Source organism: Anarhichas minor, unplaced genomic scaffold, assembly GCF_050575085.1.
Source record: "Anarhichas minor isolate MPS153535 unplaced genomic scaffold, ASM5057508v1 ptg000033l, whole genome shotgun sequence".
In the NCBI taxonomy this organism is placed as follows: Eukaryota; Metazoa; Chordata; class Actinopteri; order Perciformes; family Anarhichadidae; genus Anarhichas; species Anarhichas minor.
In genome coordinates this window covers 3,055,604-3,321,820 of record NW_027466479.1, presented here as the reverse complement: position 1 = coordinate 3,321,820, position 266,217 = coordinate 3,055,604, and the positions used below count along the sequence as shown (strand labels likewise).

Genomic DNA, 266,217 nt, shown 5'->3' with positions numbered 1-266,217 from the left:
TTGCGTTGGTCCAATGGTAATTTACAAATGTCATCTTCAATTCTCTACCACTGTATTGTACATGTTGAACTGGCAATAAAGCGATAGTAGTATCGTTCTTAGAATAAATTATAACCCTAAGAGAAAAATAACAGAAATAACTTGATGCTGTGGTTTGTTCTCCTCCTGTCCTCCCCAATTTTTGGAGTCACCAGCCACCACTGATATGCACAGCAACTGCCCTCTACTAGTTGAAACCTTGCTATTGCAATTTAATTTTGATATTAGCTGATCTGGAGCCAGGTAACGTATATGGAACCATCTTTTGTTTCCAACCAATGCCCCTCTCCCCCCTAGCGAGTAGCGCTAGCAATTAGCATATGCTTATTGAAATGGATATTGCCTTTTTGAATGGTATAAGTTAAAAACAGTAAAGTTATTCTACATATCAAAGTAACGTAAACAAAGCCCAGCAGTTCATGTGGTGCTTTTTTCTGTTCTGTATCTGTAGCATGAAAACATGTTGGAATAAGTAAGCTAAATTACTAACTAGCCAGCCCTGAGTAAAATTAAACAATATCCATCCATATCCACCTGCTCCACTCTGAGCTGTTGAGCCTGATGCTTGGCCCCCACTTGGTCTCTCTGACTCTCTTTATGTCTAATACATCCTATTGTATTAATAATTACCTGTAGACTATCATATCACTATTTTTAAGCAAGATTTTGAGGAATAGATTCTCAGGTAGTGCTGAAGCACCTGAAATCACGATTACCACATTATAATTTATTTTCTGAGCTTAGTGATCTCATAGAAACCAACTGCCGAACTTTGCCTGCAAGCTGTATTGGGAATGTTTCGTACCAGACACAGTCCAGATCTGACTCTGTAATTAAATGCTGTTGTAGGTAATCAGACTCTGAATACACAGGTAATGGTAAATGGACTTGTGCTTGTAATTATATAGCACCTTTCTAGTCTTCTGACCACTCAAAGCTCTTTAACACTACATGTCATCATTCACCCATTCAGACACTGATGACAGGGACTACCATGAAAGGTGCCACCTGCCCATCAGGACTAACCATTCACATCCCTTCACACACCGCAGGAACACACTACTGTAGCAATTTGGGGTTAAGTGTCACCGACACACATCGACATGGACTGTGGAGCCGGGGATCGAACCACCGAACCGTCAGCAAAGTCATTTAAAACTGTTGGCCACCCCAATATTCTTAGTAAATCTGCATAGTAACAGAAACAAGTCTATTTCAACATGAAACAAGGTGCCTCAGCTGCATGACGTTCAATAATGGGGCCCATGTGTCTTTATTGTGACCTTGTTTATGTGGTTTTAAAGGGTCCAGGCTGGGAATCTGGTGCCGTTTAGCCGGTTGACAGTCTGATATGTAAACACACCTCCCAGTCTAGACAGGGGTTGAAGCCCTCAGTGCTGTCTGATAGACTAAGAAGGCATGGTGGTGAGCAAATCAGCTAAAGTAAAAGTTCGAACATTATTAGTGATATAAGTCTATGTAATCCTTCGAGGCACACAGGAGAAAAACAAGATCAAGGTCAGTTGATTGGCTCGGAGTGTTAAAATTGCGAAATGGAATGGGTAGATCAAAGTGAAAACAACGGCACAGCTACAGTCACCCAGAACTGTAGACGCCAGCTTCTATGATCTCAGCCTGTCATGTCATGTGATCGGTAGCATGCAGACACTAGAGCTAAGAGGGCTCATTTAATGATCAAGAGTATCACAGCATACATTGCCATCAACCAGCAGTGATGACGAGGACGTAAGCCAAACCTACAACTTTTATCATGTTGTTCTACAACTGCTAATGTATTTTGATGAGTACTGTGAGGCAGCATTGAGGGTTTAAATGATCCATGTCCCTCTCTGTTATACTGGCACATTAAATCAACCTCAATGTGTTTACATCAGAGTGAGGCCTAAGAACGCTAACGACTACGTCTTTTTCCTGAGTCATTCCACATGTTCATTACACTGTTCTATATGCAGAAACCATTCCTCTCAACCTGGACTGAAATGCGACTCCTCTGGATACTCTAATTAAATGTCTTGTTGCTTCAGTAGAAGCTGGGACAATACAACATTGTTCCTGCTTTCCTTCTTGGTTTTCATAAACCGGAGTAAACTCATACAGCTTAATAGGAAGATAGATCTATTTCACCATTAACCCAGGGTTTTTGCCTTGTATTAACTGTTCAGCTATATAGTGAGGGGAGGTGTTAAAATGAATGCACTTTGTTATCAAATTAAAAGACCTTCGGAGATCATACAGAAAGCACTTTTTTTCATTCTGCTAGGAACTCACAACATTAGAACTATTGAATGAACACAAACAGGATGTCCTCTTTTCTTGATCAATTGAGTATAATGTACATTTCCACAGCTCTAATTCCATTAGTACAATAACAGAGTCAATAGAGTCATCAATGTCAACACAAAAGTTTACATTGAAAACCCTCTAACAGTTCAAGGAGCCTCATCCCTCCCCTTCCTGGTAGGCTTTTAATGTGAAACATCTGCAGGACATATTGAGTTAGAAGCTTTACATAAGTCCCAAAAAATGGAAGTGATTGGCGATATTTAGTGAATTTAAATATTATTTGTAAAAAAAGAGAAAGTGTTTTCAACAGAGTGGTAATTATCACATGATTATTTTGTTGTGTTGTTTGAATAAGGGCTGTGGAAATATCCATGATGCTTAATTTACCATGTGTTACAACAACAATTATGGCAAAGGTTTTTCTACAGCGACTTGAGTTTTTTACCTGGCCTTTATTGTTTGCTCATTGCAACCACCAGTATCATCATTTACAGTATTATCATGTCAGTATCATATGACGTTGCTCAATTTACTCTTTATACGTAACTCTTTATTATGACAGTACTAGCCCAACTATCATAAAAAATCTTTGTATTTTCTTCTTTCCACTTATTCCTATTCTGGTTGTTATTGACCTTTTTCTTTCTGTGCTCACATATGTGATTTTGCTGGTGTTTTCATGTGTTGGGATCTGAAATACTGAGGTTTGGCTGTTAAAATCCACTAAAAATAGCTTTCTCTTCTTTTCTTTCTCTGGTCAGCTGTCAATCTCTCTTTCTCTCAATCTACCAATCCTTCAACCACGTTAGTCCTCTCAGCTGCCCTACCCTCCCCCCCTTACTTGTGTCTCCATCACACCATTTCACCGCAGCACCCCCAGCCATCACACCCAACTGCACTGTCTACGACATGGACCACCAGACCACATCAGAGGGAACAAGCTTCAATGTCGAACTATGAACTTTAACCTCCATGAGTATGGAGTTTGGCCTGAAGGAGACGCCAGAAAATTCCCAAAGACTCTCCCATTATTCCCCACAATCCCCTCTGCTCCACTAAAGATCAACCGTGCTGGACTAATGAAAAAAACTTTCTTGAAGAGAAAAAAAAGAAATAAAGTACAGCATTTGTAGATTTATTCCTCTCCAATTTGTCTGGAGAGTTTAAGAAAATGTTCAAGGGCATTTGGTCTTTTAATCTTGAGATTACTGGTACTTTATTTTTCTACAGCTTTTCTTAACATCACAATTGGTTCGATAAATTGGAGGAAGTGTTTTTTAACCGTGTGTTCCAAGCAGCATTAATAAAGGGATTGTGGGTGATTTTCTTGGCATTGTACTCATCGGGACTCGAGGGTCACTCTCAAATGTAACTGTAAGTTTGGTATCATTTCTTGTCCAGTAAAGATTTTATTTTCCCTTTCAATGCGAAAAAAATATTTTTTCAATTTGTGTATAAAAAAAGATTAATTTTATCAAACCACATGGGCAATTACTCCTATCATCTTATTTAGAGTTCTGACTCCATCATTTGTTGGGTGATCTTTTGATTGTTTTAGTTGTTGTTGTAGTGCTTGTTTATCAGGACCAAGGAGACAACAGTGTATTGAAATGACCTTTATTTATTCCCACATCTGTCTTCTTTTTCTATGTTTATGTTTTAGATGTACTCAGCTCAGTTGTTTGTAACTTCATGATTTTGTATTGAGAGCTTTCCAGTTATCAGATAGTTCTAGTCATTTCTACAGAGCATGACATGAGTATCAACAGTATTGCTGCATATGTCTAACATTTCTACTTTTCTACCAAATGGGCAGTGTGTACCCATCCAGAGAGTACACACTCTCTAGTGGGAATTCAAATGAAAGTGACCTTAAACATGACAGATTACATTAGATTACTGCAGTTGAAAAATGAAGAGACAACACAGGATGATAGTGGCCCTAACTCAAGTCTTTACATTCACATTTGTTATTGATTATAACCCAATTAAGGCAATACTCCAATTATTGAAACTGCCACGTCAACACATTAACAAGGTTTTCTGGATAAAGCCGTTAATTACACTCATTAATTACACCAGTTCTTAAAATATAGTGAGTGAATATGAGGTGTCCTCACAAAGCTGAAAGGAGGATTCCAGTTTAAAACACATTTTTCCACTTTTGCCCATCATTTAAATCAGTTATGATAACATTTTACACATCAATAAATTGATGACGTCTGGGAACACAATAACATCACTATGAGGTTGATGGGTAGATAAACATGAGCAGTCAGACAGATTGTAAAAAAGCCAACACTTAAGATTATCTCAAGATATGTCTCCGTTTGCACACTTGATTGCTTTTTATTGGATGGTACTGATGTTTCAAACAGTTCACCAATTATTTACTAGATAAGACAGAAATTCTAATGCCACAACCTGCTTTAGTAAAAGACAACTTAGAAATGGATTTCTGAAAAGTTTGTGCAACCCTATCCTGGTGAATGTTAAGGAATGGCCAACACCACTGAAATATGACACAAGTTCAAATAAATTACATTTTGAACAGCCTTTCCTAAAATACATTATCCATTATGGTTGGAGAGGTTTTTTATTGTTTGTTGCATATTGGCTCTGAAAAGTTGTAATCATAGTGGTCATTTTGATGAAACTAAATTCAAGAATGAGCTCAGAACTAAAGGTTTTGCTTTCAGTGTTGTTGAAACTGTTGGCTGCTGGTTATTTGTTGACTCATTTACAGTGCTATATGATAAGAATGAGTGTGACCCAAAACACAGACACAATTAAGAGATTTTAAGTGACATGTAAAACATTATCATCTGCATACAAATATGAATAAGAATATGGAGTGGCTGAGATGATTTAGGGAAACAAGGAAGACCAATACTATTTTCTTGTGGGTCACCTACAATAACTTTAGCACTTGATTTGGAGACATTCATCACAAAACATATTTGAAGGTACTTTTCATCTGAACCTAAAATTGCTCAGCCCTGTCTTATGCTTTCAATAGTGTAACACAATGTAGATAATTGACCCGGACATTACCGTTTATTACAATGAATGTAGCTGGCATACCATACATGATTATCTTCAAACTATTACCTTCACGTGGTTAGTCTTAATATTGGCATATTGCATTCATGCAAACACACTGTAACATTACATTGTTGATATTAAAACAATACATAACCTCCTGCTCAGTACACACTGCCCATTTTAAATCAAACACTATTTAGTATGGCATATGAAGTTTATACTTTGTTGATTTTTGAACATGATGCTTTTTTAGAACACAATATTCTGTACAGCCGAACATGTTCTTTCACTGTGCTGTAGTCTTCATCATGGCACTCCCTTTCTCGTTGGAAACAAGCAAATCAACATTTCTAAGTTCTTTCTTAATTGTGAAACCTCACTTTACCATCACAGGACGATGTAATAAAAGAGCACCATGCACAGAATAAACACAAATGTATCCATTGTTTTGATTAAATTCTGTCTCTAGTCCTGATTATGATATCACTGTTTACATTTGTCTTATGAAGATAGATAGTTAGATCGTTTTCAAAAAATAAAAAAGAGAGATTGCAATAATTAGCAAAGGTTTAAGCACCTTTTACACTAAAATTCAAGAGCTTAAAATCATGAATCCACTTGGGACACTGGGATCCAAATGAGGAAGATAAAAAAGAAAATCCACAAATACTGTTTCATGACATTTAAAAATCGAAACCCCGGCCCTCTTTATTTTGTATTATCTACCTACATTAAAAGCAGTGGCGGGCCGTGTATTTTATGAACCACCTCCTAATAACCTCATTATGACGCTAGCATGACGGGATGCTTCGTCATTAACGGACAATGCATATAGTCAAAATCAATGTAATTCACACAATGACAAGAACAAACTCACAAAATACAGTCACATATATTTATATGACAACAAAGCAGGTAGAATAACATAAAACCCAAACAACACGATTCAACAGTTCTCTGCACATTCCAGCAACACTGCAGCGCTAAAACACGTATTCCACCACACACTCAAGGGCACCATTCAAATATTGTTCACATCAGAGGGAACAATATTAAGCATATTATAAAAACGACACAATATAAAAAATAAACACAGTAATAAAGCTACTGCAGATTTAAAAAAAAAAAAAAGCAGTTCACTTACCAAAGCTGCTGTTCACTTAAAGACAAAGTCCATCCTCCTTTCTTTGTTAATGAAGAGTTTAATCTCACGGTTGTTCAGTATATCGGTGCGGTTCAGTTCCAGTAAGAAGTCCTTCTCGATTCATGGACGCCAGTGAAGACAGTCGAGCCTCCCCAGTTGTACTTCTTGAATACGTTTTAATGTGTTTGAGGCATGAAAATGTCCGCTCGACAGAGGCAGCAGATGTTGGGATTGTCACAGGCAAACATGCCAAAACGCTAAAAATGTTATGTCACGTAAAACTTCTTACATATTGTAGCGTGAGCGGGTCCTGCCCAACGTAAAGAAGGGCACCAAACACGGTGGTAACTCCGTCAGTAGTCCGACTTTAGGGGATTAGTGTCCCTCTTATGAGTCGGGAGTGTACCTTCGGCCTTTTATCTCACCCCGTAGCTGAATCGTTAGGATTTCAGAATTATTGTCTTTCTGAGAGTCTTGTATGGCTACGTCGTAGGCGCTCTCCATAGGATGTAACCCTAACACCCAGTATGAGTAGTTATGTAGAACGTCTGTACCTTACTACTGCCTATTTTAGTTTTCTCACCATTTTTGACTAACACTGCCAAGTCTTCACCCAGGGAACTCACCTTAAGCTCCTCTGGTAGAGTCTGTTGTCACGTATCGCACGTTTCAGTTTGAGTCCCAGTCACTTACAAATGGTAAGGCTGTGTTTTTATTAAAGTTTTCTCAAAACAATTACATAAAACAATTTCAACTCAAGGAAAGCCTGCAAAATATATCGGTCACTGTAAGCTGTCTTCTGATAGCAGAAATGTCTCACAGGGTCTTCTATAAAAGAAGGGCATTCTAGTGTGATGGAGAATTTATACTTTACTAATTCTCCTAATACTGTGAGATATTTACCTGTTTCTATTGTCCTTTTGGTGGTTTGACCTTTTGACTCGCATAGATAACACCTCAAGATGTGAAGATTCCCATGGGACAGCAAGGGTAATAAAATAATGTATTTGTGTGACAAAGCTCAGAAGAGGAAGGGGGTGAATGGAGGTGTCAATGGGCAGCTTGAAACTGCTGATGTATTGTTAGAATGTAAACATCTGATGTTCCCCCTCCCTGCGCTGGGGGGCTTGATAAGGAGGAGAAACACCTCTGACAGATTTCACTGTACTCTGTATGACTGATAGAGCCTTCTCTGCGCAGAGAATAAATGTTCCAAAGACGGACTTTCTTTTCTCAATGTTTTCTTATTTCAGTATTTGGTAATATAGAACTCACTCGGTAATATTGAATAGTTTTTCCACCACAACCTTGGCATCATGAACAGGATCCCTTGAAAGATCGTCGGGAACCAACTGCGGACGGGGACTGATCATCCAGAAGGCTTCTCCTTCTGCACCTCAAATTCAGAGAGAGAGGAGCAATCCGTGGTTCCTGATCATCTTCACTGGGATCCGAAAGGACCTGATTGAGTCCAGATAGACTTCTGTGAGATCCGGTGAGATACTGGAATTTGGAAAATTGACTCTGAAAGATTGTTTTGGTTGTTTGTTTGTTTTTGTTTAGTTTTTTGTTTTTTTGTTAGTCAAATTGGGATTAGGAAGTGTGTCGAGTGGGTTGCTTTGTGGATATTTGTTGGCCTTGTTTCATAAAATACTGTTCATGAAGTTTGGGTCATATGGTAATATAGGATACCACTTTTAGGAGTTTATTACGAAGAATATTACTGAGTAAAGGAGGACGGGAAAACCAGGGTGAGTGTTTGATAGTCACGTTAAATACCTTAAAGGTTGAATATCTTACAGGTAGACGTTAAACATTGAAGTCCTTTAACCTAAGACGAAGAATCCGTAAGGAGACTGGAAAAGAAAAGATTAGACTTTGACTTTGAATCTGTAAAGATAAATCTGTTAAAGTAACGGCTTGACTTTGATTGTGCCATAAACAAATCCAAAGACTGTGTTTAAAGAATAAGTGTACACTGACTGTGGCTCAAAATGGGTGCACAGGGAAGTCAGGTTCCTCCGCCTGATGGGCCTAATGTAATTTTCATGAAGGACAAGTATGGTGAAATGAGTTGTCAGCATCTGAAGAAATGGGTTGATGTATGTGAGTTTCCTCAAGGAGGATCATTTAGCATAAATCAGATACAAAAGTTACGGACGGAATTAGAGAAAATGGAGGGTGAAATCAGGAAGAAAAAGAAAATAAAGATCAAACAGTTGGAAATGATAGAAAGTCACAATAGAAGTTTGAAAATGTGGAAGGATGAATCTGAAAGTAGGGAAAGAAAGAAAGTGTGTAAAATGATGCCTAAAGTGGATAAACCAAGTGAAAAAGGAGCAGATAAAGCCTCTCAGAAATCTTCTCTCTATCCCTCACTGCACAGGGTGGATCCTGATCTCGACGCATGCCCTCCACCATATGTGCCCCCACCACCCGGTCCAGCAGCACAGCAAGGCCCGCCCACACCAAGACAGCCTGACTTCGACTCATCTCCAAACAGCACTCCTGCCAGCATCCTCATAAGCACGATCTCCTCCGTCGCCAACTTCATGCAGCAGGCCAACTAGGCAGCCCAGACAAGTCACAAGAGGACCTGGGGGCAACTGGAGGCGCAGTGAGAAGTTCCTACCACCACTCATATGATACCAGAAGTGGACGAGGACCAAGAACAGACGACGACGAGGAAAGACTTGAACTCTCATTCCCGATGGTCCAAGTAGCAGGTCCAAATGGAGTGGTTTTCTGTTGTTGACCTTTCTAATGCTTTTTTCAGTGTCCCTGTTCACCCAGACAGTCAGTTTTGGTTTGCCTTTAATTTCAACGGCAAACCGTACACATTCACACGTCTCTGCCAAGGTTATTGCGAGTCACCGACCCTGTACAATGAGGCCCTGAGGGATAGCCTAGCGCCCCTACAGTTCTCTCCGGGTACAGCACTTTTGCAGTATGTTGATGATTTGTTAATTGCCTCACCCACCAAGAAGCAATGTGAACAAGACACTGTCACCCTTCTCAAACATTTGGCAGCAGAAGGGCACAAAGTCAGCCTTTCTAAGATACAGTTTGTCCAGCAACAGATTACATTTTTGGGGCATTATATTTCCAATCAAGGAAAATCTCTTTCCCAAAAATGCATCTCAGCCATTGTCAATCTGCCTAAGCCACTCACTAAGAAACAGCTCATGTCATTTATGGGAATGGGTTCATATTGTAGATCTTTCATACCAAACTACGCTCCTTTAGAGGCTCCCCTCAGTGCTCTGATTCATGGTAAGAGGCTCTCCTCAAATGATAAACTCTTATGGACTCCTGAGGCAGAACAAGCTTTTACAGAAGTCTGCTCCAACACTGGGTCTGCCTGACCCCACCAGGGCATTCATGTAGGCTGTAGACGAAAACAATGGCTGCATGACGTCAGTCCTTTTACAGTCTCACGGCGACAGACTCCGACCGGTAGCATATTTCTCTGCTAAATTAGATCCAGTCGCTGCAGGACATCTGCGCTGTCTCCGTGCAGTGGCTGCCGCTGAAAAAGCCCTATTGGCGTCCAGAGATATCGTTGGTTACACCTACGTCACACTGCTCGTCCCTCATGCAGTGTCTCTTATTGTCCTCGAGCAGAAAACCTTGCATTTGTCTGCAGCAAGATGACTCCACTATACCATCTTGCTGGATATGCCAAATGTCACTGTTAAGCGCTGTAATGTAATAAACCCTGCCTCTCTTTTTCCAGGCCCTGACGATGCTGAGGAGCATAACTGTCTAGCAGAACTTCAAGTTATGTGCACAGCTCGCCCTGACCTATCTAAAACTCCTTTATTAACTAACCCTGACTTCATTCTTTATGTTGATGGTTCCGCATCATCTGACCCCAATACTGGAACTGATCGTGTTGGTTTTGTTGTTGTTTCAGACTGTTCAAACCTGGTGTCTGGGCCTCTTCCTCATCGCCTCTCAGCACAGGCAGCAGAGCTGGTTGCACTCACTGAGGCATGTAAATATGGCAGTGGTATGACTGTGACTATCTACACTGATTCCAGATACGCATTTGGGGTAGTCCACTATTTTGGGGCCTTGTGGGCACACAGAAAATTCTTAAAATCTGATGGCAAACCCATCTTACACCATGCTAAGGTCATTGATTTACTGGAAGCTATTATGCTCCCTAAAGCCATTGCTGTTTGCAAATGCACAGCACACACATGCCACTGACACTGTCTCACAGGGAAATGCCAGAGTGGATGCCGCTGCCAAAGCAGCAGCCCAGCTACCCCTGCCTGACTCGCCCCATCCTGAGTCACTCTCAAACACCATGGTTTCACTTCCCTCCTCTCTCTCTGCCCTCCAATCTATGTCAACACCGGTAGAACGAGCTTTGTGGTCCTCATGTAGAGCCACATATAAGGACAATGTCTGGTGGGGGCCCGATGGTAAGCCATGCCTCCCTAAGCATCTTTTCCCTCATTATGCTAAGTTAACGCATGCGTCGGATCATGCGTCAAAAGGGGGGATGCTAGATCTAATCAACACACATTGGTTCACTAAAGGCTTTTCAGCCTATGCTCAAAAACATTGCCAAGCCTGCATAACATGTGCAACACATAATGTAGGTCGACCAGTAAAAGTCACTCAACAGGCAGCTCACCCACCACCCACCCGACCCTGTGAACATAACATCTAATGATGGATTTCATTGAAGTAACTCCATCCGAAGGAAAGAAATACTGTTTAGTCATAGTGGACATGTGGTCCAAATGGATTGAAGTTTTCTCTGCCTCAAAACAAACAGCTACAGTAGTAGCAAAAGCCCTGCTCCGAGGAATAATCCCTCGCTGGGGCATCCAAACAAAACTCTCAAGTGACAATGGCTCTCATTTTGTTAATCAGGCCATCCAAGAGCTTAGCACCTATTTAGGCATTGACCTTCATTGTGATATCATTGTGCATACCACCCAGCCAGTGGAGGCGCTGTCGAACGAGAGAATGGAACTCTGAAAGCCAAACGAGCAAAGTGTTGTGAGGACACAGGCCTTCCATGGACCAAAGCCCTGCCTATTGTTTTGATGTACATGAGGATGAGAAAAAGAACACGCACAGGTCTAAGCCCTTTTGAAATCTTGTTTGCAGCCCCTCCCCACATTGGTGTGGCATATCCAAAAGAATCCCCTCCCTCTACCACTGTTTGTGAAAATGCAATGCTAACTTACTGTGTTAACCTCTCTCGCGCCCTGTCCAGTATCAGACAACAGGTAGCAGCTGCCTTACCTCCTCCTGCCTCCAAACCACTCCACTCCCTCCAACCAGGAGACTTCGTTGTGGTAAAAGACTTCAGGAGAAAGCACTGGCAAGCTAAGCGTTGGCAAGGACCGTTCCAGATTCTCCTCACCACCCACACGGTTGTAAAGGTGGCAGAACGAGCGACCTGGATGCACTCAAGTCACTGTAAGAAAATACCTGCACCTACAGATTCACCAGAGCAATCTGACAGCGACATGCACACACAGACTTCTACGGATTCATAGGAAGTCCTACGTTGACCCAACACAACAGCTGAGTACGAGCCAAGCGCCGCTCCTGTTGCTACGCTGATTAACATAAAACACCATTCATGGAACAAGAGAGACACCTACACAAGGGAAAAACAAATTCACCATCGTGGGACGACAATGGAACGCCAGATACCCTGGCATCCGTTTAGATGATATTGTTACCCAGAATCTCTTCTTTAACTGGGTATATAACATGTGTAACATTCATTATATTCGTTTCTGAAAAGTGCATTCTACGACACGCTGTACGCTATACTTCCTCCCTTCTCCCTGACGATTTCGCCAACTTCTTTGACAAGAAGGTAAACGATATCAGGTCCTCCTTCTCTCAGCCCCCTGGTCCCTTTCCATCCTCTCCCTCACTCTCTCGGTGTCCCTGTCCACCATCTCCAGCACTTCCCCAACAGCTCTCCCTCCCCTCTCCATGCCCCATCTTACCCTATCTTGCTCCCCTCTCCCCTAACGAGGTCCTCAACCTTGTTACATCTAACCGTCCCACCACGTGCTCCCTTGACCCGATCCCCTCCCCTCTTCTTCAGTCTATTGCGACTGAACTCCTTCCTTTCCTCACCCACCTCATCAACACATCCCTCGTTTCAGGATGCTTTCCCACGGCTTTCAAGACTGCCAGAGTCACCCCCCTTCTAAAGAAACCATCACTTGACCCCTCTGATGTTAAGAACTTCAGACCGGTTTGTCTTCTACCCTTTCTTTCCAAAACACTTGAACGTGCTGTCTTTACTCAACTGTCTTCCTATCTCCACCAAAACAACCTCTTGGACCCCCACCAGTCCGGGTTCAAAGTGGGTCACTCGACTGAGACAGCCCTCCTTGCGGTGACGGAGTCGCTTCATGCATCGAGAGCTAACTCTCTCTCCTCTGTCCTGATTCTCCTGGACCTGTCTGCGGCGTTTGACACTGTGAACCACCAGATCCTCCTCTCCACCCTCGAGGGGATGGGCGTCTCAGGCTCTGCACTCTCCCTGTTTGCAGCCTACCTGACAGGTCGATCCTACCAGGTGACGTGGAGGGGGGCTGTGTCGGAACCACGCATGCTGACTACGGGGGTTCCACAAGGCTCAGTCCTGGGCCCCCTTCTCTTCTCGCTCTACACAACATCTCTGGGTTCTGTTATTCGCTCGCATGACTTCTCTTACCATTGTTATGCCGATGACACCTAGCTGGTCTTGTCATTTCCCCCCGGGGACACTCAAGTGGAGGCACGCATCGCTGCGTGCTTGGCTGACATCTCGAAGTGGATGATGACACACCACCTCAAGCTCAACCTGGACAAAACCGAGCTACTGTTCCTCCCGGGAAGGGTTGCCCGCACCGAGACCTGTCCATCACCATTGACGATACCGTGGTGACGCCAACTCGGACTGCGAGAAACCTGGATGTGACCCTGGATGACCAACTGTCATTCTCAGCAAACATTGCATCGGTTACACGCTCCTGCAGATTCCTGCTCTACAACATCAGGAGGATTCGCCCCTTCCTCACTGATGAGACGGCGCAGGTGCTCATCCAGGCTCTTGTCATCTCCCGCCTGGACTACTGCAACTCACTACTTGCCGGAGCCCCGGCGTCGGCCATCAGACCTCTGGAGCTTGTCCAGAAAGCTGCAGCTCGCCTGGTGTTCAATCGCCCCAAGTTCTCCCACACAACTTGCCTTCTCCGTTCTCTACACTGGCTCCCTGTAACATCTCGCATCCAGTTTAAGACTCTGGTGCTAGCCTACAGGGCAGTGAAAGGAACAGCTCCTTCCTATCTCCAGGCCATGGTCAAGCCCTACACCCCCGCCCGACCACTTCGCTCTGCTGCCTCGGGGCGATTGGTTGCCCCGTCGCTCAGAGGTCCCTACGGCCGATCGACCCGGTCGTGGCTGTTTTCTGTCCTGGCCCCACAGTGGTGGAATGAACTCCCCACTGACGTCAGGACAGCGGAGTCGCTGCCCATCTTTCGGCGCAGGCTCAAAGCTCACCTCTTCAAGAAGGCCTACCCTGAGCCTTCCACTTAGCACTTACTTAACATCTATTGTATTCATACTAGCTTATTGCACTTATTGTTTTCATATTAGTTTGTGGCACTTATTGCATTCGTTTGTTTCTGCACTGTATGTTGGCTCTGGTTTATGCTCTTAGATGCTTGTTTGAAGAAAGGAGATGCACTTATGACTTCTGGTGACTAGTTGTTCTCTTGAAAACCGATGTTGAATACACTTATTGTAAGTCGCTTTGGATAAAAGCGTCTGCTAAATGACTGTAATGTAATGTAGATCAGCTGGTCTCTTCTATCCAATAGCACAATGAAACAATGACATGGTTAGCTTATCATCTTGCTGCTGTCTCTTTTAAATATGATTGTCTCTCTACCTTCAGTACGTTCATGCTGCTGTTACACAACCCTTCACCTCTCCATCTCCACCCAGTCTTCATCAGAGTCATCAGCTTCATCATCTCATCAGCCACCACCACCACCAGTGTCTGGACTCCACGGGGGGATTCATCTTGCTGCTGCTCAGGGCAGATGCCCCTCCATTACAAATCTTCCTGTAGAGTCCAAGCACCAAAGACTTTATCATGACATATCATCTGTTAATAATAAAGCATTTATCTTTTCTTTATCTGACTTGTCCTCCTGATTTAAATGTTGTTCTGCTGTCAGGATTGTCAGATCAGAAAGCATGAACAAACAGCATATTTTTTTGTTTAAGTTAGATGACTTGTTGGAATAGGCCTTATTCAAACATCTCTATCAGGAAACCATGAACGTTCTGATTTCTGTAATGGCCACAGAGAAGCAATAGCAGTCATGTAATTTGCATGCTTGGAGTGCATGTTAAGAGGAATCAGCTGTTGTATTTTCTAAATGGTTTCATGTGCACTTCTCCCTGGTTGACTTAAAAGCCTTGCTAGGGTAAGCAGCTTCCCCTGGGACCCTTCGCTGTGTGCGTGCTGAGTTAAACACCGCATAAGATACAGTGAGTGGAACCCACATTCTGCAACTTGCAGGCTGCTCATTTTGCTTCTTATTTTCAACCACTGAAAGGAAACAGGCAAAAAGGCAAAGGAGACAGATCAAATGCATAATGAAGTATTAATGTTCAAGAACTGATTTGGCCCATAGCACTTTCACTTCTGGATTGTATTTAATTTCCTCATTAGAGATCATCTCACGAGTTAAGATTAATTATTTTAAGTTTTATTTCAACATATTGTTTGTCATCATCTCCAACATTACAGAAATCTAGAATTACTGTCTAACGGTGGTATGCCTCCGCCTACCAGATATGTTGCCGGCAGTGCAGAGTGCAGAGTTCTCCAGCAGACTGTGCAGGAAAGGTTCAACATTTTCAGAAATACATTCACTTTCTTTCTTTTAATCTCGTGTTAAGAACAGAACTGGAGTCAGGACGTTGTTAGCCTTAGCTTAGCAAAAGGACATGGGAATGTTTAGCCTGGCTCTGTGCAAAATTTAAAAATATGCCTACCAACACCTCTAAAGCTCACTGATTAGCACATTTTTGAATGTAAATGTAAATAAAAACAACAATTGGCGGGTTGAGGGGGACATGCTGGAATTATTTCTTGGCATCAGTGACTGTAACTCCCCTAAAACCAGAACTTTATCTCACAAATACAGGTTTGGTGTGATAAACCACGACGCAGCAGATCTGGTCACTACTGAATACAAATTGCCAACTACCATGGTTCATGATTTTGAGGGTATTTGTGTCAGCAATCCTCTATCAGTTCATTTCAGAAAGGCCCCAGGCAAAATGTCCAGTAATCTATCTGAATGTTGTTGGGCATCCAGTTGAGCCTGAGGCACGGAGTCTCACAGGGCTAGTCGAGGCACTAACATTGGTGTAATGGAAACACCCAGCAAAACCTCTATACACCTGCCCTGTCTGACTGTAACAAGGCAGCAGCATGTTTTGGGAATGCTTGATGAAAATAAGCTTATTAAAAGATTGTTTTGATGAAGACTGACCATATGTGGGATGCACAGGAGAACACAATGCTGTCCCTGAAGAAATTGATGTCCTCATAACGTTTAACACTGAGGATTCTGTCAGTGCCAACAATTCATAAATCAATTATGCACGTCATAAAGTGCACACAACCAGAGAGCGGTTAAAACTTATTAGAACACAACGATGCCCCCTTTGCTGAATGTCAGCTCCATAATGAAGGATATCTCAACTCAATTACAACAGGTAACATATTTATAGGGTCTTATTGTGCTCTAATTATTAGGGCTCTAGCCTCATATTTGAGAAGAAAAGATGCACTGTAACAATAAATGTTCAAAAACATGAAATTCCATTTTTTTCCACATGTTGGGCACATAAGTTAACAAAAGTAGCTGGGCAGTTGAACAGAATGACAGAATATACTGTGTTTATGGAGGATTTGCAATGTGCCTGTGCAACATGTACAATTTATAGCAATTAGAAAACAATGTGGTTCAATAAAACTACCATTTTTATTTAATAAACATTTTGAGTTATTAGGCCACATTTATCATTGAAGACAAGAGCGGATTTGGTTACAGGCTTCTAGGATTTCTTTGTTAATATCATCATAATTCAAATACATTTTTTGGCATATATCATCTTGATAAATAATTTACCTAATCATAGAAAACGTACAAGGACCCAAACTGGTGCTATGATCTGCAGCTTGGGAAAAAACAATAGAAATAAAACATTGGAAGTGTTTTACTTTGCAGCTGGTTCAGTTCACCGTAGGGTTACCTTCTAAGAAGTGCAATGTCACCGTTTGTTTGGTACCAGTGGCGTTCCAACAGTGCCAAAGCAGCTGTTATGCACAGCTGTGGCTATTTATAGCACCCCTATCATTAATTTATCACATGTGCCTGTGAATCATCATCACAATCATCACTTTAAACCTCAGAACTTCAGATGATCAATGATAGCGCTCATAAACAGACTTTAAGGGCTTGAGGTCAAATGAATGGAGCTTTACGATTGGGAAATGATGACTCAAATGTAAATAGAAAATGGAGGAAATACAGAATTCAAAAGTAGTTTAATCAAAGAAAATCAGTGGAATTGGAACCAACGTAAAACAGTCTTTTATTATAAGATTACATGTCTCACCTTATGTTTCTTCTCCACTATATAATTTTACCAACAGCTGGCTCAAGACAGCTTTGTGCCCTTACCTGAAGTCTGCATGGGGTGCTCATTTACCCGGCACATTCGTCTTTTATGAACACCAGTTTATACTTGGTGTTGTCAGAGCCCCAGAAGGTGTGAGGTCTCGGGGCCCACTTTGCCTGGATAGTAATACAGCCCTGCCCCCAGAACATTTGACCACATTGTTAACATTCAGTTGCTGTAAATGTCCGTGCAAAATTCCATCAAGTCCTTCATACAAAGCCTTAGAGACATTATGTGTCCATAGTGTTGTTGTGACCATAGACCGTTCCTGTACCCCTCCTGTCACAGTTATCTGTTCTGATGTCTTTCAAACACAGGCTCCCTTGTTTCCTCTCCTCCCTCTAACACTGTGTCCTCGTCTACATTTCCTCCCTCGCTCTCTCTCTTCTTCTCTGATACTCCTTCCCGCTGGCTGCTGCTGTCCTGTGCTGTGATTCGGAGTGACATATTCCCTGGAGCTCTGCTGTTTGTCTCTGTGATTGAGCATGGTGGTTGCTCTGTCCTGCCGTCACCCCTACTGTCCTCACTTGACAACTTACACCAGTCAGCACGACCAGTATTAAAGCTTCCTGATCACTGCCATGAGCACATTCCGCCTTTTTCACCATAATGAAGCTAACACTGTTGATCACTGAAGTGGGCTTCACAGTGACTTATTTTCCCAAATAAGCTCTGTTCTGTTCTTGTTCTACACTCTGAATACACGGACACTGCATTGTTATGAAACTGGAGTCAAGGGACCACCACGGGTCTTTAAATATGTTCCATGGGTTTTAGGTCTCTGTTGCACTAATACAGTGCTTCTGTGGTTTGGTCTCTGACACGGTTTGTGTTCATGGGATTTTGGTTGGGAAAATGTTGTCATTCCAAAGATGAAACTATTTTAGGTCAAAATGTGCAATGGAAGGGATGACAGATAAATCAGTCAGTAGCTTGAATACTGGTAAGTGAAAGTACGTGAGCTATGTAACCTCCTGCTGAGTGCTCTCTCTCTCTCTCTCGCTCTCTCTCGTTGCCAAAGTTTAAACTGATCATTTCTCTGCTGCTGTTATTTCAGTGTCAGATCAATGTGACCCTCCTCCACCCAATTCACCTCCAGTTTTCATCACAACCATCCAGCTGCATGCATCAGCACTGCTGTCCACCACCACCACTGTCTAGACTCCATTGGTGAAGGGTAAATGGATGTACTTGTATAGAGCTTTTCTAGTCTTCCGATCATTCAAAGCGCTTCAACACTACATGTCATCATTCTCCCATTCACACACATTCATACACTGATGATGAAATGTTTAGCCGCATGTCATCGTTTCACCGCTGGCTGTCTTGGTGGTGCCCAGCAAACAATGTGGGCTTCGTAGACAACTGGGACACTTTCTGGGGAAAACCTGGTTTGCTTAGGAGGGACGGCATTCATCCCACTTTGGATGGAGCAGATCTCATTTCTGCAAATCTGACCCAGTTTCTGTGTGGACCTGGTCCATGACAACCCAGAGTTCAGACCAGGAAGCAGAGTTGCAGTCTTACACACTCCTCTGAACTTCCATTTGAGCAGTTACTCACCGAAAACCACATAGAGACTGTGTCTGCCCCACGGCCACTTCAATTAATTAAATCAAAATTAAACGATCGAGGAGTTAAACAAAATAACCTAATCCAAGTTAAAACTACCGCAACAGTGCAACAAAATAGGATAATTAAATGTGGACTCTTAAATATTAGATCTTTGTCATCTAAAGCTGTACTAGTAAATGAGCTAATATCAGATAATCATATTGATTTATTTTGTCTTACTGAAACCTGGCTGTGTAATGAAGAATATGTCAGCCTAAATGAATCAACTCCTCCAAGTCATATTAATACTCACATTCCTCGAGGCACCGGCCGAGGAGGTGGAGTAGCAGCCATCTTTGACTCAAGCCTATTATTAAACCCTAAACCTAAACTAGATTATAACTCATTTGAAAGCTTGGTTCTTAGTCTTTCACACCCAACCTGGAAAACAATACAGCCAGTTATATTTGTTATAGTGTACCGGGCCCCAGGTCCGTATTCTGAATTTTTATCGGAATTTTCTCAGTTTTTATCAAATCTAGTCCTTAAAACAGATAAAGTAATTATTATAGGTGACTTTAATATTCATGTGGATGTCGAGAACAATAGCCTCAGTACTGCTTTTATCTTATTACTAGATTCGATTGGTTTCTGTCAGAGTGTACAGAAACCCACTCACTGTTTTAACCACACTCTCGACCTGGTTCTGACTTATGGCATTAACATAGAAGATTTAATAGTCTTTCCACAGAACCCTCTTTTATCGGACCATTATCTAATAACCTTTGAATTCCTACTAACGGAGTGTACACCGGTAAGCAAGAGTTACTACACTAGATGTCTATCTGATGGTGCCGTAGCTCAATTTAAAGAAGTGATTCCGTCTGTATTTAACTCAATACCATGCTTCAATGTTTATTGAAGCAGAGGACTCCTGTGCTAACTTTAGTCCTACCCAGATTGATCATCTTGTCGATAGTGCTACAAGCTCACTGAGAAGGACACTAGACTCTATTGCGCCTTTAAAAAAGAAGTTAGTAAAACAAAGGAGGTTCGCTCCATGGTATAACCCTCAAACCCGCAAATTAAAGCAAACATCGCGAAAACTTGAAAGAACATGGCGTTCCACTAACTTGGAAGAATCTCGGTCAGTCTGGCGAGACAGTCTTAAAACGTATAAGAAGGCCCTCCGTAATGCCAGAGCAGCTTATTACTCATCGTTAATAGAGAAAAATAAGAACAACCCCAGGTTCCTCTTCAGCACTGTAGCCAGGCTGACAGAGAGTCACAGCTCTGTTGTGCCGAGTATCCCTATAGACCTCAGTAGCAATGACTTCATGAACTTATTTAATGATAAGATTATAATTATTAGAGAGAACATTAATAATCTCCTGCCCTCGGCTAGTACCGATCTTTCCACAAATAGAGTAACAATAGAAACAGCTGTAAACCCTGATATATGTTTAGATGGCTTTACTCCCATCGACCTTGACAAACTGACTTCAACAATTTCTACGTCTAAACCTTCTACCTGTCTCTTAGACCCTATACCGACTAGGCTGCTTAAAGAAGTGCTACCACTAATTAGCACGACTTTATTAGATATGATCAACCTGTCTTTACTAACAGGCCATGTAACACAGTCCTTCAAAGTAGCTGTAATTAAATCTCTTCTTAAGAAGCCTACTCTCGATCCAGAGGTGTTGGCCAACTATAGACCGATCTCTAACCTTCCCTTCCTCTCTAAGATCCTTGAGAAAGCAGTTGCAAATCAGTTGTGTGACTTTCTACGTAACAATAGTTTATTTGAGGATTTTCAGTCAGGATTTAGAAAGCATCATAGCACAGAGACAGCTCTGGTAAAAATAACTAATGACCTTCTAATCGCATCAGACAAAGGACTTGTCTCTATTCTTGTCCTGTTAGACCTTAGTGCTGCGTTCAACACTATAGACCACTACATCCTGTTGCAGAGACTAGAACATTATATTGGCATCAAAGGAACCGCACTGAACTGGTTTGGATCCTATTTATCGGATCAATCTCAGTTTGTTTATGTAAACGATGAAGCCTCGATGAAGACCAACGTCAATTATGGAGTTCCACAAGGTTCTGTGCTTGGACCACTCTTGTTCACCTTATATATGCTTCCTTTAGGCAATATTATCAGAAAACACTCTATAAACTTTCATTGTTATGCAGATGATACTCAATTATATATATCGATCAAACCAGATGAAACCAATCAGCTTGCTAAACTGCAAGCATGTCTTAAGGACATAAAAACCTGGATGACCTGCAACTTCCTGATGTTAAACTCAGACAAAACTGAAGTTATTCTACTAGGCCCAGAACACCTCCGAAACCAGTTATCTAATGATATAGTTTCTCTAGATGGCATTGCGCTGGCATCCAGCAGCACAGTAAAGAATCTTGGAGTTACCTTTGATCAGGATTTGTCGTTTAACTCTCAGATAAAATTAATTTCTAGGACTGCCTTTTTTCACCTACGTAATATTTCAAAAATGAGGCACATCCTGTCTCAAAGCGATGCAGAGAAATTAGTTCATGCATTTGTTACCTCTAGACTAGATTACTGCAATTCCTTATTTTCAGGCTGCTCTAATAAGTCTCTGAAATCTCTCCAGTTGATCCAGAATGCTGCAGCTCGTGTACTAACAAGAACTAAGAAAAGAGATCATATTACTCCTGTATTAGCTTCTCTGCACTAGCTCCCTGTAAAATCTAGAATAGAATTTAAAATCCTTTTACTTACCTACAAAGCCCGAATTGGTCAGGCACCATTATATCTTAAAGAGCTTATAGTACCATACTGCCCTACTAGAGAGCTGCGCTCCATTAATTCAGGGTTACTTGTGGTTCCTAGAGTCTTAAAAAGTAGGATGGGAACCAGAGCCTTCAGTTATCAAGCACCTCTTTTGTGGAACCAGCTTCCCATTTCAGTCCGGGGGGCAGACACACTCACCACATTTAAGAGTAGGCTTAAGACTTTCCTTTTTGATAGTGCTTATAGTTAGGGCTGGCTCAGGTTTGCCTTGGACCGGCCCTTAGATAAACTGGTATAGGCAAAAACTACAGGGGGACTTCCTTAGGATACACTGAGCACCTCTCTCCTCCTCTTCTTCACCTCTGTCTGTATGCATTGATGTCCCATTAATGCTCATTACTAACTTTACTTCTTCCCCGGAGTATTTGTGCTTTCTCGCCTCACAGGTTCCCATGACCACAGTTTTATCTGGACACTGGTCCTTCAACCATCCATGGCCCTGCTGACACCTACTATGATCTTCATTATTAACATTATTAATCCTATTACCGATACCATTAATGCACAGTACTGATTTTGTCTCTTCCCTGGAGTCCTTGTGTTTTCTCTCCTCATAGGTTTCCATGGAGCATGGTTTCATCTGGACCCTGGTCCTTCCTCCTGCCATGGCCCTGCTGACTCCAACTGCTAATATCACTTTTATTATTACTCACATTACTATTTCATATTACCGATACCATTAATGCACATTATTGACCTGCTTCTTCACCAGAGTCTCTGTGCTTTCTCGCCTCACAGGTTCCTGTGTATCCGGGTTATTGTATCCGGGACCAGGTCTTGCCTTCTGCCGTGGTTCTGTCATACATTGAATGTGTTGTAATTACATTGAGTGTGTTGTAATTCACTATCCTGTTCCACACATGACATCTATTGCACTTCTGTCCATCCTGGGAGAGGGATCCCTCCTCTGTTGCTCTCCCTAAGGTTTCTTCCTCTTTTCTCCCCGTTAAACGTGTTTTTTGGGGGAGTTTTTCATGTTCCGATGTGAGGGTCCTGGGACAAGAGGATGTCAAATGTGTACATATTGTAAAGCCCTCTGAGGCAAATTTGTAATTTGTGAGTTTGGGCTATACAAAAATAAATTGAATTGAATTGAATTGAATTGATGACGGGGGCTACCATGCAAGGTATCGCCTGCCCATCAGGACTAACTAACATTTATACCCATTCATACACTGATGATGGGGGCTACTATACAAGGTGCCCATCAGGAGTAACTAACCATTCATAACCATTCATATGCCACAGGCACAGCATTCGGGAACAATTTTGTAGGGATAGAGGAATGGTGCTTGTCTTACAGAATGACCTGATGAATTTACTGATGATCGTTTTATGAGATCACTTTTTTTTTCTTTTGATTGGCAGCACATTTAATATACACAGTAAACACTGCATGTGGTACAAAAGGTCCGTTGATTCATGACTTCTGGGATTATTTGAGAGTAACTCTCTAGAAAACACAGTAATACATTGGACATTGGATATTGAGTATGGAAAAGACAAAAGCTAGAAAAAAGAGGTTACCAGCAGACTACAAATGGGACTAAATGGTGATATCATGAGGTCCTGCAGTAAACTATGCAAGGTGTGGATCATATATAGCCAGGCCTACTGGAAAATACGCTAAGCTCTTTAAGCTTTTCCCATTAGCTTGGAATTATATCACAATGTCATGGTGTCTCCGGTTATGTATTGAGTTGTACAGGACATATGTTCCTAGTGCTTTCCACAGCTCCTCTGTGACTGAGCACTGGTTATGCTCTTGGCCATGACTGTCACAGCGCTGGTCTGGAATAAATGAAGCCCACCATCTTCATGGCTCCTCGTCTCTTGTGTATCATTAACCAAACCCCCCCTGCTGTCTGGCTTTGTCACAGGACACAACAACATTGGAGTAGCATTGAGCTCTGGCTGTGAGCTGCACTCTGAGAGGCGTTCATGCAGACAGCCATTGACTCTTGTTATCGTTCAAACAGTAAAGTCCATTTTGCATAAAACATCCCCTTCTCACCATCCTTTGTAATCCAGACTGAAGGACGAAGTAGCTTTAAGAACTGCACTGTGGGATAGAGCTGAAAATAGCTGCCACAAGGCATGACATAGTGAAACAGGACATAGTGAAATGATGTGGTCCAGCCTGTACAAGTACCAATAGTCTGTACACAGTATGCTAAGACTGTGAACATGCCTTAGATTCCATTGACTGAAGTTAATGTGGTGATCATTACTCAAAATTCCTCCACACATGCTGGTATCTTAGATTTGTTTCCATCTCTCTTATCCTTTGTCTCTCAGCCTACAACACAGAAGATAGACTTAGATTCCTGGCAATTCAATCCCATTTTCCCAAAGTGGCGAAAACAACAGAGAAAATGAAGGAGTGTTGGTTTATGTTTATTTCAGTAAGAGCTCTTCCATTCCTCATTCCTCATTTCCTTCCATCCATATGTCCCACAGTACCAAAAATCACTCCACTTTCCTGTTTATTTTCGCTCAGCAGGACCAGATATGAAGCGGTCACACTTGGCCTGTTTACTGCCATATAAAGCTGCAGCTGGTAGACAAGATATAGTGAGAGCTGTGACACACCTCCGGCCCTCTGCAGAGCGGCTTCTGACTACACTGAATGTCAGAATGTAGAGAAGCTAAATGCTGTGCATGTAATCCTCAACTCACTGCTTTCATTTAATTATCACACAGCTTTTTCCCCTCCGGTGTGTGCGTGTGTGCGTGTGTGTGTGTGTGTGTGTGTGTGTGTGTGTGTGTGTGTGTGTGTGTGTGTGTGTGTGTGTGTGTGTGTGTGTGCGTGTGTGCGTGTGTGCGTGTGTGCGTGTGTGCGTGTGTGTGTGTGTGCGTGTGTGCGTGTGTGCGTGTGTGCGTGTGTGTGTGTGTGTGTGTGTGTGTGTGCGTGTGTGTGTGTGTGTGTGTGTGTTGCCTGGTGTTTTATTTCCTCTCTGCCCATTGGCAGTGCAGTGGAACAGATTGTCAGCTTTGCATCACTGCTTCAATAATGCAGCATTTGCAGTATGTATTTTTATCAGTAACAAAAAAAACTCTGGCACGACAGATCTCATGATGTAAGCAGAGCCTGACAGGCCACCAGTGGAGGAAGTCCATGATTTGAACAACAACATGCTCAGAATTATAGAGAAAAATTGCATGACGTGTGTATTAGCCGGTGTAGACAATTTGAGCTGCAAGAATGAAGGTCGAGCCATGGTTCACTCAAAAAATCAACATTGTGCCTGGGTGTTGGCTGCTCATTATTTATCTTAAATATGGTGTAGATGGTGCAGATATACCCAGTCTTTTCATAACGGTATACTGCATGATCATTCTAATTGAATTAGATAGAAGTACAGTGGTGCAAGAAGTATTCAGTATCCTTTACTTAGATGGCAGTAATCTACTCTAATAATGCTGTTAGTGCTCTGCTAATCGACTTGAAGTTAAAGTAACTCAAATCTGTAGATTGCAGTTGTGTTTGTTTTGTAAACCGGACAGGTCTAAATGGTCAAACCAAGATTAGGGGGTTAGAGGTATGATGAGACAAAGCTCAATGTCTCAAAGGTGGCTCTCTTTTAACCTGGATAATAACCTTATCGTCATGGTAACTTATGCTGCACACCTAACCTGCTTCGGAGAAGGTTATGTTAAGAGTTTCAGATTGAAATTGGCTACAAAAGTGCCTTTTACTAATCAGGTTCTTTTGGCAATAGCGTGACCATTCTTGAAAAATCCTGAAGTCATCAGTGTCAGAATTGTATTGGGAGGGAGAGAGTGTTCATAGGCCGAATAGATCCGTTGGCTTTTCCCAACGCTATTCTCAATGAGCGATACAGAAAAAACAAAGTGATGTCAACACATGATGGAACAGTGTCAGACCTCAATGCAGTTCTTTAGAATAACATTTAAAACTGCTGTATCAAGCTTAAAGTGTGAGAGCTGTAGAATGTGCAGTTGTTACATTAGAAATAAATGTTAAGTATTGAGAGTGCATTGAGTTGTAAAAATAAATGAATAACTATATATATATTTAGAGAGGAAGAATGTGCAGTGAGAATGTTCACACCTCACACATACCTAGACAAGACATACACGGTGAAATGATGAGGAGGAGATTGAATGCATGTTTAGAGACGGGTAACATGGTTTTTAGGTTGTGAAACGTGATGAATAGTGGTGCGGATAATACACATAGGGACAGCTGCAGTTGATGAACCTCACCAATGCCACATGTTGCAGGTCGTTGAACATCTATTCATTGCTACCTATGGGAGTGGAAATGAGGCTCGTGCACATGTGCCTCAATGACTAAGATTTAAAAAACAGAATTAAGTGTGCCGCTTTATGTATGCACATATCTGTCTTTATAAGTGCACACTGCTTATCCACTGCCTCCAGAGCGGCCTGAGAGACTGTTAGTCAAGACTTTAGTCAAACATATCGTACGTTGTATTTGGTGAAATGCAACACGTCATTTTTTACAGCTATTCCCACTTAATGCACAAATCTGAGTCTGCAGTACCTGAATGTCTTGTAATGTCACATTCACTCTTTAGGGAGAGGAGTGTGAGCTGAATATGAAATTCTGAGCAATGTATGGCATTTCTGAACAGAAAATACCTTTGCTGACAAAAAGATCTGAATATTTAGTCTTATTATGAGCTTCCCTCATGACATGAATAAATAAAAAGCAGTCAGTTTTCACAGCCCTCTGGGAAATTAAATGAAGCACTCAAAGATGCAATAAATCAGCTGCCCGTTTGATGGCCTCCCAGCAACACTGACGCACTCGTTTTGAGAAGTTATTAGTTAATTGCCAAGGCTCTATAATGTTGCAAAAGCAGATGTGTATTGTCCACATTGTCTCTGTACAATGAATTCTGACCGGGGCTTGTTATATTTCCATTTGTCTCAGCATCCAATCAGTAGTGTCACAATATTCTCCTGTGTGTGTGTGTGTGTGTGTGTGTGTGTGTGTGTGTGTGTGTGTGTGTGTGTTAGATGGTGTTTTTTCATTTCCTCCCACCTGAGAGCTCAAGAAGCAGCAGGTAGTGTTTTAAAGTCTAAACAAAAGCTTAACTGGCCCAAACCCATCCGACACAAACATGAGCTGATTTGGAGCCCAGCATAGGTGTGCCTGTTTTCAAGGCTTATGATTTCAAACACTCTATTCTTAGCTGTTGGGGAGAGAAAACAGCAGTTTCCTACTGTGTGTAGATATTACTGATGGAACAAAGTTAATGACCCTGTTGGAGGATACACTCCAAGTTGCCAGTGTAAAACTAATGCAGTCTAATAGTCCTGCAATGAATCCTACCTTCATGAATGTTCAGTTTCTTGTTGAAACTATTTTAGTTGTTGATTTAAAATAACTTCCACACCAAGTGCCCAAGATATAAAGACTTACAATTACACCTTGAGGTGGACGGCCAGTCCACGCCTTTACTTGAAGAGTTTACCAACTCTTTTTGTGTAAACAGTGTCACAGCTCATTTGTCAATCAGTTGTGTTTGTCTTGTTAATATCATCATCATTTGGGTCATTTGGTAACTTTGGAAGAAAAATGTTTCTGTTATTTCAACTCGTTGTCATGTCAACACATCACATAGTGAAGCTTGGTCAGGACCCTTTGCGTCACCTTCTAACATACTGGGTAGCCCAGCATGTCGAATTTTGATGCTACACTACGGGCGCAGTGAACACAAGGTTAACATTGTGAATTCAAACTAAAACACTTAGTTAGGTTTCGGAAAAAACATCATGGTTGGTCAAAAGAAAAGTAAGTAAACTAAGTAAAACGTTATCAATGTAACATAAGTACAGAACACTGTAACTTTAAATGATCTCAACAACACTCAATGTCCTGAGTTCTGAATTTGATTCATCCACCATCCATTTGGTTCTCTTAGTTTATACTACGTCATCACACTCCCAGAGCATTTTCTCTGAGCGTCTAGTAATAATGAGGATGGGTTTACATTGAAATTACTAGAGCCCGGTGCATCTCAAACTGGTACTAATGGATTCAAGGGTTTAACAACAAAATGCAGTTGTAGCTTATTTGCTACACATGACAAAACAAAACAAAAACAATAGTGCATTCCTGTAGTGCATTTTTGCATTTTCTATCAGGAAGAATGTATACAGCAGCAACCATAGCAGCAACCAACACCTCCTGTAGGCTACTTCCAGCCTTCCAGCATAACTCCTTCAGTTCCTGGTACATTTTAAAATTGAACATCTGCAGGAAATGTTGAGGGTCACTGATGGTCACTAACAGCACTCAAAAAATGACAAGCAAGTACAAGCAGTTACAAATAATAGACCCTTTTCACGGCAGACATTTAGACTTGTCAAGGCAGGACAAGCACAGGTGGAGTTAGTAACATTAATGATGGCTACATTCCTTATAGGTGGGCTTGTTCCAGTTTGGTATTATGTATGCTCACTCCTGCTGCTCATTCCTCTAGTCTGCTCCCTCATTTGCCCTCTGATGTGCTCAACCATACAATTATGTGCAGTGCAAAACAGAACAATTTGTGTTATGATTCCATAATGCCACTATCCCCCTACTGTTACCAGCTGCATGTTTTTGACTTGATCATCTTGTTGCTGCCTTGAGAGTTGATATTACAGATCACAAAGAATGTTAATGAAGCTCTGCCTCTCCTCCCTGTTTTCAGACACTGGGTAGCTCAGAGTAATACACTGAGGGGTAACAGTTCAATAGGCTGTGTTGGAGAGATGTATATCAAGTCTCATTGACCATTGTAGTCACTTATACCCAGGGGAACTGTGCAGCCCAAGCAATTCACTTTTGCTATAATGAATCAAAGGCATATTTCAGTGGACTGTGTGTAAGTGTAGTCTTTAATGTGCTCTCGGGCCTCCTGGCTGTGGGACACGATAAGCTTACTAGTTACAGCAATTTGCATCTTCCTCCTTGTCAGCTTAAGTTATATAAGCCTTTCTCTTGCAATGTGCTTATTCAAACATCTCCTGCTCTCCCTGCTTGCACTTACTTGGCTCTGCAAAGCCTTTTATCAGCCCCCATAGCCTTTGTACTGAATTACTCTTCGTAATGATGACACCATGTTTTCTGAGCTTGGTGATCAGCTCAAGCTTACAGGTGCATTTCAATAAAGGCTGGAACAGATGTTCCCTGCATCAGGCCTGGAAGACACTCCCGTGGATGTTGAGGTAGACAGGATCTGGATTGTCCGCCATGTTTTGTTTCTCACATTAATTCAGTTCATATGCAGCTCTGCTCTCAGTGAAGATAAATGACCTGTCTGTCTCATTTCATTATAGAGTGTCATGTCACTCCTGTCCTCTTCCATCTGTTCATCTCCATTTAAAACTAAACACTCAAAAACAGCCTTTGAAGTTTGTAAAGCTTAAATGACTCAGTGCCTTGGCTCCACTGAGAGCATTAGGGAAGACGCATGTTCTGTTGACACATGAAAGCATCAAGCTGTCAGAGTCCGTGTGTGAACTCTTATTCTTCAGCTCAAGTTGATTCATTTTAAACACATATATCTATACTTTGTATAGAGTCGGGAATAATCTCTTTGGTTCAGTTGGACTTCAGTGGTTGCAAAGTTTACATAATGTAACTATAGCTCTATGAACACGTGAAGCGCTCTGTGCTCATTAGAGAGCACTTGATGACTTGACCACTTATATCAGTTTACTGGAACATATGTAAACGTGTGTTCAAGAGGAGTGATGTCTATGGGGCTGCCCCCATACTAGAGCTACACTCACCCTATTCAAATTGTTCTTTCATTATCTCATTAATATTCCTCAACATAAAAACATGGGATAATGCAACAATGCACTGTTTCAACTTTGTGAGAACTCATATATTCATCAGTACAGTATGATGGCTGTTATGTTCAGTATTGAGTGAGCCCAGAATGTGGCAGCACACACAATAAAAGTTGGTGAAAAGGGTTTTTGCAAACTGGTTTTCAGAATGGACATAATGGCAGACCATTTTCCTGGGAGGAAAGCCAGGGTTGATATATTGCAGCAGTAGATTAGATGATGAGACTGAGGTGTGGCAGCTGCCAGAGCTGTAGAGTACATGAAGTTTTTTTGGGATTGGCTGTTGTGTTCTACTGGAAAAGATTAAATTGTCTTGCATGCTTTTTGTTTGAATGTCAAAAAGAGTTTCTTTCAGGGTTTTGTTTTCTGTTTGCATTATGTCCATCTTGGAGGTGAGCAGCTCCATGGAGGCTAAGTACTCTGTGTTGTCTCTCTGTGGAAATCATCTGGTGGCAAGTCATTTGAAGACTTGACCCCAGGTCTTTAATCTCTTGGTGAAGCATGCTTTCCAGCCAACTCCTTTTGCTTATCATGAACCATTTTGTGTCCATTTTTGTGTTACTCTAATTCACTGCATTATTTTACTTTCTGTTGTTCATCCACCATTTTATGCAATATTTAAAATGCCTCAATTAAAACAACTCAAAAAAAGAAATGAAGTAACGGCAGAAATATTTCTAGATCCATTTAGACTTTTCTTCATTGAGGAAAACCACAAAGTCATCCTTCAGAGCAGTCCATAAAGCTTTGACTTCCCTGTCCAGCTGCTAATCGAAGTTTGTAGCTGGCTGACAAGGTTTGGTATATAATTGGTATGATAGCTGTTGCTAGACAGTGGAGGAAGAGAGCAAGCCGCTCTGCTGAACTGACTGGCTCACTGTGTGTGTTGTGGTACAAAGTGAGCTAATCCGACGAGGCAAATTGTCCTGGCGGACATTCGTACATACTTACATGTACATAGGCAAGTAATTAACAAATCCGTTCACGAAGCAGCAAGTTGGTTAAATGCTGGCAAAAGGATGAATGCATGTACATATATCCTAAATTTGAATAACTAACCTCTTATGCAAGCCCTTGTGTTCCGGTGGTGGGATCAGATGAGTTTCCTCCAAAGATGCCTTCAGCAATAGGTTGTCCACTCATTTGACTCAGGGGCATTGTATTATTATATTTGCTGTCATGTTGGGGCAGAAAGGCAACAGGAGATGGACCCAAATGCAGATCAACACAGGGAACAGAAGGATAATAAAGAAATCAAGTTTATTCTTTCATTTTTAATAAAGACATTTCCAAAACAAAACTTACTAAGCAGCAAAATTGAGTAACTAATAATCCAAGAGGCAGACACAAAACAGGACCAGGTAAATTATACATGTGCACAAGGGCCGCTAACCGGAACATAGCAGACAAGCCAACAACCAGCAGACAAAAGAAGGACTATAAATACACAAGAAATTAATCAGACAACAAGACACAGGTGGGCAGACACGAGAGCAGCCTGAAAGCTGATTGGTGGAAGAAAGGCTGACGAGACTAATACAACACAAGTGATCACAGAAAAAAGGAGGGAAAACCACAAGGACAGGAAGTCAAAGTACCACAGGGCACATGAAGCAGGGAATTTCAAAATAAAACAGGAAACAAACTAAACTAAAACCAAGATCGTGACAATTTGCAACAATAGACATTATAACAGAGGTAAAAATGTGCACACATCCAGTAAACACAAATTTCGAGTCCAGTGTATGTAAAAGCATTTTGGTATAGCTTTTCAATAGAAAGTATTGGATATAGTGTTGTAGGGATGTTTGAAAAATGTTTTTTACTGTTAACTACTTAGTGTTGAATGTAGCCACTGAATCCTGTTTGATTAGGTAATGTAGACTAAACAACATCACTTTTGCTTTTAATGAAATTATACCTCAGCTGTTACTACCATTTTTATTATATTTCATCTTCAGTTGCTGCCAATAACACGTTATGGAACGCACGCACACAAACAGGCAATTTATTAAATGCCCGACCAGAGAGGAGAATATTTTGTATCAGTGTTACTCTACAGCAGTGCCTATCATTGGGATAGTCACACCACGTCGTGGTCCGCCTGATTCCAGAATACACGCAGAAGTTTAAACTGCAAACCTTTTGTGAGGACATCTAAGGAGTGGACCAGTGAAGACCTTCAAAATCAGAATAAAAAATACTTTATCTGATCCCCGGAAGGAAATGTGTATGTTACAGTTACTCTTATATAATAACATTCAAGCAATAAAATACAAATAAAAGTAAAGTGCTAAGTTAAATGTAAATAAAAGCTTATGTTAAAAAAAATGTAAATTGGTGTACATAATGCTACAATATACAGCACAATGTATGCAGAGAATACAGGTTTTTAACAAAAAACAAAACAAGGAATGAGAAACACAAGATGTGTTTCTCATGTGCAGCAAACACACACACTCCGTGTAAATAAGTGAATAAAAAATGCAGAGAAGTGGGCTCCATAAAGTGTATAAAATGCAAAAAAATGTAAATGCAAGAATAGTATAAATACTATCCATCCATCCATCCATTTTCCTCCGCTTATCCGGGGTCGGGTCGCGGTGGCAACAGGCCAAGCAGGCTGACCCAGACTTCCCTCTCACCGGCAACATGTTCCAGCTCATTCTGGGGGATCCCGAGGCGTTCCCAGGCCAGCTGGGAGATGTAATCCCTCCAGCGTGTTCTGGGTCTTCCCCGGGGTCTCTTCCCAGTTGGACGTGCTTGGAAAACCTCCAGTGGGAGGCGTCCAGGAGGCATCCTAATTAGATGCCCGAACCACCTCAGCTGACTCCTTTCGACGCGAAGGAGTAGCGGCTCGACTCCAAGCTCCCTCCTGATGACCGAGCTCCTTACCCTATCTCTAAGGCTGAGCCCGGCCACCCTACGGAGGAAGCTCATTTCGGCCGCTTGTAGCCTTTCGGTCACGACCCAGAGTTCGTGACCATAGGTGAGGGTAGGAACGTAGACCGAGTGGTAAATTGAGAGCTTTGCCTTCCGGCTCAGCTCCCTCTTCACCAAGACGGTCCGGTGCAGCGCCTGCTTTACTGCTGCAGCCGCACCGATCCGTCTGTTGATCTCCCGCTCCATCTTACCCTCACTCGTGAACAAGACCCCGAGATACTTGAACTCCTTCGCTTGAGGTAGGCACTCCATCCCCACCTGGAGGGAGCAATCCACCGGTTTCCGGCAGAGCACCATGGCCTCAGATTTGGAGGTGCTAACTCTCATCCCCGCCGCTTCACACTCGGCTGCAAACCGCCCCAGTGAATGCTGGAGGTCACGATCCGAGGAGGCTAACAGGACCACATCATCTGCAAAAAGCAGAGAGGCGATCCCGAGACCCCCGAACCTGACGTTCTCCACCCCAGGCTGCGCCTAGATATCCTGTCCATGAAAGTCACGAACAGGACCGGAGACAAAGGGCAGCCCTGGCGGAGGCCAACACCCACCGGGAACGTGTCTGACTTATTGCCGAGAATGCGGACACAGCTCCTACTGCAGTCGTACAGAGACCGGATCGCCCGTTGTAATGGGTCCGGCACCCCATACTCCCGCAGCACCCCCCACAAGAACCCCCGAGGGACCCGGTCGAAAGCCTTCTCCAAGTCCACAAAGCACATGTAGACTGGTTGGGCAAACTCCCAGAACCCCTCCAGTAGTCTTGCGAGGGTAAAGAGCTGGTCCACGGCCGGGACGGAATCCGCATTGCTCCTCTTGAATCTGAGGATCGACAAACGGTCAGAGCCTCCTTTCCAGCACCCTGGCATAAGCCTTCCCCGGGAGGCTGAGTAGTGTGATACCCCGGTAATTCGAGCACACTCTCCGGTCCCCCTTTTTGAAAATGGGAACCACCACCCCTGTCTGCCAGTCCATGGGCACTGATCCCGACCCCCATGCGACATTGAAGAGGCGTGTCAGCCACGACAGCCCAACTATGTCCAGCGCTTTCAGCATCTCAGGGCAGATCTCATCCACCCCGGCGCCTTGCCACCAAGGAGCTTTTTGACTACCTCAGCGGCCTCTGCCAGGGATATGGGTGAGCCTCCCCCTAGATCTTCAGGCGCTGCCTCCTCTGCAGAGGACATGTTGGATGGGTTTAGGAATTCCTCAAAGTGCTCTTTCCACCGCCCGACAATGTCCCCTGTCCGGGTCAGCAGTTCCCCCCCCATGCTGAGAACAGCCTGGGGTAAGCCCTGCTTTCCCTTCCTGAGCCGTCGGATGGTTTGCCAGAACCTCCTTGTGGCCAACCGAAAGTCCTTCTCCATGGCCTCCCCGAACTCCTCCCATGCCCGAGTTTTAGCATTCGCGACCACCGCAGCTGCAGCCCTTCTGGCTTGCCGGTACCTGTCAGTTGCTTCGGGAGACCCCTGGGCCAACCAGGCCTTGAAGGTCTCCTTCTTCAGCTTGACGGCTTCCCTCACCTCCGGTGTCCACCACCGGGTTCTCGGGTTGCCGCCACGACAGGCACCGATGACCTTCCGGCCACAGCTCCTAGCGGCCGCGTCCACAATAGAGGCTTTGAACATGGTCCATTCGGATTCCATGTCCCCAACCTCCCTCAGGATGTGTGAGAAGTTCTTCCGGAGGTGGGAGTTAAAGACCTCCCGGACAGGGTCCTCCGCCAGACGTTCCCAGTTTACCCTCACTACACGTTTGGGTTTACCGGGTCTTTCCAACCAGTTCCCCTGCCATCTGATCCAACTCACCACCAGGTGGTGATCAGTTGACAGCTCTGCTCCTCTCTTCAAAGGACTCCAAGACATACGGCCGCAAATCAAATGATACGATTACAAAGTCGATCATTGATCTCCGGCCTAAGGTGTTCTGGTACCAGGTACACTTATGAGCCACCTTATGTTCGAACATGGTGTTCATTATGGCCAAACCGTGGCAAGCACAGAAGTCCAATAACGAGACGTCATTCGGGTTCAGATCGGGCAAGTCGTTCCTCCCAATCACCCCCCGCCAGGTTTCTCCGTCATTGCCCACGTGAGCGTTGAAGTCCCCCAGGAGAACTATGGAGTCGGTAGGCGGCGCCCTTTCCAGGACCCCTCCCACCGACTCCAAGAAGGCCTGATACTCTGAACTGCTGTTTGGTGCATAAGCACAAACCACAGTCAGAGCCTTGCTCCCCGCAACCCGCATGGAGGCGACCCTCTCGTTCTCCGGGGAGAACTCCAACACAGTGGCGCTCAGCCGGGGGCTCGTGAGTATCCCCACTCCCGCCCGGCGCCTCTCACCCTGGGCAACTCCGGAAAAGGACAAAGTCCAACCCCTCTCCAGGAGCTTGGTTCCAGAGCCAGCGCTGTGTGTGGAGGTGAGTCCAACTATATCTAGCTGGTATCGCTCCACCTCCTGCACCAGCTCCGGCTCTTTCCCCGCTAGCGAGGTGAGGTTCCACGTCCCTAGAGCTAGTCTATGCTGCCGGCGATCGGCTCGCCCAGGCCTCCCGCCTGACCCGCCGCCCGGTCTGCATTGCACCCGACCCCTATGCTTGTCCCTGCGGGTGGTGGGTCCACAGGGTGGCTGCTCCATGCTGTTTATTCGGGCTGAGCCCGACCGGGCCCCATGGGCGAAGGCCCGGCCACCAGACGCTCCCCGACGAGCTCCCCTCCTGGGTCTGGTGCCCCGGTTTCCCTGGTCCGGGCGAGGTGGCTGAAGTCCGTGGGCTGCTTATCATTAGGGTCGTTTTGAACCGCTCTTAGTCTGGGCTCTCCCCCGGACCTGTTTGCCTTGGGAGACCCTACCAGGGGCTAATGCCCCGGACAACATAGCTCCCAGGATCACTGAGCCGCTCAAACTCCCCCACCACGTTAAGGTGGCGATTCGCGGAGGAGCGAGTTAAATACTAACTAAGAATATATCTGGAAAAACAAACAGGGATGTTTTCAGGACTGCTACCAACAGTGGATGAGTATACAGAGGCTGTGACATCATACATCAGCTTCTGTGAGGACAGCTGCGTAACATTAAGCACTGGGATGAGTTATAAGAATGTGACATATCCTGGTTCACAGCTAAATTCAGATAGCTAAGGTTGGAAAAACAAGTGTTTAGTAGTTGGACAGGGACAGGTTAAAAGAGTCAACAGCAGTTCTTAGCAGATGACTGCTTCTGTCTGCAGGGGTCTCAGAGAGATTATCAACTACAAACCTAAAGACTCCACCTCCCCCATATCAGCAGGGGGCCTCTCCACAACTGCCCACCTCAGAGGCCCCCTCTCCCCCACCACAATGATAAATCTCTGTGGAGAAGGACATAAACAGGCTCTTCAAAGGACAGAATCGGACTCAAACAATGAAATTGCCAGCTGGAGCCGAGTATGTGGTGTACACTGATTCTGAATTACACATGGTGTGCAGCCGGAGAAGGTGGGGGGCGACCATCTGTGCCAAAATCTTCAAGTGACTCCACAATATGAAGTCCCCAAGGAAGAGGCAGGGTCCCGTGCAAAGAGGTTTCTCTTCAATACAGGCAACACAGCCGTCCGGCTTCAAGCGTAGTTCTCGTCTACAAACTACAAAAAAACGACTACAAATTTTCTGTACATATAAAGAGCTTAAAGAACTCTGAAAATAGACACTTAAAAACTAACATTATAAAAGTAAGCCATTGTTATCCATTTATTAATATGTATTTATGTTGTATTTGGAATGCTGAGGACAACACTGTACTTCAGACTAGTTAAGTGTTTGAGAGTTTTGATCAGATAAAAATAAGCAAAGACAAAGTCAAAAACCCAATGGCTTATGATTTTGAGCCAATAAGAGCAAATCTAGAGGTAAGACCTGTTCCCATGGATGACAGCGGCGAAAGGGAAATGATGCCTGCATTTGAAAGTCGTGCTGTCTCCACTTAAAGTTTGAATACGTGTCTACTTCCCTTTATATGTTAAAGTTTGTGGGCACCTACAGGGACTTCATGGTGCATTCAGGTGCACATTGTAAACTCCATAAAGACAATAAAGGTTTATATTTGTTTGTTGAAATACATTCATCTGTCATTTCTTTTTTGTCCTTTCAATACATATTTTTTAACAATTGAATGCAAAATTATATATTAAAAACTATATATTAAAAAGTTCTTATAGAATTGCCATCAGGATATTCAACTATATTCTTGTAAAACATGCTCTTAAATGCTTGTTTAAAGAAGGAGATGCACTTCTGACTTCTGGTGACGAGTAGTTCTCTTGAACAACTATGTTGAATACACTTATTGTAAGTCGCTTTGGATAAAAGTGTCTGCTCAATGACTGTAATGTAATGTAATGTCCTCAAGTACCTCTGTGATTGTTTTTGGTTTGTTGTTTATTAATGCAGTATTTTTTATGAATTACATTCTAAAATCGTATGTACATTCATAAATAGGGAGATTAAAAAAATTCCATAAAATAATGAAATTTTAAATGAAATTATTATCTCTATGATATTCTTTTTAGTTTTCAGAATTATTTTTTATTTCAACATTTTTGGTGTATCTATTGTTGGGAAAAACGAAGATGCGATTTCAGAGAGAAGGGGTGGAAAGGGAGACAATATGACCTGTTAGAGCCATATTTTTAGTTTTGATTACAAATCATAATTTCTCATTTTTGCTAATATATTTGTGTGATTCCTTTAATTTAGGAACGAAGGTTACATTTTGGATTCTGCATAATTACTTTTCTTTTGGAACTTCCGTGATTAATCAGATGAGGATCAGCTGGCATAAGAGGAAGGGGTGGGACTGAGTCTCGAGGGTTGGTTTCCTTTGTGTGGAACGGGGCATCGGGACAGTCTTTGACCTCACGTTTAACAGATTATATTTTGCTGTTCAATTTGTCAAAAGAGAAAATAAAATCAATCAAGTGACGGCAAAGAAAGCAGCGTCTGCAAGAGTCATTATTTAGACGGTTCAACGTGTGAGTCAGAAACAGAGCCCCGTAACGTGGCTCAGTACAGAGGAAGAGGAATCAAGAACGGGCCACCACATGACCAATGTAAGTAAAGTTTAAAGTGTCCGACTCTACGGCTAAACCTGAATGAAGCATTTGTTATGGTATGTGGGAGGCATAATAAAGAATTTATGTCATGATATAAAAATCCATTACCGGGAGAGGGGATAGTTGCCCTCTCCACATTTGCATTCAAATCTTTCATTGTTATGCACAATATGGGTCATTTTCTATGATACACAAGTTTTCCTAAAAGCACTTGTGGTTTGAATTTGCACGTGTGTGTTTATGTGTGTTCATAGTGTTCTGGGAGCATGATATCAGACATGCTTGTTGCTCCCTTATATCATCCATGGAGCCCTGACACTCAGATTGCTATGTTCTGTTGTGGAATATTTCTTATGACTAGTCGGGAGAAGAAAGTTGAGGTTTTCTATCAATATAAAGTAAAACAGAGTTTTGATGAACGATCAAGGTTTGTAAAGTCAATTTATTTGCTTGCAAGCAAAGAGAACAGTCTCACAGACACATCGCAGTCATCTGGAAGAGTGCTCTACCTAACACTCAGAATGCATGGACATTTATACTCAGACAGCTTCCTGTTATCTGCTTTAGCTAACAAGAATACACAAAGAACACAATAAAAGGCAGGTCATCCTTCGAGCCTTAGTATATCATTTAAGACAGTCAGGAAGATGCTTTTATCTCCTGTTTACAAATCCCTTTTGTTCACAGTTTGCCTTACCCTAATCAGTTTAAACTCACAACAGATGCTTCCTTTGAAGTCACTGTGACATCGTAAAAATGACCATTTGCAGAGACAGAACAGACATTCTTTACCCTCACACATCTTCTCTGCATGCAAAGGTTTACGCCTTTACAACTTCAGATAACGCGTCAGCAAAGGAAGTCAAAAGTATTTCAAACAGAGGATCTCTGTTAATCAAGCCTCTCTGTGTCTCTGTCTTACGAAGAGTAAACAAACAGTGCACAATGATAACAGATAACAAGACACCTGGATACTAAACTAATTAAAGTCATCTACTGAAACTACAGTTTGGTGTCTGCTCTTTTAGGACTTACATTCCTTAAACCTTCACATTAGACTATGACATATTTTCCCATTACAGTTATCTTGCCTTCAGGATGTTTACCCCGTCACATTTTTCATGCAGTCTCATAGCATCACTGAGACAGATTTTCTTGGCCAGAGAGCAGCTATGCCAGAAAGACAATTATAAAGATGCAGTGTATAGATGAGATTAGGGAAACTAGAAGCTAACATTCCACTGAAGAAGATGTATGTGCTCCTGCACTGCTCTGCAGTGTTTTCTAGCATTACACGATTGCTTAGAAGATTTGCAAAATTCTACTACTAATCACTGTTAACAATGTTATCCTATGAACATTTCCATGATGTGTATATGCACTTGTAATGGTTGCACAAAAAGGCAGTTTTAACCATATATGGGAGATTAAACCACAGTATCTAAAACAGTGTTTAAGCCATGTTAAACACAGAGATGTTAGCAAGGAAATCCACTGCTATTTCTGTCTTTCAACATCAATGCTATGGTTTGACCAAGTATGCATTCAAACAGCTTGAAAATATATTGCATAGATTCTCGTGCTTATAGGACCGTACCAGCATTATGCAAATGTTAGTCTTTATACAATGAGTTTATAATCCTGGACTTTACATCACTGACAACCACTTTCCAGAGCATACCACAGTGCTTTAGATTGCAAATGTGTTTCTTCTTCCATCACGAGTGCAGTCTTGCTTGAATTAGTGCACACCATGCTTTCTTGTTAAAATGAAATTACTATTATTACTGCAAGCCTTTGAGGAGAGTCTACTGCATTACTATGCCTGAACATTAACAGAACTGTAGGCATGATTTTTGCTGTGATTAATTACCTGTGAGGATTTATGTCTAACTCTGGTGTATTTCCCTCAGTAGTGTCTTCCTCCGAGTCCCACCCACTGCCGTGCCTCTCTCCGTAGGCACAGCTGATGCTCATCTCCGGTGATCATCTCCAGCTGACATAAATACTCCGATCACTCTCATCCCAGTTGTCAGTCCGTCCGTTTACCTACCTGGTATTCCGACCCGTGAGTTGTCCGTTTGTTCACTCTCTGAAGATCTGCTACTAACGATCCGTTTTGTTTACAACTTGCCTGCCGTCCAGTGTCGAGCCTCGGGATTTCACCTGTACGAAGAAGCCTTCCAGTTCGTTCCTCGGAGATCAACTGTGAAGTCTTGGCGATCCTGTGTCAAGCCCCGGGTATCACACAGTCGATCCAGCCTGCCTGCCAGCCGCGGACGCGGACCAGCCACTTTCCGGCTTGGACCCGTGCGGAGCGCGTGGAGACGCCTCCTATTGACTTTATCCATTTCCTGTCTTTTCCCCTGACTGAGAGAAATAAATAACCTTGGTTTTGAAATAGAACTCTGCTGTCCTGAGTCTGCATTTGGGTCCATGAACACACCACATCATAACAGAAAGAACGGACTGACCATAACTATGGACCCAGCAGCTGCAGCAGGATCTCCACTTGCAGATCCCCTGCAGGTGGCGATCACAAACCAAGGCGTTCTCTGGGACAGCAACACCATCTGCTGCATGATATGCGGGGATCGCAGCAAGCCATCGGGTCTCAGGTGGTTGAGATCGGCAGCATGGTGCAGGGACTCGCACAGCTCCGCCCCTCACCCCTAGATTCAACGGCGAGGTACGCGCAACTGGTCCGTGAGTCATTTGTTCCGTCTCCTGAACCTTTCCACGGAGACATGAGGGGATGTAGAGGTTTCCTGCTCCAGACGACATTTGTGTTTAACCAACAGCCCCGCACGTATGCATCGGACAGTTCTAAGATTGCCTATCTGACCGGGTTGCTACATGGCCGTGCTCTCGACTGGGCCCAGGCCTGGTTCACCCAGAACCCGTTGGATACGGTTTCTTTTGGACAATACCTGGAGGCGTTTAAGAGAGCTTTCGACCACCCTACATACTCTCAGGATGCTGTTCAGAACCTCCTCCAGCTCCGTCAGGGCTCTGCTAGCGCCGCTGAACATTCTATTGACTTTCGTATCCTGGCCGCAGAGTCCGGTTGGGAGGAGAGGGCGCTAAAGGGTTTTTTTCTCAGCAGCCTGTCGGAGAGATTAAAGGACGAGCTTGCTGTTCTGGAGGAGGCCAAGACACTAGAAGACCTGATTGCTCTCACCATCCGACTGGATACTCGGATGCAGGAACGTCGGAGAGAGCGTAACCACAGGTCCCCGGCACCGGTTCGTCAGCCAGTAACCACTTCCGGTCGCCGGTCCCCAGTTCCACCTCGCCGCCGCAGCCCAGGCCACCAGCACTCTCCCGCTCCGGCACCTTCTCCCGAGGATCGTGATGAACCCATGCAGTTGGGACGGTTCCACCTGTCTCAGGGAGAGAGGGAGAGAGGGAGAGAGGGAGCGACGAATCCGTTCCGGAGCCTGCCTCTACTGCGGCGAGCCGGGTCACCGTATCCCTGTCTGCCCGGTGCGACCAAAAGAGAGGGCTCGCCAGTAAGAGTGGGAATACTGGTGAGCGATTCTACCCGACTCCCCGTTCCGAGTCCCGTCTCACACTACCAGCTACCAGAGTTTTTTGGACTCCTCCTTGGCCTTCGCTCATGGGATTCCCTTGGAGCAGTTGGAATGCCCTCTTCAGGCGAACGCTCTGGATGGAAGTCCCTTGACCAATATCACTCACCGGACTTGCCCTATTACCCTGCTCGTGTCAGGAAACCACCAACACGAGATCTGTTTTTTCATCTTCTCTACGCTCTGGTTCTGGGCCATCCCTGGCTCCGGGACCACAACCCACATATAGACTGGGCAGGAAACAGAATCATCGGTTGGAGCCCTAGATGTCTTTCGAGGTGCCTCAAGTCCGCCATTCCCCGGCAGACCTCTTCTCTCCACACCCCTACTGCCGGAACTGTTCTCACCTCGGTCCCCTTGGAGTATGCTGATCTCAGCGAGGCATTCAACAAGGAATGAGCCCTTTCCCTGTCACCCCACCGACCCTACGATTGCGCCATAGAACTATTCCCCGGCGCCACCCTGCCCTCCAGCCGACTATACAACCTTTCCCGACCGGAACGCGAGGCGATGGAGACCTATATCACTGACTCCCTCGCTGCTGGAATTATCCGCCCGTCATCCTCCCCGGTAGGAGCGGGGTTTTTCTTCGTGGCCAATAAGGACAATAGTCTCCGTCCTTGCATCGACTATCGAGGGTTAAACCAGATCACCACCCGGAACAAGTACCCGTTACCCCTACTCAACTCTGCTTTTGAATCCCTACCCGGTGACACGATTTTCACCAAGCTAGACCTCAGCAATGCTTACCACTTGGTTCGGATACGAGAGGGGGACAAGTGGAAGACCGCTTTCAACACTCCCCTGGGACATTTCGAGTACCTGGTCATGCCATTCGGACTTACAAATGCACCAGCCGTTTTCCAGGCTTTAGTGAACGACGTGCTCAGGGATTTTCTCAAGCGGTTTGTGTTTGTCTACATCGGTGACATTCTGATTTACTCATCGAACCTACAGGAACATTGCCACCATGTCCGTGAGGTCCTGCAGCGCTTACTGGAGAACCAACTCTTCATCAAAGCCGAGAAGTGTGAATTCCATGTCACCTCCGTACAGTTTCTTGGTTTCATCATTGAGGAGGGTCAGATTCGCAAGGACCCGGAAAAGATTAAGGCGGTCACCGAGTGGCCGGTCCCCTCTAACCGGAAGAAGCTCCAGCAGTTCCTAGGGTTTGCAAACTTCTACCGCTGGTTCATTCGGAACTACAGTCAGACGGCGTCACCCCTAACCAGACTCACCTCCTCTAAGGTGGATTTTTCCTCGTCCCCCGAGGCCAACCGGGCATTTAACATCCTCAAGGAATGATTCACATCAGCCCCCATCCTAGTACAGCCAGATGAAAGCCGCCAGTTCGTGGTCGAGGTGGACGCCTCCGACACCGGAGTAGGAGCAGTATTATCACAACGCTCAACCACTGACTCTAAGCTCCGCCCGTGTGCTTTTTTTCTCTCGCCGCCTTTCCCCGGCCGAGCAGAACTATGATGTGGGCAACCGGGAGTTACTGGCCGTCAAGCTGGCTCTGGAGGAATGGAGACATTGGTTGGAGGGGTCAGTCCACCCGTTCATTGTGTGGACCGAACACCGAAATCTCGAATACATCCATTCTGCCCGGCGACTGAACTCCCGCCAAGCCCGTTGGGCTCTGTTCTTTGCCCGTTTCAACTTCACCATCACCTACCGCCCAGGAAGTAAGAACGTCAAGCCCGACGCCCTCTCTCGTCAGTTTTCCCCAGACGAGGTTGACCCAGCTCTAGACACGATTTTTCCACCCACCTGTGTCCTAGGGGTTCTCACCTGGGTGATAGAGTCTGCAGTGCGGGAGGCTCAGCAGACCCAGCCAGACCTAGGAGGTGGTCCTCCTGGGCGCCTGTTCATTCCCCTTTCCGTCCGTTCCCGGGTCCTACAATGGGCTCATGACTCCCGACTCTCCGGCCACCCTGGGATAAGACGTACAATCAACTGGCTCCGGCGCTCCTTCTGGTGGCCATCTTCGGACAATGACACCCGAGCTTACGTCCTAGCCTGTACCACCTGTGCGCGCAACAAGGCCTCACACAGGCCTCACAGGCCTCACTGTCGGACTATTACGACCTCTGCCTTGACCATCGTGGACCGGTTTTCCAAGGCGGCTCACTTTATTCCCCTTCCAAAGCTCCTGTCGGCCCGCGAGACCGCAGACTTGTTGGTTCAACATGTCTTTAGACTCCACGGCATCCCTGTGGACATCGTCTCCGATCGGGGTCCTCAGTTCTCCTCCCAAGTTTGGAAGGCGTTCTGCCGCAGCCTCGGTGCCACTGCTAGCCTCTCCTCCGGCTTTCACCCCCAGACCAATGGGCAGACAGAGAGGCTTAACCAGGAGCTAGAAGCCATGCTCCGATGCGTAGCAGCGGCAAATCCATCATCCTGGAGTCGTCACCTGGCCTGGATAGAGTACGCACACAACAGCCATACCTCGACAGCAACGGGTCTCTCCCCCTTCGAGGCCTCCATTGGCTACCAACCTCCCCTGCTACCCAGCCAAGAGGTCGAGATTGCCGTCCCGTCTGTCCAAAGCAACCATCGCCGATGCAGAAGAGTCTGGAGAGAGACTCGTGCCGCCCTAATTCGTTCTTCCGAACGAAACAAGCGTCTGGCTGATCGCCGCCGCACACACGCCCCCACCTATCTTCCCGGTCAACAGGTCTGGCTTTCCACCAAGGACATACCCCTACGCACAGAATCCAAGAAACTCTCCCCCAGATACATTGGCCCGTTCCCCATCGTCTCAGTTATCAACCCGGTCACGGTCAAGCTCAAGCTCCCGCAATCCATGAGAATCCACCCTGTTTTCCATGTCTCTTCTCAAGCCCGTACACTCCAGTCCTCTGGACCCTCCGGCCGAACCCCCTCCACCCCCCCGACTCATCGAAGGCTGTCCGGTTTACACGGTCGACCGTCTCCTGGATGTCCGCCGACGAGGTAGGGGTTACCAATACCTTGTTGATTGGGTGGGGTATGGTGTGGAGGAACGATGCTGGGTTCCTCGCTCCCGGATTATGGATCCGGAGCTACTCCGCACATACTATCGCCTGCACCCTGATAAGCCTGGCGGTTCGCCGGGAGGCTCCCGTTGAGGGGGGGGGTACTGTGAGGATTTATGTCTAACTCTGGTGTATTTCCCTCAGTAGTGTCTTCCTCCGAGTCCCACCCACTGCCGTGCCTCTCTCCGTAGGCACAGCTGATGCTCATCTCCGGTGATCATCTCCAGCTGACATAAATACTCCGATCACTCTCATCCCAGTTGTCAGTCCGTCCGTTTACCTACCTGGTATTCCGACCCGTGAGTTGTCCGTTTGTTCACTCTCTGAAGATCTGCTACTAACGATCCGTTTTGTTTACAACTTGCCTGCCGTCCAGTGTCGAGCCTCGGGATTTCACCTGTACGAAGAAGCCTTCCAGTTCGTTCCTCGGAGATCAACTGTGAAGTCTTGGCGATCCTGTGTCAAGCCCCGGGTATCACACAGTCGATCCAGCCTGCCTGCCAGCCGCGGACACGGACCAGCCACCTTCCGGCTAGGATCCGAGCGGAGCGTGAGGACGCGCCTCCGTGTTGTCATGTGACAGTATTCCTGTCGGCTTCGTCTGCCGCTCAGTAGGATTAGCCACTTTCCGGCTTGGACCAGTGCGGAGCGCGTGGAGACGCCTCCTATTGACTTTATCTATTTCCTGTCTTTTCCCCTGACTGAGAGAAATAAATAACCTTGGTTTTGAAATAGAACTCTGCTGTCCTGAGTCTGCATTTGGGTCCATGAACACACCACATCATAACATTACCTAGTTCAATTCGATTTCAGCTATAAGGTAAATGTCATACAATACCGAAAAGAATGGAAGCCAATGGCTGCCTGAATGGTAAGAAAAACAAATTAAAAGCTGTGAAATACTGGTTGCATTGGTAAATGGTCAACAATAATTGAGAGTACTCTACATGGTTTGTTGGAAATGGGCAAAAGAAATACTGGTACGTTCTTTGAACTTCGAGTTTATAAAATCTCTGTCTGTGATTTGTTCCATTAGTGATGAATGACCGATGGTTACATTTTTATACATTATAATTGGAGTGGACATGGTCCCGGCATTCATATTGAACAAATCGGCAATGCATTATTTACCTCCACTGCTAACTTTCTGCTGTGCCTTCGCAGAAAGTAGAGTTCCCTTTATGTAGTGGACTCTATACACACCCGCAATTAATGTTCACTTTTAAAAATGTAAATGGTAACTATTATCTTTTCCTAAACTTTACAATACTGTAAGCAGATATGGTAGAAAGGAGTAATTCAAAAAGAGTTGGGAATGGACATGAAAACAACACTCATTGAGTGCAATCTGGGGTATCGTCAAATATTGACGTTCTTTGCTGGTTAAAGAGTTGGCTGCTGCACAATCTTTGAGATTTAAAGCAGCATTCTGCATTTTAGATGATCAGCAGGGAGGCAAAACAACCTTATAGCAACTTACTTAATATTGTCCTGTCATAAGCTTATCAGCTTATTGGTGAGAAAACAATTGCCTACTTGAAACATTCTGTTAATGTCTGAACCAAAAAGTAAAGCTAAAGCAGTACCATAGAGGTCAATTCAAGTTCACACAATCACACTAATTCAAGACAAGTTCAAGTTATATTTTCTTGTATTATTCTTAAGCAGCCTGAGAGCAGCAGTCAAATTCAGATTATGTGGAATTCTTATACCAATCAAATGAGTTTGTGCATTTGGTGATTGAACATGTAATCAAATATTTCTTTTTTTAATGAAATCTTGGGCACAGTATATTCAAACAGTTAGAATGGACTGAAACCTGTAAAATACATAGTAAACCTCAAGGCAGCAAATCTATACAGGTTTTCTCTTTTAGTTCATCCCATATATACACACTTAAATCCAACAACAGGAGAAAGCAAATACAACTGCCATAATCAAGACAATGACACGTGACCTTTTGTTTTCATGACGTAATATAATTGTATGCCCTCTTCCCCAAAAGAAAGCTTATACCTGATTTAAAACAGACATATTTTGTGACTTTTGTGTCTTCTATAAATAAATGAAATTTAGGGGGAATTGAAAAAAATGAAAGCTACAAAAACAGAGATTGAGCTACAACCTTTTGGGAAAATAGAGAATTTAGATGATATTTCTGGTGAAAAAATTGTTTGCAATTGTACTGTTAACTATTTATGAAGTTATTATCATTTTATTGGGGTTATTTCAATAAAACTTACGTAAACCTAAACATTTGATCTCATATACCATATAATTAAATAGCAACAACTCAGGCATAACCTGACAGTTAGCCTGCCTAAGACTAGGGCCCTGTACTTCAAAGTGAGGTAACTTCAGGGTTAACTCTGGGATTTCAGTCTAACACCTAACCAGCTCGGTACGTAGGTCGATAGATAATATTACACAAATACAAAAGTATAGTTATAATCCAGACTAAAAGCAATACAGTTTGAGCTCACAAATACAGAAAGGAGAGCTGACAATACATGAATGATAGATCTGACTATAATTACCTGTGTGTATTACAATAAATGAACTTGTTGCAGATATATTCTTATTGCGTGTGTGACGGTCCTCTAGCTTGTTTCTTTAATGCAACAGGTACCTTTAATAGATAATTGAATGTGACAAGGTAAACATATATGTGCACAACGCACAGAGGTGCTTTTGTGGGGGTTAGCAGGGGCTAAACCACAAATTTGGTGGTGGGGCTGGAGCCTACAGATCGGCAGTCTTTTACATCGATAACACAGAGTTGCTAATTAACCTAGCCTATTGGAGAAAAGTACCCAGTGGGTACGTATGCAAACACGCAAACTCTACACAAAAAAGGTTCTTAATTGAAACCCTGGACCTTATTGTTGTGAGGCTAACCACTGGACCATTACATGGACTTCAGTATTCTGAATAAAAATCCTAAAGTCAAACAAAGCTTTCCCAAGTGTAGAGCTGTGAATGTAAAAACAGAGACTAAGATTTAGACGAAGGCTTTAGTTAAAGTTTGAAAAGAGAGCCAATATTTTCACTGAAATCAAAAGGTGGCGAGGTGAGAAGCACAATAGAATCAATCAAAATAACATTGTCCAATTGTTTCATTGAAATTGAATGCTGCTGTTAGGCCGGTGCTTCAGGCACGAGACATGATGAAAGTAAATGAATGAGTTTGCGATGCTGTGAGCAGAGCATCTTCCCTGCGGGGGATGGATCAGAGAAAGTTCAGCCAAAGTTATTGTTCAAAAGTCCCACTGCTGCACACAGCCTGCCTTTCTCATATCCCACTGTTCAGTGAAACCACAGCAACCACTTCGGTATCACCACCATGTTGCTGCTCTAGATGACTACAGAGAAGATAGTGTGAATAACCAGCACAACTTCTGCAAAATGCAAGGTCGTACTACCACTGTTAATCTAAAACAAACTGAAAATAAACAGTAAAGTACGACAGTCAACCTGTTGTAATATATGCTGACTGACTGCAGTACATTTCATGACATGTTGATATCACTGCTGTCAAAAATTCAACAGCAGTGTAATCCTAGTGTCAGAGCAATGTTGAGCTAAGGGTCTTTATGAGGAGGTGAGTACTGAGTGTGCAGAGCAGCCTGTCATGCAGTGCATCTCATCTCCCCGCTAACATCTGGGCGGGCTGAGGAGATGAGTCAGAGGAGATGGCAGACTCTGTCGACTCACTCCAAGCTATTCCCAAAGACACAGTGTGGGACAAAGTTATATTACAGCAGCACAGTAAGCATGCACGATAATTAATTATTACTTTCATTTGCCAATACTCGTGTTCATTTTATAAGCAATTTTTAAATTAGATCTCTGGCCAATCCCATTTCTTATTTTACCCCCAAACCTTGTTTTCGAGTTCCCCTCATTTTCAGCTTGGTCCTTGAAAGAGAGTTACATGGGTAGTGTTTGACATATTGCCCAATGAAATGAGACAACCCTTTTAGACCCTGATACATCATCATCATTGGCGCGAACTGCCACAACAGTAGGAGATTGAGAGGAGCTACATGTAGATGAACAGATCCCAGGCTGAATGCCAGACCTAATAGCTATGACCTTATCAATAAAAATAGGCTAAGGAACTTGTTACAATCATCAACAGAACAGCATGGTAATGTAGAGACAGACGGTGAAACAATTCTCTTAATTGTGTCAGACAAAATCTTGGGATTTCTCTTTGAGGAAGAGATTAAGTTGGCAAAATAAGCAGTTCTAGCTTCCTTTACTCCAGCATTAAAATAAACTCTGAGGTCTTTGAGATATGAGCGATGTACTTCGAGCCCAGTGGCTTTCCAGAGCCGCTCTGTCCTGCAACACTTCCAGCGTCTGTCATCCACGGAGAAGTGTTGTAGGCAGCCTTGGTCCTTTCCTTAAGAGGTGCCACTTTATCCAGCAAAGTGGTGCAATGTTCATTAAAAGACTGTATCAAGAGTTCAACATCATTGTGATTTGTGTTAATATCACAGCAAAAGTGCATTGAGCTCAGCTGTACTCTGAGTAATAATGCGGGAGTGGAATGTTTGTTTCAGACACAAGGGATAAGCATTTACAGAAAGATCAAAGAAAATACATTTATGGTCACTGATCAGTAGGTCCTCACAACGGGTATGATCAATATCAAGACCCAGAGAGAACACAAGGTCCAAGGTGTGACCACCCCTGTGATTGGCGCCAGAAACATGTTGCGTGAAATTAAAAGATTCAGTAGTATTAAGAAACTCAGTGGCACTACAGTCTGTGGCATCATTGATATGCAGATTAAAATCACCAACCAGAAGCACTTTGTCTAGCTTGATAATAGAGGTCAGAAAGTCTGTGAACTCTGATAAGAACTGACCTGCAGGACCTGGAGGTCGGTAAATTAAAACACAGTAAAACGGCTTTAGCCGACCCACTTTAGTCAGCTGTAGTTCAAAAGTAACATAGGATTCTGTGCTCCCCAATTGGCAGGAAAACTAATTCTTCCAGACCACGGCGAGACCTCCACCGCGGCCTGTCAAACGCGGTGTCCCAACATAAGAACAGTCCACGGGGCAGAGTTAATTTAAATGGATGCATTCCATATTCCGTTGCCAGGTCTCGGTCAGAAATAAAAAAGCCAAATTATGACATTTAAAATGTGAGCCTTGTTTGCTACAGAGCGTGCATTAATGAGACACATTTTGATGGGGGAAGACACTGTGTCGTCATCAGCACAGGAAGCTTTGGGGGTATGTGCAATAGGACGGATCACTCGTGCAACACCTCGAACCCGACCATAACTAGGGCGTGAGCGCGAGTCTGTAATTCTCACGGGAATGTTTTTGGGTCGTGGAGTGGAAGTTACGGTAGAGACTAGGGAGAGAGTAGTAGGAGACCCTCCAAGCCGCCAGGGGGAGCTAGTGTTGCTTGAAGGGGAGGGAGGGGAGTGCTTGTGTTGAAAGGCTACCAGGTGAGGAAATGAGATGTGGTGGGGTAGTCTCACTGGTTTAACTGTCTGTTGAAAACTCAGCTGCAGCAAATGGCGGATCGCTGAGCCCATAGGGGGAGCTGGTGGGGTCATGCGTCTGATGAATGAATGTAGCGGAAGAGTGACAGAGGATAGGGGATCCAGGATTGCGTGTGCCATGTGTAAACAGTCAATCATGTGGATAGGAGTGAACAGTGTACTGAATATTGGCTGTTAGTACTTCAGCGCCAGCTTTGTTCGGGTGTAACGAACGGACCCCCAGCTAAGAGTCGGAATGGGGCCAGATAAAAACACTTCCTTTCCTGATTTTTTAAGAAACTCTAGAAGATGGTTAAAGTCCTTTTTTGTCAGTTCCGAGTGTTGTCTGGCTGTGTCATTAGTTCCAAGTGCACGATGAGTCTGTTTACTGAAGAGGGGAGCATTGCCAGAAGTGATTGGAGATTCGCCAGAATGTCTGGAACAGTCGAACCGGGAGAGCAGCAAGTGTCCGCGTTAAAAAAGCGAACGCCTCTAACCACAGAGTCACCAACAATGAGGGTTGCAGGAGGGAAGAGCAGGCAAATGGATGGTAAATGAGGGCCGAGGTGAAGGGGCAATGAATGTTGTATTTGTGGCCCGGTTTGCGGTGCTTCAGTCTGGGCAGTAGTTGGCTTGGACCGGGAAGTGGCTTCTCTGCCGACAAACAATGGACACCACCGGACTGTCGCAAAACTGCCTCTTTTAGAAGCTTTCTCCTGGAGGAAGAGGATGAGGACTGGAACCGCTTGTCAAGCAGAGCAGATGGGCCACAGGCAGCGTGAGTGTCTCCAGCAGCCACAGGTGAGGAGGATACTGCAGAAGCAGACACCGAAGCAAAATCACCTGCGGGCCGGACCGTGTCAGCCGGATGCACCGGAGCCACGTCACCAAGAAGTCCGAAGCGGTTTGAGAGGTCCAGACTAGGGTGAAGATCATTCCAGTCTGGGTGTTTCTTACCACCACGGACCACTTCAGCCCAGCTTCTCCTAGATGGTGTAGAACTGTGCACCGGCTCCAGTGTGCCGTAGTGATCACAGGTTGATTAAGTCAGAGTCCTCTGTGCAACTGGCTCTAAGAACGGTGAAATATTTTGTTGGTTACATAGTCAAACACTTGGATAACGTGGGGAATAAAGAATATTGTATTATTTATGGTATTTATCTACGCTCTTTCATCCAGGGGCCTTCATGTTAGCAGTGAGATGGAAAGTGAAGGCAGACAAAAGAAGAGGACACACAGCAATCTGTTTTCCTCTCAAAGGACGATACATAGGTGGCTCACATCACATCACATGGTAAAGAGAATATGAGAAGGAAAGGGGAAGAGATTATGTGTGTCAGAGGCAAGACAAATTGAGATATTGCTAAAGAGTTGTTGCCTTTGTTACATAGAAATCTGGTGTTGTAGGAGCTAAAAATACTGCCAGACTTCCTTAGTGTCTGCCAAATGTCAGAGTTAGACCATATTTAAGTTTCGTCCTTTATTTGAACTGCTCATTAGTAAGCCGCTGAGTTCTAAGGCCCACTCCTCAGTATCCACAGAGCCAACTCTCAAATGATGTGCACACTCCTCCACTGTGTAGCTCTCTGACGTTTCACTGCACATCATCATCACTGACTGCAGGCTGATCCATCTGTGAAATCCAGTGAATGATGCCTAGTTAAGCATAGTCAAACACAATTGGGCATAAAGGGATGACTGTATTTGTGTAGGTGAGAATATATGCACATGAATCACATCTCACGGCCAGTCGTGTCGTAAAGCCTGTCTATATATATTTGTCCATATAAGAAATGCAACGTTGCTACAACTACTGTGCTCTGAAAACAGAGATTATACTTCTTCTGCTGATGTGCAAGCAAAACATTATTTTAATATATGAGTATTCAAGAAACTTGGCACTAAATCATCCACAACTTTAAGCTGAATATCTTTGCTCCTTCATTTACCAACGTATGTGAAGGGGTTGAGTTGCTATTTCCTTGTTCAGCAGTTTTATTTATGTACTTGTAGCTCTTTCTGCAGAGTCTGCTCAGCATACAGAAGCTAGGGGAAAAGGAAGCTATTCAAGATGATATGACTCTGTTATTGTCGGAGGATCTTTTTCTTCTAACGCTACACATTTTGGACATGTGAATGCACTCGACCATAATTTAACTTTCTTTCATAAGTACCAACTGGACCCATGTTAAATGTAGACGATGGGCTTACAAGTCACAGCTGGTTTTGGACAGATTTGGACTGCTAACGTTTGTTAACAACTGTTATCATTGCTTCAAAGTTCGCTGATTCTGCTTTGTAAAAGTATAGTTCAGCATTTTGGGAGGCTGTCCTATGTGTGCACACACAGCAAGTAGCAGGAAGATGAAGGACCTTAAAGATGGAGCAAAGTCTTTGATGTGGTAGTCTAGCTGTGTGTCTGTCAGTGGTGGGCCGTCAGGGCCAGCAAGGCCTTCTCTGCTGGCCCTGACAGAATCACAAAGTTATAGCTATTTCATAATTTTATAATTTTATAATTTTTCATAAATATGGCTTATTTATGCCATTCATAAAATCAGGCTTTAGCGAGTAAGTGGTCGAGAGAGAGAAACAGAGAGAGGGAGTGTTTGTGTGTGTGTGTGTGTGTGTGTGTGTGTGTGTGTGTGTGTGTGTGTGTGTGTGTGACAATTAGTATGACGTTAGCAGTAATGTTACAGCTGTGAACACAGCAGTACATGAATAAATGCTACAACTCCTCAAGACCCAGTCCAAGCTCCTGTGTCTAACTTGCCACCTGCTGATTAAAGAGAATGGGCCCTGACGTCCGCAACAACTCCTGCTCATACTCACTTAAGGTGGGCTGACCTTTAAGGTGGACCAGATATTCTCATTTTAGTGACCAGTCGCTCCTCTGACTTTTGGTAGAACAATGTGGTTGGATGGGCTGATTTCCTGCAGGTGAGTCAAATTATCTACCATTTTATTTTACTTAGTAGGCTACATTTATCCCTGAAGAACATGAGGGGCTTTAATTAGCGCTTAGTGCTTTAAGCACTTCTAGTGGTCAATCTGGTACTGCCATTATCCCTGAAATGAAGACATAATAGCACATGTGGTGATGTAGCGGATATGCCAGCAGATGAACTACTTGTTATCACATCTTCTTTCATCCTTTGATTTCGCTCTTCAAAAGCAATGCTTGTAAGTTTTATTTTCATATATTAGAATTAATTAATATAAGTTGATAATATTTTCATGCTTAAATCACATTTAAGAAAGACATTGCAGAGCAGTACGTACAATGCTCAAGTTGTGAAAGTAAAATCATAAGACGATCTCTTTGGGCTTGTCATTAAGGAGTGATGGTGGGTCCCACAGCCAGACCAGCTGAGAACCACTGTCCTCCATGAGCGCAGAAAACATTATATTTTCCTGAACGTAAGCTTCTGCATTTTCCAGATGCTCTAGTACTATTCAAACGTATTGCAAGTCTCGTACCGAACGTTACGTACATTTAATACGTACATAGTTACAGCCTTAGAAACTGATAATATCTGTGGCGCCATCATGTGGTTATAAGGTGGTATTTCAGCTGCAGGACAACAGTGAAGGCCTAGGTATAAAATGCACGGCCACTGCATTCATGTGGATCATGGCAGTTATTGCTATTATGTTATGTTAGCTGTGGTTGTGTAGCGTGAGCGGCTCCTGCCCCGTTTCTAGGCGGGGAAGTCTTTTGCACCTAACACGGTGGTTACTCCGTCGGCTGTCCCACCTGCGAGGATATGCGTTCCTCCTTGAGGTCTCAGAACAATACCTTCGGCCTTTTATCTCACCCCGTAGCTAAATCGTTAGGATTTCAGAATTAATTGTCTTTTTGAAAGTCTTTTACGGCTAATGCCCTAGGCGCTCTCAATAGGATGTAAACCTAACACCCAGTACGAATAGTTATGTACATCGTCTATACTATACTATTGCCTATTGTGAACATTCTCACCATTTTATGACTAACACTGCTAAGTCTTCACCCAGGGAACTTACCTTAAGCTCCTCTGCATGTTTCAGTCGTCACATCTTATCGCACCGTTAACGGACAGGGGAAGAGGGTTACATTGTTTTAAAGGACCAGAACACTTTGTTTTGCATCAGACACTTACAAATTGTAAGGCTGTGTTTTTCACACAACAATCACATACCACAATTTCAATTAAATGAAACAGTCTCAGTGCCACTAGAACTAATTTTAACACTCCTACTGTAATGGGTTTTCCTCTTAATCAGCTTTCACTGATTTGCTGAAGGAATAATGTCCAAGATCTCTCCTGGAAATCTCCCCCTTTTTCTTCTCTCTGCTCTGCTCTGCTGTTTTCCTGTAAGTGCAGGCACTCTCTCAGTCAGCTCTCTGATATTCCTACTTGTTTGGGGGTCTATCTTTCCTCTGTGTATGAAGCGTCACCACCTCTGAGGGGTAAGGCAGTAGAAGGGTCTTCTTGTCCTCTATTCTAAGGGGGGGGGGGGGGGGGGGGGGGGTAAGACCCCTAAGGATCTATTCAAGAAGTCTATCCCATTCTCTCGTTGGGGAAGAGCCCAACTCTCACAGTTTTTCTGCCTCTTTTATCCTGGTCTGATGCTGGTAACCTCCCTTATTTCATGTGTCACTCACACATGAGTCCTCCTTCTTTTTGAGCTGACACAGAATGTAACTGGTTTGATCCTCTTAGAACCAGGAGCACTATATAAGGCACAAGTGACTATGTTACACAAAGTGTCTAAGCAGTTTATATGTTAAGTCACTGCTATTATGAAATAAAACAGTTTATAGGTTTAATGGTTATACTTTGAATCAAAAAGGTTACAGGTTATAATAGTTATACTTTTATGCTTTCATACTTTTCTACGACTTTCAACAGTTGCTATGCATTAAATACATTTTTGCATATATTTTCAGTTTCACTCTCTTTTCATGCCTGAGTTTGACTGTCTAATTCTGGTTTAGAACACCATTACGAGGACAGCTGAAAGTCTGACTTTGCTTTAGTGTCATTAGATTAGTAAATGACTCTCTTAGGTCGGAGTATTTTTAGCCCCAGGTTAACGTTCAGCTCAATTGCTCAGAGTGATTCTGAGACGCTTGATAAATGCGTCATATCTTTATATTATCCATCCAAAATTGATAGCCTTATATAAGGTGGCTGAGGGAGAGACTGCATGGCTCAGAGATAAAGTGTGGCTTGTAAGGCAAACTGGAGAGATCCAGCTTGATTATTCTGTTTGAATAGCAGAAAGACTGCCTCTCTTCTCCCCTTGCCCCCCTCCGTCCTGCCTGGGCAGCTCTGGAGCGGATTCATGGCTGCAACCCTGAGACGACTGGTAAACAACTCAGAGAATCTGGGGAAGCTCCTCACAGCCTCTTCACATTGACCACACACTTAAAACAAACTAGAACCTATAAATGGACAGATATGTTCAGCTGTAAACATCAACTCCAGCTCAACAGTTGCAAACATAAACACAGATCAGCACATAATCTCATTAATACAACCTCAGCAGGTTTATAAGAGTTCAGTCAGAGAGCACCTCTGTCACAGTGAACTGGTCTGCACGAGGCTAGTGGGAGCTGGTGTACGGATACATGAATACAGGACATGCTGAGGAGGAAGTGTTCCTGAGGCTAACACTGACCCGACATGCTGGCTCAATGTTTAAAGCCAAGTCACGCACACGCAGGAATGCAGCCAATTAATACTTCAGCACAGGGCTGCTTTCAGCACAGAATGTTAATGGGTCAGTTCACCCGAATTACAATGGTATCTAGCCATGAAGATAGTTTTGGATTGCCTTGTCCAGTTTTGAGATTTCTGCCACCTTAGTGCAATGAAATCATTGGAATTTGGTTTGTGGCATTTAGAGTCAAAAGATGAGCTGCAACGTCAATTTAGAAACCTCTGGATAGTCCACCACACTGTGAGGAGTTTTCTTCAGAAGAAATAGGTCCTATGAAGTCACGGTGAGGTCTGTAGATGACTCAATATTTGAATACAGCCACAGAAGTAACTGGACCGAAACTATGTGACAGCAGTGTCGATGCTATTTACCATATGCCATATACCATATGTATAATTCATGATGCTTAATGACATCCTATTTCTATTTAATATTTCAACCTTTTGGAAAAAACGTCAAAAACTGCTCGTATCAATATATTTATATCAAATATGTATCCATTAATCAAATGACTAATCAAATGTGTAATGTGAGAGGTGACGCTCGTGGTGATTTTTTAGTGTCTTGTGACTCAAAGCAGCTGTTGTTTTTAGCCACAGCAGGCAGCTGTAAAGCCACTGTACTCTACCTTCTATGCAGTAAACAGCAGATAGACAGTTAGAGACCAGCTGGTGAACATAGTGGCGCATTTAGCAGCTAAAAAGACAGATACATTTTTTCTTAGGAGCTGGTGGAGAGCTAAAAGGTGAGTGTATATTGGACTTACATTCATCGGACAAACTCAACACGTGGGGGAAAAAACGATTTTAATATTTATTGTATAAGTGAAAATATTAGCCTCAGGGTGGCACTGGTGGAAAGGTCTGGGGTCACCAAAATAATAATGATTCATCTTATGAGGGTAATGGAAAGTTTACAGCACATTTAATGACTGGCTGGTAGAATTTTCATCACCAGAAAATTGTTCCAATGAAAACAATGTCTGTGGATAATCCAAAATCACCAGGACACTGTTGCTGGTGAAAACAATGTACCTGTTGAATCATTTAAATGTCATTTTGTAACACTGTAACAAACAGGTAGAATTCTCAGATTGAAAGAATCTGAGCAAATGAAACCAAAACGATCAACATAGTTAGATATTACTAAAGGTAAATGAAAAAAATAGTTTTTTTGTGGTTTGAGGGAACCAACCCTTTTTAATTCAAACCTAAAGTTTGAGCTGTGAACATCTGTCACAGCTCTGCCACTACCATCCTGTTTTTCTATCTCTCACTCACCTCATCAGCAGTGCACCTGTTAGTCACACCCACCTCATCAGTTCATCACTCTCACCTGCTCACTCTGCTGCACTCACTATTTAGACCCCAGTCTCACACACACTCACTGCCAGATCGTTCTTCGCATTCATGCCAGACCTTCCAGCGAATACCCTCTGACTGATTTCCCGTTATCGACCCTGCCTGTTTTGGATTTATCCGCCTTGCCTCTGCCCCGGTAATTCACTCAGTCTTCTGTCCCCGAGCACGAGATCCTACCGCTGTTTCCTCGGGATTGTGTCTGCCTTCTCCCTTAACGGCTTGTCGTTCCACCGTGTGGGATTATCCATCTGTGTTTATCAAAGACTGTTACCTGTTGTGTGTTCAGAGGAAAATTAAGCTTTGATTCCAACTATCCAGTGTGTCTGTCGTACTGCTCCTGGGTCCTTACCACACCCGTTACAATATCCAAATATTTAAATTTTTAAATATATATATTTCACAAAAATATTTGTGTGCATCAGAAATATTTTTGTGTACCTTTTCTTTACATGTGGATTTTGTTTACATTTATATATATTTTAGTAGTTGTAATTTTTCCGTCACAATTCTGCTTAGGCCTACACCTCATTATTTTAATCATTGATGTCGTAAGCATTGAATGTGTTGTAACTCTGTTATGTTGTTTATTCTGTACACGTGGCATCTATCACACTTCTGTCCATCCTGATAGAGCAGGGGTGTCAAACTTATTTTCACCCCGGGCCACATCAGCATCATGGTCGCCCTCAAAGGGCCGGTTGTAAGACTATAAATCTAACTACTCCCTAACATATTGTTAAATAACGGTCTCTGCATTTGATTATTGTTTATTCAAGTGTAAAAATATTGTACATGCAGTTATATAAATGTAAAAATATATTTAAGCAGATTTCTGTTGTATCTTATAACATCTTATGTTTTTCTTGGAGGCTAAATTTAGCATACTTAGCTCCATGTTTGGGGTCAAAATGTCGACGTAAATTGTATTCCTTCATCTCCGACACTGCCTCATAACACAGAAGACATACCGGTGTTTCTCCTCAATGTATTCGCTTTCCTTTCATTAAATGTAAAAAAAAAAAAAAAATGCTGTCTAGCGGCAGGATGCTGCCATTTCGTAGGTCACAAAATTGACATGCATTGTGGGAGATGTAGTTTATGGTCACTGTACACTGTAAAGCAGCATAGGCTTTAATTTTAAGACAATCATATGCCTTTTATATGGAAGCCCATTTCTGGCAGCAAAAAAAAATTACAAGAAAAGATGAAAAGTTAGACTTGATAAAAATATCCCCATGGCACTTTTGGTCCATCCGTCTGTAACCATGACACTGAGCAGTTTCTGTTTAATGAAGGTTGCCACACCGGTTTTATTCTTTCTACGCCAGAGCTGCTTCTTGCTTAAAATCCTTTCAAGGGTGCGTTTGCTGAGTACAATCCCACGTGAAACAGCAAGCAATTGAAGTATTTCATCTGTTGTAAAGCCATGTTTAAAGTAGTCACAATCCATTTCTATGTCAAATGTAGGGTAACCTATGAAGAGCTGCTTCTATGACTGGTGTTTAAGTATCTCATAATTATGACTTTCTATCTCATTTCGACTTTGACTTGAGTTTGACACACGTGTGACAGAGGGGTGGTAAATTGACTGTATACTTTTCTAGTCTTTCGACCACTACATGTCACCATTCACACCCATTCATACACTGATGGGCAGGGGCTACCATGCAAGGTGTCAGGACTCTAACATTCATACACCACAGGCAAAGCTACAGGAGCAGGGGTCAAGTGTCTTGCCCAAAGACACATGGACTAGCGGAGCCAAGGATCGAACCGTCGAGCCTCTGATTGAAGGACGACCCGCTCTACCACTGAGCCACAATTGCACCTCTTCTGTTGCTCTCCCTATGGTTTATTCCTTTCTTTCTCCCCGTTAAAGGGCTGTTTTGGGGGAGTTTTTCCTGTACCGATGTGAGGGTCCTGGGACAGCGGATGTGTACAGATTGTAAAACCCTCTGAGGCAAATTTGTGATTTTGGGCTACACAAAATACATTGAATTGGATTGAATATATAATAACTATTTTGTGTGGATTGAAAAATATTTTGGTACTAAGAGATTTACATATAAACCATAAAATACATTTGTGAATCCTGTTTGCATTCATTAATATTGAGACTGATCTGATCCCATAGTTTGTTTGGTTCCATAGCTCCAATGACACAAACTTTGAGAAATGTAATTGTGATAATTATGTGATTTCTGCTGTGCCTGTCAGACCCTATGACTCCATATTCCAACATGATTCTGTTGTTGCTGCAGAGGAAGGGAGCAGTAGCAGTCAGTCATACATTCAAATTCGTTTTCAGATGCAGGAAACTTTAAAAGGCTTGAATGTTATGCAACTCATTTCAATCAGCCTGACCCTGTGCATGATGGAGCTGAAGGACTGTTACTGGAGCAACATATCCAGATGAATATGAAGCCAGTTTTGAAGACCTGAAGGCTCGTGTCAAATCCTCAGCAATCAAATCAAGGTAACTCAGTTATCTTAGTGGGAAGAACAGAGAGGAGCACTGTGCCGGCTGGATTTGAGAGCGTAGCTTTCAAATCCAGTGGGGAGTGAAAAGATTGCTTCAGAGATGCTGAACTCAGCTGTTCTGACCACTAGGTCAGTACTCACTCACACTGAAAGAAATGAAAAGAGCTGTCAGAACCGTCAGTGGATCAAACAACTCTTCTATTAAATGACAGATGAAATTAAACTTGTAACCTCTGCTTCTTTCTTCCCATATGAAACATCAGAAACAACAGTAAAATGTAACGGCAACATCAGAGTATAAGACTTGGCATACAACAAATCCCATATTAAGACACAAAACCGTCAATGATACTTTTCTGGACTGGAAAACAAATTCAAAATCCAAGGGTGTTTGGAGGAATAAATGGTTCCAACAGTGCCCTTGTCATGCAACACTGTGGGGACATCAACTAAATATAAGTTTGAATCATTTAATTCTTCTTTTCAAATGTAAATTTGGTGTCTGAATTACACTCTTTTGAAGGATCATTGAAGGAAAGAAACTAAAACTGTTTAGTGGACATACTGTATAATGAACTGCAGAGATATATATACAGTATACTGTATATATATCTCTCACTGAGATGAGTAGCAAAACCTATTAATCTGGACCTTTTGCAAATGTACTTGAATCCCTGCTCTAACATATCACATGCCTTGTAGTAGTCACTGTCCCCTGAAGTCACTGTCAGTTTGAGGAATATATTCTTTAATTTTGTCTGCTTTAAAAAAGGATGAGCTGTACAGATTTGATCAAATGTACTTATTTATTTTGAAATTCATTTTCGGTCGGAGCAATCCACCTTTATTCGTAAGAGTTTTGAGAGAATTTCTCTCCTGTTGTTTCTTGTCTACAGAAATACACATAATTTGTTTTCCCTCTTCAATCCATGTAAATCTTCACTTGATCAGTTTATTATGATCAGACTCTGTTGTCGGGCTGATGCTAATCAAATGTATCTCTTCTGTGATATTTTCTCTTTCCAAGTTGTTCATATTCATTATATATTATTCTAAATGAGATTGAATATTGACAGATTTTATATTTAAAAACTCCCATTTCTGAATATATGAAAATATGGCATCATTATGTAAACTTTCATGAATAAGGCCTTTAATGTTTCCACAATATTCATCATATTTTAGAAGGTTAGCATTGAATTTCCAATATTCTTTTATACTGGCAGACTGCATTAGAAAGAGGTGTTACTGATAAATCAATAAGTGGTGCAGTGAATATTTCACTGACTAAGCATTTATCTGCCACCAACCAGTAATCTGTTCTAGATTTACTTGAGGCATCTGGTTTGAACCAAGAAAACTGTCTGTGATTTTTTCTCCAGGGGTCACGAAGGTCATGAAGTGTTGCAGTACAGTAACGGTAACCAGTACAGTGCTAGGATGAGGGAAGGATGAGTGTAAATCCACTGGGGGATCTGTCAACCCACTCATCCAGAACCATGTTCCAATCACCACCTATTAGTACATTTTCTTAAAGTTGTAAAACAGTTTCTTCCTTCTTCAAATTAATTTTCTAAAACTGTTGCATTAAACGTGAATATTTCCCACAATCAGTGATGAGTCATCTGAATGTAACACAGAGAGAATCCAATGCCTATCATCACTAGATGGTAGATAGAAGTATGTAGAAGTACCATGTGAACCGTGTCTCCTGGGCCCCGAGCATTAACTGTTACAAATGTAATATTGTTTTTTAAGGACATTGAGGAAAAAAGTAGAAAATATAGCAGAGCACATCTGTTACCTAAAGGCTGTCCCTTTCACTCATCGTCAGCGCTGTGACTCTGTTGCTGTGTGAAGAGCTGCTCTCTCTCGCTCTTCATACAGCTATACATGCTCACATGACGGATTACGGACTTCCACGTTTGTTCCATTCTTTATTGTTATTTTGTAAATAAATATGCTCATTCATCAGGAGTACTTTGTGTGTTTTGTCCAGTCTAAGAGCCGGACTGTAAAAACATCGGATGAGACCTCCCACTAATGCATATTGAGTCTTGAATAGGTTAAAAGAAAAAGAACCTTCTTTGAACTAATAGGTGAAAACTGTAACAATTATTTCTTTAGAAACTCTGAGACTCTTATTTGGACCACGTGTGGGGCTATTTTTAGGCATCGCTAAAGGCTAATCATTTAGTAAATGATTTCTACTGCCCGTCCGTTAAACGCCCGCCACATAGACGGTTGAATGCATGCATGAAATTGTCAAAGATTAACTCCAAACATGTTTCGGGGCTAGAACATTTCTCTGCTTTGAATAATCTGTGCCTCATTAGGTTTTCCCACAAAAAACAACTTACAAAATATAATATTAAAAGAATGTCGTTCATTTCAATACGCATACTGGACCATGATTGTCTCCAAACATCTACATATTAAAGATGTAATATCATCATTTTGTGACCCAATGGCTCATCTGCTCGCACCACTGTTCACAAATCATGTACACAGACATATGAATAATGTAGTTCTTTATGTTTCATGCAGCACATGATTGGAAATACGCAAGCGTTCATCCCGGGTTCACTCAACAGAGAGAAGCATCTCAATCACCAACATTTAAGAGATTTAATCTTTGTCCCACAAACACACCGAGGTGTGAGAGATTTGAATCTGTCATTGTTAACATTAGTAGATGATTGTTATGTAAAGCAACATTTGATTAAGATAACATTTGATTAAGATAACATTTCAGTGCAAATTATGCCAATATGTAATCTAAATTAATAAAATAATTATAATCTTAATAATAAGTGGAACCGACTAGTATTTCTGGTGCTAGTCAACTAATTGTGAACTTCCCCAATCCCAGAAACCTCTTTCTGTTTTGAGTGTGGTGAAAGCTTGAACAAGCGGCTGTAAAATGATCCCAGATTTTTTCACATCACAGCCATGTAATCCTCCACCTTCCTGTGCTTCAGCCGCAGAGTGCAGGAGGTGCTGCCAGCTCCCTTTATGAGCTGATAGAAACCCAGAAGCCGTCTTGTAAATGAACATTTAAATGAAAAGAGATCGCGAGGGACTGCATTCCTGCCCAGAAGGAACCATAAAATCTAAGAAGGTAAAATCTGGAGCATGCAGGAGGCTCTGCTGAGGATAATTGCAGCTGGGGAATTCCCCCTGCCACTCCACTCAGTCCCTGACCCCCTGCTCAGGACCGCTTCAAATCGAGGTGGGGCTGTGGAGCAGGAGGGGAAAAAATTCAATTTGCCGCATTTTTTATTCATCGGGTGATAAAGTGAACGTGGGCCTCACTGGTCCAGAGAAATATGGATGAAACACAAAGGCTCCGTTGGGGTGAGGGATGGGGTCGTCAGCAGCTGGCGGGGAGATGATCATATGCTGCATACATAAGCAACCAGGTGCCTTTACCTCCACAGCTTGAATAAATGAGACGACACCAAACAGGAGCTGCTTTTGCTTTGCCGTTGACTTGCAACACAGGCATGGCAATTTGGTTTAATTCTGAAGTGGACACAGGGAAAGACAGCCATTGATTGTTCTGTCAGACCGCTCATATTGCTTGGTATACATTTAGAACACAAAGTTTCACACATGGCATACAGAACAGGCAGCACAGACAGAACACCAGAGTAAGACTGTTTCAGACGTGTGCACATCTGCACACGTGTTAAAGGAGAGGAGGGAGGACAAGGAACTGTGATTCACATTATCTTCCTCTATGACACATACCCAGCTGTGTGCAGTAACACCGCTCAACTCACTAAATCTAAGTGCAGCTCGCTGCACAATCCATTCTATCCATCACAAAAGGATGGGGGGGGGGGGGGGGGGGGGGGGGGGGGGGGGGGTTCATTGCAAGCTACTACTGTGGCAACAAGAAGGACAACAAAGAGAAGCTCCTTCATTATCAAGGATCAGGGTTTTTACAACTTGGGTCTTGGCCCTCCTTCTTATGAGTAATAATAACATTGTAATCACCAAGTGAATATCTGAGATCTGGGAACACAGAGAACACTACAAAGAAGTCAGACAGGTCATGAAACAGGAGAAGTCAGCACATCAGACAGGTTCTGTCTGCCTGGTCTCGTAAATATGACAACTGAATGTCTGTGACGTTTTTGACGCTTCACAGATCTGTCCAATCAGAATGTGTAGTGAGGAGGTCGATGGATGGGTCAAACACAGGACACTGGTGTTCATGTGAAACCAAAAGTAGCATACCTATTTGAACCTAAACCGTGATCTTTTACTGAACCGAATCATTATTGAGAATGCAGTTTCAAAACGCGTTAGAGTTAGAACACTATACGGTAGATGTACAGCTACGGGCAGACGGGAATATATGACGTGGAATCACTGTTTGGACCTCTGTCCTGACAAAAAAACATGAATGGGAAAAAGCGGACACGTTAACATTCAACGTATCCATGGTTTGCAGAAGCATACATTTTATTCTGGTGACTGGGTTTCTATGCAGCATTTATAAGCAGTATAAGATTTACACTATAATGTAGTTGTACATAAGGACAGGCTAATTAAACTACAGTATTGTTAATACTTCTCTGAAGACATATTTTATACTTTTACAACCGTCCTTCACTATTGTCATTCTTTATCTGTTTATACAGCAGTTGTATACAAATACATTAATAAACACTTATATCTGTTTACATTATACTGTTATAAACCATTCATTAACTGTTTAAATATTGCTTATAAATGCTTAATAGGGAGACTTAAAATAAAGTTAACTTAAAGAAGTAATGCTAATGTCAAGTGTTGATGCACTTTTACCATGTAAAACACATCATGTCACTTAGAAAGAAAAGACGACACAGATGGGAGCTGGAGACAGAATGGGACAGTGATGAGCTGCTCGACCTCAGGTCTTATGTCAGACCTAACCAGTAGTGGATTACAGTCAACGTATCCGAACGGGTTCATCTCCTTATGATTGGGAAATATTCCTTTTTACAAAATGTCAAGGATTAAACAGCCTAGCCTAAGGTCATCACATGGAGGACACAGACAGCGGCTTTCACTGACTCAGACCTCATCCCTGGTGGTCCAGGTACTATTTTCTGCTGTCTAGCTGTGTGGTTGTAGCTGTAGCTCAGCACGGCGGCAGGGTGAAGTTGTATTTATTCAATCATTATTGCCATATGGTTTTGTTTTCACCCGAGATAAATAAACTGTGTACACAGAGACAAACAGATTGTGTTAATAAAGCAAAATAATGAACATAACTGCAATATGAGCTAACACGTGTGTGAGGGGGATTTGGAGCTGAAGTCCTGCGTGCTGGAGATGCTCATACATGGGTGTGTGTGTGCCTGTGTTGGTAGTAGTGAAAGCAGTGGCTATTATACTGGTTATCATCCAAAGCATCCACCCCAGTTCTGAGACAGATGTAGTAATATCATCGTGTTCCCACATCTCAGCCATCTTTGGGAGAAAGTTGGGGAGAAACATTTTATCATAGCCGATACTGGAACAATAAGAGCAAACCTAAGAATATAAGACCCAAGATGTAATAATCCAGAATTTTCCTTTAACTATCATTGCTTCTTATACACACAAAACCAACAGTGACATTCTCTGCATAAGTATTAAGATGTAACATACTGTACACCACTGCCATGCATTGCATTTGGAGTATGGAAATAAATCCCATTTATATATATACTATTTGCATTTGTCAAGAGCTGTCAGCACTTTATGGACTCAGGAGTCCAGGTAGTTCGGTTCAGAATTGATAGCACAGTGAAAACAATCCCCTTCCTATCTCTGCTACACTAGGTTGTGCGTCCTGGAAACAGGCAAACCCATTTTGGCATTGAGATACAAGTTGATTTCTCGCATTGCTGCCAACCCAAACTGCAGAAGTAAACAATCTGTCAAGTTGCTTCTCTCAGCTGTGACAGTGTAGGGTCTGTATATTGTTCCTTCAATTATATAAAACATCTACCAAACCCAGTGATGGGCCGTCAGGGCCAGCAAGGCCTTCTCTGCTGGCCTAGACAGAATCACAAAGTTATAGCTATTTTATAATTTAATCATTTTTCATAAACACACTACATGTATTATAAATATTTTCCCATTATCTTATTTTCTCATTGCACAGCTACTGTCTTCCTCAGTTGCTCTGCTTCCAGCGCAGCTTGTTTTAAGTAGAGCTTTTATCCAATCAGATCTCACCTCTGTGTCTCTAGGTAAGAAGAGAGGCCCGAGGCCTGCAGACTCACAAGTGAATCCATGTGCAGTTTAAGTGAATGGGGACGATATTGTTGATTGTCATAGTCTTCAACCAATCAGATCTCTAGTTTGACATGTTGGGCGTATTCTTTGACGTGTCAGAGCCTTCTAGCTGGCCTACAAGTACGTCAGCATTACGTGCAGCTCAGTGTTCAGGTGCAGCTCTGCAGTGAGGTGCAGCGTGTGCTGATTGGTCAGTGGGCGAGCACGTGACTATTGGAAAACGAAACCTAAGCAGAGCTTAGTCGGAGTAGTAAGAATTCAAATTGAAAGATATGCAAGAAATTATGACATTTCTTGCATTTTGCTTGGTGTACATTATTATTTGTTTACCTAGCTTTGTTGTTTTAACACTCAATGGCTGAAGGAGGAGAAACGGATTCGTGAGTTGGGATTTAACCGTGGGATTAAACTCTTTGTCAACAAAGAAAGGAGGATGGAGTTTGTCTTTAAGTGAACAGCATTTGGTCAGTCAACTGAGTTTGTTTCTTTATATCTAATATCTGCATGGCCCTCGAGTGTGTAGCAGAATGCGTGTCTGCTGAATTGATTTGTTGCTCTGTTGTCATATGAATATATGTGACTGGTTCTTGTGAGTTTGTTGTTGTCATTGTGTTAATTATATAGATTTGGACTATATGCATTATCCGTTAATTACGAAGCATACCGTCATGCGTGGAGTTATTGTTTGTTAAGCTAGTTTAGCGTAGCCTCCCAGAAGTGCGGGGCCTCAGCTGTTTTTTGTTATTGTTCCGGGTTCAGAGGTCACAGCCCGTTGTCTCCTACATGAGCGCAGTCCACCGAAAGAATATTATATTTCCCACAATTTAAGCTTCTGAATTTTCCAAATGCACTAGTATTATTCAAACGTATTGTTCGGTTCATAAGCCTCGTACCGAACGGTTTAATACGAATATGTGTATTGTTACACCCCTAGAAACAAATAACCGTAGCTGTGGCGTCATAATGAGGTTATTAGGTGGTGTTTCAGCTGCAGGACAGCACTGAAGGCCCAGGTATAAAATGCACGGCCCACCACTGACCAAATCCAATCGGAAGCCAAGCTAAGACCATAACCTGTGTATCAATATTCCACTGAAGATTGAGAACAAGCTCATGTTTTGGAAGATCCTTGTGAGAAATACTGTACTCCAGATAATCCGGGGCTTGGTTTCTCTCCACCCCACACAGGACAAACTAAATATAGTGCAGTTATAGAATCCAGAGGAAAATATCTTTATGATCCTTTGTTATCAGAGTGATTGTACTGCTGTGGAGAGCAGCCAATCACTGGAAAGGCCCAGAGCCAAAATTCTTATCCCACTGAAAACACTGCTGCTCTAACTGGTCCAGCAGTTTGTCCACTGAGTCCTCTTTGTTCTCTAGTTTCAGATAACGTCTGCTGCTGCCCAGGTCTAGCCGAGGCCAGCTTTGGCGGGTTTGCTCTTCTGCAGCCTCCACAACCTGCCAAGGGATGTTCACGCAAACCTGTGAACCAGTCTCTCTTGTGACTACCAGCTGATTCATTTCGCCCTCCTCCCCCGGTGCATGGTGTCCATCCGGCACACCAGTTCCAGCTGTATACGGGTTAGTCCTGTAACTCATACTGTGGCAGCGCCTTGGCTGGATAGCTGGCATATCTACCTCATCCAGCGTGGACATAGAGCTGGCAGACACCAGACAGCTGTTGAGCTTGACGAGTGGGGGGGGCTGCGGAATGAAACTGGCACTGCCCCCATACTCGGCACCAGACTGTGTGTTAAAGTCTGTCTGACTGGAATTACGTGAGTTGGAGTAGGAGGAGTGGAGGGAGGGCGGAGGCTCTGACTCCTGGTGGTGGAGGGCTTCTGTCTGGAGAACAGCTTGCTGGTAGATGCCCTCCAAACTGTGCTCCTGGTCTCTGGAGTGTCTGGTCTGAAGCAGTGGCTCAGAACTGGGCAGCTGCTGCAGACAGAGGATGTTGAGATGGGCAGCTGGTAAACTGCTCACGCACTGGTAGTGTTTGGCCATGGAGTTGGCTGCTGCTATTTCTTTAAGGTCTGCTGAGGGAACCGCTGCAGACACAGAGCAGATTACACTGCGCATCTGAGCCATCAGCATCTGAGTCTCTCTGTCCCTGTTCTCGTACAGGACTGTGTTGGCACATATGAGGATGAAGAGTCCCACCCCCATGATGACAGGCCCCAGCAGCTTCATCCACTCACTGTGGATGAGGCTGGCTGTGGATAGGAGGCCCTTGGCTCCCAGACTCCACCCAGAAGTCTGCGACTCAGAGAAACTTTCGCCATCTGCAGCTCCCAGGATGGACGCTCTCGGTATACGGTAGGGCCAGTATCCTGCCACAGCTAGAGCGGTGCCAACAACCACCACGATGACCCCCAGCACAAGGAAGGCTCCAGGTATGGAGCGGATGCGGAGTTTCCCTTGGATCACCCCGTCCTTCTTTCTGCCTCGTAAGGTGAAGCGAGACTTCTGACGGCAGGGAGGTGAAGGTGGTGTACTACCTTGGGCCTTCTGGATCTTCATGGCTCAGGTCAGTCCAAGGCTCCTGTTACACCCTGTCAAAGAGCTTTGGAAGTGAGGACATTTGAAGAGTTAGTGCAGTTATAACAACGTATCTACATGTTGCATCCATTACATACACATCAGTCTATATCTCAGGGTAATACATCAGTCAGTTTAAAGTTTTTAACTTCGGCCTGATAGATCACAAAAATGTGATATGACGATAATTCATTTTTTGGATACAAGTCATTGTGCATACATTTTTATCCACAGTGGGATATTTCTATTTCATATTGAACAACTTCAAAGCCTCTATGTTTACTTTTTGAATACTTGTGACTAATGCTCACTGGTGTAAAACAGAAGAGGTGACACTAGGTCATAACTCATCTTAGCTGGGTATTGTTTACAGGCATCACTATTGGACAGCTACTGGTCGTCAGTTGTTCAGCACCAACTAGCTTCACCAAGAAGACCCAAGAGACCAGAGAGACTGGTACCACTTTCACGAGGATGGATTTTTTACATAGGGGTCAACTAAAACTACAAAACGTTAGTAGACTAAGAAACTTTACCGTTAGCTAGCAGGTAACGGACTAGCTGAGTTCTAAGTTAATGCTGATTGCTAGCTCTCACCAGTATTGATCTGTTAGCCAAACAAATAATTTATAACCAGCAAACAGGGTTTTAATGTTAGCAATGCTAATGTAGCTAAAAAGTAACATTTACTTGATCTCTTGCTAATGCCAGTAAATGTTATCTTTGTTTCTTGTTAACGTCAGTAAGTAAAATACCAAGAGACAAAGGTAACATTTACTAATGTTACTAAGAAACCAAGAGACAAAGGTAACATTTACTAATGTTACTAAGAAACCAAGAGACAAAGGTAACATTTACTAATGTTACTAAGAAACCAAGAGACAAAGGTAACATTTGGTAATGTTACTCAGGGACCAAGAGACAAAGGTAACATTTACTAATGTTACTAAGAAACCAAGAGACAAAGGTAACATTTACTAATGTTAGTCAGGGACCAAGAGACAAAGGTAACATTTACTAATGTTACCTTTTTACATTTGACTGCTAAGCAGCTTTAAATAGTAATAATGAAATAAATAGACATGTGGAAAACGAGAAGTGTTACTTAAGTAATGAGCATTCTATAATCACCTGGAACTATATCTTAGGAATTCAAAGCTTTTGCTGTTATCATCACTTTTAGCAGTATCAGTATTAGTGTTGCCGGAGATTGGAATTTCTAACTTTGATACAACACCTTGGAAAATATCTATGTTAATTTTGAATACAATATTTCCAGTGCCACAGGGGAAAATTGAAAAAAACTATGAGGGCATAACATCTTAAATCTTTATCAAAAGATAAATACAACAATGTTGAGTTAATCTGGTGCATTTAAAGAGCAAAATGAAGAGGCTAGATCCATGAAGAACTCTTGGGATGTGTAACGGAATCCTGTGTACAGGGATTAAACCCTAGTCAGCACTATTAGCTGCAGGCTCAGCCTTCTGTATGTTGAGAACTGTGTGGAAGCAATCCCTCAATCTTAGATATGCTCTGAACTTTGAATTTAGCACTTCCAATGACTAATACCATTTTTAGATCAGGTGGGGTACTTGATAGTATTTTTCCATGGCGGCATGACAAAAAAAGTCTGAACCCCCCCCCCCCCCACACACACACACACACACAAGGAAGGATGAATGACTTCTCCGTGAGGTGTCTGACAGTCAGCATGTTGAGAATGTTTTACTTATTGCAACATACTCAGGACCTCACAGTAACTGAGGTCAGAGTGTTTGAAGCTGTTCTTCCATTTTATTCGGCTTTGTTTATGACCATGAGGGAACTCAAGAAGAACAGCACATGTGCGAGTGATTCTTTACTTTTGTGTGTACCTCAATGCATTTACAAGCTCCCCAAAGACATGGAAGGTCCAAGGAGTTTCACTCTAATTATTTCCAGTGGTGATTAACATTGAAAAAGGACTGTGCGTGATAAACAACCACTGACTAATGAGTGACCAAAGTGAGTTAAGTCAAGGTTAAATACAGCTGTATTCCAGGCATCCACATGTGACGTATAATGTGTCTGTCATGATGAAAGATTAAATGCATTACAGTAGGAAAGTATTTGGTTGTGTCCGCAGCAAACACCTACTCCATGCTGCTTTGACAGAGTGTTGTAGAGGCTCTGCTCAGTGGCTCTGAAGAGGAACTCACCAGGAGTGTACTTCCTCAAGAATTAAGCTGCATGTTGGGGCTAGGGTCACTACTGAGATACAAGATGGAGACCACAACAATAACTGCGGCTCGTAGAGAATGTTGTTATTGAAGACAAGGAAGTTGAGACAGACTCATCTGCTCCTTTAAGGTAACACTGCAATTTCCTATTTTGTGATCTAGCAAAACCATCTCTAGTACAAATGATTACTTTGGGTAGATAATAAATGCATGAAATCAGATTGTGGGAATGAAATTGTGTGACAATCAGAGGGTTCAATTCTATATGTTGGACTATAAAGTAGTTCCTACATTGGAAGCATTGATTATGGATCCACTGGAACACCTTAACAGAGAAGCATATATCCAGGTTTTCTCATAATGTTTTCAACGGTGTATTCCTTTACATAGCTACTGCTATTGTTAAAGAGCAGTTTAAAGTATTACAGAGGGATAATACTGGAATACCACCCCACCCTTGCCCCTTTATACAGGGCATCTTCATTAAGAGCTTATCTCGGAGAAAACACAACTCAAAACATAAGGGTACGTGTTTAAAGCTTTCCTTTTGTGTTGATTTTGTGTTTCTGAGTCCCTTTAAAAAACGTTTCCCTGCTGCAGGGTCTGACAGTCTGCCCCACTCAGTCCTGGTTCTTGTTCTCCCGTGGCTCCCTTCCCTCCAGTGAGCCCAACGATATGGCCTGGGTCTCCAGCAGCGTGGTGTTGGTGTTGGTTCCCAGCGAGGAGAAGCTTTGCTCCTGGAGGAGGAGAGGACGCTGCTGTCGGGAACTGAGCTCTCCTCCCTCCGGAGCTCTGACTGCAGGTCGAAGGTTTCTGAGCTGAAGGAGTTCCTGGAGAACCTGCATGATTTCCTCTGATTGCGCCAGAATCCAACCCGGTGGAACCGATGACAAGCATTAAGAATAACTACTGTATATACTGTGTACAAAGCTGTGCCTAATAAAGTTTTGTTTGAGTAGGTACAAACTGTTTACTTAACTAAACAAATGTTAGGCATTTCAAACCTTGATGTTTTTTTGTGCAATTTTATTTTACTCTAGGAAATCAGTCTAGAGCTGCCGAGATTACTCAATTAATCGAGTAGTTGTCAACGTTTAAGTTAATTGCCAACTATTTGATAATTGATGTCTTGTCACTCGTCCTCAATTATTTTTAAGAAGATTGTTCCCAAATTCTCTGATTTCAGCTTCTCAAATGTGACTTTTTCTGCTTTTAGTCCTCTATTATAGTCCTATATTATAGAAAGCATGGACAACAAGTGTCCCAGTGATGGGCACATCTGGGTGATGCGGTCGAACGTGCGTTGGCATGTTGGATGCGTTTCCACTCACATCCCCAACAACGGTGACCCTCGTCTCATACACAACTCTCTCTCCGTTGGTCTGGTAGACTCGTATGCCAGCTTGTTGTTCTAACCTCAACACCTGTTGCTCTGCATTACCCATACAAATGATTGTGTTAGCGGTAACAAATAAAAAGGACTACGGCGGAGCAAATAATTCACTTTTGACGGAACTCCGTCTATAGCCACCCATGCGTCCAACAACAACATTACGTTCTTTGAGAGTTTGTATTAATAATAATCTCCGCTGTGGTCCAGTTCAGCTTAGACGCTGTCATTATTAGAGAAACGTAGGTGCCCACGCATTTGCTGAGGGCATGCACAGAGAGAACACAGCCAGAAAGTCATTGCTTTCATAATTTACAAGGTACAATTTTTTCTTTTGATCTGTTAATGAAAAAGTTTGAACTACCCGTCTGCAACCAAATTAAATTGGTGTGGGCCTGTTTATTCTCCTTGAGGTGTTAATATGCATTTGTATTCTGTTTAAACAGATTATAATCTGAATATTAGGCTCCATGTTAACATGACTATCTCCTCTATACCGACGTGGGGAAAGAGATGCCAGCCTCTCTGGTTTCTTTGGTCCTCTTGGTGAAGCTAGTATGTGCTGAATGGACAACCAGTGTCCATGAGGAGACTGTAAACATTACCTTGGTAAAATGCCAGACGGTTCTCCCATTGGTTATGAAGCAATGTCTCATCTATTGTTTTGTATATATGATAGAAACTGTCCTTCGGCCAATTCAATGACGTAGCATCCTTGAAATTCAGCCTTCCTTGACTTTGAGAAACACCCAGTAACTGTGGTCAGCATGAACAGTGTGGAGTATCTTCTAATGAAAGACATCTGTGCCCAGCAGCACAGAGGACATGTTAACCACACCGCAGGAACAAAGGCTTCTGCTAGTTGGTCAGAGAATCCCTTCTTTTGCTTCCCATGTGTGTTTTGGGGAGAGACCTGGTCCAGAACAGGCTCTCAGGATCTCAGGCACCTTTCTGAGAGGATTACCAAACATGAAGCAGCAGGACAACAAGGTGAAGCAAACATCCTGACAGCACATACTAACGGGGGATTGAGCACTAGAACAGCAAAGTGAGGAGGACATGTGTGTGTGCCCAACACATCATCACCTGTGTTCATGGGTTTCATCACATCTCCTACTCAGTTTATTGTAAAATGATGTTATTTTCTGGTTGTGCATCAGTCACAAGTAATTATGGCTCCACCATTTTTTCCACCTAAAAGCACCACTGCATTGACCCATTATCATACTGGTCATCCTCTGTTCAGCAGAGGAAGCTGGACCGGAGCTAATTCCCTCCTGGAAAGCCACAAGTTGTGCTTCATGATGGGATAGACTGTTAACCATACAGCGGGTGTGGAAGGGTGGACCCATAGTCTGTAAAATGCTTCTTTTCCTGACATGCAATCACTCCACACGCCCACCAGAGACCGGCTGAACCCGCTAATATCATCTGAATTTGAGGCTTCACTAGAAACAGCAGCATATAGCTTTGTCTATCGACAGCAATAATGCGTTATATCTTTACCTTAACGATGGACTGCCGTGCCGTGCCGTGCCAGACTAACGCTACCTCCCTTAAAAATGTGTCTGCTGTAGCCGATGGAGGCAACAATCCGACAGGAACGTGTGTGACTGAGCGCGCTGCTGCATTCCTCTCCCCGTACACACTCATTGGTGGAGGAGAAAGTCTCGCTAAACCGAGTCCCTGTCACTGAGCCTCTGGATCGGATTCATACAGACGAGACTCAACGCCAGAAGTTACCAATCCAGCAGCCGGTGACTTTTGGAAACTTGCCTGTCTGTATTTCTCGGATCCTGTTGCAGCTTGTTCATAGTTGGAGGACATAACACATCCTGATCATTCGGGATGGAGTCTCCAGGCTGAGCACAAGCCAACCGTCAACTCTATTCCGACATAGCTGGTTGGTCCTCGCTAAGTGCTCCGGACTAAATGGTCTCTGCGTGGGACAGAAGGCTCGGTTCTTCATGAGGACAGTTCGACCCAGCAGAGCCCCGCCGCTCTTTAGTCTGTCGGTCTGCGGCGCGGCGAGGCGCTTCAAGCGGACCAGCACCGTCAAGCGAGCAGCAAAACATCCGCTTGACAATGCACTGTGTTTTTCAAAATAAAAGTAAAATAAAAGGAGCCCCGCCTCAAACAACATGACAAGTAACGGGGTGTCTCCATTCCCGGACAAATCATAAAATGTCTGTATGTTGTCCTAGCTCAGTGGCAGAAAGTATCTGTTAGTACACGTACTCAAGTACAGGACCATAGCCCAGAGATTATGTGTCGAAGCCGCCAATCCACTCCACACCCTCCTTCAAATATAGAAAGATTGGTTCAATCAGAAAGAGTGTGATTTTGCTCTGTAGTTTTGCTTGCATTCAGTATATGATAACACAAGAGACAGAATTTCAGGGTCATAGTGAAATTTAACAACACAAATATGAACTTTTCTCAAATAAAGAGAGAAATAATTTTCCTGCTTGTAAAGAAAAGACGGATAAACTAGCTTTCATATCCGCATCACTCCCAAATCCTAATTCTTGAAGGGGCCGCACACAATGGATGGAGAATGGACCTGACAGTGTCAACTTTTGAGTTGTTTACTTGTTGTATTATGAGCAGAAGGGAATAAGATGTTGATCAACATTTACATCTATTTTGATGTCCGTGTAGTTTTTACATACCAGTGATATTTTATGCTCATTTGGACACTATCACTGAGATAAAGATGAACTAGTTCAGTGTCAAATATACCATTCAATGGGGAAAAAAACATGCACGCAGCAGCCTCCCCAAGACACTAGTGCCCGGGGTTTATATCGTTAAGTATGATGATGGCTATTGGATTGTAATTTGAAGGGGGAGAAAACATACAAACCAGAACGCACGCACATATGTAGCATGTTATGTTATAAATAACTTGTCCATGTGAGAAACAATAGTTAAATTTAATGACATCACCAAAAAAATTAATATATATTTTTTTAAAGCCAATAATGACAAATTATTTGGGGGGGCTGAAGAACATTTTAGGGGGGCATTTTAGGGGGGCTTCCCTAAACGGGAACCTCACCCAAAAGTATGAAAGGCCTGGAATCTCTTTGTTGAAGCGAGTAAGGAACAGGATCTTCTCCCGCACCCAGCCGAGTGGCTAGTTACTGAAATCAGTCACTACAGTAGGTCTGAATCATTCATTATGGCTCATGCAGCCTTTCTCTTTGCATTCCTTACATCATCACAGACATTTGCCACTACATGCCTCTCTAGGAGATTTTGAAACAACTGACACGTTTTCAATCTACACAAACAGTATACACTTTTCAGATTTGATAGAATGAAATTGTGTAATTTTGATATAATTAAACCCCAGAAACAGCTATATTCTCAGTGTGTTGAATTTCAAAAAGAATAAGAACAGTCAAAGTTTGTTTGTTTTTTAATGTTTTTGGTTAGATGGCTGAAATAAGGTGTGTTGGACATTCATACTGACTGTGTGTGTTATCACTTGTCTCAGCTATCTCCTCTTGCTTATGGGATATAAGTCAACAAATACAACTCAAATACAACTCAAACCAAAGCATCAGCAGAAACAAGCATGGCTGTTTGTCTCCACCTAGTGGGGGGCAAGCGCTGCACCGGACCGTCTTGGTGAAGAGGGGGCTGAGCCGGAAGGCAAAGCTCTCAATTTACTGGTCGGTCTACGTTCCTACCCTCACCTATGGTCACGAACTCTGGGTCGTGACCGAAAGGACAAGGTCGCGGCTACAAGCAGCCGAAATGAGATTCCTCCGTAGGGTGGCCGGGCTCAGCCTTAGAGATAGGGTAAGGAGCTCGGTCATCAGGAGGGAACTTGGAGTCGAGCCGCTACTCCTTCGCGTCGAAAGGAGTCAGCTGAGGTGGTTCGGGCATCTAATTAGGATGCCTCCTGGACGCCTCCCACTGGAGGTTTTCCGGGCACGTCCAACTGGGAAGAGGCCCCGGGGAAGACCCAGAACACGCTGGAGGGATTACATCTCCCAGCTGGCCTGGGAACGCCTCGGGATCCCCCAGAATGAGCTGGAACATGTTGCGGGGGAGAGGGAAGTCTGGCTCAGCCTGCTTGGCCTGCTACCACCGCGACCCGATCCCGGATAAGCGGAGGGAAATGGATGGATGGATATTATTTTTTTCTTGTTTATTGTAAACTTGTGTATGTACATTGAGAGCGAAGTGGAAATCGGAGTCAAATTCCATGTATGCGTACGTATACATGGAATGGGCCATCAGACCCATTCCATGATTAGGCCATCAGACCAGCCCTTAGCTGGAAGCATTTTGAGGCCTTCACCTCTGTGGCTCATTCAGGCCGTAAAAGCAGTAAATAACACTTTGATAAACACGTCAGGACATCTTATTTGTGTCACCCTCACAAGCAATTCAGTATAATATAATAATATATATATCATATAATAATATTAATTATAATATAATAATATATATATCATATAATAATATATGTATGCATATGCATATGCATGTATGCATACGCATGTATGCGTATGCATACGCATGTATGCATATGTATGCGTATGCATACGTATGTATGCATATGTTTGTGTATGCATATGTCTGCGTATGCATACGTATGTATGCGTATGCATATGTTTGCGTATGCATATGTATGCGTATGCATACGTATGTATGCGTATGCATATGTTTATGTACATATATGCATGTATGCGTATGCATGTATGCATATATGTATGCATGTCTGCGTATGCATGTATGCGTATGCATATATGCATGTATGCATATATGTATGACAGCTGATAGCAAAATTGAATAGCAAAAGCCATGTCTCAACCAGTCCAATAAAAAAGGGCATGAGACTCCAACTGAAGAGAAAAACTGAGAGAATGAAGTGAAGAAAGTCCAAACAAAAGTCTGAAGAGGGTAAAGCACCCAACTCCAAACATACAACTTCAAGAGTTCCACAGTTGAGGTTCCTCTGCAGGAAGAGAGTGACAAACGAGCTGTCATGTTCAGTGTCAGGATATAAAATTACATTTATAAGATGGATTTGACGCACTACTCATTGAGTGAACGCTGTGCAGCTGAAGAAGTAAACCTGGTTGGATCTCTAAGATGTGCTGGCATGGTGTACCGGTACCATTGCAGCCGTGGTAGCAGGATAACTTCTGCATTATCTAAACCAACTGCACGCAAGTTGCAGACTCACTGAGGTGAGATTCTGCAGTAACGATTCAAACATTCAGTGTAGTAACATTTTGGAGCGTAGAATCCAGAGTAAATGATAAAAATGGAATAACTTCATTCTTCATCCACACACTGTTGTTACAGCGAGGAAAGCACATTTCTGTCACCAGATGAGAGACAGCTGATTCATGTGATTATCAAGCTAGCTATAGCTAGCAAGCCATCCATCTCCGGAGCTGTGTCCGCTCTCTCTCACCACTGTGACGAGTGACGTCACCATAACAACCAACAACAATCACTTCCTTTGGTACCAGTGAAATGACCTGTCGGTCTGTTCTGTTTCTATGGTCAGCATCTTTGTGAAAACTGATGATCAATGCCTGAGCCCTTGATTTGTGATGTGGGTTTATGTTTCTATTCATCTTGAATAGGCGTTGATGTGTTTGTGTTTGAAGTTTAACGTTGTGCTTCAGTGTCTTCTGTCTGAGAACCATGAATACAAATCATCACTCATCAATGGTGGGTAGAGCTGGAGGTGGACTGGCAGTGTGATGTGTCTACAATAACTGTGTTGTCTAAAGAAAGATGTGGAGTTCATTTGGATTCAACCTCCAACTCTGTGAGCAGTCTCAGGTTTATTTTAGACTAGTTTTTGGTTTCCCACCTTCCACACAGCATTTGCTTTCAGTTTATATTTCGTTGTGCAAATCATCCATCACATTGAACACCTGTATGTGCTCATACACACACTGGCCTATTGACAGTAGCTGTGATGGCTGCAGCAGCACCACCTGCTGGAGACTCCACTGAACAGCATCAGGACCCTCGAGCACATTTCCAGGAAAAGACAAAGTGACAGAATGTTCGGAGTGATAAAAACTCCTCCTGGTAAATGAGAAGTTTAACTAGCCATCTCAGAAACCTCAGAAATGTGACTTACTGTATGTAGACTAAACACATTCCATGTAGATGAACACTGTTACTCAAGTACTCAATTAAAATGGAAGCGTGTGCTACTTGTGAAAAGTGAATTATGGAGAGCTGGAAACCAGCCTAGTGACACCTCTAACATGTTCAAATCACCTTTGGCTTCAAAGACCTGCATTGATTTGAGTAGCACATTTAGTTTGTGCTGTTTCAGCTCCTTTTATTCAAGATCATTTGATCAAAGAGGAACAAGCTTTTCTCCACACATGTTCAAATGACTGCCCTGTAATTCTTCATAGAGGCAACGTGAGTAGAGATGAAAACAAAACTGGCATTCATCTAAATGGCTGTGCCGATGATGGGCTGGCACCATGGAGATAACTCATACAACTTTAGACATTCATTTTAGAAGTTGTATATTTCTGGCTTCATTAATCTGACAGACAACTTCTGTGTTCAGCACTGAACCAATGTACTATGTATTATATTGAAAAGCCTTTTGTACCATTCCTATCGTGTTACATATATATGTTGTAAACATGTTAAAGTAATAAGTCACCAACAGATTGGAATGATTTGTTATTTTTAGTTCGTTAGCTGCAGATCAAACTGTTAAGTACACAAAACGGATATTTAACTGATGTTCTTCTAATCATATATATGGTGATGAAGATGACTAACAGTAGGAGCTATTTATATTAAAGCCTGATTAAACACGTCAGTATGAAAAGAGCCATGGATCAACTCTGGAAAATCTAATGAATGACCTAAAGCAACACAGACTGACCCTTTCATTGTTCTACCAACACGTGTCCTCAGAATAGTAGAGTAATAGTAATAGTGCTGTAATTACATAGGATCTCTGCATACAGCTTTAATGGGAGCACATCATAATGTGTATTGTACCTGTAGCGAATATCTCAGCTTATCCGTTTTAACGCCGACACAAACCTGGAAGATATCACTTTGTGTAATGGTATCAACATTTCTTTTTGCTTTACTTTATCCATGCCATCTTAGCTTTTAATCGTTTCATTTTACATTCCATGTTTTGTGTCTGTCATAACATTTTGAGACTTGACACTATTAACACGTTATCTACTCAGTGTGTTCCGTGGATCCATAAAAACGTCAGAAACATGTTTCGTTGTAGAACCCTTAGCATGACTTCTGTCCTTCATGTCCTTCAAGGATCCATGCTGCTCGCAGACATCTGTCCTTAAAGCTGCAGAGTCAGCAGTAGATGGGCTCTGGAAGGCTGGACGTCTCATCGTCCTGCTCTGTGGACAGCTCAGCTGGCTGCCAGTGACACTCGATCAGAGCGTCATACAGTTCTTCACTGAGCTCCATGAACTTCCTGTTGGCCTCCACCACATCCAGCTCTGGACTGGGATCTGCAGCACAGAGACGCTCGATGACAAAAAGCTTCACAGAGCAGACAACAGGAATCCTGTATGCTGGGTTTGTCTCAGCATTGCTCTCATTAGCAAACAGAACATTGTTCCAGAGCAGGAACAAAACCAGAATATTCTGCTTCAGGTATATTTAGTGATGCAATAAACACCTTTAAGATTTACAATAAACAAGACTAAACAATCAGAACTCTGATTGATACATGAGTCGATGATGACAGTAATACCAACCTTCAAGTCCGTCATCCTCAACGGCCTCACTCTCCTACAGACAGAGAACACATGTTAGGGTGAGTCACGTCTGTTAATGAGGTGCGCCTGACGGGTGTCATCACTTACCTGTGGTGGGGGGTACTGCGTGTAATCATACTGCTGGTAGTTGTAGCCGTACCCTCCTCCAGTCTGATCGTAGCCCCAGGAGGGGTAGTAACCCGGATAGGCCTGCTGCTGGTACTGGTTGTACTGGTCATAGTTGGGCTTGTATCCTGAGCCGGACTGCCATGATCTGTGCTCTGACGGCTGCTGCTGCTGCCTGTTCCTTAAACTCAAGAGGCAGGGAGACACACACCGCTGAACTCCAATCATTTGGCTTGTGCTCCTGGCACAAATCAATCAGCTGAGCAGAAGAACTCACTTGTTAGCAGCCAGGCTCAGTCTCAGAGGTTTACTACCCAGTCCCACAGCACCCTGACAGTCCTCTAGAGCCCGCTTCTGCAGCCGCTCGTCTGGGAACTGAACAAAGCCACAGCCCCTACAGAGACACACAGTACAGCTGACATCTTTGTATTTGATGAGGACAGGATTATTACAACGTTTATGCTTAAACCAACATTAAAACAAAGCCACAGTGAGCAGGTTGATTAATGCAGGGATTATCAACGCACCACGGGATCTAAATGAATGTTGAATGTTGCTCACCAGCAGCATCTGTCTGACACTCTCCCTTTAACACGTGGACGTAGCTGCAGGAGTTAGTGACATTACCAGACCTCATCTCTGCTGCAGGCTACATTAAAGAGGACGTAGATAGGACGCTTTTATAAACTATCGTTATCGGTGGAACTGGGCTTCGAGGGTGGCCAGGTTACTGCTTTACATAGAGGCTCCATACACACCCTGAGGGCCACTTCTGCTGAAAATATCTGTGTGCATGGGATTTAACTCCACACCAGTGGGTCCCAAACTGTTTTCCAGTGTCACGTCTTGTTAGCCAGAGGAGCAAAAGAAAGCTTCCTGACTGCAAACATTAGTAACTGGTATGGGATGTGTACGACCAGGACAGGAGGCTCTACAGCGGGGGACTACAACCCCCAGAACATCACTGGTACCATTAGCATCAGTGAGAAGAGGAGCCTGAGAGGAGTTGAAGGTTAAAGACTAAACACACCACAGACTTGACAGCTGACTCTTTGTTGAGGAGATCAAAGAGTATAAATCTGGCAGTGTGGCCTCACACATGATGGGGATGCTCCTGTTTTTGTAGCCTGTGACATTCTGGATCACCTGCCACATATCTTTGGTGTTGTTGGTGTTGAGGTCTCTCTTGACTCCTCCTCTTTGCCAGCTTTCAGTCTTGTTCTGGTGATGCTGTATGCTTCCTTGTCCCCTGAGTGAAAGGCAGCTTTTTGTCTCTGGATGGAGTCCTCACCTCTTCATTCATCCATTCTCTCTGGTTGGGATTGATTTTATTTTGTCTTTGTAATCACCACATCAACACATTTGCTGATACATGATGTCACTGTTGATGTATATTCCTGTAGTGCATTTTTTTTTATTTGCATCTGGAAGAATGTAAACAGCAGCAACAAACACTGATGAAGCCAGGTCTCTCTAAAGATGCACAGTCTCTGAGTTCCTGTTGCAGGGTCAGCCTGATTCATATTTCATCCATCGACATTAGCAGGGAGCAGGCTGGGTCTTCTTGTGGTGGTCCCACCGCTTTCTGTGAGGTGATCGTTTCAGGATCTGCAGCACTAAATCCTATCCTTGTACTTTCTTTTCCGATGTCGAGTGTATTTTTGTCTTAAATGTAGCGAAGTCCCCGCTTCCACATGTGCAGCCGTTGCCATGGAGACAAAGTGTCAAAGTATATTTCAGGAGTATATAACCGGAGAAAGAAGTCGGCTTTGGCAAGTTTCATTTTGTTTGTGGAGTTTGACTGAAGTGTGTTTGGTGAGGCTCTGCTGAAAACGAGTGCTTTGTTATCACGAGCTTCCTGACTCTTCAGTCACACTGTTGAAAGGCTGAATGAGCACCATCAACACGTCCCTACACCGATGCAGGCCAACAACATACACGCACATTTGTCACAGATTTTCTCCATATTACTCACTTGGAGTTGCCCATGCTGTCCAGCACCACTTTTCCACCTCGACAGGAAGGGTACCGGTTGTAAAAGAACTCGTAAAGCATCCCATCATCCACCTCTGGCGTGAGATCTCCCACGAACAGAGAATACATCTGACTACAAGAAGAGGAGAAAAGACACGAGTCATTCCATCATTACGTAGACATCTTAGAGGGAAACGTCGGTCTTCTTCAAGCTCCTGCCTCATGTCTTTGTGTTGAGGTGACTGCTGGGGACAACAATCTCTGAATATGGTCCAGTACTGATGGATAACGCTGTGACCTGACCTGCAATACCAATATGTGAAGGGCTGCACGATGGTGGCCAGAATGATGGGCAAGATTTTTTTTAATTCAAATTGACCACAATTTGCACAACCAACACTTCTCCCAATAGACTGCACGCCACATAAGAAACCAGGCAAATACTCATTCACTTGTGTACAATATCAATGTGTGTATGAGCAATATAAACACTTCATATTTAAAATCAGATTATATTGTATTTCTAGGGTTTACTTATTTATTACAGCTTCACTGTTTGATTATTCTACTTGTTCTGTGATCTACTGAGGTCTCTTGTTGCTCCACTGTTCTCCTGCACTGCCTTCACTTCCATCTTGTGCTACATTCCTACTGATGTACACATCTTTGCATCAGAATAAGACTTATCCACAGAGCTTCTCCTAGAAGCAACATATAAATACAGTTGATTTGATGTGCAGCAGTGTTTTCTACGAGCGAGCACACATTTTAAACGCTGCAGTCGATCAAGTTCACTTCATTGTGGGAAGACAAAATCATGATTGCGATTAATATTTGTTTGATTGTGCAGCCCCTAAATATGCGCTGTTGTGGCCACTAAAAGCACTCATTTTTACCACTAACAGACTCAGATTGTTACAAGTGTCTGACAACATTATGGAAAGAACCCTACAGAGAAATAAAAGGCTTTGCTTTCCCTTGATCCAGTCCGTTTGCTATTAAGTCCCGCTAAAGGAGAAGTCATGTGACATGTGAACATGGGGTCTCACCACCAGCAGCTGGTTCACCCTCCTTTAACTCGTAGGGTTGGGGTTAACATATACTCAGAGTCAAAGAAATACAGACGGCCATCGAATTCAAATTCCTCATCCACATTGTCTAAATCATCTCGATATTCAGCCATGACATTGGAAATCTTGAAATAACACTAAGCTAGCTTTCTGTACTCCAACACAACAAACTCTGCACGACTGCCAGTCATGTTTCCACTGTTGTCTTTTGGCAACACATAATCCATAATGTTACATTACCAATCAAAGCCTGTCAGTGGCAAAAACAAGCACTTTTAGTGCATGTGAATTGGCGGTGCCAGGTTTCCCCGATAGGATTACATTGCAGCTCGTGAGTGGCTGTCGTCTCTATTAGTCAGTTAGACTCAAACACATGAGAAAATAGGGTCCAGGTTGAAAATACAGACGTCACCCTTTAATGTCACGGTCATCTTTGATTTCCTGCTTCTCCACATGGACTCACCCACTTTCTTGTTTCCCAAAGGTGGCTCGGTTTAATTTGAATCTTGTGGGCTGTGAGAAAGAAACATTAAAAAAATGCCATTTCTCCGGACAACTGAGACAAAAACATAAAAAACATGGTTACTGTCTGAACACCCATACCGGATTGGCTCCTGGTAAGGCTTTGCCGTTGATTTTGCGGAGACATCTCTCTGCTGTGGCCTCATCTGTCATCTCGACAAAACAGTAGCCCAGAGCCCCCCTGGGTGATGACAAACTGTTTAACGTCAGAATAGATCAAGTCCAAAAGAGACAACTGCTTGTGAATTTAGCTCTCACCCGGTCATCTTGTTGCGTATGATCCGCACATTAATCACCTGCTCCCCCATGGTGGAAAAGGATCTGGTGACAAACTTCTCATCCATGTAGGCCTCCAGCTACAGACCAACAGATTGGAAGAGAGAGCTCAGGACTCATTCCACAACGGTTCCCATTCATATGTTCAGCTGAAAGCTAAGGGGATCAGCTGATGCTCCATCAACACACCAGCTTCTGGACATCATGGAGCACCTAAACACTGTTAAAGCCCATTTCAATCTATGTATTCTAGGTGTCAAAACTAAACAAAGCATATAACAAAGAAACAATTGCATTGCTTTTTTCCTCCATACAGACAATATCTACACGAAAAGCTGAATTTTCACAAATTTAAAAAAGGGGTTTTAAACAGTCACTTTATCAAATGTGGTCCAGCTTTGACTAATCTTCATACAATGGGCTTTTATCTGACGTCACATCTAGTCTAGTCATCTGGATGGAAACATGTGGAACATCACCATTCTGCACGTTTTCACATGTAGAATAAATGTTTCACAATTCTGAAAGGGGGTCTTTACAGTCTCCATGTTAGTCTAGTTCAGGTTTAGGGATATAAGCACAGTGGGCTTTACTGTAGACCTGGTCTGTTGTGGTCGTTAAGTTAGAGGAGAGGGACCTGGAGCCGTTGTGCTCTACTGAGTGGACTGCTAACGTTACGTGTTGTTTAACCGAACTTAAAGAGTGGGTTAGTCTTTCAGCTGACGTTACTCCATACACAGTGAAACCCAACTAACAGGGCAATATCTAAGGGTTGGTTTTCTAAAAGGGAGTTTGAACTCCCTTCCATTCATACAGCGTGTGGCCGATGTTACGGTAGCGCTAGCTAACACGGTGCTCACACCACACGACTCATCGCAGTAAAGTAAAGTGTGGAGTACTCACGTTCCCCATCCATAACGTGCTCATGCTGCTGCTGAAGGTGGAAATATTACAATGTGAATTATCTGAGAATAAACGTTGTCAATTAGGCTGAATATCCAAGGCTGCACATGCTGACTAGCGTAGCAGAATAGTAAAGGTGGAAAGTACACGAAGGGTACATCCTAAGTCTATTATTTGTCATTTCCTCGATCCTCGCTTGAACCGGAAGTTGTTCTGCTCCTCCATCTTAACGGCCGTCCCAAAACTCTTGGCTGCCGCCGAAAAGTCCAAAAATGACCTCCTGTCGTCTATTCCTAACCACTTTTCCTTGACCTCTAAGGAAAACGTCATGGGTCAAGGAAAGATGTGAAGGAGAGTTTATGAGGAGTTAGGACAAGACAACCGTGGTGTTTAAAGAATCCGACTCCACTTTCACTAAGCTATACTGCGACGGCAGATGTCACTGACATAGGTCTGTCATGGAGAAACTACAACAAAGAAGGACTAGAAAAAGCACATAAAACACGACCCCCATGACATGTAGTCCTCCGTCCCATGCAGGCTTTATAAACATCTTCTTTTGTGAGAGGCTGCTTCACTCGTGGTGTGAAGGAGAGAAACCGGTGTCACACTTAACAATCATCACTTCTTCAGTAGAAACAATTCATTCATGTGGAACATCAATGAAACTGTTCAATATCAATATTTCCTGCAATAATGTAGATCCAATGGTTCAGTTGTATTGTACTTTTTAACAGTTTGATAATCTATCATAGGCCTAGTTTGTTTTTTATGGATGGTTCTTGTTATTGAGAATTTTTCCATTAAGTTTGCTATATTTACTGTTCATTTTATTTTGTTTTTTCCTCATTTGTTACATGTGAAATGAAATGTAAATATTGTTACTGTCTGTTCATATTCATCAACATGAATCCCATTACTTTATGACTGTATAAGTATAATTGTTAAACCTGTGTAAGATAAACATATCGTTTGTTTTTAATGGACGACCGACTGATGCGTCACTTTAAATGTTGCCGCCGCAAGGAATTGTGGGTCGGAATTATCTACTTTCCTTTCGTAAAGGAAGGTCCAGTGTTTCCTATGCTGAAGGAGCTAATAAAGGAAGCATGGATGCACCTTTCCTTAGCATTTAGAGAATTCGAACAGCTCTTATCATGGAGGACACTTCGATACTTCCAGATACAAAATAGTCCTTTTTGCTTAGGAAGGTTCCTGACTGAGTGACCCGGAAGTATCTAAGTGGCCTATCCAAGTAGTTCAGTGGTTCCCAACCTAAGGGTCTGGCCCCTCCAAAGGGTCACCAGATAAATTGGATATAATCTCTATAAAGATAATCTGCATTTAAATTACTACATATTACCAGTATTTATATATTCACACTACTTGTGTTTAAATTTCTGCACTCTATGTTTGTACATTGTCTTCGGCACCAGGGAAACTATGTAGTTCCTCTCTGTACATCTATGTTCGACATCTATATATTATATATAAAATACACATAGTATATACTGTATATATATATATATATATATATATAATGTAATATACAGTGCTGTGAAAAAGTTTTTGCCCCCTTCCTGGTTTATTATTTCTTTGCATATTTGTCACACTTAAATGTTTCAGATCATCAAACAAATTTTAATATTAGACAAAGATAACCCGAGTAAATACAAAATGCAGTTTTTAAATGATTTAATTTATTAAGGGAGAGAAGCTATCCAAACCTACCTGGCCCTACCTTCTACCTGGAAGAAGGAAGGGAGATCGATAGATAGATAGCATCTCTCATCTTATTACGTACACCTTGCTACAACTAATGCAGTCTAATGAAACAGCCTCTGTGTGTTCTCTGCAGTTTATTGAGAACTACATAAAGAACTGGATGAAGTGTGGTTCTGGAAGAGCCCTGAAGAATGTGAGAAACACAAGCCCATTAAACTTAATAACTCATCCTGGCTTCCAATACCTCAGATAGGAATGTGGTTTATAGCGTTAAAATGATACATTTCTAGCTATACAACCCCGATGTTCCTCATATACGACAACCTTCAGACATATAAACACCAGCAGCAGCTGTACAGTGCAGGGTTTCATCAATGTGCAATATCCTTTAAACCAATTTCTGAATGATCCCAAGTACAACTTGCAAAAAGATGTTTAAAGTGTTTCATTTTGAACGCTTGGATATTTATTTGATTTCCTTACATGAAGAATGAACTCGCCACACATTTCTAAACCCCTAAATCCCCAGGAAAGAGCAAAGGGCCCAGGGTCCACAGTAAAGTGAGCTAGTCATGTTACACCACATATCGCATCGCACACCTCAGTGCAGCAGCTTGTTAGAACCTGTGGAACCTGCAGCAGCACACGGTGGACAGATCTGTTCTTATGATGATGGGGTAACATGGCCAAGCATACTTCAACTAAGGTGCTGCTGAATGACCGACAGCACTTCCACTGACAAATGATACTGTATTACATCCAACTCTCATTGTAAAATGTAAAAGGCATTACAAGAACATGTCCATGAGACAGATTTCACCTCCACTGCACACATTACATACCAGATGTTCCTGTAAAAAGTAGTTTAACAGAAAAACTTTGCTCGAGGTCCACTTACTACTGTAGCTCACTAGCAGCGCCACAACGTACAAAGAGCATCGAAAGTCTAGCTAACCTCAAGTCACAAGTTGTCTTTTATCACACAAGCTAGGTTGAGTAAATAAGAGATCCATATATTTTGTGCATGTTTGATCTTATTTGCAATTTATTGTCTTGTTGGACAACATATGAATGTGCACAAGTTATGTTGTTCCCACACAGCTCTTTCTTACACACACTTATCTTGTTTACACATCATCCTGTTCACAAAATATATTTTATTGTTCACAAGTTCTTTTCTTGTGTGCACAAGATTTAAAGACTATTTTTGGGGACTTTAGGACTCCAGAAGTAAGTGGACTTTGACCTATACTGTTACACAAAGTTACATAGTTCAGATCAGAAGGAAACAACCTCTTGGAAATGCTAGCATGGTCATACCTAAATAAACATTTGACTAAATTCAAATCAATCACTCACCTAATGTATTGTAGCCTACCACTAGTAGTTCTGATCGGATACATGAGATCATGTTTACACTGCAGGAATGATCTTGAACACATCATGGACAACTAACAGCACACATCCTGCATGTGAAGTAATACACAGAATAAGAAGGCAGGGGGGCCAGACTGCTAAAGAAGACTATCGTAGGCTCCATCTTTAATTAACATCCGAGTGTCAAAGCAAAATCATCAATCCTCTGAGGAAACTGAACCACGGTGCACGGGAAACTGTAAACTGTGGAGCCTCTGGTTACTAATGCGCTTTTAGGTCTGAGATGCAATTGAATCACTGTTAATGATCATCTGGAGATAAAGTGTTCGGACTTCACCACAACATAATTATCTGGTATTCTCAAGATACAGCATAACACTAGTTTTTATGACTGCTAGAATAAGAAATTGCAATATAAAGATATCAAATGGAGGTCAGAATGGTAACATTGTGCATAGGCCCTCTTCCTTTCAAACATGAGTGGCATGATGAAGCCCACATGGACACACCATGAACACCAGACGCCTGTTCACTCAACATAATGGAGACACTGAAGTGCTGATGACCCCAGAACTACGTGTGATATCTCCAGGTAACATTACAATCAAAGCCACAATGTGAAGAATTTACTGACAACATTTACTGACAACATTGCATGCTGCCATGGATCAACCCAGGGACACGGCGATGGACATAGACCATGACGGTAAAAAGTGCTACAGGCCAATTGTTCTGACGGACAAACGAATCTGGCTCCAGACCTCGATGAGATGCTCACATCTCCCATCTGTTAAGAGACTCAAAAAGGTCTGCTGTTTTATCCCTAGAACAGAGCTTTGTGGGCAGAATTAAGAATAGGGATGTTATCTTCCTACATATGTAGCTAGCTACCTAGAATAAGAAAGGTCCATCTAACCATAAAGCACGGAATCTCTGGTGATGAACACAGAATTATCAGCATCTCTGAAGCATTACAGAGCTTTGTGCTTCTTTCAGCTCATTGTTTTGGTTTTACAGTCCAAAAAGCAGCAGGCAGCTTCTTACAGTGAAAAAGCTCTGATAACTGTGTGTACACTAGCGGCCCTACACCAAACAAACAGAGGTGTTCACCACATCAACTTCATACAGTGTTTCAGCTTGGTTCTGCCCACAAGTTCAAAAAGATGTCCAAACTGCACGTAACACCTCCTTCATTCCTCTGTTGGTTTCATTGGACCCGTTAGGGCGGGACATCTTACAAGCTCTATCATTTCTATTGGTCCATAGAGTTTGGTGACATGACATTTTCGGCATAGCTCCACCAAACATCCCCCTGACTGGAGGTCTACTCAGCCAGAGTAATGAAAACACGGGTGTGGGTGTGTAGGACCTTTCACTAAAAGGCGTGTACTGAAGCACAACAGAAAAATGCTTGTAATAACATTATGACATTTAACATTTTAAGAATGGTAAAGGAATAAGAAAATGAGCAGTAGTGTTATACATTGTTTTTTCTAAAGGAAACTAAAGAAAATTGAAACAGTAAAGTAAAGTGTCATCACAGAGTCTCTGTATAACTGACAACATAACACCAACAAAACCAACAAACCAGAAGAACCAACCTCAAGATACAGTATGTAACTATAAGGTAGACCATGTGACAGAGTGTGTGCAGAACAACTGAAGAAGGTAAAAGATGTTGTAGACAAACAGGTGTGGAGGGTAGAATGGAGGCAGCAGATCAGTCTGGAGTCCAGACCTGGGGAAGAAGACAACAGACACTCCTCACATTCACATACACACACTCACACTCACACACACTCAGTCCAGCTTCTCCTTGTGAACCAGTTTGGGGGCGTCCACAAAGTCTTGGCCATTGAAAAGGATGATAGTGGCTGTGATGGCACTAGCAGCCCCCCAGAACAGCACGTAGGCCAGGGTCTCTGTCCATGTCTCACCTACAAGACAAATTGCAGTCATTTTTTCTGGTTGTCAAAACCACAAGAAGCGGTCTCCTGAAGCTCTTCAGCTGAAGGTGCTTCAGCCGCGGCCGTCCATCTCATACACATCTGACCAGATTCACTTCTATTTGAATGAATACAGTCTACACAGGCAGAGTAACAGCTGCATTTCGTTAGTCCCATACACATGCAGCTGTGACGTCTATTTCTTTGGTTTTACACTGACCACTATAGCGGCTGTGTGTCGGGCTGACCGACTGTACTGTGCTGCTACTGTGCTTCTGTGTCGACACAGACGGAGGAGTGGAGCTGCTGCTGTGGCTACGTAGCCTGTGTAGACTCAGTGGAACAGTCATTGGTCACATTGCTAACATTAGATAACTTAAAATCTGACTATACAGAATGTAATGCCCGTGAAGATTGTGACACCAATGTTAAGTGACTTGACTTCCTAATGTTAGCTTTGAACAGATGTCGTATATAGCATAGCATATCTAAGTAGAACAGGAAAGGGGAACATTGACTGAGGTTCTGCAGAGTTCCAAGCTTGCTCAAATGTTATTGGAGCACATAGCGAAAGGGGGCGGGACTTAGGAAGGGTCCATTGACAGGTTTTCTTCTGTAATAGTCCTTGTGATATTCACTTGTGTTATTACTAGACAAAAGTCACTATTCTCAACTGTTACTTTCTTCTCTCGGTAGAATGAACTTAAGTTTGAACAGATGTCGTGTATAGCATAGCATATCTAAGTATAACTTAACAAAGTCAACAGGGAAGAAATAAATAGCCATTGATAACATTTCTATGAGCTGATAGCAACGCCACCAACAATGTTAAGACCTATTCATTCACAAATTACAATTTCCTGTAGCTTTAAAGAAGTTAGTAGAATAAGATTTCAGCCCTGATGGACTGAACCAACAGAGATGATAAAAGTGTACGCTGACAGGCAGAGAAGAACTTACCGGCCATGAGAAGACAGACGATGCACATAGAAAATGCCACCAGCATAATGATGGGCAGCTGCAAAAAGAGCAGAATTCAAAAGGTTAGACTAACAGTCACATGAACTGCTGCTGCTGATGAGAGGGACAATGCAGATATACTGACCGTGAGGAACTTCCAGTCCTTCTGCACACGAAGAGGAGTGGGTCCATCAGACTCATCGACAGCAAAGTTACCGAGAAACAGGTCAATGGAATCCTGAAAGCAACAAAACCACATGGACACCCTGACTGGACTCATCACACCATTCTAAATCAGATTTCTTTTCTTATTGGGGCTCATTTCATCAACAGCTTCATTGAAATGTGAAACATGACAGGTTAAAGTGGTAAAGCTTGCTATGTATAGATTGGAACTGATAGTGTGAGATGAACAGGAAATAGAAGCACTAAAGTAGTCTGTGGATTCTCGTCTATCTTTCAACGAGTCAATGCAACTTGAACATTTAACCACAATATTGTTGAAGAGATTCTGCTGTCGTGAAGGTGTGCAGATATCTTTTTGTCTTCACTGCCAAATTCAAGGCAGCTTTGTGTTAGTGTAGTCTACTGAATATTGGTAATTAAGTTTCCCACTTATTTCAATGATGATGAATCTACAACACATCCTGTCATAGACATCATACCTGTCTGAATCCATCAGAAAAGTTGTTTTTGTAGTAGCGGATCATTGAGTTCCAGCCGTCCATCAGCAGGCCCCACCTGGTCCTCTTCCCCATCCTGATGGAGACATCAGGTTATTAAACTAGTGCAGGGGGGCTCCAGAAAACAACACGTTGGTCAACTGATGTGTGGTATAGGATGTAACAGACTGTACCTTGTGAAGTCTGTTTTTAAGGCTCCAGTTCCTGCGTACTGAACAGCACATGCATTGGCATTGTCAGCCCATGCTGGTTAGAGCACACACAGAGAACAGTGAGGGCTCACTTCTACTCATCACACAACACATGCTTACAGTCGAGCATACAGAGGACATTACCGTTCTTGTAGATCTTTTCAAACTCGGCCTGCTCTTCAATCCGCTGACCTACATTCAGAACCCCAATCCTCTGTGCACACACAGGCACATTACATAGAAGAAGACTCAGGATGTTAAATTCAATAACCTGCATCTTTCCAAAATAACATGACATGAGTGAATACATGGGATTTACTCCTCGATTCTAAAAAGGCTGAGCGGTAGTGAGGTTCAAAATACCTGAAGCTGAGACTGAAGGGAGCGTCGGGCCAGCAGGCTCTGGATGACGTTGGTCCTGTCCAGGCAGTCCATGCAGTTACTGCGGAAGAGTCCTCTCTGTTGGGCCACCGTCTTCCCCTCTGGGTTCACCATGAAGTAACTACACACAGAGAAAAGTCTGAATATTCCTACACAGTACACAACAGATATTAGCCCCGAACAGATGCTGGTGAAGTTACCTGTATTGATCTTGTGTCTCAGCGACATCATCCACTAAGATCTGGAGACGGTCCCACCTCATGTGGCTGCACTCTTTGTGGAAGTCGAAGGCGACGTAACTGAGGAAAGAGGACACAATGTCATAGTGGCATAGTTAGATTAGGAGGAGATGTCTTCAGCATTCATTGTTACAGAAGTGGCAGAACTAGATATCGTCTTTACAGTTTCTAAGGAGAGATAGATGAAAAATGAAGGTGTCTACCAAACTAAACAAATGTAACTGTGTTACAGCCAGCTTTCTCCAGGAAGATGATTTCTCACACCTGGTTTCTGTGATCGGGCTGGGGGATTAGAGAAGCCTGGTTCCCCTAGCAGCAGCAACAACAGGTGTGCCCAGATGTTCCTATACCATCTAAATCTCAAGTTGGCACACCCAGCATAATTATAAAACATGCAACAGCAGCACAGCTTTCCATAAACAACCGCTGCTGGCTCAGCCGGCTACTTCATTACAGTCATTTAATATTCTAATAAAATAGTTTAGATCAACGGAGAACACCTAAAAAAAATAAGAATTCAGACATGTTAACTCTATGGCTGAGGAAAGCTCTATCAATATGCTTACACATGAGCTAATCTCTCTCAAAGCCAGAAAGCAGAGAAGTCAGTCTCAAACTGGTGATGTCATCTTGTAGAAAGTGTGCAGCTGCTCCATAGATGATGAAGGGGACACTTATTTGGTGGCGTTTTCTTTTTTAATACCCAAATCAGCTTTGTTCTATTGCAGTGTTGTCAGTTGTGAAACAGAAGATGGAGCCATAAACATTCCCCTGGTGCTCAGTGTCATCTAGAACATCTTTCCGGTTCCACACTTTAGACTGGATGACATCACAAATCTGAGCTTTAGTCTCTAGTTTATGGATTTGGTAGAGAGTGGTTCATGTTCACTACTATTCTTGGACTGTGTATGAATTGAGATAATGGTCATAGTTCACCTTTAACAACATTCCCTATTTTATGACCACTAGCCTGCACTTCAAAACAATGTGAGCATGTTGATAGAGAGTAAATATTAGCTAAACAATTGATGACAAAATACATAAATAATTGCACTGATTGCACAGACAGCGGATCTTCATTAGACGGGCTACTTCAGTAAGAATTACAAAGCACTGAAAGCAAAGGATTTTCTATATCAACACAGATGTTTATGGACTTAATGAATGAAGGACTGATACATTATCTTCATTTACATTAACATTCATTGTGGCATGACTTGATAAACATTACAGTGAAGGTGTCAATAAATCAATCAAAAAGTAGATAAGGTCTGATGATTCTTCATTACAAAGTTGTATCAGTTGGTATTAAATATGATTAGCCATTTACAGACTGTGTGGGCTAATTGTCTAATTCTCCTTTATAATAATTCACAATATGTTAACAATCAGCAGATAGATATCGTAGTAATTATTAAGATCAGTGTATACGTATGTGGCTTTAACAGACAAACTCTTTCTGTGGGGTCTACGTGGGAGCCAGGTGGATTTCTCCAGGAGAACAAAGATCTCACTAACATTTATATTGGAAACAGAGATAGACAATAGAGTTGGGTTGAGTGCCGGTTTGCCGGTCCAGTCCGGTGTATGAGCTTAAACAGGTTTGATTTTATACAACCCGACAGCCCCCACCTTTTTCATTACGACACAACCTACATCAGCAACCTGCGCTGATGCCGTCACACTGCTAAATCAAACTAGTATTCCTTTTGATTATAAGCAATATAACAACATGATTAACACAGTATTATGTAACAGAGCCACTACTGTCTGACAAGACATGTGCAATTTACTGCCAACATGAAGGAGATGACATTGAGAGGTGGGCGGGGAGAAACGTTTGTTTACTAGAAAGTACATTTTCTGACTGAATGGATGAGACATGGCAGAGCATCAAATCCTCCTCCTCTATTATGTTCTCTGTTACACTGACTAGCAGATGCTCATCATGAGCGATGAAGCTCAATTACTGAGTCAAGTCTGACACCTAGTGGTAACAATCGGTACTCCAGACCAGACCGCTGTTGGAACAGGCTTGACTGGCTTAATATCAAACTGGTTTGAAAACACTGACATGAATGTATGAAAAGAGGAAAGCTGCTCTTCCAGAAGAACGTCGCAGGTATGAAAGATGTATACACAGATGTACAGTAGCCAGGTCCAGTAACCTGGTTTCTCTGAGTAACCTGAATGATGTCATAAGGGACCATGTTCTCAGTGAAGTCATGGAGGGACACTTACTTGAGCATACCATTGTTCATGCCAGACACCATCTTGGCAAAGGCCTGCTCTAGTGGCTTCTCTGAGCCCTTCTGGTTTACCTGGAAAAACACACAAATTGGCCTCAGAAGAACTTGCTGATATTTCCTTTCAAAGAAAGAAGGGAAAGAGCTTGACTAAGGGTCCTCACCAGGTTCAGAATAGTTTGCTTCCCGTAGATGAGGAGCTGAGAGTCAAAATGCCTCTGGAAACCATCCATCTATACAACGTTTTCACATGGTTAGCATTTTCACACCTCACTATTAAAAAGCACACAGAAACAGGAAAACGCCTGCTCTTACGTGATTGGTGGTTTTGTTGATGACAGGTTTAGGTTTGTATTTGAGGTTGGGCCTCTGACTCCAGTAAAAGGGGATGGAGCCTCGTGTCTGGGGATGAAAAACAAAGGGAAATATGCATTCTCAAACTTGAATGCTTTAACTTTTGGACAAAATGTTGCACAGAAAAACTTAGAAAAGGCCAGGTACCAATGAGCCACATAGTCTTTAACAGGGCCGGCTGTCATACTTGCCTGTATAAATGAAGCCTTTGCTCCCTCATACAGAACTATCTGCTCAGTCTCCACAAAGTTGGCAGCATGGCCTTCAGAGTCGATGCCTGGAGGCAGCAGGACAGAGTGTCAGTGAGGCGGACAACATTAGCTTCTGTTGTACCTTCATATTGCAGTTCAACAAAGAGGCGGTGTCATGCAACAGGGGGTTTACCTCGAACGTAGTATCTGACGCCGGCCCGGAAGCAGCTTCTCCTGGATATGAGGATCCACTCAAAGATCTTTCCGTTTATACGACATGGCTTCATGACGATGACTGCACCAGGAGGGTCAAGGAAACGCTTTGCTCAGGAATTGATCTCATCTTATCTACCGTGTGTTGTAGATCAGATGAGGTGCCTCATGCTCCATTAGAAAACATCAGATATTAGATTTAGTAAAAAGGATACATCCATGGACCACAGGAAGTGCAAACTTATGAAGCTATGGGGAAACAGTGACAGTTATTGTTATGAAATAAGTAGGAAAACATGGAGTGAAAAACAAACGAGTGAGCAGTCTTACCTCTGGCTGTGCAGCCAGCTCTCTCAAGAGGTTCCCATTCCACACAAACCTCTGATCTGCCTGAAAACCACAAGAAACACCATGTCATTTATCAACACATTATTCATCCTCTTTATCATAATGACCATTATCATGATCAGCATTAGCTTACCAACAACTAAATAGAATCAAAAATGATGGATAAACAATGTACGTACTAGGGGTGGGGAAATGGATGCTTAGATGCAGGATCTTATATAGATTGTATTAATAATGGACAATGGAAGCACATTTATGTTTATTTAAATCATGGATGATTATAAACACGCTATGTTTTAAAAGTAGCAAGTAGTCCCACAGTGAGAAAAACAAATAATGTATAGAAATCAAACATTTTTGTTTTCTAATCGTAATAGCCCTCTGAATCAGAATCAAATGGGGGGGTGCCTGATAAAGACTATTATACGTCAATCATTTGAGCAGTAATTTAGGCAATCCTTTCGGCATTGTCACATATTTGTGTAAACAATGTACATAGAAAACTCCACTACATTATGATCTTGTACAAACCGTTTACAAACTACAAAGAACTATATTTTTGTTATTGTAAACAAATCAAAAGAAAAGACCAAAAACAACACTGTCAGTCCCTCACTTCTCTCTGACTTCCTGTCTGTAGCTCTCAGCCCCAAGCCCATTGGTTCCTACTGAACTCACAATGACACAGAGCTTCCAGTTTATTAGGTACACCTAGCTAAAACTTTTGCAGTCAAAAGGTACCATCACACATGTGTGAATGCAGGCCAGTGACCACTGGCTGTGGAGGTGAAGGTTTACCAGAGTTGAACTCCATGCGAATAATCAGATGTGAATGTGCTTCACCACCAGAAGTGTGAACAAATGTTTTTTCGCCCCCTTGCTCACATAGAATGGGAGGTGAATGTATATTTTGTGCATGTGTGCCCGTGCCTCAACACAACCATCCTGCAGTAACCCTTACCTTCATCAAGGGGAGAGTGCTTTGGTTGAAACTATTTTAGTGAGATGATTACACTGTGTGGTCATGTTGGAGAATGCAGTTTGTGTTGCTGTTGCACTGTACTGTATCACACAGGAGGTGTTTCTGTTATTTAGCTTACCCTCGTCAATATAAATGGGGTGGACAAAATAATAGAAACACCTGTCAGTATACAAATATGTAAATACAGTTGAATCAACATCTCTCGAATAGTTTCACTGTGGAATTTGACTGAATGAGTTTTATCCAGGTGTAAACTGACAACCGAGTATATACAGTATATAGTTAAAGGTAAAGGCTCAGTAATTCCCTGAAACAGCTGGTCTCTTTAGATCTCAGCAGACTTTACTCAAACAGGAGGAAATTGTGCATTTATTGGGGACTATTTTTAGTGGCGGATTAATCCACATTTGGTGCTCTAGTGAGTATTTGTATTGTGGATTGAGTCAGAATAAACTACAGTGTGTGTGTTCATGGTAATGAAGGAACAACAGCGAGCGAATTGATGAAATTTGAACAGAGTTCTATGGCTCATGCATATGGGATTTGCTCACAATAAGAAAACAACAGGATATCACCCATTGCCTGGCTCCTGATTTATCCCTCACAATCTTTTGAGATTTTTTTAGTCGCTCTGTAGAGTCAAATTTGATATGTGGGTCCCTGTATTGTTGATATGTCGTATACACGCATACAAACGTATACACGTATAAACGTATACACGCATACAAACTCAGATGTGATACAGAAAATCACTTCTGTTCCAGGGTCTATTTGGGCATTTCAGACCAGAAAGAAAATAGTGTGAAACTCTGCGAGGCAACTGATTGGATGTCTCACCCTCTCCAGCAGACTCATCTCTTGGAAGTCGGGGCTGGTGTTGGCCAGCCGCTGCAGAGTGTGCGTCAGGTCGTAGTCAGTGCAGAAGTAGAAGCCGTCTGTCATCAGCACATTGTTTATCATGGACAGGAAAGTCTTATTCTCCTGAGACTAGAGGCGGAAAGACAACAGACTTTTAGTACTCAGGAAACTCATGACGATGCACTTTGCAGAGAACTGCATACTCATGTTATACTGGTGCTGTGTGTTCGGGATGCACCGATCCGACCTTCTCTCTCCTGATTCCTTCACTCTAGTATGTGCCAATACTGATAGCAGCTCTCTCTTCCACCTACATTGAGATGAGAATACCTCCCTGCATGGACCATCTGCGCAGGTTAGTATTACTAACTAGTAAAACATTCAAGTTGAGAGTGGGACTGTTAAAGTAGTCAGGCTGGGCAGTGTATCGACTTTGTAAGGTATATCGATATATTTTCAAACGAGATGTAGGACGAGACAAAACCGTTTGTAAACCTCCCCCATTCTCCCTCTGTCTGCATGTAAACCTCCCCCACTCACCCTCTGTCTGCACGTAAACCTCCCCCACTCTCCCTGTGTCTGCACGTAAACCTCCCCCACTCTCCCTCTGTGTCTGCACGTAAACCTCCCCCACTCTCCCTCTGTGTCTGCACGTAACCCTCCCCCACTCTCCCTCTGTGTCTGCACGTAAACCTCCCCCACTCTCCCTCTGTCTGCACGTAAACCTCCCCCACTCTCCCTCTGTCTGCACGTAAACCTCCCCCACTCTCCCTCTGTCTGCACGTAAACCTCCCCCACTCTCCCTCTGTGTCTGCACGTAAACCTCCCCCACTCTCCCTCTGTGTCTGCACGTAAACCTCCCCCACTCTCCCTCTGTGTCTGCACGTAAACCTCCCCCACTCTCCCTCTGTGTCTGCACGTAACCCTCCCCCACTCTCCCTCTGTGTCTGCACGTAACCCTCCCCCACTCTCCCTCTGTGTCTGCACGTAAACCTCCCCCACTCTCCCTCTGTCTGCACGTAAACCTCCCCCACTCTCCCTCTGTCTGCACGTAAACCTCCCCCACTCTCCCTCTGTCTGCACGTAAACCTCCCCCACTCTCCCTCTGTGTCTGCACGTAAACCTCCCCCACTCTCCCTCTGTGTCTGCACGTAAACCTCCCCCACTCTCCCTCTGTGTCTGCACGTAACCCTCCCCCACTCTCCCTCTGTGTCTGCACGTAAACCTCCCCCACTCTCCCTGTGTCTGCACGTAAACCTCCCCCACTCTCCCTCTGTCTGCATGTAAACCTCCCACACTCTCCCTCTGTCTGCATGTAAACCTCCCCCACTCTCCCTCTGTCTGCATGTAAACCTCCCCCACTCTCCCTCTGTGTCTGCACGTAAACCTCCCCCACTCTCCCTCTGTGTCTGCACGTAAACCTCCCCCACTCTCCCTCTGTGTCTGCACGTAAACCTCCCCCACTCTCCCTCTGTCTGCATGTAAACCTCCCCCACTCTCCCTGTGTGTCTGCACGTAAACCTCCCCCACTCTCCCTCTGTGTCTGCACGTAAACCTCCCCCACTCTCCCTCTGTCTGCATGCAAACCTCCCCCACTCTCCCTCTGTGTCTGCACGTAAACCTCCCCCACTCTCCCTCTGTCTGCATGTAAACCTCCCACACTCTCCCTCTGTCTGCATGTAAACCTCCCCCACTCTCCCTCTGTCTGCACGTAAACCTCCCCCACTCTCCCTCTGTCTGCACGTAAACCTCCCCCACTCTCCCTGTGTCTGCACGTAAACCTCCCCCACTCTCCCTCTGTGTCTGCACGTAAACCTCCCCCACTCTCCCTCTGTCTGCATGCAAACCTCCCCCACTCTCCCTCTGTGTCTGCACGTAAACCTCCCCCACTCTCCCTCTGTGTCTGCATATAAACCTCCCCCACTCTCCCTCTGTCTGCATGTAAACCTCCCCCACTCTCTCTGTGTCTGCATGTAAACCTCCCCCACTCTCCCTCTGTCTGCATGCAAACCTCCCCCACTCTCCCTCTGTCTGCACGTAAACCTCCCCCACTCTCCCTCTGTCTGCACGTAAACCTCCCCCACTCTCCCTCTGTGTCTGCACGTAAACCTCCCCCACTCTCCCTCTGTCTGCATGTAAACCTCCCCCACTCTCTCTGTGTCTGCATGTAAACCTCCCCCACTCTCTCTGTGTCTGCATGTAAACCTCCCCCACTCTCCCTCTGTGTCTGCACGTAAACCTCCCCCACTCTCCCTCTGTGTCTGCACGTAAACCTCCCCCACTCTCCCTCTGTCTGCATGTAAACCTCCCCCACTCTCCCTCTGTGTCTGCATGTAAGCCTCCCCCACTCCCCCTCTGTGTCTGCATGTAAACCTCCCCCACTCTCCCTCTGTCTGCATGCAAACCTCCCCCACTCTCTGCACGTAAACCTCCCCCACTCTCCCTCTGTGTCTGCACGTAAACCTCCCCCACTCTCCCTCTGTCTGCACGTTAACCTCCCCCACTCTCCCTCTGTGACTGCACGTAAACCTCCCCCACTCTCCCTCTGTATGCACGTAAACCTCCCTCACTCTCCCTCTGTCTGCATGTAAACCTCCCCCACTCTCCCTCTGTCTGCATGTAAACCTCCCCCACTCTCCCTGTGTGTCTGCACGTAAACCTCCCCCACTCTCCCTCTGTGTCTGCACGTAAACCTCCCCCACTCTCCCTCTGTGTCTGCATATAAACCTCCCCCACTCTCCCTCTGTCTGCATGTAAACCTCCCCCACTCTCTCTGTGTCTGCATGTAAACCTCCCCCACTCTCCCTCTGTCTGCATGCAAACCTCCCCCACTCTCCCTCTGTCTGCATGCAAACCTCCCCCACTCTCTGCACGTAAACCTCCCCCACTCTCCCTCTGTGTCTGCACGTAAACCTCCCCCACTCTCCCTCTGTGTCTGCATATAAACCTCCCCCACTCTCCCTCTGTCTGCATGTAAACCTCCCCCACTCTCTCTGTGTCTGCATGTAAACCTCCCCCACTCTCCCTGTGTCTGCATGTAAACCTCCCCCACTCTCTCTGTGTCTGCATGTAAACCTCCCCCACTCTCCCTCTGTGTCTGCACGTAAACCTCCCCCACTCTCCCTCTGTGTCTGCACGTAAACCTCCCCCACTCTCCCTCTGTCTGCATGTAAACCTCCCCCACTCTCCCTCTGTGTCTGCATGTAAGCCTCCCCCACTCCCCCTGTGTCTGCATGTAAACCTCCCCCACTCTCCCTCTGTGTCTGCATGTAAGCCTCCCCCACTCCCCCTCTGTGTCTGCATGTAAACCTCCCCCACTCTCCCTCTGTGTCTGCACGTAAACCTCCCCCACTCTCCCTCTGTGTCTGCACGTAAACCTCCCCCACTCTCCCTCTGTCTGCATGTAAACCTCCCCCACTCTCCCTCTGTGTCTGCATGTAAGCCTCCCACACTCCCCCTCTGTGTCTGCATGTAAGCCTCCCCCACTCCCCCTCTGTGTCTGCATGCAAACCTCCCCCACTCTCTGCACGTAAACCTCTCCCACTCTCCCTCTGTATGCACGTAAACCTCCCCCACTCTCTCTCTGTCTGCATGTAAACCTCCCCCACTCTCCCTCTGTCTGCATGTAAACCTCCCCCACTCTCCCTGTGTCTGCATGTAAACCTCCCCCACTCTCCCTGTGTCTGCATGTAAACCTCCCCCACTCTCTCTGTGTCTGCATGTAAACCTCCCCCACTCTCTCTGTGTCTGCATGTAAACCTCCCCCACTCTCCCTGTGTCTGCATGTAAACCTCCCCCACTCTCCCTCTGTCTGCATGTAAACCTCCCCCACTCTCCCTGTGTCTGCATGTAAACCTCCCCCACTCTCTCTGTGTCTGCATGTAAACCTCCCCCACTCTCTCTGTGTCTGCATGTAAACCTCCCCCACTCTCCCTGTGTCTGCATGTAAACCTCCCCCACTCTCTCTGTGTCTGCATGTAAACCTCCCCCACTCTCCCTCTGTCTGCATGTAAACCTCCCCCACTCTCCCTGTGTCTGCATGTAAACCTCCCCCACTCTCTCTGTGTCTGCATGTAAACCTCCCCCACTCTCTCTGTGTCTGCATGTAAACCTCCCCCACTCTCCCTGTGTCTGCATGTAAACCTCCCCCACTCTCTCTGTGTCTGCATGTAAACCTCCCCCACTCTCCCTGTGTCTGCATGTAAACCTCCCCCACTCTCCCTCTGTCTGCATGTAAACCTCCCCCACTCTCCCTGTGTGACTGCATGTAAACCTCCCCCACTCTCCCTCTGTCTGCATGTAAACCTCCCCCACTCTCTCTGTGTCTGCATGTAAACCTCCCCCACTCTCCCTCTGTGTCTGCATGTAAACCTCCCCCACTCTCCCTGTGTGACTGCATGTAAACCTCCCCCACTCTCCCTCTGTCTGCATGTAAACCTCCCCCACTCTCTCTGTGTCTGCATGTAAACCTCCCCCACTCTCCCTTTGTGACTGCATGTAAACCTCTCCCACTGAGTGACTGACTGAGATATGACGTTACACTGTCGGCCATTGCTTTTTCAAAATAGGTCTGGCAATGTTCTGCTGGAAACATCGCCAGCCATCAATCAGCTGATCCACTTCCATCATAAAATGTATATTTCCCTGTGTCTGTGTATGTGATTCAAACATGGTCAGATCTTTGTGAGGTGATGTGCAGCATGTTTTAAGAGCAGCGTGTTGTGGAGAGACAGTCATGTTGTCAGCTGGTAGTAAGCATACAGTGCAGGTGTCAGTTAGTGTACCAATAAACACTGCAGCACCTCAAGACCAACATATGATGGGATCCAACATAAGTCTATACTGTTTAACAAGGTAACATGAATTACACAGTAACCCTTTAGATGAGTAATGCAGAACACCACATTGTTAAAAATAGCATGAATATATTGTATGTATTGAATTAAAACAGTCAGCTCAACCCTGTCATACGGTAGAATGATTTTTGGCCCGTATCACCCTGTTGGAGCCTGACCACTTCCAGGGCCCTGAGGGTGCTGTTAGAAGAAAAGGTGGTCGAATCGAAATGGTTTATATATATTTTCAGATCACACAAATGTAAGTCTTTGATGAGCACGAAGCAAGCCATTAACTACCTGCTTTTTATGAGGATCTCATTTAAATTTGGAAAGTTGATTTGGAAATATCTTTACATTTTTATTTATAATTAAATATAATACCGGTTAGCTTTAGCCTTTTAGCATGGCCTCATGTATGAAGCTGTCATGTGAATATTTAAGACATTCTTCATAATTTCTAGTTTTAAAACGAGTCGGCTAGAAAGATTAGAAAGTAAGTCAGAGAGTAAACTAGCTGGCTACAGCTGACAACATGTCTCTTTGATGTCAGTTCAGCTGACGAGGACAGTTGGCAACTAGAAATGAGAAAGGGCTTTTTGTTCCCTCCGTCTCAAATCAAGGACCCATTGTTTCGAAATAAATACGAATTTGAATAGTAAATCCATCATCATTATCACCGTCAATAGCTTGACAGGCGTAGCAACAGCAGCTGAGGGGCTTGGTGAAGGGTAGGTCTCTTTTTGACAGGTTATGCTGCTGCTCTTCAGTCTTCTGAAGAGGAAACAAACAGGTCTGACTGTCATGCATCTTTGCTGGGCTAATAGGATGTGTCTGCTAAGCCAGTTAGCACAGAGAGTGGAGACTGAAGTTACACCTCCACCTTCCACTGTTCACTCACTCCATCTGCTTTCCTACCCTCCTCTCACTAGATCAGTGCCATCCTGTTCTACCAGTCCTCATACTTGGACTAGTTTGTACTTGCTACTAAAACCTACAGTCCTTTAGTAGTCCTACAGTCCACACAGTGTTTTACCATAAAGCACAAAGTTTTCAGCCAAGGCTGCTCTATCGATTACAATACCAGGGAATAGAGGCAGCAGCAGATGAATAATGCACTGCCTGCTACACTGAAATTAGATAGCAGTGTGAAGAAAGATCCTGAAACATGAGGTCTCACTCATACAAGTTGGCAGAACAGAGTGTTTTTCAACGTGGATCAACAAATATGAACTAGTAATCTATCTGATCTTTAATAAAGATAATTCCCAAAGGATATTGAAAGATAATACACAACACATATTAATCGTTGTGGATGACTTAAAGAAATTAAATATATCTCTTGAAATGCAGTGAAAGCTTAAACCCTAAAAAGGTTTCATTTTATTATCTGCTTCATAAATGAAAGTGGATAATGAATTTAATTTGGAGTTGAGAGATTTTCTGTATTATACTTTTGTCTGTACTCCCATTACTGTTTTAAAGAGTTACAGGGCTCAGCAAGAAAAAAAAACATGTCTTGTTATGTATTTTAGTGCACCAATCATGATTTAACAACTTCTGAATCAAAATGTGATGAAAGTTGTGAGGTTGTTTTCTTTTCTCAATCAAATCTGATCAAACCACACCCACCCAGTCCAGATGAAGCAGATCAGACTGTTACACTCTTAGTAAATAACATTGTTGCTTATTCAGTCAGAAATATTTCATGCTGCTGAGAAATATTTAAGATTTGAAACCAAGCTTTCAGAAGTTTTTCAAGGAAAATACATGGCAACGTTTTGTGAAACCCATCTCACCCAGAGTCAGAAGAGTTTCATTTGATCGTGTCCAGTCCAGAGATTGGTCCTGGAAGCAGAGGAAACTGCGATCCAGGCCAGCTGGGACTAAGACAGCTTTGGAATCATTCAAATATATGTTGCGTTTCTCTTCTGACAGAGCTAGTACATTAAAAGTTATTTTTGAAATAAGAATACTTCAGGTTGTACTTAAGCAGTGCCTGCATGGAAACACCAGCACCAACATTTCTAAAGGGTGAATCTGCAGCTCAATGTATTGTGTAGACCGTTAGAAGCATTGTCTTTTGCAGATTTTGAGAGAATAGTCTTGCTGACCTGGATCTCTGAGAGATGCAGCACAGTCTTCTTGTAAGAGATCACGTCAAAGTCCACAGCCTTCCACACAGCGTGGCCCAGGAGGCTGCCCACATTCCTCTTCCTGGTGATGACTATCAGGTACATCCCTGTGTGGTGGAAGTGGGCAGTCAAAGCTGTTTTACCGCACAGGCTTCAAAGACATGTTTAACAAAGCACTGACCACACCACGGTACCTACCTGCTACCAGGCGGACGGTTCCCATGATGCCACATATAGGTCTGGTGACCGCTGAGGGGGGGACGTCTTTTTTACCTGGGAAAGCACCGCAACGGTTCACAAGTTACATGCTTTATCAAAGCGCTGCAAATTTCACTTTCTAATTTATCTTTATAAACTTCCTGGTAATGTGACTCAACTATTAAATGTCAGAAAGATTGATAAGACAAACAAATGTATAAACAACTTATATTTTTACCTCCATAGTGATTTAGTGGGTATATGTTTAACAAAAGTTCTAAATGTAACTACAAATATTTATTCATTTTCAGAATTTTAACCCTTTTGGTTAAATAATGCCACGGTTGTTTTTATGAAAAAAAAGGCAGAAAATTCATTTATTTTTCAGTCAGGGAAATGTCAATAACTAGCCTTTTTAGTCGGGCTTTAGTTGAGCGTTATCTATTTCAGATCCTACCTCTGGGGTTTTCTCACCTCATATTGATGATATTTGTGCTAGCGTTTACTCAGTTTGTTTGTTTGTTTTGGCTGTTATAAAGTCTGATTAATTAGCTACAGCATTGATTGACATTGCAGCACAATACAGCAGCAACAACACCAACATGAAAACCAGGAAAATAGCATGTATTAGCCCCAGAGGGCAAACATGAGAAACAGGCTCAGTCTGATGGAAAATAGTAACAACTACATTATTAAAGCCAGGGGTATATAATGACAGCCTGATATGAAATCATATAACATGATGTTATACTGTGATGGCAGTGGGATCAAATAATGTGGTTATAAACGGGTTTCAGTGGGAAATTTTTGTCCTTAAGGGTCTGAGTCTCTGTATTTTGGCTACACAGTGTATCATAGACTTATATGTATGTCATATGCATAAACACAGCCAAAATGATGGAAAAATTAAAAATCAAGAAATCAAAAATGTCCGTAGTGAAGCTCAAGAGTTGGGAGAGGTTTGAATATTAATTTGATAAATCTACCATCAAGCTTCATCAGTAAACTTCTTGACAGTACCATCATTCCATCCAATGGTTCTCATATGACACTCTCCTTTGTCCATTTATACAGATATTTACTGTATGTTGAAATACAGGAAAAAAACTCTTTGAGATTGTGTTAAACTTTTTTGTTCATCCAAGGACAAGGGCAGACTGCAGCGCATCATTCGCTCTGCTGAGAGAGTGATTGGCTACAATCTGCCGTCCCTCCAGGACTTGTTCGCTTCAAGGACCCTTAAGCGAGCAAGAAGGATTGTAGCCGACCCCTCTCACCCTGGACATGAACTGTTCGAGCCCCTTCCATCTGGCAGGAGGCTGCGGTCCATCAGGACCAAGACCTCACGCCACACGAACAGCTTCTTCCTTTCTGCAGTCGGGTTCATCACCAAAGCCCGGGACCCCCACTGACTCTGACTCTTACACCCCCAGGACAATTTCTTACCGGTCCCTGCCCTGCACATCCCTTCAAGGTTTCTTTATTTAAACACACTTGACATTACACTTCATCTTACTTGTTTATAGTACTGCTATCTGTTTGTTATGCACTTTATTTTATACTCTATTGTAAATTTTAATATGTTTCTATTTCTTGCACTGTGTTGATTGTTAAATGTTATGCACCACCCGCCACGACAAATTCCTTGTATGTGCAACATACCATGGCAATAAACGGTTCTGATTCTGATGAAGCTAGAACATGTACCCCTTACATGCTGTTGGGACTTCACCGTTCAAAGGTGGTGAGAGCTTTCAACCAGAGCTAAAAGCGTCTTTGTCAATGAACTGTCAGACTTTCTACCTTTGAGGGTCATCTCATTTGAGACCCTGTCGATTGCCAGCACAGCATCAGCCCCCTCATCGCAGGCCTCTATGAAGAACTTCTCTGGGGTTGTGTGCCTGGGAAAGAAGAAGGGAGTTGAATTAAAGTTGAGTTTTTCATCCAGGGATAAACAGCTTGAACACGTTTATTCAGGTTCACCAAGCCTCACAATGTGCTACAGAAAATTATTTGGGATTCTCTCTCTTAGTCAAGACAGGAATGTCTTAGAAATGTCTTACAGAAGAGGATACCATTGTGAATGCAGAATGTGGGTACAAGAAAATTATCTTATTGGGAACCAGCCATGTTTCCTCATAGTTATACATTTCCCCTTTTTATTTATCTGTTCCCAATTTAATTTGTCTTTATTAATTGAATCAATATACATTTCCACAGCAGTGATTCCATCAGTACAACAACAGAGTCATGTCATACTACTTATTTCTAACCTCTATAAACAGACAAGATTCTGGAATCGGAAGCATTCTGTTCCGTTTGTAGTCTGAGTAGTATTAACCGATCGCGTTCGTATTTGTATTCTAAAGAGACAGTGAGAGTGCACTGATGGAATACTTGCTGTGGAAATAAACAATATGTTTAGTTTATCATGCGAGACGTTAAGGTACAGGTAATTCCAGCTCTAAATGCTTTTTACCCAGCCTTTATTCATGAGCAGCCTTTGTATGTGTCCTTTGCTATTACAAGCACCTACACGTTTATCATAATATCCAAGAATTCTTTCCCGACTGCCCTTGTTTTAGGCCAGAGTTCCACCACTTAATACTGTCTTAAGTTGAAACATGTTTTTTTATATATTCATTATAAACAGGAAACAAAGAGAGAGAGGGGTATGACATGCAGCAATGGTCCCCCAGCAAGGAATTGGACTGAACCAAGTGGACACGTTTAATATGGAGGGCCAACACATCAACAAAGAAAATTAGATCCACGTGTCCAGATGTAGAGGAGCCCAAGTAATATTTATTCAAGAGCATTGATTACATTTAGTAATGCTCACCCTGTCCCCTCACTTAAATAGCCCTTGCTTGCACTTGGAATTGCTCTGTTTCAGTCAAACTGTTTGCACTCAGATATATTCTTGCTGGCACAGATTTCCTATGCTCCAGCTCCAGCTCTTCTCCTAACACTTGGGCTGCTTCTGTGTGCTCGTGAAACAACTGCTCTTGGATTTTTGTGTGCAATAACCCTGTCAGAACTCCCCAACCATCAGAATGCAAGGTGAAGTGTTGACCAACGAAACGATCCCTACCTCAAGGGTGCGTTCACTTTACTTCTTAGAGCGGCCCTGACCCCGACCTTTACTTCATTTGCTTTGGTTACGACTTTTGGAATAAAATGACAGTATACCAGCACCTGTACTTTTTTATTCTACTATAATAACTTCGCTGGCTACCATTACTTGACCCAACTTATTATTTTGTCATGCCCTGAATCAACCAGGTCAGATCATGCTCATTCACAGCTGCACAGAGAGCGAGCTGTTAGCTTTCTAATGCTAGCTAGAGCTGAGATGGTTACCAATGTGGTCTGCCTCTTCTTTTTAATACATCCATGTTAAACTGTCTACCTCACTTTATCTATGATGCAGTCTTGTAGTTCCCTGCCAAGCTTGAACTGAGCTCATGTTGAAAGTGACACATTTTCAGTCTCAGCTAACGCTAACTAGATGCACAGATAACGTTAGCTGTGTAGCCCTCCGCTATGTTTTTCTGCTGCGTTCATGAACCACATACACTGACTGATTCTCACTAGCATATGGGGAGGCTAGCCGTGACAGGAGGCCAGGCAGCTATTATAGAAAAAACAAACATGCAGACTGTCTCTGCTGACTCGATTATAAATATAAATATAATATATAATATAATATTATGCCCTGTCATTGAAAAAAAACAATGGGTCTTATTCAGATTTATTTAATTGAATTGTGATTGATGAACAACTTTTAATGTCTTCTGGGTGCAGTCTGGTGAGGCATATTATATGAACATACACCGCAGAAGGGAACATTTGGAATGTTTACAGTTCAGATTCATATATTCACACCATCACACGCATCGCCATCTTGGTTTCAAAACGAGGCTTGGGACACCAGAAAGATCTCGTTACGCTTTAGCCGGGTTCCCAAAATGTACAGCTACCATTTGGATAATTGTGTTTAACAGAATGTTATGGCTAGAACGTTAGCTAGCTAGCATTTGGGTAACATTAATCCTGGTTTTGGCCCTTTATTATAGACAGCTAGCAGCAAACAGTGACATCTTGATTGTTGTAACGTTTAATCAAAATGTTATCTTCTCTGTGTGGTGATCATTTCATTGAAAACTGCTTCACCAAGACCTTAACAGGAATCAGGAAGCTGAAGGGGGTTCATGGGCCGAGTTTGTGTGGTCCACTACCAAGCCTGGCCAGAGGAAAGTGATTACTTTATTCTGCCCACCAACCCTTTACTATTTAAAAAGGTAAAGAGCCATCCTACCATCTCCAACACCTTCTTCCTCTCACTTTCTTCTTCATTCAAGTCCTAAGTTGAAGGATCACACACTATCGGTGAAATAAGGACACTCCATCTGTCATTGTGTCCTCTGTCTGTGTCCATTTTACACAATATTACACTTTATCAAAATAACAATAATACGTTTTTTTCTTCAGATTTCATTAATTAAAACTACTAATAATTTGAGAAGTAATACATAACCAGTTTGCTACAATGGTTGTTTCTCACAGTAGTTTATTCTTGTCAGTAGTCTTGTATGTTAAATATGTTGGTCGGATGAGGGTTAACAAAAGTCATGTTTCTGATGCCGTTTTCCCATCGTGCAGCTGTTACCTGTAGACTGGATGCAACTGAAGCGGACCTAGCCTCCACATCAACCATGCAAGGTGCCACCTGCCCTTCAGGACGAACTAACCATTCACACATTCATTCACCGTAGCCTTCAGAAGCTACAGGACACATCGACATGTGCAGTTCAACAGTACTAACGACAGAAACCTGCTTCCATTACAAAGGAACGACCAGACCTAAGTCCTTGGTTGTCATAAGCCCTTACTCTAGTCACTAGTATACAGGGTCATCAACATCAGACAAAGAAATCACTGAGTTGTCTGAGATATACATATATTAGAGACTCCTTGGCTCTGATTGGTTGATTTCTTCAGGTGCAGTGGAATCTTGCCAATGCACTAAAAGGAGGCAGAGGAACCCGATGTTTTTTCACAGATTATCTCTGTCATATACTACGGTCACGATACAGTGATAGTTTTAGCAAATAAGACAAAAGGTCATTTTCAATAAATGTATCAACTGCAGCTTTAAATGGACCAGAGATCATTGCTACAACTTCAGTAACCAAGCTTAAGTCCCTAGAGCAGAAGAATGTGACGTGTAAAGCTGTAGTGACACAACCACACAAACACCCTATTGTTGGCCTTCCACACCTCACATGCCTGTGCTACACCAACAGCCAGTATAATACTGAGACACCAACTGTTTAGGGACCACGCTCAACGGTTTGTGTGCTTTACACCAACTTGCTTAAGTTGTCCATCACAGTGAATATCCTGATGTTTTTGTTGTGGTACTGCATCATGTAATCATAGTCACAAAGGGCCATTATTGTACTGGAGACCCTTTTTAAAGTGAGGTAAGAAAAGCAAACAGAGTCTGAGCCAAGATGAAGCTAAATGCTGAGGTCATGAGCCTATATTTAATCTTCACATCTTATATATTCATACGATTCAATTATGTTTTCTGTATGGTTGATCTCCGTGCAAAATGGTGTAAATACTGTTTCAAAGCATACTCCACAATACCAGGATGTGTCGGGTGGAATACACAACCCCTTTATTTGAACATATATTGGGGTTTAGAAATGAGCCTTACAAACTCACCATGTGTATCTGATGTGACTGTGACAGCAGGGATAGCATCAGTGGTACCATCCTATCAATGAACAGTGACGTTACCGCTGACACGGCACAGACGGTAGGACTGTAGCCATGTGTAACGTTACATAGACTATACGGTTTGAACAGGGTGCGTGTCTGGATAAGTACAGAGAGCTCTGTCAACTTTCAGAAAAGTTAGAATTTAGCTGGCGACAGCTAACGTTTAGCTTCACCAGATGTCAGTGTTCGCTCCACAGACAGCTGACTGAGGTCCGTGAGTCACGTGAGTGTATGAAGAACGTAACGTTACGTTTCAAAGCAATGTGTCAGAAAACAACAGTCCCATTGACACCCCTGAAAGGATATGTCGAACTATCCTGATTGTAGATTATTAACCCAAAACGTCAAACAAACATCTGCTGCTAGCTAGGTTAACCAACTAACTAACATTGTGCCACCGTGTTCGCACTAAACACACCCCTTCATTGGAGCGTTAGGCGATAGAAGACATGGTCAGCCGTATACGCCTCCTGCCAAGTGTTCATAAAGATGCTAACATGTTTCCTTCACAGTGAGTGTTGAGTGAAACTTGACTGGTTCCTGTTCTAACCTGACCAGCCGCTGTGTCATCCAACCTAGCGCTACTTGTGAACTCCAGCTTTCCCTCACTCGTGAGCTTTGCCTCTCGTTTGTTTTTTATCAGACTTAGAAAAGAACGATTTAAAAACGATTCACTGTATTATATGTACTTACAAATTATATCTCTGGTAGGCGGTCGCCATCTTCGCTCCGTCTACCTGACCTCAGTGTGACGACAGCAGCAGTGAGAGTGGCGTCTGAGTGTGTTGCCAGATACAAATTGTAAAACCCACAGAGGGCGTAGTGCTCAAACTGCTGCTTCCCGGCTAATCCAAGAGAACCTGGCATCCACAAGGCGAAACGATTGGTGGTACTTGTAGTTCAATCACTACAATAAGCTTGCCTTTGCTGTGCAATGATTAAAATATTGAAAAGTAGCCAAAGAATAGCTCCATCCTGCTTCAGAGTTGAGCTTGAGTACCCTGTCAAATAGGTCCTCCAGAAAAACCCACAAACCACAGCTCAAATAGTTCAAATTCCATGGGTTCATACAGCCAAGTTTACATTTTGGATGAATAGTCAAAGACAGATAGCGTTAGTTTTTGTTGCGGCTCATATCTGTAAGTGTTATATGTATTTCCTTTCGACCCTTTCTTCCTATTCATATGAAATTATCCTCAAATTGATAAGAAATTTGCTAAAATTAACATTTTAAGACTTCAGATGAGACATTAGTTTACTTTATAAGTACCCCAAAAGGGGGAAAAACATATGTCTATAGTAATGAAACATTAATGGTCCTTTTGTATTGAAGTTGTTCTTGTACTTTCTCTTTGTTGAAATGTACATTTAATCCATGGTATATTTTACATAGACTGTTGTATAATTTACACAAACAGGCATTATTGGGGACACCAAAATCACGTGGGTGCTGTGAAGGACCAGTGTATATAAACCCTGGCCGGACATTGGTTCATCCTCTTTCTGGCGGCGCTTTACACAGTAGGACGTGAACACTAGTCATCCGGAGTTTTCACAGATTTCGATACTTAGAAAGAAACGATGGCAGGTAACGTTAAACACTGCGAGTATATTCCTTACGTGCGTTTCAGGCGTATGACGTAGTTCCTTTATGAAAAGAGAAGAAGAGCAGCGTCAGCTGTGCTTCTTCCACGCGGAGCACATGGCCCTGCGAGAAGACCACGAGGCAGGAGGAGAACTGCCTTGGACCTGCGACCTCCTCGTTCTCTCAGTAGAGAATGAGGCTCCTCGATAAGTTACTGATATGAAGACTTTGTGTCCAAGGAACTCCGGGAGAACCAGGCTTGGAGGTGGATGAATACAGTGAGTCGGTGGTTATTATACCGTCAAGATAAATGCCACGTGGCTGCAGTTTTCAGAAAAGCAGTCCTTCATTGGCTGCATGTTTGAGTGCATTACGAACGTTAATGTGGTAGTTAAATAAGAGGCTACATTTATCAAAATTAAGTGGCATATATTCTAAAATAACCCTCCAAACTAATTTAGTTATATTACACATTTGTTTATTACTGAGATAAATATAAAAAGTAACTTAAATAGTGAGGTCGCCATTGTACAGAAATGCTTTAACTGACCCTCCTGGATAGTCTGTAACCCGAGTTTGTAGGACTACAAAACAAGATTTACTGTTTTATTCTCTAAACTCTCCAGACTACATGCTTTAAATGCAGAATTTAAAATTATTCTCAGCTCACTAGTCTTTCCTAATATGTGTCACGTGTACATCTGTATGCAATCCAAGTAACTTACAGTATCTGATGTTGTTTCAGTGTCTCACTTTTTTTTTTAACTGCTACAGATGTATATTTAATTTAAAATGCTTTCGTGAGAAAGGAACTACAACCCTTGACCGAGTAATAGAAATGAACTCTCCTGCTGTTTCAGGCTCACTGACTGAGGATGGGTGCATCTGAGGACCACCAGGTGGTTCTCCTGCCTGCTGGGTGTTACAGTACAGGTCCTGCCTTCAGTGAGAGGTCTGCAGCCATGGTGAGGACCAGGACTGATGCCCCTGGATGATGTGCTATGAGAACAATATGCTACTGTGATGATTTACTAGACTAGAGTCTCTGATTATACATGATGCTGTTTCACAGTGCACTGAGCATGCATATTACCGATTCTCAGTACAAACTGTGAACATGAGAACTGGTTCTGATGCTGTCCTCTCTGTACTCACCAGGTGTTTAAAAGTCGGACTAGCTGGAGACTGCTCTCTGGGTAAGTCTGGGATCTAAAAGCCTCTGTTCTGTAGTTCTATGTGGAATGATGATTTACTAGACTAGAGTCTCTGACAAAAGCATGAAGATGTTTTCACAGTGCACTGACCACATAACTACGCCACTGGTATGTTTTACCCCTTTTACTGCAAATCATAGAACTGCTGGACAATTCATAGTTGTCCTCTACAACACAACCTATTTTATTCTACATCATGGAGACGCATGAAAAGTTCTTTATAATTACAACATGTCTGCTTTTATGAAAGGCATTATGGTGGTGTGATACAAATCTAAGGACTGATGGCCTTAATGTTTGTACTGCATCGCTTCAGTAATGCCACTTATTATTCACTGGAAACTCAGTTTGGCTCACAAACATTGTCTTACTTACCCTTAGGCCTGCTTATATTGTATTGAGTACATCTGCATTCTGCTGCCACCTTATTGCAATGAAACTGACCCAGTTATCCAGAACCGTACAGACCAGTTTCTTTGGAAAAAACTATCTGATTGCAGTAGAAGGGTAAAACATCCAAACGTGTGTGTGTGGTCCCTGAACGTGTCGTTGTTCTGCCATGTGGATATTGATTCACATTTATTTGCCTTGTAGCTCGTCACCACGCGGACAGAAAGGAGTCGACGTGACAGTCGAACGAACAGCTGCAAGCACCAACTTCTCTCAAAGTTCAGCCCAATGATGGTTTCATTTTTGAGGTAATGCAGAAGTGTCTGGGCTATAAGCTGCTGTAATATTGACTAATGCCTTAATGATGTGTATAACTCTTGGTTAGGGCCATCAAATGGGGCTTCGAGCTTTTCTCCCATAGCTTTTGTCTGAGTTTGGTCAATGATGATTCAGTTATCTGGTTCTACTGATGTAAACTGAAGTCTACTCGCAGCGCACTGAGACACTCGGACTGCTAGAGCTTCTGTTGAGGAACTTGTGGAAGCCAAACATTAGTCACTGATATTTCTATGTTGTCAGGTACGACGGTGGCAGCCCAAGCTGGATGACAGTCCTGAACTGCTGCAAGTGTCAAAGACGGGTCCATACCAAGTCATCCAGGAAATGAAGCATCAACTGTCACTGTTCATATAAATAAACGGGCTCTTTCCTCTAACCCTTGCCATGTGGATGTATTTAAAGACATTTCAAATAAATGGTTGAAAAGAACTTGAGTTTCCTTTTCTTTTTTCAGTGAAGGCAGGTTTATTACAATAAAAAGACAGGAAATAGACTCCAGTACTACACAATTGTGGAGTTACATTAGTTTTGTAACTAATGGCACTGACTACTGCTGCATTACAACTTCTGACTTTTCCATACAAACCTATTAACATACTGAATGATGGCAGTAGATTACATGAGGCAGCTGAAGTACCAAACCTGTTCCAGTTGGTAGCTAGTGACTTGATCCTCCCAACAGACTGTTAGGCAGCATGACATATTGTGCATTTTTAGAAATGCTTGCATGTTTTATAACTTGACTTTAATGACGTGCAGCTACTTGAAGGAGGGCTGTTTGGTTAAGACTATAAAACCAACCAGCTCTCCACGTGACCAGCTCTAATGTAATCACCTGGTTGACTGTTTCAAACGCTTAACATGTATTTAAGGCTAGACCCGCAATCAAAAATACTGGTGTCTTAAAGTAAATGTCAGCGGGTAAGACTGCGGCCACATGTCTGAGCTTGGAATGTGTTGAAAGCACGGAACCTTGTAAAGAGCATACGCATGAACTAAGTTAGACGATCAAGTAACTTCGTTTTATTTTGAAGGACGACACCTAACCGGTAGTCCGTCTTTGTTCTCATAATTAGCTAGGTGTTAACGATAAACGTTCCGGTGCACGTTACCTTTTTGTTGCTGTTAGCAGCACCGACAATGGTAGAAATACCCGTCGTTACTGAGCTTTATCTGGAAGCTAAATCAAAACGATAAACCCGTCAGTGTGTTTCCAACACGGCCTCCAGAAGTTGAGCAACTTGGGTCTGTGTGCCGACTTATTTGATGCTAACAAAGAGGGCTAGCTTACGGTCTGACGGACAAACTCAAGCTAACGTAGTTGAAGGTAAGCATTTATTTATCATATTAGCTGAGACACACCCAAAACTCGACAAATATTTTTCCTTAAATGTGTTGGTAAAGGTTTGGCCAGCTGACGTTAGTTGCTAACCAACCTGTCTTTCTATTAACGTTAAAAAGCTGCACGACTATGAAGACGTGGAACTTAGCTAACTCTTATTCACGTTGACGTGTGATTGGGCAGACGGTTCAGCTAACGTTAACGCTTCTTCTGTTTGATTTGCAGGTGTGAAGACTGAAGCAATGTGTTCCGAAAGACTGAAAAGTTGAACAAGTTTGTCAAACAATGACGTTAATTGTAGTCGGTTGACGTTTAAAAAGTCAACTCAACCTGTTCACTAGGAACTAGCCGCTGCTAACCTGCTCATTGTGCATATTCTACGGTGACTTTGAGTTATTTGAAAGCAACCTTGGCCAATGGTTGCCAGGTTAAACCAAAGACATGTAGACGAGAAGCCTGACTTACAAATGCTGTCATTTCATTAAGAGCATTGTAAGCAGGAGGTGTCACTCTGTGTCTGTTGAGCTGCTCAAACACACCCACAGGTGTGTCTATGGTTTGAGGACGTATGTGCCTAGGCCTGAATCCTTGTGAACAAGTATTACAACTTTACAACTGAACCGACAGTACATGCATGCTTTTCCAGTAAGCTCACAGAGCTGCCAGGACAACGTCAGTGAGAGGAGCTGAAAACTGCGTGTCTTCACTTTCAATTCAACTCCAACACGCTCAGAGAAAGCATGACAGCTGTGGTAGGCCGAGCATGGGGGTGGGTGCGCTCATGGGGCAGCAGTGCAGTGTCAGAGAATACCACACCGGGGATAACCAGGGGCCACAATCACGGCACGGGGGGGTGGACCTCTTGGATCTGGGGAGGGTGGCGGCGTCAAAATGACCAAAGTAGTCCAGCAGAGGAGTACTGGGAGGCGCAGGAGAAGCTTCCGCCCATGGCAATAGAAGTCCTCAGCGCTGGGAAACAGGAGATGAGCGCAAATTCAGAGCATGTTTCTAGATGGTGGAATAAATATCTCCCAACGTCTTACCTTTCGTGGCCAAGCAAAACAGAACCAAGTGGATTAAGACGAAGGAAACGTGATGGTCGGAGTGGAGATGTGTATGACTGTGATATTGATGGGGACTTTTCTGACTACGAAACGCCTCCTCCGTCTCCTACGCCTCCTTCCTCTGAGCTGACATCTCCTTTCCGAATCTTTGCGCACAGCTTGAAGGTGGAAATCCTTCCAGAGCACTACGAGATCTCTTTCAACTTCCTCCGCCACTTGTTTGATCTGTTTGTCGTTGGCTTTCTGTGGACCGTGTCCCCCCCTGCCAAGCTGATCCTGGAGGTGTTGGGGGTCCAGGGAGCTCTGAGGCTGTGGTTCCACGGTATGGCCATGTTTTTTGTCTCCACAGTTGGAATGGCAGGACTACTCTGGTTGATCCAGGAGTATCTCCCTCAGTTTGCTTTGATCTATGGCATCATCCAGGCATTGGTGATCTCTGTCAGTGTTCGTCAGAGTGTGATCCTCGGCGTAGAGGAAGAAAAAGAAGACTATGATGAGGAGGCCACGGTGAACGAAGACATGAAAGACAGTGGGGAACCTAAAGAAAAGCTGGTGTCTGCTAAGGACATGGTGAAGACAAGTTAAATCTAAGGTAAGCCCCTTCGTGCATCTCATGTGATATTCAGGTTACATTTGAACACCTGCTATATGTGTTTTCAGTAGTGTTTTGGTTTTATGAATGCATAAGTTCAATTTAAATTTCAAAAAGTCCCAAACCAGAAACCTCCGAGCTTTAGATCAGTATGAACAGCAGGAGGAGGTGAGTAGACACACAGCATGGTCAGTGCAGGTAGCTTAGCTGAGGTCAGCTGGGCTCAATCTGCAGCTTCACTCGGGTGATGTGATGAAGGTCTGGAGGTCACGATGAGCCCTGCTCATGGGCCATAGTAATAATAATAAGTGACCATAATACATGAACCAATATTTCCTCTACAAAGGATTTAATGAATATTGTGTATGAGATTTAGTGAGTGCGATGGAGGGATTCCAGCTGTCCTTTAGTCTTTATGTACTATTAGAGTACAACTTTGAGGTACTTTAGTTGAGTGTGAACCATTCTGCCCTTCTTTGTACCTCTCCTCCACTACATTTATCTGACACATATATGTACTTGAGCCAAACAAAGGAGCAACACAATTGGCTTATTGTGTCTATGTTTATTAGTATTTGTTGATATACCATTACCATATATGAAATATTCAGCTATCAATATCAGTATTGGCCTCTAAAGTCCATGTGAGAGGTATATCACTAACTACTTACTTGGCAGGTTCAGTTTTCAAGTTCAAAAGGTATGATGGTCGTTTAATATCCAATAAACTAGAAAGTAGTTGGAATAGTTCCAGCGTGACACAAAATACTACTTCCACTGATAACTATAATACAAAACATACTAATATATCACTCACACGGGCAGTTATTCTGCAGAACAAGTACTTTTCTTTTTGAAAACATCAATCCGTTCTTTTACTTCTGTAAGATTTTCAATGCCAGACGTTGACTCGTTTTTTATAGTGAACTGAGTGGTTAGTTAGCTGTGTTATATAAAAATAGTCCGACTCTCATTTTGGCCACAGTTGAGTAAGTTGTGCTGATTGATACTGATACCTAATTCTTTTTATTTGGCAATAAGTCCTCTGCTAGCTCTTTGTTCTTGGCCTGTGCCCAGAATATGCAGAATATCTTTCTTTAGTCCGATTACTAGCGATCACAATGATACCAGACTTACAGACTGGTCGACCTTCTCGGCTTCTTTGTATCCGACAGCCTACAGAAGGCCAGTGTGCTTTACATGTTGCTGTATTTTCCATATTGATTACAGGCCTGGATCAACTGATATGACACAGGGCCTTAATGCACGTTTCTAATTGAGGTACTGTAAGAGGAACACGCATTCACATACTCTCACACAGTAAGGCCTTCTTCATCTATTTAGAATGTGTTACCATAGAGAAAGGAGTGTGACATTGTCTGAGTGCTGTGAAACCAGCAGGAACCACACAATGAAAGGATTCACAGAGCTCTCCCACTGCTTCACTCTTCATATTAGTCTGTTAACAGAGAAATGCACCATCAGAGTTACAGCCTACTATAACATACCGTGTACATTTGGATGTATAGAGAGGATTGTTGATTGGTTGTCTGACACCAAGCAGTGACCAAAAACAGAGCTCACCTGAAGTAAACAAACTGTGGTAGTTACTGATAGAAATGAGGCCAAAACTGCTCAATTAAGACCAAAAATGATCCAAAGCAATGTGGAGAAAACCAGCCTCCTGTAGTTCATTTGATGAGTTCATATGTGACCTATTTTGATCATAGGGCAGTGTCCAGGTTTCCAGAACTCCAATGGCACTGCACCAACCAGAGGCCAGCACCAGCCTCTGCACACGGCCACCTCATGTTGGAGCTCTGCTGTTCAGAAGAGCTGCTTATTAAGTGATCTCTGTCTGTTCCACAGACGCAGAGTGTTGAGGAGTCGACATCAGTCCAGCGGTACCAGGCCTCCTCCAGCGGGACGCTGTTCTGCACCTCTGGGCTCTGCAGTGTCACGAAACAATTGTATTGCACCTTCATCACAAACTCATCGAAGTTTTACTCATGTCACTTTATGCTCAACACTATAACACTATTGATGTGTCCTCAGTCTGAATGTTGTTCATATGGATCGCAGTACAAAGTTCAGTATCAGAAAGTAAACCACTCCTCAGTAATAAAAGGAGCCATGAACGTTCAAAGAAGAGAAAGAATCACTCTGTTGCTTTTTATTGTTGCGTTGTAATTCTTGTCCTGAGGGACTGCTTCTGTCATGATTCACCATCAGACCAGTTTGGGACCAGGTGACTGCCTGTGGTGCATTCTGGGTGTGAAGAAATGAACAAATTTGAACCCAAAAGAACCAAATTCACAGCTTGCATTATCTGAAATTGTAGGCATCACCACGAGGAGAAAAGAAAGAAGGAAAGAGGCAAACTTATAACGACCGGACTGCAGCGACAAGGAACCTGTTCAGGCTCTGTGTAGAGGAGTTTCATAATGAAGTCCGTATCAAGTGAACGGTTCTATCACGTGGAGGGCAGTTTCACCAAAGACTAGTGTCTGTGTTCTGAGGCTTGGATTTGGGTTTTGTCTTTGGCCACCATCTTAAGGCAAAGTCCCATTAAATGTCTCCCCAGCTCTCCTTTAGTTCAACTGTAAAACATGACACTCCCGGACCACAACGTGCAGCACCGCTTTGTTTCCCGTCTGATCGTGCTGAGTCATGTTTGTTACTCACGGCTCACCTGTGACATCACTGATGAACAGAAGGCTGATGTCCACATGGGGTCAGTGTCACTGAGAGACACTCACACTACACGTACCTACTGAAGCCATAAGACGTCCAACGTTAGTCACTTACAAATACAATGTGTGTGAGACCGAGGACTAAATGAATGAACTGCTTTGGTTGCTTTGATGTACAGTATTTTTTTGGAACAAGCGTCTAATTGCAGTCAGCTGTGATAGTTAAATACTATAAATATATATAACGGTGTTCCCGAGGCATACAGTACTATATATATATATATATATATATATATATATATATATATATATATATATATATATATATATATATAAACGTGAACTCATTAAGAACATGGCACAGTCAGAAAGTATCCGTTTGGAGGTTTTCAGTGACACATAATACCAGCAGCACATTCTCATGTGTCGTTTTTTACTTCATGTCTATTTCCTCTGCTATGATATTGCTTGTTTCAAACTGACCTTTTCTCCACACGTATGCATTTTTATGGGCTTTATCTTCCTTACCATGCTTTAGATTTAAAGGTACAGAGATAATATGCTGGTTTTAGTGCACAATAGCATGCTTTATATTCAACACTAATGTATTTAACCACATCAGACATTCTCTTTATAGCATACGCCTCTAATCCATTTATTCATAAAAACATGGCTAAGTTTGCTCACCTGTAAGATGTGGAACAATATTGTAATTAAATGATCTTATTGAGATGTAATTGTCCAACTGTGTGCACATGATGTATGACCAAATTAGAATATCGATGATAAAATCCCATATTTATGAAAAGGCAGAACTGCTACCAAAATGAAAAAGAAAAAAGTCATTTTCAGTGTTCTCCAGAACGCTCCATTATGACATGAAACTAAATGTCAGATTGTCTTGAACATGAAAATAAAATTGCATATTCAGGGCTGGAATAATCGATTAGTTGACAGAAAAGTTATCTGCAACTATGTTGATGATGGATTGCTTGTTGAACGGGAATATTCTTCACCTTTTATGTGGACGTCCAATCACTGCTGATGGTAGCTGTAGTCCACTGAGGAAAGAAACTCCAGACAATTTCTTTATTGATCAGGATACAGAAAAATACAACTGTTCACCTTCTGAATTCAAGTTTCTCTTTTACACTGAACTAGTCTTGACCTGGTTAACTCATCGTAAAACACGCTTCATTGAAACTGGACGGATACAAAGTAGCACTCACCAAACACGTCTTGGTCTTTCCACTGTTCCAACCATCAGAGGCTCTGCTTTGGTCCAAACAGATCTTGAATTCCCAGAGTGAGATGTGAAGATATTCCAGCTCTACACATTGTTGGCTGCCTGCTGATCAGCTGCTCACTCTTCTTCAGAGGCACACCATTTAATTCGAATGACAAAGACCGGCCCAACCACGGGTCTCTCTTTTCCAGTTGATCTTCTGGATCCTGCTGAAGGTCTTCAGCCCACCTCTGTCCCAGTGAGGACCAGAACGTTCATGCATAGTAGTGACACACTCACGGCTCGCTCGCTCTGGGATGTCGGTGGCGACAGCGTCAAACAAAAACTGCCCAGTAGAATAAATGTGTTTCTGTTGGCATCGAGGGCAAGTCGCTGTTTGCTCTCGAGGGCTCAGATTCTGGAGGGCCCCCACCGGCCATATCCTGCTGCAGCTGAAGCCTGAGTATCTGAGTAAGCAGACAATGCTGTCAAATCTACACTGTAAACATCCTCTGCACTTATATTTTGTGATGTATCACAAGCGACGATGAACCAGGAAGTGTTTGAGCAGCATTGAGCCTCACAGCTACCGAAGCTCAAGTAGCCCTCTGTAGTTGTTCCTCACGCTGTCACACTGGACACACAGAGAACATTCTATAACTCAGACAGCAAGAGATATGGCAGAAAATCACGCATTTCACTTCTAGTAGAAATGCCAAAGACTTACTAGTTCCAATATCTCAGTTGTCAGTTTGCTGAATGGTTAGCACAACAAAAGAAGTCCTTTGAAGAGAACACCTTGCGCTTTAGGAAAGCGTGAGGGCCATTTCTCTGTTGTTTTACATCTTACACACCAAATAAAAGTCAAGAAAAGAATTGTTCGTTGCCGTCATTTAACTATAATTTGAGTAATGTTTTGATTTATATTGTTACTAATGAAAACAAAATGTCTTTTTCTTGGTCAACCTGATAATAGTTGACTAACAGGTTTCATGAAAGCGGTTGAAACTAATCAGGTAATAAAGTCTGGTGCCGTTTTCATTTTCAAGTTGAAGTTGCACATTGTCTCCCTTTCAATTCCATTATTATGGCTGTGTTAAGTTAAGAGTGTACTGAACACTATTGGCGCTGTCCTTTTTGTTTTATTTTTCATCTATTACAGTATTGATGTATTTTCAGGCAGTAAAATTTGATTTGTAATTTAAATGTTTTCATTTGTGCACACAAATGAAAACATTTAACATGTCCATGAACAACTGTCCCAACAAGGTGACACAGTGCTTTTATTCATTGTTTGTATCAGAGTAAGGAGAGCAGTCAGTCCTGGGACCTCTGAGCTATTACTGTACATTACTGTACATCTCATTCATACTGCTCTGAGGTTACATCCCCACCGGCTCAATAAATATTCTCTTTTATGACGTCTGCTTGTTTTTCATTTCCTACACATCTTTCTGAAATCCTGCATGACATACCTATTGATGGTTGATTTTGATTGCACATTTGTTTATTGTGCTGGGAGAAGCTTTTCAGTAGAACCAACACAAACTTCTAACATTTCCAAAGAAGAAGAAAACAAACAGTATGGTAGTTTAAAGGACCACGCTGGTGTAAAGACACATTACAAATCATTTAAATGGTAAACAGACTTGTATTTAATATCGCACCTTTCTCGTCTTCTGACCACTCACAGCTTTAACACTACATGTGATCATTTACCCAGTTTATGTGCCACCTGCCATCACGACCCTAAACCTAAATGAACTTCGTTACATGATGACACGGACCAACGGCATCGCCTTTGGGGGAATGAAGTGTCTAACCCGAGGACACTTTGACATGCGGCCTGGACAGTCCTGGAGGAGCCGGGGATCAAACCAGCGATCTTCCAGTTGGAAGACGACCCGCACGATCTCAGAGCCACAGCCATACATACAGAGGCCATACATACAGTGGGGTTCTGATACCCTCCTGGCAGACATTTGTTTTGTCTTTTCAGTATGCTTCAAAAAACCCTGCAGATAATTGAGCTAAAGAGCATCGCTTTTCATGCAGTAGTTCAGAGTACCAGGATGTGATTGTGATGTTGTAGTGATACGTTACCTAGTGAGTAGTAACCGGATATTAAATGATCTCCAGGCCTCACTTGCTTTCTGTACATGTCACACTAGCATGACAATGACATTCAGAAATTGGACAAATTTAATTTCTGGCGATTCCATTATTGATTATACAGCAAAGTTCACCACTTTAAGTAAGGACATGTTTTTTAGCTTAGAATCAAACCATATTTGAGCTGCAGTGTGTCCAGTATTAAAGTGATACCGTTTGACTCTTAGTTGACTTAAGGTCCTCCTCATGTCGGTGATGTTGTGCTACAGTATCCCCACATTCAAAACTGTTACAATCAAATGACCACACACCAACTGCCCCCTGACCTGAGACCAGGTGAACCTCTGGGGTCATGAGCCAGATGTTGCTGTTCGGTTGGTGAACCAGTTGAAGATCACAGAATCCGTTTGTAATCTTTATGCTGTACTGCAGATGAAGACATGGATTCATCTTTTAAAACCATCACCAGAGACTTGTCTTTAGGTCAGCAGAAATAAAATATGTTCACATGCTGATTCATGAGCCTTTAGGGTCATACTCCTATGTAATACACAACACACACATGGAGGCCACTTTAATCAGTTTAAAACTTTAATTCACATGAAACCTGCTTTCATTATGCTTAATAGTATATACAGAAAGGTGCAGTACCAGTACAAGAACAATGTACATCTGTAACAATGTCAACGTGAAGAGATGGCACAGAGCGTGGTGTGCTTCACACTTCTGTTACATATTAAACAGGGTCTGAAACTGCAGAGGATGAGGGTGATGATGGAGTCTGTATCCGGTATGTTTTGGTCATAGCTGAGACATGAGTACAAAGCCTGAGGCAGCAGTCATGCACCTCCACCTGTCCTGTTGAGAAGAACTCTGATCACTGAACACTGTGTCTGTATCCAGTTACCTCACCGCATTAAACAGCAGTCAGTCATCCTGCAGCGCACACATAGCCTCAGTCTTTAAATAGAGTGCAGAGAGTCAAACGATGACCCACATGCACCTGTACTGAATGGCAACCTAATGGTGCATTAACAGAAAAGCTGTCCCCACTGGTGTGGTCCCCGACCCCCATCTCCCACCTGACTTCACTCACTACCACCCTGTGCAACCAAATAAACTAAAAGTCGTTGTTTCTAGGATTGTCCAGTGGATACAATGGATTCATCTAAAGATCGAGCAATGAAAGCAGCAGAGGGTTTTAAAGTGACAGACACCAACACTCCGTCAGTGAGGTCTCATCAACAAGGATCTGTAATCTGAGGAGGCAGCGCTACAAGTCTGACTGGTCTCATGGCTACCCAGACCCACGGCCTCCATATGTAGTTTCACTGATCAAGTTAATGAAGTCCTCCACATATGAAGAACAGGGCCCTGATCACGTAGTCCTACAGATCATACCATCATAATATAATCAGTCTTATGCAATATGCTCCGTCAGCATCTATCACTAAACTTTAAACCAGAAACAGACAGCACTCACTCAACTAAACAAGAGGGAGAACGTCTAACTCTCACAGAATGGTCTGTGATTGCAATGTTACTACACGGACTGAGGTCGACTGCATATCAAGTGTTAGCATGTTTACAATGAAGTCCAGCAATAAATGAAGAATAAAAAGCAAAGTGTTGTATTCATACATAACCTCAGCATTGAATGGCCCTCCTAACGCGCTGCACGCTGAGCTCCAGCATGTCCTGCTGGAGTTACAACTGTCTGGGCAAAGATGTCTGAACTCCACAGAGATGGGATAACATGTAGTGCTCTATATGTTTCAGTTCATTCATGACAAAATCACAAGCTCTTTATATTACTGCGGATCCAAAGCACTCCAACCCGTTGTAGCCATTGAAGTCCACTCGTTCTCCTACAGGATGCCAATCTGACTTCTAGAGACAGTCACATGGTCTGCAGCTATGTGAAGATGACCAATGTGACTGGTAGTAAACGGGCTCAAACATGGTACAGTCCAGTGCTTTGATCAGCACTGCATGTTGAAGGGCTGAACAGCATCCATCATGTTGTATGTGTTGAGGAGACAGAAGGATGCATGTTGTCTTCTGACCTGGTGACATCACTACACCACACAGTACCAGTGACTTCACATGTTTTGGCTCATTTATGACATCACATTTTGTTTACATTACTGCTGCCGACAATTTTCCAAAGCATGACAACTAGGGTTTTGATTCCCTTCGTCCTGACTCCCAGGCAGTAACAACTTGTAATCCATCATTTCCTGTTTTATTGTTGGAAGAGTTTAGTAACCATCGTTTGGGGGGGGGTGGTAAAGCAGGCCTAAGTGCAGGCTGATGTTTTGGGTAAAAAAAAAAAAAAAAAAATGTAATCAGCTAAATCTTGCCAGAATAATAATACTTGAGCATATAATTGTGAAGGGAATATATTTGGGTTTTTGGACAGAACAAGCCACATTAAGATGTCAACTTATAGCGCTAAAGCTTTTCTGACATTTTGATAAAATGGAACAAATCTTTAATAGAGCTGTCCTGATTTGTCTATGTGTCATTCAGTAGCTTGACAGAATGAATCTGCACAGGTTCTCTTTAAGATGTCACACCCTCACTGGTATCAGACAAAGTGAATGTTCATCACCCAGAGTCCTGAATAGAGAGATGCACTCGGTTCACTACTCCATTACTTGAGAACAATTAAAGTAGATTAAGCAATTACGAAAAAGTCATCAGTTGAAAACGTAATTGCATACCGGCATAACAACTCGGACAGAAATAAAAGCAGCCGTGATGTTCACTGTGATGGATCACAAACCTCAGTTTATTGTCATAGCATAGTGAATTAAATAGGAAATAGGAAAGCATTGCTAATGCTACCATTTTGCTAGCTGCTTTGGAGAATGCTCAGCGGTGATGTACAGTGATGCACACCGTGTGTGATCCGTAGTAAACGGGCTAAAACATGCAACAATCACTACCGCGTGTCTCCTTTAAGACATTGTAAATATGAACTTGTAGTCATCATTCCATGTGACGCATGTCAGTTGGCACAATACTGAGCATGCTTTTATCTGTAGAAAGAATTAGGCTCATTCAACAATCCATGTAGCTCTGTGAAGTACAGAGCGGCAGTAATCCTGCTCCAGCTGCTCCAGATGCTGACTCCTACCTGTACTTCAGTGATGGAACCAAACTAAAAAAATAAATAAAAAAAAAAAGAGTGCAGTCGTTGTCATGGTGAGAAACCCCTCAGAGCCCACATTCAGCCTGATGGCTCACTAGTGGTTGTGTGACCCTCCAGAGTTTGGGGGCCCTGTGGTCCCTCCACCCCCCCTCTGTCCAGGGCCTCTCCTGTCGTGGCCCAGAATACAGTGAGCACTGCCGCACCCTTCATCATCATCGTCTCCCTCGCTTTCAGAGGACGACTCTCCAAACTGCCGGGGCTTCTCATAAATACAGCAGCCTGGAACACAACATAAACAGTTAGGATCCGTGCATGTGAGCTACATGTACAGCTGATGCCTTCACCGACTACATCAGCATGACATCTTGTTCAAACGCTTAGCTCCACAAATAGGGAGCATGTGGTAAAAATAGATTTTCACTTGCAGTTTGATTTGATAAATGAAGTAGTTCAGCAGGACGGTGAAGAGGCAGAGCTGTGTATCAAGGAGCTGTTTCACACTTCAGAGTGTGTGTGTGTGTGTGTGTGGGCAACAATTAAAATATTTAATCGCATGGATTTTTTGCGATTAATCGCATTGTTATGGCAAAGTTCAATAACGAATTCAAAAGTAGTGTATTGCGCACTTTTATTTTAAAAGTACTGCTATATGAACAAAAGTGCAATAACATTTGGTTCACGAGATGCAGGTAGCATGTTTTATACTTAATGTGAATATAATTCATACTTTGTTGGCATCTTATTCTGAAAACCGGATGTTCGTCTGAAGAAACCGGATGTTGTCTCACGTTAATGTTTCCGCTAACTTTCAAAGTCCTTCGCTCGCTCCCGATCTGTGCCGTTTAAATGCGTTTACCGTGAATTTCAGCATATAGGTGCACTAACATGTAAGTGTCTGCTGAGTTGACCACGGAGATCTGAGTGTCTGCTGACTTTACCTCCAATACAAAACGATAAACATGAGACAGTCTGTTACAATAATAATAAATTAAAAATACTTACCTGTTTTTTTAAATTATTATTATTTTTTTTTCCCCATCTCAAAAGGCTCACACGCACACGCACACACACGCACACACACACACACACACACACACACACACACACACACACAGGATGTTTGCTGGATTTTATCCCACTGTTCTTGTCATCCTCTTGTTGTTATGTCTATGTATTGTCTCTTGTCTTTCAATTTAAAAAAATTATAATAAATTTAAAAAATGCGTTAACGCGCGATAAAATAATTGTCGGCGTTATTTACATATGCACACACACACATACTGTATATACACAGTATATATGGACGAGCATAACGGCCATACGAAAAATGAATTATTTCAGTTCTGATATTAATAACATTCTGAAGTCAGAATTGTGAGATCCCAGAATGTTGAGATTATTTGTATAGACACAGAACAGCTTTGGGCTTTCTCAGGTTTCACTCTTAATGCACAGGGTTATGACGCTGTCAGCTACTTTATGCATGTCATATGCTGTTATGGTCAGCATTAGTTAAGTAGAGTAAGGAGTGCCATCATTTGGCATGTCAATTGTGCTATAAATGTTTTAGGATAGTTTGATTATATTATGCTAATCCACAGTAAATGTGTGTACAATGACGGATAGAGGAGGGTGTCAGTACTCCGGGGATATGGGAACCATGCTGATGGGACATTATGAGCCAATAATATAAAATATATATTGTTGTTGCAAAATTAAAAATCGTAATACATGTTAGCTCTATTTTACTTACTTCTATTTGAGATTTTGAACTTCAGTTCCTATCAAGCTTTGTGTGATACAAACTGGACATATAAGTCAGTGAGGTATCTGTGGGCGACCCCTGAGCCCCGTTTCAGCTGTTATGTTTCACATTTTGGAGAGTCTTCACCATTTAAAGTCATGCTGCACTAGCATGTGCACTCTAAGCATGATGGACAGACCAGCATCACTGGAAAACATCTCAACTTGTAGACCGTGAAGCGAGAGTGTCTTTGATTCTATTTTGTACTGTACTGACTGATTAAAACCACCTACAACATAACTGGTTTTCATCTACTGAGCACCAGTGATATAGGTGACAAGAGGAGCCCGAAGAGCTCAGAGAACGTTAAGGACCATTCCCACCCAGCCACAGCCTGTTCACCCTGCGGCCACTATCACAGTAACACATTTCAGGATATTTAGTAGTACAAGAGAAATAGAAAAAGTAGAGTATTCTATGTACATGATGTGTTGATTTATGGGTTGTAGCAGCAGTGACGTTGTGAGAATTTGATTCTAGATTTTGACTATTTGGATGTAGTCTCTAAAACGGTTGGAGGGCGTGTCTCAGTGAGATACAGCACCACTGTTTAGGACTAACAATGTACACAATGTATAGGGCCTTCAGAAGTCAGCATAACAATGTGGGACAACCTATACCATTGTTACAGCATGCTAAAGCAGCTCCAGCTATCACATTCAACTATCCGACCTTTGCTGACAGAAAAGGAACCAGTGCATTCATTACTTTGCAGTGTGCCTCATGAAGAAGATGAACTCACATTTTGAAGACCTTCTCCCGAGGTGCTCGTTGTCGACGGTGTCACTGGACCACTCCACCTTCTTCTCAGTCTTCCTCTTCCTCAGCTTGATTGTCAGGCTTCGTCCCTCCTGTAACATGTGACAGATACTGGGCTTCAAATGTAAACTGGACGTAGTGTTTGACTGGGTCTTCACACAGCCAGAAGGTCCTCCTATCAAGCACTACACATTCACAAGGCTCTGCTGGCTCCTGGGCCAACACAAAGGATGATGCAAAGGTAGAACATGGAACATTGGTCTGTTCCCTCTCAGCAACTAGTTTGGTGACATAATGTTCAAGTGAATTTTTCATATTGAACATATGCAGCAATATCTTATCATCTCGTCAATAATTGTTCCATTAGGTTCTCACCAACTTAATGGATATCAGTGGGATTGATAAGATTTGTTGCAAATAAAACAATTATTACATGGCCCATAGTATGTGGACACCTGAATATTCAGGCCACTTGCCATAGTGGGACGTGAAATTCCTGACTTGCGATTGATCTTGTAGTTCATCCCAAAGGTGTTGGATGGGGTCGAGGTCAAGGATCTGTGCGGGACAATCAAGTTCGTCCACACCAAACTGGGGAAACATGTTTTTATGGACCTGGCTTTGTATATGGGGACATTATCATGTTGAAACTGGACAGGGCCCAATGTTGGAAGAACACTAATGTGTTCTCTGTTGAAGCATTAAAATGTCCCTTCATTGAAACTAAGGGGCAAAGACCAAACCAGGAAAAACAGACCCAGAGCAGAAGCACGTGGACAGGGTGGTCATGTTTGACTGTATACAGTGCTGCTAGCTATAGTATATCAGATACATGATTGTCTACCATTATTATTTGTCTGTTTCATTGAAGGGAATTTCTCAGGTCTGAATACGATATGACGTGAAGCTCTGTTCTTTCAGAACCGACAGACAGACATGAGTTGAATACCTGCTGTGTACCTGAACCTGCAGAGAACCAGAGGACTCTCCGTTAATGCATAACGTTAGCTACGTTAGAACGTTTTGCACCAACATATACGGTTGCTGTAATGTCAACGGTAACGTTAACTCACTTAGCTAACATCGTAACTAGTGACGTGACTGCCATGTTGTAATGAACAGGTTAGGCCTCGTGAAGCTTCACGGGGTAGGACTGACAGCCGTGTTACAACTTCTGATGACAACATGAACGCGGTCTGCAAGCAGCGCGGCCTCGTTGGGGCTGGACACCACCGAGAGGTTTTACTCTGCAGTAAGAGAACTTTTAGCAAAACAGTCAAACGTCTTCACGACTGGCCAGCTTACCTGCTGGGGCGGCGGCGGTGTGCTCGTCTGAACAGTCTCCGTTATCGTCTCACTCGATGTCCCGGGAACCTCCGCCATCCCTGGAGCTGCTGGCTAACACTACCGTTAGCTAGCTTTAAAATATGAAGAACAGGAGTCGACCGTCAGTGATAGACAATGTCTGTTCGTTATGAAAGCTAACGTTAAAATTACAGATTTGAGTTCTGTAACTAACAGACTGTATTCAAATTGAAGAACGTTGACGTGAAGATAGTGAGGCGTTGAACACTATGTTGAGATGTGGTCAAGCTGCCAAATGAGTTCGTCAGACTCAAACGGAAGTTAAAGATTTTCACCTCAAAACGATTATCAGCTATGTGAATCATGGTGTCACTGTCACATAGACACAAAATAGTCACGCCAAACCACCGAGCTATTCCATAATATTATATATCCAATGAAGGAGCAGTTAGGCCATTAATATTGCATTTTTATTGAACATTGTTTCCATATGTCGTTTTATTTTGAAACGTAGGCAGGATGCTTCGTCTCTCTCTCGGTTTGGCGTGACAGCAGTAGTGTTGTGGGGAAGCTATTTCCAGACGGACAGTGGTTATTTCCTGTTGTCCGTGACATTTTATCTGTCCGTCCAAAACATCCCCCACATGCCAAGAATAAAAGAAAAACATATTATAACAGAGTGATATGAAATTACAATTATTCTACGAAGTTATGCAATGTTAACATAATTAACAGCATGATAGAAATGCACCTTTTTGGGCTTGTAATTGCGAAGTGACTAAGTAAAAGGTCGTGGCTGGCATTTCGGAACACTCGGTGTATTGAAAGCACAGTAAGTACACTAAGCCAGTTGAAATATGAATTGTCACCGCAGATACACTTATTTCACGTTAAGTTAATTTATTAGCTTACTTACAGACGACTCTTGCGTGACATGATTATTTTGTTCGTTTCTATCGTAGTGTGTTATTGAGGATGTGGAGGTCAGGACGTGTCCTGACTTTGAGGCTGACAGCCAGAGGAGAAGCCAGACTCTGTTCCAGCAACCCACCAAAACCTTCCTCCTCTTCATCTCAGTCCAACTCCTCTCCACGGTCCCAAGCAGAGAAGCAGAGGCGGAGACGAGAGCGGGAAGAGGCCATACTGTCAAGTCAACACAGTGTAAGTAGGAAAGAAGCTCCATGCAAAGCAAAATATATCTAGTCTAAACGGTTCAAAGAATAATATAGTGAGAATAAAACTGTGTTAGAGAGAGAGAGAGAGAGAGACACACACACACACACACACACACACACACACACACACACACACACACACACACACACAGACACACAGTGAGAGAGACTGAAGGTGTGGAACCCCTCCTGCTGCATTTTACTGTCAAACCTCAGTCCTCCAGTTTGTAGTCTCCAAGCCCAATTAGAGATCATCCTTTAAACTATGACATCATCAAGGTTACTTTCTCAAGGTATGGTCACATTAGCCATCACGGTTTCTATTGGCCCAGTCAAAGGTGAGTCTGACAGAGCCGGCTGGAGATCACACCGGAGGCTTGAATTTGCCTGAAGTGCAGCCCCTTAATAGAAGTGAATGGGAGACGGAGCAAATATGAACTCCTCCAGAGACATTGTACAACTGTTTCCACAGGCGGAGGAGTATTTTGTGAGATTAGTGGCCATCCGCTTTAAGAATAAACCCAAAATGTACAAGTGGAGGTTTGTCAGTTTGAGACATGTTTAAGCACAGGAATAGTGTCCTCAAAATGTAAAGGCTCTGTAGAGACAGCAGCACACAGCAGCAGCTTTAGTCCTCCATCAGTGTCGAAACAATGTCCAGCCACAGTCCTGCTGTGTGGGTCACCTCTGTTAGCGCCCAGAGGGCCACTCACAATCACAGTAGTTTCATGCACGAAATGGAAATAAATAAACCTGAAGCCTAAAAAGACGATTTGAGTTGCAGCTACGCATGTGAAGTGTGGGCCGTTACTTGGCAGCTTTTGGGCAGTTAAAGGTGGTTTTATATGTCTAAGTGCAACTGCACAAACAAGATGAGGGAGAATCATTATGTAAATAATTTAGCTGCTGACATAGTCAAATTATTTGGAGGAAGTTGGACACATTGGAATGTATTCGATGAGCAAATGTATTGTCTCTTTTTTACTTTATCTTATAAACTCTCAGTCTGAAAAAAAAGATTAGGCTTTCTTTCTATTTGTGCCAAAAAAGTTTCAAAGCTTCAAACGCAGTAAACACAGTGAAATCTGGTGCTTCTTAAAACTTCTATCACTACAACAGCTGTGCCTGACGAGTTGTTCTGGTATAATCTCCAGCATTCAAGAAACTGATCCGCTTTCAAAAGGCAATTTCTCAGAGAACACTAAGTGTAAAATACAGATATTTGATGCAGCAAAACCAGAAATAATACACCATCATAACAGAGTCTTACTAGTGGTTGAACACTCCTCATCTTCAAACCCCCAAGCTTTAGTTTCATTCATGTACATGTTTAATTCTGACAATAGTCATATTTGGTTATGTAAAAGTGGATGTGTTGTTTTGCTTTCTTTGTCGATTCATCTCTTTATGTCAATTTACAATGACCCCCTCCCATATCTCTGTGTCCTCATGTTTTGGCCTAAATGTCCACATCAAACAACCAATACATTATTTTTCATACATCATGCTAGTTTCCCCGTATCATGTGTCTGTGGTTTATTCCTGTAACTCGGTGTATATGATTTTATACATGGCAATCAATACTTTGGTGCAAATATCATATACACAGTTGATATCATGGTTCATTGCTCACACAGTCCAGGTACACCCGGATGTATTAAAGTAGTGGTTCATATGCAGTGAATGGTTTATTTGTGTTGTCTGTTGCTTTCCAGACTGCTGAAGATGAAGCGGTGAAATGGGGTGAGAAGCAGAAGATCGTGTACGCTGCTCAAACACCTCCAGGGACAAAGAAAGGTGATTGACTTTTCCAGCAGCAGCTTGTCCACCGCGTCTCTCTGCACACTTTAACGTGCGTTGTGCTCTGCAGACACCAGCTTGCTGTTCCCGTCCTCGTACTGTCCAGAGTATGTGGAGTCCAGCTGGTATCAGTGGTGGGAGAAAGAGGGATTCTTTCGTCCAGAACAACATGTGAGGAACAAACTAAAGTGATGGCCCCTCACTTATTTATTTATATTTGACTTCCCTTTAGTACAGCCTTTGATATAATCTATGTAATACAGAATAACACAGAACACATTGAACAGTTAAATGAAGTGGCATTGTGCATTAACAGTCCGAATGCTGCTGGTTCTTTACATTCTCTGCATATAACCAATCTAATGGATGGCAGCTGTATTTGCATAAAGCAGAGGCCACTTGTGTTTTTATGTGTGATTGTGACACTGACTCACAGCCTGAGACGCATCACAAGGAGAGCCACACCTTGAACACATTAGCTTTCTGGCTCTGCTGTTCCCAAACTGTTTCTGTAATGTCCCTCCACCTGTCATTCAAATGAATAGCATGTTTAGCCAGGTAACAATACTAGGAACATGAGGAGTAATAAGAGGCAAGTCAAAATGTTATTGATGTATTGTTCTCACCAGTTTGTGTTCTGAACAGGAACTGCACTCGTCTTTCTTCATTGTTCTCAGCTGAGTCCGATTACCAGGCTTTTTTTCACTGCAAAGATTTGACTTGTCACAGCAGCAAAAGCACAGTTCATAGCATTAATGAATGCTCCACCCAGCAATTATTGAAATGCATTGTAGCAGGCGGCCAATCAAACACAGACTCTGGCACACCCACTCTCACACCTGTCGTGTCCACCAGGAGAGGTTGTCTCACGGTGTGGATCAGACCTTCGCTCTGTGTATCCCTCCACCAAACGTGACTGGTACTCTGCACCTGGGCCACGCTCTCACTGTAGCTGTGGAGGATGCTCTGGTTCGATGGTAACATCTGCAGCATGTTGTGTCAAGTGTCAGTTGTCACTAGTTAAGAATTGATCTGTTTGTTTGATAACGTAAAATATCAATTTGTAATCCATCAGGAGGAGGATGCAGGGCTACAGAGTCCTGTGGGTCCCTGGATGTGACCATGCAGGTATTGCAACACAGGTATGACAACGTCTTGTCTTCTTCCTCTTTCATGACAGTCTGGGATTTAAAGGATTGGCTCACGTTTTCTCAATTCTTTCTTAAATGTTGCTTTGGTTTGATCCCCTGCTAACGTCATTCCAATGGAGAAAATCCACAGTCCTCATTTATTCAGTAACTTTGTGAGATCTACTGGATGTGACGTACTCGGACTGCTGAAGCTTCACAATGCAGGGTTTGTCCCCCATCACTTCCATAAGAACTCCTGAACCGCAGTACACTGGGAATAGTTTTCTCATGTGGAGTTCTTCTTAATGACATGAAGAAACAGCACCTTCACATAAAAGTTCTCTTCATTAAACAGAAAGCATATCAGTGGTTTGGTTGTGAGGTGGTGAGTGATGTTGATTTTCTTCTGGCTTTGCATGGACAGGATTTTAAGAAACCTCTCACTGCTGCTGCGTCTCATGTAGTCCTTTGTGTCTGTGTTAGACGGTGGTGGAGAGGAGACTGCTGAGGGACAGCGGGAAGCGCAGACAGGACTTCACCAGGAAACAGTTTCAACGTGAGGTGTGGAAATGGAAGAACGAGTGAGTCTTCACATTCATCCCTCGTCATCCTGTGTTTGGGCTGCAGCATGTTAGCTTCACTCTGTCCCTGTGTGTGTGTGTCCCAGGACAGGAGAAGAGATCTACCACCAGCTGAGGAAGCTCGGAGCTTCTCTGGACTGGAGCAGAGCGTGTTTCACCATGGATCCAGTAAGATTCCACTCATATGTGTTGCTCTCTTTTCATAGCACCTGGAAAATGTGTAGTGTATGTCTGTAGAAGCACAAATTATCCTGATGGAGTTTGGAAAATGTTGCTCCCCAGGGGTCATATAATCTGAGATAATGGGTAAAAAATATTTGGAGAAGCATATGGTCAAGTTGTGTTGATTAGTTATTTATTATAACTAAATGAACACACAGGTTAATACTCAAATACTATAAGACGTGTCCCACGTTGTACACTGCACATAACAGTGACCATTCGTCAGTCAGCAGAGCATATATTGTCCCCAGTGTTCCTGCAGTCTTACTAACTATAACGTGACCTCAGCTTAGGACAGGAGGTTCACTCAGTGCAGCTCTCCATGTGTATCCACATCACAATAGCTTTCGAGCACATGCCAGTATGTGAACACAGGGGTTTAAGATGTGTCATAACCATGATACGTTCTTTGATCTATTATAAATAGATTCTACATCTATTTATAAACCAACATAATTACTACCGTGGCGGGGTATTATCACAAGACCGTCAGTATATTGGAGTATACCGTTGGCTTTAATGAGATGTGTAATGTGTTTGAATGTGATTCCAGGGTTTCAGCAGGGCTGTGACTGAGGCCTTTATCAGGCTGAGTGACTCCGGTCTGATTTATCGCTCAGAGGCTCTGGTCAACTGGAGCTGTGCTCTGGAATCTGCCATCTCTGACATAGAGGTGAATACAGTGAAGACTACAGGTGGACAAAATAATGGATACCACATATTTGAGATGTAAATAAGTAAGACTCTTCCTCTTATGGGTACCAGCGGTATGCTCAGCTCTCTAGCCATTGGACAACTGGGAAAATGAAAAACTAACTTCAAACATTAATAGCAATTTCTAAAAGATAGTCCATTAAAGGGTTTATTTTCAGTTGTTCAGATGATCAACAGACAGATTTTAGTCTCTCCACAAATAAATATAAATTAACTTGAGTTTTAGAACATTTTATAAGACAATGTGTGCTGTGGTTTTCATTGAGCTCCTGATTTACTGCAGCAGCTGCTTATTATGCAGTCAGCTCCTGAACTGATCCTGGTTCTGAACCTCATAATGTAGTGATCTTGATCACAAATGCTTATTTATTCCAGCTCCACCTAAGAAAAACTGATACTATTACTCAAAATACGGCTCCTAAAATTCTGATATTATAATCTTAAGCATATATTCAATGATTAATACATTAGGAGGCAGTCAACAAAAAAAGAGATGACTTATAACACAAATCAACCGGTGGAGGGAGAGAGACGGGTGGAGCAGGTGGAGATGGAGATTTTACACTTGATGGTCAACTTTAAGTTCAAACCACAACTTCCGACCACTGTTCTCTGTGTTACAGTAATCAGATATTGTGTTCATTGATAGAGGCTTAATTGCTCCGTTTTAGTTTCTAATAATAAGTTCTGTACAGTTCTGTGTTTCTGTTTCTTGTCCCACTACAATCTTCTTGTGGCTCTCCACCTGTGCTTTGTTTACATCTCCTTTTCAGAGGCGGAGACTTTTCCCAGACAGTGAGCTCGGTAAATCCAGCGGAATACATAATCTGCCTCCGTCAACATGTCTCCTATTATTTGCGTATGCAATGAGGAGAGAGGCTCACCTGGCAGACACTTGTATAAATGACACAAACTGTCACTCCCACCTGTTGCTCTGCTTGATAATTACTAGTGCTGGGCAACGATTAAAATATTTAATCGCGATTAATCGCATGGATTTTTTGCGATTAATCGCATTGTTATGGCAAAGTTCAATAATGAATTAAAAAGTAGTGTATTGCGTACTTTTATACTGCTATATGAACAAAAGGGCAATAACATTTGGTTCACGAGATGCAGGTAGCATGTTTTATACTTAATGTGAATATAATTCATACTTTGTTGGCATCTTATTCTGAAAACCGGATGTTCGTATGAAGAAACCGGATGTTGTCTCACGTTAATCTTTCCGCTAACTTTCAAAGTCCTTCGCTCGCTCCCGATCTGTGCCGTTTAAATGCATTTACCGTGAATTTCAGCATATAGGTGCAATAAAATGACTGACTATAGGATGTTTGCTGGCTTTTATCCCACTGTTCTTGTCATGCTCTTGTTTGACAATGTTTTGTCTCTTGTCTTTCAATAAAAAATTAATAAAAAATTATAATAAATTTAAAAAATGCGTTAACGCGCGATAAAATAATTGTCGGCGTTAATTAATGAATGCGTTAACGCGAAATTAACGCGTTAATATGAGATATTAGCAAGTCGGGTCTACTGTTGATAAAGGTATATTTTTAGAGTGTATGCAGTTTGTTGCAAATCATTTTCCATCAGTCTCACATGCCAAAAAAAATAATATATGATGTAGTCATTGAATTCCTTTCACTGGTTCTAAAATCTTAACTCGGGGTCCATTTACTTTCTTTTTCTGGAGTTTTCAACTACGTTTTCTCAGCGTTGTCAAGGAGATATCTTATTTGTCATCACATGACATACAGTAAGGATGGACCTTTGGTATGTGATGCCAGGTGATCATGGGGGCAGTGGGTTTCCTGTACACAACTGAGCAAACTGGATCCACTGAGAGAGACCGACTGCCAGATGCAGTTGAAAGCTCTGGAAAAAGCTAGTAAGAGGACCTTGAGTCAAGATTTAGTTTTTGTCAAGCTATTTCCAAGGTCAAGAATGAATTTTCACGCTCCAACCCACACTGTGTGTTGCCGCCTGCTAAACGTGGCCCATCAACTGTAGAGAATGGTATATGTACATCAGCCTGTGTATTTGCTGTCAGGTTGACTCCAAGGAGCTGTCTGGACAGACCATGCTGTCTGTTCCTGGTTATGAAGACAAGGTGGAGTTTGGAACAATACTTACCTTCGCCTACCCTTTAGAAGGCCACGGTGAGTGTTTGTGACTGTCTGGAAATATGATGCATGTTGTGCTTATTCTGTTTGATGTTGCCTCACTTTTCCCTGTGTTTTAGATGGAGAGGTGGCTGTTTCCACCACCCGTCCTGAGACCATGCTGGGAGATGTGGCTGTAGCTGTTCACCCTGACGATCCTCGGTATCAGGCTAGTACCAGTTTTTATCCTCTGTCCGTCCGTCTCTATCAGCTGAACGCGTTATCTCAGCAATGCCTTCTAATTTGGAACATATGTCCACTTGGACTCAAGAATGAACTTATTACAATTTGATGGTCAAAAGGTCACTGTGACCTCACAAAACACGGTTTTGGCCATAACTCAAGAATTCATACGCTAATTATGACAATTTCAGACAAATGTCTAGTATGAAAAAGTGATGACATTTTGGACAGACATGGATGTAAACGGCTCCTTGTCCGGTTTGCAGTAGCATGCAACCGACGGTACTTCTAGTTGACGGAAGTTTTAATTGATGCGAGACACCAATGAATGAATGAGGAATAGTGGGGAGGCTCCAAACTAGAGACAACCCTGTCCTATCTAGAAAACATACTGGGCATAGGACCCTTTTTCACAGCTCAAAGACAAAAATAGGAAAACACATTTGGAGTCTCCCACGTGCCTTTAGGTGAACTCCAAACATGTTTTCTTATTTTTGTCTTTAAGCAGTGTCTTATTCTGGCCCCTCTTCCATAAAGGTTTGGTCCTAGGGACAGATACTGTGGAGCCTTCAGCTCCTTCAGGGTTATCTCTGGTCTCTTAGTTGTCTCTCTGATTAATGTCCTCCTTGTCTGGTCCCTGAGTATTTGTCCTCTGTTGGCAGGTTTGTTGTGGTGCCATATTCTATCCATTCTGTAACAATGGATTTAATGGTGCTCCATCAGATCATGTGACAGATCATGTGACCCTTAAATTGCACACAGCTGGACTTTATTTAATTAATTATGTGAACTCTGAAGGTAATTGGTCGTACCAGATCGTATTTAGGGGTTTCATAGCAAAGGAGATGAATGCATAAGCACGCTCCACCTTTCACTTATTTCATTTGTAGAATTTCTTTTTCTGTTTTTTTACATCACCAATTTTGACTATTTTGTGTAGGTCCATTACATGAAATCCAAATAGAAATTAATTTTAATTCCAGGTTGTAAAGCAACAGAATTGGAGAAACGTGAAGGGGGGGGGGGGGGGTATTTATGCATGGCCCTGTACCTTCAGCTAGATGCCCAGTACACATTATACCGGCTGCATTGTCCCTATGTAACAATGTTCATCTATGTTGTCCCCTAACAAATAAATATGTATGCAACAAGATATATACAGTACATGTATGTGTGGATGATAGGGATACAATCAACCAAGTTCAGTGGTGGAAGAAATACTTGAATCCTTTACTTGATTACAAGTACTAATACCATAATTTAAAAAAATACTCCATTACAAATAAAAGTATTGCATTCAAACTGTTGTAGCTCCGTGAGGTGGAGCTAGTTTGAACTACTTTATATACAGTTAGCTAGTTTAGTTCAATGTTTCCCAACCAAGGGGTCGGGGCCCTTCAAAGTGTCACCAGATACATTTTAGGGGTAGTGAGATGATTAATGATGTTGGAGCAAAGAAAAAAACATTAAAACATTTGATCATTTTACCACTTAAGGGTTTGAATGGTTATTTAATTGGCACTATGTCAGAAGTTACAAGAGAAAACTCCTCTTTGTGGATCATTTAGCAAATCCTATCCATCTGAAACAACACGGAGCGTCACCTAAATTGTTTTTTTTGTTAGAGATCACAAACCCAAAAGTATTGATGTGCTGGTGTAAAAAGTACATAAATATCCCTTTTGAGTTGCACTGGATGAGACATCCCCCCCCCCCCCCCCCCCCCCCCCATCAATCTGTTGTCAATACCTTATAATGATGAAGCCAAAACAGGATTTCAGATTTCTTTACAAAATATATTTCAAGAAAAACTACTATACCTCATTGTCAGAAGTATTCAGACCATCCACACTTGAAATGTAGCTCATATTCCTCTTGATCATCTTTGAGATGCTTCTACAGCTTGACTGAATTGAATTAAATCGATTGGGTAAGACACACAGCTGTCTATATGAAGGTCTCACAATGCATAGCAGAGCGGAAACAGGGCCGTGACGTGAAGGTACTGCCTGTAGAGCTCCCAGAGGATTGTCTCAAGCAGAGATCTGGGTTAGGCTACAAGAACATTCTGCTGCGTTGAAGGTTCCCAAGAGCCCAGTGGCCTCCATAGTTCTTAAATGGAAGAAGTCTGGAGAACCAGGACTCGTCCTAGAGCCGGCAGCTCGGCCAATGCACTGTGGCTGAGCTCCAGAGATCCTGTGAGGAGATGAGGAGAAACTTGCAGAAGGACAACCATCACTGCAAAACTCCCATCTGGGCCTCATGGCAGAGTGGCTGTGGGGGTGTTTTTCAGTGGCGGGGACTGGGGTAATGGTCAGGGTTGAGGTAAAGCTGAAAGGAGCAAAGTACAGAGAGACTTATTAATGAAAACCTGGTCTTGCTCAGGACCCCAGACCGGGCTGAAGGTTCACCTTCCAACAGAACAATGACCCAAAGCACACAACCAAGACAAAGCAGGAGTGGCTTTGGGACGACTCTGTAAATGTCTTTAAGTGGCACATCCTGAACCCAGACTTGAACCCATCTCTGGAGACCTGAAAATGGTCGTCCATGGATGGACCCCATTCAACCTGACAGTGCTTGAGAGGATCTGCAGAGAAGAATGACAGAAAATCCCCAAATCAAGGTGTGCAAAGATGATCATACCCCAGTAGACTCAAGGCTGCTTAAGGTGCTTCAACTAAGTACTGAGTTAAGGGTCGCAATACGTAATACATCAATGTGATATTTTCGGTTTCTGTCTAATATGTTTGAAAAAAATCAAAAATCCTGTTTTCACTTAGTCATTCTGCTGTAATAAGTCTAGAGTGATGAGAGGATGAATGTGTAAGTAAGTGTTCTGAAAAATCAGTTGAGGCAAAGCTTATGGAGAAAACAGCCAGACAGGAGCAGTCCTGTGAATTAACGTCTGACAAATCAAGCTACAAATCAAATATTGCCATAAAGCAGCTCTGCTAAAGGCCCAGTCGGGTCTTTCATCAGCTCATCTTCCATGCCCACTGTAGCATTACAGTCACAGCACAGAACAGGCTACTTTACTTTAACATCTAGCTGGACTTTACTGTTTGTTTAGGAACAGCTACCATTCATAGTGGCCATAACCCTTTCAGTTGGCTTATGCTAATCGGTAGCGCTAATGCTAATTGCTAGCATGCTGCCTACTTATTTATTTTTTAGCATTCTGACAGTTATGATTATGGTTAGGTAAATGCTGTAAAGACTGTAAAGTCTCATAATTATTTGTGAATTTGAGTTCACAAGCAAGGCTGGGACATTCATTTTCAGCTGAATAAAGTGATTTGGGGGTATAGTTACTCTTCAGTGTAGTTTTTGAAATGGATGGATATTTTACTGCAAAATTATTTGTCAAAACAATTGTAAAAATGTACCTGCTTTTTCAAATTTGGACTGGATGTTTACAGTTATTGCTTACAATAAAGTAAAGATTTAATCAATACCTTTTGAAAGACCATCTTTGAAAAATATTTGAAAACGTAGACTGTAAAAGATGTTAAAAACTTATATTGACTTATAGTTTAATAGTTCAAAGTCTTGTAACCTGTTTAAATATTAAATGAAGTCTGAAATAAGTGTGCAGAAGTGGAGAAGGTTTAAGAGGATTTGAAGATGTCTCCCATTGACTTACATTGTAAAAACATGTGATAAAAGCTTGTATTATATATTTTAAAAGGTATAAGGGGTAGAAACAATAAAAGATAGAGCTCTAATGACCTAAAGGGCTAAATATAATGAGTTGAAGTTGAAGAAAGCACATTTGGATCACAGTCTTTTGTGAGCATATATCTCTTATAACATATAAGTAATATCTTTCCTATTGGTCCACTTTGTTCCAGGCTGTTCATGGGAAGCAGTGCAGACACCCCTTCACCAACCAACTCCTGCCCATCATCACTGATTCAATGGTGGACATGGAGCTAGGAACTGGTGACAGCAACACTACTGTCTGAACACCTCTGACACCGTCTCATCAAAAACTGAACATCCAAAGCCTGACGGGCTTGTTCACCTTTACCCTGGACACAGAGTGAATGCTGTTGCTGTCATGTGATCTGAGCTGCTCGTGTTGATCACGTCCCTGTGTTTGTGTTCTGTAGGTGCAGTGAAGGTGACCCCTGCTCATGACCATGCTGACTTCCTGCTGTCACAGAGACACTCACTGCCACGTCTTACTGTGATTGGAGGAGATGGGACCATGAGTCCGCCCTGTGGACAATGGCTCGAGGTGCACGAACACCACTGTTATTATCTGTACACTTTGTGTTTCTATATGTGTGTTGAAGAAAGACGATTATCTGGATATGTTGCAATGGTCAAAACACGGGGCCATGTAAAACACTGCTGGACATTAGTGATAGAAAAAGCAGGTTGGATGTTTCTTTATCCTTTTCTGTCACTTTGTCTGTGTTCAGGGGGTGAAGCGGTTTGATGCCAGACAGCTCATTGTGGATGCCCTGGTTGAGAAGAGGCTGTTCAGAGGAAAGAAGAATCACGCCATGACGTTACCCGTCTGCAGGTACTTATTCTGACTTTGTGTGTGCATGTATGTCTCTGCTCATGTTAATGCAAAGGTTATTTTTAGCCAGTTAAAAAAAGAGAAACCAAGACTGCAAAGGAGTCACATTTCTTTACATCCTCAGATTTAGCTTAGCACATAAGTCGGAAGAAGAAAAGAAAATAGACTTGAAAGAGACTTATTAATCAGCATGTAGCCCCGCCCTAAAGCATCCCCTGCTTTATGGTCTGTTTGACACTAAATGGGCCATAATTTAATAAATGAACATCATGCTGTGTTGAAGAAGACTTGAAACTAGAGATTGAGACCATAAACTCATGTTTACTGAGGTGACAAATCAAGTGAGAATAGTCATTTTCTCATGGACTTCTATACAATCTGACTTCTTTTTGCAAACAGAGGAGTTACCCCCTGATTAGAGAGAATGCAAGTTTCAAACACTTCTGCATTGGCTTCACTTTTTAGACCTGGAGGTTGCCGCCTGGTTTAGGTCCTAATTACGCACATAAAGCCTTAAAGGTGCCATGTGGAGTTTCTGACCTCCAGTAGAACTATGGAGCAATTTCTTTTATGAGTGGGTTACCATTTTACCACTAGGCTGCACAGTATTCTACTGATCTACAGGTGGCGGTAATGAGCCAAAACACAGCAATGCGCCAATAAAGAGGTTAGAAAAAGACTACAAGCTTGTAAACATGGATGTAAAGAATGCAGTATTTAAAATACTTGAATCAGCTTTGTACATGTTTGAATGAAAGGCATTGTAATGTATTGTAATGTGCTATGTTTGTGGTTTCTCTCCCCTATGTCTTTCTTCACTCCTCCCTCCTTGTCTCAGCCGCTCAGGAGACATCATTGAACCTCTTCTAAAGAAGCAGTGGTTCGTTTGCTGTGAAGAAATGGCTAAAAAAGCTATCCAGGTAAGTTGGTGGAGATGTTGAGATTGAGGTGAAACTTTAAATGTTTATAGTTGCATCACATGCTAGTAACCATGTCAGGCTCCATCGTGTAAATATAATGAAGAATAGAGCAGTCAGGTGATGTCATCTCATCCTTGAACTCTTGGAACAAATTTAATAAATACTAAAAAAGGGGACTATTTCTTTCCCTGTCAGGCTGTGGAGGACGGACAGCTGGAAATCCTGCCTCACTACTACACGAAGACATGGAAGAACTGGCTGTCCAACATCAGGTAGGCTGTCCTGACCCTTGACTTGGACAGAACCATGTGTTTGAACAGTGGTGTGAGGGGGAACAATTGCAGTGTGTGTTGTTGTTACTGGTGTGATATGTGCGTGAAATGACACCACTGATGAATGAGCTCTTTTTTCAACCAATGGGTTGTCAACAATGTACCTCTGTTTGCCTTGCAGTGATTGGTGCATTTCCAGGCAGCTTTGGTGGGGTCATCAGATCCCTGCTTACCAAGTGGACTTTCCTAATTCTACTGACAAACAAGAGGTTGGGTTTGTGATTATTCTTATGTTCTAAGAATAATACGACTGTGAAATGTTTGGTTCATCTGTTAGACTCACCGGGTTTGTTCAAGCCCCTTCATCTAATGCAACCCTGAATAGAAAATAAATGTATCTAGAAATGTATGACTGGGTGATGTACTCCCCTTTTTGTATATCAATGTCAGTCTGTCCCAGACTATGATGGAAGTTTCTGTGTGTGTGTTTGTGATAGGAGCAGTGGGTTTGGGGACAGAGCGAGGACGAGGCCCGACAAAGAGCTGCTGTTAAATATGGAGTGAAGCCAGAAGACATCACTTTGACTCAGGGTGACTCACCTCTGTCTTATCTCTTAAGCCTACTCTACATTCACCATCACATTTAGGCAAATGGAAGGGAAAGCTCATTTAACCGCAGATTCACACTAAGATGTTTTACATTTGCTATTACTGCTACATTTAGTGAGTGAGTGAGTGAGTGTGCACCTCTGTCTGTCCATGGCTAATCTCTCATTCTGCTGCGGCAAACTGCATAATATTTTGGGTGTTTAGTTATAGTGACTCACACTTTCTCAAAACACCTTGTATGCCTGTTTTGTACTGCCATTGACTGCCTGCTGACTCCTCACTTACTACTCTTAAACGCCCCCCGGATGGAAGGGGCCGTGAGTGAATACAGCTGAGGGCATCACCGACTCCCCAGTGTTTTTTGGTAACTCCTGCCCTGCTTTCCTAACGCGGACCTCTGGCCGTGCTCTCCTCGCCGGCTTTCTGCTCTGGTAGCAAACGGTACACCTGTCCAGCACCCAACCCAAACCTACAGCCAGATCTTCAGTTGCCAGTTGTCTTTCCCAGCCTCCAGCCTCCTGGACAGCCTCTGAGCGACTCTGCTAATGCTTCAAGCCTCAACATCTCTGTCCCAAGCTTCGAGGCCACCCTCCAGAGTGCTCTTGCCAATGCTGGCGGCCTCCAGAGTAGCTCTGCCCGTCTAGTCTTCCATGTGAGGTCTCCTGCCCTGTGGCTCTCCATTGTCCAGACCTCCCTTCTCTTTGGTTCTTCCCACTGAGCCTGTTCCTGAATCCTGAACCTTGAACCTGAACCTGTACCCTTGTCTGCCTGGACTATCTGCATTCGGGTTGATTCCCTGCTGCCTGGCATCAGCCATGACAGATATATAGATTTCAGAATTTTTTTTATTCTCCAATATCAATATCAGAATCAATAATCGAACAGGCTACTTCTACTCCTGCTGCTACTACTGTACAGAATATTAGGTAATACATTTTTGAATCAATGGAGGCAAAACCAACCAGTTAAAAGCCTCCTACTATAAATAATGTTGCCATTGTAGTGCTGCTCTGGTAGAACTGGCATTTATTTAAATACACGCATGTATGTCTTTATTGGTTATATCTTCATACTTTCTGTGGCAGACCCTGATGTCCTGGATACGTGGTTCTCCTCAGGGCTGTTTCCCTTCGCAATGCTTGGCTGGCCTGAGCAGGTACTGCACCAATTCCAGCAGAACATAGTCCTCCATAAACAGCCCTGTCCCTTTGTATCATAACCACACCTTCACTTCCCACAGACCACTGACCTTCAGCGTTTCTACCCCAGTTCCATTCTGGAGACGGGCAGTGACCTCATCTTCTTCTGGGTGGCGAGGATGGTGATGCTGGGCACAGAGCTGACTGGACAGCTGCCCTTTAAACAGGTTCTTAGATAATGACAAACCTAAAACAAAACAGTACAGTACAAACACTATTAATTGATTACTGTGTCAGCCCATCCTGCTGTTTTTCTCTTTCCCTTTCCTCTTTCCATTATGCCTTTCAGGTTCTCCTTCACTCTCTGGTGAGAGATAAACATGGCAGAAAGATGAGTAAATCTCTGGGAAATGTCATTGACCCATTAGATGTTACACATGGAGTCTCTCTGGAGGTAGGTAGCACCTGGTCTGGTCCATGAGGCAAATTACCGTTTATGACTTTCTGATATCTATCACACTGAATGAAGGGGCAGCGCTCTGATGCTTTTTAAAGGGGAAGTATTAGAATATGTCAGTCATGCAAGTGTGTGTGTGTGTGTGTGTGTGTGTGTGTGTGTGTGTGTGTGTGTGTGTGTGTGTGTGTGTGTGTGTGTGTGTGTGTGTGTGTGTGTGTGTGTGTGTGTGTGTGTGTGTGTGTGTGTGTGTGTGTGTGTGTGAGAGTGAAGTGGACATTTTCTTTGATGTTATCTCCATCAATACAGAGTACAACTTAAAGCTATCAAAGTCAGTTAAGGTGATATACAGTGGTGTGAAAAAGTGTTTGCCCCCTTCCTGATTTCTTATTTTTTTGCATGTTTGTCACACTTAAATGTTTCAGATCATCAAACAAATTTAAATATTAGACAAAGATAACACAAGTAAACACAAAATGCAGTTTTTAAATGAAGGTTTTTATTATTAAGGGGGAAAAAAAATCCAAACCATGGGCCAACATGGCCCTGTGTGAAAAAGTGATTGCCCCTAAACCTAATAACTGGTTGGGCCACCCTTAGCAGCAACAACTGCAATCAAGCGTTTGTGATAACTGGCAATGAGTCTTTTACAGCGCTGTAGAGGAATTTTGGCCCACTCATCTTTGCAGAATTGTTGTAATTCAGCCACATTGGAGGGTTTTCGAGCATGAACCGCCTTTTTAAGGTCATGCCACAGCATCTCAATCGGATTCAGGTCGGGACTTTGACTAGGCCACTCCAAAGTCTTCATTTTGTTTTTCTTAAGCCATTCAGAGGTGGACTTGCTGGTGTGTTTTGGATCATTGTCCTGCTGCAGAACCCAAGTGCGCTTCAGCTTGAGGTCACGAACAGATGGCCGGACATTCTCCTTCAGGATTTGTTGGTAGACAGCAGAATTCATGGTTCCATTTACCACAGCAAGTCTTCCAGGTCCTGAAGCAGCAAAACAGCCCCAGACCATCACACTACCACCACCATATTTTACTGTTGGTATGATGTTCCTTTTCTGAAATGCCGTGTTACTTTTACGCCAGATGTAATGGGACATACACCTTCCAAAAAGTTCAACTTTTGTCTCGTCAGTCCACAGAGTATTTTCCCAAAAGTCTTGGGGATCATCAAGATGTTTTCTGGCAAAACTGAGACGAGCCTTTATGTTCTTTTTGCTCAGCAGTGGTTTTCGTCTTGGAACTCTGCCATGCAGGCCATTTTTGCCCAGTCTCTTTCTTATGGTGGAGTCATGAACACTGACCTTAATTGAGGCAAGTGAGGCCTGCAGTTCTTTGGATGTTGTTCTGGGGTCTTTTGTGACCTCTTGGATGAGTCGTCGCTGCGCTCTTGGGGTAATTTTGGTCGGCCGGCCACTCCTGGGAAGGTTCACCACTGTTCCATGTTCCTGGGTGTGGCTAGAGAAATTGAACTCAGCATTCCAAAGATGTGATAAACCACAGTTAATTTATGTTTTAACAGGGGGGGGGGCAATCACTTTTTCACACAGGGCCATGTAGGTTTGGATTTTTTTTTTCCTTAATAATAAAAACCTTCATTTAAAAACTGCATTTTGTGTTATCTTTGTCTAATATTTAAATTTGTTTGATGATCTGAAACATTTAAGTGTGACAAACATGCAAAAAAATAAGAAATCAGGAAGGGGGCAAACACTTTTTCACACAACTGTATATGTATATTATCTGAGATGTGAGAGAATACAAGCATTTTTCGGTTGTGACGTGACAGTACAGCTGATGTACTGTTAGGAAAGTGCCCACTGTGACAGCCGCCTGTTGTGATTCCCTCAGAGACGTTTTGTTGCTTGTTTCCTCCCAGAGACTTCAAGAGAAGGTGAAGGAGGGAAACCTTGACCCCAGGGAGAGACTGGTTGCCATGGAAGCTCAGGTCAGCTCCCCTCTCTATCTGTTTCTTTCTGGCTGACTGAGCACACTCATTACTTCCTCTCTTATCTGTCCCTTCCATCTGCTTCCCCACAGAAGAAAGACTTCCCCAAAGGGATCCCTCAGTGTGGGACTGATGCTCTGAGATTTGCCCTCTGCTCTCACAAGATGCAGGGTGAGTGACTCTCATCTCTCTCTCTGTAGGGGACGGCCATTTGTCTGAGTGAATGAATGTGTGGAGCTGTGTGATGTCAAACAGTGTTGCAGGAAAAGAAGAAGCAGACAGAGAGACAGATGAGACGTGAGCAGCTGCAGTGACAGGACATGGTTGTGTTTCACAGATCACTCACTTTGGCAGTTGGTCTGCTCTGTCTCCTTAAAACTAGTTTCAGTTTGTTTCACCACAGAGTATTGGAGCTTTAAGAGGGGGACTCCACTCCATCACATGTTGTTTAAGGCTCAAGTGAGACAATTGAATAGGATCCTGGAAGTGCAGTTGGAGTAACAGATTTATACATGTAAAAGCTTATCACATTCCACAACACTTCACTTTAGCGTATCATTTATATTTGCAGGATTGCAGGACTTTAGTGGTGACGATGGCGAGGTAAACAGTAGGAATAAGAATTAGCTTGTACGGCCTCTGATATTTAAACATTTAAACATTTGAACTTTAGCTTCTTTTTGTGAAATGAAATAGTTTTATATTTATATTTGTTTATATTTCTCTAAGTTGCATTCGTCCTTAAACTCGATCTGGACCACATTCCTACGATGGACCAACTTCCAGACAGATCAACCAATGAACTGACCTAGGCCCTGCCACTAGTGAACTAAACTATCCACCTTAAGTCTGTTTGCCTTCACACTGTGTCTTTTCTTCAGGAGAAGACATCAGTCTGTCCATCGCTCAGGTCCTGAGCTGCAGACACTTCTGTAATAAAATGTGGCAGACGCTTAGATTCACACTGGGAGTGTTGGGTGACAACACAACACCAGTGGGAACCCTGGAGGAGGTACAGCAAAGACACCACCAGTTGCACTCCTTTTTTATTTTCATATTCATCTATTTAGTTGTACTGTTGGTGTACAAGGGCTAAGCTTGTCTTTACATTACTAAGATATTAGAACAATAACTTTTCAGAAATGTGTATAATTTCCACAAACGACAGCAATCACTGCCAGCCTGTACAGTGGTTGTTTGTGTGACACTGAGGTCTGCTTCACCACACAACACATCGCTTTGTTGTGCAAAACAGAAAGACGAAGCTGTTCACATTGCACAAATCAGCAGCTTGATGGAGAGAAGGATCGGCTTAAATGTAAAAATCCCTTTGAATACAGTAAAGAAAATGCCACAAACTTCCTGTACAGAGCCACATAGTGTAGAATGAAGCATCTTTAATCAGCACTGACTTATGAACTGTCATTATGAACAATGATATGACATAAAGGCTACCAGTGGCTTTGTCCAGTGGTTGCTAACTATAGCATGATAAAACAGCTCATTGGACTAATACAGAATGTCTGAAGAGACCAACAGCATCTCATGTCAGACAGTTTGTTGTTTGAGGTAATTTAATGGATCTAGCAATCTGTTGTTAACCCTCATTCAACCTTGTTGAGTTGTCAGCAACATAAATCATCACAATCTCATATGACTGGAATATATCAAAGAAAGTCTGGATGTGGTTAGCCTAGCTTAGCATTAATACTGGGAGCAGTTAGCCGGGCTCTGTCTAAAGTTCCAAAATACACCTCCAAAGCTCACTGATTGACATTAGTCAGAGACGCTGGGCGAATGGATGGTTGTTCAATAGTTCCAGCATGTAACTCCCCAGAAACATCGAACTATGGTTTACACATTTCTGGTTGTGTGCAGATTAAAGGTGACATACAACATGTTGGGATCTTTAGAGGGGTTGGGAGGTGTATTTCTGAGCTTTAGACAGAACCAAGGTAGTTTTTTTCCCTCTGTTTCCAGTCTTTATGCTATGCTAGGCTAACCATGTTGTGCTTCTTACTTTACTCACACATGAGTCTTTCTAAAAATGTAAATTAGCACCCACTGTATAGCATATTGCACATGCTATAGCAGCTCAGGCAGCAGAAATAGCGCTTAGCTTGTTGAGTAAGAAATGACACTTTAAGTGCTCTGTGTTTTGAGTAAGTGAACCAGTAAACCAGCACTACCATGGGGTCAGAGTGTCGAACTCTCTCCACCTTCAAACCCTGTCTTATAACGCACCTCTTTAAACTGGCATATTTAGTCTCAATCTGTCTCCAGTGACTACAACCACATTGAGTCTTGCATTGCTGAATATTGTATATCTAGTTATTGTATTACCTTATTATTGTATATTACTGTTTTGTTTGATTTTATGATGATAATGTCCATGAGTGCTTTGAAAGGTGCCTATAAATACAATGCATTATTATTAAAGAAGAATCAGTGTGTCAAACAGACACATTCTTTAAATAGAGAATGTTGACTACTATGTGAAAAGGATGTCCAAATTCAAATGTGTGTTTGAGTGAAGCCCAGCTGAAGGCTAGCTTCATCAGACGTGCCTCTTTGTACAAAAGGTGTATTGACTAAATCCTATAAATGTTTCAGACGAGTGCTCTGAGCAGCGTGGACCGCTGGATCTGCTCCAGACTCTACAGCACTGTAGTGGAGTGTGAGCAGGCCTTTGAAGCCTACGAGCTGCACGCTGTCACGTCTGCCTTGTACTCCTTCTGGGTCCACAGCCTGTGTGACGTGTACATGGTGAGGAGCACAACATTCACATTGCATTATGGGTACACTTTGAAGATTAGAAATGAGAAGACTTTGTATTGGCAGTACTCTACTCACTGCTCGGTCTAAAAAGGAAGGATGATGTGTTCACCTGATTTCTTCATGGCGACAGGAGGCTCAGTCAAAGACTGATGGAAACACATTAACCAAAATGAACCCAGAGATTTTGAGTGGAGCTAATGGTAGTATGTAACCAGTGATTGTCATTTCCTTTTCTGTGTGTGTGTGTGCTGTAGGAGTATGTGAAGCCTGTGCTGCTCCAGCAGGAGGAGGGGGCAGTGGTCCACACAGAGCACAGTGTCAGAGCGAGGCAGGTGGCCACCAGTATCCTCTATCACTGTGTGTCTACGTCTCTGGCCCTGCTCTCCCCCTTCATGCCCTTCATCACTGAGGAGCTGTGGCAGAGACTCCTGCCATTCAGACCTGGAGCTGCTGCCCAGACCACTCTGTGTTTGCAGCCGTACCCCTGCTCCTCTCAGCTGGTAGGACTGCAGCCATCACACCTCTCCTTCCCCACAGTTACGGCATGATAACGTTTCTAAAGGGTCACTCCTCACAAACCAGAGCAGCGGATGCTTTTGGTTTTCAAATATTTGCTGCCACTGGAGGTGGATGGAATTTAATTTATTTTGCTTTAACAAATGACATAACAATGTATATCAGTGTGATTTTCCAGACACAGTGTCCCTGTTCCTCTGGATAATCACGTGTTAGCTTCAGCACCACACTTAATGTAAACCTTTTGTGTAAAGTATCTATTACTTTTAGTCACATTGCACTCTGTCCTGAAGTCCTAAAACCCAGAAATGAGTCAGCATATTTACACTTCCTGTTCCCTTGTCTCAGGGTTTGTGTTTATTGAATGTGTTTTTGGTTAGATATCTGAAATAAGGATGAAGATGTAGAGATCTGAAAGTTTAGTTCTACGATGTATAAAATAGGTCAGTAAACACCCCTCTGGTGAATTTAGAAGCTTTTACGAGTCTTAAAAAAGAGTGTAAATGAGACGACTACACGTCCTCACGAGAACACTATCCTCCTTTAGGTTAATGGTGGAGAAGTGAAGTCATGTGACCATAGTGGAGTTCCTTTATAGCCTAACGTTAGCTTTTTACTTCTGCTGATTGTATTCACGCTGCAAACAAAAACAAATACGAGTGGTGTTCTTCAATGGGAAGATTATCTTGCTGAACAAAACAAGTATCATAAACGTTTGTTTGCCACAGAGATTATTTTCTGCAATTATTCAGAATCCAATGAAGAATCCCATTGGCTGTTTGTGGAGGGAACCAGTGTGATGTTGACGCCCTCCCTCAGGAGACTTTTTTCACGTTTGCAGTAGTACTCCCCAACACCTGAAACACACTCTGATGTGTGGAAAGTCATTTTAGTTAGTTTGTGTCTAGTTTGCTACAGATGTTCAGTCTAGTGGTCTTCAATTGATTGGAAGTTTACTGAGGCTGAGTCTCTTTGGTAACTCCAGTCGTCTTCCCTCCTCTTGTAACACTCTCTGTGGTTCTTACTCACTGATCATTATTGAAGCTACTGTGTTCTCTGCAGAGCAGCCAACCATTCAGAAGCTGTATTCACTACAATACTGTTCACTGTCTGTGTTTTAGTCAAGTAAGGCAATAATATTCCTCAACATTAGCAGGAAGATTTAGATGTTTGACAGCTGACATTAATCCTATTGTTAAAAAGCCTACTAACAAAGACCGTAGTCATGTACACAGCTTAACAATACTACCTTAAAGTTATAATCCCGAGGCTCTCCGTCTCGTTTCTTTGGCAGCACCAGTGTTTTTGGATCTCACTTCCCAGAGATCCAAACAGTGACTTTTCCCGGGAACACAGACACTCACTTCATATTACTGCAAATACAAGAGCTTTCGCCCGTGGGCTGTAGGTAAAATCAACATTGTGTCACCTCATGCATATGAGATTGATAGGGGCGGCTGTGGTTTAGAGGTAGAGCGGGTCTTTCAATCAGAAGATTGGATGTTTGATTCTCGGTTCCTGCAGTCCATGTCGATGTCTCCTTGGGGAAGACACTGAACCACATAAATGCCTTCGGTGTAGTTTGGGCCTCGGTTAGTCCTGATGGGACCATCAGGACATGGTAGTCCCTGCCATCAGCATATGAATGGGTGTAAACAAATACAAGTCCATTTACCATAGTGACTTGACTGTGTATGTAAATGAAAATCTTTGAGATTATTACTTTAACATTAGTTTACCTTGTTATGAACGTCTACGTGCTAGCTGCATCTTCTAGAGTTGTACCAGCTCCTTTGTTACTATTTCTTGTCACATTTTCAAATGGGTTCTTACTTTTTTTTAGGTGTATGTAGTATTGGACTTTTGGATTTGGATTGTACAACATCTAACTGGGTTAGAGACGATATACTGGTCCGCTCTATAGGCAAAACAAAGTTAGGTCTAGATTTCTGATTGTCTCCTAACTGTGTTTAACTTCCCATGTGTTTTAGCTGATGTGTTCTATTTGTAACGTCTCCATCCTGCCAGGCTCACTGGCATTTCCCTGAAGAGGAAAGGGATTTCCTACTGGTGCAGGAAGTGATCCGAGTGGCCCGCTCACTACGAGCCCAGTGTGGCATGACCAAAGAAAAACCAGCCAGTAAGTTATTTAACGGTTCAAAAGTAGCACTTCAATGTTCCATGCTCAAAGACTGAATATGAATCCAGCTTTCATACAAAGAATACACTGATGAGCCTTATTGATAAATGGATTACTTAACATGAGCTGAAGTGGTTTATTTCCGTGTCCTGTGTTTCAGTGTGGGCAGTGTGTTCACCCAGCCAGGCCAAGGTCCTCCTTCACTTTGGGTCAGCTGTTTGGACTTTAAGCCGGATCTCCAGCCTCCATATCTACTCTCATAGAGCGGATCACTCCACCCCTCCACCTACAGGGAGCCTCATTGGCGTGGTGGATCACACATGTCAGCTACACCTTCACATTCAGGTATGGTATCAACGTCCTCCTGCTTCAGCTCTTTAGGCCCCAACTACTTGATTAGTGGATGACAAAAAATGAATTGGCTACAATTTTGATAATCACTGAATCTTTTCATATATTTACAATCAACAGTTTCTGGCTCAGGCTTCTTAATTGTGAGGATTCACTGCTTTTCTTTATATTATATCTTTTTTTTTTCTTCTAAATATAAATATCATTTTTTCAGATAATACAACAAAGACAACACTGTCACTGACAAACAATGACCAGGCAGGACACAGCACACTAAAGCCCCTGTCCCACCTACACACACACACACACACACACACACACACGCGCACACACACTAAGATAGAAAACAAAGTGACAGTGGAAGGGTCTGGTTCTGTGAGGCAGGCACTACTCACCTGACCAGCTACTCAACAACCGGTCAGGAGCCCAGCTTCCCTCCATCGGGACCAGGACCAGGGTACAGAGTGCCAGATTTCCATCTAAAACCATTTGAAAGCATATTAAAAAAAACAAAAAAAATAACATTTTTACATCTTGGGGGGAGGGACGGAAACCATCAAGATCCTTGTGTCCTCATGATTACCTCGCACTGCCGCCGTTAAAATTGGGATCAGAAAAAACTACAAATAACATCTATTCAGGGTGCTAGTTATGCACCAACATAGGTCCATAGAATTGTCACCATGGCCTTTATTCAAAGCTGACCTATCATTACAATACAGTATCATGAAAATAGCTTTGGGTAAATGACTGACTGACTAAACAAGTTATTTGAAGACACTGACTCTCAGAGATGATGGAGGACATGTTTTACTATTATCTAACGCAGGGGTCACCAACCTCTTTTAAACCGAGAGCTACTTCAAGGGTACCGAGTAGTACGAAGGGCTACTTATTTGATACAAACTTCCTGAACAACAAAAGTTGCACAGATCACCTTAATAATAATAATATATGTGAAGAGACTGTTTGATCACATGTCAGTTAATTATTCCTCACTAATTATTAATAATGATTTCCACAACAATGATGGTATAGCTACACATACATATTTAAACATGCAGCTTTTATTTCTGTTAATCTGTTTCAACATTTGAAAGTCAGAGGTATCACATCTCTGATATTTTTGTATCATCACATGATCAAAGCCGGTTACTTTTGCACATAGCGCCTGCTGGTGAATGATGCAGTGGTAATGTAGACATTTTGGGAAGTCTGGGTCACCTTTGCATTGCGCAATGAAGCCTGCATGCCGGCCCGTCATCGCGGGAGCCCCGTCTGTTGTCACCGACACCAGCTTTTCCAATGGTACCTTTTTCTCCACGAAGAAACTAGTAAAAAGTCTCGTCTATAGCCGAGGGGGGATCCAACCCTCCGAGGCGCGCGAGCGTCTTCGGGCGCCCGCGTTCAAACCTCTAGTCTGGGCCTTTTCGGTCGGATTGCGTTGCCTCGCCTCTACCCCCGCCACCCACGAGTTGTTGCCCCGCGGCCTGTTCCGAGGATTTACGGACCTGATGACGGGGTGCGCTCGCGGCGCGCGTCTGGCGCCAACGGGAAGCGCCCGCCATTCAGAACCTGAAAACCTAGTGCGGTGCGGCGGCCTCGTCCTGGCTGTCCGCCGTGCGCCTCCGGGTACCCAACTCTCTTATGACAAGAAATATTGTCATTTTAAAATCTACACTTATGCAAGCGTTTTTGATTAAAAAACAACAGCAACTACAATTTTAGACGGAGCTCCATGGTGACTAGTGCTATTTTTAGAACCTGCCTTGCAGGTGCCTTGCAGGCGACTCACGTGGTCCCTGCGGGCGACAGGGTGCCCGCAGGCACCGTGTTGGCTACCTCTGATCTAACGTTTTATAGAACAAACAATTAATCCAAGAAATAATTGTGTTAGGTTTTTAAGAACAAAGGATGAAGGAGCTTGCAGGCCAGGTACTCTTCTGCTGCGAGCTTCTTACTGCGCACGCGCATCAGAAGAATGAGCTGGACCCGCTTCAAAATTAAAACAATATTTAATGTACTACACAAAGTTCACTTACAAATTGAATTAACTATCAATAGTAATGTTCTCGAGAGCAGAGACCACATACACGCATCTCCTCACAGTCCGGCGCGGCCAGTTAGCTGAAAATGAGAGCTGCAGAGATCTGAGGTAAACTCCCTAAAACATTCTCTTTTGTATCCCCTGAGAGTCGGAAAGTGTCCGACACTGTCATAAAACATGTGAATGACCCTCCGTGGCGATTAGTGATTGGCTTCATTTGAATTCTGTCCCCTCCCATTATCGATCCCTTAGCAAAACATCTTGGCTCCTCGCAAAACATCTTGGACTCCTCCTCTCTGTCCTGCTGGTCAGCTTGGCATTTGACCGTCCCACTGGCCCCATCCTCCATCGATGAGGTCGCCTCCATTTGCTGCTGCATGTCTGACACCTCACTCAGAATCCCTATCTGACCCTCAAAACTATTCTTAGTGTTTTAATACCTACAGTGACTATACTTCTATGATTTAATACATTCAATGAGTTAATATACTGTAACATATAATATCCTCTATAAGTAAGAATATTGTAAACCTATAATATATTCCATATGGAAACATATTGTGACTAACATATTTATTATTGTAACACTTCTACTCACCACTAGGGGTGTTATTAAATCCTACTAATAATGCGTTTAATACTGAAATTCTCCACAATTGACACATTAATCTACAAAGCAAAAATATGATAGTTACAGCTCTAATCATTTCTCTGTATTTTGGTCTGAACCAAGATTAGCCATCTGCCTCTTTCATAATACATTGTTCTTCCTCGCCCCCTTTAATCCTTCTCTCTGCAGTAAAACAGACAGCATTGGGTTGTAGCCGTCATGCATGGATCCTTGTAGTGAGTGTGATAAAAACCTGTTCTTTTCTTCAACACAACACACTGGATGGGTGTGTGGGTGTTTTAACACGCAGCACACACTCTTGGCTACAATGCCTCCTCAAACAAATCACTCAAACTGTGCTTCATGACACACCGTCACCAGTAGGTCGTCACTGCATCTGGCCAGACTAAGCTGAAGTTAGCTCACTTTGGACAATGTAACAATTACTGTGGTAGCTCTGTTATGTTACAGTATCCACAATCAGTTTGCATTACAAACATATGGTCAAGCAGTGTCCGGTCCTCAAGCGTCTCCACTGTCCTCCTCTCTGCCCTCACTCATCTGGAAAATAACAGCACCTCCATGAGAATGTATGAAGCATGCTCAGCCTTCAACACAATCTCCCCCATGAAACTGGTCGACTTGGCTCTCTGGGCCTGAGTTCCTCACTCTGCAGCTGGTCATTAGACTTCCTCACATTTCATTGCACAACCCTGTTATGACAGTAAATCACGCCTGTAACTTTGTAGCCTTGAATAAAGCCAACATAAATGAAAAACGTCCCTTCAATCTTGCATCTATTTGCAAGCTAATTATTTGATCAAATTGAAAATGTATTTGTGTCTGGATGATGTATGACACTTGTAAAAATCTAAGTTCAAAATCAAATGCATTACTGATCAAATTAAGATGAAAAATGATATAAAGTGTTCTCTCAAGTAATAGATTACATTGCCATAATTATTAGAGATTGAATGTGAAATGAACTCTGCATTGCCTTTGCAATGTGCTACCTAAAGTACAATATCAAAATGCAAACTGGAATGACATGGAATGTAGCTCTATCGCCCACATGTGTGCCCATCAGTATGCTGGTGTGCTCCACTGTTTTAGCTTGGCGTGGTGGTGATGTCTAACATACGGTATGATTTGCTCTCTCAGAGTGGAATGAACATTGATAAGCGGATGCTGCAGCTCAGCCAGCGCAGAGACAAGCTTGTTCCAAAGCTGGAGAAAGTCCTCTGCAGAGTCCGGTCTCCAGACTACCTGACCAAGGTTCCTGCTCATGTCAGGCAGCAGATGGACACGAAGGTGAGCACTGAGCACTAAGGAGGCTGTTCCTATGCTAATTTGACAATTTCACACCAATGTGTAATAAAGATAAAGATAAAGAGGTTTTTATTGTCATTGTAGTGATACAACGAAATTTTGTTTGGTAGCCCTCAGCCAGCCAGCAGCAGCGAACAACAACAATAAACAATATACAAAAGGAATAAAAACGTTACTGAAGATAAAAATACACAAAAGGAATAAAAACGTTACTGAAGATAAAAATACACAAAAGGAATAAAAACGTTACTAAAGATAAAAATACATAAAAGGAATAAAAACGTTACTAAAGATAAAAATACATAAAAGGAATAAAAACGTTACTAAAGATAAAAATACATAAAAGGAATAAAAACGTTACTGAAGATAAAAATACACAAAAGGAATAAAAACGTTACTGAAGATAAAAATACACAAAAGGAATAAAAACGTTACTAAAGATAAAAATACATAAAAGGAATAAAAACGTTACTAAAGATAAAAATACACAAAAGGAATAAAAACGTTACTAAAGATAAAAATACATAAAAGGAATAAAAACGTTACTAAAGATAAAAATACACAAAAGGAATAAAAACGTTACTAAAGATAAAAATACATAAAAGGAATGTATCCAGGGTCACACCCAGGATACATAAAGGTGTTTTGAAACAATAACCATATAATTAAACATAGTAAAAATTTAAATCAAAAAATACATTTTGTGATAACCTACTTATTACTGTAAAAAGTTATTTCCCCGCTGTTAAGTTATATTTGGACTTTAAGAGTATACTTTGTATTTTTCGTCACAGCGATTTTTATTTCAAAATGTCCTTTTCCAAAAGTCCATAAAATGAATTCCAATAAATGTCTGACTATGAAAATAAGAATGATGAAATAACATTTGACCATAACTTTTCTTTTTAATCTTTTCTTAAATTATTTTACATTGATACATTGATTCATTTCTTTGTGTTATTTAATATCATTATTTGTATATTATAATTATTGATGTCGTTTTAAATACTACTATAGTTCAGTATAGTTACGTATGACATGTTGTCTGATTGTATGCTATGTGTGAAAGACGTCATGTGACTTTGAACCCTTCCTCCTCCTGTGTGTGCAGACATCAGCCCTGCAGCAGGAACTGAAGACCATTGAGGACCAGCTGAAGGTCCTGCAACAGACTCAAACAACACAATAACTACAGCCAAGAAGCATTACACTCACTGTGGACATGATGAATTATTTATCATGTTGTCTGAGCATGGGGATCTCTACACTGCTTGAATGAAGGCGATGTTGCATCATATCATGTACCAGTGTCAAACTGTGATACTGTATTATTGTACTGCATGCTGGAGGCTGTTAACCCTTCATGTTCATTCTTTTAAAAATAAATGTATCTTTGCTAAACTTGACCAAATGTGTTTCCTTGTTGGGAGTGTTAGAATTTTCATACCTTGAGTATTCAGGTTCCCACATTTTAATTTGGTTTAATGTGCTGTAGTTACAAGCCGAGGTATGTAGAAAACATCTAAATCGGCCAAAATATCCAGTTACACACATACAGCAGCATCCTCGTCATTTTCTCATTAGAATATACACTACAGTACACAGCCGAATATGTTTTGATGACGCATAAAGACAAGGGAAGATAGAAATATGTGTAAGAATCTTCACAAAAATATCTTTAGCTGGTACTGTTAAGTCTTGTTCTTTTACTGTCAAAGTTTTGAAAAATGTATTACTGTACTGCGTTACAGTGTGCCAACTTTTACAGATGCATCTATATAGCCAGTACTGTTAAGTCATATTCTTTTATTGTCAAAGTTTTGAAAAATGTAGTACGGTTACCATATGGTGCATACTTTTACAGATGCATCTATATGTAGCTGCCTGGGTTATGCATATGATGTTCATTTTGTGGTCTTGGCATTTTCAACTAAGAAGCAGGAGGCAGCACTGGTTCTCAGGTCTTCACTTTTGATCTGGTTAAATATATCAAAAGTAACAAAATCATCAGCTGCTGGTGTGTGTTTGTGTCTGCTTGGCTCCCCAGCTCTGTCATTTGGAAAGAATTAGAATCCGTGTGCGTGAGCACACACACCTATGTAGATACACATACAAACCCCAAATGATACACAGGTAGGAGATGCAAACCCAAAAAAAAAAAATGACAATCGGGAATGATTTGATGAAATTTACAAGCTGCGTCTACCTTAATCTGTTTTACATACAGGGCATGCGGAAGGCAATCCGTCGCTCCGTGCAAGATAACGACAGTGCGCAGCTATATGCACATTTTACCAGGTGCAACCTCACATTGTTGTCACCTATTTAAGACCAGGATGCTACTAACACTAACATGTAGATTTATAGCAGCTGACCACCCTCAAGGCTGGAAACTAACCAGCCAAAAAAATGAACTGTAGGCCTATTTATTCATTAATAATGTATGATAGGATGTCTATATCGGCTTGCCTTGAGCAATTGTCCATCCTGCCTATGAATGCACCGTCTCTGTCTACACAATCGGCAACACCATGGCAGAGGACAGGTGAGGTAATACAACTTTGGAAGAGCCTGTGGTGTAAGTGTAATGGTAATTTTTTATGTAGTATATATTTCTACTTACTTAGTATATATTTCTACTCAGTATATCATATTCATGCGTAAGTAATTTTGCTCTGAACTTTGTTGAACTTCACCGTGTCTCTGCTGTGCAGAAGAAGAGTTCTCCCTCTCTGTTCACAAAGATAACTAACTGTTGTATGAGAATGTTCCAGCACCAAGGCCTTTGGGCCGCTTGCTTTGGTTGCTGACCGTTTGTTTTCGAATGTTGTTCCTATCAGTCTGAGACCAAAAGTCTGAGGCTGAAATGTCTGTAACAATTGGCCATCGGCCCCCACCTTTGCTCATTCTGTATAAAGAAAGCTGGTTCACTTTTTTCTTGGTTCTTCCTCACTGAGACTGTACGCATTCTGTTGTGATGATTGAACCTTCTCTGCGCAGAGAATAAATACTTAAAAGACAACCTGGTTTTTGGTATTATGTATTTCAGCATGAAAAGACTCACGCAAAGCGGGTATAGGAATTTTTTCCATTATATAAGTCATTCAGCACCATGGACAGCGGTCTGCGCACTAGACACTTGAAGTGTGTAGAATGAAACCGCCGATCAGCACATCTAGTCATTTTGAAAGAATTACATTTAGTTACTAATTCACCTTTGTTTATTTCTTCTCTACATGTCAGCAATGCAAGCATTTTAAAATCACGTTTGGAAAAGAAGTTGAAACATTTTTTCTCTGCGTGTCATTGATGCATTGCGTCTCACCAGGTGATGCAATGATCATCCATTCTGCCCTGCAGCTCGTTGCCATCGGTTACCAGTTTGTTTACGTTTGAATACGTGAATGTTCCGATTTTTGAAATGAAGACTGACTTACAAATATATGCGTTAGAAAATCATTAATGTGCCTGAAATAATACAAAGATGGTGTTTTGTTTTTAGAATGATCATATCCACAGTCCTGAAATATAATATTTTATCTTGTGCAACATATGAGCACAAACTATCATCATACATGATTTTTTTAAATTCATTTTTGCTCTGTGATAAATTTAAGCAGGATTTATATTTAGTATTTGAGGCGTCAAATATTCAACAACTTTATTCATCCCAAAATAAATGTGTTGTGCTCCAAAATGCTCTTATACACAGAAAAATGATTATATAGATAATATAAATAAAATGGAATAAAAAAAGCAAAATGTTAGCAGTGAGAAGAGTATTTCAGTCTACTGAAGGTCATTAGTTCGGCTGTGTTTTAGCATAATTAATTGAAATTTTTGAAAAGTTGTTAGTTATTAAGTCAAGTTAATTTTTGTGAAGTTAAAGTATGAATACCACAATATAGAAAAAGTATTACAAGTAAAAGTACTGCATTTAAAATCGTACATACGTGCTAGTGTAGAAGTAAGTATTATTTGTAAATTTCTTAAAGTCAAAAGTACAAAAGTATCAAAAGTACTCGTTTGTACTGAAGCATCATTTCACTGCTGCAGGTGGAGCTACTTTTATAAAATAACCACATTTTATTCAACTATCTGCTCATATGATGATACAATATTACAGATTCATTTTTTAAATTTTAGACAGTAATCTCCCCCAACAATCCTCTCCCTGCTCATAAAAACTAAATAATGGTAAATAAATAATAATAATAGCAATAATTATTTAATGAAATACATAGAAATAGAAAACAGAATATTGTACAAAATTGCACTAAAGGAAAATAAATTAAAAAAACAAGGTGGTGGAGCTTTTAACTGTGTTGTATGTTTCTAGTTTGTTGTTTTATATGATCATTTTAACTCGTGTGAAGTGTCTTTGAGTATCATGAAATATCTACGAAAATGTAGTTGTGTTTTTTTTAGCATCTATTTCAACATTTATTGTCAAACAATAAGCTGTTTTACTTCCGTCCTCCTGAAACAGTCGTCCCGTAGCTCACAGCTCCACCTTTGCTTTTCATTCCTTCTGTTTAATGTAATAGGACAGATCATTATTACAACACATTGGAACATGGGAGTGCATGAGTGTGTGTGTGCCAAGGACTGTATATAAGAAGAGGACTTAGTCACCGTGAGGTCACCCATTGGTTGGTGAACTACAGTGTTAAAGCCTAGAGTTCGGCATTTTAGCTGCCGCCATCTTGATTTTTTTGGGCCACCTTGGTTTTTCAGCTGAGTGCGTCTTTGCCACTCAGCCACTACTCTGAAGCCAGAGACAGTTATTCTGTGCCTTTTTATTGGGCATCAACCTGACGTTTATACCAGGCGGCAACCTGAAGCTAACGCGGAAGTGTCTAAAAACTTGCATTCTCGCTAATGTCCATCAGGGGGCGACTCCTCTGGTTGTATAGAAGTCTATGAGAAAATGACTCTAGGGACGACCATTAGGAGCCCGAGGATTGTTTGCTCTTATGCGATGGTCATTCCAGGCAGTTACAACTTCATCAAGCTCCTCCTTTATAATATCTCTCATAGTTAGGGGAGAGCAGGGATGGTTGTAACAGCACCACTTTCACAAAGAAGGGATGACCTAAGACTCGTGATGAATTGAATGTCTTCTTCTTTCCTGACTTTGCATATGAAATTTCTTATCTATGTGAAGAAGTATGCAGATTTTACAGCCACAACACTGCTTTTCAGGTAAGACACAGAGATTTGTTGGACGTGACATGAAGTCTATATTTTGATTAGTACGGATACTGTTGAAGTTAGAATTGTTAAAAAGATTACAGAATAAGATGTCACACTTTTCATTTATGCTTATTTCAAACCGCCATGCTGCTACAGCTAGCTATACATGGCTGACAGGGGTGGGGATGGATGTAACTCTCTTTTAATATAATTAACCCTAAATTGACAACTACACACACACACATTTTTTGTTCACTACATAGCTGAAATATTGCTATTTGTAGTAGACAAATAAGGGTACTTCATGTCAAAATGTGAGAGCTCTAATAGAAGAATTCGGCGAGTTACATGTGCTTGGACAAGAAGTGTTACAATCGTCCCCGGTCTCCCCTACATCTGTGTTGATACTGTATCAATAGGTTTTTAGGATACTGTACCTGTATGGTATTTTGGAAGCAAAACTGGATCAGTGATTTGTCAATGAAGCTGTCAACAAAATAGCCATCTGCTTTCAGCTGGTCGAAATGGTCCATCCAAAACTGGGCGCACTTCTCAAGATGCACCACCATCGTTCAATCCTTTGATCTCCAGTACTTGGACCTAAAGTGACACACTCAGGACCCTTCTCATCCTCACTGGTGTGCAGAAACCTTTGCATTATTGCAAGGTGGGTATTCTCCGTACCGTGATCTAACCGGATTTTTTGCGGACATCCATTGTTTTCTGTCACAGCATCTATGAAGTAACCTGCGATAATACGAGGTCATTGTTGGTTTTCTATGCCTCTAGCCATATCATTTTTCTCGAGAAGCCATCTATGCAACCACTGATATTCCATAAGGCTTTAATTTTTTTCGTAGTCAAATATATGCCATACATAGTTTGGCCCACGGCTGACATACATACAGTGTCTTAAACGGTTGCGGGCCACAGATCTACCCCATTCCTGTCCATCAGTCGCATCAATTGACGCACAGCTTCTCTGTCGGTAATCCCGGCCATCCAACATTTCTGGTGCATCCATCTGTCGCCGTGCTGTTTGCCAGACGTTTGTAGCTGTTGGTGAATGAAGGATGCTACCTCAGCATCATCTGTCTTATTTTAGCTTTCTCTCTAGCGTCCGGAGGCTTAGTTTGATATCATGTGATTCCTCTAAAACGACTTTCACGAAATTTCACGATTTGTGAATCCACGTCTAAAGTAGTCTTCAACTATGGTATCCATTTTGATCTGCTAAGCTTTGTGTCATCCACTTGCTTCTGTTGCTTTGGCGCATGTGAGGAAACAACACATATGCCTATAAAACTTTTCTCAATATTATGAGATGCTAAGTCATAAAAGTAAGTCAAAATGTTGAGATAGTATGTCAGTATTATGAGATGCTAAGTCGAAATGTTGAGATTGTATCTCATTATAATGACTTACAGGATCTTTATTTTTCATTACAGTGGCGGAAATGGGCTTCCATAGTATACAGGGCTCCTGTCTGTCCTCAGAGTTTAAAAAGAAGTCAGCAGGCGAAAGAGCCTTTTTCTATCCTTCAAAATAAAAGCCCAATAGAGTGACTGTATCCCAACAGAAAAAAAACCCAAACTCTCACTGTATGTCAATAGGAAACTAGGATTGGATCTAGATTTTCAAAATAAAGGTGCATAAAGTTCAATTTGTCAGGGTTTGGACCCCAGCTGGTGTTTTATCCTTATTCCAACAAAGACGGTTATTTGCCTTTTTAAAAGAAGTTAAATTGCTCTGAAACCCCAATTGAACTTCTTTCATTGCTTACTCTCTTTTCTTCCATTATTTTACATCCTTCATCCCTCTCCCACTTTTTCAACTCTTCATACTGCTTCAGCTGCTTTTTCATGGATTTTCAGCTCTTATCTACGGATTCATTGTACTTTCATACATGAGGTGTTTTATACAACTTTTAAATCCAGCAAAACAGTTCAGCATCAGCTTTTCAACAAACCTTGAAATATTTCACATCTTTCATCCATTATTGATATAAATCAACTTGTAAAGACAATAAATACAGCGTCAGCTTTTTAACATACAGCAGTCACACATCAATTTAATCAGAAATTAACTTTTCTAGTTATTATTAGAATAAAATTGATTTAACTCACAAATGAAATGTGCTATTTAGCTTGCTTTATGTTAAGTGTAGGATCCAGTGTTTTTAGAGCTTGACCCATATTAGGGAATTAAGTCAGGATACCTCGACCTCTACTCTTCTTCTTGTTACAGAGATTGCAGATAAGAGAAATTAAAAATGATTGTATTATTATTTGTATTCTCTGGCAGACTTTTGTTAGCAGGTTTACAAGTAGAAAAGTTAAGTTGTTCGGTTAGGACCTGGCTTGTGTCAACTCGATCCTAAACATTCAATAATCCGGAAGTGTAGTCAAATGAAAAAATTCCGTCATCATACATGAGAAGAGGCCGCATGTGATAGACCCAGCTGGAGTATGAGAAGCTGAACCAGGGCAGAGAAAATGACGTCTCGCTGCAACATGTCACTGTGGATACACGAGCCGGGGGCAGTGTAATGTGTGTGCAGAGCAGACGCTGTAGCCTGCTAACATTAGCAGCTCATATTGGTAGTGTTGGTTAAAAGAGCAGAGCCGGGGAATAATGGGAACCAGAGGTGGAGGTGCAGGCAACACTGGAGCCGCTGTGTAGCAAAACTAAGATGTGCTGTGAATGTGACAACGAAGAAAATACAAGGGTGGCTCCAAGTGTTAGCCAGCTAGCCGGTTAGCGCTGCAGCTTGACATGAGCCGTTTCCCTTACACGGTGCAAGTCGAACCAACTCTTTCAGAACGGAATGTCAGAGGTGAGTGACACTTGTTTCAACTGCTGCGTCAACGGCTTCGGTCAGAGTGGCTCATGAATGAAAAAACAACCTTTACTGTTGTTACTCGGCGTTAGCCAGCTAGCTAGCTAACTAACAGCATGTCAGGTTAGCTTGCACTTAAGACACTCTTCGTGCCCCGATGCTGAAAAACTACAGCCGACACGACGAGACACCGGCTGAGCCCCTTCTGCACTAACAACCTGTGCTCTGTGTTTGACTAGAGTCTGGTGTCAGCTAGCTTATTGGCTTCAGATAAGAACGTGAAGCGTAACAGCTGGGTTTCACCTCGACATACACCGCTGCTGACTGCTCTTTGCAATGTGGACCCTTGCACCAGTTGTTTAGTGTTAGCCATCTAAGAGGCCTCGCTTGCCGGTGCTCATTGCCTTTCCACAGTGAAGTCATGCGAACAGTTAGCCGGATGGTACACTGTCTGGAGCATCAGTCTGCGGCAGGCTCCACTGTGTGGTCCTACCAGTCAGTTCCACGTTGTGTGACGGAAGGAGGAGGGGGTTAAAGAAGAATAGAGTTTCAGCTGGTACACTTTGTGAGAAGAGCAACAGTTCCCTCCCTGTTGACAGTCTGTAGAGCTGTACTTACTGCAGTAGAAATGGAGGCATGACAGATCTGTAGGCTGCTCCGAGTTCAGGTAACGTCTGGTTACTTTTCCACTTTCTAGTGGTTAGTGTGGACTTCACTTCTTGTTTGGCTCCTAATCCCTTTAGACATCTGACCTTGTTATGCTGCTTCTCTCCCCTGACTCTTTTCCTTCCCCTCATATTAGTACTTTTCTCAGTGTTGACTTTGTCTGATGTACAGCTTTGTTTTCCGTGTGTTTTAAGGTAAAACAGATTCAAAGTGTTCATGCTGCTACTTTCTTTGTCAACATGATCCCTTGAGTCTGTTGAGTCGATCAACTATTTCATAACACAGTAGTGAAATATTCTGTCATTAGTAGGGATGCATGAAAGCGATATCTAGCCGATACTGACTCAAACCGCTGGATCAGTGACAAACGGGCTGATTTATTCAGTTCAAGTCTATTTATTTATTATTCCACTTATTAGACCACTTTGTTGCTGCACTAAAAAGGTTTGCTCTTCAATTGTAATTCCTGTTAATTAAAAAAAACATTATGAAGTTGCTGGTGTGCAGGCATTATTTTAATTATAAATAACAACTCAATAAATGTTTCTCTACATATTTATTTATACCAGCCTGGTGTTGCCTTACACATAAAAGAATGACCCCAGTGACGTCATCACACTGAGGCATACAGTTTAGTAATTTAACTCTGGTGTCGGTATTAAACAAGCCCAGGTATGGGTATCGGGACTGAAAAAGTGGGATCAGTGCATCCCTACTCATAGTTACACCAAACTAAGTCTAATGCTGTCTAATAGAAAAGCATTGCAATAGACCTGGGTCTCATGACCGTTCAGTTCTTCTCATGGTGATGGTAATATGGAGATAAACTGGTCTGGTATGCTAATAGCTTGCAGAGCATTAAAGCACAGCCAAAGATTCATTACTGATCAAAGTGTTTGTTCCTTGTAGTCAAACATCCAGCTTACAAGATTATTGCACGCCTATATTTATCAGCACTAATTGGTTTAGGCTTTCTAATGCTGAGGAGCTCCTGTGGAGCAGTCAGTCTTCTTCATCACTCACTCCTCACTCACTCCGTGTATAGCAAAACAGTAACCCTTTACTGTCACATACACTGTTGACACTCTTGTTGTAGTTGGACTGGAGTGCTCTGTGTTTGTACTGCGGCCTGTTTGTTCATGGGAAGTTGGACTGTGAACTGAAAACCTCAGGTATAGTCAGACACTAAATAGAGCGCTAATTTAAAGGTCAGAACAGCTAAATTACAAAACAAGTTTTCTCACTTGCTTGTGTTATCACATTTCCAGGTAGCTTCGATTTTGAGGTATACATTTCTGCCTCTTCCCCTAATTCAATGATTGAGCGTTGAGTATAGTGCAGTCCTAGTATCTCTGCAACGACCAGCCTAGTCAGCAACTACACTAGTCACCATGAGTGTGTGCAGAGGATGCTCACTGGGGGACTTATAATGAAGCCAGAATTAGTGTAAAGCATAGAATAGAATGTTGGTAGCATAGAAATAGAATAACAGTAGAACGTACATTCCCATTCAAATCAATGTAGCAGGATGGTCCGAGTGTACCGTTACCATTGCAACCGTTGAAGCGGGATAACTTCTGTATAAAATAAACCGACTAGTATGGCAAGTCGTGGAGGTGAGATTTTGCAGCAACGATTAATACGATCAGTGGCGTAGTAACATTAAAACCGTACAGGTAATTAATGGGAAAAACTCTCATGTCTCGATCCAAAAGTATCTTTCCATTTTACATTGGAATACTCTCTTTCAGTCTTGGTACAGGAGCACACCAGAGTTTGTTTCCCACAGCACAAAGTGATTTCTTCAGATGTCTGATCAGTCCATAACCCAAAGATAGGCTATTCAGTTACAGTGGTGTTAAACAGCTGGACAAGGTGCAACCAAAGACTGTTTGGCATATTTGCTTAACAAATTACTTTAACAATTTATCACCCACAAACATAGTCATTAATCACCCATATGACCCAAAAGTACTAATTGTTTCAGCACTCGATTTACTTATTTAACTTGACCTTTGGTTTATTGGTTATATTATATTTAGATATCTGAGAGTTTTTGTGCCCCAGTGGTCCAAATGCTGTTTGAGTCTACCCCGAAAAGAAGGCTGGGTACTAACCTGTATAACTACAAACCTGGGCTCTTCAAGGCTTCAGTACGGAAATATAGTTTACGAAGTCTTTTACAACCATGTCTGTAAATACCCTATTTGGTCATCTGGATTCTGCGTACTGCTTAATTATTGTTTTTAGATGTTTGTTAACAGCATTTAAAAGCATTTCTTTGTGACTTGAACTACGCTCATGCCTTGAGTCACCATTTTCATCCTTGTCCTTGGTAGGCAGGAAAGAATCGCAGTAAGCTCCCATGCTTGCCTTCAGTGGAGAACAGTGAATCATCATGATCACTAACACAATCTGAACTCTTGTCATTTTCTAAGGGGAAAAAATGCAAATGGTATTCCCTTTTTACAAGAATCCTCATGATCAGCACCAAGCTCTCTGGGACGTTGGACGTCTTTGTTCACACATTGTTCAGTGAAAGACTGAGCATCATATGAGATGAGCAGGACATCCTGTTTGCCCTACTGAGCATGTCAGATAAAGTGCCTAGTCAGCATACTGAGCTTCCAAAAATACCACGTGTATCCCTTCTGAAGAGGAATGGAATACTGCTGGGTCTGTCCGTCTGATAAAGTAGATGTGCTCTCAGCCATAGAAACATTCTAACTTGATTCTGTTCAAACCTGACAGCACCATAAACAGGAAGAGCTGCAATGCCCATTTGATCTTAAACATCCACACATTGAAGGGTTTTTTGTATAATGTATGACATTATTGCAACATGCTATTACACTGTCATATGTGAGAGTATTGGTTGAAATGTACTGGCACTAGTTCAGATATGATGCCTGTGAATAACAAATAGTCAAAGATTGTCTAACTTTTGATCTAAGACTATCTGATCAAAAAGAAAAGTAAACTGACAACGCATGCAATGCCAACTTTTGATACAGGACTGTTTTGATAATTGGTGCTATGGACAGCTGAACACGTTTAGGTTTGTATTGTGGTATCTCTGAACCGATCTATTTAGCCTCTGGGGGCTAGGAACAATATCGCTCTACTTTCTGGTCTCTTTTGATTGGTTTGCACATCCTACACAATACATAAGAACGTAATGATACTGTGGGCGCCTTTGCTGACAGTGTGACTGATTTCATTCACGTGCACAGAATTTTACACAATTGTACAGTGCATGTCTGAAAACTGCTTTTCTTTTTGCTTAATAATCAAATGGGCTGCATTCATTCTGCTGATCATCTGTTCTGCTGTTCTGTTTTCAGGATGATGGCTGAAGGGTAATATCCAAGAAGTCACATTCCCTCAACCCAAAGTGACCCCACTTCCCCCTTTTTTACTTTCATCTGCACTTCTGCAACCTCCCCTTGCCTGACTCTGCGTGTCCTATCTCAGCCCATTTCCCTTTTCCAAAAGGGGTTTTAATGGAATGCATGCATTCCACAGTAGGATCATGTGAATTTCTAATAAATTGGACAATTCTCCTCCTGGCAGCCTTCCGACCAAAAAACAAATCAAACGCTCAAATTTGAAAAAATTACAATGTGATCGTATATCAACTTCTGGCCCATCTGAGATCGCCACCTCAGTCTGTAGGAGTCGACTCTGGTTCCATCACTTGTTCCCTACCTGCAGCCTTTTCCACATCCCCATCCCTTTTTTTGTGTCATTGGGCCATGGTTCGCAAGAAAGGTTCTCTTATCCTATGCGGTGCTTTCCTGTTTGTTGCCTGGAATGCTTTGCTTCTACTTTATCTTTGGGGTCGTCCTCCCATTGGCCGCCTCGGAGAAGGTGTTGGAGCCGAACCAGGAGGAAAGGAAGAGTGGGCCGTGGGAAGAGGGAAAGGAGGCCGGGTCAACCTGGCCGCGGAGGTGATCCGGCTGGCAGAGGAGGTCGAAATTCAGCTAGAGACCCAGAAAGAGCTACTGAAGCAGATTGAAAGTCACCGGGCTGTGTGGGCTCGGCAGAAAGACGTTGGGAAAAGAGAAACGGAGGATGCAAAAGAAGTCAAACAAGAGGTTGTCCACCAGCCACTAAAGCCTCCACTCCCTCCAAAAGATAGTGTGGATGATAGGGACCAAACTCAAGAAAAAAATACACAGAAGCCTGTTCATACAGTAGCTTCAGACTCTAAATTAGACCAGCATCAGGCCATTGACATAAAAGAAGACATTGCTGAGAGCAATAAATTGGCGACTTCCGTTGCCAGCCCAGAAGTGGTCATTCCCGTTCTAGTCATTGCTTGTGACAGAGTGACGGTAAAACGGAGCCTCGACAGACTGATACAGTACCGCCCTTCTCCAGCACTATATCCAATCATTGTCAGCCAGGACTGCGGCCATGCCGAGACAGCTCGAGTGATTGGCTCATATGGAGATCAAGTGACTCACATTAGCCAACCGGAGCTGTCGGACATCAGAGTTCGACCAGAGCACAGGAAGTTCCAGGGCTACTACAAAATTGCCCGACATTACCACTGGGCACTCAACCAGGTGTTCAACACGTTCTCCCAGTCTACTGTGGTCATAGTGGAGGATGACCTGGAGGTGAGTGCTCTCAGACCTTACCACACATTACACTCGCCAATGTCATTCTTGATAGCTTGATTTAAAAAAAAAAATATTATAATAATTTTGCTTTTATTGGATAGTTTGACGGTAAAGACTCACAGGAGAGGTCCGTAGAGCGTGTCCAGTGGGTGATGTAGGCATCGGTAAACCATGCCATGCTACGACATGTTGACAGTGGAGTTTCATTGCCAACCATCCTTAAGTGTAGCACAACAAAGGAAGGAAGAGAAAGTTTAAAGAAAGAGGCAGATGCTAAGAAGCAACAACAAGCACTTAGAAGTCTTGGTGCACATCAAAAGACAGACAAAAAAGGTTTGGGCTTGTGAGGGACCAGGGTACGCATAAAGCTGGGAGAGCAGGTAAAGTGGAAAGAATATGGATTTTATTCACCCAAAGTATGTACATAATTAGGATGGGTAACAAAATCAAGCAAAAGTGACAAATCAGAATAACTGTATAACCTTAACATAATTGCACTAAATCTAAGAACTTAGTTTAAACAACATAGTGAGTGCTCTTCTGAACAAGGGACACTAAATTCTCCATCTCCTAACTGCATGATATATCCTATGCTGGCCAGTCCATAGTTAATTGCAGGGGTGTGAAGACATTCCTCCGCTGTGGTGCATATGTAAAGGCTCCTGGCAACACCCCTCATGCTGTTGTAGAATGGTACAGTCCAATTGCCCAGGCTAATCTCTTTAGGGAGGCGTGATGAAGCTGCTCGGTCTTCTGCCAGAAGGATGGTCGGCTGCAAAACACTGACAGGAAAGTTAACACTTTTATCAACCGTAACTTAATATTACTTGATGGCGTGCACTCAATCTCGAAATATAAAGTCACCCAAAACAAGTGTCTTTATGTCTCGCAGCATCATTTAAAGAATAGTGAAACAGAACCTTCCCTATGCCTGGTTGATGGTTTGGCTAGTTCACAGAGCTGCAACTCTGTGTTGCCATCGGGATCATTTTCATCCTGCTTTAGTTACAGTACTGAATGTAATCAGAAATGTCTGTATTAATACTACATTGATTTACGAATGTAGTGTTGACGGACACAACTGTCCCACAATGCAATGCGGCAAGAAAAACGGAGAAGCTGCTCGTAGCTAGAAGGAAATAATCCAAATTACTGAGAGTGATTAGACAGCTATGGAACATCTTTATCTTGTCTTAAGGTTCCACAATATAAATTGGCTGTAGATGCTAAAGCTGCAGTTGTACCCACAGAGGGTGTAGATGGGGGCTCATGGGTTCAGAAGTAGATGGGGCATGGCTACAGGAGAGTATCACTGACCTTATCACATCCTGGATATCAGGCGTTTTATGTCAGAGTCTTGGGCAGAGAGAGCTGCTGACGATGTTGGAGGTGGTGTTGCAAACTGACCCCCATACCTCTCCTCCCATTCATGTTGGCTGAAATAGATGGAGAGTGTCTCCCTGGTGGTGATATTGATCGGCTCCGTGTAGACGAGCCAATTAAAGCATGACAACCCTGATTTAACGGCCCACAACAGATCGCTCATCAGTGTGTTGTGTATCTAAGGCTCTTTGATTCATGGAACTATTGTGTCTTCTGAACAATGGAATGCCTGGCTGTACTGTGGCTAACTGTAGAGGAAATCAGAATCGTTCTAGTTCTTCACTTTTATTTCAGTGAGTCTCATGTCTGTGTGTTCAGTGCTGAGCTAGAGTCAGGACATGGTAAGCCTAGCTTAGCATAAAGACTGCGAGCAGGGGTTAACAGCTAGGTTGGCTCTGTGCAAAGTAAAATAATGCACCCACCAACACCGCTTAAGCTTCCTGATGAACATGTCTTTACAATCTGTACACATACGACATCCTCTATCCCGGGACCCTCACATTGGAACAGGAAACACTATCCAAAAACCCTTTAACAGAGAGAAAAAAAGAAATACACCTCAGAGAGAGCACCAGAGGAGGATCCTCTATCAGGATGGACAGAAACCCAGCGAACGGATATTGAGGTTCAGCTCTACTTTGGACAAAGCCAGGCTAGTTGTGTCCCCTGCTTACAGTCTTTATGCTGAGCTAGACTAACCATATCCAGCTCTCTACATAACACACATCAGCTTCATTTTCTCACCCAACTATCAGAAAGAAAGCACATACGAGTATTTCCCAAAAAGTTGAACTATTTCTTTATTTTAGACACCTCAGACCAGTTTACCGGACCTCTATGAAACCAGTTTAAAGTTGGTAAAAACATTTGTATCCATACACACACACAATATAATATGTGATAATATCACTGCAGCTGTATGATGTTTACACTGAGTAATAGACCCCATGCTTATGACTGCACCATTCCATCAAATGGAAGTATCGCTACTTTCACATGCTTTCACTGTGCTCCTAACGTGCAGAGAGTCCCGGCCTGTCTGGTGACGCTGGGCTCTGCAGGAGAAACGGTGAAGTAGGAGTCTGAGGGTTACACAGTGCTGTAGACACACCATGAGTTTGTAATTCTGCTCTTGGCAGGTTTGAAGAGCTTTGATGGCCATGGTGAAAGTGTAATTACATGTAATTACATGGCTTTCATTCAAATGTGGGTTAATGATGACGCTGGTCCCGCTGGTTCCACGATGGTCTCAAGTATTCACTGAGGACGGTCTGCTCAATATGGGCCACAGCAGCTTGACTTTGTGATCACTCTGCATTCTCACCAGTACCCATTTTAGTGTGTCACAAAGCCCAGACAGGATTCCAGTCACATCCTCCACGCATATAGAAGTATGGAGGCTGTGTGTGTTCTGGATCACAGCAGAAACAGTGAGCGATACTTGGAGAGATGAGGATGAATGTTGCAGTGACAGGGTGCATGACTAAAAGCACTAATCTCTTTTAACAAGTGTTTCCTCCTCTGAGTTTAGCGTTTCATTTAAAATCAAGTACAACAATGTTGAGCTACTTGTAGCCTACTTCACTTAATTATTCCCATTTGAACCTACTTTGTAAATCCATCCCACAATAATTCAGAGGGAAATATTTCACTTTTTATTCCTCCTCTCACTTTACTTATTTGACAGCTGTAGTCACCAATGACTTTTCAGATTAAGATTTTACATTAAAAAGATATGCGGCTTCTAAAAACAATGCAGATGTAAAGCAGTGGGACTCCTGATCAAGAGCAGGGTCTAGTTTGGGTCTTAGTTTCCAGATGTCTATGGATTGTTAGCAGGTCCACTAACTTCTCACATGGTTTCATTTGAATAACCGTTGGAAGTCCAGAGAGTAGAATGATCTAAAGGATGAGTAGAATGTAGCCAAACAAACAAACTCTCCTCGGGTTCATTCCGTGACCTTTAGGTTAGGAACCACAGGAAAACAAACTAAAGTGGCTCCAACAGTAACGTGCTACTTACACAAATGCACATTGATGCATCAGTGTTAACAGTACAATAGTGTTCCCTTTGGAACGCAATATGTGCTCCGTCCTGATAAATACTGTGCTGCCGTTTACTTCTCCAAAAGTCATTTCAACAAATCCATCAGTTTAAAAGAACTCCAGTTAATGTCATGTTGGGTTAGTTTTTGAAGTTTTGTTCCTCATTTCTATCAGTTATAAAAACATTGTACTCAGCAAGTTGACAGCTGGGAACTTGCTGACGTCCCTAAAAGGAAGTAGGAAACACAGCTCCCTCTTTCACCTCACCTTCCTTCTTCAACTCTGACCTACTGTGCTTGCTGTATTTGTGCATGTTGCTGTGTTCCTAGATTTCATTACAATATGATGAATCCTAAAAGAAAAGAGGGCAAAAGCTTTGAAAATCAGACCCAGTGATTCTTTCAAGGCTGTTCTGTGGTAATTAAATGTTTTAAATGATAGCAAACCGCCCAAAGTTAGAAGATTGTTTTTGCTGTTGAACTGACCTCTGATCTGTTGGACTGGTTCTCTGAAGCAGAAGCTCACCACTGTGCTTCTGTGTCCCCTCATTTAAGGTGTCCCCGGACTTCTTTGAGTATTTCCGAGCCCTGTACCCGATCTTGCGCGATGACCCCACCCTGTGGTGTGCGTCTGCGTGGAACGATAACGGCAGAGACGCCTTGGTGGATCCATCCAAAGCCGGGCTCCTCTACAGAACAGACTTCTTCCCCGGTCTGGGCTGGATGCTGCTGAAGGAGATGTGGGATGAACTGGAACCCAAATGGCCCTCGGCCTTCTGGGATGACTGGATGCGCCATCCGGAGCAACGCAAAGACCGCTCCTGCATCCGACCCGAAATCTCTCGAACTATCACCTTTGGCCGGAAAGGCGTCAGTTTAGGTCAATTCTTTGACCAGTACCTTCGCTATATTAAGCTCAACACTGAATTTGTGCCTTTTACCAAACAGGATTTGTCTTATTTGCTAAAAGAGAAGTATGATGAAAAGTTTATAAAAGAGATTTACAGCACCCCTCTGGTGAAGATTGAGGACCTGCAACAAGGGGGCAGCCTAAGAGGCCCTGGACCGTACAGGGTGCAGTACTCAAGCCGGGACAGTTTTAAAGTCTTTGCTCGAAATCTGGGGGTGATGGACGACTTGAAATCTGGAGTTCCTCGTACAGGTTACAGGGGCGTAGTGAACTTCCTGTACCGGGGTCGAAAGGTGTTCTTGGCTCCACCAGAGGGCTGGACGCAGTATGACGTCAGCTGGAGCTGAGAGAAGGAACAGACTACAATGTGAATGGTGTTGAAGAGGGGAGAGAGCCTTACTCGGAGGAACACCCTCTCAGACCAAAGAATATCATGAAGGAACTAAAGCAGCACCGATGGGCGGGGAGGTCAAGAGTTGACCCGGGCCTGTTTGTTACGTAATGCTGATTCAGGATCAGCCGGTTCAACGGCCACACATACTTCACAAAGAGTTCAAAGTTTCAGGGCAAGAAGATTCCACCTTAAACACTGCTTCAAAAAAGCTCTTGGCAACGTGCCTTGCTCTCTGGGCCCATTTAGTTTGGTGTGTTTTATCCCTGTGAATAACTGGCCAAATGCAGACGGAACGTCACATTCAGATGTCTGCAGCAGCTCTAATGGAGTTCGGTAGCAGGAAACATTTAATCTGTTTCAGTGTCCATGATAAAATAATACACCAAGCAGAGGGGTCATCTCTAGAACCGGTTCATCTTTTTACTTTCAGCAAAGTTGATGAAAGCTGATAAAATTGATCCAACTCTTCAGATGATGTTACTGTTCAAGCCTATAAACTAATCGGAGGCAAAATGAGAAGCTTCTCCAATGTTTGAGAGCAAACTAAGGCTGAAGTCAGCCTGGTGGTTAACATTAAAGATTAAAGACATTATTTCACCAGGATTTTAACCAATGAGATTTAAATCTCTTTTTTAAGATGGCAGCAAACAACAGACTGAAAGGAAAACAGCAAAGTTTAGACAAACATCAGAGAGAAGGAAGTGCAGAAGAAGCAGAGCCATCATCCTCCCAGATTACAGTAGCCCTGATCCAGGACCAACACACTCCTCAGACCGACCGGCAGACCAGGAATGGTGTCATCTGTTGAAGTGGTACAAACCATGTAGGATTTGTTTCTCACTCTCTGGAGGGACAACGGTAGACAGGAGACATTATAGCGGTCCTACCAGTGCACACGCTTTACATGGTCTGTGTTGCCTGTACAGGAAGAGAGTGTTGTTGGTCAAAGTAAATCTGTTGTTATTTCACTCGCTTTCAGAACACTCATCAGCTGACTTAGTATTTTTAACATTCTTTGTTTGACACATTTCATGAGCTGCTCATCAGAATCAGCCTTGTTGACCAAGTATGTGTACACATACAAGGTTTTAGTTTGCTCTCAATTTACAGGAAGCGGCATCGCTTACACTCGACCACAACTGTTGTTTTACCATCGAGGACGAGGGGTTTTCGGAAGCTTAGGACATAATGAGAGGAAGTTGTAGTTGCCAGAAAGTAAGAAGACCAAAAACCTGAGAATGTTTTCAGGATGTAGCAGATGTATAGGAGCATGGCAGGATCAACGGTGGAGTCTTTCTTGAATTCTAGGTGCTGATGTTCTTAGATCAGTTCATGGGTGACGGAGCACAACGCTAAGTCAAAGCAGAGAGATGGCCTCCACATGCCTCCGACTCAGATGGTGGGACTTCATTGAAACACACAGTCGGACTGCTTTGTTAGAAGCATGCTGAGGTCTTCATGGTGGACCTCCTGCTCAAGCTTGTTTTAGAAGGCCTGTTATTCTTTTTTTATTTTTTGATAATGTTTCTGAGCTTAAACGCCATCAGTGTGATGGTTGAAGAGAATTCCCTTCTACTTTCAGAAGGTTTGTAGAAGGACATAGTAAATATGAAGGATGGACCTTTAATGGTTAAGCTATTTCATTGTCTTGAACATGAAGTTCTAACAGGTTTGCCAAGCTGCAAATGAGGTCTAAAGTGATGACTGATTGTGAGATTTTACTGGTGATCCCCTGAAGCCCTGATACAGGGCGAGTTGTAATTACGTGACATGCAAACCATGTTTGGTCATCTTAGGTTTGTTAAAGAACCACTGATTGTTCGACACGTCTGGTTGCTGCAACAAGAAGGCTGTGCAGTGGCTGGAGAGTGATTATCACTGTACTGTAATTAGCTTTGGGAGATTACCCACAGGGTCGAATGATTCTCATGTCTGTATGGTGATGTGTAAAACCACTGCCTGATGTGTTTATAACTTTAATACTATATAAATAAAATCAACTATTTTAATATTTGCCCACATGCTGAAGCAGTTACTCTTTGATTGACAGCGCTCATTCAGCTGTGTGATCCTCAGTCCTGAACCGAGGCTCCTGCCATTGTGAACAATAATAATATTAATTATAACTTGCAATTTACAGGGAGTTTGGATCACAAGTAAAAATAAAAATTTAGTCCAAATATGTCTGATGCTGGCTGTGGTCAGAGGTGAGACTGGCCTGAAAGTTCCAACCAGGGAGGACGTGGAACATTGTTCAGCCTGCTGTACAGTCCGCCAACACTTTCACCATTTACCATTTCTACAGCTGTGCCGTCTCTCAAATGAATTCTCCCATGGTGTGGTGTCGTGTTTGTAAAATGAAACTGTTCCAGAAAGCAGCGAGCCATTCTGTGCAGACTCTCAAAAGTACACGGTATGACGCACTTACACACTTTTTTTTTTTTTTTTTTCCCACATTCAATTCCTGGTTTGAATTTCAAAAAAGAAACTACAGCAGTCGGAGGAACTGCTGTACCAGGCTAGCTCAGAGTACTGCTGCTGGATTATGTAGGCTACGGACCACAAAGGCTCACAGGTCTGCAGTGAAAAGTTAGGTTCTGTAGTTCATGTGAACAGGTTGGAATATTACTTGCTTTTTCCAAAGCTTTAAACTGTGGATCCTTAATTTTAGCTCCGTTTCAGGATTCCTGATTTCATCCTCCTCCGTCATGGCTAGCTAGCTACATCCATGAAAAATAGCAACCAAAAATGGCCACAAGAATGTATGAGATTGCAGCTGTAGGTTGTTGGACGTGGACTTACAGAAATAACAGCTGTTGCATTTGTCTTGAAAAATGCAACGGATCCTAGGAACCCCAACAGTCTCTTCTTTGTCCCGAATGCAAACTAGTCTGGAACCCATGGGGTCAGATCAGCCTCGATGTCAAGGATTCACAAATGTATTTTGTGATTTACAAACAAAAATAGTAATCATTATATACAAGTGTAAATAAAATCCATATATACAAAATTGTGATTCATAAATTGTGCACAGCTCTTATTTTAAATACGTTTCATCAAATAAGTGGATGTTGTTACATTCATATACTAACTTTTGAACTTGCATTTAGAAACTGCTTATCACGTGTGAACTTCTCTGCATTTTGTTATTTCTTATATACCAGGGGTGTCCAAACGTTTTTCAAAGAGGGCCAGATTTGATAATGTGAAAATGCCCAAGGGCCAACAGTCCCTGCTGACATTATTTTAAACAATACAAGTAGCCTTGTAGATAAAACGGGGATGAATTTATATCATTGTATAAAGAGTAACATGAGAAGATCAATCTCATGTCTGTAAGTTAAATCCGCTATAATCACTATTTTAAAGTGATTAGTGACTCGTCTAAAACATTTAAAAAAGGAATAACTTCAATAGAATCATTCTATACACTGTAGCTTCTTTACATTAGAATGTAAAGAAGTTACATTCTGATACAATGTAACTTCTTTACATTCTATTAGAATGTAAAGAAGTTACATTGTTTCCTTTTCTTTTCTTCCCACAAGAACGTAATTTTGTCAGGTTGATTAAAAAAAAGTCACTTTACTTCCTGACAGTTATTTTACCACAGGGGTGTCCAAACTTTTTTCAAAGAGGGCCAGATTTGATAATGTGAAAATGCCCAAGGGCCAACAGTCCCTGCTGACATTATTTTAAACAATACAAGTAGCCTATACATACATTGTTATTTAATCATTTTATTTTCAATGACAGCAAATAGCAATGTAACCAAATGTAAGCATTCATGTGTGAACACATCTCAACAACTATTCTGCCTTTCTTTCACATCTTGAAAGTCAGATAACACAAAGAACAAGCCATCTAAAAGCTAATTACATAGAAACCAATCAATATTCTCACCTCAAGACAATCTTAAATATGACTTAGTGAGGGTAATGAAAAGTTGTCTCACATTTAAGTTCAACACACATGAAACAGGCCAACGAAACAAATCAAGTTGTCTCTTAGTATGTGATGATAGCTCTTCAGTGTTACGAGCCAGGCAAACATTAGCAAACTCGGTCTTCTTCTCGGGGCAATTATGTTTTCTGCTATTTTCATAACAGTCTTTGATAAACTTTGTCATGTTTAGCAATTACCATGGCCACTTGGTAGCTTACTTTGATGATGTTTTCATGTGAAAAGGACCGCTGCTGTGAGGCCAAGTTATCTTGGAGTTGCTTCACTTTTCTAGCACGGTCGCTCTGATAGCTTGTTGTAGCATTAGCATGTTTGGTCTCGTAGTGTCTCTTTACATTATATTCCTTAAACAAGGCAACAGTCTCATAACTAATTAGGCAGACACAGTTGTTTCGGTTTTCGGTGAAAAAAATATTGCGATCTCCACCTCTCCTGGAAGCCGCGGCCCTCATTATCGACTTTCCTTTTTTTACTTGTCGTAACATGACAGGTCAAGGGTCAGAGCCCATTTCAAACAGCCAGACAGTTACAGAGTGGTGCTGCCACCATGAGGTAAAAAGAGGAATTGCATGTTGAATTTGTATGATTTATTCATTCCGTTTTGACTGTGCTGGCGGGCCATAAATAATGCATTTTAAGACAGAAGGTGCGGGCCATATAAAATCTGACCTCGGGCTGTGATTGGCCCGCGGGCCGGACTTTGGACATGCCTGTTATATACAGTCAATGATCTTTGTCAACAGAGAATTATCTGTCTCCTCCATTTTCAGCCAATCACGTGAGCGCACCCTCACGAGGTTACACCATGGCTTCCACACTGCTCAGGGCTCCACTTCTGACACGTGACATTCAAAGAGCGGGGGTTGGTTCCAGTTCATTCTCTAACCAGACACATTAGAACATTGTTTAATTAATAGATCTAGTTGCTTTGATCACCTCATGATAACAATCATGTTGCACCATCTGCCAGGTGGAATCATTTGAATTCTCTAGATCACTATAGGTTGAAATTGGTTCTTGTAATATGGACAGCCATACATGGTGTAAGGAGAATAAATGGAAGAGGACAACCTGTCTTATCTTACGACTACTATCAAATGTAGGAGTCGTACCATGTGCTAACGTAGCTGAGCTGTTTAGACAACATGGATATTGAGATTCTGAATCAGAGGCGTAGGTGACCTGGAACGTGCCTGTTGGCACTAGAGCACCCAATGACGTCCCAGAATGCGACGGTGAGGAGCTGAAGGACCCGCAATGTGAGACTGCACAAGCCAAACTCACCGCAACATTATCGACGGGAACGTTTGGTCTTTTCGCGGGAAACTGCGTGTTATTTGTGGGTAACAACGACATTTATACATGAAAGCGGTGAGTAAAGTCATCTACATTATATAAGTGATGATGTGGCTAAAGTTAATATCACGTTAGCTTTAGCTAAAGGTTGCAGATTTGCTCCAGTTCCTGCCACGTGCTAAAGTGACGCGCTCTCTTCAATGTTGTGCTTTAAATTCTTAACAATGTGAGTATATGTATAATGTAATGTTATTCTGAAGGTAAGCCTTAATATCTTCAGGACCTTTAAAAAGCGTGACACAACCCGTGAATAGAATCCCTCCACGCGCAGTACTGTAAACATGAATCCACATATATTTAAAACAAAAAGACTAACTAGTCAACAACTTAATTTATTTAACAGTTTCAATTGTGGCCAATATTGCAATTGTGTCTCGCGGACTGTTAACTAAAGAACGCTGCTGTTCTTCAGAGATGTCGTGTTTTGCTGGTGACCCCAACTTCTGCTCGGAGTGTGGGAGCGTGCTGCCTCTTCCTGGGATACAGGACACGGTCCTCTGCCCGCGCTGCTCCTTCTGCCTCCCGGTAGCAGGTACCAGCTCTCTGTGTGTTACTGTCTATCTCTACCCCGTAGAGAGCTCTTCAGCACGGGAGCCACGTAGAAGCCTCCACAGTCCACTCGGACAGTCCCACCTACATGCTTGTATGCAGATGGTTTGGTTTGTCCAGGTGTTAGATTCCGTCCTCCACAGTGGAGATGAATGTTGTTTGGTTTGTGGTGTCCTCAGCTAATGTTTTAGAAGATTGAACAGAAAAGTGCCTTTTAGAAACGATGACACTTGTTCTCGTACAGTCTTCCTTGATGAGGGCACAGATTTGCGTTACATGCATGTCTTTGATCACCAGAGTTCTCAGGCCAGGAGATCCGCTCCACTGTCGTATTCAACCCAGAGGAGCAGTCGTCGGTGGCTCTGAAGGACGAGGAGGGCTCCGAACTGAAGGGCGCTGTGGTAAGAACAGGTGCTCGCTGCCTACTGTGTGTGACCATCACTACTGTACTCTGTATTCATGAGGTACCTGCTCCCTATAGATTGACAGGCGCTGCTCTCGTTGCAATAAAGAGGGGATGGTTTACCACACCAGGCAGATGAGATCTGCAGATGAAGGACAGACTGTCTTCTTCACCTGTATACACTGCAGGTAATCAATACTGTGGCAGTTAATTTGAACATTTGGTGCTGCTGTGTGATCGTTTGCTGATCATTTTGTTTTGGGTGTTACAGGTATCAAGAGAAGGAAGACTCCTGAGAAGAAGTCCAGCTCTCCCTCTCCATGTTTCTACCAGCGTTGGTGTCAGAAGGTCGGGTTCTTTCCCAACTCATGGATCCTAACTAACACTGGGCCCTTCACATTTGGTTTATCTGAAGACGCTGTGCACTTCCTGTTCTTGAGTTATTAGCATTCACACCTTGAATAACGTTTGACAACATAATCTTAACGCAGGGTCGACATGCTGAGTGGACATGTAGTTGGTGAGAGCTGAGTGAGCGACCCAGCAGACCAAGAGGAGCTCAAAGAGAATGTGTAGCATTTGTTCTGGGCACTAGATGGCCTCCCAGTGACACACAGCACTGTTCTCTGCTAAGCCAGGCCACAGATGTTGAGAGAAGATGTCTGATGTAGAGCATGTCAAATCTAAACCCGTCATCAACTTTTTAAGATCCATATATTACAATTTCTACGTAATTTTGCCTCTTAAGCTTTCATCCTAATCAGTGTTTCCTGAATAAAGTGTGTGATGGATGAATGAATGACATGATTATTGAGTGAGCTAGTCTTCATAAACTCTGTTGTCTTTAATGTATTGGCTGAAATAAAGATCCAATGGGCATAAAACACATGAAGCATTAATTCATTACACTACTGCGCTCATGAACTACACGGGTGTTTTCACAGTTTATCAGTGTGCACCAATTTATACATTAGTTGAGTCTGCACTGTGTTCAGGTGCTGAGCTATAATTCTGTGACCTCCATAGATTTGATGCATTGTATAATTCATGATATTTCATATGTGCCTGAAAGCTCAGAACATTTCCAGTGAGTGACGGGTGGTTAAATGTGGATCTGTTGGATCATGATGGTCCTCTATAACGTGAAGAACTCCAAAGATGCTTCTTTTACAGTTAAGATCAGTTCATCTCTGGAGAAGAAACACCAACTCAGTTCAACTGAGGAGAGCAATGCAGTGAACCGCTGTCTGTTTCTGACAGTTCACAGCTGAAGTTATTTCATTTAATGGCCAAATGGCTTAAGTTTTACAATGATGTCGGTTCGCCAAAAAACAACATTCCTCTGCATTGTCTGGACTGCTAACCCAGAGAACTCCGGGAAAAGGCGTGTACGGGACCAACCCGTGCTCATTAGCAAGGCATCAAGTAACTTGGGTGTGAGAATAAGCTGCAAGAGTTACCGGCCACATGCTTCAGCTGTATGTGTGTGTGTGTTAGTGGCAACACTGAGATACAGTAAAGCAGCACAGTCATCAGAGAGGTGCAGTCAGGGACTCAGAACGAGTCCGGCTCTTTTACATGTGTGCATATGTAACGTATGTTACATGTACATATACAGTTTCACTGTTTCAAACAACATGTGTATGGACTTTGTTCCAGGTGTGCTGAATGATGCCGGTGGAAGTTACTACCAAGCCCCCAGGAAGTGTCCAAATCATGTAATTACAACTTCCGGGTCCCTCACTCGGTGCCATGGGGCCCAAAACAACTTCCATTGGCAAAGGGATGTTTGTAGATCAGCAAATAATTTCTTTGAGGGAAATTAACTTTCCAGTACGAACACTTGGACAGTCTTTATTTCAATCTTGATGTCCTAAAAGTTGTCAAATTAGATTTTAGCCTAATCCAGAGTTATTTTCCTCGACATAATGGACTCCCGATCATGTGAGCGAGCCGAAACAGATTCAACAACTACAAATCAAACAAACAAGCGTGTTTCTGAAATACATTTCAAGTTGTGATGGTCATTTTGAATAATATATGGATGAATATATGCATTATGCTTTTAAAACTCGACACAACATACCTACAACAGATATTACGAAGACTAGGTTCTCAGATACTGCGAATTGCTTCTGACAACATCACTGAATTCACCTGAACAGTACAACATGATGTTGTATATGGTATTATTGTAAATCTTCACCACAAAACACTGAGGTAGACGTCACTTGTTCTGTGTTATCATGTTTGGTTCAGGAGATATGATGCAACATACATCATTTGGTTATGGCGGAAATAAAACTTTTTTGTGATGGCTCAATTTCTGAAAATGTTCAGGGCCCCACACTTCACCAGTATACCAAGTCTGATGCTTTTATAATGCTTAACACATCACCTGGACTATAACCCATTGCTACTGGAGCCTCATCAGTTGTAACATGTTGACAACGGGATAAGAGTAGGGAAATATAAAATAATGGATAGACCTGGTAGAGAATTCATTTCTTCGGAAAGTGTTTGTATGACTTTGCTTCTGCTGCTGAGAAAGCTATTTACAAACTGCCCATTAACAGAATCCAGTGGAAGGTTCTGAAGATTCTATCAGAAACAAACTGCACAAAGTTTGTTCTGATGAGAAAATGTGTTATTGTTGTAAAGCTCCTTTGTGCTCTTTATGGTGGAACTATCCGTAGGCACAGCAGATCAGTATGAAGTTAGATCTATGGGTAATTGCAGAGGCATTCAGAATTTGCCCTAATGCTGCATATTGAGTTAGAGGTCAAAGGTCAAATTTTGTTGTCCTTGGTGTAAAGAAAGTGCAACTGGTAGATAGATAATAATCTAAACTTTACAATCATATATGACTTCATGATATTCTGTGGAATTAACCCTCTTTTATACTGACTTTACATGTAAAATGGTGAAAGAATATGGAAACATTGTAATGATGGAGGGATGCAAAAAGGAGTGATAATACATAGACAGCTACCACTGCTGCAATGCTATCATGCATCTTCAAGACATAGACCTTAAAACAAATCACTAGGAGACATGGTACCTCCACATTGGCACAAAGGACAAATGTTAGGGGTCTGGCTCACATCACAAATTCACATTCAAATTTAGAAGCGTCTTATTATCCTGTGTAGCTGTGTGTGTGTGTGTGTGTGTGTGTGTGTGTACTAAGTTATTTTTAATAGTTTGAGTTCTATGGATATAATATAGTGATTGAGTCTGAATGGTCAAACTGAAAGACGTTTTTACTTTTCTTTATTCTGGGTTCATGAATCCTTCATTCTCAGTCCAGCAGGTGGCGGTACTGCGCCCTTTAAGTTGTTCCACCATTAGCATTGAAGATAGCTGAAGAAGAACACGACCAATGAGGACGCTGGTATTATGCCCACGTGACCTGAAAACATGGCCCCACACCGAAAGAGAAGTGCCGTATGACAACAATGCAGTTATTTTGTACTTTAAAATAAATGTGCTGTCAGGAATTCGTCGGTATTTTATTTCCGTCTTCACGGTAAATAATGCATTTGACATACATATTCTTCTAAGCTTATTTCCAGACTTCTGTCCGCTGAAACGTTAGTTGTTCGGTTGTGTCTGTTTTGAATGTAACACATTTCAGATGAAGCTGTTAACACACTGCCTCACTAAATTCAAGTTACGTATCACATACGTGTGCTGAATTAAAGGGTGGTCCAACCCAGTCATACGTTATTATATCACTATGTACTTTGAGATATGACCAAAGCCACAATACATTGTAATGAACGACGTAATCAGGAGGACTGATTCCGGCTGTTGTCGGTGACTATGCCCTGATGCTATTCTTCTTTATCTCGGTAGATAATGAAGCTACGTGTCCAGCTGCAGTGTAAGAATTTGCATGAATACCTGAGAGAGCTGAGCCCTGATATTTTGGACCGACTGTACAACCATCCAGCAACATGTCTGGCTGTCTACAGGTATGATGCTCACGCTGTTTATACAGACATATGGTTCCCAGGACCATTTTATATTGTGTCTGATCTTCTACAGGGAACTCCCCTCTCTGGCCAAGAATTATGTGATGCGTATGCTGTTCCTGGATCAGCCTCTCCCACAAGCAGCTCTGGCATTGTGGGTGAAAGTAGACAGTCAGAAGTAAGTCACTCACCTTGTTGTGTCTTCATTACACCTCTAGCAGCATTGTAAGTGTGGAGATTCCGCTCTTTGTAACATTTCCCCCACTGACCTGTTACTGGGGAGTTTTATTTATGATGACTTGTTTTTAGGGATTAGTGGCGTGCTCGTTCAGGGTTGTAGAGAACCGTCATTGCTCGTTACTCCAGGGAAGTGAAGAAGAGTTGGTTGTAACTTTAGTATATCCAGCAGCAAAAGTGAAGTGCAGTCACTGAGCTGCTGGGACTCAGTCCACAGAACCCTGAAACCCTGCTGCTGCTGCTGCTGCTGCACTGTTTGCTTGTTTATTCAAAGCTTATTAATATTGAACCAGTCACCAAGTAAAAAGTAAAAATTAGATCCAATGAACGCTTCTTGAGATATGCTAAAGTCACAAGCACCTAGACAGAGACTCCTTGCTGTGTAGTTAATGCTGCTACAGCGCCATCTATTGGCCAAATAGCACCACAATTGTTAAGGTCACTCATATCTACATATGTCAACCAAATGAAATCAAATGGTTCAATCCCCAGCTCCACTAGTCCAACCGATACCGAGCACCGATCACACACCAGTGTTTAATCACTAAGCTGTAAGCCTCATTGTGTGGAAGAGAATGGGATCATTATTTGATGGTAAATCTACAAGAATGGATGTACTTGTATTTCTCTTTTCTAGTCTTCCGACCACTCAAAGCTTTAACGCTACATGTCATCATTCATACACTGATGACAGGGGACCATGTAAGGTACCACCTGCTCATCAGGACTGACTAACATTTATACAACAGTCACACACCGTAGGTTCAGCTCCCTGAAGGAAACATCATGACACCAACTCTTTGCCACTTCCTGCAGCATGTTCAGTGGCCCTGCGGGGACAATGAGTAAAAGCTATGAGAAAGCTAACCGTGGTTAAAGACAGGTGGAAAAATATGAGACCCAACATTTTCAATTTAGTGTATTCCAACTCACAGCCTCAGAGATGAAACTGTCTCAACAAATCATCATCATCATCAGCAGGTCCATTGGTCTGTTCTGGAGCCTTCAGTTGTGAGACACTATCTTCTTCAGCAGATGGAATTTGCCTAGTTTTTCTTTTCATATCAATCTCAAATGTGCGTTATGATCGCGGGCTCCCTTCCCTCGCTGCTGGGGGGGGACTTTGTGGTGAGATGGTTTTGTTGATTTCAGGTAACTTTATACAGTATTTGGGTCACGCACACTGGAAAGCATGGAATTCATTTGTTCACATGTTTATGATTTTTAAAAAAGAATCTATCTAAAGAGAAATGGCCTGCTCCTATTTCCACTAACTCATTACAGATATGTCAATATCCTGCAAAAAAACTAAAGAGGAGTTCCAGTTCCAATATATAATGTATATTATAAACATAGAATGGATCGGCCCTTGTCACCAATAGGCTAGCTGATATCTGATATTGGTTTTGACTTTCACGTTAGTTTTCTACAAAGCTCTGTAATGAATGCTGTGTCAGCTGTTGTTTCCAGACAGTCTCCTGCAGGGTTAGGCAGCAGAAGCTGTCATTCCCCCAATAATAGGGACCTGAATGAGGGATGAACCGATCCAGCTTCTCTCTTTGAGTGTCCTCAGATACAGAGAACAGATGTGATATCTCTGCTTGCCTCACTGTGGGGGTGATTTTATGTCAGGTCATCTGAAGCCAGGGAGTTCTGTGGGACTGAAAACGGAGTCGGCCGCCTGCTGTGACTGATTGAATGTAAAAACAGAATTTAATAATGACATTGACAAAGATCAGCCGTGTTGTGTGGTTCATTCCAAGGGTTTTCAGTGCTTGGATGCATGGACCTGTCACACCGCAGTGAGAACAGTAACACAGAGCGCACTGATTCTTTATCAGGTATCGGCCGTCACATGAACGATCCACATTGAACACAGTTTCTTTGTGTCTCTCATGGTGCAGATTTGCTTTAGTGGCCAGCTTCAATCTGATTTAAATCATTTACCTATAATTTATAAACGTACTCCAATTTAAAATGAAATAAGTAGAAATTATAATCTCAGTCCATTTACATGCATTTTGTATGTATGATACATTTAATGCATGTTAGTGTTCAAATGACATGTTGTCTCTTTGCCTCTAGTATCCCATTGCTCCTGTAAAGGTATTTAACTCTTTGTGAAAACAAGATCTTAATGGGCTCAATAACTGAAGTGAGAAGGACTTTGCCCTAAAAGGTCTTGATCATGAACTGTGAATGAGATGTAGGACCTGTTGTTTGAAATACATTGTAAGACTACTAGAGCATAGACAACGCCATCAACAGTGAGATCAAGACTACAGCATGGGACCTGGAGTCAGTCTTGCAGCAGCATGACTCACTGTTGATGGTAAACCAATGAAGGATGACTGTCACATAGTGTCACCACCAGTGGTGTTCTCATAGGCAGAGACATCATTCAGGTGAGAGGAGGTGTGCATGAGCTCTTTAATCACATTCAGTGGACGACTCATTTCCGATAACAAGCACTACACTTCACTGTGACTTTTTCTGTCTTTGGCGTCTCCCTGCAGGGATCATGATGAATGCGTGTCGGTGTTGGCCGGACTCCGCCTTTGGCACAGTCAGCAGCTGCAGGGCGGTCTGCAGGGATACATTTTAAATCCAGTGTTCAAAGACAACCTGAGGATAGCTCTGCTGGGCGGGTAGGTCTGCTCCCTGTGATCCCTCCACATGAACATTCAGCCATGTGCATGTTCGCTGTGTCAGCGGACATGTGGTTGAGGTTCACTTATTCAATGTCTGAACAAGGTTAAATGTTGTTACAGTTATAGACAAGGATTCAGAATGTTAATGACATCTCACTCCCACAGTAACGAAACAAGTCTCTAGCTGTTGTTGTTTGCAGTAAAGACTGTCGGCACACAGGGGCAAAGCATGGGCAGATGAGGGCAGCAGTCTGGGTCCTGACCGCCACGCACGGGACATTGAGAGTCTGGACCGCTACGCCATGGAGCGCTGGGAGGTCATCCTGCAGTTCATGGTGGGTTCTCCCTGTGCTGCTGTCAGCCAGGACCTGGCTCAGCTGCTGGTTCAAGCAGGCCTCATGAAAAGGTACACACTCGTAATAATGGAGACCACTGACTGTAAAATGTCCACTCAGTACATGTCTGGCTCACTTCTGTTAGTCTCTGTCTATGTTTCTTTGAACTTAAATGTTGATGTTAATAGCACTGAAGAACTTCATAGTTCTAAAACGCTGACTTCAGAGATAAGAAGACAAAAGCAGCTTCTCATTTCTCCTTCTGATGCAGCTGAAATGAAACCAGCTGATTTCATCAGCTGTAGCTAGCTAGCTAATTAACATTAGCTCCATGAGTGATTGCAAAGATTTTGAATATGCTTTTGATGACCAACTGGCATAATATAATGCTGGCTCTGCACTGTGATGATGCAATGAAGACTAAGTCCCAGGCACAAAGTCAGCTAGCTCACCAGGTGATGATCCATGTGGAGGACATGGTTAGGTTCATGCTTCATTGTAAGTATTTTCAAACAATATGTGTCACTTTTGTGTGAAAAAAGACTTTGAGGATGAGGACAAATAAATTAATTTGGCAAATTCTTATCAAATAAAAAGCAGGACAGAGCTTCTAATGTTTCCCTGAACTTGATAGAAAGCAGCATCCAGGACTGCCATGCTAACTCCTGTGTTTGGAAGCATTACGCTAGTTAGCACACTAGCATTAGAAGCTTAGATTTGAGCAGGTAAACTCACTCTTTAATCACTTGAGTTGTGTGTTTGGTTTTGGGACACTCTAAACTCTCTCCTACTACAGCCCAGTGCACAGCACTCCACCATGTGCCCGTGATGCCCCACCCACCTCTCCATGCAAACCCAGATCAGAGGAGATGCGTAGTGAACCTGATCATTTGTCTGCAGCTTAACATCATAGAAAAGGGCTGTTCAGAAAGGCCTTTTCAAATGGTGCTGATTCATCACATGAAGATGTCGGCTAAACATTAACGAGCTTTGTTGAATTAACTGCACTTGGCTTACATTCGTAATGACGAACTCCACCCGAAGAGCACATCCTCCTCCATTTATGTTGAATTATGGAAAATCCAAACAGAAGAATGAAACTGAATAAACTCACTGAACTATAGGTTGAATAATTGTTGTGTTAGTGACACAGAAATGTCTTCCTGTCATCTGCTCTGTTTGTCAGTGAGGCAGGAGAGGCGCCCTACATCACGTCAGCTGGTTTCCAGTTCCTCCTACTGGACACAACCTCTCAGCTGTGGTACTTCACCCTGCAGTACCTCAAAACTGCTCAGGTATCTGGGGATCATCTGTTTCTTTGACCTGACTAGCTTTAAATAAGTTGGACCAGAGGTTATCATCCACTTACCATTAAAGGTGCAATGTGTAAGATCTGGCCAGAATTTAAATTTAAAACATTCAAAAGTGAGCTCACATTATCAACAGAATGTGAAGCGGTTACATTGTTGTTATATCAAAGATGTCAGGCCTCAGCCCGTCCTGTCTTCTAATACCATCCATGGTCTGTGTACGTTTGGATAAAATACAAAGTGACAGAAACGAGAAAAGCACTCGTCCCCTCGCCTCGTCCTCACAGCCACCAGGAGACTACTTCAGTGGGTCCCCACCTCCGCAGGGTCTGATCCTGGGGGACAAACTTTCTGTTGCTGCCGTTAAACAGGTTGGACCCAGCGCTCCACCAGCCAGTTGCTTTTACCGTCAACTGAGGCTCTGTCCCCTGGAGCTGCTGCATGCTCCCCTTCTGGCGAAGTAACGAAACAAAAACACAAGTGTCTTGTCTCTGCCCCCCCCAGACCCAAGCCAAAAAACAAAGTATCAAAGCGCGAGGTTACATGGACCGCACAGCCCCGGTTAGTGTCGTATGTAAACACACACGGCTAACGTAAACTAGGCCGACACCACGCGGGAGATTATAAGATAGCAGTGTTATTTTGTCCGGCTCTCACAGTTGCAGCAGTTGGTTGAATATTGTGTATTCTTGCCCTGCTGTTAGTTATTTTTTTTCATAACTGATGACTGTAAATTAAGGTTGTATGGACCCAGTAGTAGAGGTGAAATGCTAACCCTTATTTGTTTGGAGCACATTGCTAGACTACACAGTGCTCTTTAAGGCTCTAGGTCAGGGGTCTCAAACTCATTTTCACTCCGGGCCACATCAGCATCATGGTTTCCCTCAAAGGGCCGGTTGTAACTCTAAGACTGTATAAATGTAACGACTCCCTAACATATTGTTAAATAACTCTCTGCATTTGATTATTGTTTATTCAAGTGTAAAAATATTGTACATGCAGTTATATAAATGTAAAATTATATTTAAGCACATTTCTGTTATTATAAATAAATAATAAATCATTTTAATTTAGGGTGAAGAAACCCACATTACTCTATCAAAGATCAAACTTTTAAAGAAAATAACAAAGACAAATATCATCAAACACAAGTTATTACATTAACTTTGTTCAAAGCTATTTTTGTCACCTCTCTGCATCACTAATGTCCCCGTCGTCGTCCCGTGCATGGCAGCTACATCCAAGAGCTCCTCACTGACAGTCAGGTCTTATAAACACTGATAGATGCTCTGTGTCCGTGTTGTCTGTGCTTTCATCAACAGCTAATGAAGAAGACGAGTACCTGCTCGTCTCTTAGCTAGCTAGTTAGATTGCTGCTAGTTCCTGAACTCGGTCTGCGATGGTGTTTCTTCACAAACTGACATTTGTAAAAGTCTGTATCTGGTCGGAGCTCACCTGCTCACACACCTTTAGCATGCACTGGGCTGTAGCTTTTGTAAATATATTCTGCTGTGATTGCACTCTGCCTTTTAATTCTTGGACAATTTTATGTTTTTCTTGGAGGCTAAATTTAGCTCCGTGTTTGGTGTCAAAATGCCGACGTGAATTGTATCCTTCATCACCGACACGCATCATAACACAGAAGACAGACCCGTTTTTCTCCTTCAAGCACAGACATGTATTCGCTTTCCCATCTTTCATTACATTTTCTTCCCTCTGCATCAATTTTTCTCTTCGTGGACATTTTGGGATTATTTTTCGATCTTTTTCAACTCAATCACTTGTTGGAAAACCTCTTTACGGGCTGTTCCCTCTCCTGTCCACCTGTTGTGATAGTTTTAATGTCGGTACACAGACAACATGCTATCTCATAATTTCAACTTTCTATCTCATAATTTCGACCATGGGGATACTTTTATTTTCAAGTCTAACTATTTTTTTTCCAAAATAAAAAATTATTTTTTATTTTTTATTTTTTTTGCTGGTGGATTCGCGGGCCACATAAAATGACGTGGCGGGCCGGATTCGGCCCGCGGGCCTTGAGTTTGACACGTGTGCTCTAGAGTCTCTGTAGCTCATCGTCATTACTCTGATTCACACTGCTCAAAGCAGAGAACGCTCATCAGTAACATGGGTTGCTGCAGAGAATTCAAAGCTGCAGACTCTTGGGTCACAGTGATCCATTTCTAGGCTTTCTACTTCCTGCATGAGCCTGATCAATGCCCTACTAGTGTGTGGAACGAATACAAAATAGAGGAGGACAAGGTGGGCCTCACTAACCACGAACTGCAGCATGGATGAAGTCATCTGACTGAGGAATGTTCATACATTTCATACATTCATCAGCCGCAGGTGGATTCAGCTCAGTTCTTTTTGTTCTGTCCCTTCTGAAGAATCAATCATGTCCCAGTGAAGCAGGAAAGGAAACTAGCCTAATACAGAAACAATGTTTTCAAATAAAGCCTTCATTACTGCCCCATCAGTATGTGTGTCTCTGGCAGTGTGGAGGAAACAGCACTGAGACCTCCATGTTGACATATTTATATTTACACACAATGTAAGTGAACAGTTGATTAAATACATTAATTGTTAAGGGAAATGAAGAAAAATGATTGCTTGTAGACTCTTAATGTCAAATATCTGCAGAAGTGTTTCAATGATGGTGGTTTAACAGTATGTGAAAGAGTGTGTACGACATGAATCAGGGCCGTGGTAATGTACATGGAATTTACCGTGTGAGCTATACGAGTGGCTTCTAATCAGTCAATGGTGTTTGTTAAAGGCTGAGATTCATTTGTTCATGCCGGCTTTTATTTCATAACCTGCATTTCTCTGAGAATATCTACTGATATACATTTCATAACTTGTCTCTTGCAGTCCAGAGCGATGGACCTGGTGGAGATCTTGTCTTTCTTGTTCCAGCTCAGTTTCTCTACTCTTGGCAGAGTGAGTGCACAGCAGTGTGTGTGTGTGTGCTGTAAAGCAACATGACGATGTCAGCGGTCTGAAAAGTCCTGCTTAGTTAGAGATAGTTTGTTGTTATTGATCATGTGTTGCCTGTGTGCCTCAGGATTACTCAGTGGAGGGCATGAGCGAGTCATTACTCACCTTCCTGCAGCACCTGCGAGAGTTTGGACTTGTCTTCCAGAGAAAGGTGAGGCACTGAGAAGGAGAGGGAGGATCCACTAACACACAAACTAGTGTCAGCACCACTCCTTTACCATCTCCTTCACATGATCCTCATGGGGAAGCTGGGTCACTGCAGCAGTAACACAACGATAGGATACACCCGTACTTGCACCGCAACTAGACAATGAATACAAAAGGTACACTCAATTGAAATAAAAAGGGAGCAAATGGTTTATGTGATTATATGTAAGCAACATCTAGCTCTAGAACATGTTCAAAATACAAGCGGCTCACACAGCATAGTGGCAGCAGAAATGACTGAGGCAATAGACCCTTTTACAGCCGACATCATCCAAAATATGCTCGTGCATGTTGTTAAAAGAAGTGTGGATTAGCCTCAGACATCCAGACGAGTTAGCAAGCTTTAAACGTTGAATTAAAACTGTTACCAGCATCATACATGTCTGCTTGTATGTTCAGTTATCAGAATCATTATTCCAACATCAGACTCGAGTTCTACAGAATTCAGACCGGATCACGACCGTTTCAGAGCAACAGGTGTTTCAGTTGAACCAGTGACCGTGTTAACTGCTGACTCTCAGCCGAATACGTCAGTGGTTGCTCGTAGTGACTTACTTAACGGTTAATAAATAATAAACACAGATGATGTAATGTATGTAAACAGCATTTGGCTGAGAGTCACCAGTTAACACGGTCACTGGTTACACTGAAACACCGGTGGCATCTGTGACTGCAAGCTATTTAACGTGTTGACTACCACTGTCCATTTTAAGACTCGGTAAAGGGAAAGCTCCGAGTCTGTCCTGGTGTTTGACGTTCATGAACAGATAACAGAGTGGATCATCTAGTGACTTGTAACTCGTAATGTCTCTGGTGGAACGTTACACGCTAGGACTCACCAAATACATGTTTATATCTGACATTAGCTAACGTATTCTACCCAGTCACTGATAGAACACGGATCCGGAAAGTCCCTCTGTTTAGGTTGCATTCTCCATCTTCATAGCTGACAAGCTGTTGAACGCCGCTGTACTTCTGTTGCCAATCTGCGTGTTCACACTTACGTAGGGCACCATTGTTTACAGACTGTAAAGGGTTTAGTACCATGTGAAAAAATACCAAGTATGCACATACAGTAATGAAAGTATAAACAAGAATACATGTTAAAGGGGTACTCCTGCGGTTTGGTATTGTGTTTCTATAAAGTATGGAGACTTGCAGCAAACAGATTAAGAACAATGACCGCTGAATCAGGCCTAAATGTGTTTTTATTAAATGAGTTGATTTTATTTCTCACAGGGAATGTATCCTGGTTCTGAAATGGATCCCTTCATACAGGATGGTGTAGTAAGCAGTGAACAGTTAAAGCATTGTTACCATTTGACTGTCTTCCGGGATTCATTGAATTCACAGCACACAATATGCACAAATCTACTGATCCTCTGGTTGGTTGCTATTGATTTTGGCACTAATAGCTCAAACAGGTGAAAAAGACATCTGATTTATGACTTTCCAGACGCAGCAACCAGGGGCGTCGTTAGGCCTAAAATGTTCTTCAGCCCCCCCCAAATAATTTGGCATTATTGGCTTTAAAAAAATATATTTATTTTTAATTTTTTTTATTTTGGTGATGTCATTAAATTTAACTATTGTTTCTCAAGTTATTTATAACATAACATGTTACATATGTGCGTGCGTTCTGGTTTGTATGTTTTCTCCCCCTTCAAATTACAATCCAATAGCCATCATCATACTTAACGATATAAACCCCGGGCACTAGGACCTTGGGGAGGCTGCTGCGCTGGCTTTCTCACTCTGCCAAGTAACGTCTCTCGTCAACGACAGCCAGGATTATAGACAAGGAGTTTAGCTCAAAGCAAATGATGCCTCCCCTTGGGGCTAAGCCCCCCCTTTCTTTGAATCCTAGAAACGCCCCTGGCAGCAACCATCAAGTGACTGATGAATGAATGATGTCATTTTGTAAAATCTACAAGCAGAATTTGCTGAGACAAAGAAAAGACTCATTTATAAAACTAAATATGAAGTGAGTGAAATTAGTTTAGATATAATGCTTATATTCATGACAAGTATGTATATTTATGATATGTTAATATTCTGTAATTCTTCTGTCTATTATCATCAGAGGAAGTCGAGGCGGTACTACCCAACCAGACTAGCCATCACCCTGGCTGCAGGAGTCACTACCACCTCCTCCTCCTCCTCCTCCTCCTCCTCCTCCATCTCCATCCCTGGTACTGGAGACGCAGGCTTCATCGTGGTAGAAACCAATTATCGTATCTACGCCTACACAGGTATGTATGAACACTGGACGCTTTCTGTGCTGCATGTGTTGGGGAAGATTTCTATGTTAATCGGGAGAAGAGAGTTTTGCTCACAAATCAATAACAAAGTCTTCAAAAGATTCAAAGTTGTCTTTTTCTCCATTTATTTGCTTGCAAGGGAAGAGTGCACAGCACAATACGTATTCATCAGCATGTTGTAAAAGCTTCAAAATATGTAACACACAGGCTCCTTTATTTATACAGCAACAAGTTAGATTCAAAGTGCAGCCCCCACCAGGGCTTGTCTGCTGTATCCAGCTGACTTTTCACAGCTTCGATACATTCAAGGTAACATGAGGTGTTTTCAACCACCAGTTCTAATTACTGCTTAGTCTGCACTTTCTTTACTCCATGTAAGGAACAAGTTGTTCCACCACTCTAGTAGTTTTGCTACTTTTTCAGTAGCCATTTTCCTTAATAGATGACACAAGTTTTCGAGTTCACATCGAGGACACAAAGTTCAAATACATATTTTACCATTACACATGCTAACACTAATAAATGAAATAAATACATTTTACACAAGTCCCTATTCAGATGAGACCAGTTTTGAGAAGACTGGGGGACCAGATAGATTGGATTTTGGCAACACCAGCTGGCTGTGTTTCCAAAAAACTTGATCCAAGAGAAGTGTGAACTGCACAACAGTTAAATCATTACAACCAGTGAATAGCACAGACTATCCAGATGTATAGTCAACAAGAAGGGAGAGTTCAGCCCTCTTACTGAGAGTGAGGGGTTCAGGTGGATATCAGTGTCATCTCTATGTGTACAGACCTGGAGTCAGGAAATCGTTAGCTTAGCATACTTAGCATAGACTGGATGCAGGGGTATCCTGGCTCAGCCCAGTGTTCATAAAATGTACCAACACATCTAAAGCTTTCCACTTCAATGTTTCAATGTTTCTGAATGCATTTGATCATGTCTCTGTGAGTAACACACGGCAGCGTTTGTAAGGACGAGCTCACAGAACCTGCACTGACTGGTTGGGGTTTGCGTGTCCCTCCCAGACTCAGAACTTCAGATCGCTCTGGTGGCTCTCTTCAGTGAAATGCTGTATCGCTTCCCCAACGTAGTGGTGGCCCATGTAACAAGGGAGTCAGTGCAACAGGCCATCGCCAACGGCATCACAGCACAACAGGTACTCAACTACTGCACACAATGTACTCCGCAGGTGTGTAGGGGCCAGTAGCATGATACCATAAATCCATTGTAAATACCCTTTATATTTATACATACAAATAGGAGGACTATATATGCTGCCATAATATTGTCCAGCTGGCCCCCAAATGCCTCTTCTCATAACAGTGTATGTGTTGATATTGGGCATGTGGAGCTACTTTAACAATATGTAAACACTGTGTAAAGCATACCTGTCACCTTAATGTATGCCTGAGCCAGAGAAGCTGATACCGAAGAACATATTCAGTTACTGAAGTCTGAGTGAATGCTCAGAGTATGAATGCATGTAAGAGAGGTGACCAGTAAGAGCTGCTAGCTATGTTCAATTCAAAGAACTGATTGGACCCCATCCATCATTGGCCTGTATTTGCACTGTGGATCATCTACTTCTGCTTCACATGTGATGCCACCAAGCTGTTTTTACACTTCTGCTAAAAGCTACAACTGTGCCAGTACTGTGAGATCATTGTCCAGGTAGTATAAAGGATGGGTTCACATTGTGTCAGGTCTGTCCTGTTATTATGCCTCCAGCATATCTCAGATGATAAACGGTTTCTTGGCTATATTTTAAATGTACACTATTTGCATTGAGCTTTTTTGACAATTTATACAAACATGTTAAAAAATACGTTTTGAAGTGTTGGGACCAGAAAAGTATGTGTTTAACAGAAGATGTCTTCATGTCTGTATGCTATGTTATGGAAATGATTCTTACCCAGCTGTATGTGTAGATCACACTTCCATCCAGCTGATTATGTGAGTCTTTTTTTACCCCACAGATTATCCACTTTCTGAGGACCAGAGCTCACCCTGTCATGCTCAAACAGGTACATCCAACTCCCACTGCATTCTAATGTTTGGCCTTTAGCAGGTCTGCAGTGGCTTCACCTCCATCTCTGTGCTTCAGACTCCAGTGCTGCCTCCAACTATAACCGATCAGATTCAACTGTGGGAGCTAGAGAGAGATCGACTGCAGTTCACAGAGGGTGAGTTTATTTTTCAAAGTGGGTGCAAGCCTGGGCAACAGATGTTTGACTGGATGACAGGCCTTTATTTCTATTTTTACAAGTACATTTTGTCATATTTTAGTGACATCTCAGATTTCTGATCTGCTCCTGTTTTCATCTGCACACTTCCTCCATGTTTACCTGTTGTAATGATAAATTCAATATCATGAACATTTCATCAGCACTAATTCTAAGCAGCAACCATCAGCACAAGGCATGAGGCGAAGCGCCTGCACAGAGCCGGTGCAAACATCTGCATAGATCGAAATGAGAGCGTATCTGTTGTGTGAGACATGCGAGTGAAAACCACATCTGATCCACTGTCAGCCTAGACGGGGCTCAGCCAGTTGAGGGCTGTATTTCATTCAATCAAACTTTACAGCAGTGGGCGTTGCAAACACACCTGTTGAAGATTTGCACTCTACTGAGCACCTTTCTACTTACCTTTATCTGAGATCTGGCTTTTATTTGAGAATTTATTGTACTTTCAGCATCAATAACATTACTTCTTTATATTTGTAAAAAATATTTATGTCTTATAAACACAGTTTTTTAAATTTAGAATCCGTTAATTGAGTGGAGAAGTGAATGTGTGTGATTGATTTCTCAGGCGTGGAGGTTGTGACTGACACACAGTATAGAGAGGATGAGTACTAACGTTGTGCTGGCCTTTAACCTCATTCCTCACCTGTCTTCAGGAGTGCTCTATAACCAGTTCCTCTCCCAGGCTGACTTTGAGGTGCTGCGAGACAGAGCTCAGGTGAGATTTTGTTCCACATCTCATCATGACTGAATAATATAAATCTTATTATTAACATTATATGGATTTAATCATCAGTTTAGATGTTTTTTGTCTCTGTGTTCTGCTGTCACTGATCACTGCACTTTTTCACCCTGTTGATGCTTCAATTGCACATTTTATTCATGAATTTCTACCGTCAACAACAGCAATTTTCCATGTTTTTGCAATTTTCCGGTAATGAAATCACACATACACTATAAAAGTATATTCAGATTTGTGTTTCTATATGTTTGTATACTTGAAGGGCAATCTTCAAGGAACACTTTGGTTCATTATAATTTGGGTCTTGGGTTTGGTAACTCTGGCCATTGCTTTATCAGTCATAACTTTGTACTCACCAGTAAGTAATTGCACATGATTGAATATGAGGTGACGGGTACAGCGGTTCCTGTTAGAGGACCTTTGTACCTCTGTAAGTGCTCATACTGTGTGTTTAATGAAGCTGCTGTGGTGCAGGGTCTGGGCTGTCTGGTGTGGCAGGACGTGGCTCACAGGGTGATGGTGGTGTCGCCGCTCGGACACAGCGAGGTCAAGAGGTTCTGGAAACGGCAGAAGTCTAACTAGTAACTGTGACATCACACCTGATGACAGTCACTCCCATGATGTCAGGATTGTCTTGCTGCCACATTGGTTCATTGCTATCAGTGCTATAAGAAAGTGGAGATGATATGATTATTTTTTTATGTTTCATAAAATGATGACTTCCATGTAATGTGGATTAAGTGGTGATAAGAAGAAAATGTACACCTCTGCTCATTCTTCAATAAATGTAAACTTCCTTATGAAGTAGTTATGTAAATTGTCGATGAAATAGTGTCTTTAATACTGTACACAATGTCTAAATATGGATGTGGGTTATAATCTGTCCATTTTATTTAAAGGTACTGTGGTTTGAAATGACTGGTCACAGATGAGGTTGGAGTCGAAGATACATTTTTGTAGAATTCTTTATTGGACATGAATCATGGGAAGAAAAGCACAGTTTGCTGGACTGCAAAATTTCTTCAACTCTGTTAAGAAACCGTAAAAACTTTATACCCTCCCATCACACAGAACGGGGGGGCAGTTTTATGACCACACACGTATGTTAGCCAGTTTAAACTTAGTGGTGCGAACCTGGAAGTTAACTATTTATTCTTTAAAGGAAAGCTGCTGAGCACAGGCCATACATAAGTCCATTATGGAGATATTATGAGAGATTATGGAGAAAACAGGCATGCAGAACATAGATCCCATTTAGACAAGAGTTGACCCCTCTGGGTCTACAGATGCACCTGTTCCACCAGAGTGTGTTCGGTCACACAGAGCTCATTTGTGAATAGTGTGTGTGTGTAATTTTACAACAAAGTGGAAATACATACTAATAAGTTGTGTTGGGCCTGATCATAAGCTACTATAATATTACATACAATGTTATCAATCCTAACATGTATACAGGAGGTATAAAATACCTCCACAGTACCCTGTGGAGTCTTTGACCACTAGTAGCACTGTGGAACAACGTGGGTCCCCATTTCATTAGTATTGAGCACGTGGACCAGTACTCATTAACCCGTTGGTACAAACTCAATTCCTTTCCTGGCCTCCTCTCCTGACGTCTAAGTCTCCACAAGAGATGCGAGTGGAGGAGGCAAGGAAGAGATGTGAGGAGAGAGGAGTCGAGGCAACAAGCATTTAACAAATGAGACATTTATGACACATGGCACAGCTGCATCATTGTTTTGTTAAACAGCTGTTGCCTTTAGGTGAACTCACAACATGTTTTCTTATTTTGGTTAAGCAGTATCTTCCTTCTGGCCCCTCCACTCTCTGGTCTCTTAGTTGTCTCTCTGATTAATGTCCTCCTCGTCTGGTCCCTGAGTATTGGTCCTCTGTTGGCAGGTTTGTTGTGGTGTCATATTCTATCCATTTTGTAACAATGGATTCAATGGTGCTCCGTCAGATCACACACATTGGTTGCACCAGATCTCATTTAGGGGTTTCATAGCAAAGGGTACATATTCACATTTGTTGTTGAAAACCCAGAAGGCTACTGTAGTCAACCAATATCTGAGCTAAGTATCTGACCAATATAATTGTGATTCCTGTTTGTAGTTTTTGTATCCGAGGATTCCCGTTAACTTCAAACCACAATAAGAACCATAAGCAGCAACCATAAGCATAGAGCTGAAACCCAAACTAAATGGGTTCTGGTTCCTGGGAAGTTGGAGGCCAATGGCTTTCTAGAAACAGAACTTAGTTGAGTCCACAAGGAGCCTCAAATGGACTTCCTGTGGACTTTCAAAGAGACCCCTTAGGGAACACTCACATCTGTTGTTGCTTTTTCATTTTTGATGTACAGTCAATAAGTATTTTGACCGTGACACCATTTTTCTAATTTTGGTTCTTTACACGACTGTAATGGATTTCAAATGAAGCAGTCAATATGTGGTTGAAGTGTACACTCTCAGCCGCGATGTAACAAAACTATCACATTACTGTTCAGGAGTTACTGCCATTTTTACATTTTTCAGAGGCTCAAAAGTAATTAGACAATTGTCTGAAAAACAATTCAAAACAGTCCAAATACTTATGGCCCTGACTGTAAGTTTATCATAAGTTTTATATTCCATAATAAAGGCCTAATAAATACCATGAACTCCAACACAATGTGTTCATTTGATGTGAATATAATACTAGCAGTGTTTTACTCTTTATATCAACCATCAAAATGCAGCTCTGACAAAATACTTTGAGATGGTTACAAGGTCCAGACCTCACATTCATAGTTGTATGAGGAGGCAGAGGTCTTAGTAGTGGCTTGTATGCCCAGTAGTGAACCTGTGAATGTCAGGACGACAGCAGGATATTATGACATCACCAGTAGTTTTTAGCCAAATATGGTCCAATATGCAGCCTATGTGTGAAAGCCTCCAGTTTTTATTAATTATGGATGTTTCTGTGAAGTAGGAGACATGGGTCCAGTTGTTAGACTTATGAAATTAACAAGATTTACATATTTATAGATTCTGGATTTTTCAGATAGGTAGGATTAGTTATGCATTTAATAATTTACAAGTAGTTTCTTAAACTTTGTATGAAAGACACTAAAGGATAAATAGCATGACTGAGTGAGTAAGTAAGTGACATCACTTGGCAGTTTTATTTCAGTCTTCCTGACCGGTGCTTTAGCACTGGATATCTATCTCGCATGTGGAGTTGCTATGCCAATAAAGTCTGTGATCATGCTCTAACCTAACCTCATCATGCATTCCTTCCTTATATCTTCTCACAATTGAGGAAACTGATAGCATGTAAATTTGGCTTGTTTTTCGTACACCTGAGGCTATTCAGTGTATTTTTGAATTTCGAAGGAGGGTGGGGGTTGTAGATTCCGAATGGCCGATGTTCTCCGGTCAGTGGTTTGTGTCAAAAGATCTCAAGGATGCCTATTTTCAGGAGCCTATTCCACCATACCACAGGCAGTTCCTGAGGTTTGCCTTTTGAGGACAGGCTTACCAATTAAAAGTGATGCCATTAGGTCTCTCACTGGTCTCACACCTTGCATATTTCCAATGTTTCCTATCTTACCATACCTGGACGTTTTACTTTTTCCCCAACTGTGGAGCAGGCGGTCAGAGAAACAACTACGCTCTTGGTCATGTGAGCCAGCTGGGCCTTACCCTGAACTACAAAAAGAGGAATAAACCCAGATAGAAGGTAGGTTACCTGAACATGGCACTATATATATATATATATATATATATATATATATATATATATATATATATATATATATATATATATTAAACAAGGTGTCAGTAGGTAGGATGGTGAGGCATTATCACATTGTGAGTATTCAGCATTATTAATTATTATAAAACTTATTACAGCACCTAAGCAGGCATGGCCACCATGGGGACAAACGCTGTTAGAGAGCCCTCAGAAGGCTTGGACCAGCTCTGGGTACAGTTCACATTTATTAATGGATAACTTAGAAAAAGGAACATACAAATACCAGGACATAACTAAATAAATAAATCACAAAATTAGTAAGATAATAAAAACAGAGCAAGAGCAAGGAGGATTATTGCACAGAGCCACTGGTGTCATGTGCAGCCCAACGACTACAGCAGCCATGCTACTAGTGGCTAGCATTAGCCCGCCAGTGTTTGTAACGCAGGCTCTGCGACACATTTCAACACTAAGTATTCATAGTTTTTAGAGTTTCAGCAGTTGTTCAGTGGCCGGGAGGCTAGCGCAGCAAAAACGGCAACCGACCTACAGGCCGCCAATGGAGCCAGAGACGTCGCGTGAAATCCCGAACGGCTCGGGGTTCCCCAAACCGGCCGCTCCACGGGAGGAGACCCCGGGGGAAGAAGCGAAAGGCGGAGAGTGGAGCACCGTCATGTTGAAGCGGAAAGGAGGGGACGAAGAGGAGGTGAAAGCGCCATGTGAGGGTGAAGCAGAGAACCCGGGGGAAACCAGAGGGGAAGAGGATGCCGGCAAACACGAGGAAGAGTTGGACCCAAGAATTCAGGTACGATACCAAATGATCATTATTAGCGACGGAACGTTAGCCAGGCAGAGCAGTGACGGGATGTGCTTTTTCTTTTACACAAAACGTCCCGTTTTATATGAGTAACGTTACCGATGGCACATTTACTAAGAGAAGCATAAAATCATGAACATGTAGCGTTCACGGTCCAGGCACTGCCCGCTCCTCTCCGCTCCTCTCACAGACTGGTACCGCTGCATCTCTGGCTACTAATGCCCCCGCACTGAACGCTCAGCCATGGCTTTGTTTGCAGCCCCTTTGTTCGTATTGTGCTTTCATATACATTGTCTGTCCCCCGTGTTTCCAGGAGGAGCTGGAGCAGCTCAACCAGGCCAGCGACGAGATCAACAAGCTCGAGCTGCAGCTGGATGTGAGCAAGTTGTTTGTGTGCCGACGTTAGTCCTGTAATCACACCCTCAGCTTTCACAGTGTCCATGCAGGCTAGGGCTCACTGGATGTGATTGGTGGTGTGTTTCCTTCAGGATGCCAGGTCCAGCTACAGGAGGATCCTCACTGACTCAGCGAGGAAGCTCAATGCTCAGGGCTCCCAGCTCGGTGCATGCATTGAGAAAGCAAGGCCCTACTATGAAGCTCGCAGACTCGCCAAAGAGGTGCGTTTTGTAGATGCACATTTAGTGTGTGTGCATGGATTAGTAGGAGAGACACACACTCAGTGAACTAGTTCTGCAATGATCCCTTCATGCAGGTTCTGATGTCTGGTTTTAGTTCTAACAGTTTTAGAGGGATGTTGGTCCTGCAGGAGGCTGGAGGCTGTGCTGCTTTTGAATTGTATTATGTTATATTGAGAGGCGTTGATAACCTTTGGTCTACCTCTCAGTATATTCAGATATAGATATACACCTGTCTGTGTGACCGCTAGCCTCGCGATATACAACTGACACATATTTCAATTGTAACTGTACACAACAAAGACAGCAACAGATAAATGACCAAAAACAAGACGTCACTTAAAAATAAGACTTAACTCTCTGTCGGTTTTAAGTAAAACTAGACTTAAACTCAGAGAAATCAAATGACTAAAATATGAAACCCTTTATACAATTTCAAAAGAATAACACTAAGCCTAACTCAAAGTCAGTTGCCAAAATGAACAGTGGTCGTTAGTCAGTACATATCATTGTTTTTATTTCATTTTAAAAAGAAAAAACTAGCATCAATAGATCGCCTGCAGTCTGAAGAATCTTGCTGCTTCCCACGTGGATCTTGTAGACCAGCACCAGACCAGTCACTGTCCAAGGTGCTGATCTGAATGCAGAGATACAGAAGTATCAGCTGTCGTACCACCAGACTACAGAGCAGCTTCTTTTCTCCTCAACTCATCCTCTACTCCACCATTAATGACATGGAATGTTTTTGTCATGTCACATTACATATATAGATCTACCTATCCATCTATCCCTCCCTCCCTCCCCCCTCTCTCTCTCTCTCTCTCTCTCTCTCTCTCTCTCTCTCTCTCTCTCTCTCTCTCTCTCTCTCTATCTCTATCTATCTATTTGGTTCCCTGGCACAAAAGGGGAACAAAGACCAGCACAAACTACAAGTTCTACTACAAGTTGAAGGTGATCTATTGGGCCCCATTTCCATATTTTCATTCTTGGACTCCACTAGAGTAGCTTTGCACGATTCATTCTTATTTATCTTAAACTGGCTCCTCATGCAGACCCTCAGTTCCTCCTCTGTCAGAAACGAGCCCTGGTGGCTCATTGGCCAAAGTTCCAGAAGCCGGGCCAGAGCAGCTCACAGTGATGGTGAGGTCGCCATGGCAGCACCTCAGCACTGATTACATGCGCGTCCCCGCATACATCGGCACAAGGCAGCGGGAATATTCAACCACACATGCTCGAGGCCCGATTGGGATCCAGAAAGGAGAGTGAACAGCACGAAGATGACAGCAGGTCTGTGCTTGGTAAGTGTTACGCTCATTACCTGCTTATTGTGTGACATAACGGGGGATTTAGTCTCAATCACAAGCTGTACATGTATTCCTATGTATGCCACTGTTAATAGGTGTGTCGGTGGGAAATGCACAATAATGCTGCCTGAAGTGTAAAAGGTGTGCTCTAGCAAATAACAGGTAGTCAGTAAGATGTTATCTGCTGTCGTCCACCGACTGAATAACGTCTTTCTTCACCGCTAGTTAGCTGTTTGCTCGGGTACATTACATTCCTACGATGCTCGACTAGCAAGAACGTTTTCATATGTGTCATTCACAGTTTGTGACTCTGTCACCATCTTGTTTTGTGGGACTCGCTCTACCCTCTGCCGTACTGTCCTGCAGGTGTAGCCAGGAAAAAGATTCATTTCACATCTGCTCCTCCTTCAGTGGAGCAAACTGTTAGAGAAAGTGAAGAGTTGATTCCTCGTGCTTTGACATTTTATTGTGCATCATCTTCTTCTCAATATACTGAAGGATTTTCCAATTATCAATGTTGTAAACATTATTTTGAATGAATCAATAGATAAATATGTATTTTACAGTGTCACTAATATATATATGTATATACAGTATATATACATATATATATGTATATGTATGTATTTTGAAGCTAGGTGAACTTGTTTTGGTATTTTCTACAACTTGTCTGTAAATGTGCTGCTATTCTGTTATAAACTGATTATTACTATATGAAATATGGTATCTGTTTGATTATGAATCATGTTACACAAATAATGAAATGTCTGTGTTGCTTTCTGAATGAATTTTCCATTTTCTAACTTTGGTTTTATTTTTTCCACATAAGGTTGTAACAAGAATGTTACCCAAGTGCCAAACACTCCAACATGCACGACTGACCATCAGACCCTGAACCAACACCAACAATATCCACAGAGCAGCGTGTGACGGTTTGTTCTCAGTCATTCTGTTCTCAAAGCGGTGTTCCAACATAACATCAAATCATTGACCCATATGTACAAACAGATGATCCCCTATTCTATAACAATAAATGACTCAACTTAGAGAAATTAAGCAATAAAGCGTTGTATTTAAAAGAGAAAGTGCACAGTGTATTCATAATGATATTATAGAAGAAATATCTGAGGTAGTATCCTGTTGCCTGGGATTCACAGGACAAAAGTAATTACTTTCTGCATTTACAAATGTTTTTCAGTGGATCCAGCAGAATGTATGCACCACAGAACAGGCAACAGAGGACAAACAGGGATTCTTTTGTGTACTGAAGTCTTCTCTCTCTTTCAGACGTGCAGGTACCTTCTACACCACAGTTTAGAAAGTCTGTAACCTTAAAATACACGTCAGGGTCGTCTTCCCGGCGTGTGTTGTTGGTCCGATGCTCCAGGAGTTTGCTCATCCTGCTGGCAGCTATTAGGCTCCGGCGGCTCCTGGACTGTGCACTCAGGTCCTCTGGGACGGGGTTGTTTGAGCTCCTCTTTGTACCTGGCAGGATGTGGAAACCAGCCTCGAGAAGAGGTCAACATATGATGTTTACAATGTAAATATCATGGTTTCCTGTGTTTTAGGACGAATGCTAAAGTTTGAAGGAGGAGGAAGTTTACTGTTTATTACTGATATTATCTGTGATATTCAGCATTTTTGTATATAAATTAGAACAAGTATCAAAATTTGATGTTGTTACAGTCAAATGTTACGGTGGATCTTTTACATTTGTATACTGTATTATTTTTAATAAAATATTTTCAACTTACTGAATGTTTCCTTTACATTTGACTTTGACCCGGAGGCACCAATGACAAGCTTTAAGAATAACTCTATAGAAATAGACCATCTTCTCTCTGATGGTCTCTCTACTGATGGAGGTCTGATAGAGGATCAGGATTCATTGAGACTGTTTGATAACCAGTTAAAGTTCCTCACAGTAACTTTAAGCTCACTATTTGAACCGTGTATCCACGTGTATCCACTATCCCTGCCGGCACCATGATTCTGAGTGGATGAAATTAAGGCTTCAGGCTGCTTGGTGCACAGCTGTATTGCTATGTGCAACCGTTAGCTCCCTAAATAGCTACATTGTAAACGCTTGTTGTCTGCACTAAAACTGTATTCATCTCAGTAATATAATATTATCTACAATTTTTTGGGAGCCCTTTTCCTGGAGCAGATGACCATTTAAAGAAATCCAGCAGGAACTGATGTCAGCTTGTAGCCAAGAAAAGATTGCTGGAAACAGAGTGTTCACAACGGTCAGAAGCCAGTCTGAAGCCTGATGTTTCAGATCTTTATTTCATTATCTGATAGTTTGGCCACGTTTAATATGAACATCTGACATTGTACCGTTAGGTCAAAGTTACGTTAAGTGAAATAAGGAGAAGCATAGTGTCCCCTTTAAGGGATTCATTAGGAGACACATTGCCACCATCCAATGTTCAGTAATGTTGGACACATGTGACAAATGTGTGTTAATGATTTGTTTTATTTATTTGTTCTGGGGGACAATGCGCATTGATCAACATCACTGTTAATGTGCTCGTGTTAGCCAAAAGGCTCATTTTTAACTGTTGGAACCGAACAAAGCAAAGCAGGCTGTCAACAGCTGAGCAGGATAAATAGGTCAGGGGAGTACGGCAGCATCAAGCAAAGTAGTTAGAAAGCACACAATTTATACAAAACAATGTCCAATTCAATGTTATTTTATTTGTATAGCCAAATATCACAAATTTGCCTCCCAGGGCTTAACAATCTTTACAAAATACAACATCTTCTGTCCCAGGACCCTCACATCTGGAAAGGAAAAACTCCAAAACCCCAAAAACCTCAGGGAGAGCAACAGAGGAGGGGCCTCTCTCAGGAAGGACAGATGTGTGATCGATGTCATGTGTACAGAATGAACAACACAACAGTCAATCCATAGCAAAGAAATGATAAATATAATGAAAGTAACATTAGTAGAAGTAGCACTAATAATAGCAGTAATATTAACAGTCATAGAAATGGAAATGTGACTAATAATAATAATAGCATTAATAGCAGCAGGGAGTGTCAGGCAGAGCCACGGTCCATGGAGAGCTGCAAGAATACACAGTCGTACTGGATAATATTAATAAGTTGTTTCTTTGATGTCACTAAACCACAGCTGATACTGAATGATTCGTCTGTAATGGAGAATAATTGATTACGTAAAGCTTTTAACCTTTGAAGGACTGGGGCCTGAGTGGCAGTCAGGATTAATCAACATGCTGAGGACTCATCTGCATCTGTAATTGAACTAAGAGCAGAGGTCTAATCGAAAGCAATAAAGCAAATAATAGATCATCAATCTGAACTGTTTACCACTGTCAGTTATGAAAATGCAAATTATAAAATGAGGAAAAGGTCTTTAGTATCACATCAATGATGTTCATATGCAGATTTCAATAGCCTTTGCTTTGTTCTTACTTAAATCACTACATGTTTGCCTGTCATGTAAAGACTCCATACGATCAAAAGCATCATCACCAACAGTGATGCAGTTTTTATTTTTACATTTCTTGGTGTCCTTCACCAGCCTTCCTGCTGGTCTCTCATGCAGACGTCGATCAGACATTTCCATGTGATCACAGTAACCTTGACTTTAACTATTCCCCCAAACTAACACAGGCTTTAGAGCCCACTGAGCTGCATGTGGAATGTGTTCTTTAATCAGGACAAACCAAGTGACATTGAGCTTTTCTTTTGAAGGAGGGCCGAGAGTACATTTCCATATGATATATGAGATTCCATAACTTTTGACAGGAGAAATATCACAATCTTTCTCTCACAAATAAAAAAGTTGACTTCATTGGTAATAAAACAATAATAATCTCAATTCACAAATACACTAAGGGGTTAATAAAAACAAGCTAATTAACTCAACTAAACTTAACTATCTTTGCACTATTGTTTGGTTAGTTTCATTTAATATTATTCTATTTTATTGTATATATTGTGCATTTTTATATTTCATATTTTTTACTCTGTTATTTGTATTGCTTTGCTTTACCTGTACCGACAAATGCTGCTGTATATCAAGTACCTATCTATCTAATCTTAACATTGTTATTCAATACCACTGAACTTATAGCATTGAAATGTTTTACTTTACAAACCACATATATTTATATATGTGGTTTGAATCCCCCTCTCTGAAATGTCCACTATTTGTTTTGTAGGGATTATAAATTCAGAAAACTAAACAAACATCTTTATTCAAGTCGCCTAAATTCAAATTCTGAATCTAGAGAGAGAAGTTCAAACCCTCTTTTCTAACCCGCACACAGCTGACCTTTCATGGCCTGAAGTGGGCGTGAATGTGGGATTGTAATAGAATACAGGAGATCCACAAAGCACACACTTGAGCTTCTCTAATTGAAGCTTTGAGATGCTGCATTACTTAAGCGCAGAGTGTGACTCAGGGATTGAAGGCTTTTCCATGTCAGTAAATGAACCAGTGTGCTTGTAGTGCTGCAAAGGTCATATCCGTACACCAGGCTCAGCTTATGTGGCTTTTCCCCCATGAGATACCTAACGCCATCAGAGAACCCAGTTATGAGCCTTCCACAAAGATCTTGAGTTTACAAAATGTAGTTACAAAAATATGAACAAGAGAGGCAGAAAGCAATACCAATCAGTCACATATGGACTCTTCACTGGGATACATCTCAGAAAGTTTAACCAGAGAAATGCAATCAGTGAAGCGCTTTGAGCTGCATCAGGACGCGTCTACAGTAATGACAATTATAGTGGTAAATTCAAATTCTATATTTAAAGAAAAAAATTGTTTTTTGTCTATATATGTTTTTTTTTAATTTTGATGTCTTGACAGGGTTAACAAATTGTAGTTTAGTTTAGTTGTATTTTGTAACACAATTTAAAGATAAATAATATCAGAGTGCAGGATGAGGCAGAAAGCCCACGGGGCTTATTTGAAACCTCCACTTACATAATATTACAATTTCACAATATTACAGAGAACACAAAATGAATATACATAAAATGAATATACATAAGATATGTTTAATTTGGTAGCAGCTCTGGGAGGTATCCTTTAAAGGAATGCTCCTTTTCATTGTTGCAGTAGATGAAAGTTTATGAAGCTGCTGCCGTCTGCTCCCCAGGCCCAACAGGAGACCCAGAAGGCAGCTCTGAGATATGAGAGGGCCGTGTCCATGCACACTGCTGCCAGAGAGATGGTGTATGTGGCAGAGCAGGGCCTCTTGGCTGACAGGAACACCATGGACCCAACCTGGCAGGAGATGCTGAACCACGCCACCGCTAAGGTACACACCCAGGCTTCTCCTGGGATGTTGATGCATTCTATACGGGCAAAAAGGAGGGCAATGTGTGAGACCTTTATCTACAGGTTTACCTGGAAAGAGGAAAGTGATAATAAATAAAAGAATACAGATTTCTAAACATTTAGCCCAACAACAACAACATGTTATGTTGTTCACTCAATGTATCTAGACAGGGATGGTATAGCTTTGTGTACCATTGTTTATTTGATGTTTGGAACCTTTGAGTCACTAACATCTCCAACAACAGAGGCAGATCCAGTAACCACGGCTCTGCAGAGAGAACTTTAACAGCAGCAGTACAGAGAACAGCATCGATATGTTTGAGACGGCTGATGATGTATTACAGTCGAAAGCTTAATGGGAGCTCTAGTTCACTGAATGCTTATAAACTAATACTTGTTTAACCATTATTGAATTGGATATCAAAATCATTTTTTGTTGTTGTTAAATTTTGGACTTTAGCCAATACCAATCTCTACTGAGCATGAACGCACCATAATGTAATTGGATGTAATCTCCGTGCGTTAGCTGTCACAGCCAACGTTACTATCTCTCCTCCGCCTCATTCCAACATACATTTGTTGTTCACATTGTTCATGATCAGTTCAGCGACTACAATACGTAAACGCTGGTCTCACGATTGCACATTTGTACTGAATATTGTCTGATAACACTTTATTTCACACTATGATGGTTAAACTGTGTAATTATTCCGCTCTGGGTATAAAAATAGTTGTTATATCCAGTGTATAAGGTCTGCAAGAAAAAAGAAACTATCAAAAACCTTCTAGAAAATAATTTATAAAATGAAACTATCCTTGGTGATGAGGTCACATAGTCAGATGAATCTAGTGCTAATCTGACATTAATAATGATATGTCTCCCTGCATGAATCCAGATTGTTCTTCAATAATCGTGCCGAGCCTTTTTTCAGTCACATTAAAGAAATGTTCAGTCTATATTTCCTCTTCTTCAGTCCATTCCTGCCTTGACTTAACGAAGCCTCTCTGGCCTTTTCCTCATTGATTTACTGAACCGATTTTTATCAGTGCTGATAATCAAAGTGAATCCTGATCGGACAAACATTCCTTTTCATTTGTAATAACATTTTCCTGTTTGATTTTGGAATTTATTTAACCAATTTTATTGTTACTTTCCTAATTTAATATCTAATAAAATGTCCCAATAGTATCTACATTTATTAACGTGTTCAGTACTTAACAATTATTTGTCTCATTTCTCTAATGAGCAGTGTTGGGGGTAATGCATTTGGCGATCGGACCGTATATTGAGGATTGAAGGATGATCACTAATTGTTTTTTCCTAGTCCAACATCTGGGGGATTTGAACTAATTTACTCTCAGAACGAAGATGTAATTAAAATATCTCTTAAAGCTGCGACCTACTGTACATTTAGAGATGTTTCTGGCAGAGCGGCATGTTTACATTAGTTTGCAATTCAAGTAATCAGTTGTTTAGCTACATTTTCAGATAAGCATTACGTTACAAGAACATCACAGGGAAATCCACATTGATTATATATTTTTAAAAAACAAACTCATTTGGAATTATTTTTTTAACCCTACAATATCGTATCAATATCAATATCCAGGTATCTGATAAAAAAATATCCTGATTTTAGATATTCTCCATATTGCACAGTTGCAGTGGAATGAAATTTGTGCCAGGGGGTTCATCTGCACAGCAGGGTGGTGAGGAGAACGATGGCGGTGCTACAGCTCCGAAACAGCAACGGCTTTCGGCTGTCACTGCGAGGGAAATAACTGGCTTGTAGCCGGTTACATGGTGGAGGGGATGCTAACAATATCAACTGTAGAGTCTCCATCTTTCATAAGATCATTCATAAAATCCCTATGAGGTGTAACATGGAGGACAGTTTCTGACAGAAAAAACCTTTGCTAGCTACCTCGATATATTAAAGAGCTGTAACCGTAGAGTCAGTACATTCAGGAGGATACATGCCCTCTGGACTATATAACCAACGTGCAAAGGAATAGGGCGACTGTGGCTCAGTGGTCCATGTCAATGAGTCATGGGCAGGACACTTAACCCCAAATTGAGATAATGTGCATATACTCTGTTTTAACTATTCATTGTTGTTAGGGTTAGGGTTAGAAAGGGTTAGTGTTAAAGAGCTTTGAGTGGTCGGAAGACTAGAAAAGCGCTGTACAAGTACAGTCCATTTACCCTTTACTAACAGTGGTAAAGGTGGGGTTCACAGAAGCTCCTGTGTGATTGTGTGGTTATGCCGTGTTCCTCTCAGTCATTGTTCCTGTGCTGGTCAGGTGAACGAGGCGGAGGAGGAGCGCCTCCGCAGTGAGCGGGAGCACCAGCGAGTCACACAGCTCTGCCAGGAAGCCGAGGCTCGAGTCCAGACCCTCCAGAAAGCCCTAAAGAAGGTCATCCTCAAATCCAAGCCGTACTTTGAACTCAAGGCTCAATTCAATCACATTCTGGAGGTTTGTACCAGCAGCAATCCTTTCTTACATCATAACTAATACACACCATGTGTTCATACTGTACGCCACAAGCTGATGATGTCCTCTGCATGATGCTCTACATGATTTAGCAGCTTTTTCGCTGATGTACTTCACCTTTAGTTTCAGCTGCCATGTTAATGCAGAGTCAGCAGAATGTGTTTGTGGTAATGGACGGGATTTACCTTGCATGCAGACATTTGTGGATCTGGGACAATACAAACTGCTGGTCAAAGAATTCAACTTTCTGTGACTTTCATGGGAATTTTGACAATCTCCCACTTTGTTGAGAGATTTGAACACATTTAAGGGGTTGAGTGGGAAACAGAGAGTTGATTTCTGTGGATCTTTTGTGGATCTTTGAATGTTTCGTGCTGTCTAAGTGATGTTGATATCTTCAGTTGTAGCTGACGAGCTGCGTAGGCCTGTGATTGATGCAATCTGCTGTCATTAGCAGTTGTTTCCTGACACCAACCTGTCTGATCACGTTTTTAAGTAAAGCTATAAGCTTGAGACTGCCTCTGTCATATCATAGCATCCTTACTTTTATTTGATTTATGGTGTTTGTGGATACGCTAACATGTTCACCATAGCAACTTTATAAAGTGATGCCAATGTTGTGTTGCTTGTAACATTGCCCCAAGTGCCCACAAAATCAATTCATGCAGCTTTAAAAAAATAAATAAAAAATACTTGAAAAAAGGAAGTTTAATAGTTGGATGTAAATAATGGGATGTTAAAGCCAGTGACTGACGTTAATGATTTGACTGTACAGTTTTTTGTAAGTCATGTTCCCTTTACTTGATTGATAAAACCAAAATACAATTAGATACAAATATAAATGACTGTCGAGTGACATGTGTCTATTCACTTTTTTCAGGAACATAAGGCTAGAGTAGTACAGCTGGAGGAGCGGGTGGCGAAGGTAAAGACACGTTACTCTGTGGCCCTGCGGAACCTGGAGCAGATCAGCGAGCAGATCCATGCACAGAGGGGGCGAATAAGGGCCAGCAGGGGGCGTCCTGCAGTCTGCGGGGGGCGGAGCTCCCCTGTAGGTGCTGAGGCTGAGGTCAGAGCCACCGTTGGGATTCGCATCGGGAGTAGCTGTGCGGGAGTCAGCGTAGTAGAGAGCAACTGGGCGGACGGAGAGAAAACCAGGCTGTGGGTGGAGAGGCACAGAGAGAGTGGCTGGGGCCAGAGGGAGCGGCTGGAGGCGGAGCAGGCCGGCTCAGACTGCATGTCAGTCATCAGCCTGCAGACCATCGCCTCTGACCTGCAGAAGTGTGACTCGGTGGAACACCTGGGAGACATGAGCGACGCTGGGAGTGTTCTTGGTGAGGAGTGGGACCGCGGCAGGAAGCCTAACCAGGAGCCAGTCAGCAGGGAGGAAGTGACCAAGGAGGCCCCACAGGAGAAGGGAGGGGTTACTAAAGAAAAGCAGGAGAGCTTCATCAAGCAGCATCACAGAAGTGTTAGTCTATGATAGTCAGGAGGAAGCAGGTGACTGATGAGGAGTGAGGATCGTGGTGATGGCTTATGATGAGGGGTCAGAGAGGACATTAGAGGGGAATCAAAAAACACTCTGACAGAGGTAGATGAGCTGGAAGGGACGTGAAATGGAGTTGCTGACACTGATTGACAGCACCGCCCGGACACTGCAGTTAGCAGGTACATGGGCCACAGTCCTGAGTCTCTACCTGACAGCAATAAACAGAGAGAGCCGTCCTGCAGAGAGCACTGACCTCCATTCACTCTTGTTCTGTGCAGTGTCTCATCAGGTCTGTTGCTCCACACGCTGAAGCGTGAACCAAATTGCATGAAACCAACAGCAGGGTGAAGAAAACTAAAAGTTTTGTGTTGACATGGTGTCAACTTGTGTTTGGCTTCAGTGGTGGACAAATGTGCCTCCTGTTCAAAGCGGTACTCCAATTTGTTATTACATTCGTTTTATTGGAACTTTGGCCATCAGTTATAATAACACTGGATTTATGGGAACACTTCATGGCTTTGGATTCTGAACCGTGTTCTTTTTCATCGCACTTCCTGCAGGCCTGCATGTCACTGTTCACCTTTGCCTTCTCTTCCAAATAAGTCTGGCTAACGTGAGCTGTTCATCTGATGTCTTGTGTTCCCTGATCCAACTACTTTTTAGTGATGATCCCAAATTTCAGCAATCAACTGTAAATAATGATGGTCAAAACTAGAAAAATGACATATAGCAGTATAATAATACGATAAAGTAAGATGCCTATAAGCATCGTCTTGATAAACCCTACAAATGGAATAAAAAGGTGCTGGTCTCATCTTCTATCACAAGACATGTATTTTAATTTAAAGATATAATATGCAACAATTTCCTAAAAAACAAATGTATGGAATGATACAAAAATATTCACATGTGACCCACTAGAAGTGTGTGCTGGTGTTTGTATCTGCAGTAACCCTGCCCTCTGCCTGTATTTACTTTAAGCTAAGAACATCTGGTGTTATCCCCAGCCAATGAGAAGGGTTGGCAGTCCGTTCTCATTCCAGGTCAAACACCACTGATTTGTCACACCCCTCGGAGTACCGAGGCTCTAGCTATGTGGCACTCTTAAGCGTACAAGCGGTGGAGAACGTGTTGTTACATCGCTTTGTGTTTTTATATGCTTCTATGTGTTTCCCCCGTCAGTCTCTGCTGTGTGCTGCTATATTGGACTCAGTAACCGAGCGGAGACACAGACAGGCCACAGCAGGAGCAAGTGTGCTTTGGGCTGCATTCCTTTAAAAGGACGTAACTGTGAAACAATCACAAACTAATGTTTTATTCTTCTGATTCACGGCTTTGTTCCCACTAACGCCGGCCCCTCTCTTCATTCACTCTCTAGCTTGCTTGGCCAACACTGCGCTCTCTCTCTCTCTCTGTCTCTCTCACTCTCTCTCTCTTACTCTCTGTCTCTCTCTCTGTCTCACTCTGTCTCTCTCACTCTCTCTCTTACTCTCTGTCTCACTCTCTCTCTCTCTCTCACTCTCTGTCTCTCTCTCTGTCTCACTCTCACTCTCTCTCTGTCTCTCTCTCTCTGTCTCTCTCTCTCTTTTTCTCTCTCTGTTATGCCAAGGGAAATAGCCAAATGTTTGATAAGTAAAGTGCCTATGAGTCCTAAAATGGTTTGGTTTGCCAGAAATGATGCCACTAATAATCCGAATAAACTCCAAGAGGTGGATGCCATATATTTACGGATACATTGAAATAGATTATAAAATTATTTGGAGTGACAAATATATTTTTTTAATTGTTGAGGTAGATTCAAGCTGTATGGCTTAAAAGGTAATATTTGACACTAATGAGCAATGATTTGTTGTAGATTGTTCATTGTTCTGAGGTTAGTCCATGTTTATTCAGTGTTTATACCTGAAGATTGATAACAATATCCTTTCTGAACTTTACCATCATGTCTTTCCCCTTAAAACCACCAGTTGTTATTACATTTCGGTTTGTGTATGGATTAAACATCATGTTGACCTATTTAAGGGACCAGTGTGTAGGATCTGGTGGCATCTTGCAGAGTGGCTGAAGATTACAGCCAACTGAATCCCCCTACGCTCACTCCTCCTTTTCCAAGACTGCGATATTGTGAACCGCCAAGTGCAAAACCGCCGTACCGCCAGCTGACTTCCGTTGCTCCTTAGGCTGTGTTTTTATGATATGGATGTCTTCTGAGGGAGGTGAACGGCGGTACCACGGTTCACGTTACCACCACCATGTGTTGGAGAACTACGGTGATCCACAGGTAACATGACAACACAAAAGGCTATCTCTAGAGACGGTTTTCTGCTTGTCTGTTCTGAAACATGGTGGTGCAACATGGCGGACCTCTGAAGATATAAAGAGCTCATTCTAAGCTACGGAAAACACAATGATTCTTAGTTTCAGGTGATTATACACTTTAATATGTACAAATGTAATGTCACTGCAGGTTTTGAATTCTCCATAAGAACAGACTGGCTATCTGACTTTCAATAAAAGTCCAATATCATGACATGTTATATCCGTCTAATACTAATTTGATATAACTTATGCTGTGAAATTTGAATTTAAAATGTGATAAGTGGTAAAACGAAAGTTACGAATGTAACTACGGTTCTATGAATCCTGGATGACCGCCAGAGGCAGTGCTTAACACTGGATATCTTCTGTCTCGCGCATGCGCAGGTCGAATATTTATATCAACAAAGTCACCTGTGACCTCGGATGACCCCCGTCGTCTATAAGTTCCGGTGTCATCCTGAGTTCAGTCCTATGGAATCTTCTCGCGAGTTCACGGGATTCCGAGTGACCAAGAACTCTGGCGGTCATCCAGGATTCATAGAACCGTAGTTACATTCGTAACTTTCGTTCTATTTCATCCTTACTGACCGCCAGAGGCAGTGCTTCACACTGGAAGACTTATATCAACAGAGTCATGAGGAAGCACAGTAACTACCTCGTATAGCTCCGGCAGAGAAAATTGGCCAAAGAACCCTCCCCAGTGGGTGAGGGGTGGCAACGTTAACTCTGTAGTGTCTGGTGAATGTGCTCGGTGATGCCCATGAGGCCGTAGCACATATATCCTCCACAGGCACACCTCTCAGGGCTGCCCTTGACGTGGAGACACTCTTGGTAGAATGACCCTTCACCCCGGATGGCCGAGCGCAGTCGCTCGCCTTGTATGTATAGGCAATGGCCTCCACTATCCAGTGGGATAGGTGCTGTTTTTCAGAAGGACCACAGCCCTTCTTAGGCTCCGACTGCCGTATGCAGGCGGTGGCTTCCACATAAGCTCTGGGCCCGCACTGGGCACAGCAGCCTTGACCTCTCCTCTCCTGATGGGGGGGGGGGGGGGTCAAACTGCGTGAGCTGGATAGGCTGCATTAGGCCACAAAGTGACACCCAAGCCATCTGAGTTCCACCTCAGATGGCGAGGGGCCGCCCAAGTCAGAAGGGCACGGTGATCCCCGTAGCAACTTCTGCAGATCTGGTGCCCCATTGATGGTTTATGTGAAAACACAGCAGAGGTGTTGTCCAACCAGACAAGCACATGCTTTCCCTTCAAATATGGCAGGAAGTGCTTGAGCGCTAGCTCTAGAACCTTGACCTGCCCCTGCGGTCTTTGAGCAGACAACTGCCCCCAAGCAGTCCTGTTCTGTCACACTGCACCCCGCCTTGAGAGGCAGGTATCTGTTGCGACAATCTCCCGGCGGAATGGAACCGAGCCCATGGGGACACTGTTTGCCAGATATGCACTCTCCCTCCATGGGGATAGAGTGAGTAGTGTTTGGATAATATTATTGCCCTGTATCTGTGCCACTTGGCATCCAAGTGAAGGCTGTTCAGCCATCTGCAAACCCAAGGGAACGACAGTTGAGGCAGCTGTCAGTCTACCCAATAGTCGGAGAAAAGGATGTAGGGCAACCGTCTGCCCCCTCGGAAGGGGGAGAGGTTGTGGGGGTTGTTGTCCACATGCTGGGGCGACAGACAGGCCCTCATAGGGCCACACTAATGAAGGCTATGCTCTGAGAAGGGCTCAGGTAGCTCCTCTCCATGTTCACCTTGAGGCCCCACCAGGCCACGTGAGAGAAGGTGAGCAGTGTCCTGTGGCGCCTGAAGCCGGGATGGCGCCCAGGTCAGCCAGTCGTCTAAGTACTTAGGACAGCAGTAACACACCTTGTGAACGCCCGTGGGGAGATGGGAGAGTCCGAATGGAAGCACCCTGGACTGAAAGTGGCGGCCTTAAAAGGAGAAACGAAGAAACTACCTGTGGTGATGCACCATGGGAACATGGGAATAGGCGTCGGTAGACGTGAACCACTCCCTTGGAAATCCGCTGCTGGGAGAAAAAACCGACAGCCGGCCCGGAGACATCTCCTGGCCCCCCTGCCTTTGGGGTGGGTGGGGGGGGGACTGTTAGTCCCCCAAGTTCGGAGGTTGTCTGGGGGGCACGTAGGTAGGGTTGTATGGGTAGCGGTCCGGCCTCTCAGCAGGACGCTGAGGCCTGTGGCGGCTACTAGGGTAAGCTGGAGGCTGAAAAAATGGCCTTGGGGGGCCAAAGTGGAACCCCTAGGTCTGTGGGGTGCAGGCATGTCCCTGCAAAGACCAGAGAACTGCTGCCTGGTCTGGCTAGCTTCAACAGTTCGCTGAAGTGCCTGTATAGCAGCTGACCCGAACAGCTCACCAGGTTCCACTGGGACAGTACGGAGGGTCCTCCTACATAGACAGGGGTGACTGCGCCAGCCAAACCTGGCGGCGAGTCTGGACCAGGGTGGACATCATACGTCCAAGTTCCCTCGACATGAGCTGAGGCTGGAGGCGGAAGCGTCGAAAGTAGCCTGCTGCAGAGAAGCTGCGAGGGCAAGCATGAGGTGGGAGAGGGAGTTGTCGATACGGTCCACAGCGCTGCTGTGTCATAAGCCCTGGATAGCAGGTCATCTCTGACCCGATGTTGGGTCGAGGGCACCTGGCATCGGGCCTCAGAGTCTCCTCAGGGGAAACTATGATGGACGCAATAGTCGGCTAAATGGCTGGCATACGTGCAAGGCCAAATTTTGCCACCTCCTGTATGGCCGTCAGGGTTCGGCCTTCTGATGTAAGGCGGGAGAGAGCCCTGGTGTCTCTCCAGCATGCATGCAACTCCCTCAGATATTCCTCGGAGGGAGGAACAGAAAAGGTGGTGAGGGCGGGAAGGCGCCTGAAGAAGGCACTCACAGGTGGAAGTTCCAGCTGTTGTGTATCCCACTGCAGGCGTGCCAGCGCCATGCAAATGATCAGGGTAGGTTGGGCTGGATTCAGCTGCCCTGACAGGGGGAGGTAGACCTCACGCATCAGGTGTTCCACTTCGGCCAGCCTAGCAGACCTTACTGCTCAAGGCGTGATGCCGTAGGTCCTGCCTGGGTTCTCCGAGAGGCCCTCCCTCAGATGCTCGAGGCAAGAGGTCAGGGCTGTCCTCAGGCTGAAGAGGAGCTATACAGGTCCTACAGCCGGGAGAGTTTAACATGGCCGTGATTCTGGAGGAACCCTTGTCCCACTAGTTGATGCGGAATTCCAAATCAGTCTGAGCAGGAGCGCTCTGCTGAATGTTGAGAGAACAGGCAGGGGGCAGTCAGAGGAGAGTGATCTTTTCGGACACTCTCTTCACTAGGACAGTCGCTGCAGATATTGGTGTCCCACCAGTTAGCTTGAGCGAGAGCACTCTGCCACTGTGGAAACAGACCAAAAAAACAGTCCTTACAGTGAGAGGGGAGCGAGGACACTCCTCACTAGGATATTTGCTGCAGATATTGGTGACCCACCACTTAGCCTGAGCGAGAGCACTCTGCCACTGTGGAAACAGGCCAAAAAAACAGTCCTTACAGTGAGAGGGGAGCGAGGACACTCCCTTCACTAGGACCGTCGCTGTAAATAGTGGTGTCCCACCAGTTAGCCTAAGCGAAGACACTCAGCTAACTGTGATAGCCGTAATGTTACAAAATCAATGGACACAATCCCAGTATTAACTTAGTCTAGTTAGTGTCCCACCAGGTTAGCCTGAGTGAGGACACCGCCAGCTGCGTCAGCCGTAATGCGTAAAAAGCATCAATGGACACAACATCAATGTTGATTTAGTATAACTAGCATTCACCGAGTTAGCTTGAGCGAGAACACTCTGCTAACTGTGATAGTTGCAGTGGCGGGCCGTCAGGGCCTGCAAGGCCTTCTCTGCTGGCCTAACCAGAATCACAAAGCTATATCTATTTTATAATTTAATAATTTTTCTTAAATACACTACATGTATTATAATTTATAAAAATATTTTTCCCATCATCTTATTTTCTCATTGTACAGCTACTGTCTTCCTCAGTTGCTCTGCTTCCAGTGCAGCTTGTTTTAAGTAGAGCTTTTATCCAATCAGATTTCACCTCTGTGTCTCTAGGTAAGAACAGAGACCCAGGCCTGCAGACGGAGGCCTGCATCCATTTGCAGTTTAAGTGAACGGGGACGATATTGTTGATTGTCATATTCTTCAACCAATCACATCTTTAGTTTGACATGTTGGGCGTATTCTTTGACGTATCAGAGCCTGCTCGCCGGCCTATAATGACGTCAGCATTAGTGCAGCTCAGTGTCTGCTGCGAGGTGTAGAGTGCGCTGTGATTGGTCAGTGGGCGAGCGCGTGACTATCGTGAAATGAAGCTTAACAGCAGAGGCATGTCGGGTCGTGAATCACATCACGTGATGCAGCTCAGCCAATCAAATATGGGCATTCTGACTGAGCGAGATGCACCATGACACAGGGGGCTGAGACGAGGAAAGACACTGCAGAGCAGTACGTACAATGCTCAAGTTGTGAAAGTAAAATCATAAGACGATCTCTTTGGGCCGCGACTTGTCATTAAGGAGTGATGGTGGGTCCCACAGCCAGACCAGCTGAGAAACACTGTCCTCCATGAGCGCAGAAAACATTATATTTTCCTGAATGTAAGCTTCTGCATTTTCCAGATGCTCTAGTACTATTCAAACGTATTGCAAGTCTCGTACCGAACGTTATGTACATTTAATACGTACATAGGTACGTACATTTAATACGTACATAGTTACAGCCTTAGAAACTGATAATATCTGTGGCGCCATCATGTGGTTATAAGGTGGTATTTCAGCTGCAGGACAACAGTGAAGGCCTAGGTATAAAATGCACGGCCCGCCGCTGGATAGTTGTAATGCTACAAAGTCGATGGACACAGCCCCAGTATCAGCTTTGTCTAGCTAGCTTCCCACTGAGTTAGCCTGAGCGGGGACGCTCTGTTAACTGTGACAGCCGTAAGGTTACAAAGTCGATGGACACAGTCCCAGTATCAGCTTTGTCTAGCTAGCATCTCACCAAGTTAGCCTGAGTGAGGACACTGCTAACTGTGAAATATGTCAGATGTAAAAATGAAATCTCAATGGATACAATGCCAATGTCGATCTAGTCGAGCTAGTCTCTCACCAAGTTTGCCTGAGCGGGAACACTCTGCTCACTGTGATAGCCGTAATGTTACAAAACCAGTTGACATAATACTAATGTCGATCTAGTCGAACTAGCATCTCATCAAGTTAGCCTGAGCTAGGACACTCTGCTCACTGTGAAGGGCGGGCCGACAGCGTATATTCTATGCTCTCGTTAGCGCGCCACTCGATTAGCTAGAGCGGAAGCGCTCTGCCAACCGTGGAAAACAAACAACGGTTATAGAAAACAATGTTAATCGATCTCACCGATTGCTGTCTTCACGACTTAGGTGGCCCTTATCAGACTGGTGATGACCGATGATAGGGGCATCCACCAGTCCGGGGCTCGATGGTCCGAACGGCGAAACACACCGCTCCCTCCGAAGAGGGACAGCTTGTCGCAGCCTTTGGAGGGCGAGAGATCTGCAACTCCGACCGGTAGTCACAAGGCTACAGCGACAAGCTCTAATATGTCTTGATCGTAGACACATCTTTGTTTATGCTACCATGATAGCTAACCTGTGTAGCGAGAAGATGAAAAAGGACTGAACTCAGGATGATACCGGAACTTATAGACGACGGGGGTCATCCGAGGTCACAGGTGACTTTGTTGATATAAATATTCGACCTGCGCATGCGCGAGACAGAAGATATCCAGTGTTAAGCACTGCCTCTAGCGGTCAGTAAGGATGAAATAGAACGTCATATTTGTTGTAACCTAACGGAAGGCAAATGGATTATTTTAAAATGTGTGTTTCTCTCATTTGACTTCACACATTTACATTGGCTACTACATGCAGAAGCAAAGCTGAACCAGAATGACTTGAACTGATGATTCAAACAGTATTGTGTGTATACTTTGTTTTGTAAAACTGCTGGGATTTCATTTTTGAAAAGTGGGTTTGCCAAACTGCTGCGTGTCTGCACTTGATTACTTTGTATTCAGCATATTTAATAAAGTCATTCTAACGCCTGGTTTATAAATTTGCAAGAGAAAGCAGTATTAACTGTTCAGAATGAATGTACAATGTCAAGAATAACAGATTTATAATACTGCTGAGTGTCAGACATGTACCTTATGTAACATGCAAATGTTATTTTTTGGAACTTCATTATTAAATGGTCCATTATATAACTTGCTTTATTGTCAAGTATTTTGGGATGTATTGAGTTTTTTGTATTGTATGTCAACTACTTTCACAAGTGTTCACAAGTTCATTCTTGAAGTTGGAAATGGTAGTCTGACAAAAGAAAAGAAAAACTGCATCTCACAGTCTACTTCAGCAGATGTATATAAATATAGGCGATAGGCGACCCCACCTGCTGGCACAGAAACTAAATTGTGGTTTAAACTTACTAAGGAGACAAGTTTGGATTTTTTGGGGGCGATGACGTCAAGACAGGAGGAGAGTGCATCATTATAGTAATTGACCAGGGCAGTGGGGGAGGCAGTCGAAATAGGGGCAGAGGCGGAGACGGTGGCAGTCAAGGTGGAGGAGAGCGAGGGGATTCTGAATAATTCTGGTTTAATGTGTGTCATAGTCCTACGCTCTCTGTCGCTCTCTGTCAGTGTCACAGTGTAGGACTACAACAATAGCCAACAAACCACTTTCACAATATTTTGGATTTTACATTTCAACATTGGATCATATTTTGAAAATGTTTTGAAATGTTGGTTTAGGAAGTGATGAGTGTCATGTGATACTGTGAGTGCTGGGCAGGTGGTGTGGGCAGGCAGATGATTTTGGAGGCAATGCGTGCGATGGTGGTAAGTTTGTGTTTTTTGGAGGTGGTTAACATGGTGAAGAAGCAGTACAGCAGGATGGGTTGTATTATGCTTTTGTAAAGTAACAACAGGAGGGGGGGCGAGAGGCAGTTCTCCGAGTTTACGGATGACATGAAGTTTTTGCTGGAAGTCATGGATGTGTTGATCGAAACAAGTTCATTGTCAATGATGAGTACGAGACGCCACCATGGGCGTGGTGGTGAAATAGCCACAATGTTTCGCAAAGACATCACTACAAGTGTAATAATCATCCCGGCTCCCTCCTCATTTGAGCACCTGTCTGGTCCCATACCCCTGGTTACTGCAGTCATTTACCGCCCCCCAAAACCTAACCCTGCTTTCCCTTCTGATCTGTCTGAATTTCTCACACAACTCTGCGCCATCTCTCCATCCATTCTGCTACTCGGTGATTTTAACATACACGTTGACTCATCTGACTCCACAACTTCTACAGAACTCCTGGACATCTTTAACTACTTCAACATCACCCAACATGTCGACTTTCCCACCCATAACAAAGGACACACACTTGACCTGGTCTGCACCTCCGGCATTACCATCAGCAATCTAACCAGCATCGACCTCACCATCTCTGACCACCTGGCTATCACCTTGGACATAGACATCCCCACCCCCCATGTTAAGCAGAATCGCACCATAACATTCCGGAACATCAAGTCCATCAACATCCCCTCGCTCTCCTCCACCTTGACTGCCACCGTCTCCGCCTCTGCCCCTATTTCGACTGCCTCCCCCAATGCCCTGGTCAATTACTAAAATGATGCACTCTCCTCCTGTCTTGACGTCATCGCCCCCAAAAAATCCAAACTTGTCTCCTTCACCCACTCCGCCCCCTGGTACACTGACCGACTTCGCCACCTCAAAGTGCAGGGCCGTCAACTGGAACGTCTTGCCAAAAAAACTGGACTTACTGTTCACCTTGATGCCTTCAAACTCCACCAACAACAATATAAAGATGCCCTCAACACCGCTCGCTCCTCTCACTACTCCTCCATCATCCAATCTGGCTCCAACAACCCCAAAACGCTTTTCTCCACCATCAATAAACTCCTCAAGCCCATGGACACCATATCCATCTCCTTTACCACCAGCAAATGCAACTCATTTCTATCCTTCTTCAATGACAAAATCATCGCAATACACAACCAGCTGGCAGCCCCTCACCCCCACTACCACCCCCCCCCCCCCCCCCCCCCCCCCCAGCCCTCAACATGACTCTCCCCTACTTCCAAGCCACTCACTCTCATCCTTCATCCCCTCTCATCACCAACATCATCAACTCCTCACTGTCCTCTGGTCTCATACCCCCCACACTCAAGACCGCTGCTGTCACCCCCGTGCTGAAAAAACCTGGTCTTGACCCCGACATCCCCAACAACTACCGGCCCATCTCCAACCTCCCCTACCTGTCCAAAGTCCTTGAGAGAGCTGTTGCGTCACAACTCAAGTCCCACCTAAATCTCCATAATCTCTACGAACCCTTCCAATCCGGCTTCCGTTCAAAACACAGCACAGAAACCGCCCTACTGAAAATCACAAATGACATACTTCTCTCTGCTGACTCTGGCTTCCTCACCATCCTCATCCTCCTTGACCTCAGCGCTGCCTTCGACACTATCAACCACTCCATCCTCCTCTCACGTCTCCAGTACTCCCTTGGCATAACTGGCACTGCCCTCTCCTGGTTCACCTCATATCTCTCAGACCGACATCAATTCATTGCAAGAAACAACTGTAAATCCTTTACCTCCCCAGTCACCCACGGTGTCCCCCAAGGTTCCGTGCTTGGTCCCCTCCTCTTCATCATTTACATCCTTCCCCTTGGACAAATCATCCGTCGTCATGGTCTCGATTTCCACTGCTACGCTGATGACACCCAACTCTACTTCTCCTCCAAGACCATCACCTCAGTCACCCACTCTACTCTCACCACCTGTCTCACTGATATAAAATCATGGATGCAACAGAACTTTCTCAAACTCAACTGCAATAAATCTGAAATACTCATCATCGGCCCTAACTCCCTCACCCGCTCAGCCCAGCCCTTCTCTCTCAACATTGATGGCTCCATCGTCACCCCCTCCACCCAGGTCCGCAACCTCGGTATCATCCTCGACCCCACCCTCTCTTTCCTACCCCACGCCAACCATATCACCAAGACTGCCTTCTTTCACCTCAGGAACATTGCACGCCTCCGACCCTCCCTGTCCTCTGCCACCACCGAAATTCTCATCCATGCTCTCATAACCTCCAGACTCGACTACTGCAACAGCATTCTCTATGGTTCTCCCAACAAAATCCTCAATAAACTCCAATATGTTCAGAACTCTGCCGCTCGACTGCTCACTTCCACCCGCTGCTATGTACACATCACCCCGAACCTTCACAACCTCCACTGGTTCCCGGTCAAATACAGAATAAACTTTAAAATATTGCTCACCACCTACAAAGCCCTAAACAACCTGGCCCTTCCCTACCTTTCAGACCTCCTCCACGCCCCAACCCGTTGCCTCAGGTCCGCCGGTGGAAACACTCTGAAGACCATCAGGACCAAGCACCGGACCTAGGGTGACAGGGCCTTCTCAGCTGCTGCACCTCCCCTCTGGAACGCCCTCCCCATCCACATCCGTGAGGCTCCCTCCCTATCATCATTCAAACAAGCCCTCAAAACCCACCTCTTCAAACTCGCCTTCACCCGCTAACCCATGCACCCTACCCTCAATTACATGACCCATTCCGCATAGCTTCTCCAGTTTTCTTTTTTACCAAAATGTTCTGTTTGTTTGTTTTGTTTGCTCCTCTGTCTTTTTTTGTTTTTTGTTTGTTTGTTTATTCTGTTTGTCTCTGCCCTATGTAAAGCGTCTTTGGGTACTTAGAAAAGCACTATATAAATTGAAAGTATTATTATTATTATTATTATTTTAAGCTGCTCACCTGCTCAACTGTCTTGCTTTAGATTATCTCTCTGTCTCCCTCTCTCTTTAGCTTCTATCCTATCAGCTGATTATGAGCATTCACTTTTACGTTAACCAACCAGCTTCAGCCATGATCTCCCAAAGCCAATCACAATGTTGCTGTCAAATTCTAAAACTGTTCTCTCTGCTGCTGTTAGTTTTCTTTTCAGTATGAACGGTGTTGCAAACGATCACATTACCTTTTTATTCCAGTCTCCTTGTAGTAAGCCGATGACCGATTCCTCAGCAAGAGGAGAAATTTCTTCACTCGTTCCCGTGATTAGGCTACTCAGGTTACCTGTGCAGGTTACAACCAAACCAAAGTTTGGGTAGTGTTAAGAGATTGTAGAAAAATATGAAAGCACAAAAGTATAACCATTACCACATATAACTTGTTTGCTTTTTATAACCATTACCACATATAACTTGTTTACACTTTTTATAACTTTTTAGACTTTTTATGTAAGAATGTCACTCAAGCCTTATAAAATTCATCCTGTTCATCCATCCATCCATCCATTTTCCTCCGCTTATCCGGGGTCGGGTCGTGGTGGCAGCAGGCCAAGCAGGCTGACCCAGACCTCCCTCTTACCGACAACATGTTCCAGCTCATTCTGGGGGATCCCGAGGCGTTCCCAGGCCAGCTGGGAGATGTAATCTCTCCAGCATGTTCTGGATCTTCCCCGGGGTCTCTTCCCAGTTGGACGTGCCTGGAAAACCTCCAGTGGGAGGCGTCCAGGAGGCATCCTAATTAGATGCCCGAACCACCTCAGCTGACTCCTTTCGACGCAAAGGAGTAGCGGCTCGACTCCAAGCTCCCTCCCTCCCCCGAACCTGACGTTCTCCGCCCCCAGGCTGCGCCTAGATATCCTGTCCATGAAAGTCACGAACAGGACCGGTGACAAAGGGCAGCCCTGGCGGAGGCCAACACCCACCGGGAACGTGTCTGACTTATTGCCGAGAATGCGGACACAGCTCCTACTGCAGTCGTACAGAGACCGGATCGCACGTTGTAACGGGTCCGGCACCCCATACTCCCGCAGCACCCCCCACAAGAACCCCTGAGGGACCCAGTCGAAAGCCTTCTCCAAGTCCACAAAGCACATGTAGACTGGTTGGGCAAACTCCCAGAACCCCTCCAGTAGTCTTGCGAGGGTAAAGAGCTGGTCCACTGTTCCACGGCCGGGACGGAATCCGCACTGCTCCTCTTGAATCTGAGGTTCGACAAGCGGTCGGAGCCTCCTTTCCAGCACCCTGGCATAAGCCTTCCCCGGGAGGCTGAGTAGTGTGATACCCCGGTAATTCGAGCACACTCTCCGGTCCCCCTTTTTGAAGATGGGAACCACCACCCCAGTCTGCCAGTCCATGGGCACTGATCCCGACCCCCATGCGACATTGAAGAGGTGTGTCAGCCAGGACAGCCCAACTATGTCCAGCACTTTCAGCATCTCAGGGCGGATCTCATCCACCCCTGGCGCCTTGCCACCAAGGAGCTTTTTAACTACCTCAGCGACCTCTGCCAGGGATATGGGTGAGCCTCCCCCTAGGTCCTCAGGCACTGCCTCCTCTGCAGAGGACATGTTGGTCGGGTTTAGGAGTTCCTCAAAGTGCTCTTTCCACCGCCCAACGATGTCCCCCGTCCGGGTTAGCAGTCCCCCCCCCCCCCCCTGCTGAGAACAGCCTGGGGTAAGCCCCGCTTTCCCTTCCTCAGCCGTCGGATGGTTTGCCAGAACCTCCTTGAGGCCAACTGAAAGTCCTTCTCCATGGCCTCCCCGAACTCCTCCCATGCCCGAGTTTTAGCATTCGCGACCACCGCAGCTGCAGCCCTTCTGGCCTGCCGGTACCTGTCAGCTGCTTCAGGAGACCCCTGGGCCAACCAGGCCTTGAAGGTCTCCTTCTTCAGCTTGACGGCTTCCCTCACCTCCGGTGTCCACCACCGGGTTCTCGAGTTGCCGCCACAACAGGCACCGATGACCTTCCGGCCACAGCTCCTAGCGGCCGCGTCCACAATAAAGACTTTGAACATGGTCCATTCGGATTCCGTGTCCCCAACCTCCCTCGGGATGAGTGAGAAATTCTTCCGGAGGTGGGAGTTAAAGACATCCCGGACAGGGCCCTCCGCCAGACGTTCCCAATTCACCCTCACTACACATTTGGGCTTGCCGGGTCTTTCCAACCGGTTCCCCTGCCATCTGATCCAACTCACCACCAGGTGGTGATCAGTTGACAGCTCTGCTCCTCTCTTCACCCGAGTGTCCAAGACATATGGCCGCAAATCAAATGATACGATTACAAAGTCGATCATTGATCTCCGGCCGAAGGTGTTCTGGTACCAGGTACACTTATGAGCCACCTTATGTTCGAACATGGTGTTCGTTATGGCCAAACCGTGGCAAGCACAGAAGTCCAATAACGAAACACCATTCGGGTTCAGATCGGGCAAGCCGTTCCTCCCAATCACCCCCCGCCAGGTTTCTCTGTCATTGCCCACGTGCGCGTTGAAGTCCCCCAGGAGAACTATGGAGTCGGTAGGCGGCGCCCTTTCCAGGACCCCTCCCACCGACTCCAAGAAGGCAGGATACTCCGAACTGCTGTTTGGTGCATAAGCACAAACCACAGTCAGAGCCTTGCTCCCCACAACCCGTAGGCGCATGGAGGCGACCCTCTCGTTCTCCGGGGAGAACTCCAACACAGCGGTGCTCAGCCGGGGGCTCGTGAGTATCCCCACTCCCGCCCGGCGCCACTCACCATGGGCAACTCCGGAAAAGGACAAAGTCCAACCCCTCTCCAGGAGCTTGGTTCCAGAGCCAACGCTGTGTGTAGAGGCACCAGCTCTGGCTCTTTCCCCGCTAGCGAGGTGAGGTTCCACGTCCCTAGAGCTAGTCTATGCTGCCGGCGATCGGCATGCCCAGGCCTCCCGCCTGACCCGCCGCCCGGTCTGCATTGCACCCGACCCCGATGCTTGTCACTGCGGGTGGTGGGTCCACAGGGTGGCTGCTCCATGGTGTTTCTTCGGGCTGAGCCCGACCGGGCCCCATGGACGAAGGCCCGGCCACCAGACGCTCGCCTACGAGCTCCCCCCCTGGGTCTGGCTCCGGGAGGGTGCCCCGGTTTCCCTGGTCCGGGCGAGGTGGCTGAAGTATGTGGGCTACTTATCATAAGGGTCATTTTGAACCGCTCTTAGTCTGGGCTCTCCCCTGAAACCTAGGGCCTTGGGAGACCCTATCAGGGGCTAATGCCCCGGACAACATAGCTCCCAGGATCACTGAGCCACTCAAACTCCTCCACCACGTTAAGGTGGCAATTCGCGGAGGAGCCATCCTGTTCATACAAGATCAAACCGGTTAAACATCCTGTTGTTGATCCAGAAACAGGATGACTCATGTGTGAGTGACGCATGAACCTGAGTGTAGCTGACGCTGATCGGCGTATAAACGTTGCCATGACAACACCGGAAGTTGACTTCTGCGATTTGTATTATTATTAGTTTATTTCTGCAATTATAATACATGTTATGTTTACTGTAATTTTGGGTACCTTGTGTTAAACTCATTATCGTTTTGCCCTTGTTTCACTGATGATGATAGACGAGCTTTTGTTGTTGTAACATGACCATTAACCCGGAAGTTAAACGGAGCTCAGAAAGACGACAAATGGTGGGTGAAACCAGCGAACCTTTTCTTTCCCGTCATGTTATTCTCCTGCTGGTCTACCAGGCGAACACGGTAAAGCTTATTAAGTTAACTGATTAAAGTACTGTTATACTTGTTGTAGGTGATGAGACAGAGTATTTGTTTCTTTGTTGTTTGTACATGAAGCTATTTTGTGTCTTCTAGTTTTCACGGTGTTCCATGAGAGGACAATAATAAACGTGAACATCAGTAAGAAGCGTGGACTCTTTTATGACCAGTGTGGATACAGTGAAAACATAGCCTAATTCCATCCTACCGAGGTGCTCCATTCCCTGCAGTGAACCAGCGTGCAGTTCGGCTTCATCTACTACAGTGGACTACAGCGGACTACAGGTCTCAGTGTGCAGTTCTGCTTCATCTACTACAGCGGACTACAGGTCTCAGTGTGCAGTTCTGCTTCATCTCCTGCAGCGGACTACAGGTTTCAGTGTGCAGTTCTGCATCTCCTGTAGCGGACTACAGGTTTCAGAGTGCATCTTCAGGTCAGACTGTGCAATACATAAATTCCACCTCTGGAAATTGATGGACAGTTCCACTACAAAGTTATTAAGAGATTGATCATTGTAATAAGAATGTACAGGTGCTCAGGACTGTAGAGAAAAGAGTGATACAAAACATAACTGTCCTTATATTAACTGTCATTCTTACTCAGGCAATGCTGTTAAGTTGATAATTGTTGCTCCTGTAAAGTTACAAAATGTCAGTTAATAGTGATTTGTTAGCCGAGCAGGTTGATTTCCTGTCAGAAGAGCAAGAATCAGCTCAAGGAGATAAGAAGTTCAAGTCAGCATATGAGAAATGGAAAATCCATGTTAGGGACGTCCGTAATAAATTAAAACACAAGTGCTCTGAGAGTGTCTTGTATGACATGATGGATGTGGTTGAGAAGCTTGAGTCTGAATTGAAGCAGTTATACGACAACACACGACTCCAAACAGTACCAAGCCAAGAAATTCGGAGAAAAATTGATGCATGCTCAGCTGTATCAGCAGATTTATTGGGACTAATGAAAGTACGCATGATTGAAGAAGGAGAAGAATTTGATCCTGAGGTGGAAAAATCAAGGTTACGGATGCTGCTCGACAGTGAACACGCTAGGTCCATATATGGGTCCACAGCTTCCAGAGTTACGTACTCAGCCACCGTTCCAATCATCTCTCAGAGTCACCAAGTATTTCGGCTAAGAGAACAGATACAGCTGCACAGTTGGCTGCAAAAAGAGCTGAAATTGAAATGGAAGCTGTCATTGAAGCACAACGTCAGCAACTGAAAAGGCTTGAAAATCAAAGAGACATTGAGGTCATTGAAGCGAAGCTTAGAGTGAATACTGAGGAGGAGTCAAAGGAAAAAAGTGAGAAATACAGTCCTGTAGGCAGCCCTGTGTACAGTCAAGTGAACGATACAACTCCACATGCTCCCTATGCAGGATGTCAGGGAGGGCAACTTACAAAAAATGAAGCATCCTTAGTGCAGACACTACAGGAGTCAATGGCCCTCTCTCGACTTCCAGTTCCAGAACCTTCTGTATTCTCTGGAGATCCACTGAACTTCACAGAATGGAGCACAAGCTTCAAGGCTCTTATAGAGAGACGATGCTTAAATCCTGCCGATAGGTTGTTCTACTTACAAAAGTACATCGGTGGGGAGGCAAGGTCAGCTCTTGAAGGCAGCTTCTACAGAAAGGACGATGAGGCCTATCAACAAGCATGGGATAGGCTGAATGCCAGATACGGTCATTCCTTTGTAGTGCAACGGGCCTTCAGAGATAAACTTAACAAGTGGCCAAAGATAAGTGGGAAAGAGTATGTTAAGCTAAGAGAATTCAGCGATTTCCTGCAAACATGTAGCAACGCTATGCCCCATGTCAAGGGTCTCCAGGTACTGAACGACTGTGAAGAGAATCAGAAGATGTTGCTCAAACTTCCTGATTGGGTAACGTCCAGGTGGAATCGTTATGTCACGGAACAGCTGGATCAATCCAAGGACTATCCAAACTTTAGAGAGTTTGCTTTGTTCATCTCAAGGGAAGCACGCATAGCGTGCAATCCGGTATCATCGCTGCATGCGTTAAAGCCCTCTGAAGAAAAGCCATTTAGAGAAACAAACCGCTCAAAGGCAAACGCCTTTGCCACAAATGTGAAGGACTCGGATGCATCAAGTATCATAATCGAATCCAATAATGTAGAAGAGCTCAAGCCAAATAAATGGAACTCAGTGGCTGACAACTCAAACCCAGGCAAGTGTATGTGTTGTGGAGAAAATCACTCCATACACAAATGTCAAATGCTGATGGAAATGTCTGTGGAAGAAAAGAGAAGGTTCATTCACGATACTAAGCTGTGTTTTGCATGCCTGAGGAAAGGACACTACTCCAAAGACTGTAAGAACAAAGCCATTTGTGGAATATGCAAAAGGCACCATCCTACTCCACTGCATGAAGATCATCCCGCAGCAAACAAATCTTTTCCTCAAGGTGTCCTGCAAGCTAAAGTAAATACATCCTCACTATCATGCTGCGTGGCTGGAGGTGGAGGTGGGAGCACGTCAATGATCGTTCCAGTATGGATCTCAGCACCTAACACCCCCGATTCAGAAACCCTGGTGTATGCCCTATTGGACACTCAGAGCACTCACACATTTGTTGACCAGGAGGTATGTGAAAGACTGCAGGCAGTGATGGAACCAGTAAAACTAAAGCTTTCCACTATGATGGGAAAAGATTCAATTGTGAACAGTCAGAGAGTTAGTGGACTTAAAGTCCAAGGGTTTTCCTCAGATAGCTTGATTGATTTACCACCTGCCTATACAAGGGATTTCATTCCGCTGGAACGTACGCACATTCCGACCTGCAAAACCGCCAATAAGTGGAAACACCTTGAAGTCATAGCTCAAGAAATGCCCCCGCTAATGGATTGTGGAGTAGGACTTTTGATTGGTTATGACTGCTCCAGAGCACTGGCGCCACGAAGGGTTATCACTGGAGGCGACGATGACCCTTACGCCATTAAGACTGACCTAGGTTGGAGCATCGTAGGAAGCACACCACAACGCCCGAACTCCATAGATGTGACTGCTCTGTGTCATCGTATATCTGTCCGGGAGCTTCCACCTGTGACGCCAGCTGCTGTTATTCGAGCGCTCAAGTCTGATTTTGCGGACACCAGAGCAGGAGAAAAAAGCATATCTCAAGAAGATATTCAGTTTCTGCAAGTTTTAAAGGGAAGAATCCAGCAGAACGAGTGCGGCCACTTTGAGATGCCCCTTCCCTTCAGAGCACGTCCTCACCTCCCTGACAACAAGAAGCTTGCCCTAGTCCGGCTGAAGCACCGTAAAAGGAAACTTGACAGAGATCCTAAATTCAGGAATGACGATTTGAGATTTATGGAAGGTGTCTTCAAGGATGGCGATGCAGAGAGAGCAGACAAACCTGAGAAGATTAGGGTAGTTTTTGACTGCTCTGCAAAGTGTGAAGGCACTGCCTTGAATGACCATCTGCTAACAGGACCGGATCTTACAAATGGAATGACTGGAGTGCTCTGCCGGTTCCGTAAACATCCCATTGCAGTCACGTGTGATGTGGAAAAAATGTTCCACAGGTTCCACTTTAGCAAGGAAGACCGAGATTATCTGCAGTTCCTGTGGTGGGAAAATGGAGATACCAACTCGGAACCTAGAGAGTATCGTATGAAAGTTCATCTCTTCAGAGCATCATCATCTCCAAGCTGCGCCAATAATGGCATAAAGCATCTGGCCAGCCAAAACGAGCAAGAGTTTCCATCAGCAGCTAGCTTTATCAGAAAGCATTTATATGTAGACGATGGCCTCATAAGCTTGGAATCCGTTGACATAGCAGTCAAACTGGTGAAAGAAATCCAAGTGGTCTGTGCTAACGGGAAGTTACACCTTCACAAGTTCATTTCCAACAGCCGAGAGGTAATGGAGTCCATCTGTGTCACTGAGCGTGCTGTTGAAGTGAAGAATGTGGATCTCAACTATGACGATCTTCCAGTGCAAAGAGTGTTGGAAGTAAGGTGGGACATAGAAGGATTTCTGCCTCCATTCATCCTTCAAGGAAAGAGGGTACTACAACAGATGTGTCAGAAGGGCATCAGTTGGGATGAACCACTGCCCAGTGAATTGAAGCCAAGGTGGGAGAGTTGGGTGAAGGACTTGGGAAACCTTGAAAATATTCAGATCCCAAGATGCTTTACTCCTGAAAACTTTGGAAAGGTCCTGAAAGTTGAACTGCATCACTTTTCAGATGCTAGCAGTCAAGGCTATGGTCAGTGTTCATATATAAGATTGGTAAGTGAAGATAAGGTGCGCTGCACCTTGATCATGGGCAAAGCAAGAGTTGCACCCACAAAAATAGTCACCATACCAAGACTAGAGCTAACTGCAGCAGTGATCTCTGCTGCTCTGACCAATATGCTAAAGGAAGAGCTAGAGCTCAGCGTTGATGGAGAGTACTTTTGGACAGATTCACAAGTAGACCTAGGGCATATCAACGACGAAGCTCGAAGGTTCCATGTCTTCATCGCAAACCGTGTCCAGAGAATTCGGGAAACCACCAACCCAGGACATTGGTACTACGTCGACACAGGGGAGAACCCTGCTGATCATGCCTCAAGCTAGCAGAGCTGATCAATTCAAACTGGCTCACAGGGCCAAAGTTTCTATGGCAAAGGGAAGTAGTTACAAACAACGGAACTACAGAGCTTCTGGTTTAATCAGTCAGTGATCAGTTATCTACTCTCTAGCTTAGTAAAGTAAGTTACTATTTACCCTATGGCTGTGGAGAACAGTGTTCTTTATTAATAACATTCTACTGTGTTGTGGTATAGAGTTAATAAATTGTTATTCAACTACGTTGCTAAATTTTCAGATGTTCTTTGAGTGACCTTAACAAAGTGCTTGGAAATTACCGTTGATTTATTTGATAAAAAAGTGTACACTGTGTTATACTTTACTGTCATATATTTGGATGTTAATTAATCAAAGGTAATTTGGTGGGAGTGTAGCTGACACTGATCCGCGTATAAACGTTGCCATGACAACACCGGAAGTTGACTTCCGCGATTTGTATTATTATTAGTTTATTTCTGCAATTATAATACATGTTATGTTTACTGTAATTTTGGGTACCTTGTGTTAAACTCATTATCGTTTTGCCCTTGTTTCACTGATGATGATAGACGAGCTTTTGTTGTTGTAACATGACCAGCTCTGGCTCTTTCCCCGCTAGCGAGGTGAGGTTCCACGTCCCTAGAGCTAGTCTATGCTGCCGGCGATCGGCATGCCCAGGCCTCCCGCCTGACCCGCCGCCCGGTCTGCATTGCACCCGACCCCGATGCTTGTCACTGCGGGTGGTGGGTCCACAGGGTGGCTGCTCCATGGTGTTTCTTCGGGCTGAGCCCGACCGGGCCCCATGGACGAAGGCCCGGCCACCAGACGCTCGCCTACGAGCTCCCCCCCTGGGTCTGGCTCCGGGAGGGTGCCCCGGTTTCCCTGGTCCGGGCGAGGTGGCTGAAGTATGTGGGCTACTTATCATAAGGGTCATTTTGAACCGCTCTTAGTCTGGGCTCTCCCCTGAAACCTAGGGCCTTGGGAGACCCTATCAGGGGCTAATGCCCCGGACAACATAGCTCCCAGGATCACTGAGCCACTCAAACTCCTCCACCACGTTAAGGTGGCAATTCGCGGAGGAGCCATCCTGTTCATACAAGATCAAACCGGTTAAACATCCTGTTGTTGATCCAGAAACAGGATGACTCATGTGTGAGTGACGCATGAACCTGAGTGTAGCTGACGCTGATCGGCGTATAAACGTTGCCATGACAACACCGGAAGTTGACTTCTGCGATTTGTATTATTATTAGTTTATTTCTGCAATTATAATACATGTTATGTTTACTGTAATTTTGGGTACCTTGTGTTAAACTCATTATTGTTTTGCCCTTGTTTCACTGATGATGATAGACGAGCTTTTGTTGTTGTAACATGACCATTAACCCGGAAGTTAAACGGAGCTCAGAAAGACGACAAATGGCGGGTGAAACCAGCGAACCTTTTCTTTCCCGTCATGTTATTCTCCTGCTGGTCTACCAGGCGAACACGGTAAAGCTTATTAAGTTAACTGATTAAAGTACTGTTATACTTGTTGTAGGTGATGAGACAGAGTATTTGTTTCTTTGTTGTTTGTACATGAAGCTATTTTGTGTCTTCTAGTTTTCACGGTGTTCCATGAGAGGACAATAATAAACGTGAACATCAGTAAGAAGCGTGGACTCTTTTATGACCAGTGTGGATACACTGAGGGAGGTACAAGCCTCAGACCAGTATAAAAAGTAGCTGCAAAACTGAGAGAAGAGAGGCTTCACCCTTAGGGATGACTAGAGTCTTCACCCTAGGGGTGACTGGAGTCTTCACCGTTTGGGGTGACTGGAGTCTTCACCCTTAGGGGTGACTGGAAGACCCTCAGAAGGAGAGCTGCTTTTTCCCAGTTTAGAGACTGGAATGCCCTTCTTTTATAGAAGACCCTGTGAGACATTTCTGCTATCAGAAGACAGCTTACAGTGACTGATATATTTTGCACCACATTCCTTGAGTTGAAATTGTTTTATGTAACTGTTTTGAGAAAACTTTAATAAAAACACAGCCTTACCATTTGTAAGTGACTGGGACTCAAACTGAAACGTGCGATACGTGACAACAGACTCTACCAGAGGAGCTTAAGGTATGTTCCCTGGGTGAAGACTTGGCAGTGTTAGTCAAAAATGGTGAGAAAACTAAAATAGGCAGTAGTAAGGTACAGATGTTCTACGTAACTACTCATACTGGGTGTTAGGGTTACATCCTACGGAGAGCGCCTAGGACGTAGCCATACAAGACTCTCAGAAAGACAATAATTCCGAAATCCTAACGATTCAGCTACGGGGTGAGATAAAAGGCCAAAGGTACACTCCCGACTCATAAGAAGGACACTAATCCCCTAAACTCGGACTACTGACGGAGTTACCACCGTGTTAGGTGCGATCCTACCCTTCTTTCCGTTGGGCAGGACCCGCTCACGCTACAGTAGCTTCAACATCCAACGAACTCACCTTGATCTCTCACGGCAAGAAACCGGTGCAGTTCAAAAAGTCAGCAGATGAAACGTCCTTACATACCATATGTTCAACGTATACATCAGAAATGTCTTCTTACCCAAATTTAGCAGGCTATTTGTACCACCCATATCGCGATTTTGCGTCAGGCTTCTATTTAACTAGTTTCAAGGTGCTTGTCCAAACTGTAACATTGTTTCATTCTTTCTGCCCATCCCCTTGTTGAAGTTTGGTTTATCATAATAGCACCATTGATTATATCTATTTGTTTAAATATATCTAAATGTTTGAAACTCACATATATAACATATGCATAATGAGAACTAATGTGAATATAGTGTCTGAATGGGTTAACATACAGCCTGTTTGCCTTAGTAAGGATCAAAGTCTCTTGTAGAAAAAACTACTGAAGAGGCAGGTGCGTGGTAAGACTGTCTTTACTACTGAAGAGGAGCAGGTGTTTAGTAAGGCTGTCATGGAAAAGGCAAGGGAAGGCCGCCACGGCTCTGATAAAAAGAGTCGAGCTGTGCTGAGCGGCTCAGGAAAAGTCTTTCAACTCCCACTAGAAAGATAGAGCTGACTGTGACAAATTGGTAAATGCAAAACACACATTGGAAACCATACAAACACAACTCACACCCACCTGACAGGGAAAGTGACACATCTGTGATTTACTGGGTTTAATTAAAAAAGATTGACATATCAAAGGAAAACGGAGGCTATGTCAGCCACACTGTATAAGATGATGTAAAGAATGTTGTGGCAATTTATCATGTTGTTCTTTAGATATAACTTGTATCGCTTAAACCTGAACATATGCAGACGAGGCCATCCGAACTCACCAAACCCAAATAATAAACGTTATCATATCAAAGGTATTTCATGTCTGACTTGCTGTAGCATCATCCTGATCTCACTACTTAACCCTCTTCCATGGAGAATGACTTGGGTTGTGTTCTTTACTTGAAGAATAAACTCTATTGCATCAAACTCCAGTGCGTTCTTCAAAGATCATCAGGACACCAATAGGCATTAAGTGTAGAATATGAATAGAGTTGGGGAGCAGTAGTTTAGACTTCATCAACTGGCCCGGTTTGAACGTCTTTTCCACGACACCCTGTTAGACGAAAAACTATTCTGGTAAATTCTCTAATAGCAGCGGGCCTCCATAATACCTTCACTACAAGGTCATCAGGCTTTTGCTTGAAACAACCATATTAGAGATAGGCCCTTAGTCAAACCCTGTGTGGCTCCTGGACGTTCCAGCAATTATTTTGTAACACAAACGGCCTATTCAGCAATTATACACATCCTAAATAAAAAAGGGGGTTGGGGGGAGGGATGTGGAAACTTAGTCAAAGGGGAAGTGAACAAGTCAGTTGTGCTTGAATGCTTTGTGCCGAGGAAATGAGATGAGACTAAGTCGAATAAGAGTGTTCGTGGCATGGTCCTTGTTCTTGAATAAGTTATAAAAGTAAATTTCACTAACAAAGACCATGCTAATAAGAATGTGGGTTTCAAATAGTTTATTGCATGTTGAAGTGAGAGGGATAGACTTTGGGAGTGGAAGGAGGTTGAGGGAGGAAGGGATAAGAGTTGTGGGATGAGGGGATCTGTCATGTCTCGTCCTGTCTGCCAAGTTATGATTTTTTACTTCATCATTTGTCAGTGTTTCGAAATTTATTTTGTGTTTCTTACCTTTCCTCTTGTTTCAGGTCACTTCCTGCCTTTGTGTGTTTTACCACCACTGTGAATGTCTGCCCCACCCCTGATTGACCCCACCTCTGTCTTTCCATCTACCTCTCCCCAGTGTATTTAAACTTTTACCTACACCTTATCCTGTGTTTTTGGTCGTACATTTGAGTCCTGTTTCTCCCTGTGGTTCACCGGTCGTCACAAGGATCTCCTTTGTTAGATGTCTATGATGGCGCTGTTGTCTGAATAGATTATTATGGTCTTTTTAGACCATTCTTGCCCCCAAAGAATGGCTGCCATGACTACAGGATGCATTTCGGAAATGGTGGAAGAACAGGTGAGGGATCAAAATTCGGGCGGCCATTCGGCTGAGAACCACTTGCCACCATATATTTCGCCGTAGCCGATAGAGGGGGCTGCATCTGTGGCTGGAGCTGAGTGTCTTCAGGCTTAGTGATATGGTTCTTGTAAAAGGATATGCTATTCCACAAGGAGAGGAACTGATGCCACAGTTTTAGCTTGGTTCTGCATGCTTCGTCGAGGGTGATGTTGTAGTGGAGAGATGGAACTGAGGCGACAACTGAAAGAAGGTGTGACAGGAAGGAGCGACCTTAGGGGATGATACGGATAGCGTAGTTTAGGTGGCCTAGCAGCAAAAAGAGTTGGTGTTTGGGGCATTTGAGGGACAGGAGGAAATTTAAGATGATTAAGGAGAACCTTTTTTTTTACTTTTGGTAAGTAAGGCAAGGCAAGGCAAGTTTATTTGTATAGCACATTTCAACAACAAGGTAATTCAAAGTGCTTCACATAAAACCATTAAAAGCATCAAAACATAAGGCAAAATAAAAGGAGATTTAAAACCAATTAAGAACATTCATTGAAACATTAAAAAACAGTGTAAGAAATAAAATACAGTAGTAAAATGCAGAAATGCAGGAAATTGATTAATATATTAATTGAATCTGGTTCAATTAAAGGAAGCAGCAAACAGAAAAGTCTTCAATCTTGATTTAAAGGAGCTGAGGGTCTCAGCAGACCTGCAGCTTTCTGGGACTTTGTTCCAGATATGTGGAGCAGAAAAACTGAACGCTGCTTCTCCATGTTTAGTTCTGACTCTGGGAACAGAAAGTAGACCGGTCCCAGACGACCTAAGGGGTCGGGATGGTTCATAAGGTAGCAGCAGATCAGAGATATATTTTGGCCCTAAACCATTCAGTGCTTTATAAACCAACAGCAGGATTTTAAAGTCAATTCTTTGTTTGACAGGAAGCCAGCCACAAAGACCTCAGAACTGGAGTGATGTGATCCACCCTCCTGGTCTTAGTGAGGACTCGAGCTGCAGCGTTCTGAATCAGCTGCAGCTTTCTGACAGACTTTTTACAGAGACCTATAAACACACCGTTACAGTAGTCCAGTCTGCTGAAGATAAATGCATGGACAAGTTTTTCCAAATCCTGTTGAGACATAAGTCCTCTAATCCTTGATATATTCTTCAGGTGATCGCAGGCTGATTTTGTAATTGTCTTGATATGGCTGTTCAGGTTGAGGTCTGAATCCATAACTACACCTAGATTTCTGGCTTGGTTTGTGGTTTTTAACATCAGTGATTGAAGCTGAGCGCTGACTTTTAATCGTTCGTCCTTGGTACCAAAAACAATTACTTCTGTTTTATCTTTGTTTAATTGAAGAAAATTCTGGCACATCCAGTTGTTGATTTGTTCAATGCATTCACCCAGCCCTTTTATGGGATTATAGTCCCCTGGTGACATAGTTATGTAGATTTGTGTGTCGTCTGCATAATTATGATAACACACTTTGTTGTTTTCCATAATCTGAGCTAGTGGAAGCATGTAGATGTTGAACAGAAGAGGCCCCAATATTGAACCTTGGGGAACACCACATGTCATTTTAGTCAGCTCTGATGTGTAATTAGCTACAGACACAAAGTATTCTCTGTCCTTCAAGTAGGATTCAAACCAGTTAAGTGCTGTGCCAGAAAGTCCCACCCAGATTTTTAGTCTTTCTAGGAGTATGGCATGGTCGACCGTGTCGAATGCAGCACTGAGATCTAGTAATACTAAGACTGAAATTCTGCCACTGTCTGTGTTTAAGTGGATGTCGTTGAAAACCTTAACAAGAGCAGTTTCAGTACTGTGGTGCTGTCGAAAGCCTGACTGGAAGACATCAAAGCAGTTATTTACGGCCAAGAAGTTGTTCAGCTGTTGGAAAACTGCTTTTTCAATTATTTTACTTAAAAATGGGAGGTTTGATATTGGCCTATAATTTAGGGATGCTTGGAGTGAGACGGAGTCAAGGGTGATGCCGAGGAATTCCAGGGATGTGCTGGGACCTACAGTCTTTCCTGCGGAAAGAGGAACACAGAATGAGGAGGTGAGAAAGGTGGCGTGACAATGAAGAAGTTATCTAAGAGATGGATGATTTATGAGAGTCTATGGACGTTTGTCAGTGCTTCGGATAAGCGACTGAAAATTTGTGGGCTGCTCTTGCACCCGAAGGTCAGATGCATGGCAAAGTAATTTGTACTCTTCCAAAGGACACCAAAAAGGCGCCAGTAGTTAGGGTGGATGGGAAGCACTGGTGATGTCTGCCTTAGACAACCAGGCTCCTTGACCTGCGAGGTGGATGTGGCGTGACCAATTGTAGTGTACTGCAAGGAGTAGTGAATTAGGCTATTGATGCTTGGGACGGTGGAGTCGTATTGGGATGAGAAGTCAATGATGAGACTGTTTTTCCCTGAATATTTCCTTCCTGAGCCAGGAGTTTATCAACTGTGTTTGGTTCGGAGAAGGCTGATTACACATTTTGACATGTGGAGAAGGAATCTGGTAACCTGCAAACCTGGGTGCAAGCCGTGTGTGAAACCTTGTATGAGGAAGCTAACGAACTGGCGGTCTTGGTGGTTCTTTAAGGCAGAAGCTAGGGCTAGAGGGAGGGGGAAGAGTCAGAGCGTCGGCTGGTGAAAGAGGGTCGGGGTGGTTTTGCCCGTCGTTTGAGCAGCTGGATCTCAAGCGGGTGGGAGAGCACCGACGGGGAGGGATGATATCCCTCGGACGCCGAAGTCGGGATCTCCCCCTGAGCCTGATGAAAGGTGAGGGACCGAAGACTTCAGAGTTGTCTGAGGATGGATGCCGAGAGCCATGGGGAACTTGGATGGATGAACGCAGCCGAGCTTTCTGGCGACGAAAGATGGTGGGAGAAGAAAAGATCTCCGGGACTTCAGGAGTTGGCTGGTCTTCTTCAAACAGGTCGTTATCAGTAGGGTTGAGAGAGAGCTCCTGGTCAGTTGTATGAGGTTTCAGAGTTTTTGCTCATCTGTCACACGTCACGTGGAAACTGAGTCAAAGGGGAAGTGAATGGGTGCTTAAATACTTTGTGTGGAGGAAATGAGATGTGTTTGGGCTGTGGTCCTTCCCAAACTAAGTTATACAATTTAGTTTATAGAGACATTTATGCATACAGATGGAGAGGGAGAGGAGGAGAGAGGAGTTCAGTGTATAATTGTCACAGCTCTGCCACTACTATCCTGTTTTTCTATCTCTCGCTCACCTAATCATCTCATTCAGTGCACCTGCTCGTCACACCCACCTCATCAGTTCATCACTCTCACCTGCTCACTCTGCTGCACTCACTATTTAGACCCCAGTCTCACACACACACTCACTGACAGATCGTTCTTCGCATTCATGCCAGACCTTCCAGCGAATACCCTCCAACTGATTTCCCGTTATCGACCCTGCCTGTTTTGGATTTATCCGCCTTGCCTCTGCCCCGGTAATTCACTCAGTCTTCTGTCCCCGAGCACGAGATCCTACCGCTGTTTCCTCGGGATTGTGTCTGCCTTCTCCCTTAACGGCTTGTCGTTCCACCGTGTGGGATTATCCATCTGTGCTTATCAAAGACTGTTACCTGTTGTGTGTTCAGAGGAAAATTAAGCTTTGATTCCAACTATCCAGTGTGTCTGTCGTACTGCTCCTGGGTCCTTACCACACCCGTTACAATAATAGGAAGTCCCCTCTGGGCCTATAGCAGCTTATCTAGGGGCTGGTCCAAGGCAAACCTGAGCCAGCCCTAACTATAAGAGTTATGAAAGAGGAAAATCACAAGCCTACTCTTAGATGTGGTTAGTGTGTCTGCCCCTCGGACTGAAACTGGAAGCTGGTTCCACAGGAGAGGAACTTTGTAGCTAAAGGCTCTGGTTCCTGTTCTACTTTTGGAGACTCTTGGAACTACAAGTAACCCTGCATTCTGGGAGCAGTGTTCTTGTGGGGTAATAGGATACTATGAGCTCTTTAAGATATAATAGGGCCTGACCATTTAGGGCATTTTAGGTCAGGAAAAGGATTTTAAATTATATTCTGGATTTTAGCCAGTGCAGAAAAGTTTATACAGGAGTATTATGCTTGGAGTTTAGAGAAGTGGTTGGTTTCGTCTGGCTTGCAAGATAGATATGATTGGGTATCATCTGTATAACAGTGAAAGCTTAGAGTGTTTTGTTATGATACTGCCTAAAGGAATAATATATTAGGTGAATAAGTCCAGGCACAGAACCTTGTGGAACTCTGTGACTCTGTGTGTATGGAGGATTTATCGTTTACACATACAATCTGTGATTGATCTGATAAATAGGACTTATACCAGCTTAGTGCGGTTCCTTTAATGCTAATTAAATGTTCCAATCTCTGCTTCTGGTCTAATATGACCCCTCACATTTCTCCATTCTAATGTGACCCCCCTCTTTGCTCCAGTCCTATGTGACCCCACTATCTTTTCTCTTGACTAACATGATTCCATTCTTTGCTCTGGTCTAACTTCAGCGCATGCAAGCACACCATAACATGTTTTAATTCTAACCACCGATCCCCATGACTAATTTTCTCTTCCGTCTTAGAAATCCACACCTGCAGTAGTTAAGGTATTTATTTTATATTTTTATATAAAATAATTTCTTCTCTTTTTGAGGGGAATATTACTGATCTAACCACAGCCTCAGTACCCCCTTTGATATACTACTTCACAATAAAGTCCAATTGCCAAAGACTCTTCACTATTCATCTCATGACATCAACATGGCTACCATGTTGGATGCCATTAGCTCATGGCATAAATAATTGATAATTGTATTATTCATAGCCCACGTTTTTGTTTTAGATGTCACGATCTGACATTCACACCCTCTTTGTGTATGATCGGTCAGCTGGGTGGAGGTGGGAAAGGGGCCAGAGTTCAACTTTCTGTTGCAAAAGACGTTTTACAGCTTACTTAAAACAATCCACTTAAATGTATTTTTGAAATGACCTTTGTTGACAGGGCACAGCATACTTGCCTCCTCTACCATACAGTCTTTGAACAACACAACATTACTAGTCTGTTACTTGAGGATGGTCAGCAAGAGTCAACTTGAGGCCTTTAGTCAGTGCCTACTGTTGACGTATAATTAAAAGACAAACATGTTGACTGAACAATAATTTAGCTTTTTGTCTTTAATAACTGAATTAATGACATACATTTTCAATCATAACACAGAAAACAAAGTGAAGAGGTGAATTAGATGTCAGTGCATTCCAGCAGAGGGATGCTTAGACCTGCCAATACTAAATGGTAAATGATATAGTTCCGATGCCCCCCATACATCCAGCATTTCCGAGTGGACAGTCGCTCGACTGAAGAACGCACTCACCCAGCTCAATATCCATTTCCACCAGTCCGACAGAAAAGCAAAACTTTTCAAACTACTCACGGACGCTCGGCACCACACCTCCTTCAATCGCCGAGCCACCAGAGCACTTCCGGGATCCCCGCGCAGTGGCAGGCGTTACGTCGATGCCGTCATGACGCTCAACGTGGCCAGACAAGCTCAGTCACACACACCAGCCCCTCCAGAGGGCCAGGTCGTATCGCACCCCCCCCCCCCCCCCATACTCTCTCTGCATCAGGGATACCTCACCCTGCAGTCTCTTTTCCCCACTCTGCACTTCCAACCCACGCACATGCATCTTTTCATCCCAGCATCTTTCCCTCTTCCCTCGCTCCTGCCTTTCCTTCCAACTCAACACTGGCTACCTTAGCCGCACAGAATGCTCCAACAGCAGGATTCTACGGCGGAACCAACAGCCAAAACTCTGCGTTTCCTCCTGTCTCCGCTTTCCCCCCTCTCTTCCCCTCCCCCTCTCCATAACCCAAATGTAACTAACCATCCCTTTTTAAATGCACCCCCTTTTTCCACAGGTCCACCAGCAACCAACCCCAGCTTCCTTCCGACTCATCTTCCTCCACCCACCAGCTTTACATTAGCCACAGCACTACCCCCAGCACGGCCTTTAGCATCCGCCCGACCATCCCCCGTGCCACATATGCCCAGACAACAGATTCTCACAGGTAACTACATCGACCTTGCCCAACTCATTCATCCATCCACCTGCAATCCCCATATCCAGAGGGAATTAATCACCGCTTTCGGACCCATCGAACTCAAACAGCCACTCCCCACCTGATCCAAGGAACTCACCACGACTGAATTTGCCTACTCTTTTTCCCTATACCGTGATATCATCTGCTCTGTTTTCCCCGACCGCAGGGCCGAGTTGGATGACTACATGGCACTTATACTCAACCTAGCCTTGCGGTTCATCCGGCCTCTACATGCATCCTCGCAGCACCCCTGCCCGCCACCCCAGCTTCCCGCAAATGAAGCCCCCCTGTTTACCGCAGCCTGCCTCCATTACTTCCCCCACCATCCATCACCCCTAAACCAGAAATCAACGAGCCAACCACCTCCGACGGTCCCCCCAGAGGTATGGACAAAAGAGGTAGACCAATCCTCTACCAGGGCGGGAGAATGGTGTGCAATAACTTCAACGACCTAGGATGCCAATCCTCCAGCTGCCGTTTTCTCCACACCTGCTCCTTCTCCGGGGGGGCCCATGCAAGACCAACCTGTCCCCATCAACCAACAAAGCACAGCAAGCGTAAGTACCTCAACACACCAATCAACATCCACGCCCTAGCTTCCGCCCTTAAAACTCACCCAGACTACCAGTTCACAAGCTTCCTCATCCAGGGTCTCACCCACGGCTTCCACCCAGGCGTGCAGGTGAAGCCAGAATCTTCCTTCACTTGTAAAAATTTGCAATCGGCCATCTACGAACCCCACACAGTCGACAACCTCCTGGCTCAGGAAGTCAAAGACGCATATATGATAGGCCCATTCACTAGCCCACCTTTCCCTATATTTAGAATCGGTGCAATCGGCATCGCTACTAGAAAATATTCAGGCAAAAAGAGATTAATTATAGACCTCTCTTCCCCCCCACAGCTCCACAGTTCCAAGCATAAACAGTCTAATCTCCAGCCCGGACTACTCCATGCAGTACACCACTATCGACCACGCCGCATCCCTCATTCGCCTTGCTGGTCCAGGAGCCTGGTTGTCTAAAGCAGACATCACAAGTGCCTTTAGTACTTCCCATCCACCCTGACTACTGGCCCCTTTTCGGTGTCCTCTGGAAGGGTGCTTATTACTTCTCGGTGCGCCTGACTGAAAATTTTCGATTGCCTTTCCGAAGCACTCTGCTGGATCCTGATCAACATCCATAAACTCCCGTATGTCATCCACCTCCTAGACGACTTCCTCACCGTCACACCACCTTCCTCTCCCCCAAGCACTCGGCCTCCACACTCTTCCCCTCTCTGCAGAGAAAACCACAGGTCCCAGTACATCCCTGGACATTCCTCGGCATCACCCTCGACTCCGTCTCACTCCAAGCATCCCTACCTACTGAGAAAATCAACCGGATTTCATTACTCATCTCTAATTTCCTCCTGGCCCCCGAATGCACCAAACACCAACTCCTCTCGCTTTTAGGCCACCTCAACTACGCCAACCGCATCATCCCCCAAGGCCGATCTTTCTTGTCACACCTCCTTTCAGTCGCCTCCTCTGTCACAAAGCTCCACGACCACGTCACACTCGACAAAGCTTGCAAGACAGAGCTAAAGCTATGGCACCAGTTCCTCTCCTCTTGGAATGGCATCTCTTTCTTCTACGACGAGCACATCACCAAGCCGGAAGACATTCAGCTGTACACAGATGCAGCACCCTCAATCGGTTTTGGCGGCCTCTATGGCGACAAGTAGTTCTCAGCCGCATGGCCGCCCGAATTCTCATCCCTTACTCCTTCCTCCGAAATGTATCCAATAGTCGTAGGAGCCATTCTTTGGGGGCATGGATGGTCAACAAAGACCATTGCCGTCTACTCGGACAACAGTGCCGTCGTAGACATCATCAATAAAGGACGGTCACATTGTCTAGACATAATGATGTTCATGCGGAGACTAACCTTGGTTTCAGCCCAGCACCAGTTCATCATCCGAGCCTCCCACATCCCAGGTTACTACAACTCCATCGCTGATTCACTCTCCCATTTCTCATTCCAGAAATTCAGACGATTACCACCAACTTCAGACCCTCTGCCGACTCCGGTCCCACCGTTTTCAGCCACCATCTTCAACTGACCCCGCAACTGGAACACCTAATCTCCGCCTCTCAAGATGCCATCCTCAACAGCGTGGCCCCTCAAACACTCTCGTCGTACTTCACCGGATGGAAACGCTTCAAAGCTTTCCACGCCTCTTTTAACCTTCCCTTTCCATCACTCGACATCCTTACCCTCACAAGCTTCATTACATTTGCCCATTCCCTCCTTAAGATAAAGTCCTCCACTATACGGGTATACATAAGCGGAATTAACTTTTTCACAAAACTGTCCTCAGGAACGCCTTGCCCAGCCTCCACCCACTCGCATTTAGCGATGTTACTCAAAGGTCTCCGTACAGCCGAACCACGGCCTATGCCTAAACGTCTGCCCCTCACCTCGGACCTTCTCACCCACTGCATCCATACACTCCGCTCAGGCTACCTCTCTCCCTTCACGGACAAAGTACTCGAGTCCATGTTCTTGCTGGCTTTCTTCGGCTTCCTTCACTGCTCCGAGTTCACCGCCTCGAACTCCGACCACAATCCATCACGACATGCCACCATGTCCGACATCTCAATTCATCCCCCTGACACAGTCATTTATCACCTCAAATGCAGCAAGACCAACCAGTTCGGTCCGCCTCAGCCTATCTACCTCTTCCAACTAGACACATACCTGAGTCTGTATGAATCCATCCGCCAGAGCTTCCTAAGAGATGGCCCCACCCAACAGTCTCCGTTCCCACCAGCCGCCGGACACCAACGGTCCCCCATCACATCCCTCTACCTCTATCCCTAACCTACCTTCTTTCATCTCTCTACCTCGATCCCTACCCTACATCTCTTCATCCCTCTACCCTTCATCTCTCTACCCCTACCCTACATCCCTCTACCTCTACCCCTACTCTACATCCCTTAATCCTTCTACCCCTACCCTACATCCCTCGACCCCTTCCGCTTTCTAAACCTAACTATCATTCCATTACGCAATAAACCTCTCGAAACTTATACTGTTATTGGCGTGGTCCTTGTTAGTGAATGGCATGTTTGGGGGGGGGGACAATCCCAATATCTACTGCCTCTGTGGAGCGGACATTTTCAGCCCTCAAATGTATTCAAGAAATACAACTGGGGAGGCTCGACTGTCTTCACTGGCGTCCATGAATCGAGAAGGACCTTTTACTGGAAGTGAACCGCACCGATGTTCTGTACAACCGTGGTGTTAAACTCTTTGTTAACAAAGAAAGGAGGATGGACTTTGTCTTTAAGTGAACAGCAGCTTTGGTAAGTGAACTGCTTTTGTTTTTTTTACATCTGCAGTACCATTACTACTGTGTTCATTTTTCTATTGTGTTGTTTTTATGATATGGTTAATATTGTTCCCTTTGATGTGAATACTATTTAAATGGCCCATGCCCTTGTGTGTGTGTGGTGGAATGTGTGTTTTAGTGCCGCAGTTTTGCTGGATTGATTTTGACTATATGAATTGTCTGTTAATGACGCAACATCCCGTCATGCTGCATCATACTGATGGACCTGCATCCTTTTGCAATCCTGCAGTTTTGTGCGTATTCATGTATCTGCACTCTGCAGTTAGTGCATTTGTAGGCCTCATAGGTGTTGAGCTTCATGTAACATTTCATTTCACTTGTCAAATGTTGCAGTGGTATGTGAAGATGCGGTTTTTACACAAAACAAATAATAACCCGTAGCTGTGGCGTCATAATGAGGTTATTAGGAAGTGGTTCAACTGTAGTAGGACAGCACTGAAGGCCCAGGTATAAAATACACAGCCTGCCACTGTGAAAGCTATAGGTTGCTGGTCCTCAGCAGCCTACGAATGTTACGTTCGCCCGAGAGTCAGATAATTGCAGCTCAAAAAGCTATGAGCGCTACCTTGGAGACTACCATTAGTTCCCCAATGCACCATAATAAATGAAAATAATAAGTAAATAAAAATGCTGCAATTGAAAGTGGTTGGCTGGGTTTCACTGCCCGATTTCGGTAGTATAACCTCTTTTGGGATGCATGCTTGCACCTTTTATTCTGAACATAATGTTGGCTGAGGTCTGCAGCATGCTTGCTGCTACACATAGATATTTCACATCACTGTAAGATGGCCTCGTTTGGGATGCATGCTTGCGCCCTTAATCTTAAGATAACTTCTACTGAGGTCTGCAGCAAGCTTGCTGTTACACATTGATTTTCCATAGTCCGGCTGATGCTTAGCATGGGCGTTATACCAGACTTGGCGTTGGGTTCCGTTGTTTTGGGGGTTGATGCTTGGTGCTCCTCGTTTTGGCTTGGTAGCTGCTGGCTAATCCGGGGAGCATTTAAAGAGCGGAGCCATCAATGCCAAGTTTAACTGTATTTCCATTTGTTGCAATAAATGGTTAAACAATCTATGACCAGAGTGTGAACTGTGACTATGTTTTAAACACTAAGCATCATTGATGTGAACATACAGTCTGCCTCCCCTCTTCTTACCAGAGTCTTTCGTTCTGTTGAATGGAACAGCCCGCCCGTCAAGTGCAATAGTTTGGTGTGGATTGTTGTGGTGCCAGGTCTCGTGGTCGCAATATGTAGTAGGTGGTGAGCGTCTCAAGGTGTGCTGCACTTAATCCAATCCCTGCACTTTCTTTTCCAATGTGTTTTGGTAATAACAGTGAAAATATAACAAATTAAAACAAAATGTAGCTAAGCCTAGGTTAGCATAAAAACTGCAAGCGGGAGGAGATAGCCAGCCTGGGTCTGAATAAGTGTATTTCCCAAAATGTTATAGTTATATTTGAGATGCGTCTTCTCCAGCAACACTACAACACACACTAAACGTCTCAGATACAAATTGTGGGGGAGACACAGAAGTGGCTCCTGAGAAAGTTGTGATTTAACTGCATAGTCACTTTATCAGTGGTGCTTTGTTCCCAGGGGAGAGGTTAGTAGTCATATAACAAACAATTATCTTCCTCATCATTCAGAGATGTTAATACACCCAGACAGCCCAGAGAGAGATGGAGAGATGAGTTGGAGAGTTGAGGTGTGAAAGGGGATGAAAAATGTGATAATTGATTATGATAGTGAACGAGTCAAAAAGGGATTGATGTGTCGAGGCAAGTCGAGATAGGAAAAATTGGCCACGGACTGTAATTTTAGGGTTGCAGTGGGTGAAGGTGACACATGATGGAGGAAGGAACAGTCACACAGGAAGTGATAAGAAATGGGGAAGGAGACTGATGACAGCTCTGAAGATGAACAGCCAGGATGTCCTTCGTCAAGCTCAGCTCCTCAGTCATTTCCCACTTCAACAAGGTGGAAACCCAACTTTTATAAGCTTGATAATGAAGCTGATCCATTTATAATCTCTTTATACTTTGTGGTGGAAAAGTTATTTTACCCGCTGTTGAGTCTTTTTCAGCTGAAATGAAGAATATTGTCAAACAGAACTTGTCTTCTAAAAGTATTTATTCTCTGGCCAGAGAAGAGGCACAGTTACACAGTCACTCGGACTCTGTAGAAGTGTGCACTTCAGAAGTAAAAATAACAGTTATATACAAGAGTGATCAAGGGTGGGGGCCTGTGTAGTGGAACATCCTGTTTCAGGCTGTGCAGGCCATGGTAGTAAAGTATAAGAGGTGCTTTATCTGTGTAAGAGCAGACACACAGATATATACGTTTTATCCTTAAGGCACAGAACATGTGAATATACAATAGGTACTTGTTATCCAACACAGAGAAGAGGATATGGTGCAGGCAGTCAGCTGCTGCATGGATCACAAGTCTCATGATGCAAGCATATGATAGACTGTTTCACACCAAGTATATAAACCAGTTCTACTCATAAGAATATAAAATACTCATAAGAATACCAAGTTTCCATTACACAAACAGCAAGATACATTTGAGCACGTATGTTAATGTTAAGTTCAGAGTAAAAGCACTTCAGCATTTACAGAATATACTAAGACATTTTCCATTACAACTTGCAACATCAAAATGGAAAATATAGCGTGATGGTGAAATATTGCTGAAGGAAAAGAAAGAGGCAGCAGCTGTACTAGCAGCAGCTCCTGTGTGTCTGTAACCAACACATTCTCAGTCCTCATTTAATACCACCAACAAAATATGACGCTCAAGGTTCCCCTCTAGTGTCAGCTTTGGACATGTCTTATTCACTTCATAAATGCATAGTGTCTTTTCAAAATAAGCTTTCGTGTTCACAGGAAATGTACAGTTTCCGCTTGTTACATGCAGACAGTCTCTTTAACAAATAAGATGGTAGGTTTACATTAGTGTTGAAATAGATTTCCATAGTTTCAGGTTTACTTACACAACAATAGTTGTTGGTTAGGCTTAGGAAAAGACGTGTTTTGTGTTAAATAAGTACGTTTATTACCTTAAATAGGTCTGCTAGTTCAATAAACTTACGTAACAAAACTAAGGTAAATTACCTCAACTTGGACTTGCTTTCTGATAGGACATGAAGACTGGCCACTGACCAAGCGTCGGTATTTAATGAGTTGGGAGGGACAACAGGTTAATGTAACCTTGATAGAGAGTGAAAAAGGTGTGTGTGAATTTGCAGGGGGGGGGGAGCAAAACATATATTAGACACCTAAAAAGGCAATATCCATTTAAGTGTAGCCTATGCTAGAAGTGTCAGACAGCCTTTCCGACAGGGAACTGAAGTGAAACTCATTCGTGCTCTCCTAAAAGCCACCAGATTCCATTTGTTACAACAGTATAGATACGTTTCACTTTCAGTTCAGTTCCCCATTTGAAACTGTTATATATTTAGCATACACTCAAAGCTATAATATGCAACAATCTCTAAAAAACAAATGTAAAGAATGATACAAAAAAAATCCCTCTCAATCATCACTTGTCCACTTGAAGTGTGTGGTGGTGTGTGTATCTGCACTAACTCTGCCCTCTGCCTGTATTTTCTCTTTTCTTATTATTTTGCCGTGTTTGGGACATTTCTGGGTGTCAGCAAAGAACATTTGGACATGTGAACACATAGCTGTGTGTTTTTCTGTGTTATGTGTTTCACCCGTCAGTCTCTCTCCTGTGTGCTGCTGTATCAGACTCAAGGCTTTGCTCTCTCTCTCTCTCTGTCTCTGTCTCTGTGTGAGCGTGGTGGTGGTAAGTGTGGAGAGCGTTGCTAAATGTTTGGTGATTTTTCGCAAACTTTTCTTCAATCTTTTTTCATAGTTCACTGTGTGGTTGAGTTGTGGTGGTTTGAGTTTGTTGTCGGGGTATTTTGGTGTTTTGGGCGGACGGAGAACCGTGTTTCTTGTCGGGGATGGCGTCCTCTGAGACGCCGTCCATGTCTTTGAGACATGGAGTTTGTGTTCAGCCCGACCCGTGTGTCCCGGTAGAGGCGGTTCTCCTGGCTGTGGGAGACTGTGTGGGACACGCTAACCTGTCCTATGCCTCCAGAATGAACAGAGGTGTGCTGGTGTTTCTGAAAGAGAAGCGTTTTGTGGCGCAGTTAATAGCGAGCGGCGTCTCGCTGAACGGCGTGTATCTGCAGGTTTCCCCGCTCGCAGTGCCCTCCACCCGGGTCACCGTCTCCGGTGTTCCCCCGTTCATCCCCAACCAGGTGTTGCAGCGCTTCGGGAAGCTGGCGAGCAGCTTCAGGACTGTGGGTCTGGGATGTAAGAGTGATAAACTGAAGCATGTCCAGTCCTTCAGGAGACAGGTGTTCATGTTCCTTACCTGTCCTTCACATACCTAGAGGTCTCATTTAGGGTGAAACACGGGGAGGGAAACTACATGGTGTACGCTAGCACAGGTAGCATCAGGTGTTTTGAGTGCGGGGAAGTGGGGCACAAGCGGACCGCTTGTCCTCACAGGCCGGCCGAAGGGCCGCCAAATGACGGGCCGGCGGAGGGCGCTGCTCCGCGGGGGGGCGATGATCCGCCGACGAGGCTGAGGAGGGGCTCAGCGGGCAGACAGACGGTCAGGACGGGGAACAGAGAGCTGATTCAGGCGGAGGAAAAAATATTGATGACAACTCAGCTGTTCTGAGTCTCACAACGGAGGGAAAGGAAGTAACAGAGGGAAGGAAAGAAGAAGAGGAAAGGGAAGTAACAGAGGAAAGGAAAGAAGTAGAGGGAAGCGGGAGCAGAGGAAGGTATGAGGGAAGGTGTAGCAGGCAGCAGTAAAGGGCCGACAGCTGAAGCTGACCAGAGTCAGGCTGCTGGTCCAGAGGAGAGTGGGGGGGCTTGTGTTGTCGAGGAGGGGATGGAGTACGACTCTGACGGTCTCTCTGTCACAGTCTCACAGTGGAGATCTGTACAAGCTGGAGGAAATTAATAACTTCCTGGACGACACATTTGGACAATCTGTAGACGTTTCAGAGTATTTTCCAGACGCAGACAAATGTATTAAAAGTGTTGTGACATTACAAAAAGAGGTGGATTTGGAGGATTTAGATGGAAAGAAATGTTTCCGTCTAAAGAAGCTCATGACGCATCTCAGGAAGCTAAGGAAGGGAGATAAAGGGAAAGGTTCGAAAAGGTTAAAGACCTCTAAGTGAGTCAATGATGAATGTGTTGCACTTAATCTTTCTGTTACTGTTATTTCTAACTGTCTACATCACCGCTCTTTTTCATTTTTCAATGCACAAGGTGAGGGTTGGCTCTTTAAATATTAATGGTGGGAGGGACCGACAGAAGAGGGCGGTCACTGCAGACATGATCACACAGAAACAACTAGACATCGTTTTCCTGCAGGAAACGCACAGCGACCCACATAATGAGGTAGACTGGGGTTTGTGGTGGAAAGGCCAGTATGTCCTGTCTCATGGGACCAACCTATCTGCAGGTGTAGCCGTTCTGTTCTCACCTGGGCTGGATGTTAACATCATCTCCTCCACAGAGATAGTGACAGGCAGGGCTTTAGTGGTCAGAGCATCTATACAAAACATTTTTGTTTTTATCAACATCTATGCTCCAAACCAGGGCTCACACAGAACAGACATCTTCCACAAACTCAAAGATGTCCTGCAGCAGTGTGATCACAACGACTGTGTAGTGATGGGGGGGGGGAATTGCACCATAAACTCCTTATTGGATAGAACAGGAGAGGAACCTCATTCACAGTCATCTGCCATCTTATCACAGGTGATTGCAGAGTCAGGTGTGGTGGATGTATGGAGGGTGAAACATCTCCGGGCTAGACAGTACACATGGGTGAAGGTGTTGGATGGGAACATTAGGGCAGCCAGGCTGGACAGGGTTTACCTATCTCATAGTTTTAGTAACCGGTTATTGAATAGCCACATTTACCCAGTAGGCTTCACCGACCATCACCTCGTCACTTTAGATGTTCACATCTCACCAACCACCAAATGCAGCTCTTACTGGCACTTTAATATTAAGTTGCTTCAGGACAGTGATTTCTGTGAAAAGTTTGAGAATTTCTGGGGAATCTGGAGAGAAAAGAAGAGCGACTTTGAGTCCCTGAGTCAGTGGTGGGATGTAGGAAAGGCACATATACGTGTCTTTGTTCAACAATATACAAGTCACTTCACAGTAAAAGTCAAAAGGGTCATTGAGGATCTAGAAAATGAAATTAGGGATTTAGAGCACAGTCTTCACTCACACCAGCACAGACACTCACAGGCTTCAACAGAAGAAGCAGCAACTAGGTTCCTTTCTACAGGAACGAGCTAAAGGAGCTTTGGTCAGGTCAAGGTTCACCAGTGTTAGGGACATGGATGCTCCTACCTCCTACTTCTTCAATCTGGAGAAGTCCGTCTCTCGAACCAAACAAATGGTGTGTCTCCGCCTCCCTGATGGTAAGATGACGACTGACCCGATTGAAATGAGACAACATGCCGTAAGCTTCTACAGCGCCCTCTTCAGGAAGGACAACCACAGAGAGAGTGTTGACGAGCTGCTTCAGGACCTTCCTCAGCTGGGCCCCGAGGACAGAGCTGTCCTGGACGCCAACATCTCCCTGGAGGAGCTGACCACTGCTGTGGGTCAGATGGCTCCTGGGAGAGCTCCTGGACTGGACGGACTGCCTGCGGACTTCCATAAACACTTCTGGAAGTGTTTGGGAGCCGACCTGTGGCAGGTGCTGCAGGAGTGTTCACAGGCAGGCCTGTTACCGACGACATGTCGGCATGCAGTACTATCACTGTTACCCAAAAAAGGAGATTTGTCCTTACTGAAGAACTGGAGACCGGTGGCGTTGTTATGCACAGACTATAAACTTTTTTCCAAGGTGCTCACCAACCGGCTTAAGAACTTTCTGGAGTCTATAATTCACAGAGACCAGTCTTACTGCGTACCGGACAGATCCATCATGGATAACATTTTTCTCATGAGGGACTTGTTGGATCTTTGTAAACTGTATAATATTGATGTTGGGGTTATATCATTAGACCAGGAGAAGGCTTTTGATAGGGTTGATCATAGTTTTCTTTTTTCCACTTTAAGAGCTTTTGGTTTTGGGGAAGGTTTTGTGTCACTGTTGGGTTTGATGTACAAGGAGGCTACTTGTCTGGTGAAGGTGGGGGGTGCGTTGAGCTGTCCAGTTCAGGTCCAGAGAGGCATCAGACAGGGATGTCCTATCTCTGGACAGCTATATTCCATTGCCATTGAGCCTCTTCTGAATAGGTTGAGGTCCCGTCTATCAGGCCTCAGCGGCCCTCGCTGGTGGTGTCAGCATATGCTGATGATATTTATGTGTTCGTCAAAGACCAGAGGGATATCCAGTTCCTAGGTAACAGTTTAGATTTATTTGAGAGGGCATCTTCAGCAAAGGTAAACTGGGAAAAAAGTGAAGCTTTGCAGGTTGGGCAGTGGGCAGACAAATAAATACCAAAGCTACCAGGAAGCATCAGATGGGGAAAGCAGGGCTTGAAGGTTTTGGGTGTTTTTTTGGGAACAGAAGAGTTTCAAAGACAGAACTGGGAGGGTGCTATGGAGAGAGTGTGTACCAGATTGTCTAAATGGAAATGGCTGCTACCTCAGCTCTCTTACAGGGGGAGGGTCCTAATTGTCAATAACTTGGTTGCCTCGACCCTTTGGCACAGACTGGTAGTCCTACCTCCACCACAGGGCCTGATTAAAGACATCCAGAGGGCAGTTGTGGACTTCTTCTGGTCAGGGCTTCACTGGCTAAGATCTGCGGTGCTGTACCTGCCGGTCCAGGAGGGAGGGCAGGGCCTGGTGGACATCGCATCACGAATCACAGCCTTCAGACTGCAGACAGCTCAGAGACTGCTGTACAGCTTCGGCCTGCCATGGACTGATACTGCCTGTGTGCTGCTGAGGAGGGCCGGACGCTTAGGTTATGACAAACACCTGTTCCTGCTCCAGCCCCAGTCAGTGGATTTAACTAGTCTGACACCGTTCTATCAGTCCGTCTTACAGGCGTGGCAGGTTTTTACAGTCCATCGGAGAGCTGTGTTGACACCAGGGATGTGGCTCTTTGGGGAGCCGCTTTTTGGAAGCAGCTACATCACATCCCAGGTCCTGACGTCCGTCAGCCTGAGATCCAGACTGAGAGAGGCCGGCTGTGTGAAGCTGGGTCATCTGATGAAGACCTCCATCCCTCAATATGCGGAGCTGATCAACATCCGGTCCAGCAGGCTGCTGCTCAGGCTGGTGGAGGAGGTCTGTGCTTCCCTGCCAGCAGTCCTCAGAGCGTTTGTTGGAGACCGTACAATATCTGACCAATGGGACAATGAATGTGAATATGTCTTCCCACCCCTGGCTGTCTGTCCTGCTGTGGGACAGTGGGAGGATGAGGAGGACATCCTGCTGTCTCTAAAGACACCCCAGTTGGGGGACTTTGAGACTCTGGGGAGGAAAGCAGCGTATCAGGTCAGTGTGAAGGTCTCTAACTTGCGCTCTCTGGCAGGAGTGAGGGTGTCGAGGTGGACCGAGTTTTTTGGCAGGGGATCCTCCCCAAGGGGCTGTTGGCGGTCCCTGTACAAACCCCCTGTAGACAAACGGACAGGAGACCTCCAGTGGAGGATTGTACATGGGGCCATAGCTACAAACAGGTATCTGGTGCACCTCGATCCTGGCTCAGGGGACAGCTGTCCTTTTTGCTCGCAGACAGAAACCATCCACCATCTGTTCGTTGAGTGCTCCAGACTGGTGAGACTCTTCAGCCGCCTGAAGGCGTGGTTTCAGGGCTTAGGAGAACACTTTTCTTTCTGTCTTTTTATCTATGGTCCAAACTACTCTGCTAAAAACAAATCTGTCCATACACTAATGAATTTCCTTTCAGGACTGGCCAAACTAGCAATTTGGAAAACAAGGAAAAACCGTGTGAGGGGTGTAGGGACAGAGGACGTGAGCTTGATGCTGACCGGACTGCTGGCTGCTCGGCTCAGGGTGGAGTTTGGTTTCCACAGACTGACAAAGAAAACTGAACTCTTTGTGAACATTTGGGCTCTGAACGACGTTCTGTGTTCAGTCAGAGACAATGCTCTGGTTCTCAACTTATGATTTGTGTTTTTTCTTAAATTTTTCTTTAGTTTTTGTTGGTTTTTGGTTGTTTTTTTTGCATGAATTAAGGTTGTTTTGATAAACAGTAAAACTCTGTAAACGAAATTGATTTAGAAATAAAGATATTTGAAAAAATCTCTCGCTCGCTCTCAGCTGGAGAGGAGCACATTTTGAATGATGTGTTCACAAACAATGTGACTTAACTTATACCTTAAAAGTAACATTTAGGGGGATCTATTGGCTGAAATGTAATATTAGTAACTATGTTTTCCATAGTGTGTCACCTAAAACTAAGAATCGTGTTCTCATTAACTTAGAGTGAGCCCTTCAGTTATCAGGAATCAACATAATAAGAATGTTTATTGATAACAGGTGCAAATGCCTGTGATCCAATGTCATTATGCAGATAACATATGCAGATCACAGATCAATATGAGGACGCTTGAAATTCCAAACCATCTTACTGAAGAATCCAAGTATATGTCATCATCTACTCTAATGAATTCAATGAGAATAGTGTCTTTTTAAAATAAATTCTGTGTTCACAGGAAACAAAGAGTTTCCGCTCATTACATGCACACAATCTCTTTTTAAAATAACCTTCCAATTTAGGCTTATTCAGTTTTTATGTTTACTTCCACACCAAAAGTACTTAGTTAGGTTTCGGAAAAGGTCGTGGCTTGGGTTAAAATACGTATAACATGACTGTGCATGTTACCGAATTAGGGTTGGAAAAGTATGGACGTTACTTACCAAAAGTAAGGTTGAATAAATCCATATTGACTTAGGTTCACACAGGTCAAACAACCAAGGGTGACAGATTTGTGTTTGTTTCACCCATCCAACCTCCCCTCATCACCTCCTAAGTGGACTTTCTCACTGTTTCTAATAAGTCAGTTGCAATGACTGTCTAATAATGAGGAGAATGGATTAACAGTGGAGTTACTTTAAAGCCCAGTGTGTCTCATACAGATGCAAAAACCTCTGTGCGTCTGTATCAGACGCGGAGGGGGGCTGACCAAGCGTGGCTATTTGACGAGTTGGGATAGGGATCCTTTTTAACATTTAAGTTATGCTTTGTCACTCAAACCAATTTCAAATAGGTCTACATGTTTGACCTAAAGCAAGGTATCCCAGACATCCTTCTTCCCATCAGACGTACCCTATAAGCCTGTCTATGGGGATACAGAGGTGTTCCCATATCAGATGGTTATATGTATCCCTTGTGTTATGGGTCTGCTGCAAGGTCTCCTCCTAGCCCAGGGGTCGGCAACCCGCGGCTCCGGAGCCGCATGCGGCTCTTCAACCCCTCTGTTGAGGCTCCCTGGGGCTACATCCACATTAATACGTTTTCGTTTTAAAACAGAGTTTTAACAAACAAAAGCGATCTCAGTCCATACGGCGCATCAGGATCGTTTTAGAAATGATCTCCGTCCAGACTAAAACGCCTGACAACAAATATCACGTGACTATTCACGTACACTGGGCATGATGGTGCCAGTCTAAACAGGAAGTAGATTGGTGGCTAAGTTTAAAAAATACGACAGAGTAATAAAGTAGTCTTTAATAATGAAAGGTCGTGCTTGATACTTAAGATCTTCTCTAAAATCTTCCTCTATGAACTCAAATAGACACATTTCGTGGAGAGTTTTAGAAGTTTTATTTTTCAGACTTAGTTACAGTGCTGTGGGTCTTGCTCTATCTCTCTCTCTCACATATCAAATTTACTTTAAAATCAACACTTACACATAAAGGTTTACTAGATTATGGGTCCATAAATGTGGTCAACACACGTCTCTCACTTGTTTCCTTGGTTCCGTTGTCTGTTCTCACTCGTAGCTCTGCTGGTGACTAAAGTCTCTGTCCTACTGGAGAGCAATTACTGCTTTTGTTCCTTTACATTTTATCTGCAGACTTCACAATAGTTGTGCAGAACAAAACAAGCATTAATAAGAAAAGGAAAGTCCTCCGCTTTGTGTCCGTCCTCCTCAAAGCCGGTAAGAGTGACTTCTGACGTCTGCTCCGTAGGTTTGATAACGCTGCTGGACACGCTGCTCACTAATCACTCCAACAACAGCTGCTTTCATCCTCCCAAATGCAGACTTTAACTGAACAACAGCTGCTAGTAAAGACAACAAGGTCAGCAACGCCTGTAATCAGTTGTCCATGAATTAACCTGGTAGTCGATCGGTAATCAAGACTGTTATTGTTTGTGAATTTCCGTGTAAGGGTCACAAGATAGGGGTGTGACCAATCAGGGAAGGACATGTGGTATATTTTCAGGTCTTACACGATACAGCGAAGACCCCAAGTGTATTTGTCTTAGATGAAAACCAGAGGTGCAGGAGACCAGGGGCAGAAGGGTGGATGTGTAGAATGAGGAGGCCACATACATTCTCTTACGTTCCGCCCAGATGTAAACATAACATGTATCCTATATAAAGATGAAGCGAGAGCCCTAAAGGAGGGACTTTCAGATTCGACTTGAGACCTCCGGACGATCTAGACGTCCGTAATGGCATGTGTTGCTTGTTTGTAATAAACTTTATTATACCAGCAAGAACAGTGTCCACGGAGCATCCTTCCTCATCACTTCAACAGAACTGTCGCATGAAAGAGACTACAAAGATGGCGTCACGAACAGGATCGGAGGTGGCCTTGCAGTTTCCTACTACTACTTCACATACGGTGAGATCTCTCGATTGAATGCTGGTCATAAAATTGGGGCTGTTATGTGGAGTTGCTTGGACACACCGTAAATTAAGAACCTTCTTGTTATGGACATGTCCTGTTGATTTGATGTTTAAAGTGAGGCTCCGTGCAAAATTTAATGAAAAAAAAAAAAGGGGGAAGATAAAAAAGTGAAGAAAAAGGAAAAAGGAATAGTTTAGAATAGCTTCATGGTAACGATAAGGTGTGCTAAACAGTATCGTGCAAGATTAATGAAGAGGGGCCCTCAACTTCTTAACGGTAAGACACATGCATATTAGTCACTGCGTAACGATGGCTCTGACATAGTCCGGAATTAAGTTAGAAAGACAAAATTGGGGAAACCTGGATCCAGGTAATTTGAATAAATAAATGTAAAAAGGTAAAGGAAAGAGTGATAAGGAAATAAAGGAAATGATCATATGATTGAGCCGCAAAATCAGATAGGTAGAGCCCTCAAGTGTAGGAGCATGTAGTACGGGCCGCGTAAAACCTGAAACGACATCTTATGGTCAGTTTAATAACTGGAGAGTGTAAATTCACAATTCGATTGACTGTTACCACTCTGACATTTGTTGACGAACGGTGTCTGATGCAGCCTCTCATCGAATATTTACACCTCAGAGGTAGCATACATTTTAAAAGAAAAAGGAAATAGCGGCAAAAAGCATGCTGTGTGAATGAAGGCTAAGAGAATGAGTGTGTGTGTTTACTTTGGGATGAGCAGAGAGGGAGAATGGGTGTGCGTAGAAGTACAGAAGGTATGTGTGTGAAACTTAGCTGCTGATGTGTTCCAGATGTGTGCTAGAAAAATGCATAGGATGAGAATAGATGTGTTAAAAGAAAGAAAAAACATATTATGATTGAATAAACGTACATAGGTGGTGATTTGAGAACGGGACATTTAATAATTTGAAAGGACAGATATGTGGCCCAATGTATTTTATAAAACAATGAGCTTCGTTTGAGAAGACGTAATGAATTGAACGATGTATTTTATAAAACAATGAGCTTCGTTTAAGAAGACTAATGAATTGAACGAGTCAGTAAATAAAACATGAGCTCTTCTTAAAAGGGACGTAAAATAACAAATGAGCTGTTAAATGCACAATGAACTTCGTTTAAGAAGGGTTGAGTTTGACACCCCCCCCCCCTCACTCGTCTCAAAATTCCCTCCAGATGGAGGTCGGAATGTGAGGATGGAAAGGCGTTCGGTGATGATAAAACTCTCTTGGGAGATACAGAGAATTTCTTTGCCAGTTGAACTGTTGGGTTCAATTGGAGTTCACTAAATGCTACAATGTTTAGGTAAGGGGTTCAGGTTAGGAATAATATGTATGTATGCTGTTAAAGGGACCGAAGGGGTTCATAAGAGACTAAATCATTGCCTGTTTCTTGTCTGTTATGTCATTTACGGTGAATGAGAATTGAGAAGGGGAGGCAAGGCAGTGGACCTGCATTTTCCATATTTGTATGTGTTCTCAGTCGTAGGTAATATTGATGGTACACATATAAACCTGCTTTCATTTATAAGCCTAAGAGGATACTGACCTGCTCCTATACACATGAAAGAATACATGCTCTAGGCAGATAGGATAAATAAATAAATAAATAAATAGAAAACTTGGCAACTGATTGACCAGTTAATGCATTTAATTAATTAATGGCATATGATTGTTTGGTCTAACCTCTGCTGACAATTGCAGATGTCCATTTTTGTTATTGTGCGTGGTTTGTTCTGATCTGTGCTGTGGTGTACATCAATATGGTGACTGTCTGATGATTTGAGCTGAATATTGGATAATTGGTTAATTTGTCGATTGATTGATTGTTAATTTGTTAATTGGATAATTAGATAATTGGTTAATTTGTTGATTGATTGATTGATTGATTGATTGATTGTTAATTGGATAATTGGATAATTGGATAATTGGATAATTGGATAATTGGATAATTGGATACTTGGATAATTGGATAATTGGATAATTTGATAATTGAAGGGGGGAAGTAATCTAAATAGCCTTGAGTAGTTTTAATTTTAGCAATTAATTCTTAAAGTACAATAACGGAACATAAGAGGAAGTCATTATAATGGGGAAAAAGAACACTAAAAATCCAAAAGTAATCACTCCTGTTGAAGTGGTACAGAAGAATAATCCTTTAATTAGAGGCATCGCAAACATTGCAAAAATATCGGAAAAATGGAAAAATGGCATAAACGCTGGCCTGAAATTGACCAACCATGGCCAGTGGAGGGGACTCTTAACCCAGATGTAATTAAAATAATGCTGGTACTTGTATCCACATACAAGGCAGAGCAAAATAAGGGAAAAAAAGGGGAGAAAACGCAAGGAGAAGAGGCAAGTGGAGCTTGGCATTCTCCAGTTGTTTGAAAAAGAGAGGACAGAGAGCAAACGAAGAGGGAACGTACAGAGAAGGAGCAGAAAGAAAAGGAGAAAAGAGAGAAAGCACAAAAAGACAGGGAGAGAAGAGAGTATGAGAAAGAGCGAAAAGAGAGAGAGAGCTGAAAGAGAGGGATAGAAGGAAAGGGAGCAGAGAGAGAAGGAGAAACAGGATAGAGAGAGCAAAGTGAAAAAGAGATACAGGAGAGAGAGCAGAGAGAGAGGGAGAAGGAGAGAACAGATAAAGAGAGAGAAAATAGAGACACTTTTGGGAAGAGATGCTATGTGTAAATTGGGGTGTACAATAAAGTGTAAACCAGACGGCTGTCAGGTTGAAATGCCAAACGAGAGTGTTCACCAATTATTGATGACAACAGAGACTGAAGCTTCTACAGTATGTTGGATCGGAAATCTTAATGAAGATTTTCTTGAGCCAGTTAAGTTGTGGGAAAAGTTTATCATCGTAAATATGCCCGACGCGAAGCTTCCAGAGTATCCATTTCATTGCACGCTCAAGTATTTCAAAAAAGATGCTCAAACATACGCAGAAGAATGGTTGACAACCAATACAAGTTCAACTAAATTCGGGCTGTATAATTTTGGGACCACAAGGAGCAGCTATGAAGATACACAGAAATGACTATTTGGACAAAGAGTTTGATATCGAGAAGAGTGTGCCACATGTGACCTTGTGGGTGTGTGAAGAACATACGCAGAAGCAAGTGGGAGAAATGATGGCGGAGGCAGAAGAAGCTGTTTTTACACCAGTAACAGAGAATCTTGCCATCTGGAAGAGCGAGGATCAGAGGTTCATTAAGATCATGATCTCTGCTCAAGGACAAGGACAGCCACATGCTGTGCGAATGACACATGAGTCAATCTGCAGTACTAAGATGGACTCAGACTCAAGGAGAGAAGAGATGCTACAACAAGTTCCAGAATGTTTGTGGGCTCGGCATAGTACTGATATTGGACTTGTGAAGTCAGCTCAACCAGTAAGAGTTGAACTCCGACCAGGAGTCAAACCACCTTGGAAGAACCAGTATCCACTGAGTGAAGAGGCAATCCGAGGAATTGAACCACAGATTGAAGGACTTTTGAAGGCGGGTGTTTTAAGAATAACACAGGACCCGCGGAGCAACACGCCTTTGTTGCCAATAAAGAAGCCAGATAATTCATATCGCCTGACACATGATTTAAGAGCGGTGGTTGATTTTCACCGATACAACATCACGCCCAGATCATGAAATTGTTCCATGCTATGATGAAGCCTAAAGAAATAGCAATAGCTAAATGTGCGGCGCATAAGAGGGATGCATCAAGGGTTTCACAAGGGAATAGAGCGGCTGATGAAGCTGCAAAAGCAGTCACAGGAGCAGATAAATTGGGCAAAGTTCTTCTCGTCACACATGAAGTGAACTTGGAAGACAAAATTACGCTCAAAGATGTGATTTTAATGCAGGAATCCGCTCCTGAAATGGACAAACAGTTGTGGCTAGACCGAGGTGCCACCCGTGATTCTACTGGACTTTGGAGAAATCATGAGGGGCTGATACTATCACCTCCAGACTTGTTGGGTCTGATGATTCAGGAGGCGCATGGTTTAGCTCATGTTGCAAGGGGGGAAGTTAAGAGAAAGATTACAAAAGAGTATGGTTTTTGGGCACCATGTTTGCTTGAACAGATTGATTATGTCATAGGCAGGTGCACTATCTGTCTGAAAAACAATGTTCGGAGGGGAGTGACGGTTCCTCCTGGCCACATCCCAACTCCAAGGGGTCCTATGCGTGAACTAGTTGTGGACTATGTTGACATGATAAAACCGATTGAAGGGAAAAGGTATATGCTAGTCGTGGTGGACAGATTTTCACGATGGCCTGAGGCTTGTCCAACAAAACGAAAAGATGCTCAATCGGTTGCCAAGTTCTTTTGTAGAGAGGTCATAAGCAGGTGGGGACTTCCAGATCGAATATCCTCAGACAATGGGAAAGAGTTTGTGGATAAGACGGTGAAATTGATTTTGCAAAAACTTGGAATTAAACAACGTCTGGGTGCAGTCTATCATCCGCAAAGTCAAGGGATGTGCGAAAGAATGAATGGTGTTCTGAAAAATCGTATTGTCAAAATATGCCAGCACACGGGATTAAATTGGATAGCAGCGCTTCCATTGGCGTTAATGGTATGTCACTCATGATAAGAGATTTGGGGCCTATTGAAATTTCTACAAGTACTAAAGGGGTTCAGAAACAATTTACTACAGTAACCACTCCAAGGGTGATTAGTACACAGATGAAACTTGTTACGTTAGTTCCAGAAACAACTAAGAATATTCATACAACTACTCAGACTACTACTCTAGCTATGATGATGTTTTGTTTTTGTACGCTGTTGTTGACCTTTGCAAAGGCAATGATAATTAGATGGGTTGGAGTTGTGCTACCCGGCGATCAAACTCTGATGCCATTATTACACGAAGCTGACACTGACAGGGATGAGGATGACGCAATAAAGATCGAAGTGGTGGAGGAATATCCATTTTGAATATCTCATGATTATAATCCTATTATTTACCTCTGTTATTGCTTGCGTAGTTTGTAGGGTTGATTTTGTTTTGCTCTTTCGAGACTTTGTTTAGTCTCGAAGGGGGGGTATGGAAACAAATGAACAATATGATTAATGGACATTATGAGTTATAATCTCACATTTTACTTATAGAAGTGTTATTATTCGGTGTTTGATGTTTTAATGTGTATCTGTTCTGTATGCAAAAGATACTGGTCTTCTTTTCTTTCATTCTAGAACATATTGGGGGAAGACCACTGGGAGGGTGGTGGATTGTCAGGGACTCCGATGGGCTGAATGGATTCAGACACTTCAAACATGAAAATACGGATGGTCTGAAGGACTCTGAACGTGGACTGGCGATACAACATCCAGATTCAAGACATCATCGATACTACACCTGAGTCACGGCTGCTGAGAAACTGCAGCGTTATACAGTCTTATGTCTTCTCTGAAATGTTACATTAGTATTATTAAAAATGAATTTTCGTCTTTGTGTATTAAATGCTTGGGAAATGATGGTTTCTAAATATAATGGGACCTCGGATGTTTTCTTTTTCTCTATGTTTAGGGACAGTGGGGTAGGCAGGAAAAGGTCCATAGAAAGGT

At 43.2% G+C, this 266,217-nt stretch overlaps 10 protein-coding genes, 1 long non-coding RNA gene, 1 other non-coding gene and 1 pseudogene across 18 annotated transcripts; 9 read left to right on the top strand and 4 right to left on the bottom strand.

Annotated features, from left to right (window-relative positions):
- Nucleotides 1–63,077: 63,077 nt before the first annotated feature.
- On the bottom strand, nt 63,078–73,235 carry tmem200b (transmembrane protein 200B). Its single transcript, XM_076106220.1, has 2 exons — nt 73,145–73,235; nt 63,078–68,051 (listed from the first exon to the last, which is right to left on the bottom strand). Exon 2 carries the CDS (start codon nt 68,006–68,008, stop codon nt 66,770–66,772), a length of 1,239 nt encoding a protein of 412 aa, XP_075962335.1. The 5' UTR covers nt 68,009–68,051; nt 73,145–73,235; the 3' UTR covers nt 63,078–66,769.
- A 4,695-nt stretch (nt 73,236–77,930) lies between these two features.
- On the bottom strand, nt 77,931–84,493 carry LOC142965092 (tRNA selenocysteine 1-associated protein 1-like). Of its 3 annotated transcripts, none has more exons than XM_076105815.1 (9): nt 84,264–84,493; nt 83,343–83,440; nt 83,166–83,280; nt 83,026–83,075; nt 81,494–81,625; nt 79,796–79,912; nt 79,501–79,699; nt 79,393–79,426; nt 77,931–79,143 (listed from the first exon to the last, which is right to left on the bottom strand). In XM_076105815.1, exons 1-9 carry the CDS (start codon nt 84,285–84,287, stop codon nt 78,983–78,985), a joined length of 930 nt encoding a protein of 309 aa, XP_075961930.1. In that variant the 5' UTR covers nt 84,288–84,493; the 3' UTR covers nt 77,931–78,982. The 3 variants fall into 3 exon arrangements, with proteins under 3 accessions (XP_075961930.1, XP_075961929.1, XP_075961931.1); XM_076105814.1 differs by having other exon boundaries at nt 79,501–79,705; nt 84,264–84,490; XM_076105816.1 differs by having other exon boundaries at nt 79,501–79,705; nt 83,166–83,265; nt 84,264–84,490.
- A 2,511-nt stretch (nt 84,494–87,004) lies between these two features.
- sacm1la (SAC1 like phosphatidylinositide phosphatase a) lies at nt 87,005–110,730 on the bottom strand. Its single transcript, XM_076105635.1, has 20 exons — nt 110,612–110,730; nt 105,929–106,026; nt 104,126–104,200; nt 103,907–104,034; nt 96,937–97,086; nt 95,100–95,159; nt 94,985–95,018; nt 94,750–94,851; nt 94,557–94,642; nt 94,327–94,413; nt 94,176–94,244; nt 94,007–94,086; nt 91,727–91,825; nt 91,509–91,647; nt 91,290–91,359; nt 91,128–91,200; nt 90,937–91,030; nt 90,417–90,509; nt 90,272–90,329; nt 87,005–89,302 (listed from the first exon to the last, which is right to left on the bottom strand). Exons 1-20 carry the CDS (start codon nt 110,638–110,640, stop codon nt 89,166–89,168), a joined length of 1,761 nt encoding a protein of 586 aa, XP_075961750.1. The 5' UTR covers nt 110,641–110,730; the 3' UTR covers nt 87,005–89,165.
- A 676-nt stretch (nt 110,731–111,406) lies between these two features.
- LOC142964987 (uncharacterized) lies at nt 111,407–113,875 on the top strand. The gene is made up of 5 exons (XR_012957620.1): nt 111,407–111,781; nt 112,364–112,468; nt 112,662–112,699; nt 113,312–113,415; nt 113,687–113,875. It is a non-coding gene; the product is annotated as an uncharacterized LOC142964987 (long non-coding RNA).
- On the top strand, nt 112,741–112,809 carry LOC142965549 (small nucleolar RNA SNORD52). Its single transcript, XR_012957701.1, has one exon. It is a non-coding gene; the product is annotated as a small nucleolar RNA SNORD52 (small nucleolar RNA).
- A 619-nt stretch (nt 113,876–114,494) lies between the features above and the next one.
- cunh6orf47 (chromosome unknown C6orf47 homolog) lies at nt 114,495–121,780 on the top strand. 2 transcript variants are annotated; one of them, XR_012957624.1, is made up of 4 exons: nt 114,495–114,773; nt 115,014–116,444; nt 117,675–117,725; nt 118,314–121,780. XR_012957624.1 is itself a non-coding variant. In XM_076105769.1 (3 exons), the coding sequence occupies exon 2, from the start codon at nt 115,529–115,531 to the stop codon at nt 116,435–116,437; it is 909 nt and encodes a 302-aa protein (XP_075961884.1). In that variant the 5' UTR covers nt 114,499–114,773; nt 115,014–115,528; the 3' UTR covers nt 116,438–116,444; nt 118,314–121,780. The 2 variants fall into 2 exon arrangements, 1 of the variants encoding a protein (XP_075961884.1); XM_076105769.1 differs by lacking the exon at nt 117,675–117,725 and having other exon boundaries at nt 114,499–114,773.
- A 1,267-nt stretch (nt 121,781–123,047) lies between these two features.
- ppp1r11 (protein phosphatase 1, regulatory (inhibitor) subunit 11) lies at nt 123,048–129,805 on the bottom strand. Its single transcript, XM_076105783.1, has 3 exons — nt 129,500–129,805; nt 128,178–128,286; nt 123,048–125,910 (listed from the first exon to the last, which is right to left on the bottom strand). The coding sequence occupies exons 1-3, from the start codon at nt 129,575–129,577 to the stop codon at nt 125,726–125,728; spliced, it is 372 nt and encodes a 123-aa protein (XP_075961898.1). The 5' UTR covers nt 129,578–129,805; the 3' UTR covers nt 123,048–125,725.
- A 275-nt stretch (nt 129,806–130,080) lies between these two features.
- vars2 (valyl-tRNA synthetase 2, mitochondrial) lies at nt 130,081–158,525 on the top strand. 2 transcript variants are annotated; one of them, XM_076105778.1, is made up of 31 exons: nt 130,081–130,331; nt 130,462–130,660; nt 132,390–132,471; nt 132,545–132,645; nt 133,330–133,451; nt 133,550–133,616; nt 134,088–134,185; nt 134,272–134,353; nt 134,961–135,136; nt 135,895–135,925; nt 137,175–137,283; nt 137,367–137,455; nt 141,324–141,414; nt 141,585–141,712; nt 141,900–142,003; nt 142,842–142,923; nt 143,119–143,195; nt 143,377–143,464; nt 143,693–143,786; nt 144,890–144,960; nt 145,045–145,170; nt 145,293–145,397; nt 147,285–147,353; nt 147,446–147,524; nt 148,235–148,365; nt 149,967–150,119; nt 150,386–150,631; nt 152,676–152,787; nt 152,948–153,132; nt 156,957–157,106; nt 158,236–158,525. In XM_076105778.1, exons 2-31 carry the CDS (start codon nt 130,475–130,477, stop codon nt 158,311–158,313), a joined length of 3,312 nt encoding a protein of 1,103 aa, XP_075961893.1. In that variant the 5' UTR covers nt 130,081–130,331; nt 130,462–130,474; the 3' UTR covers nt 158,314–158,525. The 2 variants fall into 2 exon arrangements, with proteins under 2 accessions (XP_075961893.1, XP_075961894.1); XM_076105779.1 differs by lacking the exon at nt 135,895–135,925 and having other exon boundaries at nt 134,961–135,080.
- Nucleotides 158,526–164,739: 6,214 nt separating this feature from the next.
- On the top strand, nt 164,740–176,706 carry mgat1b (alpha-1,3-mannosyl-glycoprotein 2-beta-N-acetylglucosaminyltransferase b). Of its 2 annotated transcripts, none has more exons than XM_076105780.1 (3): nt 164,740–165,156; nt 169,170–170,450; nt 174,437–176,706. In XM_076105780.1, the coding sequence occupies exons 2-3, from the start codon at nt 169,581–169,583 to the stop codon at nt 175,136–175,138; spliced, it is 1,572 nt and encodes a 523-aa protein (XP_075961895.1). In that variant the 5' UTR covers nt 164,740–165,156; nt 169,170–169,580; the 3' UTR covers nt 175,139–176,706. The 2 variants fall into 2 exon arrangements, with proteins under 2 accessions (XP_075961895.1, XP_075961896.1); XM_076105781.1 differs by lacking the exon at nt 164,740–165,156 and adding an exon at nt 165,219–165,826.
- A 3,653-nt stretch (nt 176,707–180,359) lies between these two features.
- polr1h (RNA polymerase I subunit H) lies at nt 180,360–182,342 on the top strand. 2 transcript variants are annotated; one of them, XM_076106233.1, is made up of 5 exons: nt 180,360–180,519; nt 180,917–181,036; nt 181,351–181,454; nt 181,535–181,644; nt 181,728–182,342. In XM_076106233.1, exons 2-5 carry the CDS (start codon nt 180,919–180,921, stop codon nt 181,750–181,752), a joined length of 357 nt encoding a protein of 118 aa, XP_075962348.1. In that variant the 5' UTR covers nt 180,360–180,519; nt 180,917–180,918; the 3' UTR covers nt 181,753–182,342. The 2 variants fall into 2 exon arrangements, with proteins under 2 accessions (XP_075962348.1, XP_075962349.1); XM_076106234.1 differs by lacking the exon at nt 180,360–180,519 and adding an exon at nt 180,526–180,670.
- A 2,503-nt stretch (nt 182,343–184,845) lies between these two features.
- gtf2h4 (general transcription factor IIH, polypeptide 4) lies at nt 184,846–199,248 on the top strand. The gene is made up of 14 exons (XM_076105782.1): nt 184,846–184,985; nt 185,315–185,433; nt 185,507–185,611; nt 188,187–188,318; nt 188,542–188,727; nt 189,843–189,951; nt 192,844–192,912; nt 193,037–193,120; nt 195,260–195,428; nt 196,469–196,599; nt 197,420–197,467; nt 197,548–197,626; nt 198,346–198,407; nt 198,906–199,248. Exons 2-14 carry the CDS (start codon nt 185,318–185,320, stop codon nt 199,011–199,013), a joined length of 1,398 nt encoding a protein of 465 aa, XP_075961897.1. The 5' UTR covers nt 184,846–184,985; nt 185,315–185,317; the 3' UTR covers nt 199,014–199,248.
- Nucleotides 199,249–202,445: 3,197 nt separating this feature from the next.
- sh3bp5lb (SH3-binding domain protein 5-like, b) lies at nt 202,446–214,218 on the top strand. Its single transcript, XM_076106165.1, has 6 exons — nt 202,446–202,968; nt 203,294–203,356; nt 203,469–203,597; nt 210,058–210,219; nt 212,544–212,717; nt 213,616–214,218. The coding sequence occupies exons 1-6, from the start codon at nt 202,723–202,725 to the stop codon at nt 214,216–214,218; spliced, it is 1,377 nt and encodes a 458-aa protein (XP_075962280.1). The 5' UTR covers nt 202,446–202,722.
- Nucleotides 214,219–244,815: 30,597 nt separating this feature from the next.
- On the top strand, nt 244,816–247,498 carry LOC142965176 (uncharacterized; annotated as a pseudogene).
- The last annotated feature ends 18,719 nt before the right edge of the window (nt 247,499–266,217 follow it).

Excerpts from the sequence above, each read along its gene's own strand:
- tmem200b (XM_076106220.1), bottom strand. The coding sequence starts at position 68,008 with ATGAAGATCCAGAAGGCCCAAGGTAGTACACCACCTTCACCTCCCTGC.
- sacm1la (XM_076105635.1), bottom strand. The coding sequence starts at position 110,640 with ATGGCGACCGCCTACCAGAGATATAATTT. Across the intron at positions 91,648-91,726 it reads GAGACACAAGATCAATACAG|TTACTTCATGGTGAACCCAG; the intron begins GTAACTTCACCA and ends CTCTGTGTGTAG. Across the intron at positions 90,510-90,936 it reads TTTCTGATGGATTCAGACAG|GATTCCATTGACCTGTTTCT; the intron begins GTATGATGTCTA and ends TGTTGCTTTCAG.
- sh3bp5lb (XM_076106165.1), top strand. The coding sequence starts at position 202,723 with ATGGAGCCAGAGACGTCGCGTGAAATCCCGAACGGCTCGGGGTTCCCC. Across the intron at positions 203,357-203,468 it reads AGCTCGAGCTGCAGCTGGAT|GATGCCAGGTCCAGCTACAG; the intron begins GTGAGCAAGTTG and ends TGTTTCCTTCAG. Across the intron at positions 203,598-210,057 it reads CTCGCAGACTCGCCAAAGAG|GCCCAACAGGAGACCCAGAA; the intron begins GTGCGTTTTGTA and ends TCTGCTCCCCAG.
- mgat1b (XM_076105780.1), top strand. The coding sequence starts at position 169,581 with ATGGTTCGCAAGAAAGGTTCTCTTATCCTATGCGGTGCTTTCCTGTTT. Across the intron at positions 170,451-174,436 it reads TAGTGGAGGATGACCTGGAG|GTGTCCCCGGACTTCTTTGA; the intron begins GTGAGTGCTCTC and ends CCCTCATTTAAG.
- ppp1r11 (XM_076105783.1), bottom strand. The coding sequence starts at position 129,577 with ATGGCGGAGGTTCCCGGGACATCGAGTGAGACGATAACGGAGACTGTT. Across the intron at positions 128,287-129,499 it reads CACCGCCGCCGCCCCAGCAG|GAGGGACGAAGCCTGACAAT; the intron begins GTAAGCTGGCCA and ends CACATGTTACAG. Across the intron at positions 125,911-128,177 it reads CGGGAGAAGGTCTTCAAAAT|GCTGCTGTATTTATGAGAAG; the intron begins GTGAGTTCATCT and ends GTTGTGTTCCAG.
- gtf2h4 (XM_076105782.1), top strand. The coding sequence starts at position 185,318 with ATGAAGCTACGTGTCCAGCTGCAGTGTAAGAATTTGCATGAATACCTG. Across the intron at positions 185,612-188,186 it reads GTGAAAGTAGACAGTCAGAA|GGATCATGATGAATGCGTGT; the intron begins GTAAGTCACTCA and ends GTCTCCCTGCAG. Across the intron at positions 188,728-189,842 it reads CAAGCAGGCCTCATGAAAAG|TGAGGCAGGAGAGGCGCCCT; the intron begins GTACACACTCGT and ends TCTGTTTGTCAG.
- polr1h (XM_076106233.1), top strand. The coding sequence starts at position 180,919 with ATGTCGTGTTTTGCTGGTGACCCCAACTTCTGCTCGGAGTGTGGGAGC. Across the intron at positions 181,455-181,534 it reads CCGAACTGAAGGGCGCTGTG|ATTGACAGGCGCTGCTCTCG; the intron begins GTAAGAACAGGT and ends TGCTCCCTATAG. Across the intron at positions 181,645-181,727 it reads TTCACCTGTATACACTGCAG|GTATCAAGAGAAGGAAGACT; the intron begins GTAATCAATACT and ends TGGGTGTTACAG.
- cunh6orf47 (XM_076105769.1), top strand. The coding sequence starts at position 115,529 with ATGACAGCTGTGGTAGGCCGAGCATGGGGGTGGGTGCGCTCATGGGGC.
- vars2 (XM_076105778.1), top strand. The coding sequence starts at position 130,475 with ATGTGGAGGTCAGGACGTGTCCTGACTTTGAGGCTGACAGCCAGAGGA. Across the intron at positions 133,452-133,549 it reads GAGGATGCTCTGGTTCGATG|GAGGAGGATGCAGGGCTACA; the intron begins GTAACATCTGCA and ends GTAATCCATCAG. Across the intron at positions 137,284-137,366 it reads CTACCCTTTAGAAGGCCACG|ATGGAGAGGTGGCTGTTTCC; the intron begins GTGAGTGTTTGT and ends CCTGTGTTTTAG.
- LOC142965092 (XM_076105814.1), bottom strand. The coding sequence starts at position 84,287 with ATGAGCACGTTATGGATGGGGAAC. Across the intron at positions 79,913-81,493 it reads GACAGCATGGGCAACTCCAA|GGGCTGTGGCTTTGTTCAGT; the intron begins GTGAGTAATATG and ends GTGTCTCTGTAG. Across the intron at positions 79,706-79,795 it reads CTGAGCCTGGCTGCTAACAA|TTTAAGGAACAGGCAGCAGC; the intron begins GTGAGTTCTTCT and ends CTGCCTCTTGAG.